This window comes from Centruroides vittatus, unplaced genomic scaffold, assembly GCF_030686945.1.
Source record: "Centruroides vittatus isolate TY-2023 unplaced genomic scaffold, ASM3068694v2 contig_717, whole genome shotgun sequence".
NCBI classification, from domain to species: Eukaryota; Metazoa; Arthropoda; class Arachnida; order Scorpiones; family Buthidae; genus Centruroides; species Centruroides vittatus.
The window spans coordinates 1193570-1480018 of NW_027122456.1; the positions used below are offsets into that span (position 1 = coordinate 1193570).

At 33.2% G+C, this 286449-nt stretch overlaps 8 protein-coding genes and 2 long non-coding RNA genes across 16 annotated transcripts; 3 read left to right on the plus strand and 7 right to left on the minus strand.

Annotated features, from left to right (window-relative positions):
- Positions 1-6173: 6173 nt before the first annotated feature.
- Positions 6174-36777, plus strand: LOC136980673 (uncharacterized). The gene is made up of 3 exons (XR_010881587.1): positions 6174-6281; positions 30545-30656; positions 36423-36777. It is a non-coding gene; the product is annotated as an uncharacterized lncRNA (long non-coding RNA).
- LOC136980597 (uncharacterized) lies at positions 15445-16899 on the minus strand. Its single transcript, XR_010881579.1, has 4 exons — positions 16812-16899; positions 16655-16721; positions 16393-16572; positions 15445-16278 (listed from the first exon to the last, which is right to left on the minus strand). It is a non-coding gene; the product is annotated as an uncharacterized lncRNA (long non-coding RNA).
- Positions 26312-46734, minus strand: LOC136980670 (putative leucine-rich repeat-containing protein DDB_G0290503). Its single transcript, XM_067276826.1, has 14 exons — positions 46624-46734; positions 45913-45966; positions 45698-45829; positions 45228-45305; positions 44948-45154; positions 41046-44819; positions 39842-40240; positions 38963-39076; positions 38537-38585; positions 35901-36010; positions 35629-35829; positions 35422-35553; positions 30065-30128; positions 26312-26956 (listed from the first exon to the last, which is right to left on the minus strand). Exons 2-14 carry the CDS (start codon positions 45952-45954, stop codon positions 26946-26948), a joined length of 5313 nt encoding a protein of 1770 aa, XP_067132927.1. The 5' UTR covers positions 45955-45966; positions 46624-46734; the 3' UTR covers positions 26312-26945.
- LOC136980671 (janus kinase and microtubule-interacting protein 3-like) lies at positions 46624-71886 on the minus strand. The gene is made up of 9 exons (XM_067276828.1): positions 71736-71886; positions 67807-68336; positions 49522-49713; positions 49377-49436; positions 49226-49306; positions 49030-49143; positions 48885-48950; positions 47161-47249; positions 46624-46740 (listed from the first exon to the last, which is right to left on the minus strand). The coding sequence occupies exons 2-8, from the start codon at positions 68311-68313 to the stop codon at positions 47226-47228; spliced, it is 1044 nt and encodes a 347-aa protein (XP_067132929.1). The 5' UTR covers positions 68314-68336; positions 71736-71886; the 3' UTR covers positions 46624-46740; positions 47161-47225.
- A 132-nt stretch (positions 71887-72018) lies between these two features.
- On the minus strand, positions 72019-91719 carry Ublcp1 (Ubiquitin-like domain-containing C-terminal domain phosphatase 1). The gene is made up of 7 exons (XM_067276829.1): positions 91485-91719; positions 84723-85016; positions 75499-75597; positions 74991-75127; positions 74792-74905; positions 73392-73519; positions 72019-72327 (listed from the first exon to the last, which is right to left on the minus strand). Exons 1-7 carry the CDS (start codon positions 91639-91641, stop codon positions 72279-72281), a joined length of 978 nt encoding a protein of 325 aa, XP_067132930.1. The 5' UTR covers positions 91642-91719; the 3' UTR covers positions 72019-72278.
- A 7270-nt stretch (positions 91720-98989) lies between these two features.
- On the minus strand, positions 98990-152509 carry stumps (DBB domain-containing protein stumps). Of its 6 annotated transcripts, none has more exons than XM_067276835.1 (14): positions 152490-152509; positions 132278-132780; positions 127584-127722; positions 119068-119349; positions 118795-118985; positions 118646-118715; positions 116896-117045; positions 116649-116765; positions 115697-115875; positions 107563-107685; positions 106260-106362; positions 105200-105288; positions 104284-104545; positions 98990-99888 (listed from the first exon to the last, which is right to left on the minus strand). In XM_067276835.1, the coding sequence occupies exons 2-14, from the start codon at positions 132761-132763 to the stop codon at positions 99209-99211; spliced, it is 2871 nt and encodes a 956-aa protein (XP_067132936.1). In that variant the 5' UTR covers positions 132764-132780; positions 152490-152509; the 3' UTR covers positions 98990-99208. The 6 variants fall into 6 exon arrangements, with proteins under 6 accessions (XP_067132936.1, XP_067132934.1, XP_067132933.1 ...); XM_067276833.1 differs by lacking the exon at positions 152490-152509 and adding an exon at positions 146124-146202; XM_067276832.1 differs by lacking the exon at positions 152490-152509 and adding an exon at positions 138124-138410 and having other exon boundaries at positions 132278-132777.
- A 7032-nt stretch (positions 152510-159541) lies between these two features.
- On the plus strand, positions 159542-199177 carry LOC136980676 (GTP-binding protein 2). Of its 2 annotated transcripts, none has more exons than XM_067276838.1 (7): positions 159542-159671; positions 177199-177391; positions 181893-182083; positions 185815-186169; positions 188885-189087; positions 190920-191120; positions 198219-199177. In XM_067276838.1, exons 2-7 carry the CDS (start codon positions 177199-177201, stop codon positions 198792-198794), a joined length of 1719 nt encoding a protein of 572 aa, XP_067132939.1. In that variant the 5' UTR covers positions 159542-159671; the 3' UTR covers positions 198795-199177. The 2 variants fall into 2 exon arrangements, with proteins under 2 accessions (XP_067132939.1, XP_067132940.1); XM_067276839.1 differs by lacking the exon at positions 159542-159671 and adding an exon at positions 172674-172734.
- A 10103-nt stretch (positions 199178-209280) lies between these two features.
- Positions 209281-232004, plus strand: LOC136980677 (Y+L amino acid transporter 2-like). Its single transcript, XM_067276840.1, is given in 12 exon segments — positions 209281-210095; positions 214921-215025; positions 215028-215045; positions 216717-216810; positions 225133-225177; positions 225258-225381; positions 225597-225700; positions 225775-225871; positions 225946-226095; positions 226174-226258; positions 226328-226420; positions 230220-232004. Coding segments are annotated over 12 exon segments (1503 nt in total). The 5' UTR covers positions 209281-209575; the 3' UTR covers positions 230288-232004.
- A 6384-nt stretch (positions 232005-238388) lies between these two features.
- LOC136980633 (uncharacterized protein DDB_G0283357-like) lies at positions 238389-243277 on the minus strand. Its single transcript, XM_067276772.1, has 5 exons — positions 243087-243277; positions 242904-242982; positions 242014-242116; positions 240991-241873; positions 238389-238981 (listed from the first exon to the last, which is right to left on the minus strand). The coding sequence occupies exons 1-5, from the start codon at positions 243125-243127 to the stop codon at positions 238474-238476; spliced, it is 1614 nt and encodes a 537-aa protein (XP_067132873.1). The 5' UTR covers positions 243128-243277; the 3' UTR covers positions 238389-238473.
- A 13275-nt stretch (positions 243278-256552) lies between these two features.
- On the minus strand, positions 256553-284700 carry LOC136980679 (ubiquitin domain-containing protein 2). Its single transcript, XM_067276843.1, has 3 exons — positions 284417-284700; positions 265957-266193; positions 256553-259438 (listed from the first exon to the last, which is right to left on the minus strand). The coding sequence occupies exons 1-3, from the start codon at positions 284493-284495 to the stop codon at positions 259041-259043; spliced, it is 714 nt and encodes a 237-aa protein (XP_067132944.1). The 5' UTR covers positions 284496-284700; the 3' UTR covers positions 256553-259040.
- Between the last annotated feature and the right edge of the window lie 1749 nt (positions 284701-286449).

Sequence of the window (286449 nt, forward strand, 5' to 3'; positions counted from 1 at the left end):
CTTTAAACACAGTTTTTATAACTTCCGCACTGTAGCACAAAGAGGGCCATTTTCTAGTAAAAAAAATAATGGGCTCGGCCGGGCCGTAATGGAGCTGTCGGGTGGGAAGGACGGGACTAATCACTCGTGAGATATAGAAAAGTTTCGAATTGACATCACGAGTGACGTCATGAACATGCGCAATTATCCGGCGCCATCTTTGTGGTTTGTTTACGTTTTCTTTGTGTTTATGCGCGTTTGAGCTGGAATTCTTGTGTTGTTTACTGGTCCCGAATATCACTATGGTGAATTGTTGTGTAAGGCTAGTTCACCCGAGAACAAAGGAACGTCATTTTTTAAAATTTCCAGTATTATTTGTCATCAAGGACCCCCAAACTGAGGAGCTTTCATCACGAAAACAATTTGCATAGCTCTGGTGAAATAACCGGAAAAATTTCAATACGGATAAAGTAACTATCAATACAAAAGTTTGTCATTTCGGGTTAGCAACACCAACTTAAATAATTTTAACAATTGTAGATTTTACTTTGAATAGATAATAATTGTGTTCTAACTTTACTTTTTACCTTTCAGTTTTTTTTTTTTTTTTTTTTTTTTTTTAGTATCTGCTTGTAATAAACATACAGTAAACTTAATATTAAAGTATGTTAAGCAAAGTTAATCGCTTAGCAGATGAAGAATTAGAAATAAATTTTGAACCAATTGTCTTCCAGTTTAATTTACATAAATAAAAGCGTATGTGTTTTTTAAGAGATAAACCAATAATTTCCTTACAAATAGCTAAGTTAGGTTATTTTGGTGAGTAACATTAACATTTCTTTAAGATATTACTTTTTACAATAATTCTTTTTACATTAGTAATAAATAATCATTACATAGCAACCTTCAAGTTGTTCCCGACAAATTCTTATTTATTATTTATATATAACTACCATAATGATAAGTTATTTTTAATAATAATATATTACCGAAAAAGTTTTTTTACACCAAAGAAAATCATTCATCATTTTGTGATAAGTCATCACTAGACTGGATACATGGGGTATGAGTGGCCACAACCCAACGCATATCAGGAGCGTTATGAAAGTACATAATCAGAAGAAACGCAGCCACTTGTAAGATGGTTATGGGCCTCTAAAGATTTATAAGCTTTCATTTGTGAAAGAGTGTAGTAATTTTTCGTCAAAACCAAATAGCTTATGATGCCACCAAATTCTACTTTAGGCCACAACTCTTGATCTACAACGAAGATGCTGGTATCGTAGGGATCGACACCCTGATATAATGAAACTTTCTCTTCATATAAAGCAGTATCTTGTCCTGTCAGAATGCGAGAATAACCCGCGAGAAAAGCATCATTTTTACTTTTGTCCATGATATAAAAATAGTGCAATTCTATTAAGTTTAAATTGAGAAAAGCGCTACCAACCTGTTAAATAACAAACCACGTGCAAGCTAAGCAAGCGGAAGCTAGACCACAAACATGGCGAAGGGCGGAAGAAACGTGAGTTTTACCACTTGACATGCGATCTTGAAACTTTTCTATTTTGACCCGTCTAGATTCGATCCCGGGTTTGAATTCCATGATTTTAAGAATTTGACAAAATTAGTCTATTGCTTTTCGAGAATTACAGCTTCTGTAAAAAGATTATTTTTCCTGTGGTCAAAAGAGAAGTCGAAATTAAATATTGAAGTCATTAAAGGATTGCGAATTATAAAGCAAAACAGATCTACATTGCAATAACTTTTACGATAAAATTGCCAATTACTTGGTTTAGTAATTAACTTAAATAAAATAATGTAATTGTGTAATGATAGAAATGTTCTAAATTTTAAAAACTTTATTTGTTGATTGGCTAAAAATGGTTGATAGTTAAAGTAGGCGTATTTATCAGAGATGCTATCACATTTTCTTAAGATTTAATTAATAATAAAAATTGAGTATTATTGATAATATTGAATTGACTAAAAACAAAAGCACTAGAGTATGATTTGAAATAAATGTACCGGTACAGTACATACCTGTATCTGCTTTTTACAAAAGATGTATATATTTATATAACGAGTTATGTCATATCTATTTTTATAAGATAGAAATTATCTCATGTATATACAGAAAAAAAAAACAAAGTTGTTTCTTAAGAGTGATTCCGTTGGTTGATTAGTGAATGCCTGTTACCAGTGGTGATATTCGAAATATTTAACAAAGGGTTCGCTAGCAGAAAATTTTTTCCTTTTAGACAATCACCGACAAACGAAATGGAAGTTTTGGCTAGAAATAAATACAATACCTTTTCTTCCAATATATCTAATAATCAGTGGCGTATTTGGAACGTAACGAGCCCTGGGCGAAGACCAGGTAACAATAGTATATTAGTGCTGTCGACCATTTTTTATTTTTTTTTTATTTTTAGGCAGAGAAATTTTTCACTCCGAATCGCACTACTCTTAGTAGACACATGTCATCGTCTCTCGAAATACAGTTTCCTTTTTATTTCGCTGTCCATAGCCCGACACGTGTTCCACAGCCATCTTGTATTATCTCGCGCGCGTGAGATTGTGGGATCTCTCTTATGACTGGATCTAGTTTCAAGAACTCTCTTTAATCGATCGCGATTAAACCTCGTTTCGGTCGAGATTGAAACGGTGGAGAGAGATCGCACCAAGACATAGTCCCCGACCTTGCTCACAATCTAGATTGAAATGCTCGGTGCGAACGGGGTATAAGGCTCTAGTTTAGTAGTATTACAGAGTATAATACGTATATTTTAATATATTTTTTAAAAAAAACAAAACCACTAAAAAAGTTCTGTGTGTTTAACAAGGTTCGGGAAACTGAAAACTTTACCAACGGGTTCGGGCGAACCCGTTCGGAAAAACTGAAAATTTTAACAACGGGTTCGGCCGAACCTGTGCGAACCCGCTGAATATCACCACTGCCTGTTAGCAGTATATTTAGGCTCTGTGGCAGATATATATTACAACGTAATTGAGTTCCTCACGGGCAGGGCTAATGGGGTTGGCGACATGAAGAAACGGCATCTCACTGTTTTTGACTTTATCCATTCTTTGGGCACTGAAAGTTGGGTTCGGCAAGACTCACAATGGGCAACTGGATAGTGAGGAATGTCGCCTGACAAAAAAATTCTTAGGGTTTTTCGCTACCGGGTCCTTCAAAGCGGCAGGCTTACGCTCTACTTTCTCGGCCATCCGACATCATCATTTCTTTTCTAGTGTTAGTAACTTTTGTTTTTTCGGCACAGTTATAAAATGCAATCATAAAATTGCAAATTTAATTATATAGATGAATTAATAAGATGAAAAACCTCGAAAAAAAGTAAGATTTCTTTGGTTTTCTTTGCAATATTCATGCAATTTTCCTTTATAACTTAATTAACATTTATTTTTAAATTGTTTTTTGTTTGTTTACATTTCGATATCTGTTTTGCTATTGATTATTATTCCATAAATACTCTATTTGTTTATATCACGTTATTATTTTTATAAATATACATGACTAAAAAATTCTGATATCATTCAATATTTGTTTATTACTATCTAAATCAATTTTCAGGCAAATGTTCATAAAAATGCAATATAAGATATTCATTCAGGCCTATAACTATGCTAACAGAACCATTTGGCTCTGGCTAAGAATACAGAAAAGCTCCAAAATTAAACTGTTTTGGTAAAAAAATTTGTAGAAAAAATTGTAGAAATTAAAGTCTTTTTAGAAGTGATGAAAATTTTATTCTTATTTATTTTTCATACATTTTTATGACTTTTGTGAAGGGTTAAGATCGATGCCAAGTCTATCTTACCTCTCTCAGACTACGAAGATAATAAATTGTTAAAGCTTCAATTTTAAAAGTTTAAAGTAGAATTGAAGTAGAAAATATTTTAAAATTTACTAAACTCAAATAATTTGTTATTTAATGCTTTATATAATAGATAAATATAAATATTCAACTGAAACTAAATATAAATATATCAATCTAGCATATAAACTGTGAGTTAATTGAACTTAGATCAAAGTAAGAAATTTTATCTTAACTGCTTCTTTAACCTCTATTACATTTGATAAGTATAAAGATTAAAAGTTTGGTTCATTTAATACTTGTTTTTATTTGTAGATGATTTAAAAAAATAAATACATTTGGAAATCCGGGATTAGAGTTCGAACTATTCAGAAATTTTCACGAATTTAGCATCATATTTTATTTACTCTTTATTTGCAGTCATAGAATAAAAGCTCTTACAGCTCGCGGGGTGGATATAATTAAAATTAAGATAATGCTATAAATATTTCTATTTAAATTTATAATTAATGTAAGATATCTTATTTTTAACATGCAAAAGAAATATATCTTTAGATTATATTTAGAAAAGATAATATTAAAGGGCTAATGCCTGACAATAATAAAGATAAAACTGTCTGGTGATATCTTATTTGGTTCATCGCTTTGTGTAAAGTATATTTTTAGGTCTATGATATCATTTCTGTGGTTAGTAAATATGAACAATGAATGCAAGTATATATATATATTAATTTTTATTATTTATTGTTATAAAAAAAAGCAACAAACAAGAGGCAATAAGCATTATAACTTAAAATAAACAAAACATGAGTAATAGATAAAACAAAACATGATAAAAAAAAATAAATTATTCATGAAATAAAAATATAATTTTGAAGCAGAATTTTTCTCAAGAAGATATTGGTATTTTTATCTTAAAATTTCTCAGAAGTCGACCTTAAATAGAAAAACTCAACGGGCCTATCAAAAACACATTAAAATTTGCCGAAGTCATGTTGTCCTGTTCTCATGCCAAGTCTTCATGTTTACCTTACATATATAATATTCGTGTTAAATCAAAATAAAACAAAATATGTTACTTTTTTTTACCTATAACTTCATTATTATGAAACTATTCACACTTTCCACTCTTTTCGTGTCCATCATGAATTAACACCCAGGGCTAGTCCCTATTTTAAATTCGAATGCGAATCTGTCAAGGGTGTCTTTACTGTGATAAGGATACATAGAAGAATGAAATTACTCATAAAAATTTTTGAACCTTTAATCTAGATTCGAACTCGAATCCTTTCCAGAGAAAATCCGGGTTCGAATCTATCTTCACAGCTTCATTCATCTGACTGTTTGTTTTATTAGATAAATTAAAAACTCAAAATAGTAATATAAACTTAATATTGGAACATGTAATGTATTAATAATAATGAAGTACGGTAAATAAAAATATCAGAATAAATTTAAAGCTTAATTAAATTTAAATGATAAAAATAATTTAAAACTAAAAAATGCGATAACTTTATTTACTTGAAATTTATTTTTACACCAAATTATTTTATTTGAATTAGTCTCTGTATAAATAGCTTGAGTTTTGAATAAATTATGGTTTTAAATGTATAAATTTCTAGAATTTTTTTCTTTTTTATATATAATTTAACGTGTAAAATAGCTGCAAAGAAGCCAAATGACACTATGATAAATGACACATACTCTAGCCTGCTTTGCCAAAACGCACGAGCGCACATACAGCATCATTTGGTTTCTCCGCAGCTATTGGTCGATTTGTAATTTCAGAAATATCTTTATAAATTTAAAAAATTTGTAAACGTATAAATATCTTTAATAATAATATTCTTGCAATTATATATATTGCGGTATCCTCAAGATAAAATTACATATATATCAAATAAAATATTATAACAAATAAATTCGAATTGGGCTAATTTTTGGATATATTAAATTGCCTTGCCATATTACACAAGATAATTTTCTTAGAAAAAAAAAATATATTTTTAAAATCTAAAATATATTTTTGTATATTATTTCAATTTTGTAAATTTAAAGCATCGTTATAACTTTTTTAAATTTGGTTAATGAAATAATTTTAAGTACGAAACTAATTTACTTAAATGATAATTTCACGCTATCATAAAGTTCGTCTGTTTCGAACAACCTTTAGGCACGAATTAAGTTGGAAACCCGAGGTTTGACTGTATTGGAATTGTAAGTAGCGGTATATTTGTTTAATTTTTATTGATTATAAAAGAAAATAAAATATTTTAAATGTAAATTATCATTGATGCAAGTGGATTGGATCAATTCGATGGGATTAGATATGGACGTTCTCAGGAGAACTTATGAGAGATTTGCCTCTATTCACGTGTTAGACACGTGAGAAAGTCCCGAAAAACTCCACGTGGCCAGGTCAGATGCGAATCCGTAACTCACCAGTGGATACGTAAGTGGAACGTAAGTTGTTTTTATTATAATGTATTCAATTGTGTATATACATATATACATACATACATATATATTCATATTAGGATCATATGTTCGAGTCCACATTCAGAGTGGTACCATTAAAGTTTGAGTCTCCGACACAGAGAGCCCCAGGAATTTAGGGTAAAAACAAAAAACACTATACGAAAGTATGACAACCATTATTGATTTTAGTCTCATTTTTATGGCTTTCGGTATGAGGTAAGATTTTACATTTAGGATTGATTCTGGCTCTATCTCACTTCCACTGGTAATTAATCGCGGGTTCAGTGGCCAGCGCGCGGTATGACACGAAGTTTCTTCGGTTTTCTTCACCTATCTAACACTAAAACAGGAACCAGTTTCTCATACAAAGTCCTCCCGACAGGCATTCTTCATTAGTAGATTGTTATTGTGTTGTGTTACCTTATTCAATTAATTTTACGCTCTATCTTTCTTCTCTCAGATAAAAACAGCTGACCATTGTATTATAATAATCCTTTACTGAATTCTTTTTGAGAAAAAATATTTTTATATCTTATTATCAGAAGATGTGTATATTGACAGATAAGTAAAAAATATTAAAATGTTTACAGGGCTTAAAGTGACTCTCTTTTTTAGCTTTTTTAGCTATTTTTCATAGCTCCTCTCTTTTTTAGCTTTTTCTGAGAAAAACGCACTTTTTTAGCTTTTTTCACTTCCCATGTGAAATTTTTTTTTTGTAAATGCGCTCAGGAGCGAAATAGCAACCAGCACTTCCCCGTATGCCTTATGGACCGTGCGCGACATGTTAAGGCACTGTCGTATACACATGTAGTGTACTACATTTATATAGACTAACAAAACGAGGAGCTTCCCAAAGCTTGATACTCTGCACATGCTGTAGGAATTTGCACGTGGGTTCTCCTTGCTTGTATCCTTGTGAAATACCGATCTCCGCAGCGCTTCGATATAATCACGCTGCATTAAGTCAAGTACACTTCTAGTTTGGCGTTAAGAGTGATTTTTATACAGCATTATTTTTAGCATTTGTATTTATTTAAGCGCAGTGGACAAAAGAAAGAAATAGATTTTATTTAATACTAACAGTAGAAACTCATGTTTTAGCAACGGAAAATCGTATAGAACCCAATACTTTCTGAAGTAAGTTGCTAAGCAAACTTCTTCCCAACCGCCTGCTATTCTTTAGCTTAAACGATGACATTTACTCGTTTTTGACTACCGTAGAAAAACCGAAAAAATAATTGTTGAGCGATAATAAATTTGATTTCTACTGTTATTATTAAATAAAACGTTGTAGGACACTCGTTTCAAAGCTTGTATCTTTCTAGCACTCTGTAAAATTAAAGATCGAGCGAATCTCGTGCCAGGAAATACAAGATTTTAAACTAATATCCTAAATATTAATAACTTCTGTAGAGACAATCTTTAGACAAAGACAAAAGTTTGGTTTTAAGTGGGTGCTTATATATTTGGCATGCACCATGGTTTTCTGCATTCTAACGGTGTCCTTCATTTTCCATTTCGACAAACTATAAAACTCTTCATGCACGTGCGCATTCGAACAGCTGCGGTCAATCCGGCACCAAATTAAAAAATTAATTTGTAAATATTTAGCGTCGAAAAACCGCTATTTTCACTTTAATCTAGCTTTTCGATATGCTTCTAGTCGAACTCAGTCAAAAAATTAATTTAATTATAATTTATTGAAGATTTTAATATTTTAATATTAGAAAGTAATTAGCATAAATTACATGGTGTCATGTCTCATCTTCGCTCCCGTTCAAGTTTATTGTCCTATACACGCGCCGATGTTTGTTTTTACTTCTGCTGGGGTTTTATTTCAACCTCGACCATTTGGTTACGCAAAGTGGGGAGACGGGCATCATGTGATCGCGTACCTGACTTTTTACAAGTTTCCTTACCTCGAAAGAAACTTATATTTTTTCTTGATTTTAATTATTATTAATTAACTTTTTTGATGGATTCTTATATCTTTGTATTATCTAAAGTTGCAGATATAAATGCGTAAAACTTTATTTAAAAAATTGTTTTTCTTATATTTTAAAATTCAAAAATAAATTAAATATCGGAAATGCTAAACTATAAGTACAGTGTGTTTTACATTATCATTGCGAACAGATACAGCCAATTATTTTATAAACGTATTTATTATTTCAATTTTTATAAATTATTTAATTTGATGCGACGTAATCAATTAATTACTGTGGCGCTTTAACATGGGCGTAGCCAGGAAAGGGCGTGGGTGGGCACACCCCCCCAGTTAACCTGGTGCCCCTCCCCAGAAAATCTCAGCCCGGCCCCCACGCAGTTAACTTGGTGCCCCTCCCCAGAAAATTACAGCTTCTACTAGGCCCCCCATAACAACACGTTAATTAATATGGAGGCGAGACTCGATTCAATTACTTTTTCATTTCAGACGTTAATTACAGTGTTATTTTAATGTAATTTTATACATAATGTATGTTTATTATAATTAATAAATCTATATAGGAATAATATCTGTGTCTAATAAAACAAAGCAGTTATAAAAATGAAAAGCGTGCATTCCATCTCGATCTTTTGTAAGCGAAATTTTATGATTTTAATTTTTAAAAAATGAGATTTTTATTTATAATTTCTGTAATTTGATCTATAAGAGCAAAAAACTAAACTTATTAAATATCAACTCTCTGTAAATAATTTCATCATTTACTTATTAACGTCAGATTTGTTAAATTTCATGGGATTGTATTATTTTTCAACTTGAGGGAAATAGAAAGCTTTGTATATTTTCTCCCGTAATAGACTCTGCCGGTTCCCCACTGTGAAGGACAACAAACTGCTAAATGTTTAATTACATTGTTTTCATAAACTCTCTTCTCTGTCAGTTGTGGGTCAAATGAATAACAAATTGTTTTATTGTATTCAGGGGAATAGATTTGGAGACTAGTATTACCAGTAATGAATGCTGTAATTTTATTTTTAATCATTTAAAACATATTGATTAAATTACCAAATAAATGATTGGGTCACAATTACTAGTGGTATTGCTATATAACAGACATGGGCAAATGAGACTCCGAGAGCCGCATGCAGCTCTTTTTGAATTTTATGTGGCTCTTACTGAAAGTGTTAATTTCTGCTTTTTATTATTATTTTTACAGTTTTATTTCCACAATTTTGTGAAAATATGTTTATTAAAAAAATTCAATACTTGTTCTATATTATATAATAAAATCCAGGTACAGAACTGCAGTACAGAATAAAAAAGTACAGAACTGCAGCTCCCATGCATTTTGCAAAACCTACATTTTGGCTCCCACTGAACTTTTGCTTGCCCATCCCTGCTATATAATGAACATGCAACCCACTGATTCTGCCAGAAGTTGTTTTTTTTCTTCTTTAATTACATTTTTTTTATGAAGAAATCAAAAAATGTACCTTGAAATAAATGACATTTGAAATTTGGCATGTTATATGGAAACACATTCTGGTAGTTATGTTACTATTCCATTTACTTTGCTGTGTAACGGTGGGAATTCTGTACGGGGCACATAAAAACTTAATGCGGGCCTGTTCTGGCTTAATGCAGTCTTACTGGTCACTTTTCTGAAATATAAACTCAGCCTAACTATTTTCATATTTAATCTTATTAGTCCACTTAATAATCAATCTAATATCATATGCATAATTACTCGAGAGAGAAAGAGAGAGTGTGTGGTGTGTGTATTCTGATCATCTCTACTGACTTATCACATGCAACAACAACCTCACTTACATCGTTAGAAAATCGGATATCAACGAACGTGGTACACTTTTCCCATGTTATTGATACAAAATATGTGTTCGTTTGTGTGTTTTTTTAATAACGCCTGTTTCGTTCATTTTAACACTATTAGCTTTTTTAGCTTTTTTTCAGTGTGAACTCTCTTTTCTCACTTTTTTTTTTATTGCCATGACTGCTTTAAGCCCTGTGTTTATAAAACTTCTTTACGATGGGACTTACTAGGTTTCAGAAGTTAATGGGACTTTTTTGTAAAATTTCAGAAAAATAATTGCTTGGGGAAGCCCAGGCTATTGAGATAACGTTTACACTTTTTGTCCGAATTTTTAAACAAAATTCCCATGTAAGATTTTGAAACGCATGTAATTTTAATGTAAAAATGCTCAGTATAACCTTGTCCTTTGCAAAACTTACATTTTGGAAAATATAATTAACTGTGAGATAAGATATATTTAAAAAACGAAACAGTCGACTTTCGCCTCTCTGATGCTTAATAACAAAAACGTATTTTGACATTTTTGGATATTGTTTTTTGAAATATAAAGCCAGACAGTTGCTTGATATTTTTCCCGAGTTTGGTGAATTTCGGTTGAACTACGGAAAAGTTATCCAAGTTCTGAAAATAAGGAACCAGATTTACGTCCCTCATCCCCACTAGATGGCTCTAATAGCGGGAAGCTTCTGAAACAATGCCGACTTTGTCATTTTTTCAAAGTGTGGACTTTTTGATTTCATTTTTGTATTAAAGTTCAGTAGATTCCATTTAATAGCTACTGGTTAATTGGAGCAGCCGCTTTATTGGGCCAAATCTCGAACGGAAACCAAACTAATAAATTATTACATACTTTAAACATTTAATTGGAACGGGATTGGACAGGCTCAACTCCTTCCTCTCATCCCATCGGAAATTTTCAACTTTTATGTAACTATTTCGAATATGTTTTTTAGTCGTGTCAAGCGACCCACAGACGTTATGTTTCAAACGCAATTCCCTCAGAAGAGACTGGTCAAAATCTCAAACGCCGCTGCTTTTAACGAACGACTCCAATTTCTCCAAGACATTTCCCGCTTAAATGCCAACTGATTTTATTTTATTATTCTTTTATTTCTTTATTTTTAGTTTAGTTTACTTTATTTTCTTAACGAAATTAAATGAAACTAAAGTAATTACACTTTTCTTTTTATCTGTACTTTTCGTCGTATTTTTTTTTTTTTTTTTTTTCTTTTCTCAACGGTAAATCACTTATAATCTTTCATTTGTGACGTATTAGTGCTCAAACTGTTCCCCAGGCTAATTACATCGATAAATATCGTTTCGAATTTCTTGATGTCATGTATCTAGTATATTTTTATATTATATAATGAATTTATATTACAGAAATTAAATATGTAAGCAAAAATTATGTAAGTAAAATAATGTAAGCATTTACAATAGCAATTCTATAACCGCAAAACACAGTCTATGCCACTATTTCTTTGATTCCCTATTCTAATCGTATAATTATCTGAACATATTTGCTTTGTCAACTCCTCTCATATGAGTGTTGTAATGCCTGATAGCCAATGGTATTAGTGCATCTAGTTTTGTTCCATCCTTCTGAGTGCATTTTACATTTACAACTTCTGTTCCGTGATAACTTCACAATACAATAAATGAACACTTCGATTGTCTTTGTCTTTGAAATATTTGATATCCTTATCAGATGTTCTGAAATCCTTTTTACTTCTTTGTCGTCTGCTAATTTTGGAAATCCTGCTAGATTTGAATACATAGTTTCACATGCATACACATCCTGTGATTTCAAGTATTTCAACAATACTGCAGGTGTGAAATAATTATCCATTATAATTATGAAATTTTTATGATAAAGAGATGATGTTAACTTTGTAACAACATTTCACAAAAAGCAAATTTCTTTTTCCTACAATTCTCAATTATATTTTTGATAAATGATAAATTCATAAATAGTATAATAACATATTAACTCTTAAATTTAAAAAAAAAAAACAAAAAACAAAAATTGTCAGATATATAAAGCAAAATACATAGAAAACGATTTTCTGACTTATACAAAAAGATATTTGTTAAGCGTGACGGGACTTAAAGGACCCGAACACGTTTTGACCTCATACAGCTTAAATATCACTAATTTTAAAATCATATTACACTGAGTTCAGAGTACACATACCTGGAATATAAATTTAAAAATACGAAAAGAGATACCTTCGAAAGATGTAGAATTAAGCGTGAAAAAAATCCAGCAACTAGTTGCTTAACTTTCCCGACAACATTTAAAACTGCGTGTGTGGCGCCATTCGTTACGATAAATTTTTTGCATTTCTCGACGTTTCAATGTCGAAGAATTACGAAACTGCTAACTGTTTTACTATACAGTTTATATCTTAATTCATAAATCATAAGTTTAAATAATTTCTGTATGTCGGGATGTTTGTGTGGGTGCACGATTTTGTTCATCCTGTTTGAAGCTTAATAAATCCTGTGCTTTTTGTCGAAATTTTCAGAAATTTTGCACGGAGGTTTGCGTAGTAGAGAGATTGATGGTATTGTGAGACCGTAATCGGGGTTACATACTTAAGTTCGGGAAGAACTAGGATAACACTTAATCGACACCTGTTTGTGAAACAGTTTCTCAGAATGTCATACCCAATTTAGGAGATGGTTACCTTGCTGTTCCGAAGTGGTAGGAGGGACTTAAAATTAAATGATCGGAGACCGATGATCACAAAATCCTCTTTTTCCTAATTATTGCCAGGGGCCTGACACCAGGTGATCGGTTTTATTGTACGCGGTATCACCACGCGTATTAATCTATCTTAAATAGGGCTACAGTATTTAGTATGAGAGTGCGAAATAATTGAATTATTCTAAGTCCAATTCAAATTAAACAAAAATTATATTTATTGGAACTTAAACTAAAATAATTACAAAAACACATATACAAAGTAAATTAAAACAACCAAATTTCAAATAAAATATCGAGAGAAATATATATATAGAGAGAGATTAACTGATTATTAACAATCTAAAAATAACCTATTTCGCGCTGTATCTAACACTAATGCGCGGATGAGAGAGTGTTTACAAATGTATGGTAATTTTTTTCTACCTTAAACACTTTGACTTGAGAATAGCGGTAAGATTTCATCTTCACAAACTGCCTGATAATGTTGATATGGCTGTACTTAACAAGTATGTCAAATTACTGTATGGCGTATCGTCTTTAAGGAACTGTGCCTTCAGTATGGCTTCTCCTATCCTCAGGACTGCGCAATTTGGCGCGAAAACGGCCCCTTTTTATAGGGACGATCGGCCCACAGCCGCCTAATGATTCATCTCAACTCTGTCGATGACAGGAAATCTACTACCGTGGATTTCGATAGAACTTTCGTTTTTACAACTTAAATATATTGGGGAGTTTCTTCAATGCCTTAATTCTTATTGTCATAATTTTTCTCGTATAACATTCCACATTGAACGTTACTTAAAGTTGTATCTTTCTTAGATTCTAGCAATAGGGATTTTAACCCATACCGATGAAATCGAAAGTTTTGATGTATCTTGGAAGTTTTTCAAAGGAAACCTCTTTTGATTCATTGCCAAATATAAAACATTATTTTATAATTCAACATTAAATTATAAATCTAAATAATTTCACAAACTATCGATCCCGATCTTCTTGGATCTCGCAGTATTAAATTTTTGTGATTAAAGGTCGAGGGGGTGGGGAGATAAAGCGGATATCAATATAAAAAGTTTTTAATAATCAAATATGATAAGATATGGTGCCAAATGTTTCCGGGAAAGTTAAAAAAACTCGTTGCTGAATTTTTATAATTCGGTTTAGGACATGGTTTTTCCATTTCTTAACTATTTGGATGGAACTAAGGCAGATGAGATTCGCCCGTAATGAACAAAATCGAGGCTTATCATAGGTCTGTTTGTTGGTGTTCAATAATTACCAAACTGAGCCAATTAAAATTGTAAAAAATACAAGATTATCAATAAAAAGAGGTCTCGTAAATTGTTGATTTTATCGCATTTAAAATAAGTAATTAAATCCAAATATTGAGTTTTAAGCATTAAAATGTCCCACGACACCCATCGTTATTTCATTTCTTACATTGACTTTCTAAATATTTAGGCAAGTTTCTTGGAATATGTTACATTTTGCTTTATAAATTCAATAATATTAGACAATGATTGCTTCTTTACAGTAAAATTAAAATTATTAAAACGAGTTTTACATTTACATTTTTTTATCAAATATTTTTAAACGATGTAAACAAGTAAACAGTAGCCTTTATTTTCACGGAATCTCTTTCGGTAGGCCATGATCCACATCTCAGTTTTATCAAGCGAAATAATTTCATATTTTTCAAAGGAGAAAATATTAATTAAAATGTTCGATGGTTTATATCGATGTTTACATTTTTTCTAATTTTATTTTACTGTTTTGAGATTAAATTCAAATTTCACAATGTAAAAGTAATAGTAAACAGGAAAATCATTATATAAACAACGAAAGATTATTTTACAAATGTAATTATTTAGGATAAGTTTTGATTGATAAATTGTTTATAACGATCTGATATGTAGATTACTGTTCCTAGGATGATAATTGTGCAATTATTTGTTTGCTGCTCTTTTGATTATGACAATGACAATGACAATTACTCATTGTTTATTTAATTGAATTTTGATGCCTATATACAAATATTTTTGCTTTAATTATTACTTTTTTTTACGTTTTAGAATTTGACAGTAGATTTGTAATGAAAACAGTATAATTACCTCTGCGTAGATAGATATCGATATATTATTAATAAAATAACAACTTTCAGCTTATTTACGCAGAGAATTTGTGAATTTATTATGTTTTGAACTATGCTATCGTTATGTATGACAATTTAATTTCTAACTTTGATGTGTTAACGTTTTAAAATTCTTGCAAAAGAATTCCGATTATTGAAATTCCTTGCATGGAAATAAACATAGGCCTACTCTTTTATCAGTGGCGGCTTTAGACATGAGCAACTTATGTTTGCCCTTTTAGTGACTTTAACACTCGCTCGTAAACACTCGCTTAGATTTTTGTCGACTCTGGACCTTAATTTAGTGCTTAGAATTCAATACCAGCTATAATCGTAGATCCTGTGCAATTTCAATTATTGCACTGGTTTTACTTGTTTTATATAAAGGTGCCTTTGTAATTCCACGTTTGACTATGTCTTTGCATAATCTAAAATCGCCACTGCCACGCCAGTAGATATCGAATAAAGTGAAATATTATTTATATTTGTCCTCCACACCACCATTTACAATTAACAGAAATACGTTAGAATGCGTTTAAAATGTTTTACGTATGTTTTTACAGTTTAAAATGAATTTCGTTTTAGAAAAATAGCTACTTCACTGATACATGTTGACTAAGTTTTGGTATGAGGGGGAATAAAGAGGTAACCCCCTCCCTCTCAGTATGGCCGTCATTTATAGACAGTTTAAATGAAAGCGTTAAACTCTTCAGAGTTGTTCACACAAATCGCTTGAAAATCATTTCGGAGTACTCCAGAGGTATAAACGGTATGAAGTTTAATTAAATCATATTTCATTCAAGTAAAAAAAAAACACAATAGATGACAGAAAGTTTTAAAAAGGTGAATCTTTTCAGTACTTTCTACATAGCTATTTATATATGATTTACTTGTTACACACACATTTACTTATTTACAATTTTTCTTAAAAGTACAATTTTCTCTTTATACACTCTGTTATCATTAGGTTTACAATTAATTCAGAGTATTTTGTATTCATTTTTTCGTTTTCTACCTTTTGAATTGGCACATTTCTCAATCCTATCGAATCTGTATCACTTACAATCATTAAACACTTAAACGTAAACATATTTTAATTTATATTATAGCCAAAATTTACTGCGTTTATAGGACCTCTTTCTAATTTGATAATCTTCAATATTACTACAGTCTGTCTACGGGAAGAATCGATTTGAGAGCAACGTCACGCGTGATGTCGTTTCAGTTAAATCAATTGGCACATTCCTTAATGAAGTCAGCACTTTTCTGTGGTACTTCCAACATTATTCATATCGAAAATCATATATAATCTCGTTGTATCCAAAAGATCGATTTGTAGAAGAGGAAGTATACGAGTACTTCCACGAACTAAAAGAATTCTAATTAAACAAATAATTTAAAGGTTGGTATTTAAATTTGTATTGTCGGAATCAATTTTAGAATCATTTGAGAGCGAATAAAAGTCAGAAATTCTCTTCTTACAACTTGTTTTGGTTCTTAACGTCGTAAGTATGGTTGCTGTGTATACTAATTCTGTGTGTACCGTCCTTGTAATCCAAATAATAATTCTGGTAGACGATCATACAGCAATGGTTAGGAAAATTTTCGTTTATTTAATCAAATGCATTTCGGGTTGGTTTATCTCCCAACCCCTCTTCAGTGCTGTTAAAGAATACAAAATATGGTAAGGTTTCCGACAATATTAAACATCACGTAAATTGGAATACAACAACATAAAACTTACATATCATATGTTGGTACATTTTTTAAAATATTTTTCTATATTTTATCACAAAGGTGTATTACATTCTCTATAACATAAATTTTTTTTTGTGATTTAATACAATTTGATAAAAAATATATACAGTTATTCAATTTAGATTATTTATATAAAAACTTACATTTGCAGTGAAAGTGCATTGTTCCTAATGAGGGTGAAGATGAGTAAAAACTAAAAAGGCAGGTGTTGACACGGTCAAGACCGGATAAACGCCTGCCTTTTTAGTTTTTACTCACACTATAGTCTAGTGTGATGTAAAAGTCATTAAGTTTCAGTTTATGTTTTCGTCTTTTAGAATATAACATTTCAAGGCGAGTGCATATTATGGGTTCACCTTGAGGTATAGCATTTCAAGGCGAGTGCATATTATGGGTTCACCTTGAGGTATAGCATTTCAAGGTGAGCTTTTCTCTGCAGCTGTGTTTATTTTGGCAGGTGTATTTACTAAACATTCCAATCTGTCGATTCTCTTTAAAATTGTAATTTTAGTTCTAACAGTTTAATGAACACTTTTGGTCAATCACGTGTTCTTCTTTTCTTTCAGAGACAAACGGAACTGTGTGACGAAAGCATTTATTTGTGGAACTAGATATGATGGCAGATTAGTTTAATTCCTCTTTATCTTTATGGTTTCTAATTTTGTGTTATTAATGATCTGACTGTTGTTAAGACGTCAGAAGCTAATTAAAAACTTTATTCGTGGAGCTAAATATAATTTCATTGCTTCTCTACGCTTATGAACATTTCATTGTTGCTAATTTTACATTATTAATTAATACAGTATTCAAAGGCTATTTACAGATGGAAATAGTGTTATAGTTGGTTATATATTGGTTTGGATCGATTTTATACTTGTAATTTGAATATTTCTAACGTTTCGTGTTTGCGTTTAATTAAAGATTTAATACTAAAGCAGGGTGTTGCAGAGGTCAACAGAGGTCTTGATCACTTATTTTTCTGGCTGTTATATATGAGAGAGGGAAAATATGGCAATCGGTCAAATCGTGACCCCTGCAAGATTTTCATATTTTTGGACTTAAAAAAAAGCTTCGAAAAATGCAAAAAAAAAATCGAAGTTTTTTCCCTGTATGGATCTTAGGGTGTGTGGAGAAGGACACCGTTTTGTTCCTATACTTTGAAGCTTAATAACTCCTGTGCCTATTCTCAAAAATTTCTGAAATTCTGTAGAGATGTTTGGGTATTAGGGGTATTGATGCTATTAAATTTTGGTGGTTAGAGGTCGAGAGGGTGGTTAGATACAGGGGGTCGTGTTGTATCTCAATTGGAGTCGGACTTAATGAAGATTTTATTCGTTATTAGGATTTACAATTTTTTTTTTCTTACAAAACGCGTCTCAATCTTCAGAATTAAGCTTTATGCCGTTTTGTAATAATTAATAATATAAAAATTTTGTAACAAGATCTCATAACAGGTGGCGCCATACATAATTTTAACTTCCTTGCCGGGAAAGTTATGCAACTACTCGTTGCTAGATTTTTTTAAACATTGTCTTTGTATTTTTTTATAAATAACGTACAAAAAGTGCAATGAAATGAATAATTTGTAACACAAAGCCTGCATTAAAGACTTCACAAGTATTTCCTGAAATTTTATTTTATTTTTCTTCGTATTTTCGAGTCCAAAAAAAAAAATTCTTAGTTTAATCACACCGAGAAGAATGATTCATTATTATCTTTCAACACAGTGTGTAACCGTATTCGGGCCATTTTCGCAACAAAGTTATATTTAACTGTGTCGGAAGATTATTGTTGAAATTTTGGCAGTAATTCTAATTTAAGCTGGGTTCCAGACGTGTACAGAAAAACGGTCATTTAGAAACGTCTAGTGTAACAACCGTGTTTTGATGCTTGTAATACCGAGTGAGGAAGCCAAAGATCTGCATCAAGATATCGCAAAATTTATGACCAGATTAAAGATTTGTTGGCACGTGTACAATAGTAGTAGTTAAAATAAACATTCGTTTATTCTAACTACTACTACTGAAAAATGATTATTATATTAATAAGATAGTCTACTTTCGATCTTATTTATCCCCCTAAATTTACGCATTTTTAATATATTAAATATATTCGATTTTTTTGAGGTGTTCTGCATTAAAATCGTGATTGCTCAATAACATAACATCACGATTTACTAATTCGTGATATTTTTAAAAGATTATTCAACCTCTATCTTATTTTTACATCTTTGTAAACAATAGGATTTATAGCTACTAAATAGAAATTAATTTTTTTAAAAACACTCGTCATTCCGAGGGCGTTAAGACAATGGAGTCTACTGGAAGATGCCAAAAGGGCATTTGCCCTTCACAAGATTTACTTTCTTTTCTTTTTTTATTTCCTGCTTCTTTGAATGACAATTTCATAAAGCCAAGGTATTTTATAAGAGGAATTTTATTTTAATGGCCGTTACACTGAAGTAACTGCAGTCAAGATAGGGTTTTAAGGAGAATTAGAGGGCCTATGCAGGAGATGTGCTAGTCGGAAGGCTTTAGTAGAGTAGTTATAACTTCCATTTGTGTTATTTTCTCGGATGTTATGTATAAAACACGGAAAAATACGAGAGTGAAGAGGTAGAGGGAGTCACGTGTCATATCTCAAATTGGAGCGAACTTTTAAAATTTTTCTCATTATTGATATTTACAATATTTCTAAAAACTCATCCGACATATGCTAGCCACTCGGCACTCAGTTGCGCGTGCATATTACGTTTAGTACCGAATTTGGCGGCAGTCGCAACTGTTTGTGCTCTCGACAGATTCCTCCCGGAGGGGAGCCGCCGGCAGGCCGCGGATTGTTTAACGTCACTAGTTATCTATTCACGGTAGTTCTTGAACACACGTATCAATAACTAGTATGTATCAATATCTAGTAACGTTAAACAATCGGCGGCCTGCCGGTGGCTCCCCTCCGACAGAAATCCGTCGAGAGCACAAACAATCGCGACCACCGCTAAGATGGTGCACAGAGGTAAAATTTTGCCACTTAATTAACATAGTTAATAGTACTTAATTTTAACAGATTACATGTTCTTTTTAAAATACTTTGAAATAATTCACAAAAAATAAATATTTCTAAATGAAATAAGTGGAGGTTTTTTTAATCAAATTTGAAATTCGGTACTTTTTTTTTTTGTAACTCTCCGCCCAGTGGGCACTAAGAGGGCCTCTTATAGTAAGCCCATTATGGGTTCGGCCAAGCCCACAATGGGGCGGCCGGGTGGTGAGGGACGGGGACCAACATATCCGGACGAATCACCCCCCGAAAAATTCCTGGGGATTTCTCGACCCGTCCGGACTCGATCCCGGGTCCCCCATGGCGAAATTCGGTACTAAACACGATACACACACGCAACTGAGTGCCGATTAGCTAGCGTATGTCGGATGATCATTCCTCAACTTACTATTATCACTTTGCCCGATTAGGTGATAGCAGTATTCATAATGACCGGTCAATTTGATAAATTATTCAATATTTATTACATTGCCCCTTCCTTTTTGGTCGTCATTCATAATGAACGGGCATTATGAATAATGCCCGATTAATCACTTTGTCCATAACATATATAACCTATTGAACGCGTGTCCGTCCGTGTAACGTTATGCCGAAAACGGCCACTAGAGGCGCCCCTGTCGTGTGTCGTATTTCGCACATTTAAATTAACAATATAAATTATTATTTACATTAACAGTATAAATTGTTATTATTCATTTGGCCAATTGCCAATAACAATATAAATAATTCAGTATATTTGTAATAGGAATTTATTATTGTACGGAATGCCTGTAACGCGCCCTAGGGGCGTCCTTCAACACAGTTGGTCGGCGATCGGCCAAGCAGTTAAGCGTCGATGCGGCTCTACTTTTGGTATCTTGTTTCCATGACAATTTGGCTCTTCTCACTTGACAAACTGCCTACCCCTGGGCTAGACCCACAATAGGGCGGCCTATCGTTTGGGGGATAACCCCCCTTCCCCGCTCATAGAATGTTACCAGTTGGTCTTTACCTCCTCAATCATTTGGATTCTATTTCTGATTTGCTGCTAGTTTCTTATTACACTAATTGACAAAAAAGTTATGCATCCGATTACTGAAAATATCAGCGTATAGTTTTGTCTGGAACATGTATGTAAACGATCACAGTTGTGGTACGATTGCACATGGCAGGTAATGCCACAAAAGTGCCTTAAAATGGCTACCCTAGTATCCTATACAAAATACTCGCAGAAGTGTATTCAGAATTTTCAGTATACAGTATTTGTTGTTGGAGGCCTGTACAAGGCATTACATATAGTTGACGGAATTTGGCAAAGACACATCATCAAGTCTGAAGAAAGCAGACTGGCTTTTAGCTTTTTGAGCATCTTACTCTTAATGACAGTATAACTAAACTTTAAAATGTTACGGGATAAGTTCTTTCAGTATACATTGAAGCCTGTAGCTTGGAACACAGTGAGCAGCTGATAACTATATATACATCATTCTAACCGTGTTGAAAAACCTCTTTGCAAAGAGTGTTTATTGAAGTCCCCAGTTTAATGGTTGCAAAGTTATAGGGTAATCATTTATTTGATCAAAAATTGGAAATTTTTTTAAACATTTACCTTAAATCCCAGATCGGACAGAAAAACCATCACTGCAAAAGTAATGAAATTTTGTAGGAATAATGCTAGAGACCCTTTGTGCGTGGTCTTGGTTCCTTAGGGCGCGTTTGGAAATTCTAACCGATAACCCCTTGGTAGTGGTGACTGACGTCATCGGTCATAGCTGGTTATTCCGGGTGATTGGCACATTTTTAAACACTGGTTACTTTGTTGTGTTCAACATGGCGGAAAGTCGAGAGGAGACGATATTTTGTCATTGCTCTCGAATATCGATTCAGAATCATATGACGATGATTCGACATGTTCATCTAAAGATGAAAATGAACTTGTAGAATTTTTTAACAAGTATCAGAGAAAAATTTTATCTTTGTTTAGTTTATACTGTGAAATCAATAATTTCGTAGCATTTGCTGGTCATTCATAGAAAATAATACTCTAAATTTCTAAGTTATTGGTTAAATTCAATTTTTCAATTGCAAATTTACTCTTTTAGATGAATATTTATCTTGAATAATATATCAAGGAGCGTTTAAAACATCTTTATTTTTCGGCGCATACTGTCTTGCCTCATCTGAAATCTGGAACGACATGGCTTTCTGATCTTGGTCACCGCTTTGTGTCGTGGATACAGAATAATGTTTTAAATTTCTTGAAATTTTTAAAATCACACCACATTTGTCACACAATACAATGTGTCCGCCACCCCCTTGTAATTCAATAGAACTGCTGTAACCGCTTTGTCACCGTGGTTACTTTGGTAGGTACCGCAGGACAACTGGTTACATCATAACAGTGAATTTTAAACGCGGTTGGTTATTCAGGTAACTACCTCTAACACCAGTTACAATTTCCAAACACACCCTAACTATGGAGGTTGCCATCTTTAATTTTTTTTATCGAACTTGAAGGATCCTACCCTCCTCACGGATTAGTTTGATAGCAATCCAGTCAATCCTAGATGGTGTTTTCATACGTGGATGGAGATTGATCAGATCTCTATAGTTCATTCATATTCACGATTTGAACGATCAGAGTAAACTTGGATCAGTTGGATTCCAAAAGTGAATGCAAAAGATGCGTCCTACCTAAAAGTTAAAATTGTGTGTAGTGTCTTGTTATGAGATTTTATAATAATTAATAATATAAAAATAATTTTAATAACAAGGCAAAAAAAGGCTTAATTTTGAGGACAGAGATGAGTTTTTAAAAATATTGTAAATATCAATAATGAGTAGAGTCAGTTATAAGTTAGTTACCACTCAAGATAAGACACGTGACTCCCTCTGTCCTCCCACTCCAAAATTTTATAGCACAAATGCCCGTTATATTCAAGTGAGCATGCCAAATTTCATTTCTTAATCTTTGCCCCATGCTGAAATATGAAACGAAATAGACACCAACATTCCCACACAACCACAAATTTTTTTTCCAGTCTTTTGACTTTTTTGGGTTCAGTTGGTCTCAAACGTAGAGAATTTAAAAAAAAAAAAAAAAAAAGAAAAGAAAAAACCTGACGTCCAAATTTGACACAATTACAATACAATAGCAGCAGAGTTAAGTAAAAGTGCTTAGGAATTGATGATAAAGGTGTGGACATTATGAAATTAAAATTTCCCTTAATATTCTTTAATAAAGATTACAGATTTCATCCATTCATCTCTCCAGTTATAATAAAGCACATGATCAAATATGCCAAAACTTTCTTAACCATTAAATATGTGGATAAGTCAAAAGATGAAATTTGAAGTTTTAAAGATTTCTATTATTGCATAAAATTCTGTTTGAGATGTATGGATCCATGAATATCTACAATATGGTAGTCACCACTGAACTTAGACCAGGATGCAGTTAACATGTCATCCAATAAATAGGTTTCAAAAAAGTAGCTTTGATTCATTGCATGAATGTTTTACATAATTTAGAACAAATATACAGTAATTAATTTTTATTTTTGCTAATATCAACTTGATATCTTGTAGTATAAGAGTCTCGTACTACAAGATATCAGCGTGTGAAGGGACAAATCAGCTAGACTCATCTATGTATGTATAGTCGAATAGAAATATTTTTCTCTAAATGATATCTTGTAGGTTTAACAAGATTGAGTCTGAGGCATCAAAAAATGTAGACCACTGCGTCACCCCCGTCAATGAACATAGATCACTGCATGTCTAATATTTTGTTGCATCACCTTTGCGGCCAAAACACCTTCCATATGTTTCGGCATGCTGTTGACCAGGTGTTCACATTCGTCTGCCATTATGGAATTCCAGATAGTTAAGATGGAAGCTTTTAGTTCTTCAACTGTCCGAGGGCATGTTTTTCGCAGACATCTCTTCATAATGTTCCATACATTCTCAATTGGTGCTGTTGGATGGCCAAGGAAGAACTTCTATGTTCTTTTCTGCAAGCCACTGTTTTGTTTTTCTGTTTGTATGACATGTGGCCCCATCCTGTTGGAAAATGCAGATTCTATTTGTATATAGCTTTGCTATGGACAGAAGTAAATATTGTTGTAGAATGTTAATGTATTGCTCTGAAGAAAGTGTTCCATCAACAAATGTCAACTGACTCATACCATTGGCGCTCATACTCCCTCAAACCATGAAGCTGACAGGAAACTTCACTGAGCGGTATAACAACGATAGCTCATTAGCTTGACTGGAAGATCGAATGACACCTTTGTTTTTGTCTGTTGCTAATAATTCAAACTTTGATTTATCAGACCACAGAATTTCATGCCACTTTTGTTCAGATCACGAAAGATGTTCTTTAACTCACTGTACCGTTTCTTCTTTTGATGTGCTGTTAGCAAAAGTTTTTCACGTACAGCATAGAACTGGAAATGCATTTCTTGCAGTCTCCTGCATGTTGTCGAAACAGATACATTCTTTCCAGTTGAATCGTTCCATATTATAGTTACATTCACTATCTGTGGCACGGCGGTTGTTTTTTACGATTCTTTTAAAACTCCTATCGTCAACTTTTGAAGTTTTTCGCTGATGTCCAGCAGCTTTCTTAGATGTAACATGACCGTGGCTAGTGTAATAAACAATAATCTGGGGCACTGTTGTCTTGCTTAGCATTAGCTCTTTTCTAATAGCTCTCTCAGACATGCCACAACTTTGTTTAGCAATGATAGCATTCCTTAAATCTTCTGAAACAGCTTTTCTGCTGGTCATTGTAGACAAAATGCAAAGTTTCGTAAATAAAATGAGAAAGGGATCATTCACAGGATTACTGCAGGCTAAAATAATCAGTTGTTTCAGAAATACTGCAATTGTAACATTATTTAAATGCAAATTATCGGCTGGTCTATGTTCATTTGGCATGGGTGACTGCTGTGTCACCCATGTCAAATGAACATATGTCATCTATGTTTCATGATGCCTCTGACTCAAGTTTGACTGGCTCAATTTTGTTAACCTTGCAAGATATCAAGTTGATATTTAGCAAAAATAAAGATTAATTACTGTATATTTGTTCTAAATTATGTAAAACATTCATGCAATGAATCAAAGCTACTTTTTTTAAACCTATTTATTGAATGACAGGTTAACTGCGGCCTGGTCTAAGTTCAGTGGTGACCATGGGTGTAGCCAGGAAGGGGCATGGGTGGGCACGCCTCCCTCTCAGTTAATCTGGTGCTACTCTCCAGAGAATTACAGCCCGGCCCCCCAGTTAACCTGGTGCCCCTCCCAGAAAATTACAGCACGGCCCCCCAGTTAACCTGGTGCCCCTCCCAGAAAATTACAGCCTCTACTAGGCCCCTCCCATAACAAAATCCTGGCTACGCCAATGGTGGTGACTACTGTATATATTAAGCTTGGGAAATTTTTGTTAGCTGAACTTCACCTAGCTAGACTTGAATGAATTAGGTGTCGATAGATAAAAGGAATTCATTGCACATCTGCAATTCTACCATTCAAATCCAGGGATCCCTTTTGGAAGTATCTAGTTCCAAACTTCTGAACTTTTCCTATCATTTTGTATAGGAAGTTAATGAGAAACTTTTTGCATAAATTCAGTGTCATGTCCATTGACTTGTTAGCCAGGAACTGGCTAGAAAAATCTTGGTTCTGTTGGATTTTTCACCTAATAGTTGGTATACAAAGAAATTTTGTAATCCATTTTCATTGATGGTGTTCAGAATGTGAATATATTTTATGTTGTCCAGGTTACAAGTAACTTTTCATTGACATTAAATTCCCAATTTGTCATTCTACATAAGACATTAAATAGAAAAAGTTTAATCTAGTAGGTTGTTTGCTAGTATTTCATTTTCCTGTGAATGTTGAACAGTGTAAATTTACCATTTATCAATACAAAAGTATAGTAAATAATAATTTATATAAAGTTATATTTCTTTCAAAGCTTAATAAATGCTCTCTTCTGAACATTTTTCTTCAACTTCAATTTATACAATGATCATCTTAACTAAGTCAATGATTTTAAAATTATAAATTGGAGTGGCGTGCTCTGAAAATTAATTTCTAATTAGTAAAATGCAATTTGTTTTTTTAAAAATCAATTTTAGTATAATCATATTTATTGTTAATTTTGAACTCTCTATCCTACAAGCATTAAGAGGGCATTTTACCATGCCCATCATAGGTTTGGTTAAGTCCATCCATGAGTAATGGATCATCCATAAATTCTTCATATCCAGATTTGATTCCACATCACCTGCAGAATAGTAGATAAATGTCTTAGCTGCATCGGCCTTTCCACTCGATCACAAGTTCGGTTAGATCAATGATTGAGGGTACCCAATAGTGAGGGATGAGAACAAAATATCTGGGTTAACTAACCCACGACCAATATTCAAGGTGCTAATAATGACCATAAAATTAATATTGAAACATCAATTTTATAAATTTTTAGTATTCTATCAATTTGGTGAAATCTGTACTATACATGAATATGCATTTACCATCACTGAATTGATATTTGTAAAGATATAGTAAGAAAATGATAAAATTCAATTCACACAGAATATTAAGGACTAAACAAACATTTATTTCTTTCAAACACAACACAACAGTGTGCAAAAGAAAACTTTTTCATGTCCTAAGTAATGTGGATAAGGTATTAACAAGCTTAAAACTAATTTTTATGTTACATAACAACAATTGGAAAAAGTGCTCAAATTCAAATGGGCATTTGGTTTCAAACAAAGAATTTTAAAGGCAGCAGCTCTTCTACAACAGTAAAAAAAAACAATTCCTAATCGTAACAATATAGGAACTAACTATAACTACTTTCCAAACTCTGAAAAGAAAATTACATTCTTGGTAACAATTATAAGGCATTCTGGTATCAGGTAAGAACAGTTCTAACAATCGTTCGTTTTCGTCACTTTTTCAATTCCAAAAGAACAAAAAAAATACTTTGTTATCAACAAAATTGTCATTAATAACATAATGGCAATTAAAAATAAATAAAAAAGTCTTCAACGTCATTTTGTTACATATAAAAAAAAATAATAATACTAATAATTTGTATTATTTTTGTTGTTATAAATTACTTTTAAATTTTCGTCCAATGAAAAATAACATATAAAATTACAAAACAATTCATTTAGGTATTTTCTAAATTGTTCTTTACACTGATGTATTTGGCACAATTGTTCCTATTGCTGATCTGAAATTAAAAAAACAAAATTAAGTAATTTGTATGATTTATTTAAGATAATCTAAGTTTAATAATTAGATCAATTAAGCTTGTTCAAAACTGAATAACAACAAATTTCTCAGCTGTTGGGCCCTCTCCCTTGCTAATTAGCAAGAGATAGGGCCCAACAGATGTAGGTCAATTGAATATATCCAGATTCAAACTGTTGCCTTTAATGTCTCAACCATCTGGCTGTCAATTTTTAACTAATTGCTTAAAATATGAATAGCTTGTTTTTTACAAATAATATAATAATTTGAATTAATAAAATTGTTTTGATTCTGACTCAAACGTATAAGAAATGTTTTATTGAAGTACTTCTTGGCACATTTAACATCGCGCTGTTAAAAAAAGGAGCCCTCAATATAACAAATCTGGTGTAGGTTGTGCAACATACCCTAGGCATGCTATAATGGGAAAACTAACTCTTGAATGAATGATCAGGTATAAAAGAGTGATATGTAGTTTGCATAAAATTATGGTGTCACACTGTAAATGTAGTTGATGTCAAATTATCCTGCTTGCAGGAGTGTGTTATGGGCAGAAAGCTAACTTGAAACAGACCTTTGTATGATCCTTTAAAATGAAAAACTTTCTATAAAAAATTAACGTGCAATATCCTCCAAATATAAACAGAAAAGGTATCAGTCCAGTTCCAGCTTTGCATCTGTGAGAGAAACTGGGGAGTAGAGAAGAGGGTGCTTTGGGTAAGAGACTTAGCCTTGTAAATCCCCCTTATTACTTCAGGTCTGACAAGCAGACAAATACAAATATGGTAGTACCTGCAAGCCTTATTGGTTCCCTGGACTGCTGAATAGAACTATACAGCATTTGGCCAAAGATGTCCTTTTACTATTACTCTGTAATACAATACAAATCCCCTGCACTTCATAATTTCATTCATCCTTCAAAGGAAAGCCAGGCCAAACTGCATTGAATGTAAGACATTTAAAAACAACACTAGTAGTTGGTTGTAGGTTCATGCCTGACTAACAAGCCAGTCATGTAAAATTTTTCAAGTTTTCTTTGCATATCTAACCTCTAAATAGGGTGCAATTTTCTATAGAAAATTCTCTCGGGAGAAATCTTTTCCACAGACAGGTTGTAATAAGGCAATTCAATGCAATGCCTGGGCAAAGTGGATTGGATAGATAGAATAAAGGTCAAAATGCTAGAAAACAAGGTTGTACACTCAAACCTGTTTTTGTGTGGTCTTTTTTTGTGCGATTTTTTATTTGTGCGATTTGTTTTGTGTGATTTTTTTTGTGTGCGGTATATGGATTTCAATCAAATTGGTGTACTGCACAAAAATAATTGCACAAAACACATTGCACATATAAAAAATTGCACAAAAAAAGACCGCACAAAAACAGGTTTGAGTGTACTGCAAACCCTTTTATTGGAGAAAAATCACCTAATTTTCTCCAGTAGGATTTCGATTCTTGTCAGATGGGAGGAAGTAAACACTATATCTACACTAACTTGATATGTATTTCTTAAAGAGGAAAATCCTTGTTTTTACACAGCAAATATAAATACAGTTGCACTCCTGTTCATTCAAGAATTAGTTATCATGTTTCATAGATAATAATTTGATTACAGATAAAATATAACCTGAAAAACTACATTAAAGAATTGTTTGATCTTGAAAAGTAAAACAACTGGTAGAGAAAGATGTTCCTGATTTTCTTGTTTAGTTTCTTTGTCTTAAGTTTTTCTTTTCTTTATGCTTTAAGGTAACTGATAAATAGGTGTTTAGAACCATAGATTGTATGAGTAAATAAACAGTATTATTTTTAATATTATGTAAAACAATTAATTTTCATTAACCGTTTTTATTTAAATATTTATTTAATGCATAAATATAATTATTAATGGTTAACATTAATAATTATATTTATCATATCAAAACATTGAAAATCACTCCACTCTCAAGAATTTTTTTTTCTGTTTAGGCAGGGTTCCATTTTGGACAGGTTTTACTGTTAGTGTTACCACCCGTCCGGGAATTGACTCGCTGTCCGGGTGAACTATTAATTTTGTCCGGGAATTTCGTAGAAATTGTGAAATTATGATGAAACAAAGGTCTTGCAAATATTTTTACAAATTTACACCATTTGAACAGCAAAAGACCTCACACTCACTGAAACTCATCTGCCATTCAGCCATGATACTCTGTTTACACCGACGTGCGACGTGCAACCTGCCTCTCAATCTTTTTTATTTTTGCTTGTACGTCCGTACACATCTACGGAGCTAAATTATCTGCTCTTTCTTTCTTAATTTAGGTTATGCACGTTACTCCTACGCAAGTCCCTAGTCCCTAACTGTAACTAATTTAGAACCGGCATGCACGTTATTCTTCGCATTGTAAAATGACAATGCACACGCATCGGGAATTTCTGTTCAAACAAACCTACTTGCCGTCCGGGTCAGCAATTTTGTAAAGGTGGCAACACTATTTACTGTATATACTTTTTAAATCTAAAAAAACTGATGGAATAATTTTAATTGTAAAATGAAATCATGCTAACTGAATATAATTGAGTATAATTATATTCAGTTAGCATGATTTCACTTAACACACATTAACTGGTAGATTAATTAAATGTGGGAGGATCTTATTTAATGCAATTAAGTATTTCTCCCAAAGTGTAAAAGGGTTGTGAGACTGCAAAGTGTATTCATTTCTTTATCCAATGTATGTGAGCTATAAAGTATTTTGGGAATGAGTGTTACCAGTATATTATATAATATAATTCTGTTTAGAATCAGAGCCTGAACTTTTTGTTCTTTGATCATAACGATCTCTAAATTTAAAAAATGATGTAAATTGTAGTTTAAGCATATTCCTAATGAACTGGATGACATTATAATCCAATATACTTGTTTACAAAAAGAAAAATTATAATACTTTCTAAATTCCAATACCATTTCTTACCTTTACCTAAAAATAAATAACTTTCGTTGGAAATTTTAACTTTAACTAGTGTTTAGGTTTTTTTATAAGTGAAAACATAATTTAATTTGTAAAATTGTGTTTAAAAAGAAAAAAAAATAAAGAATCGACATATTTACCAAAGCAATAATTTTCAACTTCTTTCAACACACTAAAAGGTAATTTTCCTTCCTGATTTTCAATCTGTTAAGAAAATAAAAGTCAAATGAGTACAAACAAAACCAGATTAAAGGGTTAATTGATATCATTTCTAAAATACATTGTTTTTTTAGAATATGAATACAAAAATACAGTATGAAAATTTAAATAAATTCAATCATTTGTGCTACAAGAGTGTCTTATGAATCCAATATTAGTCCAATACTTAACCATTGTTCTTAGATTGTATTTTCATTGGTAATATTGATCAATCTTTAGCCAGTGTTTCATTTCAAATATCAAAATAGATGTTAATGTATTTTTAAAAGTAATTTAATTCAAAAATTGAAGAGAGTCCATAAAATAAAATTAATTAATTAATTTAATATAATTAATTGTTGCATTCTGTTTAAATAATCTACTTTCAATATTTATTATTCATATACTTCTCTGATTTTCAGATTAAGAAGGTTTCGCAGCTGAAAAGTCAGTTAGCAATCCTATTTAAACCTTCCAGACAATCTTCTCGCCGTATTCCACTTCACATTCTACGCTATCTACAAGATTCTCATAGTTAAATATTTTTATTAAGCTAAAGCAAAAACTAACTAAGTAAATTGCAAATTGTACTCTCCTTTCCAACAGCTGAAACTTATATCTCTATTCAACCAAGTCAACCTACATACTTTTCCAGCAGTGAAGTAGACGATTTATGAATGCTTTTAACTATTCGTTAGTCTACTTCAGGTCTAATTAGAACATTGAGGCATTCCATTTTTTGAAAAATAAGTTCAGTTAGACCTGAAGCAGACTAGTGAATAGACTCTGAAACATTCATAAATCACCTACTTCACTGCTGTAAAAGTATGCTGGTTGGCTTGGTTGAATATAAATATCAAAGTGGATTCATACATATTTTATATTTCTGTGTGTTGTTTAGTTAAGTTGCAGCTAAGATTCAATTGTCAAATAATTGCTTTGACTAACTCCTGCTAGAGATTCTAGATAGGATAGCTACAACTGATTATTAGTTAATGGCTCGTTTGCAGATCTAAATAAATAGTGGTGCAAATCATCAGCATTCAAACCATATTTTTGTTTATAAAAATAGTGAATTATTATAAAACAAACATATCTGACAAGCTTTAAATAGTTTTCTTGAATCGTATAAAGTAACAAATAATGAGTGAAGTAAAAAAGAAAAACTGTTTTGAATTAATTTAATGAAATTTTAGTATGACTTAAATCATATCAAAAGCTGTTTTGAACTGTTAAAACAAGTGATATATGACATCAAAAATAAAACAGCAGTAATAATTTTATAAAATAACTAGCTGCAAGTACCCGCTTCGCTGGGTTTTTTTTTTGTTCGTACATTTATATGTAATATAGTTTTTTTTTTTAATATAAAAGACATGCGTTAAAAGACTTTTCTTTTCCTAGCAGATAAGTCCAGCATTGCTCGGGCAAAAAGTAACAATAGCGAAGATTAAGATTATTATGTTATAGCCAACCTTATCCGTTTTCACAGAATGCAAGAATTAGGTCTCCCTGTTTCCAGAGACTAATTAGATGGGTCTAAAAATATGTTCGATTTCCTGCAAAAACGCATAAAACCACATCTGCACCTGTAAACTTTGTACGTCGCTTTCTCTTAACACTCCCATTCTTAACACTTTCAACCCACATATCTCCCAGCTATTATCTGCGACTTCATTCACGCGGATTTTGCAAGCAAACCCTATTTACATTCAATATTTCAACAACTATAGTAAATTGTTATATAACATCTACCATGGAGAATGATGAGAATTGCTGAGCATCAAATGAATTGTTTTCAATTTGATTAATTTTCTGGAACGTTTACAATCATTCTATAATAGAACCAACATAAAAAAACAAATTCGAATTTAAAACGGTTCGAACATTTGGTTAAAAAATCAAAATATATAAAAATATTTATAACAATGTCTGAAATGTTATCAATTTAATATCCCTAAGTACTCAATGAAGACTAAACATAGTTAAATACGAAAAATCGCATCTAAAATAGTACAGTAGAAGCCATTCTTCCAGTTACGACTTAATGCTTTCCCTCTCCTCCTGCGGGGGAATTTCGAAAAATCCTTTCTTAGTGTGTGTGTTTTTTATGGCGTACCCTAACTGTGTACCAAATTTCACTTCTTTAGGTGGTTGCGTCAGTTAATTTGTCATCAGAAACATCCAAAAGTCTTTCTGAAATAATATAGAATACTATGGAACATTTCTGAAAGATCTAAAAATTATTAAAGTAATCCAAAACTTACCAGAATATTTGTTGTTTGTTTTAATTATTTGATTATAAAAAAAATGTACTATCATGTAATATTAATTTAAAAAGAAATGAGAGGGGGTAGGTTATAGGGGTGAAGAATGAGAGTGAAGACAGAGAATGTGTGTGAGAATTCTACAACTTTCTAGAAAAAACTGGAACATTCTCATTGAAGCGTCACACATTTTTGAAGTCAACTACTTTCAACCCCCATATCACCCACACCCTTATAGTGCACGATAGGAGACTTGGGGCTACTAATTAAAAACAAAAAATTGCATCTAAAATAGTACAGTAGAAGCCGTTCTTCAGGTTAAGCCTTAATGCTCTCCCTCTCCCCCCTGCATGGGGAATTTCGAAAAATCCCTTCTTAGTGTGCATTTTCATGACATACCCTAACTGTATACCAAATTTCACCTCTAGGTTCTGGAACTTTCTAGAAATAACTGGAACATTCTCATTGAAGCGTCATACATTTTTGTAGTCAACCACTTTCAACCCCCATATCTCCCACACCCTTATAGCTATCGAGACACAACCACCATAGTGCACAATGGGAGACTTGGGGCCACTACCACACACAAACACCATTCATGTGCGATGTGTAGTTTTGGCTGCAGAGTGAGATATAGGCACACACATGTCCATTTTTACATATATATATATATATATATATATATATATATATATAGATAATTACTAAAAGAACTTAATGCTAAAGTATTCCTCTGTAACTTCAAAAAGAATTTTTGCCTGAGTCTGAGGACCTTGTCAGCTGGGTCAGAATGCCATACACAAATACCAGCAGCTGAGTGAGGTGCAAGGCTGGTACATCTAACAACTTCCCAGCGAACGTTGGCATTCATCAGGGCTCCACACTCATCACTGCTATTCATTCTCATCATGAACACTATCACAAAGAATATACAGAGCAATATTCCTTGGATGCTGCTTTATGCTGACAACATCATGCTTGCAGCTACCACTCAAGAAGAGCTACAGTGCCAGATGCAGGCCTGGAGTGACCGTCTGAGTTGTTTTGACTTGCGCCTTAATACCAAGAAAACCAAATATCTAGATGCGGGCACGATCCATGTCAACAGTGATAACTTGCATAAAAAGTACACTTTTCGCTACCTTGGCTCAACCCTACAGAGTGACGGAGGCATTGACAATGAGGTACAAGCAAGGGTGAATGCAGCATGGCTACGATGGAGAGAAGTCACCAGTTTTCTCTGCGACAAAAAGATGCCCATGTACCTAAAATCGAAGATCTACTGGACTATGGTACGACCCGTTGCTCTCTATGGTTCTGAATGTTGGCCATCAATGAGAGCAACTGAACGGTGTCTCCATTCCATGGAGATGCACATGGCTCACAGGATGCTTGGTGTTTCCCTCCTCGGCCATATCACTAATGACATGATATGCCAACAATTTGGCATCACACCCATTGAGGCAAAAATGAGAGAGAGATGCCTGCGCTGGTTTGGCCACGTCCGACATTCAGCCCCAGATACAGTCGCCAACATTGCATACCACCTACAGGTAAATGGCCGACGGCCACACGGAAGACCAAAGCAACAATGGCAAGATGCTATCAACGCAGACCTAAAGGCTCTGTACCGGAACCCAGACAATGCACTCAATCAAACAAAGTGGCATTCGAAGATCCGAATCCTACATCTATGGGACAATGCTAAGAAGAAGAATTAACAAAGCACAATAATGAAATTGAACAAGGATAAGAATTTTATCATGTAAACGTTTTTGCCTTTCTAATTAATAATCTTTCTTTGATCTACACTTTCTCTAAGTGGATTGTTACAATGAAAATCTAGCAAAGTGATGGCAAGGGATATTGTCCAACGTGTATAGTCAGCTCAAATGAAACACCATCTGATTGACTTGACATCAAAGCCAATTCTGAATTTTCAAATCTTCTCATGTAATCTGATTTTATAAATATTACTAATAATAATCTGAAAAAAAAATAGGATACAGGTCTCTATTGCCCGTTCCCTGAATTTGTCACTTTTCATAACACTATGATCTTATAATTATTTGAATAATATATCTAAATTCTTAAAGATGTTATACTAGCTAGAAGTTTTAAATCATTATGGCATACTAAATTTACAGTTACCAGAATCTGCAAAATTCTAACAGAGGTGGGAGACTGGTAAATCAAAAAGAATTACATCCATAAACACTGTGAAAATCTATTAGCGGCAAGGAAACGAACTGTTTTTGGTCATTTCAAATGACAATCCTCAGACAACCAGAAATTGAATACAACAGAATAAAACATTCTTTGTTTCATCATTTTATAATAATTAAATTAAAAAAATGGTCAACAAAGAACACACAAATCTTCTCTGCATATACTGTATGTACAGTACAATACCTATCTATCTAGATTTTCTAGATCAGTAGTGTCTTGTGATATCCCTAAAACAAATAATACAATATCTCATAATACAATAAAAAAGATTTTTTTCTCTCTCTCTCTCTCTCTGAAATTAATTATTTCAGAGAGAGAGAGCTCTAAAGCTATTATCTGCTTCTTACACAAGAAGATAATAACTTTAGAGATCAAATTATAAGATCGCCTGCCAAAAAATTTATCTTGACACCCATCCATATGAAAAATGGATTTGTTATCTGTAAAAACTGGCCATTTATGGCAAGTAGTTACTGGGAGATTTAGCAGCATAACAATCTTTTGCACTTTATAGCAGTGATGGAAAAACATGAGAGTGGTCTAAAGATAAGACGAGATGTTTAAGTGTTAGTTATCAAAGTGGTTTGAAAAAGTTTTTAATATGGGCTGTGCATATACATATTAATCTATTGGCACATATTACAATGCTTTTTTTTCTTTCTAAACTGTCACCCTAGATAGAAGAGAGATCTAATGTTCCACTTGTTAGGAAACAAGCAAAGTTCAGAAAGACTATTAAGAGGGTTACTACTAAGTTATAGTAATTAATTTAATGAATTATTTTAGTTTAAACATATCTATACCTTTACTGTACAAAATCCATCATCATCAGGAACACCGGTTACGAGTACATTACTTCCTTTCTGTACAGAAAATTCCCGACACTCATTATCTTCTCCATATATCCTCAATACGCAGCTATGTTCCGTCCTGCACTGTAATCGGAACAAATTCTATCAAATATTTCTTTCTATTATACATTTTGTTCTCATTAAATAAATATATGTTACCATAAATGGTACATTATTGTTATTTATAGCAAGTTGCAATGAACCGGGGTGAAAAGCGAACACAGGCTCCGATGTGTGCCCTGACGTGGATATGGAATATATACCAATGTTCAGCGGTTGGAAAACATTTAGTTTAGACAGAATTGCTTTGTTACATTCTGGACTTCGCACTTTCTGATGAAGTTTTCCTTCGACGTATATCTGAAAATGTAAAGCTATTTAAACCTCCTATAAAGATTTATGGCAAACTGTGTTTATCCTGAATTTCTTACTTGGTAACCTCCTATTTGACAACCTTCTTTCGGTGTCGTCCAGCCGACTAAGAGACTGTGATTACCAATTTGACGCAATATACAAAAATTACTCGGAGGAAGAGGATTAGCTGAAATATATTAATTTAAAATATTAATTTTGTAAATTGTCTACAAAACTAAACTAAAGAAATAAATTACAATATAAACTTATTTCTCTCACTAATGCCAAGCTTAAGTGCTTTAATCTATCCTGTTAAGTTTTTAATGTAAAAAACTTTAAGTGAAGCAGCCAGATTATTTATGGCTCTTTTAAGGTTAAATTCAATAAAATTACTATGATATACAATGTCATCAATTACTTAGAAACACCTAAAGGAAAAGAAAAAAATTGATTAAATATCTACTTTTAGCATTGAAGTTTGCAATAATTTCATTGAATTTAGCATTAATATAGTATTCATCTGTTTAATGTATAATCTGGGCTACTATTAATATTTAATGTTTTCCTAACGTCTTTATATGTATATTGTTTATTTACAGTTGTCACCTCAGCCATCTGGCTGCTGCTGGGTATTGTCCCTTGTCGTCGTAGGCCTAGTCAAACTCATAATAGGCTTGGAAAACAAATCCTCAGTGTTCAGAGAGAGAGAAAACAGAATTAAAAAACAAAAATCATCTCCAAGTGGATGTAAACAATAGCACCTGATATTCAATGCCATCTCCAAAAGGACTTATCTAATTACAGCTTTGTGTTCAATGATATAATTACTATTTATGCACCTGTTAAAATAATAATAAATAATATCTCAAAACCTTCCATTGAAGAAATTTTAACATTTGGTAATATAGATCTATGCATATGATATATGTACTGGTTAATAAAAATTTCTTTTGTAATAAATTTATCTGAGAATCAATTCTATATATTATGCACCTAGATAAATACTGTCACAACTCAATAAATACCATTTTGCAGCAGAGAGAAAAAATAAAACTATTATTTGAATGCTGTTTATTAATTGTATAAGTTCTCTGCAATTAAAGTTGTACATAGAATAATCCTTGAAAAATTTCACTGACCCTATCAGCAATTAACAGTTAATGTCTTCTAGATCCTCAAAAAAGTATATCGTTTTGAATTGTGTCATTTATTAACTTTATGTTTAATACTGGTGCCTTTAATCTAGTAGTGTTTTGAGATAAAAATTATGTACCGAATAACTTTCTGAAACAATTAACATGTGGTATAACTTATAAAAATTGACAGCCAGAGGTGAGGGTGTCTTCCTGCCACTCCGAGGGACCTGGAAAAAATACAGTTGGGTCAAAATATCCCAGGAACTTTTCTGGATGGCGTCGGTCTCCGATATGGTCTCGGGATCTAACCTATGACAGGCACAATAAAAATACCCTCTTAGTGCACATAGTGCAGAAAGAGTAAACAGTTTGTTTAAGTTCTTTTTTACCTCTGTGTCCTGAATGTTTTACTTTTCATTTTTATATTGTCTACTTGAACTTTTTTTATAAGTAGGACTTATTATACTGGTGTAGTTTCTGATTAGTCTCTTTTTTTTGCTAATCAGAAACTACACCAGTATAAAGCCAACTTCTCACACAATCCCTAGGAAGAATAAATCAACACACTAAAAACCTTTTTTATATCTTTTTAAAACCTTTCAAGCTATTTGTACTGGGATATAAAAAAGGTTTTTAGTGTGTTGATACACCAGTATAATAAGTCCTACTTATAAAAAAGGCCCAAGAAGAAAATATAAAAACAAAAAGTTTGTGTATGTTTTCTTTATTCTTTTGTTAGGATACAATTAAAAAACTAAAACAGAAAAACTACTACTTTCTAGTTATCAAAATTATAACCATTTCAGATTAAACAATTTTTATTACAGTTTTATGAATGTATAGTTATTGTTAACAGTCTGAGAATATTGGCCTACTTTTTGTTACCTTATCTGTCACAACTAAAAAATATTTTAGAGTTGTCATTGTTTAACTGTAATCACTGTGATCTGCTCTGTAACAACTCATTTATGATGCTATTTCACTAGCAGAAGTATTAAAGGAAGATCACACTTCTGCTCTTCAGTGACAAAGTTTACAAATAGACTTGTGGCATTAGGTACAATTAGTACTTGTAATGTATAAGTTATATGCTTAGCCATAATTTTGTCCTAGATAAAATTATGGCTACGCATATAACTTATACATTAAACAGGGAAAACAGGAGAATAGATAAAACATGGAAAACACCAAAACATAGCTTTTCCTATTATAATCTTGGTGTATATCATTCTTATCTTCTCAAAACTTTTCCTGTTACAGACAAGGTCAAATTGGAATAGGATGAGCAACCATAATAAATTGAAAGATCCAGATGAGATTTAAACCTGAATCCTCAAGTAGATCAGTTTATAAAGGAATATAACTTATAAACTGGAATTGTCTAATTTGAACATATGCACTATTTGGAGGAATGTGTAAACAGTTCTATTTAACGATATCAAAACATTACAATGGCCATTTTGACATTTTTATGATTTATGTTTAGTGTTAAAAAAATTTTTCTTGAATAAATATGTATTACTTTAGTATTTTCAAGCATGAGCAGCATATACACAGACTTATATTTGTCAACTTACCAGACTGCTGTTGATGCAGTTCAATTTGTACTGTTGTTATTTCGGATTTCTATAAAATTAAAATTTAATCTCATTAATATTAAGAAATACATAATTAAATTATACATTTATACATAAAATACAATAGGTTATATTATTATTATATTTTTGAATAACTGGACTTAAGTAGAATCTCTTGTTTGCTATGTTTAACAAGACTTATGGAATTTCTGACTTATTAAACACTAATTTTATAGTGTATTTCAAAGACATGTGGCAAGTTTTTAATCGATTATCTTTATTTAGTAAAAGATGTACCATATCAACTCAACTAAATAAAGATAATTGATGAAAAACTTGCCATGTGTCTTCAAAATACACTATAAAACTAGTGTTTAATAAGTCAGAAACACGGAAAAGGACACAGTTTCATAAAATAAGACTTACGGAAGTAAGATCATTTGTCGAAGTCACACCAGAATCGTCCATATCCACATTTTCTGTACGTAAAGTATCGTTATTGCCAGAAATAGTATCATCTGGTAAAATTTTAGATGCTTCCTGAAAAATATTTTATACATATACAAAGACAATTATAAATAATAATTTAACTAATGTCAAATAGTTTTTATACTGTGGATTGGCATTTGTGACCTAATGTTTCCTAAAAACTGTTGTTAAGTAAACTATTATTGTAGGCGAGGTGTGGTAAATTAAAGTTACATTCAAGAAAATGCATTTTGAATTGCATAATACCAAAGAGATATAAAATAAATATAGTACTTAACAGCAGAGGGTTGTAGAGTGATTAAAAAGCAAGGTGTCTACTATGTCTTTAATAAATTTCCTTTTAATGGTTTCAAGTACAGTATTAAAGAACTACTTAATGCATTTAAATTTCTAATTGAGTTTTATGGTCCTATATATCCATGTCAAATCACCCATAAAAATTTTTTGAGTCTGGATCCCACCTTACTCTGTTAGAGTAATAGGACAACACATTGTGGCATTCTTATATTTTTGACCAGTTCCACCGGAGGAGCCTACAATGAAATTCTTACTCTCACTTTTTGTGAGGTTTATAAGCAACTTGAATCTTATAAAGGATCTTTTTCTATGTTATCACCATATCTACTGAATGTGAGGTTGTCACAAGAATGGCCATAATTTTGGGAAATGTTGGTTTGTGTTGTCGATCAAACAAAGGTTTATTTTTGGTTCCTCCTTTCTTTATCTTTTATTTTTTAATTACTCAATTGTTTATGCATGTTTAAATAAACATTATATAATTGGTTCAAATGTTTAACTTGAAAGTGGAGAACATACCTTTAATTGCATCTCTCTCTCCATGGAAGCTACTGCTCTTAAAACACATTGCTCTAATTGCAGTTGAGCCTCCAGACCTGTAGTCAAATCTTCTAGAGATACTATTCCTGGCGTCCTCGACCACGTCACAGGAGAAATCCCATCCACTTCCGACCGACAGGTGTCCAGTTCGGGACTCGTCCAGCCAAAATTTAAATCGTCGCCGCCATCTTCTTCCACTTCGTCAAAATAAGAATCGGTTCTTCCTAAAGGACGAGGTTCTTCCCGTGTCGAATTTTGGCACCTCCCCAACACCCTTTGGCACATGTCTGACAAAGTTTCTATTTGTAAGCGACCGACATTGTTAAATTCCACACACAATGAATAAGGATTGTTTTCGTCGTCACGTGTAATACTTTTCTGCCAAAAATTAAACAGAGAACTAAAACATCATAAAGGAAAAAGCTTTATATCAAAATTAAACAAAAGAGAGAAAAGATTAAATGAAGAAATTGTGACCTCCTATCCTGATAGTTGTAGGAAAAACAAAGAAGGACGTTTTATTATGCACAGATTGTCACTTGAAGACAGCCAGAAACTTTTTAGCTGTAACTGAAACCTCTTAGTGACAGAAAACATTACCAGGGCCAGATTTCCTGGCTAATCATTTGGATTAGCCAATCAGCGACCGGCTTGTGAGAGAGGAGAGACCAGAGATGGTGACCAGAATACGGCCCCTGAAGTTCAATAAACATTTTGGGTGAGAACTGAGCCTCAACACAGAGTTAGGGATGATGTCAAGAGGCAAGAATTAGGTATGGTTCTTTTCCAATTCCTGGGTGAATTTTTCATGTGCAATATGTCCCACCCCCATCCCCTGCCTGCATCTTCTATGTATCGTGGGCCGGGCCAAACCAAACAATATGGAAATAGCTACGAACAAGATCTTTTATGCATTTTTACGTATTGAAATGTCATCCGAATTTTGTCCTTTTTCTGCCATAGAGTTCAGAATTTGGTACAAAGTTTTTGTAAGAATTTAAATTTAAGACTTATTGTTTTAATTTTGATTATTAATTATGTTTCACCCCTGAAAACGAGTCTCAACTTTTAAGCCTCCTGACTCATCGGATTTTAATTTAGCTCTCCAATGAAACAGTATCCCAATAATATGGAAATTGAAAATTAGTCTTGGTTCAAATACTTTCATTAAAAATATACTTACTCTCGAGTTTAATTCTGTTCCAATATTTTCTGCTTTCTGGCGATCCTCGTAAGTTTGCAGATTTCCCGAGCGAGTTTTCTGTACAAATTCTTCTTCTATATCGGAATTTACCACCGTATGGTAGAGATGTTCTCCAAAGGATAATTTTTCAAACTCTGACTTCTCCAGCATGGATTCCAGTTCCTTAACTTGCTTTCTCAACTGCAATATAGTCTCTTCTAATTCCTTCTTTTCTTCTTCCACCCGCATCAAGTCTTGTTTCAGGTCTTCTTCTTTCTGAATTAGAATGTCGTCGGCTTGCTGAAGCGTTTCTTGCAACGCTTTTTCAGAATTCTGCACTGAAATCAATTCCTTCTTTAGGAATTCCACTTGTTGCTGCAACTTTTCCACTGTACAAATCATTTCTTCGTGATTGCCTAACTCTTCCTGTAAATATTTTTTATTTTTGTCCATCTCGTGCAACTTTTGCAAGAGATTTCGCTGATTAGATTCCAAATCTAGAATTTGCTCCTTTAAAGCGGCTTCCCTCATTTCGCTTTCTAACAATTCTTCTATCAGATTATTAGACTTTCTGAATTCCGACATCCTCTTTTCTTTATCCAGAGTGCAGTGCAAACAATTCTCCACCTCTTCCAACTGATTTATTCTCAATTTCAGCGATCGTTCGGACGATTCCAATTCGTCGATTTTCTCGTTGTAGTCCTTTTCTAAAGTAGCGATGATTTTTTCCGCGTGTTCTAAAGTTTCCTTGTAAGCTTCTTCTTTCTTCTCCATATCTATCAGTTTCTCTTTTAATTCCTTCTCGTTTTTCTGAAACTCGCTTAACTTTTGCAAAAGTAACACATTTTCGGACTGAACTCCCAATTTTTCCTCCTTGCATTTCGAACCGTTTGCATCTGTAATCTGGTTTGCTTCTTTTCTGAGCTGCTCTACAAAGGATTCGAGTTCGGAAATGCGTAATTTATAAGCTTCTTCTTTGGCGTGCAGATCTTCCAGATCGGCTTGCAAATCGTTTTCCAGTCGTTTCTTTTCTTCTTTCAGTGCTTTAACGGTAATAGCCGCATTCTCTTCCATCTCTTTCAACTTCCATTTCAATTCCGCTTCTATGACGTGATGCTCTTCTTCTAGCATTTTCATCTGATGTTGGAATTCTTTCTTGGTTTGTTCCAGTTCCGATTCTTTACTTAGTAATTCTTGCTCTAAAATGGCTTGTTTCTCCAGCATTTCGATAATTTTTGAATTATAATCTCTCTCTTTGCTTAACAGATGATCGATTTCGCTGTTTAACTTTTCTTCTTTGGATCTTTGTAGCTTATTTAGCATGTCAAATTGAAATTCAAAGTCTTTCGTAAGCATTTTGATCTCTTCTTTATTCTTTTTCGCACTCTCTTTCAACACGCGATGATCTTTCTTCAACATTTCTAATTCGCACGTTATTAAATTATACTTTTCCAAGTCGATCTCGAACGTTTTGGAAGTTATGCCAATACTTTTCTGTTCGTACTCCAATTCCGTCATTCTCTGCACCTGTTTGGCCTCTAAGGCACCAAAGTTCTGTTGTTTCTTCTCCAATTGGATTAACGCCTTCTGACGATTTAATTCTAGTTCTTTCAACGATTTATCGTGATTGCTCTTCAGCGCTTCGAGTTCTGACTGTAAATTATTTATATTTTTATGCAGTTGCAGCTTTTCTTCCTCCAAAACTAAAACTTTGTTATGCAAACACATCTTTTCATTTTCCAAATTCTTTATAGTTTCTTTGAAAGAATTCTCAATTTCCAGCCATTTCTGCTGTTGAATTTCTTTTTCTTTGTACAGTCTCTCTCTAATTTCCAATTCTTTTTCAAATTCGTGGTTAATACATTCTAACTGTAGCAGGCGTTCCTTAAGTTTCTGTTCGCTACTTTCCAGCGAGAGAATTCTTTGAAGAATGTGCTGATCCGGATTGGCACCAGGCAACAAACTGGGCCCATCGTCGACACTACAACTCTGTTTCTCCCCACAGACTTTTTCGTTTTCGTTTAATTCTAATAATTCAGACAACCCTTGGCTTGGGCCATCATCCAGAAAATACTCCATTGTGTATTTCTTCAGGCATTTTCCGACGTGAGCCTCCAACTTGTGCAGTTTCTTCCACAATGCCAAATTCATTCCATCCATCTGATGGAGCTGCTCGCGCAAAGTCTGATCTTCCTTTTCTAAAACGTGCAATCTCTGTAATAATTCTTGCTGGACGGGAGTAGAACTCTCGGAAAGTTTGGGGATTTCGGGAGGAATTACAAATGAATTACAAAAAGCACAGATATTATCAGTGTTAAAATCGGTCTGCGTAGAAACTGCAAGACCAACGCTTGCCTTTTTATACAATTCGTTTGGTAGCGCAAACTCTTCTTTGACGTCCATACGATTGTTAAACGCACTGGTAAGAGCTTCGGCAGATTTTAAAAGCTGTTCCAAACAACAAACTCTCTGCTGCAGATTTAATTTGGATGTTTCCAGAGTTTGTATGTGATCTTCGTATTTCTGTATTAAAACCGCCATGTACCCTATCTGAGAAACTAGTTCGTTTCTCGTCATGTCTTGATATTCAGACCGATTAAACGATTCGCCCGGAAGATTTTTAAGCTTTTCCAGTTGGCTCAGGAGTTGATTTTCTTTTTCGGCGGCTAAATTTAATTTTTCTTGCAACCTTTGGCTGGTTAATCGGGCATCGTTTTCCGCTTCTTCTAATTCTAATAATTGTTCCTTTAAAGACATTTTATCTTCTTCCGATAAGGCTAACCTTTCTTGAAGATTCACCAAATCGTTCTGCACATATGCCAGTTTGGATTTTAACTCTTGTTCCTGGCAGTTCTCATGATTTCTTGTACAATTTTCTTGAAGAAGCTTTCTAACTTGCTCTTCTTTAACTTTAATACTTTTATATAATTTAGAAATCAAATTTTGCGAACAATTTAACTGTTTCGTTAATTCTTTTTCCCTTTCTCTTAATCGATCCATTTCTTTTTTCCACTCGGATTTCATCTTCTGATGCTCCATGAATTCCTGAGTGTCGATTCCCATTTCTAACAAACTGTTCTGAGAAATCTCCAAGTCCAAATTATGATCTTCCACCGTTTCGGATTCGAAATCCGACGTTCGATTAAGTATATCTTCTTCAGATTCCTGAAGGTCGGCAAGACTGCTGGGTCCGGTCGAATCTCCCCTCCTTTCTTCTCCCAGACCCTCGTCTTCGCTGGTCATCGTACCCAGGGGGTCCGATTCTTCACTGAGTGTCCTCTTGATTTCGGCGCTTTGCACCGAATCCTCGTGAACTCCTCGAGACGAACCGGAAGATAAAAACTCCTGCCTGTTTTCCAGTTCGATTAGTAATTTCTGTACTTCCTCTTTAGCCGACACGTAATCGATATACAATTTCAAATTCTTTTCCACCAGATCCTGTTCGGATTTTTCTAGCATGTTTATTTTTTGAGTGAGATCGTACTTAATCGACTCGTGTTCAGCTAACTTCGAGGTTAACTCGTTGTAGCTATTAAAGAGTTCTTCTTGTTGCCTGGCATAGTTTTCGATTAGCTGGTCTTGTTTTTGTAACGCCATTCGAAGTTCTCGAATTTCGCAGTCGTTTTCAGACGTTTCGGATGCCACGTCCTGCGACAGGTTGAAATTTTCGGCAAACGTTACAAATTTATAAATTACTCCCTCCCCAATCTCCGATAATAGAGGGTTTGGTGAGGCTTGCAGAGTCCCAGCAATTTTGGCTTGTGAAACGGCTTCCTACAAAAGACGTAATACAATATATTTCGTATCGATTCTAACAAACAGCAAGTTATGGACAGCACACCGCTTATTAGAATCAATACGATCATTTATAAATATACAATGGTAACATTTAAGCCACTAACTTTTTCTATTTTATGAAGTTCATTAAGTTTATTTTTCAAAATTTCCACGTCGTTTTCTTTCTTATTGGAATAATTCAATAATGTGTATGTATCCTGCAGAATCACTCGAAGGAATTCTTTAAATTTTACATTAATTTGTTCGGAAAGGTATAAATTCTCTTCTCTTTTTTGAACCGTTGCTAATTTTTGCGAAATATCTATCAGTTGCTGGAAAAATCAAGAGAATAATTAATAAAAGAATAATACTGTTTTAATTCGTTCGTATTAATTAATTAAATACCAATTTTGTTTCTTTCAAATGTTCTTTGCATTGTTCGTAATTTTTCGAAAGTTCGGAATTGGAACGAGTCTGGTCTTCCTGTAACACATAAAAGGGCTTACTAACTTTTAAAATAAAGACATTTTATTCAATTTAAGTAGTACTGTATTTCTAACACGAGCCTTGGTTGGGTACACGACAATTCGGCCATTCAAAGTGGGCGATCAGAAACTTAAAATTCGTTGCACGCTTAGCAAGCATACGATTTGGCGTATATTATTTTATTTACTATATTAAGGTACCGACTTCGTTACAACTTGTGTGCCTTAACGTATGCCCCTACAGCTAGTGTATCCTAGGGCACACAATATGGTACACCAGGGTACACTTACACTAGTGCTCCAACCCGAATGCCACTTTAGCACTATACATACCTCTGAAGTTAGACAAGGGGCGGTTAAGTTTCTTACACATCACATAAAATATTTTACCTTTTCTCCCGTAATTTCTTCCAGACGTTTCTTCAAATTGTTAACATCATTTTGTAAGTTGCATACAGTGTTATAACTGTTTTGGATACAAGATGCCGCTTTTATTAGAACGGAACGGTCGGAAGTCGAATCCTGAAATTTTCAAAAATACGACTCAATTAGTTACAATACAAATTTGTTTTTATTAAAAGAATTTTTTCTTATCGGAATCATACCTGAATGCAGTATAATTCCTTTAAACTATTCTTCAATTCCATTACTTTCTTTTCCTACAAAATAACAAATTTCCATCAATGAAAACCGTAATCGTTCTTGAAACAATCTTTCCCACACAAGCTTTTACATTATGAGTATTTATATTATTTGTGAGAAAATTTTCTTTCTTTTTAACAAACTAAAAAAAAATCCTCCTGCTTTGATTCCTCCCTGAATTGTGCTCAATAATTTATAACAAACCTGTACTTTACAACTGTTTACTTTCCAATCCCTGCTTTTACAATTAATTAGCATAAATTTTCTAAACTGACTGAATTTTTTGCCAATCATCTCGATATAGTGTGTGCTAGAGTACCTAGATATCAGAGCAGCGACACACGAGTCTTCGCCGCCATGTTCTGTCAACTGTCATCACGTGGTCTATGGGTTTACTTAAGAAATGACGATTTTTTTCTGTTTAATAAAGCATTTTATTCGTAAAAATGCTTTATTAAACTGAAAAAAATAGTCATTTCTTAAGTAAACCCATAGACCACGTGATGACAGTTGACAGAACATGGCGGCAAAGACTCGTGTGTCGCTGCTCTGATAAATAGGTACTCTGGTGCGTGCTATTTCCAGAAAGTTAATCTTAATTTGTGATATTGACCTCCACAAAAGGGAGAGGAAGGAAAGTGAATAAGTTTTGATATTTAAATTTTAATACTTACATTTAAATCGTCTGACGTGCAGGACGAAACCGACGAATCAAATTCGGAGCTCCTAGTATTACAGCAAACTGGAAATTTTTCCGTATTTACTCCGCAATCCACCGGTTTCGACACCGACTAATCAAAATTAATCAATTTTAATCGAAATTGGCGAATAAATATAATCTTAATACTTTTTATAAGTTTTTAAAAGGCTCCCTTAATGCCTTTGGCATTAAGAGGACCCTTTATTATAAAACCAGGCGGAGGACAGACGGAAAAAGAGCAGCCAACCTATTCAGACTCGACTTCTGGTCCCCATAAATGGCATAAGCCAATATCGGCCATCTGGCGATCTGGCCATCAAGCAATTAATTAAAAATCATAATAGTTTGTTTCTCAGTTCTTCAGATTGCCCCTAGTGTGGTCGCGCTACCGTGCGGCGGAAATGACTTTACGTTGCCGCTTCTTGCAGCCGTGCCGCGTGTGCGTATCCACTCTAAAAATTCGAAAATCGATCAAAAAATCTGTTTCGTCGACTAAAAGAAAATCCGTTACCTTTCCTTGATTTTCAATTTCCAACACGCAAAACTCTAATAATTCATTCTGATCTTGACTTTCTTTCAGTCACGACGCAACTTTTGAATCTAAAAGAATTCGTTTGTAAGTGAAGGATAATTCAATTTTTAAATAAAAAACACAAAAAAATATTTATATTAACATTTATTTAAGTCTCTAGCAGTCCGCGGTATACTTTAGAGACATAAGAGGTGCATAGTTATTGGGTGCTATAATGATTGTTATACGCGACCACGGTTGGTCCGGCAAGGCTTTGAAACAAAGTGTGTTGGAAATTCGGTGTTGTACCTGTATTATATATAATATAATATAATTGGCTCTGTATTAAAAACTGGTCTTACAAAGAAAATCTTGATTAAAGGACAAGTAATATTAAGTAATTGGGCTAATTTGAAGAGCAATATACTCAAGTGTGAGTGTACTTGAATATATTTCTGTCATTATTTAAACCTTTTGCAGCAGACAAAGACAGCAATGTTCTCGTTACACTCTCAGGTCAATCAGTCAAAAGCATTATTAATGTCTTCTGTTAATACTAAGCTTAAATTTTTTTTATATCAAAAATATTTCTAGTGGGATTATTATTTGATAGTATAGAAGGGAATTATTGTTGGACTGTTTGGGAAGAAAACAGTTGCAGAAAAAGTTACCTCCCGTCCCCATTAATCGCATGGTGGGACAAAGCTTAATAAGCTACTATTGTGTGAACATTGATGCCATTAAGAATTGGCTAGAAGAAAAGATATAAGACTCTCTCACCATTACAGAGTTGAAGGAACTAATAAAAATCCTAAACTATATTTGAAATTTGAAAAAAAATTCCAAAGTATCTGAAGCGATTTGCCAAAAATCAGTATTCTGGAATCATAGACTGTGGTAGCGAGTTGCGGTTGAATCTTAACACTTTTCTAGAATTGATAATAAGTGCCAGAATTGTGAGAGACAAACTGTGGTCTTATTTGAGAGGTCATCGTGTGTTAAACTTCTAGACAAGTATATGTTTGGCTCGCTTAAAGTTTCCATTTTTCTTCAGAATTTTGCAAAAAATTCAAAAGATTCCCAGAAGTTACATAGCAATGGATTCTTCTGCGACTTCTACCACACTCTTGAAGAGATCCATTGGTTTTTCCCGTGTTGAGTAAGATGCTTTTGGCTGCTTTACATATGCCTTCTAACAGTGTGGCAATGAAGTGTGTTTTATATAGTTATCTGTACGCTTCAAGATTTTTTGCCCATTGTAAGATTCGGACTGACTCATGCAGAGCTGAATTTCAATCAAATCCTCACCCTACTATTACTGGTATTTACTTCCAGAACCTTGCATTACAGATGTTTGCTTTATAACTCTTGTATTATGACTATTTGCTTTACAGTCCTGGCATCACAGTTGCTTGCTTTTATGACTGTATAGTTACAGAAGCAGAAGGTTATAAAGCAGGTGGTCACAGAATAGGGTCTATAGTGTGAATGTATATGTATATAATTATAACTTACTAATTTAAAATGTATTCATCAGTTTTGTTTTTTGAAAAATTACAAAAATATAAAAATATATTTCATTTAAAACTGCTTTCATAAAAACAAGGAGAGGACATTTAATGTTTCTTTTAAACAAAAATATAATTAAAATAATTAAAAATTATTTTATTTGTAAGAATTTTTCTTTAAGATTAAATAATTAACGATTATATTTTTAATCTCACTTTATTTTTTAAGTGAAGAGCGATGTGCCCCAATTTCTGATTCTCGTCGGCCAGACTAACGACATTCTGCAATTTTAAGAGATTAAATTGTATTTCCGACGTAGAAATAATTCCAAAATTAATTAATATCCGAATTAAATCTTACTTTATTTTTGATTTCCTCCCCTTTCTTCTCGCTGACTATCTGACGAAACAAGGAGAACGAACGCTGTAGCTCCAAATGTTCCTTAAACAGTCTTTTGTACATGATCTCTGGCACCTACATATTCATTTTTACTTAGTCTCTTTACAGTATATATATATATATTACATTTTAATATAATTGAGTGTGTGATACTCACTTGACTTGTCTTTAAAATTTTTCTTTCCTTTCTTCTTACATTGGTTTCGCTGCTACTGGATCTATCGTCTAAATCCGAACTCTATAACAAGTAAGTAAGACAGTTAAACTCGTACTAAACACTACTTTAATCTATAAAACAATCATCTTGCCTCATTGCCGTTGGAAGTATACTTCCTTTTGTTTGGATTCCTTCTACTCGATCCACAGACCTAACAGATATAAACAATTACATCGATCTCGAGTGTCAAAAACCGACAGATACTTTATTGTATTAATATAATCCACCGTTCTTACACCGAGGTTTATTTTGCCTTCCTCAGCTGCGTCGTTAACAGCCAGGCTCTTCGATTCATCGTTCGAGTTTCTGGCTTCCTGCCTCTTGTGTCTGCACTGGTGTTTCAACCAGAAACTGTTCCTTTCGTGAAGTATGCACAATTCTCTTCTGAGCTGCTTGATTTCGCGATCCTTAGTCTTTAGTTCCGCTAACTGAAAATGTAAACAAATACATTAAATAATAAATATCGTCTCTTATAACTCAAATATCCCAGGTTAAATGCACGAAGATCCGAAACACGGGCCAATAAAGTTTTGACAAATTCAAAAGCATCTAAGGAATGATGGAGGTTCTCCCTCCCATTTCTTGTCCCTGCTTTCATCTGTCTAACTCTGTTCTCGAGATTCAGGAAGAACAGACAGACAAACAGTGGGAATTTATAGATCTACAATTTTTTAAAATTACAGCTGTTTTAATGATTTTCTTCCAGATTCTTAGGAGAATAGACAATGGACTTTTGTCTACTTTCTTAGATAGGTCCACAGGATTCGAATTGAAGTCTCGGAAGGTCGCGACCTTCCGAGACTTCAATTCGAATATTCGGAGCATCCCCGTTGTATTAAATGGACGACGAATGATATCACTCGAGAGATCGATGGAAAATTTTACTTGAAGCTACCAAATTAGATACATTGTTATATTTTTCTCAATTAAAATACATTAAATAAAGTTGATGGTAAATATAATTTAATGGAATATACACGTAAATAACATGAATTTTGTACGAATTTTCTACATCTTTATAACAAATCTGATAGAATTTCATAACTTTATACAATATAACCGGTTAATGTTACCTTAGGTGCCAAGATGGCGGCTCGTCTCTGATTCCAGCAAGGAAACAGTGGGACGCACGTTCTAACTTAATCTATTCTAATAATTTGGTATCTAATAATTATGGTAATTTATTAGAATAGGTTAGGTTAGGTTAGAACGTGCGTCCCACTGTTTCCTTGCTGGAATCAGAGACGAGCCGCCATCTTGGCACCTAAGGTAACATTAACCTATAAGATTTATGATAAATTAATGCTAAAATTATTACTTATCGTCATTATAAAATAAGAATGAGAATTAACTAATGATGATTACAATTAACCTTTACTTAATATAATTAAAAAAACGTTTTAAGTAACTTTATAATTAATAATAATATTAAAATAAACCGAAATTAAGACGCTTACGTGACTTTTCGCTTTATTTTTCTCTATAATTATCCTTTCTGCAAGCGCGGACAACGACACGTTGAGTGTGAAAATTTGAATATTCTACCGCGTAAAAGTGACAGGTCACGTGGCCGGAAATACCGACGTCATTTCCGATATTAAAAAATAATAATAACCACGTCGCTTCGACGGGTTATTTTCGCATTAATTTATATTTATATTTTCGTTTAGATGTATTATTTACGTATCTTGCCGCCTGGCCATTAACGTCACACTTATGGAATTTCGAAGATGGTCGGCACCGTTGCATCGCCAATCTGTCAATTATACTCATAAAGTAACGCCAATCGCTATTAATTTCGCACGAACGAAGGTCGTCGAGGTTGTACGATCACCGGAAGTGACGCGTTACGCTTATAAAACGGTCATTAGTCTGTCACCGGAGAGTGACGATTGCCGGAAGTGACGCTTAATGTTTACGGACATTCATTCATTGGAATTTTATAAAATATATCCAATAAGAGCGCGGATCGATGCTACGAAATTTTGAATTAACCTATTACGAGGCGAGAAATTCGAATTTGAAATAAATCTCGTTTATAAACATTTTTCAACGTAATTGCTTAAACTAGTAGTTTGTCTGTACGCTTTAAAAATAACCTACTCTAGCATTTGTATCCGTTCGTTCGTTTGTCTACTTCCATCCGAAAATCAGAGATAGAAGCCCTAAATTTTCAATGTCAAGGATCGAACGCGCATCCTTACACCGGATATCCTTATATCCAGTATAAGGATTCTTATACCGCATATCCTGAAGCTCCATACGAAATTTAAACTAAAGAAAAATCGATTTTTGACACTTACAAGCTTAATTTCTGGATTATTTTCCATTTTACCATCGAATTTGCAAGCAGATTTCGAGCAATCGAATGCCCCGAAATTGTTCTAAATATTTTATTCTAGAATTTCTAAATATAAATTTGAACTTATGCAAATTAGCTACGAGGTTACTAGAAAAATAGTCGATTGTTAGGCATTGATAAATGCCACAATTCCCATTTGTTAAGCATTGTTGAAACCAGGGAATTAATGTTATCGATACCTCGTTAATTCAACTTTTTAATTACAAAAATTGACCTGAATTAAATTAATTGCATTCTATTTAATTACTTTATGACAAAATAGAATAATTTTTATTTACATAAACGAGATTTTAGTGTTATGATATAACTATTCTCTGTATTTACAGGCCTGCATATTAAAATGCCTTTGATCCACTTTGTTGTTTTGAGAAGTCTTATCCGACAGACAAACTGACGGATACAAAACTTCTATTCTCTACTACTATAGCTTTCTGCCAGGCTCGAGTTTTAGGGATATAGGGATAAAACAAGTAATTCTATCTTTGGGATATAAGAGCATAGCCTTTATATACTGGAGTTTTTGCCCTTATAAAGCACTTTATAAACAGGGGTAAGTCATAGTTCGGAACACAAACACAAAGCATAAAGTATAGCCTTTAGAGATGTAGAGATAGTTGCATAAATAGGAGTAAAGTATAGGGTTTTGTCTGCCTATAGATAGGGACAGTTGTATGTGCTATAGGGAAGTAAGTTCATAAATAGATCAAGCCAAAGGTACAGGTTTTGTCTTTAAGGTCACAGAGACAGCAGGTAAATAAGGTAAGCCATAGATAGGCAGTTTATAAACAGGAATAAGCCTTTAATTTTTGAATCTGAAGATTGTAAGGACAGTGCATAAGTAAGGACGAACTAGAATTTCCCTTTAAGGAGGTATAGGGTCGTAATTCCATCTTTAGGGAAGTGAAAAATAAGCAAATATTTTAATTTTGAAGTAATTTCCCGGCAATTCCTTCCCGTAACGAAATGCAGATTTATTCTTTATTAATAAGTGCATCTATACAGATACATAAATACAGATTTCTCGTGTGTTTCCTAATAAATTTCACACTTGAAAAATACTTTATAAATAATTAATTGTTTAAAAAATGCCTTCGATCCGGTTAGGAAACTCGACGTTTGCATAGAAGAAAAATAAGATTAGAATCGGTTTGGGTACGACCTCAATCGATTCGCCCCCCTCCCCGGAGTCGTCATCAACGAAATTTCGTGGCAACACCGGTTTTCTTACTTATCTCACAACTAGACCGGACTGGAGCGAGCATTCACACCTATACGTAAATGAGCGTAAAAACCTCATAACGCTGTACAGCTCGAGGCTCATGAAAGTCGACCCTTTCGCGCTCGCGCAATATAATTAACTTACTACATCCGTTCCGCTTCGTATAAAATGCCTTCTAAACTCGTTACAAATTCGAAAAATACTGTATTTTGAATAATTTAACGCAAAATAAGCGCCTTCGATTAACATATTCGCATATTTTTTCCACAGTAAAAGCGCAGTTTAAGTGTATAAACGCAGCAACGTCTAAGCACTTAAACTGCACTCTTACCGTTGACATTTACGCACTTAAACTGCACTTTTACTGTTTACGCAGTACGAATGTGTCATTTCGATGATTTAAATTAGTTCTCTCGAGTTTAAATTATAGTTTACGTCACTAAAATGAAAAAAAAATGGCTCCAGTTCTAGATTTTTGTGGGCGGAATGGACGGTCATCGTACCTGTACGGTGGGATAAAAACACACTAAACCTTCAGGTCAATTATTCCAAAGAAGAGTCGACGTCTCCACCCATCACTTAAGCTTAAGCATATTAACTAAGGCATGAATAGCTTCTAAAAAAATTCATTATTTATTTATTTTTTGGCCCCTTTATAGCGTACACATAACGAGTACAGCTTATATTCATTCCGTCCCTCCTCTACACGATACAAAAGTAATCACTAAACACGTCACACAACATTTAAATTACGATAACGAATATCTCTCGTTGATTTATTCACGAATATAGAAGAATAATTAAATATATAACCTTATATTTTAACTTTTTAACACACAAAAATAGAAGAAATTTATACTTATAACACTTATAAAACGCCCTCCTCTCATAATTGAAAGTGTAAAATATTTAGTAAATGTAAGGGTGGAGCAATGTTAGTGCCGATAGATTAATTTTTTGGTGAACGCCCAATTGTTTAAAGTAGTATCATGTATAAAAGATACATCGAACAATACGTAACACACACAATAAGGATTTTCTTGAGAAACTTCTTCATTCATTCGTGGCATTTCTTATAAGAAATTCATGAATGAAAATTACGTCAAGCTAAACAACACGAGATTCAATTGGTATAAAGTGTTCGAGGGCTGATTTCTTCAGCTGTATTTAATTCGGGCAGACATACAGACAAACGCACGTATTTTGAAACCTGTATAGATTGCATACACATTCGTATTTTTAACTCACAACTACGTTATGAAAGCACAAAAATTAACTTGCGTATGAATGTATAGTTGTTTTGAAACACGTCTGTTTGTCTATCCGCTTGAATTATATAAATATCTTTACATGAATCGTTCGTTTAGCTTTTATTAAAATTATATTTTGTGTTGCTTAGCTTCGATTTCATTCTTTTATTGTATAAAGGATAAATTATCACACAATTTTTTCTTCTTTTATGAACTATGAATGGAAATTGAAGGAAAGTAAACGAAATTGAAGAAGTTAAAGAAAAAAAACAACCTTCAACTCATAAAAATTGAGTGTCTCTAAAAGCAGACAGACAAACGGACGTGTTTTGTAACGTAAATAAGTTACATATACATTCAGTTTTACTTAGAAGAGAATTATTTCTTATATTTTTACAACTTTTCTGAGTTTAAATACGAATGTATATGCAACCTATATACATTTCAAAGCACGTCTGTTTGTCTATCTACTTGAATTCAATAAATGTCGTTAAAGAAATCGACTTGAACAATTGAATTTTACGTTCTTTCCACCTTCTATTTCATTCTCGTACGAAATAACAAATCGATTCTTCTTCTTTTTATGAATGAAAATTAAGTTACAACAAAGGAAAGATTGAAGAAGCTAAACACAAAACGTAATTCTTATAAAAACTGAAAGATTCATTTCTCTAAAGGTATTTATTTATATATAAGAAGACGAACAGACAAACGGACGAGTTTTGGACACACCCACAGGTCACATATAGGCCCACAGTACATACTGTATTGGCCTATATTTAGAAAAGAGTTAATGTAGCTCTTTTCTAACCAGGGCCTTCGACAGGAGGGAGAGCTGAGGACATATCCTGGGCCCGAATAAAAATTAGGGGGCACTTAGTAGTTCCTATAAATTAATGTGATTTTTACTAACACAGCTTTTTTATTAATAAACATAATACTCATTTTATTTGTTCGTAATTAATGGTAAAAGGGACCCTCTAAAGGGCAAAATGGGTCCGCTTAGGTGCAAAAGGGCCTCCTCTCTATCCTGGACCACGTGGCCCCGTTTCTACGTGAAAAATATCTTACATACAACCTACATATGTTTGAAAAGACGTCTGTTTGTCTACAAGTCCGCTAATCACGAAAATATAAGAATTAACTTCCTAATTGACCCACATTTTAACAATGAATCAATAATACATTTATGTATATAAATATAGAATAAACAAATTCACCCCTATTACATAAATCCCTATTATTTAGAGGAATTTTTCCAGGAAAATTTAACAGACAAAACATTGACGCTAAAGCGCGATAACCTTATTTTTCAACCAGTTTTGCACGAGAATTACACGTAATAATGTAACAATATTATAATTTTATAAAGGAATATCCGTAAAAGGATATTCTTCGAATATTTTTAAGTGAATATTCTTAAATTCAAGAATATTATTAAATTAAAAAAAAGAATGGAAACAATGCCATTGATACAGTTATATTTGCATACCGACACGAACGTTCAAGGTCAGAATTTCGGAATTTATATTACAAAAAATTGAATAAAATGTTATATTATATACATTTTATGTAAATTAAGTTTATTTATAATAATATACATACGGTTAGACAAGTACACGTTTTATTATTAATAATATTTTACAAGGTTTTTATTACCTAGTAGACAGCTTATGTGACATATATCGAAGGTCCTTTAATGAATTAATTGGAAAAAATGGGCTTTATTTAGACAAATAAATTTATATAGCGTTAAATTTAAGCCCATAATTTTGTTGTAATAAATTAAATAATAAGCAACTGGTTCCAACAATCGATACCAGGGGCAAAAGTGGTGCTGTTCTCGAGCAAATGGTTTCAATAATCGATACCAGAGACAATAGTGGTGACGGCAACTGTCGGTAACGGGGCCTCTCTTACGTTTCTAGATGCTCCTAATTAGGGCCTGAAAGAGGCCGAACGGGGCAGGGGTCTCCCTCCTCTTCCACGGTCGTAAAAACACAGGAATTAAATCAATAAACAGTATGAACCTATCGTGATTTTCAGCACAATAGACTAAATTTTAGGCTATTTCGGCGTTCGGGGCCTTGGCAAAAAGGCCTATTAACCACTAAGTCTGATCCTAACAGTTCTTCAAGTTATATAGGCAGAGCTAGATTTGCACGTAAGCAATTTATGGCCTCCCGTTTGGAATCTATAGCTTAGGGCCTGATATTTTTAGTAAAGGGGAAGGGCCCGTCACATGTTATAGCTGGTAAGTAAAATAAAGCCCTGTAAGAAGGTTCAAAGGTTTCAATGAACACTCGTATTTTGTGTTAGAACAAAAACGTTAGAAATATAAGAACTTATAACGTGTTTAATTTGCATAATTAAACACTCCGGAACATTATAAATTTACAGTTTCGTTTGACGTCATTATCTCTTCTTAAATTTTTCAACACTTACTACAGCTTTCACCTACGAGCAATTACCTTTTCTATATTTAAATTCTCATAGAGCGTGGATAATTCGATCCGTTCACGATATTTTTATACATTTTCGAATTCCGACCTTTGTGTTTCTGTAAATTATAGTGTTAGGATGCTCGGCACTGCATAATTACACACCTAAAACACGGGTTTATCCAACGCTAACGACTGAACTTCTTTCACTAGTTCTAATGACAAGGACCCCTTCCACATATCCGTTTGGTAATGACGTTTCGGTAGAACTGTCTTGTGTAATTACCGCCAATGAACTAAAATTCGGAACACTTGAACACAAAAAAAAAAGATGTTCTTCCCCGTTTCCTATTCATTTACACTCCGCCGCAGAGGGTTTTTACCGACCATTGGATCACCCTATTTTGCCAGCAAAATAACGAATTTTATTTTCGAAATTGAATCCGGAATCGTATGTAACGGTTCCGGTGCTGTTTAGGGCCTCGCGTTACGAGTCTCTAGCTTAGGGCATCACATTTTTTTACGTGTACCATTATTTGGTGAAGGGGAGGGCCTATTATATGTTGTAGATTATGCCCACAACAAGTTTAAATGAAGTTCTAGAAAATTAAATCTTTCCTTATTATGTCAGTAAACACGAATAAGGAAATGCCCTTAAAACCAAGAACTTACAACTGTTGTGGCTTACTTTATGCCTTAAAATATTAAATTTATTTGTTTGCATTTCGAATTTTAAGTAAGTTTTGTGATTAATTGTAAGGGGAGAAACGTAGCAGAAAAGTAAAATAATGAACAGAATAATAACAAAATTTATATTATTACCTTAACGTGATTCTGATTAATCATCATGGTCAGAGGAAAAGATTTTTCTTCGTGTTTATTATCCCATTAACAGCTTCTACATCATGCCATTTGTCACCCACATAAATTACATTTTGTATTTATTATACCAGTAACCATAAATTAAACCATAGTGGTATCAAATTAACGCTTCCACCGTCGAAAAAAAAAAAAAAAGCGTTTTTCAGCCTACCGTGAACTTGAGTCTAACGTTGAGCAACGGTGCTTCAGCTCAAATTTTATCTTCTAAGCTCAAACCAAAATTTGCGCTTTAGTACGAGCCGAAACGTAAACTATAACTCAACTTTAAACGTTGAAAACAGATTAAATTTTAGCTTGAGCTGTAAATCAAACTTGCGTTTGAGCTTAGATCAAGAATGAACTCGAGCCGCAACGAAAGTTGAAAAGCTAAGTTCTAGCTCAGTTTAAGTCTCGGCTCAAATTAAAATTTAAGCTCAAGCTCGTGCTGCAAATCTAAGCTCTAGCTCAAGTTTAAATGTAAGTTTTGAGCTGAAACTTGAGTTATGACTCAAAAACTCAAGTTTCAGCTCAAAATTTACATTTAAACTTGAGCTAGAGCTTAGATTTGCAGCACGAGCTTCAGCTTGAGTTTAAATTTTAGTTTGAGCCGAGACTTAAACTGAGCTAGAACTTAGCTTTCAACTTGTGTTGTGGCGCAAGTTTAATCTTCATTTTCAACGACATTTTGAGCCGAGGCTTAAACTGAGATAGAGCTTGTGCTGCAGCTCGAATTTCGACTTGATCCGAGGATCAAATCGAAATCCGAAGAATGAGAATTTTGATGCTACAGCCATTATTAAGTTCATTCTAGAGAATGATATGAAAATTAATGAGGTTTTACGCTTCATCAACCGTAAATACTCTTCACTGAGATTAAATTGTGTAAATATTTTAAAGAAGTTAAATCAGTGCATGCAGATAAAAAATACAATTTAAATACCTTTCGGAAGTAGAATTACTATAATTATATAGCAACAGGTAGATTTTATGTTCTGCAACAATCATAAAAATGAACCAGACGGCTCCAAAGTCTAAATTATGTTTACTCGAACTGTTTGTCAATGGAAATAACCTAATTATCACTCGAAGAGAAATAAAATTGACCGGGAAAAAAGCCTAAATTTGAATATATTTCGACCCCGCGACCTTTTGCATTAATATTCAAATATTCGTAACCCCTTCATCATTAATACTAATGACGTTTTTATACCATTAAACTTAAATTATTCGATTACAGAAATAATTTAACCGGAATAAAAATTAACCTTACGCCGGTTGAAAAATTGGTCGATGGATCAATAGTGTTACGATAACGGTAACTTAATTTAAATTAATAATTCTTCCAAATTCGATTTGCGGATAGTTTAAGCGGTGTATTTTAATGTATATTTGACAATTAAAATTAATTTTTCGAAGGAAACTTTTAGAGTAAATAATATAAAAAGTGTCTATCTATAAATTTAAATCACTCAACTAGTAGTTCGCGGCTCCCACGAGTTGCTCGTAAAACTCATTCCGAAGGTTTTTTTTCGTTGTATTATATAAAATTATAAGTATTTTAAAGAATTTTTTTAGATTTATATTCTGTAAATCCCTCCTAGAAACATTGAAAATTGAGAAGCAGCGCTGTATATTCCCCTATCGATCAATTACGGTATCGAATTAATCTCGATTCTCTCGTGATTTACTGAAAGATAATGGAATCCGAAGAAAACGATTCCTCTTCGTGTTTTAACGCATGGAATATTTTCTGTACGAAGCGTCAGTTCAAATTAAATCAACCTTCGACTTTATACTCGAGCGAGCGTATCAAAATATAAAATATATTATAAATCTCGCCATTGTGTAAAGATCTACAGAGACGATCATCACTTTTCTCGCCAAATTTAATTTCATAATGGACCATTTACCGATAACAAAGAAATGGTACTTGTTGTAAGAATAGAAAAATTGAATCAAATTTGGAAAATTTTACATAATTTTTATCGATATAATGATTAAAATATACGCGGGCGATCCTCCTTTTTAAATACACACCGGTGCACGAATCCCAAAGGGCCACCCCGCGTATACCGTATTCGCTTATTCGCGAAAATTATCGAAAAATTCGGCGAAATTCCACACTTTTCGAGTTTAGAGGAGGATCACGAAAGTATTAATAGAAAAATTTGAAGAAAAAAAATTCGGCGAGTCACAACCCATTGTGTTTTTATTCAGGCCACGAAAGAGATTCACACTTCCTATTAAATACTACCAATTTATACTAGAAAAACACCAACCGAACAAAGAAATTTACAATGGAGAAGATACAAAATGTCAGTAGAATATTATTATTTTTTATTTTTTTTTCGTCCAGAGTAGTTTTAAAATCCTAAAGACCTGTTTGGAGCTTTTCCGCAAACTTTAACAGGTCGTCAATAGTGACCCGTGTTTCCTTAACCTTAACAGGTTATTTTCCCTTATAAACATTATTGTTATTTTCCCATTAAAAAATGGATTCTACAATTAAAGATATTCTTTAATCGTAGAATTAAAAATAACCATTCCGGAAAAAGTTGGCTACTTGTGTAATAAAATTTGTACGGAAATATCCACGTTCCTCCGCGGTTATACTGTATACAAATTCGTTTAAGCCCATTGTACGGAGTGTTAGAACAATATACCCCATTATATACACCAGTGGAACGAATTAAAGCAATTTACCACAGATTAACGTTTCATATAATATTTTTTTTTTATGTTAACCTTCTTTAATAATGGTTGATTTCAATATAAAATAACCGCTTCGGTGGCAGCACATTTCTCTGTTCTTTCGGTTACGTTGCTCAAGAGTAATTTTCCCAGTTACAGTAATACTTTCTACTTCAGTTAATTCCATTTCAATAATAGTAATTTCTTTCTTTTTCGATCGCAGTCTCTTCGGTTAAACTGTTTCCATAATAATTTCAGCCTTCAATTAAAGCCGCTTTATTATTTCGACTGGATTTCTTCAGTTCTCGACTACTTCGGTCGTATTTTCCGACACTACTATTACCTCGGGTAGTGCCAACCGTATTGTTTCGGCCATTTCTATACTATTTCAATACACCGTTAACATTACTTCAATTACAGCCTATTTCTTCTTTATTACTGCGACGCTAATTTCATACCAAAGTGCCACTTCTGTATTGTTTCAACCGCTTCACCTATACTACTCCTGTTACAACCACTTCTATCCTACCTCCGCTGCTCTCATAGTCATTTCTACACCGCTTCGGCTGTGTTTATCTAACACTAGTATCGCCTCACTCGCAGCCACCTGTATTGTTTCAGCTGTACAGTTAAAGCCGGTGTATTTCCTCGTCAATTTAAAATCTACTTCGATAAACATTTTCTATTATTTCGATCGCAGTTACCCAAGGCTATGGGCCTCTAGAGAGCCCAAACGAGAAGCGACAACATTCGATGCTTCCTAACTTCGTTTCCAAGTATTGCCAAAAGCCTAATTTTAGGAAATGCCTTCCGGAAATTTAAAGGTAAGAATGTACAAATATAAAAAAAAAAATACAGAAATTAAATAAATTCGCAGTGTGGCGAATTAAAGCGCGTGTTGGAAAACAATATATATATATTTTAAGTGTTCGGAATACGAGAATCTCTTACCTTTCACACAACGTCGTCTATGGTTATCCGTGACCCTTACAGCACGCGCATACACACACATAAGGAAGCCGGTTACTCGACTGGCACCTGCCCGTTTTACTAGTGACTGTGGAGCAGACGGGATCGGTACTAACCTTCTACCCTTCACGTGACTCGAATGACCAATCAGCGCTACTTCCTCGTACGTCCGTGGATTGTTAATTTGATTAACTCGCGTGCGATTATACTCCACTCGAAAACTATTTATTGTTTAAATTTCCAAACTTTGTCGGCCCTGTATTTTTGAATATTCTCTGTAAAATAATCGTTTCTTTGATTAAAAAGAAAAAAAATACATTCTCCTGTACGCACGCTTTCATTTACTCTTTTATAATGGGACTTTAGGTATTTTATTTGTACATTTTTCAACCGATATTGTAGTGTTTACATTATTATTTTACTTTGAAAATATAGGCCTATTTGTTTAATTTTTAAAATATTTTGCAGTTATTTAAAAATATTTACCCGAAAATAATTCCATTTAAATACATAAAGTATTTGTAATGTATAATTAGGGTTTGGTTGAAAGAAAATACCACTGATTTCGACTTATATGTGCCTTACGCTGAGTCACTTCCTCTTCCACCAAATACTAATTATTTAAAAGTGAAGGGGCTTAACAGTGATCGCGACTCGTCGGGCCCTAAACCGCATTCTCTTCCGGTCGGGCCTTAAATTGTACTGTCTCGTCGAGGGGCCCTAAACTCTAGCTTGCTTAGCTCACGTGTAAATCCAGTCTGGTGATTTCACAAAGTTTTTCGTCATTTTCCCCCTTTTACAACACCTTAAAACGCTTAATTACGGTTGGAATTTTATAATTTACTTACTTTTTCTTCGTCTCTTTCAACTTTTATCCTCTGAAATTGGCTTTTAAATTCAGTTTACGCCTCATTTAAAACGTAATAACGCTTGCTGGGAAAGGGTTCGATTTACATAATACATTTTATTTATAATACGTTATGCTAATGTTTGGTTGAAGGAAAATTGGCATAAGAATCCTGGTTTATATGACAATATTACCTGATGGTACCATAATGTTCCATAGATAATATCATTTTCTTCCTTTATGGTTTCCAATAATAAATGTATCGTTTATTTATTCCTTTCTTTTCCTCCACACTGTGCATTAGTGTTTACTATTATATTTAATTTTACAATTCTTACCCCCCCCCGTTGACTTACTTTTTAGGTGTAGCGTAAGGGGGGGAGACCGGACCTTACTTTTGTAAATACATTAATTAACAAAGAATCGGACGAGATTTAGGTGTGGCAACCGCGCTTGTACACCTGTACACGTTGTTTACGTCACTAGTGGCTAAATCTACAATGGTGTGTGTGTAGGGGGGGGTACGGTAACGTAACTAGAATATATATTAGAGGGGATCGAATTAGAACGTGCAAACCTATAGGATTGATGTAGATTCTATATGTTACTGACTGTTATGACAATAGTTTTAGTATACAATACAAATCATTTACAGTTTATTTTCTTGTATTTGGACCACTGATGGAATCTTGTGACACTAAAAAATATATCATTAAACACCATAAATTTAATATTTGTAGTGTTATATATATAGCCTATATATTTAAATGCTCTTGAAAAAAACCCTTTGATCTGTCTGCGTGTCTGTCTGTAATACGAAATTTTAACTTAAAATAAATGAAAACGAATGGCCTATTTTAAGGGCCTATAATTAGCTTGTATAATTATGTTTTTTTTGGAAGAAAATAATACAAAAAAATCTAAACAATTTCATTTTTTACGGTAGAAATTGTGTGTATTTTATTTGCTATTGGAGATTTTACAGTCCCATATTTTACATTTTAAATTTAAAAAGTATTTTAAAGCCTAATACTTATCGGGTTTCCTGTGAAGAAGTGACAATCTCTCGTCGAAAAAATGCAATTTTACGCTTTCTAAATGTAGCAAATTTTATTTAAAGAGGTCATCTTGACCCCTAATAAAACTGACCTCATTTTTTCGCGTTTTTCTGACATTTTTTTACAACTTGTCGCCACTTCCACAGACCTACATGCGACGTTCGACAATTGAGAATTAATTCTCTTATTTGTATTCGTTTAAATCTCCAAAAATAGAGTCCTGCGGGACTACTTGTAACTCGTTCAATCCTGTAGGAGTATTGTTTTATAGTAAAAGAAAAATTTCGTACAGGATCTAATGAATTTGGGCTGTATAAAGATGTATTATAGACATTAATTACGGATAGTTCTTATGGGAGTTTACATTGTAGGATTTGATGAATTAAAAATAAAGTCCTACTGATTATTTTTCATCCATTAAATCCTGCAGGAGCGAAAAACCGAAAACAAGGGAAGAAGTGCAATTTTCGGACGAATAAAGAGCCGGTTAAAAGTGAAAAGGAGCGATTTCAAAGTCTCCGAACAGACAAACCGACGAGCCAAGTCGAACGAAAACTGGTGTTAATGGATCGGGGGGGGGTAACAAAACGCGCACGACATTAACAATTAACCCATACAAAACTGGAGAGGTCAAACGTCTTCGGCGATGGGGGAGGAAGTCATATTGTGTTCATCTACCCGTAACTCTCGTGTCCTAAAAACAAAACATTTCTGTTATTGTCACTTAAACGAGTGAATCTTTTAAGGAGAACGTTCGTTTATTGAACTCATCGATTGTTTCTTTATAAAACGAAACAATATATTTTTTGCCTTTTTCTTTCAAATTTACTCGGAACAATGCAAAAAAAAAAAATACACTTAAATTCGTCGTTTCCCCTATAAACTTACTTCTAATAGGGAATAATACCTTTAAAAAACTGCGGAATGAAGAATAGTCGGAGAATAATTAAATCTTTATTAAATAATTTACCAAATAAGCATACACTATCATTAATTCCTGTATACAGGGGGCTTCTAGTCTCCATAAGAGTGAGCGAGGGATCTTCTAGCTCGGAGTAGCGAAGGGTACGAAAAAGTGGAAAAAATGACCGATTCTTTATTGAAATTAATAGAATTTCTGCCGAGGACGTTTTCTAAATTATGTTTTAAGGGGGGATTTTGATACCGAACATCGTTTAGATGGTAAATAAATGTACGGTGTGTATCTTAATGGTTGGCATACGTGAGTCACGATAGCTGCGTGATATCCACGATAGCATCTTGTATTAGTGTTACTAACGAGACGGTCGTCGGGGGTAATGCCGAAGAATAAAGGTCAATTTCTTTTCTTCTCTTTTCGAGTCCGGTAATAAAACGATTTTCTTGCGGATAAACGGGCTTAATTAATAATGCCGTACTTAATCTGCTTTTGAAGTGTTTTCTTCCTTATCATTTTTACAAATGGTGAGATTTTTTGTAAATATAACAGCGTACACGTTCGTGCGTGGGAATTCCATTAACAATGCCGTAAAAAGTGTAACCCGTACATAAATCCGTACAATTTAAGGTAATTTTTAAGGCAATCTCTACTACTTACAGCATTTTTTAAGTACAGTACGATGTGTACATAAATTCTCACCGTTTTGAGCTATTTTTAGCCCTTCTGTACGAAGGATCGTACAATTTCCCAACATGAAAATATCTGGCTCGGGGGAAAAAAAAACAGCTACCAGAACACGTCGAGTGGGGGTGGTTGGCCTCGACCGGCGCGTACACGTAACCTTAGGGTTATACCAGTCTCGTATTATTGTACTTCCCATGACTAGCGTCCGACCATCGTCTCGAGCAATTTATTCCTTCCTTTATTAAACATAAAAGAAATAAATTAAAACAATTTTCTAGTGTTTTAATACGCGGTTCTATTGTGTCTGCAACGCTAGTGTGACGCCATCTTTGATGAAACTAATGTTCTTATTTCGTTTAATACTTGTATTCACTCCATTTATTTTACACAATTGTGGGATAAAAACTATCGATGCCCTCTTTATAAAGAGAGAAAAAAAAGGTCCTTTAGTGAGACCCTGTACGCAAGAGACAATGGGGAGGAAGGATTTTAACCAATTATTTTTGTCAAATTTTTCTTTAAGAAGTACAATACTTTAATCCGTAACGTCTCATCTGTTATTAAAATGAGAGCACCCGAGAATGGGGGCCCCAATTATAAAATAGGGGGCTCTGTATGGCCCACCCTAAAGTATAATTTTGGCCAACTCCTTATTTTTTTCTCAAGAAATGACTAAGATATCGCATATTAAGGCCCACCTAGTGTGGGTCGTAATGGGGCCACTTACCTTATTTCTAAAAAATCACCGAGAAAACCATAAAACCCAGCTTCCAAATATAAATACAAGGCGCCACTTTATATAAGAGGATCATCATCATCATCCTCATCGCAGAGTAGGAGGAAATTAGCAGAGACGTTATAAACGATTTGGTATACGAGAATACCCATTAAAAACGTCATTGAAGTGTAAAGACCCCGCTTTAAAGTAAAAATTTCCTCTTATTTACTAATTCGAAACGTGATTATACAAATCCTCGCTTATTGTACCACAAATAGAAGCCATTATAATTTGACAGTATACCGAACTGTTTCCCATGTATTCTTTTCATGGGTCGAATTCATTCCTGCCCTTTGTTTCCACCGGATTTTTTTGTATCTGTTGAACGAATCTTACGATGAATAGGCATCATAATTGCTTGTTGATGAGAAAAACTGATAAAATTTTTAATTGAATGCCATGCGGAAGGGTGTCTGTTCGTAAGCTTTTGATAAACACTTCTGTCGAGTTACTTTTAAGCGCGTGTTTATTAAACGTAAACACTTCTTGACCCGGTTTTTCTTAATATCTCCCATCGATCTTTTTATTTTTAACGCATGTTAGAGATAAAAGATGCCCGTTTGTTATGTCGAACGAAGCTCACATGCCGGTTGGCATTTCTTTTAAAAATGAATAACAGAAAGGGCACGACTAAGGCTTGTCTTCTATGTTGTTCTCCTTGACTTTATCGGGATTCACGTTCTTCACGATTCGTCCAGAATTATTGATGTTTAATGCTAATTCTTTAATTCGTTATAATGCGATTTCGAAGGTGGACAGATCATCCTTGTTTCTATTGTTTAACACAGTGGATACCGGATTTGATTTTCTGACCCTTCCCTCTTCTGATAATTAAAACTTGCCCAATCTAATGGGGTAATTCCTAAATGGTTCCGAGTCCTATGGCTGCAAGTCTTTCAACACCACAAATAAATGGCGCCTGGTCACCTCAGATATTGTAGATTCCCATATAAAAGTTAGGGTTTTAGGTCGTATAAATATTGTAGGACAAAAATCTCGTCTAGGACCGGAGAAACCATCAAATTTTACGAATTTAATTCATAAAAGACTAAAGAAAAACCAAGCTAGATTGCCGCCTCTTCGGACTTTTACCATTGGACCCTAACAGAAGTTAAATTTCATGCTTTGTCTGTGTTCGGAAGCCGTGCCACAAAGAACCACAAAGCTTCCTCGTCACACAGCTCTTCGACAAACAAATACAATAAGTTTTTTTTAAATATAAGTTTATAATTAACTCGAACTGTTTATCGTTTACTTTCTTCGTTAGTTAATTGAGGTTTCCCGAATAAACGTGTACGGGTCACGCGGAAATGGGCTCTGGCTTCTAATCAATCATTCACAATACGAGTTTGTGAACAAAGGAGCGAAGCCTTGAATCGACTGCACGATTCTTCTCTACGCAACAACCAGTTGCTTAACTTTCCCGGCAACATTCTATGCCGCCATCTGTTATCGTATTTTATAATTTGCAATTTATTCCAGCAAAATAACGTTGAAAAAAATTAATTTTGTTGGAATAAACCTCAAAAACTGGCCTTTTTTAATGTAAAATCTTACAATTTACTTCATCATAAAATATAAAAGAATTTAAGACCGAAATGCATATACAAAACAAGTATTAATATACAATTTATACGTAAATCAGGGCAAGTTGTATGTAAATTATGTTGACATAAATGGAAACTTTTAGTGATTGTATTTTAAAAATATAATAATAATAAATTATAAATTATTATTTAAAAACTTTTCCTATAAAGTTTCTTCGAGACTCATTTCGTCTTTTTTTAAACGTTGAAGAAAAGAACTGTGATAAAGTTTTGTTTCAGTTAACACCATAGAATCAGGTCATTCATTACCTGTTTATTTGTAGGACACTTCGCCGGTGTTTTCTTTAAATTCTTAACACCAAAATAAATTCTATCTGCTTTATTGAGTTTGCGGTCTTGTTTTTTTTTAATTAATTAAAATATTTAAAAATAAATATTTTAATTAACTTCATTACATTTAAATATATTTGTTTTGTCTCCAATTCTTAAGGAGAAAGGAGATAATTACTGAAATTTTCTTAATTTAATTAAGACACAGACACATTTTTGGGTTGTGACCACAATTAGAAGCGGGCCCGACCCTCAATGGGGTCGATCATTACGGATGGAGAGAAGCTGCACATTATACACGTTAATAATTATAAAATGTAATAATTTTATATTCATCTTCGTAAAATAACAATGTAACGGGATTTGATACTTAAAATCTTATAAATTAAATAGAAATTATTAGCAGATTTCAAGCGAAATGGCCGCATTGAAATCTTAACAATCTCCACTTCCTACAGCGGATTTAACCGTTAAAATGATAAAGATGAGTTAATATTAGTAACGAGTTAGTAGAAAATTTATTATATAAGAAGAAAAAATAATAATAATAAAAAAAGTAGCTTACGAGTTTCCGTATATCTGATTCGGCATCTTTCTTCATCTGACCCAATTGTGCCACGTGTTCTTCGTGAATTTTCCTCAACTCGTTTGCTTTTCTTTTATCCGATTCTAAAGCATCATTCAATGCTTCTTCTAACCTTCTTTTTGCCGCTTTTAATTCCACCACTTCAATTGCCAATTTCCTGTTAAACCCTTCATTAGCAACCGGGGATATCTGTAAAGCTCTCCTTTCCGCATCCCTGACTTGAAGAGTTAAATGTTCTTTGATTTTTTTCGTTTCCGCTCGTGATTTTTTAATTTCTTCTTCTTTCTGGTGAAGGATTCTCTGTAATTCTGCCTCGAAATTTTTTAATAAAATCTCTTTTTGCCTTTCTAATTCCGATAACTTTTCTTGTTGCAGGCGGTTCCTCATTTCTTCTAAAAGTTCCAAAGTTTTCTTTCTTTCCGATTCTTTTATTTGTTTTAATTTGTGTTCGTCGATTGAAAAACTGTCGAAACGTTCGTTAGACATTGCCGATTTTCTTTATTTCAAGCCTAAGAAATAATTACATATTTTCTCTATTAATCTCTCTTTTCACGAATATAATTTTAATTAATTTATAATAAATTTTAAAAAAATTTTAAATGAAATAAAAAATAATAATATTAATTTTATTTTAATTAAAACTTTTAAAAATAGCGAAATAAAGTGAAATTTTTAAAAACTCAGAGTTTCTAAAATCTCCCGCTAGAGGACACCACTTTATTTCTGCATTCCCATCGGTCGCCATATTTAGTCCAGTTATTTATTTTCATATTTATTTAAATAAAAAATCTGCGTATTTTCTGATAAAATATGTAAATAAATCTCAATTTTACACTATAAACTGCAATTATTATGTAGTAAAAGATGGCGATGTTTATCTTTCACTGGTATTTTTAATGTCTAGTGACTAAGAAGTATAAACTGCTTTCCTACAAAAACTATTGTTATTTCTTTGCAAAGATTAGAATTAGCTTGAAAAATTATGCGTTAAAATAATTTTTTAACAAAATAATTTCGTTTCTTTCATTGAAACATAAAAAAAATTAATGTAAAAATTCATCAAAAGATGGCGCTAATGCAAATATCTATGCAAATAAATAATCTATAAATCTTTTAGTGTTATTGAGTTCCAATTTAATTATAATGGCTTTAAAATTCAATTTTGACGATTCAGTTTCTTTGCGAATTAATTAAAATCAAAAAAAAATTACATATTTAAGAAGCAGGATTAAAGAAATCATAGAAATACAAAAATATATTAATAGAGGGCGATAGAAGCCGCATCGTCGCCATCTGTCGACAAATTAATAAATCGACGAGGTAAATATAATAGAACTAATAAATTTAAATAGCAGATTTTAAAAATATAAAAATATCCTATAATTCTTTGTTACAATGGCAATTAAATTTATAATTTCAATTTTTCTATTTTAAATCAAAATTGATCTCATTACAGTATTAACAGAGCCAGCGGCTAAGGTGGCGACCTACCGCTCCGGGGGACTCTGAATCGAATTCGAAGGAAAATCCAGGAATTTTTATATACATAAATATTAATTTAAAAAATAAAAACAATTATGATTTATATTAATTTCACGATTTTTTAATAAAAAATTAAGTTTTGCACGTCCTTGACCCGTATTTGAGACACTAGTTGAATGGCCCCGTTGGTCTCCATCTTCTGGAGTAATTAAAATTAAGGTTGAAAATGTAAATCTTTGTTAAATAAATATAGAATTTTAATGTTTTTCCTTATTAAATTCGTGTTTTTATATTTATTTATTTTTCTCTCTCCGTTCTGCAGGAGACCAGGTTAAGATTATACATAGAAATGTTCAGGTTTGTTTCTCGGGTAACTCAATACATTCGTTGCACTGCAGTGCTTCTCAAGTAATTCCATACAAACACTTTACACTCAATAGCGTAACTACTGTTTAAAGAATGGTCCGAACCTACATTCATTCTGTGCACTGTGGATGTGGCCACCAACACAGTAACAGTAAACTATTATATACATGCGGGTGAAAAGTAACAAGGCATTGGGAAATCGCTGTAATTTCGATACTTCTTAAGCAAAAGTGAGAAAAGTCTTTTTAAACATACCTCATTAAATGGAGTTTTGGATCCATACCTTTAGAATTCAATATAAGCATCGGAGCCATTCACCAACTTCCTCGAACGACCGTGGATCGAGAAGTGGATAGATTGCCACTTCGCTGTGCGTCCCGTAATCATAACCAAGAATTATTATTCGAAGCTAATTTCTAGACGAACTGTGGCGCGACGTCCCTTTACCGTATGCCATCATCTGTGCATAATAACCACTTATTTACACACTTCTAAGCCTGCAGCAATCTGCTCTCGCTGCCGGACGAGCGGTCGGCCATCTTTCTTGCCAGTCCGCGTGCGGCATCTCTCGTTCATTGCTCACTCCACTGATGCGAGAATTCTAAAGTTCTATTGATTAATTTACATGTACTGTACGTACATGTAAATTTTATTATTATTCTATTATTATTACAAAAACTATAGCGATTCCTCACTGCCTAGTTACTTTCCACCCACTCTGTAGCCTGTAAACGTAAGCGCGTTTGTCACATTCAAATATTTATCGTCACATTCGTTAAACGACGATAATTGGATAGTTCCAAATGACAAACAACTAAGCGAACCAATGATATAGTTCGTTTCATGAAACGAATTATGTCATTGGTTTTCTTGTCACTTAATTAAACAATGGGTGCTTCTAAGTAATTGTGTCGCGATATAATAAGTTCTGGTGTATTAATTCAAATCGAAATTTCGTTTATATAGAGTTTCTTAATACTATTTTCTATGTACAGTTTAATTAAAAGACATTTTGTAGCATCAAATTCGTTCTCGTGGATAAGGGATGCTAAGTAAACAAGCCAATGACAGCGCGTTTCATACGAAACAGATTACGTCATTGGCTTTCTTCCTAGTGGCCTGCCATTTTAAGTAATTTATTTATTTAAATTACTTTAAATAAAATCAAATATATTTATATTCGTTATCTGTATTTGAAAATAGTAAAAGTAATTTCGATAAGTGACATCTAGCGAGACATGTTAGAAACACATTTCGAGACAAGTTAATTTTCTTTTTTTCAACGTAAGGAGTCGCCGCTACATTTAAATTTAAGAAAATTTTTAGTTTTCTTTTATTTATTTATTTTCAGTTATAAAGTAGAAATTTATTTTTTAGAAAAAGTAAAGTAATAATAAACGATTAAAAAAAATATCGGGAAGAGAGCGCCATTATTATTGTTAAAATTAACGACTCAGACGTTGCACGTTGACGCCGCAATCGTAGTCAATACGAAACCTTTGCCAAGTCACGTGACCGAAAGGGAATTTCGAGAATGGCTGACAAATGCATCCAGAAGACTCATTACCATCGGGCATTTACTTCATAAACATTATAAAATATATATAAAAATATTTTAAAGATGTTTCAGCGTATTACACACACGTTTCTTTTTAACGAGTTCGTGCATACTCGGCATTTCTATCTTTAGAACGTTACCGTTTTACGTATAAATAAATAAAAATTCGTAAAAAATAAGCAAATTTAATGGAAAATAAATCAGCAGAGTAGAAGAACATTACGTTTATTGCGATATTTAATCATCCACGCGATTTATTTCCTTAATCAACTGCGAAAATTGTCTGGCGCGATGTTTATCGCGACTCACCACGTTATATTTAAACCTTGGCACGGAAACCAGCGAGCGTTTAGACACTAAAACAACACAAAAAATACACTTTTTCAATTAAAAAACACACAAAAAACCGATTCCGAGTCTAGAAAACACAGAAAATAAAACACTAACGCGGCATTTAAGCGCACACGGTTTACATATTGTATTTTTAAAAATAGTACCTTACCGTATCGAGTTACTGTAGAGTTTGTAGTTGAAAATGAAGCGTTTTTGCTTGGAGTCGGCAGAAGCCCCAACCCAAACCCTCCCTCTCCCAGCTCTAAAATTGAAATAATCACATTATATGTACCGTTTCTTCTCTAGAAATGTTACTGAACTAGCATCACCCGGTTATTTTAAGTGCCTGCACTCGGTTCAATTGATACAAAGCTCCGACATCTGGTGAAAGGAACAGCAACTAAACGACTGTCGAGCATCCCCCCGTCTAGAGTTTTAATAAACGAAGAAAGTTTAAGAAAAAAAAATGGCGGTTTTATTATATTTTTTAAAATAAATGTACAAGAATGCGGCGATTTGTAATTTTTTTTTTTATCAACATTTTAAGCATTTAAACAGCACTTTCGGCATCCCAAATCTCTAATGGTGTATCAAACACATAAACACAAAAATTTACATAGTTTGTACTGGAACATAGATTCAAATGAGTGAAATAATTAACTTAGAATGTTGATTTTGATCGCTTTTTCGGTAGAAATCTTTCGGTAATTTATTATTGCCATAGTCTAAAACTGTCTTTCTTTGCTTCGGAAGGAAGATACCTGCAAAATTTAATAATAAATCGCTAATTAATTACGTTATAGACGTACAGAAATTTATTTAAAAAATAGGGACTTTGAAGATGGTGGTGAATGACATTTAGAATGTGCCAAACAATTCGTTCAATTTGAGTTTAGTGTTTAAGTATGATCTACAGTTCACTATAAATACACATTTAAACATTCAAAACTCAAATTGTGTTTATAAAATTTGTATATTTATACATTAAAATATTTTTTGGTAAATTCTCATCAGTTTCTCGGGCAATAATTAGAAAACGTTTATTGATGTAAGAAAAGCTTTCTCGTTAAAGCACTACATACTAAACTTTTCAGGGGGGTAAGCGAACATGAAGTGTCGACGGAAGCGCATTTAATTACCACAGAGTGGCCCCAGAAAACAGGTAACCAAATTGCAAGAAAGTAATACGTTGTACACTTTACTAACAAGTAATATCTAGTTTTATCGTTGCTACCTGCTCTATATCTCTGCCGTCCTGTTTCGAGCACAGTTCGGTTTGCCGAATATCTTTCGCTGTGGCATTGGTGAAAATCCTCCTTTCGCAAATTGAATGCTGTCCTTCAACACAATACATGTTCCTAATGTAGGATGTCTACCACAGAGAGATGCACAAACATTATATTTCAACTGCATACATTGCCGTTTCATGCACTGACACTTAAAATAACATGTGAACAATAAACGTTGGTTACTATTTTTGAGGCACCCTGTATTGTTAGCCTATAACTAGTTTTAATCGACAAATGGTGAATTTTTCTGTTCTTTACTCTGGATATTTTGCCGTATTTTATAATAAATGTCTCATAAATTGCAAATTCACAGTGGATGCAAATTTGGGATTGGATCCTTGTGAATTTTTTACGAGTCTGGCTCCAGTTGTCTATCTTTTGTCGCGTGACTATTCTATTGTAAATTTGGTCCGACTTGTAATGGATGTGTAGTAAAGGCCTTAATGACCGCCACGGGGTAAGAAAATAAATCAGTTTTATTTCTAAGCATTTAAAAATTCAAAAACGAACAAATTATTTCGGCAATATTTACTTACTTTTCCCAATGTTTGTGGTTTAAGTCGTCAAAATTTTCGAGTTTCGAGATGTATTTCAAGTACTTTGCTAATTTCAACAGCTCTTTGTCATGCTGACGGTTGCTGTGGGCGTCGCGGAAAGGTTTAATCTGCATTCGATAAAAATATTTATTAATTTACAAAATACGACTAGTTTAATTTCAATACGTAAGCTATCGTCGTGGTTAAGACCATATTTTATAAACATTTAATTGAAATGGTCCGTGATTTATAAATGCTTTTTTAAAAAGTAAATACCGATAATTTCAGTCTTTCAACAAGAATTGAGCAAAAACTCGATAGTTAGATTTAATTATGCAATTTAACTTCTAATGTAGTACTTTGAATGAAAATTTGGAAGATGAAAAGATTTAACTCGCTAAAATTATTGCAATTCCTCTAAAATAGAAAATGAAATGTAATTTGTTTCCGAAGTTCTTTTGGACTCAAACTTTTATCATTGTTATAGAATTATTATTAGTTTTAGTGATAAATTGTTGGGAAAGTATGCAACAAACACATAATATAAGAAACTTCTGCTTTTTGGAATGATTATTTAAACAAATATTAAATATTTAAAATCCAAATGAATCAAGAGTCGGCAGCAAGTGAGCTTTAGATAAGTAAACAAATTGCTTCGTAAAATGTTTTTTGTTTTCTAATTAGAGTTTCGAAGGGCAACTTGGAGATTTTGCAACGTAAAGACTTTGAACTGAATCCAAAATAGTAAAGTTTAAATTGACCATAAAAAACTGAATTTGAATATCAAGACTGATTCAAATGATACATTCATGATCAAGTGATTCCAAAGGTGAGAGAAATTCCTCTCATAAGTGTGACGTTAAAAAAATTTATTAGTGTAAGACATCCAAAAAGTTATCTTGCACTGAGAAATTTAGAATGACGTTAAAGTTACACAAATGGCATTGCGTACAAAACCTACATTTCCAACTTTGCAGATGGTGTTACCACTCCCTCCCTCGCGGACATTCTGGTTTTTGGACTATACAGTTTTGGATGACTTCTTTGCTTATCACATAATCTGGCCTGCTAAGTTTTCAGACCTTGCTCCCCCAGAGTATGAAACCTCTGGGGCATTTCTGGCATTTGCTGTACACAAAACTTCACTTTTATTAACACTTTAATTAAACCTTTTCCACCACACGGTAACTTTTTGGACACCCCGTATTTAACTAGTACGAGAAAGACTAATAAAATTTTATTGGTAGTACATAATATACCTTCATTATCTCAATATAACTAATTTATATATCGATTCAAGAACGACGAATCGATATATAAATTATACGACGTATATATCTAACGACAAAATTTAATAATCAATAATTTATATATATTATTATAATCTTTACCAAACCAACCTTTAATCCATTTTTAGGATTCATTAAAAAATTTCTTCTAATGTCGTCGAACATGATCGTATTTTTGTTGTTGTACTGTTCGAACTTCCCCCAAATGAGTCCGAGAGGTTTGACCTATGAAATTAAAGAAATTGCTTAACTATATTACAATGATTAACGTAACATACTTTCTAATAAAAAGTCAGTTTTAATAACTCACGTCGACTAATCCGTATTTGGGCGTGTGGACGCTGATCATCGCCGAACTGTCCAAGTAAAATGCTATTTTATAATTGGGATTAGAAGACACTCCCAACTCGTTCATCTTTACTTCTATCCATTTCATATTGGTTGCGGCTGTAGATTAAAAACGATAATTATTAAAACATTCTAGAAGAGTCTAATGAGGTTTAGTTACGTTTTAATCAAATATATCACTAATAATTGGGTTTTGTTGCTTCATGTTCTGATCAAACGATCCAAACTCTGGGAGACAGAGTAAAAATTAATTTATAAAAATTGTGGAATTACAGCTCAATAAATCGACAGTATTCAGCTTAAATTAAGTTACTGTTTGTTTATACATGAAAATGTATAATTATTAGCTTAAAGTGACTTTAATATCTTCTGACAAGTTTCTGTTTATGCAATGAAAATTAAATATTTAGTAACAGATTCTCAAAGTCATGATTTTCTTTAAAAATATGGGGAAAAAACAGGAAACTTACACCAGATTACTATATCGTAGTCTTCGTAAGCAGAAGACAGAAATTCGTGCAGGAAAGGTCTCATCAGTTCTGCAGCAGACTGAGCTGTAGATTTATGATCTGTAATAAAATAATAATGGATTTTGTTATTGAATAGCACAAATTACTTATTAGTTTAAAATATTTTATGCAAAAATTTACATAAATATTTAAGATAAACATTAGTAATATTTAAAATATATTTTTAAATACAGAACGATTCAAAAGTCTACACAAGACAGACATCCAAAAGACATGCTTGTAATGCTTATGCATGTATAACATATGATTTTTATATGGTTTATTCTCTTTCTTTCCACCCTGCAGACACTAAGAGAGTTTTTATTCGAGTCTATCGTTGGTTTGGTCGGACTGGGGATAGCCGGTGCCCGACATACCTGAATAGACCACTGCCCAGAAAATCCTCAGGGGTTTTGGCACCCAAACTCAATTCCGGGTCCCCAGAATGACAGGCCAAAGCCTCGACTGCCTTGATCAACTGGCCATCCCATCACGTGCTATTAACAGGCATCTGCCACAAATGGGAGAGATGATTTATATGCACATTTATTTAAATGGTACCCACATATCGTATATTGTGACTTGCAACTGTAAAATGAAGTAAACACTTTGGCTACATGTAGAGACTTTTAAATCACTTGAAATTTATTAAAATAAAAATAATTTATTCCAGTTTTTCAAAAAACTAATAAAAAATTTTACATTAATCTTCTTGTTGGAACCACACTGTTTAATTTTATTTTGAATTGTCCAATAACTGCAACACAATTTAGGAAACACAGGTACTAGACTTTTAAACAAAAAAAAATTTTGTGCACATCTAATGTCTGTTTAGTAAAATTATAACACTGTCACTGAACAATTTATAATAAAATACTTGACAATATCTTTTTAACTTGAACACTGAAAGGAATAAAAACAAAATTCAAATTATCCATTTATGAAAATTAAACTAGTTTTCTGCAATTTCTACTACTGATGCCAAATAATTGCTAGATTATATAGAGCTACATTAATCTATTAATTAATAATAATTCTTAGTACCAACATTAATACAGCCCAATATAATCCAGTAATCATTTTAAAAGATTGGGTTATTCATTATTTATATTTGTAGTTTGTAACATTTATCGGTGTTCCATATTCTTTGACGATATTACATTCCTTTAACCACTCTAACCTTTTAAGATAAACTTACCATACATATGATCTGCATTTAAACCACAGACTTCAAAACACGCATTTCTATAGACCAATGATTCTCAAAGTTTGGTCCAAGGACTGCAGAAGGTCCCCGAGCATGTGCCAGGTTGTATGCAGATTGATTAATAATTCTTCTAAAATGCAATTTCAAGCTGTTTGGCCAAAGAAATGGATATTTTTATGCACCATTTATCTGTTATATATAGATAAAATATTTCATCACGAAAGTTAATTTTTACGGGATAAGAAACAGATGGGTATTATAAGTGGTCTGCAAATCTATGACTTTCAGAACCACTGCAATAAACCATATGCTACTTTCTCTTTTAAGTTTAATATTTAAATTGTCCAAATTTAAACTTGTACAAAGGTAATTATTACAAAGCATTATGACAAGTTGGAAGTGTTTACAAAATGTTAAGTGACACTAAAGTCTTTAAATTCAAAGGTGTTTTTCATTAAATATAAGGATTAAACTATGGTAACAACTTCTCAGATTCATCTATAACACTTATTGTCTAATATGCAAACAAAGAAAGTGTTGCATAGCAAAACATACTGTTTATGTCATTGCTTTGAGCGTTATACACATAAATCATAAAATAATGTAATGTTCAGTACCAAATTCCTTAGTACAATAAAGGGGAGTCAATAGAGCATATACGCTTACATCATTTTGTGGGTGAATACACGTGACGGCATTATGAAACGTTACAGGGGATGAGGATGATAGTTGAAAAGTACAAAAGTAGAGTTAGACAATTTATGGACCATCCCTCATACATTATATAATTACAAGAAAATTATGCCTTATCGGGACAAATTCTTCAAATAATTAAAAGCAGTAAGCATTTTTGAACTTTGCCAATTAATCTTTGGTCAACAAGGCTCAAAAATCTAAAATTAGAACACCAAAAAAACATTAAAAACACTAATTTAGTATGTTTAATTAAATGGAAACAATGGTTTCTACTTTTGGTCAATTACAGAATATGAAAACAATTTGTCTTACAAGTCTCTTAAAATAAATTTTAGAATTCTCTTTGAAAATAAGCCACCAAACCTCAAGAACACTTAAACTTAAAATATTAAAATAATTCATTCCAATAAAACATAATTTATGTTTTATTATTGCTATCATCATTACAATCTCTGTTTTGTCTACTATAGTGCATTCTGCTACTGGATTTTTAATGTTGGTGTATTTATTTGAACTTCATCCAGTCGTATAAACTGTTTACATATGTAAAGCTTAGCCAGTAAATCAGAGATGTGGAGTGATTATAAATTTTTCCCGTAATTACAAACATTTACTGAGCAAAGACTACGCCGGGTGGAAGCATGCAGTCTGCGGCAAAATTTAGGTCGCTTCTTATGACGTTATGCGTACTGTAATCAGTCCAGATGAAATTGCAATTGAAAGAGAAAGCTTGGTACAAAACAAAATCACCAATTACAATTTGACAAATTTGATTAACATGTTTGCAACTGCTAATTTTCATATTCAATGACTACAAAATGCATTAGAATAAACTGAATTGTAATGCATTAATGAATCTGTGCTACTAAACATTATTTTTATTGCTTCATTGCTTTATTTTGGTATTGTAAATGTCTCTAAAGTAGCAATATTACTTTTAATATATATTTCTTTGTACACAAGCTTAAATACAAAACATTGTTTTTATAATATATAAAAGTACAGTTGTTTATTCTATAATAGTATAAACATTGCTAAAAATCATTATGTTATGGAATTTTGCACAACACAAATAGTCGGGTTTAAGAGAAAAATAGAGATAGAGGCAGAACACTCAAAATGTGTAATCTTACAATTATTATTTCAAGTTTTTGAATAGTTAAAGCTCTCCTTTTTTTCTTTACTGTCAGGATTACCAGTAAACTCCATGAAACCAGGAAACTTATTCATGTTTGAGATATTGTATTAAATACATTTATACATGGTATGGAACAGTGAATACTGTTTTAAATACAATAAACTTGAAAGAATGTAACAATATACACTTGTATGATAATGCATTGTGTAAACTGCATCAAGAAAAAATATAAATTAGGTATAGGGGTGTGTGTGTGTGTGTTTTGTGCAGTCTCCTGTGGTTATGATGTTCAGCTAAATGGCATTTTTTGCATTCACCTGGTGTTGCTTCACAGTGCAAAGCACCAGGGCCGGATTTACCAATCCAGGGGCCCTGGGCACAAATTCGGTGGGCCCCCCTTTAAGAGTAGGCAAATTTGATGATTTAGAAAATTTACAAAGTACTATACTTTCAACTAGATTTCAACTAGGAAGTTGTAAATTTCATTTAAAAATAAGGTTATTGTAAACATACATGTATATTTTATTGTGTAAAACGAATTATTTTAATTTAATTGAAAAATACCTATGTAAAATTTTTTCCCGAAATTTTCCGATGTTTCATAGGTTTTTTCCCGGGTTTGGTTTTCTTCTGCCTGTGGCCCTCATGATTAGGCCACACTAGGCTGTCGCAGTAATAGGAAAAAATTATGTTTAAACATAGTTTTGTGGGGGCCCCTATTTTGTGGGGGCCCTGGGCACAGGCCCCAAATGTCCTTATGTAAATCCGGCCCTGCAAAGCACACACACTTTGTAAACAATCAAATATGAGTTAACACAGCTTTTTATTTTGGTACTTCCTTACTTATCTACCACATATGAACAAATTCAAGCATTAGAAACACATGTTATGACAGAAGAGATTACACGATAAGTTCATAAACTCACTATATATTTTGATAAAATATTCTTTTTTTTTTTTGTTGAACTGCATAAAGTGTAACTTGTAATAGTATTGCATTTTCAAAAAAAGAAATATAATAAAATTAGTAAGAAGTCTGAAAGATTTTGTAAGTTATGACCTAATGACAAAACATTATGTGAACTGTTGAATAAATTCAAAAGAACAAGATCTGTTAACAATAAATTGAACATCCAGACCACCACACATCTCAGTGAAGTAAATACAATATAAAATTCTATTATGAAATAACTCAGAATGCCAATTTGCATTGCTTCATTGATAGTCGATTTAACTATGCCAAGTGATTCACGGACGGCCAAAGTGGTCGGCCCACTGCTCTAGAGCAGAGATTTTTGACCAAGGTGCCAAGAAATATAAAAACAAACAGCATCGTAATGCTTTTTACATGTACTATTAAAAGTTATCATATATTCATATGTAGTTAAAATTATTATTTATTTAATATGGTTATAATCATTTTATTAAAAATATTATGTACAATTTAAATTAATTATACACGTAACATTTTAAATTAACTATAACTATAATATGTATTAAAGTATACTATAAAAAGAAGTAGGAGTGCAACTATTAAGAAAAATTGATAAAACTGCTCTAGAGAATCTGGTTTGTCTGGATTGAAAACAGTAATTTTTCATAGGTAATCTGTTCTATATATGTGTTGTTGTTGTTATGTTGTGTGTTTGTTGGGCCCATCCAAATGATGGATACGATTAAAAAGATCTTGTTAGTGGTCACATGGCAGAAAAAAGTCCATGAATTTCATTCTTAAAATTCAATAAGTGCATATCTTATGTTATTTTTTAATTAAACGTAAAAGATTGATCCTTCATTTCTCTATACAAAATAGGAACTTTATAAAAATCCTGTATCTTTAACATTAATACATTTTATTAAAAAACATGATCTTTTATAAATTTATAAATGAATTATTCCTTTTCTAACTTAAGCATTTTTTAGAAGAAGCTTATTAGAAACTTAATTTAAATCATAATTTCTAATCATTAGAATAAATTCCTATAAATATTGACAAATTTTCATAATGGCTCCAATAACTTTCAATTTTTTGTTCGGTAGCATACAACTAAAAATTATTTTATATTATTTTTATAACTAAATATCAGAATAAATGTCAAGTTTGTTTTTATATTATCGTAAACTGTAATATAAAATAAAACTTTTAACAAAAAAAACACGTTAAAGTACTTTTTGCATTTAAAATACTTAATTTTTGTAATTAAAATTTTATCCTTTGCAAACATTAGAAGTAAGGAAGTGTTTTTGTTTATATAAACACAACAAAAATGTCAGAGAAATTGCTTCATAACAGTTAACAGTTACAAATTCAAATTAACTCAGTTTTTATGTAAAGCCCAGGAATTCACTCTCTACTTACATAAGGAAATCTATTCTAATCAAATTCTAGCCGTGTGATAAAATTGACCTGCCACCTTAGGCAGTATGATTTAAATCTGATCTAATCTCCATAATCTGTCATAGTTAATAAGTTGAGAAATCATTCCTATACACCATCCATGTCAACTGATCCTATTGCAGATTGCATTGGAAACCACAGATTTAGTGAAAAGAATTTCAAAGACATTAGCGATTTGTTAAGAGCTTGAAGATGCATTTTTGGTGACTGATAGAACATTTCCCATTTGAAATCTATTATAAGAATAAGAATATTCAAATCAGACATCTGATGTGAAACAGAATCTTAGAATAGACTGAAGATCCATACAAAATGGAAAATTATCTAAATTAATTTGAATTTGTTTATATGATAATCAAGAAAGTAATTAATCCATCAAAGGAAAGAATAATTGTATGTACACTACATACTATTAATGACATACATTATAAACCATTTTCCTGATGTAAAATTAGAAGAACAAACAACGAAACAAGTTTAAATTCAAATACTATGTTATACAAATTCATGTTCTAAAAATGTATATTTACAAATATTTAATAAAAAACTAAAATAATTTAAAAATGGCCCGACAATAAAATATTAAAACTTACAGATTTCTTGTATTTAATTACTTCAAAATATGCGTGAATCACACTCAGAAGAATTATTAATATTACATTGTACAAATTCGTGTTACTATATTAAAATAATAAAAAGGTTAATATTATATTTTTAAAAATACAAAAAGATTTTCCCGATTGATTAAACTTACGCGACGATCGCCGTTCTCGCAAACTTATAAATTACCCGTCGCTTGTTTCCTTCGTCTATTTATACTCTTTGGCTTATTGCTTTCGTCATCAATTATGCTCTGCCACGATTGTCGGATTTCACGTCCCGGATTATTATTAATTCTATTGCTTTGTCTTTTTATATAGATGTGTTCAAATAATTGACGTTTAAAATTATTGTTTTCTTTTTTCTTTATTTTAATTGTTTAAATTTATTTCATATCCGTTACTATTACAATGGCAGAGCATAATTGATGACGAAAGCAATAAGCCAAAGAGTATAAATAGACGAAGGAAACAAGCGACGGGTAATTTATAAGTTCGCGAGAAAGGCGATCGTCGCACAAGTTTAATCAATTGGAAAAATCTTTGTATTTTTAAAAATATAATATTAACCTTTTTATTATTTTAATGTAGTAACACGAATTTGTACAATGTAATATTAATAATTCTTCTGAGTGTGATTCACGCATATTTTGAAGTAATTAAATACAAGAAATCTGTAAGTTTTAATATTTTATTATCGGGCCTGTTTTAAATTATTTTATTTTTTATTAAATATTTGTAAATATACATTTTTAGAACATCGTGGTAGAAAAACTGTTGAAGAGGGGCCAATTTGCCCGAAACACATATATTATGTGTACAGAAAAAACTACTACAGGTGAAAAAATAAAGATTTTTTGATTTTCTGATTAAGAACTCCTCTTTGTGTTAATAACCAATACACCAGTGTAATAGTCCTATTAATCAGATAAGTCCACGTTGACTATTTTTGAATAAAATACTCAAATTTAAACTTGATTCTTTTTCGTTTTTAATTTAACACCTGGAAAGTGAGTTATATTGTGCAATATTAACAGAATAATTTCACTCACATTGTCTAGCAGAGTTGAGTAATTGTTTGTATAAAAATAAAACAAAAAGATAGTTCGTAACGAAATTTCTGTAATTGTCACACAATGAATGGTATTTAATGACGAAACAGAATCATGGCATTACCGAGCGACCAAATGAAATGAAAAGAAATTTTGGATTAATTTTTAACAAAACATTAAAATATTAACAAAAGGCTTACCAAATATAATAATAATTAAATTTATTTGAAAGTCGAATGGCTCCTAAAAATTCGGGAAAATTTACCCGGAATACAGCCATCTGTCGAGTAAATAAGAAAATAATATAATTTTTTTAAAACTAAAACTAAAATAGTTTTTTTTCATTTTTTAAATAAAATAAAATTTTATACAGAAACTTTTTTTGCATTTTACTAATTAAGAAAGTAAAAAATAGCAAAAAAGTGAAAATTTATATTTAAGAAAATCTGACAGATTAATAACAATGATTTTTACAAGATGATAACTGTGTAAGTCATTTGTAGATAAATGCAAAAGCAATTTGAAGTCTTCTTGTATTTTTTTTTTGTTGTTGTTTAACTCTCTTCAGTCTGAACACTAAGAAGGCCTTTTTTCTTTAGTGAGCTCATTACGGGTTTGAACAGGACCACAGTGGAGAGGCTGGGTGGTGAAGGACAGAACCCGACGTACTTGGATGGACCACCCTCCCTAAGAAATTTCCTGGGAGTTTTCAACCCATCCAGATTCAATCCCAGGTTCCCTAGAGCAGTAGGCTGTCACCTTAACCACTCGGTCATTCGACCATCGTGAATCTGCCACATTAACATACATAATAATCATTATTTCTCAATTCTGTTACTTGTAAGTTTTCGTGTTTCCATTTGACAATAAAAAAATTACTTTGTGGATAAAATAATTAATATAATTTTCACTTTTAAGTACGTATCTTACATGAATTTAAACACGACTTCAAACTTCTAGTGAAAGAAGGTAAAATATTCAGTCAAAGTAGAGTATTTAACGTATCTCAAAAGATAATTCAGAAAAACAAGAAAGTTCAAAAAAACAATTTTGTATTTTAAATACTTGCAAACAAAAATCTGTTATTAAAATTGTATTGCATATTATTTCCAAGAGACGGTATTGAAATTATTAAATGCTTTCAATGTTATATCGCTTGAAATATAGTAGAATTATTGAAAACTACTAGCCAATATCAGTGTAAATGTAAAGTTACAAATTATTTTTCGAGTTTGTATTTATCTTTTTCACCTTCATACTTTGCGATGTAGAATGTCAAAGAATTCGGTGAATATTATCATCATTGATGCTGAACTTTAAATGTTACTAATACAGAGTTTCCAAAATGCTACCATTTTAAATTACTATAATTAATTATCTTATTATCCGAGAAGTATGCGACGTATACTATCTGAGTTTCATCTCCCGTCTGCATTCGAATGTCTTGTTATCTACACCCTCTAGGAAGTGTTTTGAATAAAAGTGACAACTTGTAACAAAGAAGTTTTGTGTTCTGAAGTTTGCAAAGTCAGAATCACACATCATGCAGCATGAGTAATCTGCAGGAGCTGTAGTATTATTGCTGCTCGCTATGACATATCCATTATAACAACAGATATGTCATAGTAAGTGTAGGAAAAATTTGGGTATCGATTAATATGTGCCATGTGACATGAGGTGCATAGTTTGAGAAATTGTAATGGGAAAATTTCCAATATCTTAATGTAAATTACAATGTTTTTGAATAATAATTAATGTAATTAGATAATTTAAAATGGTAGCATTCTTTTTCACAGACCCTGTGTTTAACTACTTTCTATTATTACTTTGTATCAGATTCTATTAAATCTGTACAAGAATCTATTATAGGCTAAATAAGCGAACATAAAATTGTGTAAAATTAAAAATTTATGAATAAATTATAGACTTTTATCCATCCCTTGTGCAAAAAAACATTAGAAGTCACAATTCTTAAAAATTGCTATAAATTGTAACTGTTTATAAATTTATACCTTGCAACAATAGAAATTTAATGAATCATAACAGAGTCCATTCTAACAAACTTTAAAAATGTAATTAACTAATAAATAATTACCAAAAAGAGTATAATCGATATCCAATACGAGTAGCTTCTTTCCATCGCGGGGCTGATTTAATATTTTTATATCATATTCCCTTATTCTCTTTTCGACTTTGGCAAGAAATATATCTTTGTTTTCGACGGCAACATCATCCTCTTCGATATCAAAGTCGTTTACGACAACTGGAAGATCGTCGGGAGTGGCAGTAGCGTCGGCTATAACTTCTTCTAAGTTTCCGACCATCATGATTTTAGTTCTAGACTTAAGTCTAAGTTGTGAAAGCTGAACATCATCACCCGCTTGACTACCTGGTAAAATAAAACACAAATTTCTTTAGCTATATATAGATAAATAAAAATGTTTGTTTGTTTGCTATGCACACCTAGGCCATTTGACCAATTGCTACAAAACTCGGCATTTACATTGACATACTTCTAACTTAGATAATAACTTTTATAAATCCCACCCCACACTATCAATTGGATTTCTATATATCAATTAATTTCATTCAATTTTCTGGGTTTACACATAGCACTATCTATTGGCAAAAATTTAAAAAAATAATAAACTAAATATAATTCTTACAAAAAGGATATAATTTTTTAAAATATATATTATACTCATTTGATTACTGCGACAATGACATAGTGCAAATTAGACCTGCTATATTGTTACTGCAACAGGTAGCACATAGCACTTGCTTGCGAGAAATAGAAAATGTTACCCCATGAAAAGTCTGTGTGTTTAATTTTCCACATCTAACAACTCGGGACTTTTCATTTCCAAATGATACTTTTTAATTCTAATAAGTGTTTTTCCTGTAGCTGAGTGGATAAAACCACCAAACACTGGTAGTCAGTCATGGGTTCGGGCATGGACAACAAAAGTTTTCCAGGTACCCTTCACATTAGTAATACCTAGAAACCAGCTTCACAGAAAAGTCTTCCCAGGGTGAGTCTCCCTCGACATATCACTCACATGTCGTGTTGCCATAACCAAATAAATCAAACTAATTCTAATAATTTTCTATAAATGCAATATTGACGAGGACATACTTCCCACTTAGTTTGTACAATGTCTTTCAATGACTTTATCATCATACAAAAGCAATTAGTCTGGCATTTTTATAAGATTTTCTTGATTAAAACATGTCATATGAAGTCTTTCGAGTGTTAAGATTAGCAACTTTGCTCACACGAGGGGCAATCACAACCTATTACTTTTCAAATATTAATAGTAGACTAGTATTAATTAGTAGTCGTCAACCATACTCCCTTCCAGGAGGAAATCAACTACTACTTTTGGTCAAATTACTTAGACCCCCTTCTGAAACGGTCCCTTAAAAGTTTACAATTATTGATATATCAGGAAACAAAAAGTTTGCACAGTTTCTGAGGATAAAATTAAAACTATACATAAAAAAGTCCAGCAATGAGGTGTATATCTTTCCCAGTGAAAAAATATTTATGTTAAGAAACACTAAGACACATTGGAACAAAGTTAAACTTGTGCATAGTACCATCTGTTATGATATATTTTATTAAAAAATTTTATATTATTAATGATTAAAAAAACACAAAAGACTTCATTTTGAGAGTCAAGATAAGTTTTTAAAAAATTATAAATGCCAATAATGAGTAATATTTTCATTAAGTCTGGTCCCCACTTGAGATACATGTGATCCCTCTATCTCCCAACCCCTCGACTTCAACCACCAAAATTTAATAGCACAAATGTCCCTTTTATACAAGTTATCATGCCAAATTTTGTTACTTAATCTTTACCCTGTCCTGAGATATTAAATGAAATAGATGACAACACACACACACACACACAAAATACTTCTTCCAGCAATTATTTAAAAAAAAAAAAAAAAATGTTTCCAGCCTCTTCATCGGTCCTCTTCTATAAATAAATTTATAGGAATATTTCACTTAACGTAACTTCGTTTAGTTTTCATTCACTATAGTGCAGCGACGTCCAACCCATTGCTAACAGTACAAGAGAATTTGTAACTTGTTTTGAAAAATATATTTAAGTAAATAAACTTTTGTTAAAATTTAAACAAGTGATAAAAAAAAAGGATCAAAACTATTTGAAATAAAGTATTAGCTTGCATTAAAAATTTTAATAACTAGTCACACATCCTTTCAAAAAAACCAAAGAAATTCATATTTATAATACAGGGTGTCCACCATGAACCTGACACATTTGTTTCGACTGCCATATCGAAGTGCAAGGCAGTAATCAGATGTCGTGCATTTCATTAGGCGGAAAAACTGTGCAAGTTGTATAGGTAATTTTGAAAACTCGCCAAAGTGACTGTAGGTGGCATGGCAGTAGTCAAACACAAAATGGCTGCTCAAAAGCTGTATGGTGGTACGCTGAAACAAATTCCGTGATTCAAGTGCAACAGAACTTTCGTCGTGTGTTTGGCAATGAGCCACCCTCGAGGGACACTCTCGAGTTAAGGAAACAACACTTCTTGACGAAGGGATTGTCAAGAAGTGCGATCGAGGAGACCACTTCTTGGCTTCCTCGATTGCCAGATATTACACCCTTAGACTTTTTCTTTTGGGGATTTGTCAAGGACAAGGTTTACACCGGTGTCAAAATTCGTGATCTTCAACATCTTCGTGTGTGTATTCAAAATGCTGTTGTTGCCGTCCTGCCCGAGATGCTTGAAAGAACCTGGCAGGAAATGGAGTATAGACTCAATGTTCTACGTGCAACAAAAGGAGCTCATGTAGAGGTTCACTGACATTTTTAATAAAACTTTTTGAGTTTTTCATCATAAAATGTACATTACTTTACACCTTCCTGAGTGGTAGATTTTTTACAACAGTTTCAAATGTGTCAGGTTCATGGTGGACACCCTAAACATAAAAATTTGGTTAAAATCTTAAAAAAAAAAAAAAAAAATACTCTATTATATACTTCTGGAAGATTGGTGTTCAATTAGCTTGAGAGAAATTAACAATGTTGGATGGTTACAATAATTTTTACAGTTTATCAGAATGCCTAAAAATGTTTAATACGTTTGAGACCATCTCCGACATAATTTTAAATAATAATCCAAATCAAAAGTGTAACATTGACAGATAAATAAAGTTAAAAAACACAATTTGACGTTAGCACAAGCTTTGTACACAAAAGAAAGAAAGAAGGAAAGGAAAGTCAAACAGAATTCATTTGACAATTTTTCTCTTAAAAACATTTAAAAATTTAAATTTAATACAGAGTTCCTACTTTAATTTTTCTTTTAAATTCTCTGACTTCCCCTGACCAACTTTGTACAAATTCCCCGACCCTCAAGTCGATTATAGTATGGCACATTGACAAAATAAAACAGCATTTAACTTAAACAACCATTCACCACACTGGGATATAGTTAATCGTGTATTCTGAACCAATTACAGTGTGTAGATGACAAAAACAAACAAAAACAAATGGGGCCAAACTCATCCTCGCTACATCCCCATGAAACATCTCAGACGGTTGGAGGCAGTGCACATTTTTAAATCCAGTTTTACATTTACATCTATGAATTATAAAGTGGAAATGGTTTTTAAATGGTTAATAATTTTTCAAACTTATATTCGAACTCTTGTTCAAATGTTTATTCCAAAATGAAGATCCATTGAGGAAACATTAAAAACCCCAATGAAAGACTCAGAAGGAGTTCAAAAACATTCGCTTTTGTTTGTTTTCATCATCTACACAGCATTTAACTTAATATGCACATAAGCTATTGCTTCTTCAACTTTTTAATCATAATAAATTGTTTTATTAAAGTAGTTTATCCTGTTATTAATCCACAATCATAAATCTATGTGCTTTGGAAAAAAAAGGCCATTATTTATTTATTATTCATTAACAAATCCTGTATAATACATGTACAATAAGATACATTTACATGCAATCATAATAGTATATATTTATTAAATTTATCCCTTAATAAATTTCCTGAACTTTAAAATATTAATAACAAGGAAAATAAATCAAATACTGTTTTGTTACACAATCAAAATTATTAAAATGAAAAATGACAAATAATAACATTTAAGTTAAACTTATTTATCATTTTTTGTACTTTGTAAATTTTGGGGGAAATTTTGAGTCCTAAAAATATTCTGCATCCTTTTCATAAGCGATATTTCATCATATTACTTTTTGCTGCCTGCAGACAGCTATACTTAATCAAGAATATTGTCAGCATAATATTGACAAAGCAGCCAAGGAGGCTAATTCCCCGATTTTTTGACAAATTCCGACTTTCCATGACTTTTTCAGAACACTAATGAAAATCCTTGACTTTCCCTGATTTTTCCCTGACTTTCCAGTTGAGTAGGAACCCAGTTAATAGCATCTTTTCATTTCATCCTCTCATAGTTTCTTATGGATTTTGACTCATTATCAAGTGAGTTCTGATTAATGTAAAATTCCCTTTGCAAACAATTTATCATTTTTACTATTAAATACATTCTCTAATTAATGTGAATTCAATAAGTGCAGTAATTTTCTGAATGCTAAATGATGTATCCTTGTACTAGATTTGGTGCATTTTAGCCTGATAGGATCATTGCCAAAAAATAATAGCCAACATGTTGATTGATATTACTTCACACAAGTTGACAGGAAAAATTTGGAACTCAAAAATATAAAAGCATTTGATGACTAAATGATAATTTATATTGATTCTACTATTGTATTTAACACTTCTCTTATATAATGTAAGCATCTGCAAATGCACCATTGTTATTTAATTTCATTTCTGAAATTGCATTACAAATAAAGAAATTTTCAGAAAGAAAAAACTCATGAAGATTTTAAGACAGTTACTAAGCACTGTCTTAAAATCTTTCACTAACTCTATAACTACAAAGGACATTATTAGATGATACGATTATGTAAAATTATGCAGAGGGGACCTCTAATCTGCTGTGCCTGAAAAGCCTTAAGCCATGGTCACACCTTGCAATTTCCAGCCACGCAGACAAATACAACCTCAACAGCTGTTCTCGTTAACTAGTAAATCTCCTTTGAAAACCGGCACGACTGCCACATCATACAGTGACAACATTGAAAATAGTTCATCATGGTAGAGAATAAGAGGATTGATACTTTTACAGAATCAAGATTGATCGAGCTTATTCAGGCTCATGCCTGTGGGATTTTAATTCTTCATTTTATCAGAGATTTTATCTCTTCATGTATTCTTGTCAGCTCTAACAAAATGATCACTTTTTTCTTTTATTCATTGCAGAAAAGGAACTGCTTGCCATCCTAATAAGAAAAGTGGCTAAAATTCCATAAATATTCTAAAGTAAAACACAAATCATCGGTAAACTCATGAAAGCAATCAAAATCAAGCTACTGTGATTTTATTAGTTTATTATGAGGTCACATGTTTCCAAGTTGCAACGCCAACAAACACTGTGACCATGACAAGACGTGTGTAACTTGTGCTTGTTGCAGTTGTATTGGCCTGTGCAGCTGGAAATTGTTAGATGTGACCACTGCTTTAGTCCACCATTGCTAATTATATTTGACAGAATATATAGAAAATGAAGGACTGTCATCCCTAAAACTATAGTTAAACAGAAACCAATATAAATGTCAAGAGAGAGGTAAACCAGAGAGAACTTGATGTAATACATTTATAGAAGACAGGACTACTTGATTTTGATAATAAACAAGTGAAACACATTGCATCATGCTTTAAAAGTGATTAGAAAAGCATTTAGTTGCCTTACAGTCCTTACAGGAAAAATTACTACAGGTGATAAAATAAAGAATCTTTGTTTTTTCTGCTAAGAGGGCTTTTTTCCACAAATCCATCAGGAATTAGGCTAAGCCCACAGCAGGAAAGCCAAGAAACAAAGGAAGGGGCCCAACATATCTGGACCTAAAAATTCTCGGGGTTTTTCGATCCATCCGAATTCAATCACGGGTCGCCCAGAGCAGTGAGCTGCCATGGTAACCACTTGGCATCCAGACATCACTCACAACACTACTAGCTATCCACATTCACAATGTAGAGAACATTTGGTAAGATGTATATTCCAAACGAGGGATTTGCCATCCCCAGAGTTATAGACCCCTCAATACAAGCAAACACAGTTAATGAAACCATACCCAAACACGTAGCCCTTCACAAGATATTCACCTCCAAAGGTCAGCTTTACTGCAAACCCATTCTCCACGCTCCATGTCAATCAAGACTTGCTATCACTCGCATCGACCAATGCTCTGCACATAGTCACATGCTTCGGTGCTCGCATCTCAGCACCCAGGTAGGGGCGAGCTCCCACCCCCTAAAACTATATAACTTCAAGCGAGCCATTCAAAGCCAACACAGTCACACAAACCAAATAGTTAAACTCAACAGCCTTAGCAGAGCAATGCAACCCGGAAGTGGACCCATTTTGAAAGACCCCGTCCGGGCATAGAGGTACGGTTTCCTCGACTATTTTCCTCCCACGGGTACAGTCTACAGCTCCGACAACGGTCTCGTTCAGAGGCGTAACCACACCGACAAATAACATCAAACAATACTCGCACAACACACGTGGGTAGAAGTTACTTTTAGTTAATTCATGCATACAGATATTAACCAAAAAGTAACTTTGACTCAAAATATGTCAAATAATGTAAACAAATTCCAAAGTAATTAAATTTTAACGTATTATTATTCTCGAGTCTTCTTTATTTACATTTTTAAGGCTTTAAAGAGTTAAATATATTAAAATAAACGGTAATTAACGATTGTTTACCTTGGTACTTCAAACCTAGAAGCTTCTGTCTTTCGGGCAAGACACCAGTCTTCTGTTGTATGACTTGTTTTAAATCGCCGACTGTATCGTTGCCGTCTAAATTCTCTATGACGTATTCTTTACCGTTCCACTTCACGATTACATCCAAACTCGACATCGTTAATATTATTAATTTACTGTTTGTTTTTTCAACGGCACTTCATTCTTTAAAACGTATACCTGCGCCACTCCTCGGTCGAACGTGAAAATACATTTGGTTTTTTGCTTTTTGCAATTATTTAAATATTCTTATTTTGTAATTATAATTTAAACCATATTTTTTAAAATTGATTTAATTGAGTAGTATTAAAATTATGTTATGGTCGTTTGTCGGTTTATTTATTTATTTTTCTTGCTGTTTACAGCGGCCGGCCGACCGTTCTGGGGAATCCGGGATCGAATCCGGGCGGTCAAAACACGGCGGCAATTGTTATGTCTGTGGTCGCTCCATTGCAAACCCGGTCGAACTCAAGATGCGCTTTTAAAACAGGCCTTTTTGGTGTCTAAGAGCAGAGTTTTGGAAAACTGTTTAGGGTGTTCATTATTGCATTGAGGGATTCGGATTTGAGTCCGAAATCCTGATTTGGGTATTTAATTTTGACTAAATCGTCGACAGTGGCAAAGGCAGGAAAGTCTTTAGTTTGCTGTGGTTTCGGATTCGAGTCTGGATCGGGGAACTTCAGAATGTTTTTGTTGTAATCTTTATCAGATCTGTCGAGTCAAGAACTTCACCGTTTAATTCTCTTTCCCATTGTGAGACTAGGCAAATCCATTATAGAGTCAAAAATATATCCTCTTAGTGCTAACAGAGAAGACAATTTAGAAAAACAAAAAAAAAATCAAAGTAGTATTTCTTAAACGTTTTGTAAGAGAGGAAGAATTTTTTCAATCAAAATGGAGAATATACCAGGACTATGGAGTTGGTAGATTTTTACACGACTACGACTCCGACTCCGAGCAGGGGCGGACTTGTTAACAAAGTAGGCCCGAAAATTATGACGTCATTACGTGACCTCTTTTTTTTTTTTTTTTTTTTTTTTGGTAACTCTTTCCGCCCTGTGGGCACTAAGAGGGCCTGTTATAGCAAGCCCATTATGGGTTCGGCCAGGCCCACAATGGGGCGACCGGGTGGTGAGGGACGGGGACCGACGTATCCGGACGGACCACCCCCCGAAAAATTCCTGGGGAATTACGTGACCTCAGAATATTAGCATTAATAAATATAGTTCTAATAAAGATAGAACGTAGAAACGTTTTTTATTCCAAAGTTAAAATATTCCTCTAAGTAATGAGTCAATACGATAATTTTTACTTTTCTGTTGTTATATATAACAGAGGAAAAGCATAGCGATCGGTCAAAAAATGATCCCACCCGAAATTTTTGCATTTCTGGAGTCAGGGCACCTCGAAATGTCGAGATACGCGAAAGATTCGGTTTTTTTCTTTTTCTGTATGTACGAATGTTAGACCGTATGGGAGGCACGATTTTGAATCGGAGTCGGATGTGTTAACACAGGAGTTATTAAGCTTGAAAATGCTTGAACTAAATCGGTTGGTACACATTCTAACATCCGTTTGCACTTCTCTACGTTTCGAGTCTTCCCGAGTCCAAAAGAGTAAAAATCTGAGAAAATCATTTTTTGACCGACCTATACTGTATAACAGCCGGGAAAGTAATAATAACGACGAATTAACCCTCTCGCTCTTCCCCCCGTGAGAGGAATTTCGAAAAATCCCTTCTTAGTGTACATTCTTATGATGTATCCTAACTGTGTACCAAATTTCAACTCTTACAGTGGCGTGCCGTCATTGGAAGCGGACAAAAAAAAAAAAAAAAAACAATTTCTCGTCTATTGTGCCAACCTGTAACCCGTGCCACTTCGGACTTAGATCGTGTCCCCCGACGCCAACGGAGGAAGTCTCCCGGTGCCCTACAGACTCGTCAACGCCACTGTCCCGAGGCCACCTTCAATCGACCATCGAAGAACCGCATCGACGTCCAGGATGTCCGAACGGCTGATTGTCCTAAAGCAAACTATTTTGTACATAGTATATGTTTATTTTATGTTTCTTTTTTGTCGGTTTTTGTCAGGTACGTCTCTTCCGCCACCACGCACGTATGAATGGACCCTAGGCCATCACTGGCGCAATTAACTGATTGCCTGTGGAAGTCGGCTTCTTACAGAAACACAGCTTCCCTATCATCAAATGTCACGGCACGCCACTGCTCGACACCTTTTAACTCGTCACTACCGGATAAGTCGACATACTTTTGCGGTCCACACTCTGATAAGTCGTCACCCCCTCCCGAAAAAATGAATTCACTCCGCACGTGTGGTGCGAACTAATTTTTTTCAGGAGGGGGAGTCGACTTATTTATTAATTTAAGTCCACTCCGCTATATCTTGTAAGTAGGTCCTCCGCTGTCTTTCTCGGGAATGGGTTCCTTGGATCCTGCCCTGCAGTATGACGGGCAGTGAAGCAGTGAGTTGGTGGCCCGGATGGCATGGCCACGGTACCTCAGTACCACAGTCAGGGTCCACGTCTCGCACCCGTACAGCAAGACAGACCATACGTAGCAGCGTAGCCCTTTAAGCTTTATCTCCAGGCTTAGTTTCTTATCTGTAAGTGTTCGCTGGAGATTAGAGAAGACTGATTTCGCCATTTGGATTCGTGTTCGGATTTCCTTGTCACATCTACCATCTCTTGTTATAACGACTCCAAGATATTTGAATTCGGCTACTTCTTCCAGTAAAGTACCGTCTACAAAGATTTGGGAATTGTCCGCTGCAAAGTCTTTACTAATTTTCATCAATTTCATCTTTTTTCCGTTGATATGCATGCCATATTTCGCACTGCCTGCTTGGAGTAAATCTAGCATCTGTTGGAGCTCTGTCGCGGATGTGGCAATGCATGCGAAATCGTCGGCATACCAGATGTTATTGATGTTCACTCTTCCGACCCTGATCCCCACATCTTCGCAGAAACATTCCTGTGTTATTTGTCTTTGTTCTTCTTAAAAGTGTGGGTGACAATAAACATCCTTGTCTAACTTCTTTTTCTATCTGGCACGGTGCTGTTTCTATGTCGTCCAGCCTAACTGTGGCAGTCTGGTCCCAGTATAGGTTGCCGATCAGTTTGTAGTCATTTGTGTCTAGATTGACTCTCTTTAACGTGGGTGTTGTACTTTGTCAAAAGCTTTTTCGTAGTCGACGAAACCAATGTACAACTTCCTTTGCATTTCTATGGCTCTTTCTGATAAAATTCTCACAGCAAAGTGCCTGTTCCGGGTCTAAACCCTGTCTAGTTGTTGAGGGTTGGAGACTGTTGCTTTTTTTGCTCATGTTCCTTAATGTTAAATAAGAAGATGAATGGTTAAATTAAAAATAGGCTAATTGTAATATAATTAGTTTGTTAATTAAGATAAATAGCTTACTTTCAGATAAAATTATCAGTTATATGAGAAGCATTCAGAAGAGTAACTTGTTTACAATGGTCAAAATAACAATAAATAACAAAAATAGCAATGTTTAAGAATGACCATATTTATATAATTGTTCTGTAAACTTAATACCTGTAGCGTGAGAAAATGATGTGACGTTGATGTAGATTGTTTATCTGTTATTATTTTATACATAAAAATACATAAAATGTTAAGGCATTTTTATTAATATGTATGTATATATTAATATATTAAATATATTAATTATATATTAATAAGAATCAACTAATTGGCGCTGCAAGAGATCGGGAGGACTGGAGATCGATTGTTAGCAACTTCCGGCTCAGAGAAGCTACATAGAAGAAGATGATGAAAGTTGTTGTAGAAACAACTTTCATCACAGAAACGATCAGGTGGGTTCAGGTGTCATTCCGACGAGGTGGGTCTTTCCCGACATGCGCAGTCGTGCGCTGGAGGATGTAGTTTCACGTTGCCATCCAACAGGGATTGCCAGACCAGAGATAGAGTTAGCTCCTCCTTCCGGTTGATGCATGTGTCTACCCTACCCAACTGGCGTTGTAGATGCCGTAGCCTCTACCCATCTGAGATGTTCCTGGTGGGGTGTGTTGACGATAACAGTAGCTTTCTCAAATCGTGCCTCGACCTCGGGATCTGACGCATACGTGGCAAGCGCTGTGGTCCGTCTCCTGTGTCGGTTATCCGCCTGTTGCTCTCGTAAACGGGTATTTAAGGAAGGCTTGGTCAAACCGCTGTACAATAAATTCTTCGTTCCATCTGTTGTCTCTGATTGGGATAGAAAAAAAAGGCCAGGGCTGGCTTGTCCTCTGATCCTAGCACGGAGGCATACTAACCCCCAACTAGAACATGTCATTCAAAATACCTCTAGCATCCCTTAATTGTAATGGACTTCAGTTCATTCCCCGCCAACTTTTTGTTGCTTTCCTTTTGCCCTCCCTTCAGCTAGACATACTAGCATTGCAGGAGACGTATTTTGAGAACATGCAAAGAGTTAGGGCCTTTAGACCTAAAATTAGGGGCTATAATAGTTATTATAGTTTCTCCAGGGGTAGGAGTGGAGGAGTTGCACTCCTTGTCTCCTCCAGTATCACAGTCCAACAGTTCGCCAAGGACAGTGATGGACGTATAGCTTGTTTGGATATCGTTAAAAACAAAAACATAAAAAAACTGCTAGGGTTGTTTGTATTTGTGGCCCTACAAGGCCTAGCTTACGTTCTGACTTTTTCCAAATTCTTGGTAGCTATTTGGCTACCAATAGGGACATATTTGTCGTTGGTGATTGGAATGTGATCCTCCGTCCTGATGATAAGGAAGGAGGTAGCTGGTACCCTGATAGTTCTAGAAATAAGCTAGAAGACCTCTTGTGTAATTTTGCCCTTAAGGATGTGCAGCTTGCCGTTTTGTCTGGCTAGTCTATCTTTACTTGGTGTAATGGCAATGGCTCCATCAAGCAAGGTTGGATAGGATGTACTCTAACATCCCATCTTCTGCTTCCAAGAACAAATACCCTGGAAATGGAGAGGGATGACTTTTCCGTCATCCCTCTCCATTTCCAGGGTACTTGGTTCTCGGACCATTCCCTGGTGATGGCAAATTTTAATCTATCCTGTTCTTCAAAACGTAACCGTTTCCGCCTCACCCCTGATATTCTTAGGGATGAGGATTTTCTGTCCCAAGTGGACACACTACTAACCAGCACGCTATCGCTATCCACTGTCAGCCTAGAGGATTGGTGTCAGGTTAAGGGGGAGATTCTCCACCTTGCCCGCTCAACCGATAGGCGCCTTCGCCGCAAGAGGCATTACCGCTTGCGGCTTCTTCAACGCCTCTTGTCTGACTGTCGCTGCAGTAAGGACAACTTTGGGTATATCAAAGGTCTTGTCAAGCAGGCTTCGGCCAGTATCTCAGCCCTTTTAACTAGTAGATTTGAACATGCTTATGAAGGGTGTAATATCTCTTGTCTTAACATCCTGAGGCGCTTCGACTCGAATTTTTTCAGTTATCGCAATGATAAATCCAAATCTAACGTTCTCTCTATTCTAAAGCACGATGGCACTTTAACTACAGATGACCGAGAAATTACCCAGGCGTTCTTTCGGCATTTTTCCAGTTTTTCGCCTCTGATCATGTCCACTCATCCCAATGGGAAGACATGACCAGAGCAGTCCCTACTGCTTACCTTCATCCTTTTCCGGATCTGTTTTCTTAGGATTCAGTGAAATCTGCAATTTCTGCAATGCATGCAGGCAGATCTTCCGGACCTGATTGCTTGCCAGCTGAGTTTTATAGAGTCTTTTCTGATAAATTGTCCTCCCTTCTCCCATTGGTTTATAAGTCTCTGTCTCCCAATGACCCTAGTATATCAAAATTTAACTTGAGTCAGCTCTCAATTCTGCCCAAGTCAGACAACTGACTACCGTCCGCGACTTTTGGCCTTTAACGCTTACCAACGTAGACTATAAGATCTACGCGCGTGTTATTTACAACAAAATTGGTTCCACCCTGGCCCCATGTATTGTTAGTACCCAAACAGGAAGTATTCCCAATAGGTGTATTTTAGATAATCTAAGCTTTATTAGGTTACTTAGTGAGTATTGCTCGAATAAGAAATGGCCATTAGCTTTGCTTTCGATTGACCAATTGAAAGCATTTGACCGTGTTGAACAAGGCTTTCTTTGGCATGTACTAAAAAATTAATGGTGTACCCGACAAGGTACTATCGGCTATCAAAATTATGTATTCTAAGGTTCATTGCCACATTAGTATTAATGGCCATCTCTCTGACCCCTTCCCGCTTGGTAAGGGCTACAGGCAGTGATGTCCTTTGTCTATGTTTCTTTTCTCCTTAAGTATCAACACCCTCTTGGGTGAAATACAAAGGGACTTTAGTATCTCAGGCTACCCTATGCCTGGGTACTTTAAATCAGACTACTATAAGTTTGTGGCCCACGCAGTTGATGCCACTCTTTTTGTGAAGGACAACTGGGCAATCTCCAGAATTTTTGGCCACTTTGACAGATACTCTCAGGCCTCTGGAGCTGTTATAAACAAGGGCAAATCTTTCTTTCTGCCTCTTGTTGGGTCTGTCTCTCTTCCTGCTTGTTTCTCTGACATCCCTGTGAGCCGCAGGGTTAAGATTCTAGGTTTATATTTTGGTGCCGACTTTGGCCGATGCTCTTGCCACTTTAGACTGTCATCAACAAAATGTATTAAAATTATAAATCTTTAGCTGTGTCACAAAACATACATTTTACATCAACCAATATTTTAAACAAGATTAGATAGTGAAATCAATAAAGACACCTGCTACTCTACAGTTTGGGTAAATTAGAAAAATTTACAAGTGTACTGTCCCAGATCTATTGGGTTGTGCTCCTCGCCACTCGGTTGCACCATTGTAGCCCTGGTTGAATCTATGACGGGCACAGTTAACAATCATCTTAATACTTGTAGAATCGAGAGTTAGAATTGAAAAGTGGTTTGTGCAGTTTTGGTGTCATCGACAAGGATTCGGAGTTTGAAAGGGATTTAAAATAGATCAAGTTTCGTTACGTGTAACTTTCTGAACCCGATAAGTAACAAGTCACATCTGCAACAAAAATATTGTTTTTATATTGTAACATTTATTCAAAACATACAGTAATGTTTACAATAGATAATGTTTCTTTTGCATATAACATTAAATAATATTACAAATTACTTACAAAAATTATTATTTGTAAATGTTAATCCTTTGATCTAAGTACTTTAACTATTATATTTAACTTACCATAACAGATTTTGGTAATTTAAAAATGGAATCTAAAATAACAGGATTCGTTATGTATGAAACACAGCAACGTTCTGAAAAATTTATTAAAAATAAACATTTGAAATGTAGTATTTTCTCAAATTAAGCTTAAATTATGCTTAATGGATTTTATGTTAATATATAAATAATTTTTACCTTTAAAAGTTATTTATATTTTAATTAAAGCTCAGTATTTTATCTTACTTTTTTAATCTCATAATTATTCAAGATATTTTTTAAAATGGTTATACTGTAACATGAGATGATAATTATAATAAAATATTCTGAAAATGAACTCTGAACGGTACAAAATGGGCCTTGGATAGTCAGTATCACTGTTTATAACATTGCTATTGACTAAATATTAATTTAAACTAATTATGTATATTACATAAATTTTCCCTATTGTTTGTATTATTTACTTTTAATATCGAATTGAGTTCTAGATGGCAAAGACGTTACTTGTAAATGTCTCTCGGAATTTGGTGACGATATTGGCACCATTACGTTATATGCATTGTCCTCGTCCGAAGGTGGCGGCGGAGGAAGTTCGTCTGGGATGCTCTCGAACTGCTCGTCGTTTACGGGCAAAACGTTATAATAATTGGGTGCACTTTTTTCCTTTTGGTTAATTATTCCTGCATATGTATTGGTTTGTCGAGGTAAAGAATTACTTTTGAAATTCCTCTCGCAACAGAAGGGCTTGGGAATGTCGTAATCTAAATTTCCATTGTTGACGAGATGATCGTCGCCCGACACGAATACTTCTATGTAAGTTGGCTCGTTGGAAGAACTCCGCCTTCTGTGCTGATTCATTTTAGACAAAGATTTAGGAATGTCATAATTTGAATCTTCGTTCTGTAGATGATAATTATCTTTGGCATTACTCTTCTCGACTGGTACCGGTACTGCAGGTATATCATAATAATGGCATTCATCTTGTTCATGCACTGTAGCAGACTGAGAAGATGAACTACCATTCTGTCTTTTGTATACAGTAGGTAGGACTTTGTTCAACGATCTATCTCGTTGATTAGATTCTATATTGAAAATACTTTTTGATGGTTTCTTTGGTGTTGCAGGAAGCTGTTTACCTACACAAAAATTTCAAAACAACTTTTATAATAACAGAATATGATAAATTTATAACATTATTTATATAATTTTGAACCAGTGTTAAATTAATCGATAATTATTCACTATCAATCTAATAAATTAAATATAATTAACTGATATTACTTATAACTAAGTCCCAGATTTTCCGGATCGACAAAAGTGGAGTTTCGGATCCAAAATCGGATTGAGAAGATTGTTTTCGGATTTATGTTTGAAACAAAAAAATAATATAAATAAAACAAAATTATTACATTTTCTTCAGTTATCTGTTTATTAATTAATGCAGTATACAATATTATAAACTGTTTGAATATGACCATGCACATACAAGAAATCTATTAATATTTTCTTCTGTCAGACTGTGTCAACGGTCAGTGAGAATGTTTTTATACAATGAAAAAGTTCTCTCAGCCTCAAACGTAGTCACAGGATAGTATTTCAGCAAAGGTACATTGGCAAGCCCTACATCCTCAGAGATCTCCAATGGGACAGCTATTAATTTAGCAAAGCACAGAAAAACCACTGTTTTCTCCAAAAGTGTCGCCAGCTTCCTGCGAAGTTTGCCTTCACATAAACCAGGAAGGTTATGTATAGAATCCTCTACTGTTTGAAAAATTTTTAGAGATTCTTTAAGTCAACCCTCTTGCCTCTAATACTTCAATGATATCCAGAAAAATGGGCATGGATGTAAACTAGAGAAGCGATTAAATGTGGATTCTCCAAAGCTTCATTAACATCCACAATGAGAGCTTTCTGATTCATATGCCCCATATTGTGACTATGGGAGAGGGTGGCAAAGGAGTATCTGGCAGACGCTCATGCATAGCAGTTCGCATTGTGTCTTTGCAAGTAGTTTCTTGCCAGAACAAATGAGGGCATTTACATTTTAAAGATGTAAAGTGTGATTCAACGTAAAGATGATGTAAAGCAGGGATGGGCAACCCGCGGCCCTCGGGCCGCATGCGGCCCGCAGTAATATTTTTTGCGGCCCGCGTGGCATAAAACGTGAATAAATATATCAATTTCCCAGCTTAATGAGATATTCGACAAAAATTCAAACGTTATTTTCTACAACTTATATTTGTGAAAAGTTTTTTCGCAATGAATTTAGTAAAAATTAAAACAAGAAACCGGCTAACAGATACATCGAAACTAATTTAAAACTAGCAGTGACTGATATTTAACCAAATATTTCCGATATACGAGTATTACGTTTAGATCAGTGCCAGAAGCTATATTAAGTATAGATATGCTAATTTATAATTATATATGAATAAAGAATTGTGATTTACCGACAGTTCCCCCCCTCTTGTGCGGCCCGCGTCAGTTCAAAAGTTTTGAAATGCGGCCCTTACGTAGAAAAAGGTTGCCCATCCCTGATGTAAAGCATGATTCAAGGCAGGTTATGTGAATAAGACTATATAAAAAGTTCTCATCATGCTTACAAACAGAACAGTCTTCTGTACGCACGACATAACTTTAATTATACAACAGCATTACACATTCCTGAATAACTCTAGCATTAGCTCAAAAGATAGTCAAGATGCTAACAATTTTCATTTTCGTCAATTAAAAAAAAAAATCTGAATGTGGCGTAAAGTAATTCAACCTGATAACATTGTTTACAAAAGAACGTTCGAAGGTGTCGCTGTTTTTGTTCCGTAATCCGAAAAATAGTTTTTTGGTTCCTACAATGGCATCAAGGACCACATCAATAAATCAAGCATTTTTCTTTCCTAGGAAAAATGCTTGATTTATTGATTTTGGTTCAAAAAATGTGTTATTTTCAGAACTCTCCTTGGATTCTTGAATAAATCCGGAAAATCTGGGACTACTTATAACTTATTCACTTAGCACTTCAACGTGTAAAGTTATATGTAACTTTTAAAATATAATAATCTATTAAAGAGACTCCAAGTTGGAAACTTCAATTCACTAAATGAGAAACTTTGTATTTTAAAATATTTTAATGTTGAATAAAGATTTTTTAAGTGAAATATTACACTCAAATGGCATACAAAGTATTTATTTTCTGTATATCAGGCAGAAAAGTCTGAAGTTTTATGCTTTATTTTCAAGATAGATTATACTTAAACTTCTTAAATAGTTTTAATAGATATTGAAGAGTTTAGGATTGCATAACTAAAAAAAGCAGAGTAAAATATTGACAAAATTTGCTCATTATGTTACAATAAACAGTGATTTATGTAAATTGAAATTCTAGTATAATAGTCAGATTAATCAAGGAAATTATTAATATATCAAAGTATATTTTTATATATTTTAACAATAAAATTTTTTATAGAAAGCTGATAATGTCATGATATATTTAAACAGCTAGTTGATACCATTCGTGCTAGACAATACAACAATACAACTTAAGTTAGGATTTCTTAGGTAAAATCTTTTTAAAGAAGTGTACAATTTCATAAAATAGGGGAAATGAGGATGAAATTAGAGTAATACCATATTTATGTATGCACAGGCTGCACTTTTTTATCTTAAATTTTTTTTATTAAAATTATGGCTTGGCCTATACTTGAGATAATGAATAATTTTAAAGCTATTTTAAATTTGGTAGGTATCAGGAAGCCACTGAAATTTGATGCTGAATCGTGAGCTCATGTCATGCCATGAAATGTCTTGCCCAACCGTAACTTCCTTTATGTTCATTTTCAGGAATTTTCATATTTTGGGCAATTCTTTGAGCTTCGAACCGAATCATTTCAACAGACATAAAAAATTCACTTGCCCAAATTTCATGGATATATCTCAACAGATTTGCTTCCAGCTTGGGATATTTTGCTATCTTTCTGCAAAAGATGGCTGATTTTGTAATGTTTTTTCAAGAGTGTCCTTTGTTTGAATCATTGCTGCACAGTTTTTTTTTTGTTGGCATAAAACTTTCTTCCTGGTTCTCAATTTACATTTTCTTCTGCATAATGCACCATTTGTAATTTAAACTTCACTGTGTAACTCACTCTCACTACCCATGTTTAACATGCACTGAACAGGCACTTAACAATAAGCATTAACCATCACTTCATTCCTTTTGAATTTGCAATGTCACCATATTTCTGTATATCCACATCTCTACTCTCACCCTCAATGAAATTTTGAGATTTTTATTTTTTTCCAAGTATACTGTTTCAGAAATGGGGTGCAGCTTATACATGCACAAATGTGTTAACTTGTATCACATTTACTTATTTACAGTAAAACTGCATAGTGAGTAAAGTTTTGTCACCAAAATTTTGCATTAAAATTGCTTATATTTTACTATATTGAACACTTCAATATTTTTAAATAAAATACTTTTGTCTTCTAATAAGTAAGAATTTCTATGTACAAGGGAAATGTTTACTCCACATCCACCAACACCAACGGCACAAATTTTGTTTTGATTCAAACTTCTGAATCATTGGCGGTAACAAAATTTTTAACATCCGGGTTTCTGTAATAGAAACTAGACACAACCACAGAGGAACCTTAAACTATTTCTGGTAAGCATTTAAAGTAAACAATTTTTTATTTGAATTTTAAAATATGTTATTGTTCCTTTTCTTGCATTCAATTTTGAGACACCGATATGAAGATCTCCTATACAGATTGAAAACATTAATTAGAATTTTCTGATATTAAATGCTTACCAGAAATAGTTTAAGGTTCCTTTGTTGTTGTGTCTAGTTTCTGTTACAGAAACCCATTGTTTTTGTTTTGTTAAACCTTTTTATTATAGGTTTGCTATGCCACTACTAGGCATAAAAATTTAAAAGTATGAATTTCACACACTTCCCTTTTCAGATCTGGATCTTCTATTAGTTTTTACCCTTTAACATAGCTTCGAGAGCATTGAGTAATCCTTCATCTTGATAAAATTCTCACTAAGAAACAGCACAGTTGGTCCTGTTCTGGACTATCTTATAATAAGCGTAAAAGGAAAAAGAGGAAGTGAAGTTGTTTCTTGACATACAACAACGTAGCTAGGGACTTTTAATAGGATTTTTTCATTGTTTGCCTTGCTGTATTCTATTTATATAGATTCACATATCCTGTACAGAACATATGCGAGGCATGTAATGTGGTGAAATTTAGGGAACATAGGGTTCAATCAGGAAAAAGCTGCAAATGCTGGTCAGTTAGCACTTTCCATTAGACCTGTATTTATACCATTAGGTCATAGCTTGCTACGGGCATCTGTATACCTTTATTTTAGATGACCTGTTAAATTTTTACAGTATAGCCAAAGACCGAACAATAAAATGTTCTAAAATAATTTTCTCTACTTAAAAATGATCAATTATTTTCTATGGACTATACTACTGATATTTTAGTTTCTATAAATATTTTAATGACAATAGTTAAAATTTTACCTGATATTTTATTTATAGTAGCATCAATTTTACTGGCAGGAAGATAACAGTCCATATCTGGTTGAACGTAATCAGGTGAAACCGATTCCATTTTATCCTTTGTAGGCACTGGAGGGAAAACATAGTACGTGTGCTTCAAATTCGGTTTCTTTCTAGCAATCGGAAGAGAGATGGACGGTCGGGGAGGAGGAGCAGGAGGCCTTTCGGACAGTGATTTATTACATACACCACTATTTTGTAAATCTTTTCCCATCATAGAATCCTAAATGATAGATTACAAGTTCTAAATAAATTATTGAGTTATTTTTGTAATTTGAAATTTCATCATTTAAAAATCCTAATGATATTTAATTTTCTTCAACAAAATTATTAAATTCTCATATTCTTATTATAAATATCACTATTCTTCCATTCATTATATACTGTACTATTGCATGCAATGGTATACAGACATGACAACATTGAGCACCTTTAGACTTGACTGACAACATGCTAAAATGTAAATATAATTCTTTAACAATTAGTATTTCGTCATTCAAACAATAAAATTTACAACGCAAAATATTTCTATCAAATGTATTTGTGTACAAGAAGTAAAGAAATAAATAATTATTTCTATAATAAAACTGTAAACTTTTATACTAATATGAAGGAAATCTTATTTTAGTATATGCCAACAGCACTGTAAGATCTAGTCTTATAAAAACTTACTGATAAGGTTATTCATAAAAAATTCAGGAATTATTAGATAACTTTTCATTAAAAATAGTAAAAAATAATAAAAATAATTTAAAAAGTTGTTAGAAATAAATGGATTTGTTTATTATAATAGTTAAACTTTCAAAAAAAAAAAAAAAATCTATACAACATCATGAAGACGAAATCTCCAAATTTACATCTTTTATTACTTTATTACCTTTGAACGATTTACTTCTTCGCAGGAGTCCGAATGATTTCCACTGTCATAAGTGCTTCCTAGACTAAATCTATCGCTCGAGGAGGAACCTAATTATAAAATCAAAAACATTATCACATTAAAAAGTATTTTAACTATAAAATTAAAAAAAAATACCCCAACTTTTTACAAAGCCATAAAAAAATCTATTCTTTTTGAATTACAAAATGTGATAATTTCCATTTGTAACAGTTTCCTAAGTACTTCAAAGGTACTTAAGTCCATTTTCTGAAGAACAGATTACCGAACATTACTTCTTAGAACACAACATTGAAAATGCTGTGTCTTGATTCAAAATTATAAAATCTTTCATTTGATGTTACAATAATTGTCTTTTTATTAAATGCTTTCATTTAACTTTCTTTGTATCCTGTTACAAATCAAATTTCATCCACTTCAATTAAGAAAGAAGACAAACTTTGAAGACATACCTAAGTCTGACAACAATACATTTTAATGATGTTTTAGGAAGGTGGCCCAACTCCCAACATTCTCCCTACCTCAAAATCTGATAAACATAAACGAATTTAATCATGGTACATTGGTGTACATGTGTGTAAATGCTTACTGTGCAGATGCGTTGCCAATTACGCTACCGGACCCTCGGTCCGATCTCCTCTTCTGGCACATACAAGCTAACAATATAACCGTCGACGGTTATTGCAATGCCGGCCGGGGACGCATTCGGCGCCCACGGCGTGCAACTCCCGAGGTACTCGACCGTCCATCGCAAACCCCAGCAAGACATATATAAATAATCAAACATCCTTACTACACCCAATACGTTTAAAGCCATACAACAACCAAAGCCGAATATTATCGGGCTAGACACGGCTATAATACTAATAATTTAATAGACAATTTGGCATTAGAGTTAGGCGTTAGGCGCCATCTCTTCATAAATTTAATAATTATAAATTAATTAAATAATTTACTTTCTTGACTTTCTTGCTTCTCGTAAGTCAAATACCAATAATTCAATAATAAATTTAATAAACATTTTAAAAAATACTATACTTACTGGAACTGCTAACTGAAGATATTGTACTTAAAGTACTAACAGGACGTAAGATGTCGTCTTCAGATTTTTCACTTCTCCCCGGTCTTGCGCAAGAATCCGCAGCCTATTAAAATTTAAATATCAATTAGTATTTAAGTTATTAACGTCAATATTAAAATAATTATGAAATGTATTTAATTAAATGCTGTTGAATGAAATGGTAAAAATTGTAGGCAAAGACTGACAGCTTAAATACAAAACATTAATTTATTACACATTTCCTGAAAAATTACATAAATTAAACAATTAAAATTTATTGGCAACTGTTAAAGTCAGTGGAGATGGAAATTAATTTAAGCCGCTGGTTTCGTAAAAATCAGCAGCTTGAATCAATTATCCAATAAGTAACATTTTCTAATTTTGAATTTTGAGCCTTTGTTTAGGCCATTCCTATTCTAATTAAAGTGGTAGCAGAATCATTAGTATAAATACACATGCTAACTATTCTTTGAATGCTAACTATTCTAAAATATAAACACAAATTCAAAATTAATGCCAATTTATTAAAATATTTTTCAAGTTTATATAGTAAAATCTGCGTTTTGTAATCAGATATTATCATCGGCTATTTACTGTTATCAAAATTAGTAAGTCCCAAAATGTATAAACTAAATACATTGTAATAAAACCAACCACTGCCGTATGCCATCGAGCTATATAACAAGTATATTAATAATAAATTACCAATGTGAACAATCTATAAACAATATTGTTTGCTTATATAATTTCTTACATGGAAGAAATTTATATAAATATTAAACTGAATGGGAACAAAGAATACAGAACTATATTCTTTATTATTTAATTTAAACAGGTGTGATAGTCACGCGAGTGTACAATAGTCCACAAGAGGCAGTACACAAAAAAAAAAAATAAACAAGAATTATTTTTTTTTTACGTGATTAACCATCAGATTGGGTTGTTGTATATGTTATTATACAGAGAGCCAGATGTACTGTACAAAGTGGAAAATATATCAGCCTGCTATTCTGAAGGACCCCGATTTGAGTTAAAGCTAAATATTCAGAAATTTTCATGGATAATTTCATCTAAATACACCAAGCTCTTCATCACTAAGTAGTGAAGGATAAAGCTTACTGTAGCTGAACCCCCGACGACCACAAAAATCACCCTTCTAATACCCATAGAATGGAAAAATTATAATAATACAATAAAATAATTTATTACACAATACTTATTTTATATAATTATTTATAATACTAATAATGTAAACATCTCAAAATAAATATCGATAAAAACTAACCTTTATTTTTCGATCCTTTTTACCTAAAACGTTAGATATTAACTGCCTTAATTCAGAAAATCCACGCGACTTCTTCATCTGTTTTGATTTTTGCGATTCTTTATATAATTTTCTCCAACATTCCTAAAGAAACAGTTTATTTCATATTTTATTAATATTAAAATGAGGAAAATTCATCATCAATAACCCCACTTCCTACTGAAAAACATATCAAAATAAAAAATATTTCAATTATATAAAAATGACTGCTGTTTCTTAAAATAAAATTCTTTATATTCAACACTTTTATACATTAATAAAATAAATATTAGTATTTGTTTCCTTATTCCTCTTATGTATACATGTTTTTACAGCAAATAATAAAGCCGACAAGTTGATGAAAATTCATTAAATATAAAATAAATGCTTACGACAACATACTTTAACCGAATCTTTTGACTGACAGTTGACAAAGATTAGTCAAGTTTATCGTTGATACTTATTGTTACCTTAATTTCGTCATTTGCACACAATAGATTTTACTGTTGTCTAGTTAGTCTTGGCATTTTCAAGTTCAACTATTCATCTTCAAAATTAACTAGATAACATTTAAGGCAAGTACACATGGTAGAAAACTTAAGAAATCAGCAATGACAAATAGTTCCATTACTCATCTGTTTTGATTTTAACCAATGACTAATATCAGTTTCAGAATCAGTCTGCCCTAGGCAATATTCCAATTCCCAGCCTGCATGTTTTAATTTGGACAGGTATCAAATCATCTTGTCACTTTGACTAATACAAGCAATGCACGTGCATTAAAAACAAATAATAATATAGGCAACTGTTAGAAAAAAGGAAAAATTATTTGGTTATTTCTTGTTTATTCTTTATGTAGCAATGGACACATGCCCCTAGGCAATTTTCTATGATACCTAGTGGTAATACTGGCACTAGAGATAACTGATAACATGATTTCCAGTTTATTGTTGTATCTCATTATCGTAATTTTTGTCACTTATGCATTGATCCTTGAACATTCACAGCTAATGAACTTTGGTATTTGCCGAATGCTGAGCTAACAAATCTACTCAATGATGGCCAACACTGAGTAGATTCATTCCCTTTGATTCGGCACAATATACTCCAGAAATGAGAAATGCTGAATAATGAATACTTGTTGAGCAAAATCACAAGTAAATCATCCATACTACTTGGTATTGACCAAATATTTGCTCAGCATTCAGTGAATACTGAATGTGTGGAAGCTACCTTAAGATAAAACTTAAAAATACATAATGTAATTTATAATTTGATTTTGAATCTAGTCTGAGAATCTGAAATTATTTGATTCAATTCCAACAATCAGAATGAGATGTGTTTTAAATTTGTTTTATTTTAACAGATGTTAAAATATTATTTTGTTGCAAATAATCATTTAACTTTATTGTTTTTGAGAAAAATACACTAATGAGGGAAAGGGAACTTCCTTTCTGTTGAAGGAGATAACATCACTTCCCTTGAAAGTGATAGCAAACTTGAGATCTTCACACATCCCATTGCAAAATTCACCCTGACTTCCATCATGCGTCAGAAACATGGAGCAATTTTCATTCTCATTGGAGAGAATTTCCATATAAAAGAGAGGAGTCACCTCCAAAGAGTGTTCTGGCTTCCTCTCATTCTTATTCTCAAAACCTTTAATTTTTGCCACCGAAAGAAAAGACACTCGTCAAAGTTGCACAAGTATTGTATGATATAGCATGGTAATATATTTACATTATGTAAACTCTCTCTCTCTCTCTCTAGATTAGGTAGTGGGTTAAATTCAATAATCTTCTTATGCTTTGTATTCGATGTTACGAATTAGTGTTATCTTGGTATAAACCGAACTCCATATTTAATGTTAAATCTTCTTTTTGTTTAAATAAATTTACCGTTTTATTTTCTAAACTTTTGTTCAGATTACTTTAAGTGCCTAACTCCATCATAAGCTCACAAATACACGTAAATCATTTATAACGAAAACCCTCCTAAAATTCCAGTTCAAATGTATGAGTTCAGCCACTTGGAATATAACTAATTATCTCATGTCTTAGTCCACAATTAAGACTAAGTGGTGTCAAGACCCTAACAGGGAAAGATTTCATGGATCTTTCTTTCATTTCATCTCATTTATCATCCTGTATGTGGAGAAGGAGTTGTCCCAGAATTCCCCATTCTCACACTAGTGGTTAAACAGAAAAGGCGTTTTCATTAAGTTATATACAGTAGACCCCCCTATAACACAGTAGATACGTTCTGTGTTATATGAATCCGTGTTGTACGAGTCAACAAGTCACTTAAATACATGAGCCAATCACAGCCCAGCAGATGTGCAATTTAGGGGCTACGGCTGTTTGAAAGGTTTTCTTCCATAAAATTAATTGATTCTAGACTAATTTCTCAACATTTCCAAATCACATATAATTTTTTGGGAATAATCCATATAAACTATGCTATAAACAAAAAATTGTAGGATTACTTACCGAGTGTGCACCGTTTTGACAATGCCATTGCTTAAGTTTGTTTTCGTTGCAGAGTGGCTCGTGTTTCCTAATAAGTTATTTTTCTGCGAAAAATTCGCCGAACTTTGGAAACATCATTAATATAAATATAACTTTTATGGCCGTTAAATAATAAATGGTTTTTTAGTAGGTCTGCTGCTCATTTAAACTCAACGGTTTGTACAATATCCGCTATTGGTTCAGATTCGACCAATCCTGTCGCGACACGAGTCGGCGATGACGTTTTACCGTGTTATACGAGTCTCTTTTAGCATGTTATATGAACACGGTCGCAATTTTTTTGCCGTGTTATATGAACCCGTGTTATAGGGGGTCTACTGTAATTAAAGAATATTTATGATAAAGAAGCTGCAAAATTATAATTTCATGATATACAATATCACAGAAATTTAAAAGTTATATCTTGAATGTGAATTCATATTTGTTAACATTTCATACTTGGAAAATATTTAAACTATTATAAATTATTTACAAATCGTAAATTATAACTAAATCATGTATTCAAATTCAAAATTAACCATTAATTATAGCTGCAATTAAAAATAATTTAATTAAAAAGAAGATATTTAATTCGGAAGTTATTCTATTGTAATTACAAGGAATACATAAATTTAAAAAATATATTATTTGATTCAATATAAGAGTACTGTTGGCATACTTTGAATGTAATTAAATTATTCAAATTTAAATATATTAATTCTCATCAAACAAAGACCAATTTATAATCCAACTCCAGTATGGAGTAAAGGTCATTAGCCATACTGGAGTTAAGAATTTATCATGCAATTTATGGTTGAAATCAGGGGCCATATTCTGGTCACCGTCTCTGGTCTCTCATCTCTCACAAGCCGGTCGCTGATTGGCTAATCCAAATGATTAGCCAATCAGCGACCGGCTTGTGAGAGATAGTGACCAGAATATGGCTCCTGATCAGCATCAATGTGACATGGCATTGGCATCAGATTTCCAAATTGAGCACTATTTGACTTTAAAGTTGTGTCTTGTAATTGGAACTCATATTGCAAAAAAAGTGGAGTAAGTTAATAGTAGATTTGAATGTGAATAGTTTGATATTTAATAAAACTACAACAAAATAAAAACATATAGTGGAACCATATTACTGCAGTTCCCTGCTACACTGGAGTGTAAAATGGTCTTAATACAGTCAAACCTGTTTTTATGCGCTCTTTTTATGTGCGATTTTTATTTGTGTGATTTTTTTATAGCGAATTTTTAATTTGTGCGGTATAGTTGGCGACTAGTCTCGTGCGATTCGTCATGTCTTACGTTGACTTATTATAGCTAAATAAACTTATTATAGCATAAATGCACTTATTATAGTAATATTATTGCATGAATATGCGAAAAATGAAATAATTTACTTTTTAAGTCAACAAAACACCACCTGGACAAAAATATGTAAAACAGACGATAGACCAGACGATGCAGTCAAGTGCTGACATCTGTTGTCAATAAATTCTATTTCGTACGGTTTTGAGTTATTTTCTATGTGAGACTTTTTTTATGCGGTCCCTGTTGACCGCATAAAAAAATTATTTTTTTAATTGTGTTGCGAAAACTATTATTTACAGCCATTCGTGAAGTTTCGTGAGATTTTTTTTAATGCGTTTTTTTTAATGCGGTCCCTATCCCCCGCATAAAAACAGGTTTGACTGTACTTTGAAATACTAATCAAGAGTCCATGTGAAAGCAAATTAAGTCTTTTAAATATGGAATTAAAATTGATTTATTATGCAAAATATACTTCATATATAACACTTTTCAGTTCAATTTATATATTAATTTAGAAAATTTTAATTAGAATAAACAAGATTTGATCCTAATTCACTTTCAGATAAATTCCTCATCTCATTAAGGAAGTTACTATACATTAATTATAACAACTTACAAAATTATGAATTATGAGAGAAAAAATTTTACAAACATTACCATTTATGATGAATTTATTTACTTTTTGTATAAACAAATTTATAAATAAATAAATTGAAATGTTGTTTAAACTTTATGGAAATTAAATACAATATCTTACCATTGGAATTATAGTTATAATATTATTTAGGATCACCCATAAATTATGTAACACTATTTTTATATTTTCAACTATCATTTCACCTTATGTATTGCTCCATAACACTGTCATACTTACATACCCACCTGCAAAAATTACATAATGCATATCCTCAATCAACTCCTTACCTGTACTAAAGAATAAAGCATAGCATAGGGGTACTAAACATTACATCATTTTATTAGTTATATGTATAACATACAAAGAAGTGACAAACAGTATTGCTATGTAAGGCTATTTTTCTTTTGGAAAATTAGACAATGAAAATTATACATACATACATACATACATATATACAAGATACACTTTGTCTGTACACAAGGTGTTTAGCTGGCAGAAAAGAGGGTAAGGGAAAGGGAAAGGGAAAGGGGAAGAGAAGAAAGAGGCAGTGGCCTAGCTAGGATTCTCCAGGCCCAGTGCAGAACCAGATTTGTGGGCCCCGAAAAAATTTTTCGGGTCTTTTTTTTTGTGATTTTGGGGCCCCCATGGGCCTATCATTTTCCAGGGGTCCGGTGTGCACCACACCTACCACATCCCTCTAGCTACGCCACTGAAGTAGGGTAAGGAGATAGATAGTAGAGAAAGGTGGGATCCCTCTGAATGACATATGCATAGCTACAGTACCCTCTACGTTCAATGTTGACATGTAGTTTCTAGGCTGGCCGTAGTCCCCGAAGTGTCTAAAAGAAAACCTGAGTGTAGAAAACACCAATGATTCAGTGCCACCACAAATAGCTAGGTGTAGAAGTTAGTGCCAAGTGGCTGTTAGTAGGAAGACTTATAACTACATAATACTAATGAAACTGAACATGAGCGCAAATCTTAATACTATTTAACAGCTAGACAGTAGCACAAAAAACAAATGAACATAATGACAAACCAGACAAAATGAATGGACCAATAGACGATAAATGAGCAAGACCCCAATAATTTTTTGGTTTTTTAAAAATTTATTTATTTATTTAAGTTGTTTTTAATTTTTTTTTAAACATTAACTTACTCACTAACTAAACTAACCTATCATAACCTAGGACGAACCTAATCAGACGACTAAAGCCTACAAACCCTAATCTAATTTAACCTAACCTAGTATAACCTAAACAGAAAACAAGCTAAGAGTCCCTAATCTAACTTTCAACTAGGACCAACTTAAACTAACTGAATTTAGACTGAAAAAGAAGATGGAAAATAAGAATTAAATACAAAGTTGAAAGGCAGCTATATACCGACAGTTGAAACAAAGCAAGAGAAAGGTGATTGCCATCCATGCCCCCAGAGTGAGTGCTATCAAGAGCCCCACTAAGGGAAATGAATGCAAGTAGATGATGGAACATTGTATGCATATGAATGAGTTGGTGCAGGTTGCAAGGTCAGTTGTACCTTTAAAGAATAGCAGCTCTCATTAAACTATCCCTAATATGATTATACCTATTACAGCAAAAAACTAAATGAAGTGATTAGCGGATATTGCTACTACAGGTGATAAAATAAAGAAATTTTACTGAATTAACTCTCATTACTGTGCCAATACGCCAGTACAAGGTCCTATTAATAAATAACGTCCACGTAGACGACTTTAAATGATAATAAAAATAAATGAAGTGATGTTTGGTCCTCCTGAATACCGCAATCACATTGTGGATTATCCCCAAGGTTAAATCTATGCAAGTATTGCTTAAAGTTGCCATGTCCTGTAAGTAGCCGAGTGAGGGTGTAACTAGGGTAAAAGTGGCAAAGAGTTGCAGTAGTGTCAACCTTGGAGATGAAAGTGTAGGTGAGCCTACCAGTGGTGTCATGGTGCCAGCTGTCTTGCCAGAGAATGAAGATTTGCTTCTTGAAGTGATTGTTGATGTACAAGGTAGGAATGTAACTGAAAGTACTTGTGTGGCAAGATGGTCAACAGTCTCATTGCCGAGAACCCCCGCATGACCAGGGATCCATTGGAAATCTATTCTAGTGTTGTTGTCTAAGTGTCTGAGGATGTGATGTATGAGATGGATGAGTTTTAAGTGGCTATCAGACTTTGCAATCCTGTGTAAAGCTACCCTACTGTCAGAATAAATGAGATAGTGTAAGCAGTGTCTTTTGTCCTTCCTATGCCTAATGTGAATTAAGCTCATATAAATAGCTAAAGTTTCTGCCTGTGGTATTGAGCAGTGTGTACCTAGACAGACGCAAGCGTTATGAAGCTCATGGCCTAAGTCGGAGTAAACTACAAAAACGGTACCCACTTTTTCACCCATCTGTCAGCATAAATACTAAATATGGGATGATCACCTGGATCTTCAAAGTAAACGTCAGGGGCAAGCTGGTGGAGGGGTGGTAATCGTAAGTCGGGAGGTTATTTTTGTCGATGCTGAATTTTTTGATATCATCAATCAAGATCAGACTGGAGGAATTTTACCTACTCTAATCATTTTGTCAACATCCAAGTTGCTATAATCTTGCCAGTGATTCTGATGCAGGGCTCTATGCTTGCGTAGTGCCCTGAGTACGCATGTGATCCTATAAATCATTACACCATCTAACACTTTTCTCAGAGTTGGGAGAAGGCAGATCGGCCTGTATTTTTTGTAAGTATTAGTGCTGGTGAGTTTGAGAATCAATTCGACACTAGCCTTTTTCCACTGAGTAGGAAAAAGGCCAGTGTTCAAGCACACATTGAAGAGAATTACAAATGCTGTAGGATTGGCCTCAAACATGGGTTTATTCTTCCTAGTGGTTATGCTATCAAGACCTGGGGTTTTGTTATTGGTGAGCGAACGAATGGCAAACGAAACCTCAATGTAGTTGAAGTTATGGTTATTGTCTGTGTTAGGCGAAGTGAGTGTAGAACTTCTTATGACAGCTTGTGTACTGTCATCCTGCTGTGGGTCATCCAAAGGGTAAAGATTAGTGAGAATGTGCATGATAGTTTCCTCCATGTTGTTAGCATAATGAAAATTATAATCAAATCTGAGTTGTTGCTATTTGGTGAAAAAACTACTAGTAGCACTACATATATATAATCCCTACATATTTAACAAATAACACCAGTCAATTTAAAGACTCTATCCCTATGTAATGCTTCTGTAAACATCTCCATCTCCTTGTAACACATCATAATGATTACCTGCATACTCACCCATTCACATCTATGATACATAATTTATGCACATGCCCTTATTGAACATAATTATATTTTAATCAATAAACAAAAACAGTTATAAATTTTGCTTTAAACTCTTTATTTTTGAAAGATATTATCAGTAGACTGAACGGTTAAGGTGCATCCTACTGCTCCGGAGAACCCAGGATTGAATCCAGGTGGGTTGAAAAACCTTAAGAATTTTTTGGGGATTGATCCAGATATGTTGGGCACACCTCTCACTACTGGTTGTCCCATTTTGGGCTTGACCAAACCCATAATGGGCTTGCTTGCTAAGGCCCTCTTAGTGGTCCATAGAGTAGAAAGAGCCAAACATTAAAAAAAATCAAAACATTAAAACAGTACACAAACCTTTGTTTCATCCAAAGAATCTTCATACTTGTGTCTCCAGCTATGGTAATGATTTATTACTTCAGATAATGGTTTGCCATATTTGTAAGATTCTAAAATTTTAGCTAATTCTTGTTGACTCTCCGACAGAACATTCTCTTTTATTGTATAATTTTCTAACTTTTCCTCTTGAACATTATCTAATAAAAGATGATTTTACAATTATAAATTTTTATGGAAAAAACATTTACTTTTATATAAGATTCTTCTATCGTATAATGAAATTTAATAAATAAACTTTTTCTTTTTCTGAATTTTATAAAACTCTCATATAAATTTGCATATCATCTATTTGGAATTAGCTGAATATTTTTGGCATTTTAATGGTATTTTGTCCTGTATATTACATCACTGATCTCACTAAACGAGTTTGTGCTATGCTTATGCTCTCAATAAATTTGTGTGTTACTTCTATAATTCAAGATTAAGGATGAATTGTAATAGGAGCCAACCAACATAGATGACAAATGAGAATAATGTTCTAATTTGAATTAGCTATAATAAACTATGAGATTAAAATAAACCCAAATTGCTCACAATAGACTTCTTCAGAATGAAAGAAGTAGAATAACCAAGGAAGGTTAAGGTTATTCTGCTTCCTTTGTTTTGAAGACCATCATAAGCAATTCTTTGGTTAATAAAACAAGAAAACAAAGTCATGATCTCCCCACATATGAAGCACATCTGAACAAAATTTTTAAAATAAAAACCAATATAAAAACCTATAAAAATAACAAAGACGAGTCTTATTAACCAGAAACTGAATGATAATTTGAAGAAAATTTTTGTAAAAACTTGGAATTATTTGAAGAGGATGAGTCATAAACCTAAATTTCTTAGAATGTGACTTTGCTCTTCAATTAGGGAAATAATTACCTTACCAAATGAAACAAGTAAATGATTTGGCTCTCACCTGTTAAATTTTCCAAAGAATCTGAAGAATTATCAATTGATAAACTACTAAGATTATCTAAGAGTTCTTTCGAAGTATCTAAACCCAAGAGTAGCTTTTTATGAGGTTCCAAATTATCTGTAATAAATGTAATACAATTAATCTTTTAAAACATTATTTTATTTAAAAAATACGATTGGTGTTTAATTAAAAAGAAAATAGAATTTTCTAATATTTAATTAAAGATTGGATTTGTGATTAAACATACCAACATCGGCTGGCTTGAAACCAAGCATTCCTAAGTAATCATTTTCTGCTGAAGAGGAGGAGGAGGTACATGATTTTTGGACGTTAGGAACAGGTATGGGATTGGGAAGTGGGACATCGTACAGGGAACCAGGACATTCTTTCATTTGTTCTGAGAGAAAATTTTTAAAATAAAAACCAAACAAAATTTGATTTTAATTCTGTATATTAAGTTATATAGGATGAACCACTTAAACTTCAGAATATTATAGAATACTTAAAGTGAATTAAATGTAGCAAATGTTTTTATCAGAGCCAGATTTATCAACAGCTTGAGACCTACTTTCTTTTTTCGAAATCGGTCTTGAATGCTGATCAATACGATCAAATCTGCATGTAGTGTCATAGTTGTAATGGGTAAACAATTCAGACAGGAGAATAAATTCCCCAGGCAGTTGCCAAATATTTGTTTTCACATCTCTATATACAAATTTATAATTATAGGTTGACCTTGAAACAACGTCAGAGGCAAAAACATGACAAGCATGGACACGTCAACTAGAAAAGTGAAGTTAGCCTTAGTCTGACATCATGTAGGTTGGGAACAGTGGTCCAGCGTTGTGTTGCCAACCACCACAAGCTTAATCACTAACATTATGAGGGCCTTGTTTAATTCTCAAAGATAATTTATACATATTGCCCATTATTATTTAATGAAGAAAGAAAAGCCTCTTGTATGTTATAGCACAAGGCCACAACAAATCTAAATCTGGCTCTGGTTATTATTATTTAAAATATAATAACTAAAAGTCTCTGAGTAAATATATAATTTTTTAAATTACAATGAACTACGTGCTATTAATAAAATTAAAATAAACATTTATTCAAAGACTTTCAATATTTTCAGAAAACACATCTGAACAATAACTTTTATATTATATAGGAATATAACAAATTAATAAAAAAATATTTTATACTAATATATACAAAAATATAAATTTATTATTGCTTGAAAACTAGCACTTCCATTTGATGTTAGAACTATCATTATACATAAACCAAAATCTACAAATTCAGTAATTAATTTAAAATAATTGCGATATAATAGCCCGACATAATCCGGTAGTTGTTAGCGTATTACGAACTACCGTTATTTTACTCAATGAAATTACAGTTTCAAATAAAATCTTCATGCTTCGTTTATTTTTATTACACATAATTTTCATTTTTAGGATGCAATAAATGTTAAAAAAGTGAGACAGGATATGCACGAATGACATTTGCAGATAACACAAGACCACCACGAATGAGGCGGCAAACAGATTATCTGGAGATCATTATTTCCTTTGAATTCTCCAATTCTCTCCAATATATATACAGATCTATGCCAATGTGCACATCTGATAATTATAAGTATACATATGGTATATAAAGTTGAGGTTAATGTTACCCTTGGTGCCAAGATGGCGGCTCGTCTCTGATTCCAACAAGGAAACAGTGGGACGCACATTCTAACCCTAACCTATTCTAATAAATTACCATAATTATTAGCAACCAAATTATTAGAATAGGTTAGGTTAGGTTAGAATGTGCATCCAACTGTTTCCTTGCTGGAATCAGAGACGAGTTGCCATCTTGGCACCAAGGGTAACATTAACCAAAGTTGATAAACAATTATATTACTTAGGTTAAAGAATAAACTCATTACAATTCTTAACATAAAAATTCTAATTTGCTAATGTACTATTATATATTAAAGGAAATATTCTTACCATAAACTGTAGACAAATGAGACTTTCTTAATTCCATGGTCTGGATGGATTTTTCAGTTTCAGTCAATTTCTAGTATACAATGATTTTAAATTAACTTATGATAATTTAATAAAATCATTATTATTAATTTATAAATATAAATTTCTACCTTAAAATCATCTAGCAGTTTAGAAATATCATTGTATCCTGCATGATAGGCTAGCTGTGAAGGAATTAAGCCTCTAGAGTTTCGTAGACTACAAGCTTGTGCCGCTCCTGGACATTGGAGCAACTGTGAAGTTAACTCTTTTAAACCGTAACGAGCAGAAAAATGAAGTAAAGTGGGAAGTTCCTCGTCACCTATTTAAGATAAACATATCTGTTTAATTACGAAAGATATTAATTTAAATAAATATTAAGTATATTATTTAAAAGCACTTACATTTCTTTCTTTCTAAATTTTGATAAGATTCTAATAAAGAAAATCCTGGTGATGGTAAATTGTTTTTATTATGTTTGAAATTCTTTGTTAATTGAGCATCTATTTCAGAAAGGGAATTGACTCCCAATGTACTGCAAAGAAAGTCAAATGGAGAGTTGACTACAGAGAGAAGACTGTATAATTCACTCATTTTTGATTCACATTTTAATGGTCTAATACCAAGCAAATAATCATCACACTGGACCAATACATTCATGATTTTACATTTTTGCATCATGTTGTCTGTAAGAAAAATATAAGTTAAATAAGCTATTAATATTTTAAATTTATTGTTCATATTTATTTAATTTATAGAGTAATCACTACGATATATCATTCAATCGCACAAAACCTCGCGCAGCAACAAAAAACAAAAGGTTTATTAAGTATATCGGAAACAAGCAGGACCCTCAAAAATCTATAAATCAATATGTAAGGGGAACTGTGTCAATTACGAGGACCTAAACGTGATATCTAGTGCTTGAAAATCTTAGTTTGAGGTCCACACAACAAATCACAATGTACATTTTGTTATTAGCGAGGTTGAGGCCAAAGTTTCAAATGCAAAAACGTGTACGTCGGACGTTCGGCGCCGCTTTCCTGTAAGCCTAGAAGTTTGACAATGGTGTTTGGAAAGTCAGTGGAATCATGCTTGATATTCCAAACGCCATTGTCAAACTTCTAGGCTTACGGGAAAGTGGCGCCGAACATCCGACGTACACGTTTCTGCGTTTAAAACTTCGGCCTCAACCTCGCTATTATTTGTCTTTTTTGTGCATGTCATAGCAATGTAGCAGAATGAAAAATTTATCTTTTATATTCAAATACATTCAGTATTTGCATATTTTCATTCTATTTCCATTAGTATTTGTAATGTTCAGTTTTTGAAACATCAATCTGATGAAGATCATTAAAGAAGACTGTTCCAAAATACAAGGTTGTGTGTGATTGAGTCGTATTTATTTATTTTTTAAATAAAAAAATTCTTGATATAAAAAACTAAATATAATAAAATTTGATATACATTCAGTTTTTTTTATTATTATTATTATATTCCTATAAATATTCAATTCATTTATATTCTTATTTAATTCAGATATTTATAATTCCTGTAAATATATTAAATAATTACGAACAAAAGCAAAATGAGTATAATAATTTCTTGGCTATATTTGGTTCCAACATGAATTAAGTATAGCTGAACCTGTCTACCTCAAACATATTTATCTAGAAAATCTCTTTACCTCAAAATTTATTTTTTCCCCTGCATTTTCAGCCAAAATTCAATATATTTTCCATGTTTATCTCAAATAATTTCCTCTTGAAACCTCTACACCTCAAAATATGGACTGAAGTGTCAATTACAAATTCAAAGCTCGGCAACTACATTTTGATAGCATAAACTGAAGTTGAGACACACCTCTTGCAATACAGTATATAGATGCAATTAACATTGCTTTTCTCTGTCTACGAGTTTGGCTTGTGTCTTATTGGCCAAAGAAAACCAGGCATCAGAAACTATTGACAAACTAATTTTGTTAAGGTATGTCTAAAATCTTTATTTTGTATAATTTTGTTAAGGTATGTCTAAAATCTTTATTTATACCTAATACAGATGTATACTGTAGTTGTTATTGTATTAATAAAATGTCACACCTACAATCAAACCTATTATTGTTTACTGTGAAGGAACCTCTATATCTATGAACAATTCTGAATGTCAGATGTTAAAGTTATGTAAGATAGAGTAAAACATACAGTGATGTGTGAAAAAAATATGCATTTAAGCTGAACTGCTGTCATATTTTCATTTATTGACTTATTATTGTAATGTGTTGATCAACATGCACATCTGAACAACTAGAACAAATGATTTTTTACAGTACATAGAGAATAATTTCAGTAGGTTGTACACTCCACGATTGGCTAAAACTGCTGCACTTTGTATAGCAAAGTGTCTATGAGGTGCCGAGGAATTTTTTGTCATTCCTGAATGAGAGAAATCAAATGCTCCTCTAACTGTTTTGATCATTGTACTTGAAGATGTATGTAGATTTATTCATGATTTATATTTTTTTATTTCCAGGATTTAATTGTATTTCTGTTGTAATTATTTTTGTATGTATTTGTTATCATTGTGTTTCTTATTTGTTTCGAAAAAATTTCAAATAGTTTCTTATATGTGGTTAGTCTGTACTTTCATACAGTATTAAACAACATAATATTATTTTAAAATAATTTATATTTTTATTCTTATAAAAATAAGAAGATAAATAAAAGCATAAAAGATAAAAAGATAAATAAATAAAAGCATTACTTAAATTACATCAAGAATTTAGTTATTTTATTTTAACTCTAACATTGAAACTGTTGAAACTTATTTGCATTAATTACACACAAAAAATAAACTGGAAATTTACTGTAAGAGAGAAAGATTAATATCAAATATTAAAAGTACTGGAAAAAAGAAACATCGAGATGGATGGTAGCAAAGAACTTAAATTAGAGTTTGGCAAGAGTAAAGGATGATGAACTCATAACGGTACTTATGAGTTACCCACCTGCATGTTGTGCAGCATTGCAGTGGAAATGGAAATTCAAAAATAGAAATTTAAATTTGTCAATTTCACGAGCTACTTTTTAAAATATTAATATATAAAATATTTGTCATATTTTATTTACTAAAATATGATAAATATTTAAAATTATTACTAACATAAATTCTTTTAATTCCTAATACTTATATTCAGCGCCGGATTAAGCCTCTAGCGAGCCCTAGACAAAATTTAAATTGGGGCCTCATTTAAATAAGTTGCTTCTAAACAAATCTTATATAATGTGACATTAGCGTAGCTAGCATGGGTGACACCTAGTGCAGATATCGTGGTGTCACCCCAAGTCACACAGTAGTGTCACCCTTTTTAACTCTTTTATAAAACACTATTGAATTGTAATATCTTCGCACTCGAGCAACTTGAACGCTACATTGAATATGCGATGTCGCGACGTATAAGTTTAGATTTAGAAAAGAAATCATAACCATACATCAGTACTACCATGAGAGGCGGCCCTAGGAATATTTCTAGATGGTGCGAGAGATCTCGTGGTGCACATTACTTCTGACGCACAGGTGGCTGTTGACCTTTTTTTTTTTTTAGATAATGGCTAGTCGAGCGGAGCTTAGTAGAAATTGTTAAATATATCCTTTTCTGTCCTATCTAATTTCTTAAATAATTTTTAACTCGTTTTGAAACAGAGAAATCTTCTGCACTGAAGCCGGGCCCCTCCAAATTACGGGCCCTAGACATTTGTCTACTTTGCTTATTCGATAATCTGGCCCTGCTTATATTACATTAAAATGTAATAAATTCAACTCTGAAAGTCCAATTGAATATGGTTAGAAACAACAATCACACACCTTAAATCGAAGCACATTTATTAACTCTACAGACTATGATTTTTGGACATGTTCAAAGCCGTTCTCAGGTCTTCGTGTCAAATTCTAAAATTCAGACATGAATTGTAATTCTTTAAATTTACCAATCCTAAAATTTGGGTTAATGTTACTTTAGGTAGCCAAGATAGCGGCTCGTCTCTAATTCCAGCAAGGAAACAGTGGGACACACGTTCTAACCTATTCTAATAATTTGGTTGCTAATAATTATGGTAATTTATTAGAATAGGTTAGGTTAGGTTAGAACGTGCGTCCCACTGTTTCCTTGCTGGAATTAGAGACAAGCCGCCATCTTGGCTACCTAAGGTAACATTAACCAAAATTTGTAACTCATGTTCAGTAATTCGAATTTTGGAATTTGGCATGTTCAATGCCCATCCTCATGTCTTTACATATCCAAAAATGTTAGTCTGTAGAATTAATAAATGTGCTAAAGTTTTAGGTGTGCAATTGTTATAAATTCAGCTTACATTACTTCTCTAATAGTTAGATAAAAAGTGGCCATTGTATTAAATTGTTTTCAGTATTTCACAAAACTTAGTTTCCATTTAAAATGATTTTCTCCATATAAATTCGGTAATATATCAATTTAGCTGTTTTCTTGATGTTCTATGTTGTATATTGTGCCTTTTGTGTAATTTTATGCCAGGTCGAATTAATTCCATTTCATCTATTTGTCTGTATATCTACATAACACTTACATTAATTTTGCTACACTCACAACTTGGATTTTTAACTCTAAATATAACTCATTTTAATACATTTTTTGTGAAGGCTTTCAATACAGTACTATATTGAAAGCCTTCACAAAACCCTTACCAATAATAATATACCATATTCCTGCAGAATGTGAACAATATCAACTCCAAACATTGACAAAATTCCAAACACTGAATGAATAATCCATTCTCCACAAACTGTCCCGTCAACACAATTTCTCAAATCAAAAAATAATATATGTACTAGCACATAATATTAAGCACTGTATGGTATGTTTGATTTCTTTAAAATAGTTATTCAGACTTTATTTTAAAAAAATACACATTTTTAAACATTAATTAAACAAATTAAACTTAACTAAATCTTTCATTTATACAAAATTTAGTTATTTCGGACAGTTATCCATTCAAACTTGTCTATGTTGTTTTGTAAGCAATGTGACAGAGCATGATAGATAGTTGAGAATGGAAGGCAACACACGATGCAACATATGGAAGGATAACCCACAAGCAGTGCCGTAACTAGGGCGGTGCCAGTGGTGCCCAGGCACAGGGCATAGACCCTGGGGGGGGCGCAGAAATGACCTGGACCAAGTTTTGGGTCATAGTTTTGGTGCGTAGTTATAGATGCTTGCACCGAGTGCATAAAAGGCTAGTTATGGCCCGCAAGTACCGGAATTCCTTCTATTTTTACAAAACGTTTAATAATTTCAGGATTACATAAATCAAGATCATTCTTTCCATTTTTAAAAGTGCATTTTAAACTGGAAGAGGCAAGCATTATTGAATTTTTTTTTAATCCAGCACTGGGCAAGTTATAACTGCATCAAAAATGAAAGGGTAGATAAATAGGGAAGGATTCCTTTAAATATATAAATGGTCCTGAACCAGAAAAATAAGAAATATGCATATAAATATAAAGTAACATTCACTGAAGAAGTCATAAATAGAAATAAAAAAGAAAAAATTTACATCAGCCGCTGGGGTGAGAGATTATTATTAGATAAGGAAAAAATATGGGACAGTTCTTATAAGGATTGTTCTAAATTTAGGCAATTAAATTATGTTTTTTTTCTCTCTAAATGTGAGCATGTAAAATAAATAAATATGTAAGCAAAATGATAAAAAATACAAAAGTAAAAGTGCACTTCTATGTTCTAAACAACCAGAATTTAAACTTATTACATAATTTAATAACTTAAAAGTAATTAAAACTATGTAATAATTTGCTTCTGTAAAGACAATACATAAAAATAAGTTGAGAAAAATAAAAATAAATTGGCTAAATGTATTCGTGTACATATTTGGTATAATGCATCACCAAGTACACTAAATACTTCTTATTAATAAAAGTTTTATAGGACAAATGCTAATTTTATTGACTGTCATAAAAACAACAAGAATATTATCAACCTATAAAAATTTCTTTCACAAATAAAATTATATGAAGAACATTAATTATTTGTATTACTTCTAGAATTAAATGAAAGATAAAAGAAAAAAGTTAAAATTCAACAATATACAGTATTATTTGGAATCTTAACATTAGTGGGAAAAATATTTTGTTTTATCTTCCCAAAAATTTTACTTTTCATATAAATTACAATAGATTTTATAGGCGTTTTATGGACTTTATTAACAACAAACAAAAATAAGATATAGATGAAGTCATTTTGTACACAAGAATTTGAATTATAGAAGCAGGGTAATTTTAATATGGTAAAATAGGATTTAAATTTAGCATAGAATTCTATGTAAAATTGCAAATAAACTATTTAAAAATTCTCTAGCACTAGAAATACTCCAAAAAAATTAAAACAGAAGTTTTTTTAGAGCATTTTGTCTATTCTAGAGAATGTTTCAAAGAAAACTTGTTTTACAATTAGACATTTAAGCCATTTTGGTATAAATTACATATTATTATGATTCTCTCTCATTCAAATTCAACCAATTATTCTGATCGCTACTGTATTAAAATATTTTAAATGTTGAAACGTATATAATTACATCAATTTAACAAAAGCAGAATGTAAAAATTTTATAGAAAAAAGCTTTTAAAACCAACAAATGTAATTATTTTCTTTAAATACAGAGAGATTGGGGTGATTTGTGTGGGTTGCATTCCTCGAATAATTATATAAACAAAGAGTTATGCAAATTAAGACCAATTATCCTATAGAAATATATTAAAATTTGGGTGGATGAATTTCATAAATATATAACCATCTCTAAAATGTAAACGCTTGATGTTCACATTTCAGAGATGAAAACTTTGCCTGCAACCTCGCTACTATTTTTATTTAACAAAGATTCAACAATTTTTGGTTTTTTTTTAAAATTCTTGCTGTCCTGTGGACACTCAGATTACATCTTTATCAAGTCTATTATGAATTGGGCCAGGCTCAAGGTACGATGAGTGACGACACCTGCCATATTTGAGATGTACCACCCTCTAAAACATGCCTAGGGTTTTTTGACCCATCTAGATCTTTCTCAGGTTCCCAGAGTAGTAGGGTGACTTATGGTAATCACTTGGCCATCTGGGCCTTAACAATTATGTTTAACCTATGTATAACAATGTTTTCGATTACGCATTGTTTATCTGTATATATAAATGAGAATGCTTGTTTGTTTGCTATACACTCCTAGGCTGTTCAACCAATTTCTATGAAACTCGGCATTTATGTTCACATACTTCTAATTTAGATAATGTCATACATCTCACCTGGTATTGATTGGATTTCTATAAATCAATTAATTTTCTGGCTTTACACATAGTGCCATCTATTGGCAAAAAAATTTTAAAAATAATAAACTAAATATAATTCTTATAAAAAGGATATAATTTTAAATATATATATTATATTCACTTAATTACTGTGACAATGAGTTTACTTCAAAGCCCATCCGCAATACTCCTTTCTATCAGTAGTATGGTGGCATTCAAATAGGTAAATTACATAATACAAGGTTACCAGCCTGCACAAAATATGTTTTAAATGGTTTTAATGTTTATTATATTATAGTATTTGATTTATATAATTACAAAGATTATATTATGTAAGGGTTTATCATACCAATTGACCAACATAACACTTTTTAAAGATTCTTTATTCTTCTATTGTACACAATTTAAAGAATTTTCAGAAGTACACTTGGTCACTTGGTGTGATGAACCTTTATGTAACATACCTGTTGTAGTTATATAAATCAACTACTATAATATAAAAGAGGGGTTAGAAGTACAAAATAATCTCAAAATCTTAATCTTTCTTGTTATTTTTTGCCCAGGAAACACTGGACCCATCTGCTAGTATCATATATATAAGAATATTTAAAAAAAACCTTTTAAGAATGTATTACTTATGTGAATGTACTGTACCTCTGAAGAGAAGTACAGTACATGCACGTTAGTAATACTATCATCTGAAAAATGATGCTAGTTGGATGGCTAAGTAGTAAGGCATTAGTCTGCTGCTCTGGATAATCCACAATCAAATCTAGATGGGTGAGAAAAATCTGAAGAATTTTTTTGAATGGTGGACTGTCCTGATATGTCTCATCACCATTTGACTGCATTATAAACCTGTCCAAAATCGTGATAGGACTGAAAATGTCCTCATAGTGTCAACAGCAAAGAAAGAGTAAAAAAAAAAAAAAACAAATGTGCTAGGAATGTGGTTTATTAATAGTTAATATAATAAAGTAGATTTTTTGTGAATAATATTTATTGTTATTACTTGTACATTGCAGTATTTTAAAGACAAGTACAAAGAAGCAGTTGCTATTTTATTTCTTCCTTGCAGACAAAATATGTCTGCAAGGAAGAATGATACAGAAAACAATAGGGTTCTACTTAGTTAATTTATTATCATAAATTTTTAAATTTAAATAAAATATTTTGGAAAAACAACCTTCTCACTAAACAGCATTTGATTGGGTTATTTCAGAGTCTGAGTGTATTATACTATGATAATGATTTTTCAACTAAATATATTTTAAAGCTGTACAATATATTCAAATTAAAAATCATTTAAAAGTGTTTTAAAGTTATATAATTTAAAAATAATTTATTTAGAATGCTTTAAAAGTATGTAATTCTGTAAAGAATGTGTAAGCATTACAATGTGATCAGCCAAAGTCTCGTCATAGCAGACTATTATAGATCCTACATGTGACAACAGAGAAATAAAATGTTAAAATGTAAAATTTTGTAAAAATGATTTAAAAAAAAGTTTAATTTTTTGTATTTAAAATATCATTTATTGTGCATTTATATACAAATAAGGATTCTAAATAGTTACCTGGTATTACAAACTGCAAAGTGTAAGCATTTCTATATTTCACAGGTACTTTGTGGACTCCGTCTCCATTCAATAACACTTGAATTTTTTGTGTTTCACTTATGGGCCTTTTTAATATAATAAATACTTTACCATTTCCCTAGAAATATTTAAATAAATTTTTAATTATATAATTTTTTAAAAATAACAATACAAGCATTATAAATTTCACTTGATCAAGAAAACTTTATAGGAATAATACTTGGTTATTATAAAACCTGGGATGTTGAGGCCAAATAATCCTTATCTGCAGGAATATTTTATATTCTGACCAGGTCAGAATATAAAAAATAATCTATTTTTTATATTCTGACCTGGTAATGGTTTTCATTAAAATTTAATACCAAAGGATATAATAAATGCAGGGTCTTCCAAAAAGAATGTTATGATTTTAAATTACTGTTATTATATTAATTTTTATTTGAGAAAGTTGTAATGTAGATTAAAACATTGGAAAACTATCCAAGTTTTACAGTTGCCCATTAGAATTTCTCAATGTTTACATCTTGTATCAGGCATACATCCAACCAATACTCAAATTCTTCCTATACAGAATATCCATTGTCACTTCTCTCATGGCAGCCATAATACTACAATATCTACAGATTACTTATGTACTGTACACAAGAAGTGATTCCAACTTTACAAACTACAGAATGCAAAATGTTTTCTTTGTTGTGAAGTTGTCGTTATTGTTTATGGCACTTCCTAGAGGTAGTAGACGACAAGACATTTGAATGCAGATGAGCCTGGTGCAATGGTTTTGTCTACAGTCTACACTGTATATAGGAGTCAGGATATTTATTTGGATTAAGTGCTTTTTGAGGGCTGTTCATAAATGATGTCCACACTGGAATGGTGGGAGGGGATTATAAGTTAAACAAGGGAGAGGGGAAGAACTTCAATGAATGTCTATTTTATTTCATTAAATTTTACACAGTTTATGCATTTTATTATTCATAAAGTGATATCCTGAAAAGCACTTAATCCGAATAAATATCCTAACTCCTTCAATGCTTTTGAGTTTCTTTTTTTTGTTTAATTTCTTAAATATACTTGTAAATGTAATATAATTAATAGCTAATATAAATTATAACTTCTCTCTATTAAAAATTGTATTTGTCTATTAAACTGTTTAAACAATGATAACTTACCATAAAAATATTTGATCTGCCATCAAATCAACCTGTATCCTGAAACTTTGGTTTGATATTGTGAAGTAATTTTAGAATGATCAACTATTTTTAATCCAGAAAATAAATTGAATAAATTCTGTGTGGAATGAAAAAATTTGTCATTAATAGCATGAGTTGAAGCATTATTCCTCATTTGCCATCATGCTAGCTAGTACTGTTGACTGGACCTATTTATATGCAAAGTTAGCCACAACTTTGCTTATAAATAAATATATGCTATATATGTAGATCTAATGTATTTCAACTTAACAGAAGATTCAGTCAAGTCTAAGAATATAAACTACAAATAATATGTCTTATCACACAGAGCACTGGTTAATACAGGGTGTTCCAAAATGAATGCTACTATTTTAAATTGCTGTAATTATGTTAATTATTATACAAGAAGTATGCAATGTACTGTACTCCAATCAATAGAGGAACCTCTGAGTTTCATATCACATATCTTGCTTATATTGTGTATTAGAAAATACAAATGCATTAGAATACAGGTTTGGTGTTCTGTCACCAAATTAATGATTCGATTCTGATGAGAGAAAGTCCAGTCAGATTTTTATATTTTTTTTTATTTACACATATATACAGCAATGTACAATATATATACAAGGTTCTCACAGCTCAATGTTGATCGAAAGTCTGGTTTGTTTTTGTTCGTGTTGGTCGCTCGTTCAAACATCTGTTCTCGGTAGTCCTTGGTCTGAAAAGTGAGTGACCAGTTCAAAGTTTGCTTTTCTCTTCTTTCCTGAGCCCTCTATTGGTTCGAATCGGCACATTGCCGACAAGTGCCACAGTGCTCCCCCCAGTGACAATGATATAGGGATCAGAGTGACAGTCTTGTACGTGTGACACAGGGTATCTATCAGGATGAGTAATTGCATTTAGGTGGCGATAGTCCCCGCATGGCTGCCAGTCTCCGTTTGGTTTTTTTACGATATGTAGGGGGCTGGCCCATGCACTCTTTGACAGCTGAATGATTCCCTGTGCCATCATGAACTCAAACTCTTTGCAATCGGCAAGAAGAGTGTCTGGAGATAGACAACGTGGTTTGCTAAACACAGGTGGGCCCTGTGTTTCTATGTGATGATAAACCCAAACCCTTTGTTTTAGTTTGTCCAATCGTGATGGGTTAATGATATTAGGGAACTGGGCTAACAGTTTGTGGAATGATAAGTTGCCAGACACAACTGTGACATTGGTGGAGACTGGTAGCTTCTTCATTGTCATTCCTTTGGATGTAAGTTTAGTCATGGCATCAATCAAGCAATCATGTTTTACGTCAACAAGTAAGTTGAAGTGTCTCAAAAAATTGACGCCCAAGATGGGTTGAACAACATCAGTGATGATAAAGGGCCAGCAAAAGGTTTCACAAAGATTTAAATTTATTGCAAGTAGTCTGGTTCCATATGTTGGAATTTGGGTGCCGTTTGCTGCATAAAGAGTGAGTTTTCCTGTATGAATGGGACAAGCTGCAAATCTTTTCAGTACGACCGATACGTCTGCTCTTGTGTCGACCAGAAAACAAAGTTGGGACGAAGGATCAGCCACGAAGATTCTGTCAATTTGGCATTTGTTCTCTATGGCTGCATAGAGCTGCCTTTCTAGTTTCCTGATTTTTGGAATGAACAAGGTGGGACGCATTTTTTTGCATTTGCACCAAAGTTAGTGTGATAAAAGCATAAGCCACCTTCCAGTTCTTTGTAATGGCGTCATTCTTGAGACAGGTTTTGTCCGTGCGAATCCCGGGAATTTCGAAAGTTGTATCTTTGGCAATATTGGTAGTATGGTGCTCATACTACAGTAGAGAGTTCATTTACTTGCAATGTTAATTCCTGTAGTTGTTTCTCGATTGGGTTACTAATAGAGAATTGTTCCTGTTGACTGATTGGTGTGTGGTTTATGATGGTAATTTCATGTATTTTGTCAACCATTGTGGCAAGTTGCAGCAGACTTTCATTTGCCAGAATAGCTTGAATATTCCTTGGGAGTCTTTGAAGCCACAGTGATTTTAATAGGTCTTTACCAAAGTGTCCATTTGCGAGGTCATGCATCTTAGTTAGTACTATGTGTGACAGGTACCGGTCGCCCAATTCCAGCCCTTGCAATAGTATTTGCAGTTTAGATGTCTGGCTCTCCGAGTATATGTCGATCAATCTTTTTTTGATAGTATCATATTTGTTTTTGGGTGGCTCGGTTACTAGGTCATATACCGATTCTAAGATGTCCAATTCTATCGTCGAGATTACGTAATAGTATTTTGTTATATTGGTGGAGACGTTAGCAATGGCAAACTGGGCTTCGAGTCGAGCGAACCACAGATTGAGATTATTCTTTCAAAATGGAAGTGGCTTGACTGCCACTCGGGAAATTTGCGGAACGCCGGCTGACTCCATTATATCAGTTGAGGAAATTTTTCCAAAAATAAAGGCATAAAATTGCCACTGATCTTCTTAAACTGCAGAAAATAATTAAGTTCCGTTGTTCTGATTCTGTGATTGTACGATGGAGATAGATTGCTATCCCTGAGAGGCACGTGTCTTCTTTGTTCCGGTCACCAGTTTTGTTGTCCTGTCACCAAATGAATGATTTCGATTCTGATGAGAGAAAGTCCGATCAGACTTTTATATCTCTTTATTTACACGTATATACAGCAATCATTGGCATAGCCAGGGTTTTGTTATGGGGGGCCTAGTAGAGGCTGTAATTTTCTGGGGAGGGGCACCAGGTTAACTGGGGAGCCGCACTGTAATTTTCTGGGAAGGGGCACCAGGTTAACTGGGGGGGCCATGCCCACCCATGCCCCTTCCTGGCTACGCCCATGACAGCAATGTACAATGTATGTAATACAATATCTTTTTTTAAATAAAAGAATGAAAATATGAAAGTAAATACAATCATTTTCTTGTTTTCAATGTCAATTTTTCCATAAAAATAATATATGACTTGTTGATTACTCTTCTTTAAAAAAAAGATAAAAAATTGCAGTTATTTTCTGACAATTTTTTCCGACGTAACCATAAACTTATCTATTTTTATTTGTAGACATTGAAAAAACTGCGTTAACATCGACTATTACGTAAAAATTTCTGCCAGACGTCACTTTTAAAGATCAGACACGTTTATCTTGGTTTCAACTGTCAGCAGTTGAAAATATAACATTTTTTGGGTCGATGTTATTTTTGTGTTTTTGTGTCAAAGTCGCAATCAAGAGGATATGTTTTAATTACTGCATCATCTCATACATAGCCAATTTATTACTACTTTTAAAATTTTGTTCACATAAACACGTAACTTATTAAATAGAAGGGGGTTAATGGACTTGCACGTAAAAATTGGCATCTACAATAATATACTACAATCTACCACAGTACGATACAGTGCGTGGCATTAAACGAGTGTTAAAATATAATAATTTATGCATAAATATCAAAGATCTAAATACAAAACGAAAACAATTCTCACCTCTTTAACTTTTCTAGGTGATAATTTAAACTGGGGTTTCTGTATATGCGTCCTTTCTATGATTTCCTGTGTGGTATGAATGACGGCCACCACAAAATCCATATCTTGATCTCGAGCGACTAGATGAGGCCAAGAATCGTAGTATACTAGAGATGCCTTATGAAACGTCGTTACATCCGAATCTAAGATGCCGCACAGCATAGCTACGGTTCGATTCTGTTTCAGTAACTGACCCAGTTCAAAAACCTCCGCAGGATGGGAGTCGATATATTCCAAAAAGTCGGGAGACAGAATGACTAGAACGGCCTTTGAATTGGAAAAACTCTGCACCCTCGAACAAGGAAGAGGAAAAGGGAGATCTTCTAATTTCTCGTGATTGATTTCTAGTGTAACTGGTTCCGAATCCAGCTGAAAACAGTCCGTGAGATACTGATCCCATTCTTTTCCATCTTGACTGTACAAGATCGTCAAATCCGGCGTTGACATGGCAAACTTGGAATCTGCTGAGAACAAATTATCAGTTAAATTTTCCAAAAATAAATTTCTTAATCGCAAATCTTACATTTGCTGGCAAATAGAAAATCAATTACAAAAACATAATAAAAATTTACGGCATTCGAGAAAGTTAACTTTACTATTTTTCATTTGACTTAAATAAAAAAACGTAAGTAAATCTACAAAAATAATGTAATTAGTCTACAATATTATATAGTAAATTCGGTATTCAGTTATCTACTTTTAGATTACGAAAATAATGCTAAAATGGCTAATACAATTCTGATGTAAATTATCCATCCCCTCAGACGTGCATTTTATAAATGCCCTAGAGATTGTGATAAAATGAATATTATTGTATAAACAGAGTTGGCTTCATAGTGTGTGATCTGTGCATTTGTACACTTGTATGCTTATAATACTTTAGAGGGACTTTGTGCTCGATCAATGCTGGAAAATCCAACTTGTTGTCCACTTTATTGGCGCCCCTCCCTCCTCCAGAAACACATATAGTTTGTCTTGGAGACCATTTGGGCGCCCCTCTGCGAGTGGCGTCCGGTGCACGATACACCCCCTCGCTACGCCACTGCTTGTGAAATAATGTGTGCACTTGTAAACTTTACCTAGGGCCAAAATACCGTCATGGTGCACTGCCTTATCCAATCCTACAACTGCTAGCCATTTTATAAAATGACTAGGTCTAATCTGCTGCGTGCTCACAGACCACTAGTGATCAATGATCACACTTTGAGATTCACTACCCTAAAGAATGACTCGAGTTAACACGAGTCGTCAGCATTCTATCGAAAGAAAATTCTGTAAGATTGTTATCCTATATAACTGAAAGATGTCCTTGGTACTTATCTGAACTAGATGGGCTAGACAGAGATAATATCTTTAAACACAACATCAAAACACTCATCTTGGAAGAAGATCAAAACATATTTTGTAGGGGGGGATCTGTTAACTTTGAGGTTTCTGAACTTACAAATATTTCGTGTAAACTAATTACAGCTATTATTAGCAGGCTACAAAAAAAGTGAAAGATAAAACGTTCGAATGGAAGGGAGTAGCAAAGTTCTAACTAATTACGTAAAACGTTAAATTAAAACGGGGATTAACGTTCTTCAACTGGTAGATCACGATCCTCCCAGACTCAAGGTCTTCCAGTTCATTATAGAGGGCGATTAGTTAAAGGTTGAAAAATATGGGTTAAAACAATGGAGGATCCATAAATCTTTAGAGATTCCGAATATCGAACTTAGTATAAATTTAGGCGCAAAATCGCTTGGTTGCAAATTCTCATTATTTTGTATGGTTTATGTTAGCGATGACACGACAGAAAGAGGAGCGAAAATGTCGTCAATGAAAGCGTCACCGAAGCCAAATCATCATCATGGATATATTTATTTCAAAATAGAAATATCCTGACATTCCCACGCATAAAAACTCCGCAAGAAAGATGCTATAAATAACTCGGAAACAGACATCAATGAGTACGGTGACACCTAATGCCCAACGATATCATCCCCTCGACTGAAAGCTCGATGCGGATGACAAAACACGATACCATTAACAAAAAACTGGAAACTCTCAGCAATTTTTTCATCAATAACACACAATAAAGCATTTTAAACTCATCTGGAATGTTTGCACTGGAAAGAAAATAAAGAGAAAGTGTGTAATTCGAGGCCGCAAAAGTGGGCCATACACATGGATCGCATAGAAAAAAAAATTCTTTGTAGGCCTACGTGTTTACAAATATACATTTTTTTTTTTTTAATTTCTAATTACAAACGAGTTCGGTTGCCATTGTAACGTAACGCATTAAATATTGTTGGGATTTACGTCCGTTATAACGAAATTGAAACGGTCGCCATTTTCTTTTCGGTCATTTTTTTAAAAATTGTTTCGCATAATTAATGTGAAAAAATTTAAAAACGTTTCCTCTGGTTATTTCAGAATTCTGGGAAATTTAAATGGAGGACAGAAATTAAGTTTTGTGTAGCGCTTAAGCGACGTGTTTACAACGTATCTTAAATATCAAAGATCGCAATCATTGACGGATTCGGAGATAAACACCGTACAGACGGCTTCGTTAAAACTGTAAGCGGTTTTTTTCCACTTAGAAACGTCTTTCTAACAATAAGTAATAATTTAAGCATCACAAAACCATTTCGAAAGACGATAATTACAGCATTATTTGTAATTTACGAGGAAGAAAAATGAAAATTGTGCAACGATTACATACAACTTTGCAACTTTTTATATTACAAAATCAAACAATTTACGGTTTTACAAGAGCCAGGGAGGTTTATTAATTTAAAAATGAGCAAACTAAATAATTTTTTTTTTTACTGTTTTTATCGTTTGCTCCTCCGAGCCTTAAGTCTGGTATATGCAAATATGGCATTTATATTTTAAAATATGGTAAATTTGACTTACAAAAAAATAAAAAAAACCTGCCTTATAGTCAAATTTACCATTTACTATACAAAAATACGTAAAATTGCCTTTTGATTTCGTTGGTATAATAACTTAGACTACAGGAAATGATGTAATTGTCGGGTTGTCATCGTCTTCCTTGTTGAAAGACAATGAAACGTGGCAACTTTCTTTCTTTTTTTTTTTTGTTCTATGGCCTTGGTAACTCGAAACCCGACAATTCTACTTTTGTTACGCATTCGAAAAATTTATACGAACGAGTTACGTTCAACAAATTATTTTCCCAACGTCGCCATTTTGAACACGATATTTGTACAGCTGTTGAACCGTGTACAAAGAAACCATAGAATTGATCTAACACTTGGTTCCCGATCCAAAGATCGGAACAATTTAATTAATTATTTCTTCTGAAAACTTAAAAAAAAAGTCTGCATTTTTTCGGACTGAAACATCCTCCATTCAATAAGTTAAATTGCTTTTTTTTTTGTGTGTGTGGTCCGCATCTTTTGATCTTCGTCTATGAGTTTAGCAGACTGAAAGGCTCTTTTTTTAGTTTCTTTTCTTTGGAGAGAAGGCTTTTACTCCTTTATTAACTCGAGATACAAATAGTAACGGGGGAGTGAAGAGGGTGAATATGAAAAGATTGAAACTCTGCGAGTTGCAGGGGTGTAGAAGACGAGGAGAAGGAAAAAAAATCGACATCTGCAGATCGCTCCCAACTTCTAGGCAGGAAAAAAAATGAAAAAATATATTTCTAGAATAATTGGAAGTCGTTCCGAAGGAAGGAACCAGTTCATAAAAGTCGAATTTCTCAGAAAAAAAACAATAAAGAATCTCTCGCACCGAAATATTTTAGCGCAGAACCCATTTTTGAGAGCCATTTCTGCGGGTTTCTTTTTTCTTTTAGAATTTTGAATCCATTCCAATAAAGCAAAAGCATGCGAACGTACTCATTACACAATTAAATCTAATTTACGATAATAAATAATTATAAAATTAAGCGATTTTCTACGTCTGAAATAGTGTGAACACATTCTGGCGATTTTTAATTGCGACACTCCCGTTAGTCGGCTCTTTTCTCCGAAAACACGCAAACAAACACGGATTTTTGAGTGCGGTTTCTTCACATTCCACGCGATTCTCGTAGATTTCTGTTCTTAATTTGCAGAAAAAATTACAAAAAGTACCGAAGAAAAGAGAAGGACGTTCGAACGTTTGCCTTGACATTGAATGCGGAGAAGTGTTCTGGCGCCATATGGACACGTGCACATGTGCAAGGCATGTGTCCTCCGAAGACCTCATTAAGCGAGGGGGGAGCACAGGGATTTTACCCTTAGATCCAGCTGCGTTTTTCCCTACTCTTCTTCCCCCCTTTGGCGTACGATCGAATACATTTTTACGGTAGCTGCCCTCGTAACAGAAGCTACCGAATTCTTCTGGGACGTGCAACAGATTAGGAAAAAAAGAGGTATCCTGTCGGGATTCTACAACAGTTTCCGGTAAGAGGAACGTGACACAGTAAAGGAAAAAAAAACTGGGTCCTGGGTATACAAAAACGCGTGAACACACCATCAACTAACGCCTCATTTTCTTCAATTTATAAATAAACGTTCAAGGAGAATATAATTCACGTCATTAATAGATTATTATCGTTATTTATCGTGCCTTCGTTAAAGATAATTGTAGTAAAACTCAAGACGTAAGGGGCACGTGACACAACCAATTCGACGAACTTCCCCCTTCGAACGACAAAGACTCGAAAACGTTATCTGAAGGTCAAAGAGTGACGCGAGATTTCTTTACGTCGCGTGACGTTTTAACAATTTCGGATGCGTAAACGAGTTTCCATCTCTTTGTTCCCCTTTTGCTATGGTTACCAAAGCGTAACCGGTCAGTTAGGGGTCCCACACTCGGTTAAACAACCTGTAATAACAGAATATTAGCTTACTCTAACGCGTAAAGACACGAAAATTATTCGATATCCCCCTCGAAGACGCGTTTTAAACGAAATTTGGAGCTTGAACACTTCAAAAGAAATGACTACTCACCCGTAAACCTCACTTTTCCATTGTTCTCTTCAGTAGTAATTTAAATGGATTGAAAGCAAGATAATGTCCTACTGTTCAATATTTCCCTTAGCAACAGCTGATTTTAATTAAGGAAGAGAAAGGAGGAACTAATAAATTAACTCAGGATATAATTTATAAAGGAACCGAAACAAGGAACTGTATAAAAGTTGATAATGCAAAGAACGAAACAACGAGGATTTTTTTAAAAATCGAAAGAGTTGAGCGCTTGTTTAACGTTTTCCAATGTTAAAATTTTAATTAATAAACGTTTGAGTAACGTTTCTGCCAACGTCAGCGAGTATTTAGAGAAAGAAAAGGGCATTTAACACATTTTCCGTGCTTCGGAGGGTGGAAAATGCAACAACAAAACGGGTTCAACGAATTTAAAAAAGAAAGCCGATGTTTATTTTAAAATTTGGAACCGTCCAAGTATTTTCTCGTGCCCCCTTTTTTAAGTGTTTATTAACGAAAGAGAGACCAATGGCCCTTAAAAAGAGATCCGATCTCATAGAACATCTCCCGCTTTCTTATTCATCATCGTAGTTCCTACCGTTTCCGACTGTCAACTTGTTTGTTTTCACAACTCACTTTCTTAAAAAGAAAAAGGGGCCCGCGCTTACCAAACACAGAAATGAATATTCGAATAATGGAAGTGCCGAAAATACGATACAAGCGCCGCCACTTTCGAAGGTATTTACACGAAATCCTAGAAGATACCGACGGATCCGAGGAGCATTTTCGAGCGAAACAACCGAAAATTTATGCCGGCAACCACAATTTTTTCCATAAATTTGCCAACTGAGCGGAATTTAAGGAGATACAAGTAATAGATCTTACCCTTGTGAGCAGCATTTGGCCAAATACTGGAATCGATCCACTTCCCGTATCTCAAACGTCCCATCTTTTAACTGTAAACGCGCGCATACCGACACAGAACGGCTCCTCCGCGAACAGAGGGAGGTGTTACACTCGCAATCACGTGACACGGTGATAGAGGACGGTTTCCTCCCGGTTTACTATTACACTGACCATTCATTCCTACGAGGAAACGCCTTTTACAGATAAAAAGAATTCATTTGCGTGCAGACTGGCTTTAAATTCGAAATAATTAAATTCTTTATTTAAATAACACTCCCCGAGAATTGCTAAAAGCTATATTTTTAGCGATTCTCTAAATGTGCAACGCGTGCTTCAGTTATATTATACAATACACCGTGGGATGGTACGAATCGGTGGCAGGCATTACGTAATTCGCAGCAGGAACAGATTTAGGTGAATCTTTATAGATTTTAGTACCTTTCAACTACGAAACCTCGGCAATGAGAGGGGGGTGCAAAAGCTATAGATGCACCCCTAACAACAGCCTAAGAGAGTATTTTCTTACAAACAGCAGGGGGAGATTCTACGACTTGTACCAAGAAAACCCGCTTTCATCCTCACTCGAAATCACTTACAGCTAGATCCTAATCCAAAATTATGAAGCTTTATTGTCAAAAGAACGACCATTTTTCTAGTGAAACAACAAAAAAACTCGTTGAATCATACAGAAATCCAACTGATGCCCATCGTTGTATCAGTTTAACGCTTTACAGGGAGAGATTCTTCGACTTGTAGCAAGAAAAACCGCTTCCATTCTCACTCGAAATCACTTATAGCTGGATCCTAACCAAACGAGAGATCAAAAACTCTGAAATTTTACGTAAAAAACTGCCATTTTCTCAGTGAAAAATCTCGTTGAACCATACAAAAACTTCAGTTGACACCACCGTCATGCCTCACGTTTCATACTTTTTCTGCATTTTTTTAATATCCGGAGGAAACTGCATAATTTATAAAGCATCCAGAATGCATAAATCTGGTCCAGGAACACAGAAATTGGGGTGAATTTCACTTCCTTTCGGGACATCTCGCTAACGTCACGTGTCTTCGACAAGGTGTGGTACTTTGATCCTTGGAGTCATTAACGCAAATTAACTGATCTTGGGTCAATTTATAAACGACAGGATGTGACTAGGACGTCCGGTTAATAACGCCTCCGTTCTGTTTATAATTACGTTGCTGCTTACGTAAATAACTAGTTGTGGTTCCCCCTCTTTCGAGCGAGGAGAGCGAGACAATTTTTGATCAACTCGATACACTTTAATTGATTGAATATCTAGCAATCACTCAGTCGTAACTGTTAGTGGCTCAAATAACAGTAAGGAGCACGATATGGAAGGGATTTCTTTATTTACTAATGAAACACAGCTAAAGAATGTTTAGTAAATGAGAAAGTTCGTAACCTTTCGTGCCCTGTGACCGAAGCGCGTAGTGTGTCGCGTGGTCGGTTCGCATCGCACGCGAGTTACTGTATTTACTATCTACAATAAAAATAGTTATCTTTATTATCACATCCGTTAAATTGACCCAATTTAAAAAGGTAGAAACGCAAAACTTTTATCTTTAGCTCTTCGAAAAAGAGATGCGATCGGTTTAACTGCGCGACACGCGAGAGCGAGCGATTTCTCAAATGTCGCATCGCGTCCTGCATCTGACCCAAAAAAATATTATTATTATAGATTTTAACAATTCACATAACGGAAATACTGTCGCAACGAATTTATAAAGAGAACGGGATCATAAATCGTACAGAAATCTCGATATTTTACGAAATAATCGCGAGCGCGACGCGACGTTCGCGAGTCGCAGCGCGCTTGAATAAGAGGATATCACTCAAAATTATGCTGCATTAACAATTCCAGAGCTAACTTTAACGCGCCGGAAAGATCTGGTATGCGCTTTTTTAGCGTTATAAGCCTATTTTACTGCTCAATTACGCACGAAAACCCGCTTACAACGAAACGAAATCACCTGCAGAATTCCCCTCTAGAAATTAAAACCATGCTGTTGCAGAACTTTCCTAGACTTCAACAGCGAATCTAAACAAGCAGCAGGTTAATTTGTTAACTAGAAACAGGAAGGCGGCAACGAACAGACAGACAAACGAGCCAAAAATATGCAAACATAAATTAACAAGAGTTCAACGTAAAATTCCCATCACAATTACTGGAATTCCACAAACGAGGACATCAAAAATTCGGATTCTGCAAGAGAAATACTCTATTTATATATAATTAATGTAACAGGATAGGTCAGAGATATTTTTCTAGACGGGGGCCATAATTCATTACGTCATAAAGTATTACATAAATTATTGTACAGTCGGATTCTCGTATCCAGAAAAGGATGTCGACCTTCTCCAACAAGAGGGGGAGGAAAAAAAACTTATCTTCTCATCATCTATGCCATATTTATTAATTAAAAAAATATATAAATTAAATTTTTACAACTCTAATTCGTAGAATTTGGGTATGGTTCTAAGGAAGTAGAAATTAATTTCCTGTTTATCGCCCTTCCTATCTATAATTATAGATGTAAAGTGATGTGACGTTCAGACAACTTTACGTAATATCTCGTGCCCATAAATATTTATAGGCACGAACTGAGGCATTGCCAATATCTAACACACGTTTATCTTGTGTTTAAATTAATTTAAATCGCGCATTTCGCTTTTAAATATGCTCAAAATCCAGATATAATCGAATCATCTGGAGAAGGATTAGGTATCTTTCTGTGCCTATAAATATTCATAGACACAGAATAAAGCATTGTAAACGTTTTTTTCTTGTGTTTAAGTTCATTTAGATGCAAAATTTTACGTTTAAATCTATAGAAAATGCTTAAAATCCACAGATAATCCGATTATATCTAGACTTTTAAGTCTAGAAAATGCTCGAGGAAGATTTTCACGGGGATTAAGCATCTTTCTGTGCTTATAACTATTTATAGGCACGAACTGAGGCATTGTAAACATTGCACACTCGTTTTTCTTGTGTTTAAATTAATATAAATGAGGAATTTTACGTTTAAATTTATAGAAAATGCTCAAAATCCAGAGACAATCGGATCATCTGGATCAATTTAAATGCTCGAAGGTATCGAAAATTTCCAAAATCTGTTATAAAAATTCATTTAGGGCAACCAATTTTTCGGTAATATGGTTTAAATCTATTGTGGCTGGCGCCTGACTCATCTTTAATACCGCGCTCCATTATGGAAACGGGTGACGACAGGAGAAAATCTTAACTGCTTCCGTTTCCGGTTTTGGTACGTACTGAAAATCCGCAGACATCGCTAAAGTAGCCAAATTTCTTGGTACGGAAATCACTTATGTCTATCTACTTTCGGCCATTTTTCAGTTAGAGTGGGTTCAATTGCTGCAGACAGACAAACAGTCAGACACTCGAAACTTGTCAAATTACATTTGGAAACTTCAGAACGTATTATGGCATTATGACATTATGACGAATACATTTCTCTACCTTATTCACTTCTTTACAAGAAGAATAACACTAGGAACGGATTTAAACGAGCTTACAAGGATCTTTAATATAAATATGGGCCTCAGCACGTGACTAAACCTTCGTCATCTTGCCTCACACCCAGTCGGAACACTACACAAAAATGCATCCAATACCTCATGATTTATCTCTCGCAATTAAAGTATTCGACAGTTAATTAAGGACAGGAGTCGAGTCAAAGGTCACCCAATTTGGCAGTGGTCGCGACCCCTGCCAAATTGGGTGACGGCAGTTAGTGAGATCAGCTAATTTAAATCAATTCGTCACGAACACGTGCTTAATTGTTTGATAAACAGCAATTAACACGAAGCACGAGGAGGGAAAAACCTACAACTCATTTTCTTTTTTGCATGTCTGTTTGTCTGTTTGTTTGTTCCTTCACCCCTAATTACTTTCAATTTGTTTTGAAGGACGAATGAATGCAAATCGTTTCGAGAATTCCAATCTCATGTTTTTCCTTTAAAAAAAAAATCACTATTTTTCCCTAAATTTAATTCGGTTGAAATACGATTTAAACTTTAATTAATCTACATTTTTAACTTTAAATATTTAAAACTTAATAATTTACATTTTCTCACTCATTTTCTTTGGATAAATAGTTGAGATTTTTATAAATTCCCATTGAAAATCAGTAAGGTTACGGGGGTGAAGCGTAGAAACCATTATTAATTTTTTTTAAAAAAACCGCTTCTTCGAATTGAAAATATTATTTTAACTCGAAAAATCACGCAAATATTTTTTCATGCATCAAACAAAAGGCGTGGGAAACTTTAGATTATTGAACAAAACGGATGTAAGGGGTGAGGCAAGATTAGTCCTCCCTACGCAAATGGATCAACCCATGAGAACATTTAATATCTACGTTATAAAAAATTTATAATAAAATAATATAAATATGTGTTTTTTAATCGCTTTAACATGATTTTTGTAATTTTTTAAACAATTTAAACTATATTATCGTGTGCCATCTCCCCTCTTTTAACGCTTTCCTTTGGTGAAAATCCCCTTGAATTGCTTGCGCCATAAATCAACTTCCCGAGTGGTTTTCCGTTCAAATTATAACAGAAACTGTACTAAAAACTTAATGGAACCAACTCGTGGATCAAATGGAAGGAGGTTCGATGCTTCAAGGACAAATTTGGGAATTCTTTGCTGAAGTCTCTTCGTCGAGAAGTATGGAAAAAAATAATTAGATAAGTGAAAGATACTGACAAAAACTTGCCTTCAGACATCGAAAAGAACCTTAAAAAACTAAAATTGGGCATTTCGGACGTGAAAAACAGTTACTTTTCCTCTCTTTTATTGAAGATTTAGCCATTAGAATATCAAAAAAAAAAAAAAAACTTCAGGATTTATTTATATATTTCTACAAAAATCCATAACCTTTATCAATCTTCTCGAGTAGTAGTATCATTTTAACACTTAAAAAAACGAAGAAAACAATTAAATTTTGGTAACAAGACACTCGAAAAGTCTCGAGTGTCGCCCATCAAACGGATAACGAAGAAGCCATTGTGCCTTTAACAGGTAACAAATTGCCACTAGCGGTCAATGATTCCATATTCGATTGTTCCATAACCCAGTGATAAAGATCAATCTGCGCATACTCAGTACTAGCAAACAATCTAAGAAACACCGGATGAGTCTGGCTTGGATAAATAAACCCTGTAAGGAAATCGAGAGCGATTTTCTATGTATAGAATGACGCATCTGTGAAAGACCCGCGTATTGTAGACGAAGGTGAAACAAATTCCCATATGTTACCCCGGATGTTATAGAAGGGAATTTAATAATAAACATTTACTACAACATCTTCATGCCCGTCACGTATCCCTATCGGCTTTCTATATCTATTTACAGGTATTTTTATGATGCTCTTACGCGTGGTTCCTCCTTTACGAGGTTCTTACGCGTGTGGTTTCTTCTTTACGACGTTCTTTTCCGTGTTTTTTTTATGTCGCTAATTAATTATTACGCATTTATTTGTAACTTAATACTTGTTTTGTCTTATTAACTGTAATTTAAGTGTCTTTTCGCTCATATTTTTTATGAAATTTAATATTCCTGAAGCACATTTTTGTATCGTCTCGTATGACATATTATCGATGGTTTCTTTAACTTTTTTTTTAAATTCTACCATCAAAGCGGAGTAAAATATGACATTTATACGAAAAATTTAGAAATTCCTTTAAAAAATTCGTTATAAAAGTGATTTGCATAATATCCTTTCGGGAATTTTTGCTTACACGAAGCGTTGTTTATTTGTTAATGTCCTATATATAAATATTTTCGAAATTCCAGCATTAAAATTTACAAAGTATATAAATAATTATATATTTTTTCAACTTTATAATGATTTTTTGAGAAATTTTTAATACAATACAATCCCAGACACGAGTTATAGACAGCAATCTCATCCATTTAAAATTGTCTGAGTCATTAACAAGTTATCAGCTACATACGGCGTGTCTGGTCACTGAAGCACTGCAATTTTTTGATTTTTTTCTTGCCATTTTCGATGTACAGTAGCTTTATTTTAAAATCTAATCCAAAGAGTAACGTCGCCAAACCAATTAACTTGCTGAATATCCGTCCTATCAATTACAACGTGCCTTGTGTGGCACATGGTCGGTATTTTTGAAGCAGAATTTTGGGCATTGTCACGCTTGAATTTAAAATATTTTTGAATAAAATTCTATTAAATTATCAAATTTAACAGCATACGAGCCATATTTACGTTTTTTACGAAGCAAAATCGTGAAATAAAACCATTAGATGTATAACGATGGCATTCAAAATATTTTATTTGTTAAATGATACCTTCAATTTAAAAAAAAAAAAAAAAAGATTAAATACTTTTTAAATTCGTGAATAGTTACTTAGTATATATATATATATAATTTTTTTATTATTATTTTTCAAGATAAAATTACAATATTCTATCTCCTAACAACAAACACTCGTACAGCACTTCCATGTAAGTTTATGTTGCTGTCAATCATGGCTCTCTTTTTTAAAATTTTTATTTTGACTCGAAACCATGTGAATTCTCTTCTACATTGTTATTAGAAGAGTGTGAACAAAAGAATTTAAAAATGTTTATCATCTAGCAGCTGCAGGAAGTGCCGTGTATCTATTATACTATGCATCTTTCCAGTTTTTTATGGCATCGGCGGTCATTTAGGCGTGTGAACCTCGGAAAAAAACTTGAAAAATATCCAAAATTATCGAGAACTTTTCTTATTTAACGTAGAAAAACCTCTTTTTTTTCTATCCGAAACTTTATTTTAAATCAAGGACGGATAGATAACGTTTCTTAATTGAAAAAAGAAACTAAACGTTTGTTGCAATGAATGAGTAATCGTCCTCCGCTGCCATAGGCTGCATTTCAGGAACGATGACGAATTGTTTTTGTTTAATATTAATTACTTCTTTGTTCCTCTACATGATTCATTAATTAAAACAAACTGTATGCAATTTAAACAAAATATATTATCACCCCCGTAGAGAAGTTTCGCTAAGATAACCTCATTTTATCCTTATTAATGATTGTGTTAATTATAATTAACGATTTAAAAATCGTTTCTGGAAGCATTTCCAGTGTTTAAATCGTGTTTTTTTTTCCAATTTGGCTCTTAAACTGTCGCTTCGTATGAAGGCAGTTACGCATTAAACACCGTCTTTTTGAGCACCACCTATGGCATACCCTGGAGTGATAATTACGAGAAGATATCTCCTCCCAAAATACTAAGCATACCTTCCTGTTGTAGGGTCAATTCATGAAAATTTATAGTAAAATTCGTGAAATTGATACAGTACTTTGCTTTACAATCCGTGAAAATTGCGCCTTTGTCGTGCATTTACCTGCTCTTAATTGTGTACGTGCATACTACTAAGCACAGTTAATTAAATACGTTTTGTAGCTTTATCAATTATCGATAATCATTATAATTAAGTAGGAAATTTATTAAAGTTAAATATCGTTAACGAGACGAGTTAACAAAGCACGTTTAACAGTACATAATCGCGTTTACACTTATCAAATTCTCTTCCTCGTACAATATCCTTCCTTCGTTAGAAACATCAAAAATGACGACTTCTGTGCCTATTTACAACAATTTAAAACGGTTTTAAATAAGGAAATTACACCGACGTCACGAAATCGAGACGATTTGGCCCTAGTAAATTAGGCCATTGATACAACTAACACATCAAAGTTCCGTTATTATTTTTTCAAGGATCGACCGTACAAATTCGAATGACAGTAATATTTTGTGGCCAATGAAAATGATTAAAATAGGCAATGCTCGGGTTGTAAATTTCATATAAACACTTAAATGTTATAATTTCAGCCATTTTAAAACGGACGTTGCCCGAAAAAATTTACTTCTTTAATACGAATTAATTAGTTAAATACTGAAAAATTTCGACACTTACTTCGCTTTGTGATGTCTTCGCCACTCAACACGTGTTTTATGACTAAACCACAGTCAACACTACTCGACCCTCTGTACACCGCCGTCTGGTGTTCGCTGCAAGTACTACGATTCGATAATCACTTTCTCTTTACGTAATTGTATGACACGAATGACTTTTCCTTCCTTATTGAGAAATTCGACTCTTGCCGTTAATTCATTTTATGCTGTATATTCTGTGACTCATATTTTGCCTCTTAACGGTGGCTAAAATTAGTCAAATTTACAGTTACTAAAATGTAGTGTCATCGTATTGACACGAATATTAGTATATTACATAGAAAACTCTTCGGGAATATAATTCGAGGTTTATTTGTTAAAAACTTGCCTTTTAATTTTACTTAAAGCGCAGTTTTATATGTGGTAAAAGTAGCTATTAAACAGGATGCGTGATATGTTTATAGCATAAATGGTAGATGCCGAGAAGGTAAAATACGTAAACAATAAAAAAAACTATACAAACAGGCCTACAAAGAAAATATTAACACGTATAATATGTAAAAATATAAAAAATATCATGTAAGAATTATACAGAAATAAAAAAAAGGAAGTCGGATGTGACACAGTAAAAAATCACAAAGGTTAAAAAAACACTAAAAACCAAACATAAGCCAAACAAGCTGCAGCTTAGGGCCTCGTATAGCTCGGGGCCTCACGTTATTTGGTGGAATGAAGAGCCGGTAGGGTTGGAGATTTTTCCCGGGCTCGTAGTAGTTCGTAGGGCCTGTGATGAGTCCTATCTATATAAAATAAAATCTTAAAGGCTGCTTTTAATAATAAAAAAATAAATAAATAAAACTCTGCGTATATCGTTTGTTCAAAAAACAAAAGGCTAAAAGGATATACTAGGAGGCAAAGGGGGACCGCTCTACTCCTGGGTCCCATACAACCCCAAGTTGGGCCTGTTATACGTTATAGTTTAGGCCCATGACAAGTGTAACCCTGCATGGAGCAATGTAATAAACGAAGATGATTCAACACAAATGCGCAGTCACGTACATACGAATATATGAACAGATAAATATACAAACAGATACACAAAAAATGCATATAATGCAAACCGTAAAAAGGGAACATATAAATGCACATACAAATTCCAAACAGTACACACGAATACACAAATAAATGCATGTATAAAGACAAATACACTAAATACACACAAAAGAAATCCGCGAATACATTAAAAAAACATTTAAAAAAAACACAAAATGTAGGAAGAAAGGGGTAATGTATTTACTATTCTTAGCTTAAACAAAAAAGAAAATGTGACGAGATACATAAACTAAAATCCTCACATTTTACAATATTTTAAAACTCACTTGCCGTTCTAAAATTAGAAATTTGGAACAGCAGAAAGAATTTACAAATTAGGATAAGCTCCTTCTTCTTCTTTCTTCTAAACACTTTAACTCGTGTAAACAAAAATTTTTGCACGAAAATCAGCATAAAAATTCAAAATACTATGCAATTACTAGCAAAATACTAGCAAATGAGAAAATCATTCGATTACGTTGTGTTTTTAGGAACCAAACAAACAAAAAATGTTTATTATCGAGTGCATATTTAGGAAGAAGACGATGATGTGTATAATTTTGTAGGACTGGCATGAATGATAGTGTAAGGTTTTTACAGTCATGCATTCCTTGGCTGTCAGTCTGTGTTCTGTCTTACTTAGTGCTTATAGCGTTACCTCTCTTCGCTCTATTTTTCGATTCATCCTTCGTTGGCCCCTTAACATCGACTTACACGCTTAAATTCATCTATTTTATTCATACATATACTTAATATTTTACTATTTTTATCTATTAAAACAAAAAACAGTAAGGTTAACAGTTGTTGCTGTCATTAACACACATACACACTAGACGGGTGCAAGATTTGCTTCTGTATTATTATCATCATATTTTATCAATTTGCCAGAATACGGAAGTCCGTTAACTTCAGATTGACAACTAGTGTTTTTTAGGATTATGTGCAAAAATTTCCTTTGTTTTTCTAAGTAAAACAATTATCTTGTCTCTTGTCTTTGTGTTATAAATACATGCTAACTTACAGGTGTAAATAATGTGGTTACTATCAAAATATACAGGGTTTAAGAGGGGTAGTCAGATAAAATAACGTCCCAGAGGAGGGTTAATAGAAGTTAAACTTCCTCCTGAAACTGATAGCGGGATGGAAACATTGTTTTACACTTATTGTTATATGACCCAATTTCCTATTATGACATACTCTAAGTCGTAGAAACTCAAAAATGTAAGAATTTTACACATTATTTTTTGTATTTATAACTGCTAAACTGTACAGCAAGGTGTCTTTATTTAAAAAAATTACACCATTTTAACGGTTCAACTCATAAGAACTGTAGGATCTCTAATAAATTTTGGTCCTTTAGTGAAGCTTCCACTGTATATTTTCACCAGGGGCCCTTTGGCCTTCCATCACAGACCTATAGATCCTCCATCGCGGGCCCCTCTGACACGTGTCCTCCCTGTCCCCGTGGGTGACTACCTCTAACAGGGATATATTTTCGGAGTTGGAAGTAATTTGATGCGCTAGTGGGAAGAATGTTTGAAGTTTAGCCCTCTAAAAGTGATGTCAAAAATTGTTATAGCTGGATATATGCGTAATGATAAAAATGAAGCTTTGTTACGGACGAATTTCGCTTCTGTAACGCCCGACGATGCACTTTACACAATACTCTCAAATTAAATTACGTTATTCCGTTTCGTCTCAATGTTTTATTTATATTATAAAGTTTTAATTTGATAAAAATTCAATCATTCCCGTTTATAACGCATAAATGTTAAAACAATAAACTCCATTATCATTAGATATTCAGTGAGTTACATCACGCTTCGTAACTCCCTGATTAGATTTAAATTTTTTTTCTGATATTTTAGAAACAGATTATAATTTATTATTTTATAAATGATGTAATTTTAAAGATTAAAAATAAAATAAAGTTTTATAATCGTTTCTATAAAAAAAATACTAAAATTTTTTTTAATTTAAAAGAGCTCCGTAACCTTAATACTGGAAGCCCCAAAGGCTAATTTCGCTATTTTTAAGATGATTTTTGAATTTTTTTCGAAAATTAACTAACATGTTTTAATTATTTTACGGTTTAAAATATTTCTAAGCTAATTATTTAAGAAATTAATTTTTATTTATTAATTAATTAAATTTATAGATTAATAAAAATGAAAACCGAGCGAAAATATAGTTTTAAGAAAATAAATTTAAAACAAAATAAAAATTAGTGAAATAAATTTTATATACCAACAGAGGAAATTATTTTCCTTTTTTTATTTTTTATTTTTTAACGGGAAATCCTCACATCCGTAGGATGCTGAAGAATGACGTCATTGATTTATGTACAGTACGTACATAGTTTTTTATGGAGATAGGTAAATCCCGGTTTTTATTGGATTTTTAATTATTACGACGTTATTTTTCATTAATCAAGGAGGAAATAGCTTTTATTGTGATTATAATTTGTAAGAAAATAAATTTTAGTAGAAATTAATAATTAAGCATCATCTTCGAGTGATAAAATCTGCAAATATTTCCAAAATTTCCGTCTTTAGCATAGATTTTTATGGTTTTTTAATACATATTTAATGAGAAAAACATTTTAAATTAAGAAATGAAAGTCATTAGTAAATTATTATTTCGATATCGATACGCAAACGGGCGCGACAAATGCGAAGTTCTGTCGCGCGCGAATAATTAAGTTAATTATATGCTTGTAGTTTGAATAACATTTATAACTTTTTGTTTACAAATAGCATGTTAACAAATTGTTCAATATATTTTATAAAAAATACAATAAAGCATTGTTATCCCGTCATAGATGCGAAGCGATCGGACGCGATCGGACGCGAACGTTCGCATCCCGTCGCCTTGTTCGCGTCGGATAACATAACTAATATTACATTAAATTTAATAAATTAAGTGATTCTTTTTATATAATTTTTCAAAATGTTGTTTTTTAAATTGTTTTTATTATTTAAAAAGCATTTTATAAGATAAAAGAAATACTTTACTGATTGAAAAATATGATTTTCTCAACAATGTTGATCGTAACGTAGCGAGAAGCGTAGGGTCGCGTAGCGATTACACAAAGTTTAATAACTTCCTCCGTCAATATTAGGTCATTCTTAAAATCATTAAATAATATCGTTTAAAAGTAATAAAATTTTTCGGTATAATTATTTTACAGAACAATTTTCTAAGCGTTTTAAAAAAATATTAAACACTGATTTCAAACATAAACATGAAAATTTAAATTATCTAACAGCACTTTCGAGTAATTATATTTTTAGTACAAATTACATTTACCTGAAAATATATTTTTATTTATCTTATTAATTCAAAAAATATAAAATTTACAAATTTTACGATGCGATCACATGAAAGGGTAGCGAGCGAGCGCGCGCGACGCGTAAAGCGGCGATGAAAGATGATACTTAAAACGTGTTACAAAATAAATATATAGGTATAAAGTATTAATATTCCATTAAATCAAACGTAAAAGCATTCAAATATTTTAAAAATTCGGCATTTTTAGTAAAAATCAAGTGTTGTATTGTGATTTGTGGCACGCAATTGATCTTACTGAAGGATCCTGTGCATTATCCAGTGCAAATTTCTTAGAATTTCTATTATTTCGTGCAATGAATTCATCTGTTTAATTAATAAATTTTCATTCTGTTAGTAACATATCACTCGATGTGTAATAATTGCCGCAAGTGCAAATGCAATTTTCCAATAAGGAATCTCATTGTTCATTGTAACAGCTTCGTCTTCTTCCTGGAACACTCTTAAAGATGGCAGCCAATTTAGAAAATTTCCCTTCCAACTGTCGACACCGTAATACCACACTGTCACATGTAAGTTTTGGTAACTCCCTAAATGCGTTACGTTCGCACGTGTCGAGGAAAGTATCGTCAGATACAAATTAGTGAATGCACTCGTCTTGCAAGGAATGTGGAAAGTAAAAAAAAATATTCTTGGAACCTTGAGGGATAGAACTGATCGACGGGAACGGATGCGCTGAAAGGAATTTCGCATAAAATTTCATTTTAAAAGTCAATTAAAGTAACATTATTGTTAGCACCATTATGGCATATACCCTGTTAAGATATTCGAGTAGAATAATGTCGCATTTGACATTTTTATTCTGTGATCATATAGAATGGCTGGTGATATTTTTACTCTTTATTTAATTTTATTTTTTAAACGCTAGCCGTGTTTCTCCATGATCAGCCAATGGTCCACCATTGCTGTAATGCTATAATACAAAATGGTTCAGCATTTACCATTATTATTAAACTGAAATACTTTAGAATACCAAGGTTTCTTAAGAACTAAGAAGCCTTCTAAAGTATAGTTTTAGTTTTCTCATTTTAAGACCTTCTTACACTTAAATCTTCTGTAAACAGCAACGATTCTCGGGAACACGTAACAAATATCAATATTTGTCATGTCTCACATTGCATAGATCTATAGTGGATAAGAGTTCAAATTTGAAGGCTTTTCTGACTTAAAATACGGAGCTTGAGCGTTAAAATCAATTGGCAATTTCATTTCGACAGAGGCACTCAATTGCACCCTATACCCAGTATAGCAAGATTATAAGATCTTGCTGTACTGGGTATAGGGTGCAATTGAGTCATAGTGGTGACTTTATGAATACAGCATCTTTATTTAGAAGTGACAAGATCCCAAGATCACTAATTTATTCATTTAATTCATTATCTCACTCATTGCTCCTCTCTATTTTGGCAGCAAACGGTTGGCCCTCACTCAAATTATTACATATATTTTCTGATAAGTTAAAACTTAATTGTTCTACTGAAGTGTGATTTTACTAATTACAGATTCGACGAAAAATCAAATTTTAATTTATTTGAAGTTTCTTTAATCTAAAACTTTCAATTGTTTTCTTGGTATTGATCAGGTTCAAGAGTAGAAAAATAGATAAAATATTAATGAATGTTGTGTTTAAGAAGCAAATTTTAATAATTTACACAATCCAAAATGGATTTTAATTTATAAAATGCAAAAATTCCGAGATTTAAGTATCGCGCATACCGAAACTTTTCAATTATTCTTCATTAAAACAAAATAGCGACCACTCGAAGCTATCTGATTGGCATATTTAAATACATTTTTAAATGTTTATTTAATTAATACAAGTTACTTATTAAAGTAAACGTAATAATTTTTTATCTATTTAATTTCTAAGAATAAATATAATTATTTACTGAGATTGTATATTAATTATTCGTTTATACAGTCGCGATTTTTACATATTTAGACTTACTTTTATGACAATTTCTGAGGGAAAAACTTATAAAACTTCAGCAAAATGTGCCACAAAAAATAAAACTTCTTTTCTTGTGATTTAATTTTAATAATTTATAATTATCTTCGTAATTTATCTGGCTGATGATATGCTAATATTCGTGTTACGTAATTGTTATTTTAAAACAAACACATATAATCTATAAAAATTATCAATTATTTATTACAATTTATTTGTCTCTTTAACTAATAAACAGCAAAAATTTCAGATAATTTCTCGTGTTTTATAAAAATAAATTTAAGTTTTCCTAAATTTTTCATTACAATTTCTTCGCTTGCAGTTTGCAGAGGTTTATTTTTTATTTTTGTAATTTTCTAGAGAAATTTTCTAAAATTTCCCTCATTCAAACCCAAATAGTAGAAACCAATTTAGGTTCTTCTATCTCTGTCTATACCTAATGAGAAATTCTTAAATTTGAAAGAGGAAATATTAAACTTTAATGAGGGATTTTTTATACCTGAAATGTGAAATTTTGGGCCTAAATGGAGGATTCTTAAACGCAAAACTTAAATTATGAGGTCAGATGCCAGATGGTTGTAAGGTTTGGACACAAAATGGCCTAAATATTTAATATTTCATGCAAAAATGCGATGATAATTTACAATTTGTATGATAAGTATTTTGTTCGTGAATTTTTATGCCTTTCAACGAGGGCTAAGGCCCCATATTTTTGTCTGATCAGACAAATTTATACATTTTCACTTACATTACAATAACTAGAAAAAAAAGAAAAGATGGTTTATTTATTTAAATATAGCTTTTAACATTATAAAATTTTGCTTTCAGTTGATCTACATTAGTCCCTATCGCAGAGAAGACATTGAGATCATTCATTCTATTCGGGCCTTACATGTGCTTACGAAAGTCGCATTTCTTATATGCTGATATGAAAATTCTTCATGTTGCATTGCCTTATAAAAAAATATAAGGCAATGTTTAGCGCTATTCTGTGTTTTAATGTACAGCGAGCCTCGAGAGACTGCTTACAAATTCTGAAAGCCACTCATCTATATATAAATAATAACGATACACTTTTTACATTAATTTGTTTTGAAAATTGATTATTGTGTACAAACAATGAATACATGGGGTAGCCCAGTTAACCCATGAATTATTAAAACCAGTTTGGAGTAGGCAGCTGTTTCATATATATATTAATTAACTGACCTTTGGGCCGGCTTCCACTTTGAGTTCAGTGTGACCACCATTAAAGTTTTCAAAGCGAAATTCATTGTTTAAGTTAACGATGAAAATGGCTGCTTAAAAATGAAGCTTTAAAATTTAAATTCTATTATAAATATTTTTTCATAGGAAAAATATTTATAATGTAATTTAAAACAGAGATTAATGAAACATTATCTTCTCTTAAAGTTACAAACGGATGTGCACATTGTAATGAATAACAAACGGGATGAATCATTGCCACTCACTCACAATACACTAAATATAAATAAATAAATAAGTAAATTTTCTCTTATTTTTAGAAATATTTATTTTAAAATATAATCACAATTAAACAATCTCCCTATTTTAATTGTTGTCACACGAATTCGATAACCATCAAAGCATTAAAGAAGCCATGGTCAAGAGGATCTTCAAGAGGATAACCTGAAAATTAATTTCTTTTTAAAATTTATATTTATCTTTTATGAAATTACTTTATTATAAAAAATATTCCGTGACTTAACTATATTTATTTAATCTTTGAAGTTCTACAGTTTGGTTTCGAAGAACCCATACATCGAGGAAATCGGAGGATGCGGTTAAAACTTGGGTGAATCATGCTCCAATTATGCATACTCGCAGCATGAAATGGGCCATCTGTTCCCAATTCGTAAACATACACAAATTTAAAAATATTCACGTGTTTTGCTCGTTGTGCAGCTTTCACTTTGCTCTTAGTTATTGAAGTAGTACGTTGTTTTATTTATCTCATTTTGATTCCGTTTTTATATATTTTTTAAAAATTTAATATTTTTTTCTTTCGTTTTTAATTGTTTTCTTAATTTTTATTAAATTTTGACATATTTATTTAACAAAAACAATTGTTTTAATTAAAAGTACTAGTGTCTCCATCTGTTATCGATTATAATTTTAAAATAGTTTTTAATTTATTTTGTTTTTGTGCAAATTAATCTAAAACTTCTCTATTTCAAAGGAATTTTTCATTTCTTAAAAGTAATAATCGGTTTTTTTTAAATTAGAATGTAGATTAAACTTAATTATTTTTAAATTAAATACCAGAGTTAGAATTAAAATTTAGCCAATCAATGTTCGCGTACTTCAAGTATATAGAATATTATTGGTTAATTTTTGATTTTAAAAACTAAAATGAATGATAATTGGCTAAATTTTCATTAGAAATAATAGAGTACAACAAAGTTTTCCTGCTTGAAATTGTGAGTTTAGTCTCCAGTTTTTCTTTTTGGATCACTTTAGCTTGGTCTTTTAATAAATCTTGTGAATAATGGATCTAATATGACGTGGCCTGCCCGAATTCCAGTGGCAGTTCTCTTCGAAGGATTTAATTCTGCTCTGAAACAATTGAAGATCTAAAACCAATTATCAGGAATTACTTTAATGACTTCTGACCATTAGCATAAAAGAAAATGCCTGCAAAAATATAAGAATAAATTAAAATTTTCATGGAGAATATAAAGGAGCATATTGATATCTTCTGACTAGCATCCATAGGGACTTTGTAACCACTCTACAGCAGTGGCGTAGCGTAGTGGGGCGGTAGGGGCGGCAGGGGCGGCACTTATAGGGGGCGGCAAAATTTCACAATAAATAATAATATCTTGTAAAAATTCCTAAATAAGGGGGCGGCGAAATTTTCCTCCGTCCCGGGCGGCTGACACCCATGCTACGCCACTGCTCTACAGAAGAATAAAACTGCAAAGTCTTCATCGTCTACAGTCCCCATTTACCAAGAAATGAACTATGTCATTGGCTGCGTTCAGCAGACTGAACAGACCCCAGCCATTTAGTATTTTTCTGCTGAACGCTCTCTACAGTATTGACGTTTTGACGTCACATTTACAAGTTAGTAGCGGATTTCATTTACGCTACCTTCGGATAGATATAGCTGATCAAAGATGGCTGCCCAACATAGCGTGTGAAGTATACACATTTTTGTAAACAAGCAGCAGCTTCTGTGGCGCCACGATCCTCCCGAATTAACTCGTAATTCATCGTTCAGCAGATTCGTTGCCATTAAGTAACAGTTATCGCTACCTTATCTTCGGTCAGTTGAAATTGTCGAGTCTTCTAAACGCAGCTATTGACTCGCTAACGTAGCTGCTTGCCATTTAGACAGAGCATTTGGCACCGGGGACAAACTTAAATATAGTGCCTTTTGGATTAGCCTTTCATTAGTCTGTTACGAAATGAATAAAACGCATATAAAATTTCATAGTTTAACTTTTCATATTCGCAAGTGGTAATTTTCTATGAATTTATTGGTTCGCTCATGTAACTATTTCGGAGTTTTGGCATACCATCATCTTTCAGTCCTAGTCACATGCCCCCTCTGACCCTGTCTTTCCGTGATCCTGCACATGGAAGCACTCGACATATTGGTGTGATATTTAGAAATACTGCAATGCCAAAGATTAGATTATTAGTAACGCAAGCGAGAATATATCCAAAGAGCATTGTTTATCTCTTGTAACCTAGAAACATTTTTGTTGTTTTTAATCTATATCTTCGTTATAATATTAATAGATTAATAAATGTAGATTAACAATTGATAAATTTTATATGAAAATAGAAGTATAAATTATACGTATAATCTTAAATTATTTAAATACATCATATAAAACGACTGGTGGAACAAGTTTAAAAACTAAAACTCAGCAAAAACATCTAAAATTCTATATAAACGAAAAGTTTGAAAATTGTGGTATAAGAAAAGCGAAAGCGGATTTGACAGTAAGACTAAACATGTGGACAAAGTTCACATTACAGATTCTGGGCCGGCACGTGTGGTAAGGTCACCTCAGACGGCATTTTCGAAAGGATGGCATTTTATGACCACATATTACAAAAGAAAATTATTATTTATTACAATGTAGAACAACTAAGCAAATAATTTACTTAGTTGGCTTATTCGATAATTTTTCAATGTAAATACATTAATTAGCGTCCTCTGTTTTTATTTTGTTGTGCACCGGAATGCAATCGCACTCATATTTTTCATGATGTCCGACAAATAAATTCTACTTTTTCTACTTCTGACAAGAGGAGGCCCAGGATTGGTCCTTTCGAATTTCAACGAGTTTGACATATATTGTAATGGCATCAATATATCATATATGTATATGGCATTAATTCCCCTTACATACAAGCTACTATGCAAAATTTCATTTTGCAATCTTATGGCATTTTATTATTGAAAACTGCTTATATTTTTAATTATTATTAAAATTACGGATCCTAGAAATTTCTCTTATTTGTCTGTTGGTTAATTCGGCATTGATTGTAATACGCCTACTATAAATAAATAACAAAGCCACTTCACACAACTCTCAAGTACGTGCGATAAAAACGAGTTTAATGTTAAAAATTTGAAGAAACTAGTCTTCTTTCTGCCATGTCTAATCATCAGAAGACTTATTGTCTTCTGATGATTAGACATGCAGAGGTGTAGTCTACTACAAAAGGTCGTCTCTGTGAAGAAAGACTGTTGTCTTTCTTCACAGAGACGACCTTTTATCGTAGACTACACCTCTGCAGCGCCGTAACTAGTCTTTTATGCGCCCGATGGAGCATCTGTAACTACGCCCCGAAACTATATCCCAAAACTTGGTCGAGGTCATTTCTGCGCCCACCAGGGTCTACGCCCTGTGCCTGGGCACCGCTGGCACCACCCTAGTTACGGCACTGCACCTCTGCTGAATTATACAAAACAGTTAAAAAAACGTTCACTGATGATAAAGAAAGAAGACAATTAATTTTTTTCAAATTTTTACTTTTTTCAAAAAATACCGTCAAAAAGTGTTGCCTGAAGTGACCGCCTCGCCGCCTCACCTCACGCGCCGGCCCTGGACCCTAGAATTTTCGGTAGCTTGGTGTAGATATTTTCTCTCGTAAATCTAGGCGACAAAATGCCGATTGCGTAAATCCAAAACAATCCAACAATAACAAATCTAACAATACAATTCAACAGTTTTGAAATATATATATATATATATATATTCAAAATTTAAGACGTTCATAATACACTAAGTATTTTAAATTTCTTCCAATTTGGTTCATGGGTGATGGAGATTATGTGTCGAATTTAACATTTAACATTACGCGTGTGACCGAGTTTTGTTATAGAGCGCTACTGTGCTCTATGACAAAACTTTAATGAGCTCATAAATTTGTTAAGAAAAGCAATTTCAAATCTATGGCTCTTGTTATCTTCTTTTTCTCGTGGCTTCATTTTATTTTTACCTTATATCTTTTAAGATTGTTTATCCAATTAAAGATAAACCTATATCGTAATAAAGATATTTTATTTTGGATAATATTAATCTTCCATAAAAGCAAACCTGTTAGATGATAAAGATTAATATCTGGAGGTAAACGTCCAAATGGCCCATACGGTTAAGAAATTGACGTACTGTTCTGGTGGATCCAGGATGAATTCCTGAGTAGTAACTCTCCAGAAAGTTTTGTTGGGCCTGTCAATAGTCTTCGCCAACAGTCACTAGTTGTGGGTCTCGTCCAAACCTAGGTTGATCTAGATAAAAAATGGCCTTCTTAGTGCTCGCAGCACGGAAAAAGTTTTAAAAAAACTTATTAACTAACACGACAAGTTGAAAAAGACATTGCCTCTTGTCTTCTTTTTCTGGAATATTAAGAAAAAACGTTCAAAATTATTATATTTTACACTTATCAGTATTCATTTGTTAATTAATGAAGTAATTTATATAATACATTATGACTATAAACTCAATAACAATTACAGTCGAAAAATTACAGTAAGTTTTCAGGAAGCGGTCTGTATGAACTCAAAACGGCATGCTAAGAAAACGTCTCTCTTATCACCTAAAGAGCAGAAAAAGTTAAATTAATGGGAATTGAAATATTTATATATAGAATTTCCTGATATTATGGAAGAACGAAACAATAAATACTATATATATAAATGTTTTTTAAACATATTACAAAATATCCAGCAACGAGTAACATAGCTTTCCCGGTTGTTATGAGATTTTATCAGAAAATAACTTTTATGCTTTTAATTACAATATAATAAATAAAATTGTATGTGGCGCCATCTGTTACGAGATTTTGTTATGAAAACTTTTGTATATTTTTAATTATTATGTAAGAGCAAAACGGTCAATTTTGAGGGTGGTGATGAGTTTCGTGAAACGTTGTAAATGCTAATAACGCATAACATCTTCATTAAGTCCGATCGCACTCGAGATAGGACACATGACCCTCTCTATCTCCCCACCCGCTCGACCTTTCACCACCAAAATTTAATAGCATCAATACCCCTTATACATAAGCTGCCGTGCCAAATATCATTACGTAATGTTCACCCCATCCTGAGATACTAAACGAAATAGACGCCAACACACATATGCGCGCGCGCGCGCAGAATTTTTTGTCGTTCTTTTTTTTTTACTTTTTTTGAATTCAGGAAGTCTCAAAAGGTGGAGGTTTGCAAAAAACTCAGAGGGTCAAATACTTTCTCTTTTTATATTTACAAAACAGCCGAGAAAGTACAACAAAATTATTAAATAATTAATTAATACTAAGTAATTTTCTACTGTAGGTCGACGTTAGGCTTCATCTGTAAATCTGAATAATTATAATCACGTGAATAATTATAATCACGCCGTGATTAACCGCGTAAGGTTATCAGATATTATTAAAATGCTGTATAAATATTTTTAAATATAACGCAATCGCAATCTCTCGAGCCGAAACTATAATATTGCAACATATAATGTAATTTTGCAACCGATTGAATCAGAAAATTGCATCAGAAAAACAAAACGACCGTTAGGGGGCGCCGACGCCACGAAAAAAGACCAAACGAAGTTGTCATATAAAAATGACAACTGTTTGTTGATAACGACTACAAAATGTGAAATCGAATGATGACATTTTCCTATAGAGATTCAAGTAAACAAAGTAAGTACGTTTATAATAATTGCATTCGTTCTGACTGACGAAATTAACCTTTTCCCGATGCGGTAACTGGGTCGGTTTTTAGGCTTAATGAGTCTTTTAATTTTAAGAAGGAAGAGTCGTTTGCTACGTTTTTGTAAATATGATTAAACTTAAACATAATTCGGCCGTAAAGTAATCTGTTTAAATTAGGGAAAGATCATTATAATTGATTTTTTGTACAGGTTACTTTATGTACCTAAGAGTAAAGGGTTCTCTGAGGGGGCGGGAACCCTCTCAAATTGTAGACCCCTCTGTGCGATCAAAGGTAAGAGTTACCTAAGGTATGTATACGTATATAAGTCTGTATGTATATACAGAAACATCTAAAGTAACTTCTATTAATCAAAATAATGTGTTATGGTCTTCGATATAACATCGTGCTGATGCTATGATGCTGTATTGAAGATTGGAATGTTAAATGGGGGGCTTGTCGCTTCAATTAATAAAAAAGGGCGAGCAACGACTGCGTCGACTACCTACGTCTCGAGTCGTGGTCAAGATGGTTGGGACTGTGTTGGAACCGTAAACTGTGCCTCTGTGTGTCATCTTTTGCGAGATGCATCTCCCTAGTTTTGAGGCGTGCTCCATTGGGAGTCGTGTCGCTCCACGCCGCCATATTTGACTATTTAGCCCGTGTGACTGTGCCAATTTTGAGTGGCCTGCTTGCGGAGCGTCGGTCGAGGCAAGTGATGGAGCGTGCAGAGCACGGAGAGTAGACTATATACTGGTTTGTGGTAAAAACTGATCTTTGGGGGCAAATATCTCGCAAAGGGTCATGTGGGATGCGGTTCTGTTGACTTTTTTGCTTGTGTGGGAGGTCCATAACTCCAGAGGTTGGCAGATCTCTCGTTTGGAGTTAGCATCTTACCGACTCATTTTCCGTACGTGGAATCCTTCCAGACTCGAATGTCTTGAAATGCTGGAAACTTATAAAGCGAATCGAAATGGCGTGTCCTTTGGTTATAAAGATGACGATGCCGTGTTGCCAGCGTGGAGGTTTTATTTAAAATCTATTGTTATTTTGTATTTTACTGATATCGCATATTTGTTGATATCCAATTTGGATGTCGTTCTTTTAAATTTAACATTCTGTTTCTTGTTTGGTTTTTGAATGATCTTTATGACCCAAAGTTAGTTACTAGGAGCAATTGAAAATGTTTGTTTACTACTAAATTCTTTGTATTCTTGCTGGATTTTTAGTTTTGTATTTATTGATTGGAGGTTAGTATGATCGGTTACATCAGTATAATGCAATGTTACATCATTTTGTGTAATCCTTACAAATTAGTATCATGTGCTTTCTTTTTACAAAAACACTTCATATTCTGAGTAAAAACATTCATTTTGTTTAATTTTATGCCAGTATTCAAAAATAAAATGATAAAATTGTGATTATGTGCATCATTTGTGCTACAACTGTGCCTATGGACAATTGTTTGATAAAACACCTTTAGCGCAGCTGGGTAAGTAAGCCAATGACATAGTCTGTTTGTTTTGTTTGAAATGAGCTGTCATTTATTTATTTATTTCAGTATAGACACTATGACCAATTGGTCTTTTTCAAGTGTCTCTCTCTCTCCAAAACAAAACAAAAAAAAGAACAAGAATAGAGGGGAAAGGAAAAGACAGACAACCAATTGCATAATATTTAGTTGCATTTTCCTTATTTATAGTTAGTCCTTTGAGTTTTGACATTACAGAATTTATAATTTATTTGTTTAGCAGTTTGCAATAACTAACTTGTGTTTTTTTAGAAAAAAAAATCACTTGTGACATGAGTGCTTCAATTTCGTTACTTTTTGTTTCTTTTCTATTTACTAATAAAAACTTGACTGAAAGGATTTTTTTCTTATTGTTGTTTTGAACTTCTTTTGGTTGGTCATTTCCTGTATTTCTTTGTTTGGCAAATTCCAATATTTTATCATGTGGAAAACTGGAGCAGACCATCCTATAGAGAGTTTTGTACAGCATTTTAAGTAGTTATAGTTTAATAAATAAATATCAAACAATGGGATCGGTTATTATAAATGTTAAAAGCAATAATCTCTAAAAAATTGTAAATTTCTTAAAAATAAACGAGTTTAAAACAACTTTCTTTTTTATCCGACTTTGAAATGAGTTGAAATATTTGCTAATTTTTAAGGTGTCCATCTCTGTTTTCAACTCATTTTGAAGTCTGATAAAAAAGTTGTTTATTTTTAAGAAATTTACAATTTTTTAGAGATTATTGCTTTTAATAGTTGTAGTTTCTTTGATGGCTGTAGTTTTTTTCTGCAGTATTTTTTCATTATATCAAGATGACGACAGTTGCTTGTTTTAATCTTTATAAGTTTGAAACTAAAAAACTAGGATTTGTTTGCATATGAAGTTTTTATGTTGTCTATTTTTTCTCAATGGTAATAGGTAGAAATTGTTTCATAATGATTTATATATGGCTTGTATAAGTAGATTTTGCTGTACTAACAGTCTGTTTACAATATAATCGGTTGTGGTTCCCCAGATAACGATACCATACTGGATTTTCAGTTCAATACATGTGTGAAATAGACATTTACAGTATTAATTTTTAAAATGTCCCAAATTTTCCTTATTCCTGTGAACTTTGTGTCTGTCGTACCCGAGTTTGTCGTCTATCAGTATTCCGAGATGTCTTATATTGTTTATTCTATCTTCTTTTCATTTATTTCTATTTGAATTTATTCCTTGTCAACATTTTTATTTACAAAACAGAGGTATTTTGTTTTATTTGTATTTACGTTTAACATACTTGAACTCATATAGTCAGTTAATCAGGATAGAACATTATTCAATTCATGTTGTGCTGCCTGGAGGTTATTGGAGTATATTAAAACAATGTCATCTGCATATGCAATAATAATAACTTTGGGCATAGCTTCAAATAGGTCTTTCAAGTAAATATTGAAAAGCAATGGTGCTAACACCGATCCCTGGGGGAATTCCAGTGTCACTTTTAGATCCTTTATTTTTGTATACCGGTATAACCATGCTATAATTTTGTTTGTTTGGAAATGTTCCTTTTTTCAAAAGATTTATTTATCAGGAAGGATAAAGGTGTAGCAATAATATCTGCAATTGATTTGATTATATCTATATTTGTATTATTTATATCAGGTGTGCTAGTCTTTAAATTTGTAGTTGTGTTATAAACTTTGTCTATAATACAATTACGAATTTGTTTTAGAGTCTGCAGTGGTGGCCTCCAAAGCAAACAGATTTAATATTCTCATAGACAAAACTTAGTTAACTGTGGAGAATGATCTTATTGTAAATTCTTTGTCTCATGTGCAGTTGAAGTATTTTACAAAAGTTTCAGTTATAATCTGATCATCATCTAATAAATTTTCTTTTATGTGCAGTGATTTTATTTTGGTGCCCATTACACATGAAGCTTTGTCAGTTTGTGTTGTATCTAGCTGTGTTAGATGTCTTTGTGCTCTGTTACACTAATATTATGTTGTATGAATTATGCAGTTCCAAGGATAGTGTTTTTTTGAAAGGAAACATGGAACACCAAATAATTGGAGGCAAATTGCCATCAAATAGACAAGTGCTGGCTGTTTTATTTTACAATATAAGAGAAGTTAAACATACAAGATTTTTTCACAAAAAGCAGGAATTTCGACAAGATCCCTTCAGCATTGTATAAAATCTCAGATTTGTATTTGACATGAAGAAAATTAAAAAAGAATGCAAGAAAGTTTCAAGAGATTTATAAGTGTCACAAAGAAGAGTTTCAAAACAATTTGGACAACCTGTTTAATATTGCATATGCAAATGATCAACAAACCATCAAATTAGATGAGGATAGAATCTTTTTACAGCGACAGAGAGAACTAGGGTAAAGAGGCTGTCTTGCAGGTGATGGCCAAAAACTTCTGGAAAAGAACTGTCAAGGAAAAAGAAACTTGGAGGAGAAAAGACAAAGTAAGCGATCAGTGGCATCCATCAACTGTACTTCCTCTTTCAACATCTGAAGATGAAGATGGTGCATTTTTCACTTTGGATAAATACAACAATAGTGAGTTGTCTTTGCAGTTTCTGGATGATACACCAAGGCAGAATACTGAAAGACCACAGAGATTTCATTGCTGACAAATTAGTGGCTGCTTTAAACAGATGTCAGTTGAATGTAAGAGACACTGTTTATAGCCTTCAGGCAACAGCAGAGGCACTTGTTGATGACACTGAAGCATTTCCTATTAATAGCTCTTCCATTCATCGACTCAAACAAAAGAAAAGAATGCGCTGAAGCCATTAAAGCTGCATGTAATAATAATAGCTCTGAAATTCTGACTGCTCACTGGGATGGTAAGCTGTTAACTACATTGAATGTTAGGGAACCAAAAGAAGAAAGACTCACAATAGTCATGACATTTGGGGATAAAGAACAGCACGTTGATGTTCTAAAATTAGAAAATACTTGTGGTAAAGAGCAAGCACAAGCATCAGGAATGCAATAACAGTTTGGAGTTTGGAAAATAATGTAAAAATTCTTAGTAGTGATACACTTGCCTCAAACACTGGCCATTTAAGTGGTGCATTCATCCTCATTGAACACAAATATTGGATAGAGGGTTGTTGTTTTTCCAGTCGTTGTCGTATCTATGAATTAGTCCAACAAAGTGTGTTTGAAAGCAAAATATGTGAGATAACAAGTAGTCCTGACATACCTCCTTTTTACAAAAGAGAAAGTTGGGGAAATGTTATTGCTAGTAATTTTCAAAGTTTAATGTTAAAACTGATAAAAAATAAAATTAATTGTATATATTACAATATATTAATCCACCTTATTAGAATGAAGTGGAAGGGTGAACAAATACTAGCATAGTTACAAAATAAACATCTAGTCTAAACTATTGCCAGATCAGATGGAATGGTTCCAACTTATACAGAGGAGTTTTTCAGTGAGTTAGAACTTCAAGAATTATTATTGGACTTTTATAAAGCTGAACTGAAGAAAGATTTAATTTATGGTTTTGTTAATTTAACTTTTTGACATTTTTGTTTTATAAAGCAAATTATATAATTAGTTAAAAATAAGTGTTATATCTATTTGGTATTGCAAATATATATATTTGCTTTATATATATATATATATATATATACATATGCATACACAGTAATTCTTTTAAGAATTTTAATATGACATTTCCAAAAGTATAGTCACCTAAACTTTAGGTTTGTTATGTATTGTTAGGAAAAAAAAAAACCATTTAAAAATTAGAATATGAAATAGTACTGAAAGTAAAAAATTTCTAATAAAGTAAATTTGAAATTTTTAAAGGTTTGCTATTATTTAAATTAAATATCTTATGTATATAATACTGCTGCAACAAATCATGATCAGTGATGATTCGATAGTTATGATGGAAATGATCGCATGTGTGATAAATATTTATTTTCAAGCTGAGCTGGAAATTATTGAGAATTAATGGTCTGTAACTGGAAAATATTACTTTAAAACCAGAACCTGTTTTCTTACAATACTATATTATATTTTGACAGCTTGTTGTGTTTTTATATTTCTGAAATAACAGGATATCTGTATTAGTCAAAATGACTTTCACTTACGGATGTTTATGAATATTTGTTATTTTAAAATGCAAAATTAAGTAAATGATTAAACTTTGAATGTTGATTATAAATTAGTTAGCATAGTTTTTGCACTTACACATTTGCAAAAACAGCAAAAAAAAATGTCTTCTTTCTTTTTCAAAAATTTCATTTGAAATTGTAAAGAAATTAAAAATCAGATTAGAAATTATTGATTACAGTATGGTGTTTTACATGTACATTTGTTATTTAAGACCAGTTTTTTTCCTGTCAATCAATAATAGACTCTGCTTCAATCATTGTCTTTTGCTTCTTGTAACTTTTTTATAATGGAAAACACAAATGCATTATAATTTTTTGAACTTTTATTAAAACATTCTCCAAACCAGAAAATCCAACAGTGAATGTTAATTTAAGAGATACTGAATAAAAACAAATGTTTTCTACAAACTTAAGTGCCATCTTTAGGTTAAAGTTAATCTATTATTATTATCAGTATAAATTTAAATGATTTTAATTTTATAGTTAACGGAGACCTCGTTAACTATACACGAACCTCTGATACAAATTGGAAGTCACGTTATTTCAATTCAAAAATTTCCCCCGAAAGATGTTAGAACAGCATGATTCTATTGTTGAATGAAAAGTATGATGTATAAGGGTACGCCACTATTAATTTGAGGTGGAGAGCGTATATTTTAAATTAATTAAAAATATCATTAAATATTTCAGTTTAGCATTGTGGTAATGCCACAATAAATAATTTTAAATACAGATACTCCTCACTTTACGACCTATCTGCTTAACGACCACTCGCACTTACGACCAATCGAGTTTCGACCTGCAATTCGGGGAATCCCCTTTCTCGGCTCGAGTGTCAGTCAGTGGCGAATGGTGACATGCGCACTAAGCATACTATAATAGGCTTGCTATCCGCTTTTTCAGTCAGTTTCATTCCGACAAATAATATGTACATATGCATGTCTTTTTATGAATAAATTTGAAGTTTGTTGCATAATTTGTATAATTTTATAACGATCCTATATTCCCAGCGCATGCTCCTTGCTTATCGACCAATTCGCTTAACGACGTAGTCGTCGGAACGAAACTCGGTCATAAAATGAGAAGTACCTGTGTAGTTTTTTTTTGACTTGGGAATATTACAAAACTGATAGAATTCATAGCTATTTTTCACTTAAATTATAAACAAAAGTAATAACAATATTGTGATGTTCTACTTGAACTTGCTAAGCATGTTTTTTAAGTGATAATTTTTTATTGTAAATAAAAAATTATCACTGAATCACAATATCACTTTTTTATTTCTATAAAATTATCATTATATTGATTTTATGAAAAAAGTTGATTTAATGGTCTTGGTCTTTAGTAAAAAATCGTCATAGAGGCATAACATAAAATTACATGTTATTAGCCAACATTGTGTCTTTTTTTTTATTAAAAAACACTAAGTTTTCTAAGAAAAAAACTGTTCCAAAAGTTAAATACTTTTTTAGATATCATTATATTTTTATATATATTAATTCATTATTTGCATCTTCAGAACTTAAATTCAGTGTTGTGATATGATATAAAGAAACACTTTCAATATTAGTTGGTCTCTATTAATTTTTTTTTTTTTTGTATATCATAAAATAATTCTATAAATTAGTAATTTTTAATATATTATAATACAACATATATTGTTATTAAATTATTTTAGATATTAAATTAATATCTATTCTGGTTTTTCAAAAGGAATCAAATCCCATTAGTAATATGGGCCAGAAATTCCATTCTGGAGGAAAATATTGGGATGGTAATGTGAGGTTAACCGAGGGTAGGAGGTGGAAGATGATTCTTACCTTCTCTACCTCTTAACGGCACAAGACCTTGAAGTCCGACCTCGTTTGTCGAAAGGATGACTAGGGATCGAGCGGTCAAAGTTATTTATGGACGAGGATCGTAGAATCCTGTTCACGTCAGGAACTGACACCAATCTATCAAACTTCTCGCGGATAGATACGCATTATTTTCTGAATCGTGGGATGCCGGATGATGGCAATGGAGGAAGAAACGCACACTCTTCTAATATTAAACAAAAATACCCATTTATTTTGAGATTGATAGGGAATACATCAATTAGCATATTTGGAAGTATTTATATCATCAAATCGAATTATTAAACCGTGTCTTGATTGATTGGAGAGAGAGAGTTTACAAAACATCGTGAGTAGGATAAATACCTTAGTGATCCTGAGATTTGCACAAAGTTGAGGAACGAGAGTTCGCTTGAATATAAGAGTCAATGGACTGAAGATAGATGGGATGGACGGCTTCGATGGCGGGAGATGACAATCCACGGCACACACACACTTGACAGTTGTCGAAACTTTTTCTCTCTCTGCGTCATTGTTCGTTTTCCTTTTATTTTGGGATCTCGGGTTCGAGATTTTGTGAAGTGTACGTCAAGGGTGGAAGACCTTTTTGACCAATGGTGAATTACATGATATAATTATTTTTCAACAGTTAACTCATCTTCTACAAGGAAGTATTACCGTGGGAACGAAGGTTTATGATTAATTTTTACGAGAAAATTTGTCGGGTGTTTTTCCGTTTTTTGTTTGTTTAATTTAACCCTAACTTTCGAAAATCGGTTGGCAAATAAAATAAAAAATTTAAATCGAAACTCGTTATTCTTATGTTCGGGTCTTCACATCAATCTTTTAAAAGTTTTGCTGTATATCATGACAAATTTCTATTAAATAATTATTATTTTATCAGCAAAAGAATATTTACATTTAGGAATATAACATCATCTATGTTTTGGAAATTCTGTATTAACTTTAGAAGCATTTCTGAAAGATCTTGCATGGCTGAAATCATTTGTCTAGTAATGAAATGCAATAATCAATCATTTTTCCACAAATTAAGGAATAAAACTTTTTAAAAGTAAGTTTTTCAGAAAAGAACAGTGAATATGATTTTGCCATTAAAACTGTCTGAATTTAGCTCAGCTGTTCAAAGAATAATGCACAATATGTGGACTTTTCAGATGTATTTTCAGTTTTATTTAGTTTTTACTTTAGGCTATTGGCTGTTTATATATCTGAATGTTTGTAATAATTTAAAAGTTCTTTAATGTAAATATAGCTTGTAAAGAAAAATCATAGAATTATAAATGTAGAAACAGTGAAAAAATAAACTGTCAGTTTGATATCATCTGTTCTAGTCTACATTAATTTTATCATTAATCTTAAAACTTTATATAAAGTTAAATTTTAAAAAAAATTTTGAGTAGTGATAAAGTAAAATAAAGAAATAAGCAAAAGAAAATGTATAAATAATAAAAATTTCTATAATATAAATAAAAATAATAAAAAACTGAAAAAATGACATTTGAAACATACAACAGTTCTTTAGTAAAATATTCCAGTATTGAGCAAACAGAGTTCTGGGGATTGTATGGATTGATTATAGTTCCAGACGAGTGCAAATCCTGAATTTATGGTAAATTGTTATGATCTTAATTTTTAATCATAATAAACAGAATTGTTCTAAATAAATGTTTTGATAATTGCTTGCTAATTCTTTGTGCCAAAAAACTAGTTTTCCTCGAGTGCTAAATTCCACATTTTAAACTCTAGGGTTACTTGGTTATTTATATATAAATATTTATGTAAGCAAGGAACAGTCAACAACAAAAGTAATCAAAATATGATTAAGCTTAAGCATCCTAGATTAAGCTTTTAATAAAATACCTTTATTGTAATGAAACTATATATTATTTATTATTATTCAAATGTCGAAATATCAATTGTTGCAAATGTGCTATATACAAGAGGGAAAACTGGATTGATTAAAATGATAATGGCACATTTAACCAGTTTATACCATCTGTCGCATTTACAGTTTAGAGTTAATTAATGAATTCTGTTCATGAATTCTTGTTCTTTGCCTGTTGTAAGATACATGAATATCAGAATTATGATATGATATCGTGATTTACCAACAATAGCTAAAGATGTTGCAAATTGATCCAGAAACAATCTATGATAAAAAGTTGTTTCGTTACTATATTTTTTAAGACATCACTAAGATTTCGTACTCATGACAGTTTTAAAACAAGTAGACAAAATACTCAGATAGAGATAACAGAATTAAAAAACAAAAATAATTGTTGCATATTTATTTCAATCTAATTTAAGAGATTCATTAATTTGCAAAGTTTTTGATTTTATTGACTAATAGATTATTTTATTGCATATTTAAAGTCTTTTACATACATAACATGTATAACAAGAACTGCTATAGATTCAACACATGCACCTCACTCACTCTCTCACCTTAGCTCACAAGTGTGAGTTAATAATTTTGTTTCTTAATAGGTTAAAAGTCAAATTTTTTGCAAACAGAAAATAAGTAATTATAACCACACTTTCTCTAAATATCAATATTGAATAATGGACTCAAAATATATGTAATACTTAAATTTTGATTAATTTTTTGATAAAGGTTTGTTGATCATTTTAATAAACTATAACTTCACAACCGAATCATTGGGCAGCTATTTGAAAAAATTGTAGACCTATAAATTCCTACTGTCATCCATCTGTCTTTCCTTAATCTCAAGAACGGAGTTAGATAGATGAAAGACAAAGACCAGATATGAGAAACTTAGGAACAGGAGGCCTCGATTAATTATGTATGAACTTCCGATGCAAACTGGAAGTCATCTTATTTCAATTCAAAACTTTTCCCCCGAAAGGAGTTAATAGATGACCAGCGTGACTGTGTTACTAAATGGAAAAATATGATGTACAAGGGCAAGACATTACTAATTTGAGGTGGAGAGCATATATTTTAAATTAAATAAATTAAAAATATTAAAAATTGCAGCCTGGAATTGTGATGATGTCACAATAAATAATTGCTTGTTATACTATGAAATCTGCTTCATTGGAGTATATGAACAGCAGTTGTACTTTCAAGTTCTGACTCATCTTTGGGAAAGAAAAAAAAACAAAGAACAACACATTGAGTAATAAACCTGACATTATTTTAACAAGATCCAATGCAGTCAGGGAGCATGTTAGCCACTCCTAAGATCTTGCTAAGTTGTCTGGTTCAAATGCTGCTGGGCAAACACTAATTCCATATGGGACAAAGTAGAGATACTTGAGCTCTTTGGTCTGGAGCCAACCATCTCACTGTTGAATCTCTCTATGGATCTACAAGAGAAGCTTAACCGGGCCTGTCTTTAGGTGTGGGCCTACCGGGCCTGGGCTAGGGGCCTCCTAACATTCGAGACCTCAAAAATATGCAAAATTGAATAGAGCAACAAGTAATAAAATTATTATAAACAATAAACAATCAAAAGATATGTTTTGATAAATTTTATTAAACATAAATATAACATGTTTAGCAGAGAAAGCTAATTGAAAAATTTATGAATATTAACCCTCCATTATGAATTCCTTAAAGGGGCCTCCAAGCTTTTCTTGGTCCAGGGCCTTGCATGTACCAAAGACAGGCCTGAGCCTAACTAATAATATCAGCCATAGAGACTAAAACTTAAAAATTCTTCAAAGCCGTGTAGTTGTTGTTCATATACTCCTTTGAAGTATAGCTCATAGTTGTTCATTTATTAATAACAGGCATGAAATACAGAACTTCATACTATAATTCTTTAGATGACATCTAAAGAATATGTCTTGTAGCAGAACTCGGTAGTGTTATTTATCTCTCAAAAAAGAATACACTAGCATCCTTTTTGAATTGTAAAAGTGTGATTTTTCTGTTTTAATAGGTTAAATAAAACCTAATTAACCCATTTTTTTATGAAATATGTATTTTGATAGTTTTCTGTGTATATTAAATTTCTCAATGAACAAATATCAGAAATTCAGCTTAACTACAGTTAAGCTAAACAGTAACTAAATTGTTCTATTTACTATCTTTTAAGTTGTATTAAGAAGAATTACAAATGAATATCATAAGAGAGTTTGTAGTATTTGCATTTTACTAGCAATCAATAACTCTCACTTAGCATGCTATAATTACATGCTGAAGCCATATTTAAGAGCAAATTTATGGATGTTTCATAGATACACTTAACCTAATTAATGAATTATTGACTAACTTCAATCAGAAAATGATATTTTTTGGTACTATTGAAATCGTGTTGTTATTTGTATTTGGTATACTGGCACAATTAAGTGACACTTAATCAACACTGGGCAAGTTTTCCCTCTTTATTTAGTTAGCCGGCTTAGTTTAATTTTACTTGCCCAGTGTTGATTAAGCATCACTTCATTGTGCCAGTATACCAAATACCAAACAGAAAATGATAGTTTAGTATTTTTATGTAAGATTAGTTAGTAAATATTATAATGGTATACCTTTTTTTTTTTTTTTTTTTTTTTTTTTGAACAATTAATGAACTTTATGAACTTTAAAAGAATGTTATTACATATCTGAAAAAATAAGCAGATTAAGAAATAATTTTTGAAAATAACTACATGATTGATTAGCCAGATTTATTTTGATTTTTTTTCTTTTATAGTTGAAAATAGTTTCAAGCAAAGGTTTTAAAATAAATACACCTTCAAAGCACTGTCTCTAATTTCAAGGATAGTAGTTGCTTATGTTATTTTTAGAAGTTCGCACAAGTGCTTTTACTACTCTGTAAATACCAGTTGGTGTATTAGTTGCAAGAACCTGTTTTATTTATTTACTTATTTTTCATTGAAACTGCATTTTAAGAAAAATACTTGACTTATGACTAGATGTTGGAATATTCTTATAAATATTCTGACATTTTACTCTTCTGTTTTGATTAAATACAAATGTTTATAAATTTTTTTCTACTATTTTGATATTAACTTTTATAAATATAGACAAGTATATTTCTCTCCATTACAGCAAATGTCAGTAATTTTTAGTGACAAGATGAAAAATGAAAAAACATTATTTATTCAAATCAAATGGATGTGTGTTGGTGTATCAAATTAAATTTCTGATATAATCAGAAAAACTGGATTACATTGATCATTTTCCAGATCGTTACGTTTTTATTGCATTTTTACTTAAAATATTCATCAGATTATAATCGAGTAACGTTTTAAAAGATCAAAACGGGTTTCTATGCTAAAAGTAAGAGTTCTAGTTCTAAGCAAAAATTATAACAAAAATGTTCTTTGACCCATTTAAAGTTTGCTGACTTCAACAAGTGATGCATTCAGTTAATGATATTAAATTATAACTCTAGTATTACATATGTTAAAAAACTAGAACTGTATTCTCAAACACTTGTTCAAGTATGCTCCATAAAAAAAAAAGTTGGAACCATTCCATCTGATCTGGCAATAGTTTAGACTAGATGTTTATTTTGTAACTATGCTAGTATTTGTTCACCCTTCCACTTCATTCTAATAAGGTGAATTAATATATTGTAAGTAATATATACAATTAACTTTATTTTTATTAGTTTTAACATTAAACTGTTATAAATAAGATTAAATTTATTTAATTAATTATTAGTTTAAAAACAAAGGTGAGAATGTCAAGGTCATAATTGAAGGTAAAAAGTACAGTACATGTAAGAAAGTAACTCCTGGTATATTTAAAATAATTAGTCTTCAATATATGCCACTGGAATAAAATTTTTGCATGTAAACAGTCATATTGACGATTGTTTTGTTTATAAACAAAATTTAAGGCGAATAAAAGACATTGTTTATTTTTTTTACTATATTTTTTTTCTTATTTTAGTTAAATTTCTATTTATTTTTAAATTTTTTATAGCCAGATTAAGATTTAAAATAGTAGTGTTATTTTGAAATGAGGAACTGAATGCATTTAGTTGTGTTGTTACTTATTTGTGTTTTTGTGTGTATTTTTTGTGTTTCTTTCATTTGTTTATTTTATTTATATTATATAAATTTTAATTTTTCAATTGAAATTAGAGAGTTATTGATTCACCAATTCATTAAATACTATTCAAGAAGTATCATTATTACTTTGTCCAGAAAAAACCGAACAGTTTTACAGACTGATTTTTATGCTAGTGTTCTAATTAATAATTATCACAAGTATGTATCACTAAAGATAATCAACAACAGTTAGTAATTTTTAGTAAGTAATTTAAATTATTAATGAAATTAGTTTAATTTATTGAGAATATTATTAATAATTGAAGAAATATATTTGATAGTTATGCTAGAATTTGCAGCTTCTGAAAACTTAGTGGAGTGTTTCAAAATGTTTTTAAATTATTGATGAAATTTTATTCAATTGTTCTTAAAAATTATTAAGAGATGACTTAATTGTGTATGTCATCTCTCATCTCAACTGATAAATTCATTTAAGTATTTGACTATTTTTATGCTGTTAAATAAATTAATATATTTTTAATTGTTTGGCTTTTTAGTGATTACATCAATACTAATATGCTTATTTCATGTAACCAAATTTTATTACGGAAAGAAATGTTTATATCTCTGCCTCAGGACATCTTTGGCTTAAAATATTCAGAAATCGAACAACTGTTAAATTACATATGATTGTATGAAATTTTTAAAAAGTTCAATTTTAAATTGAATATTATTCAATGCATTCAAAATAAATATTAGGGAAAACACAAGCTACACTCATGTGCAAAACTTAGGATAATGTGGTGTAAGGTATTTGACAGGAAAAACAAAGATAATTTCCCATATATGGATTGCAGGTTGCATTGCAAATGGTATCAAACTGCAAACAGTGTGAGAAAAAGTACAGAGTAGGCAGCATGGACTACAATTGAGAATGGTGTGAAAATCAGAAAACGTACCATATGTTAGTCCAGGAAACAAGGTGCAGCACAGGGACATTAATAGTGTGTGTGATTACCCTGCATTGCAAGACATGCACCACAATGTGAATGCATGCTGAGTTCATAATGAGGTTATCAAGAAGTGGCTAGGGTATGGCTTCCCATTCTTGGACCAGTGCTTCCCTGAGCTCAGGAATGGACCTTGGAGCCATTTGACGATGTGCAATCCCCCTGCCAAGCATATCCCATGCATGCTCTATTGGGTTCAAGTCCGGCAAGCAACTGAGCCAGTCAAATTGTCTGATATCTTCTGTTTCAAGGTACTTATCCACTATGCCTGCTTGATGGGAACGAGCATTATCATCCATCAGAATGAAGTCACTGCCCACTGCACCTTGAAAGAGACCAACATATTGGTTTAGGATGGCATCCCGATACACCCACACCTGTGATTGAACCCCATGGGAAGACATGCAGGAGAGTGCAAGACCCAGGATGATGCCATCCTACACCATGACTCCTCCACCTCTGTACTGGTCCAGTTCAATAATGTTCTCTGGATGGAATTGTGTCCCAAGTTCTCTCCAGATGAAGACATGTCATGAATTACTGCTGAGACTAAACCTGGATTCATCTGTAAACAAGACATGACTGCATTGCTCCTGGGTCCATGTGTGATGTTCCCTGGACCAATTCAAATGAGCTCTTCTTTGCACTTGGTTTAATGAAACACATCTTGCTGGTCTTCAGGCATACAGGTGTTCCTCAGCTAACTGTCTGTACACTGTAAACCTTGAAATGTTGGTCCCTGTAGCAGCCGTAAGATCTCTAGCGAGAACTGAGGCAGTGCTGTGTCTATTGCATCTGGCTGTTAGGTATAAGTAATGGTCTTCTTGGCCAGTGGTTTACCTTGGATGGCCTCCGCCACACCTTTGAGTGACATTCTTACCCTGCTGGAATTGTCGCCTGACCCTTGAGATGACACTTTGGGGGACACTCAATGTACGCGACACTTCCATTTGGGTCTGACCGCTCTCCAGTCGTCCAATGATTCGTCCACGCATAAAATCCTCCAAACGGTGTCTCTGTGCCATTCTCATACACATGCACTACCGGTCAGGCCACCAACACTGCTGTGTGTATTCAGTCTGTGATGCAACGAACACAACTATTGGTGTGTTGAAACTGCGCACAGCATGTATCTGACTACAATGAGTGTTTAAAGTGCCACCAAGTGGTAGGTTCATGGATCAAGTGTGACACACAGTCAAGGACTCGAACTAGAAAACACTACATGCATTTACCACTGTTTCCCAACATGTTTTCTATGTAAATGTACATTATCCTTAAGTTTTGCACATGAGTGTAGAATGGAATGTACAGTATAGTACAGTACATATATACAGAATGTTAACTATTTAAATAATCAATACATATATATTAGAGCTGGAAACTTAAATAATATCATTTAAATTTTATCGCTGAAACTTTAATACTAAACTCAATAAATATTTTTCACCTACTTTCACCTAGACACTAACATTCTTAATAAATTACTTATGCCATATAAATCTGAGAGAGGTGCTCATCTTATGTTTAGCCCCATTGAATCTTGTATGTTAATCATTGTGTGACATTATGATGCCAGAAACTTGGAGTTGTTTTTAGAGATTGTAAACAAACATCACCAAACCTGATAAATTTGTAAATCCAAACAGCCGCTGGATTATGTCTGGCTACTTTTCCACAATTATATTAAATTAATTATTAAATGATTTGTTACTAGAGGGAGGTGTTAGGAGCCGTATGTAATCCTAAGAACGGATCCTTTTTTATTTTCTTTCTTAATTAATTTTAAAATTGTCATTTACAAAAAACAAAAGTTATAAAATACTGAAATTTAATATTTTAAAATGTTAACGTTTTATAATATTTATCTTAAGTGAGTTTTAAATAATAGTTAGTTCAAATCATTTAGGTAAGGAACAAAAAGGAACCAAGAGTTAAATAGTAAAATAGTATGAAGTGTGAAGGATAAGGAAAAAGAATTGATACCTAGATCATATATCACTATTTAATTTAATATTTTAGTAAAATATAAATAAAGCATGGCTTGAAATTTTGTGCCCCTTTTGTAGCTTGTGTCCTAGACGGTTGCCTAGTTTGTCAAAATGGTAGTCAGCCCTGGGGGGTAATGATTAAGAAATGAAATTTGGCACGCTAGCTTATGTATAAGGGGCATTGGTCTTATTAAATTTTCGTCGATAAAAGTTGAAGTGAGGATATAGAGGATGGTCACATCTTATTTCAGACATTTCAAATTATTTTTTATTTATTGTATTCACATGATATTACATGATTATGTAAATATCGGATGATTTTAAAATCTATATATGCTAAATATAATTCTACTAAAATATTACTATAGTGAATTGAATTCATGCCATTAGAATACAACTAATAAATTATATTTTAAAAAATCTAGCAACAAGTTGCATAACTTTCCTGGCCCGTTATGAGATTTATTTTTAAAATAATGTTTTCGGACTTAATGAAGATTTTTGTCAGCATCTACAATTTTTATAAAATTCATCTCTATCCTCAAAATTAAGCCTTTGGCCATTTTATAATAATAATATAATGTTTTTTATAACAAAATCTTGTAACAGATGGCACCACATACAATTTTATTTATTACGATTAATAATATAAATGTTTATTTTAAAAATAAAATCTCATAACCTTATTTTTAAAAACTAAAATTCATATCATTTGCTTTGTTATACTGTATATACAAATATGTAGTTTTTACAGATTAATATAATTTACATTCTAGATGTGATGTAATAAGTAATAAAGTATTATTTTTAAATTAGTATTAAATTGTCAACAAATAAAAATCTGAACTGTTATCTAAATGACAGTTTAAAGTTTTATTTGCTTTAAGTAAATTATAATTCTAAGATATATGAAATAAAATGAGACAAAATATGTTATAACCATTTGTTATATAAAGTAACAGTAGTAAGTTTTACTATTTTCTTATTAAAAATAATTTAGTTAATAAGAATTATTTTTAATTCATTGATCTGTATTTTACAGATGGAATCATTTGTAGGATTATTTGATCCTGAAACACAGGATGAGGGAGTGGCATCTTCACTGTCTCCTCTACCAGTATGTTTACCACCAGAAGCAGCCGAAGGAAATATTGAATATAAGTTGAAATTAGTCAATCCCTCTAAAAGTCGGTTTGAACATCTGGTTACACAAATGAAATGGAGATTAAGAGAAGGTTAGAATTCGTAATATCTACTAATATTAAAATCATAACTGCACACATGTAGACATAATTATATTTATACCAGCCGTTACCTACGGCTTTGCCCATGTGGATTTTGCAAGCAAATACCATTTATATTCAGTATTTCAACAACCATAGTAATTGTTATATAACACCTACTGCTGAGAATGATGGAAATTGCTGAGAATCAAACAAACTGTTTTCAATTTGATCAATTTTCTGGAACATTTACAATCATTTTATAATTGAACCAATATGCAATAACAAATTCAAATTTAAAACAGTTCAAATGTTTGGTTAAAAAATTGAAATATATAAAAATACTTTTTAACAATGTCTGAAATGTTATCAATTTAATACACCTCTCTACTCAATGAAGACTAAACGTAGTTAAAAACAAAAAATTGCATCTAAAATAGTACAGTAGAAGTCTTAATTCTCTCCCCTGCGGAGGAATTTCGAAAAATCCTTTCTTAGTGTGCATTTTCATGACGTACCCTAACTGTGTACCAAATTTCACCACTTTAGGTTCAGTGGTTTGCTCTGGGTGATGATGAATGTCACTCAGTCAGGACAAGTAATTTTATATATTTAGATTTACTGAAATATAAATAAAAATTGGCATCTAAAAGCAAATTCCCCCTCACTTACTTGAAGTATAATTTAATGAAAACAAACATTTTCAGCTCAGTTAATGGATTTTCATTGGTTGTCGAACATACAAATTAAATTTAAAATGATCATATACACAATAGAACATGAACATACACAATAGAACATACACAAATTAAATTTAAAACAAATATAAACATCTAAACCTGAAAGTTTTATGTTAAAGCCAAATGATTGCTGAATTATATCAGGTTATATTAATTAAATGCTAAGTAATTTGGCACTTTAAGTAACTGAGTATGGATAAAGCTAAATTAATAAGTTCTGGAAATGAGAATCGGACGAATGTCCTGGTAGCCTGGCAACACGACTGTGCGCAGTAAGTGGGAGTTGTGAGTTCAAGTCCCACTTCAAGCCAATTCTCTTTTCTTTTCTTCCAGAACCTTCTAAATTAATTATTAAAATATTTATGAAACTACAATTATTAAATTTAGCAAGAGATGATACCTAATGTCTGCCTCTAGTGCCAAAATACTTAGCATTTAATTAATAATAATAGTAGTAATAGAGCCCTATATAATTTGGCTACATTTTGGTTTTAAATTTAAAATGTCAAATAAGTAGAACAGAGGTAAAACAGCAACATACATTGGTTGTTAACATGAAACAAAATATTGCAACTAAGCTAAATTTTATATCAGCATTCTAAAATTTGTTTTTGTTTTGCCTGAAGAAGATATTCTATACATGTCGAAAGTGCTTGTGAGATTACAAAACTTTATTAGTGTTAAAAGACGGTGATCTTAAGCATATCAACATTTATAAAGCAATTTCCATGTGTGGAAAAAGTCTTTATCTTGATAGTTAATACATCCAAAGCTTCTATTGGTTTTGTAGATTTCCAGAATTTTTATGTTTTAGGCTATTCAAATCATTTGTAGATGTAGTAATTCTTCTGAAATTTAAGTTACTGGATAACTAAGTCATATTCAACGGATGCATGCTAAGATAATTATATCTTTATTCCTTTATCTATTTAGTAAAGTACAAATTTATTAAATTTACCCTGTTTTTATTAATATTTTATAAACATTAGGAAATTTATTAACTGAAAAAATCTAATAAAAATTAACTTTTTCTCGTTAGGGGCTGTCTGTAAATGACATCCACACTGGAAGGGAGGGAGGGAGTTACGATCAAGGAAATGGGGAGGAATTCACCTTCGGTGGAAGTCTGTTTATTTCATTAAATTTTATACATTTTATTACATTTATTTCAAAATTTCTCATATGTTACATTTCTACTTATGGTATCTATCATTCATAGTGATAGAGGTTTTAGGGGGTGTTGAGTTATATTGAATGTTCAAAGAGGGGGAGCAGGTTATGGAAACTTGGACAAACTGGGACAGGATGGGGGAGTAAAAACTTTAAGAAAAATGCAGATGTGATTTATGGACAGCCCCTTACACAATCAAAATTATTAAAATGGAAATTGAAAAATGTTCAACAGCACAGTTTAAATTACAATTACAGTAGTGCATTGATCATCTAAAAATCAACTGTTCAAAATTAATTAAATTTGACTTCAAGGAGTACTAATTCAGAAATTATGAAGTTCTTGCACAATACCAATTGATGGCAACTTTCTTTAGGCTCAGTGTTACACTAGTATTGAGAATTTATAATTATCAATACTAGTGTTAGGTTGTATTTATTACAGACCAAATAGAAAGTCATGATTAGTGAGTCACAAGTTTCTAGTTTATCAAATGCTTTACTGTGCCAATACACTGACACACTGATCATTAGAAGCAGCATTGACATGATTAAAAATACAAGCTGAAGCAAATTTTTCAACTCATGATGTGATCAAATAAGACAGAGATTTAGGGAAATTAAAAAGAACAAAGTTATGTGAAACAAAGCAAAATAAGTGACTTCTTTCAAAAGCAAACTATGATAAATAATTTTTATGAGTACTGTATTTTAATATTAATTTTATTATTAGATATTTTTTTCGTTGAACTCAGTTTTATCAGTACACTGTAGATTTTCTTCTGTAACTGCACTGGCTTTAACAACAAAAACATATCTGTTTAATATGCAGTAAATATTTATTAATCTAACATTTTCAGTCTTAATCATAATTTAGGTTTATGGTCTTCTTAATACAACATTGTAGATTGAAATGTATTAGTGCTTGGTTTTAGTAAATTAGACAATTATTTTTAGTATTTCCTATATGTATTTGATTTTCATGTCAGTCTTTTTTACTGTTTTACTTTATAGTCTCACCTTGACTTATAATGGGGTTACGTTCCAACAAGCACATTGTGAGATCCCGGGGAGGTAAGAGGGAGTCGTACCTTCCGTTCCAGCGACTCACTTGTCAAGAATGGCTGTTACGTTGATGGCGCGTTACATGTTACGCGAGTGGATGAGGAGGAAGGATGGGGTCGACGATAAGACGAAGCCGACAGTCAAGAAAGACACCATTTTATAACAAAACAAGATTTATTAAAAGCTAAACGAACAAAACTACACTTCTCCCCTCATATACAAAAAGGGGTTCGGAGAGAGAGAGTTTACAAATATTTTTCATACCTCTTAACAAGTTCGTAACAGACGAATATTCTCTCAGAAGTGACGATGATTTTCGGGATGACGGAGAATCGGTTAATGGGACGATATCATGTAGAACCTTAGAATTCGTAGGCTGGACAATGGCACTTATAAGAACTTAAGAACTTAGAAACTTTCGGGCTCGATCGACGGCGCCGTGCACTTCGTCACGGAGAGACGATCGGAGAGCCCTTTTAGGGGAGAAGGAAGCGTCTTTTATAAGTTTTTGATGAGAAAACCCGTCACGTGATCGATAACGGATCGCATTTTGGGCCATAGGTGTTCCCGGGATTTAAATAAACGACTAGCTCGGACGCTAACTGTAAACCATCGTGCAAGATGATCTACCTGCATCCGAGGGAATAACGGCTTGTTGATAGTTAGGGGGCGATCGTTGCCCGTCTAGGGTCAACAATTTCCCGGGTATGGAATGTTGTTGATTAAGCTGTTTATAACTGGAGTGAAAAAATTCAGAAATTTCTAGTTTTTTAACTTCCAGATTTCACAACATCATAAGTTAAAATAAAAATAAATGAATAAAAATAGGCTATAAGCAAGGTTATATAGTACATTACATTCCATATTGTATATTATGTAACACGAGTTTTGGCTATCATTGATTGCAAAAGCCCAAACTTACTAGTGATTGCCATAACTGCCATGCTTAGATATTATCTTAAGTTTTTCATTGAGACACAGTGGGGCAATTTGCAGACATAATGGGTACAATGTCAAACATAAGAAGATATAAAACAGTATATATAAAAAAGCCTCAGGAAAGATCATTTTATCCATTAGTAGAGCAGCTTGAATTCAAATTCTGTTTCCCACACTTTTGCTTCACTCACATTGGTCAAAGAGTATCTATACTAGAATTAAAGATAATATTTGTAATAAATGTAAAATACCATTATATTTTTTCCATTTCAAATGTGACCAATTATCCAAAATTATCTCACTCTGATATTTTTGAATAATCAAAATTCTACCGTTTGTAATTTTTTTGCACTTTGAACTAGTCCAAAAATAAAAATTTTAAAATTCACTCTCAAACTGAGGGTGTGAAAGGTAATCGTGAAGAGTTCAGAAAGTGTTATTAGGAAGAGTTTTCTTTTTGAATCAAAAATTTCATTTTCTATAAATTTATTTATTTCAAATAGTTTTTACAACAGTTATGGTGGATGATCGAGTTTTTCTTGATTTCAGAATTTAATATTAATAGGATTCAATTAAATTTAAAAATTTTTATGGTTTAGGTCAAGGGGAAGCTATTTATGAAATTGGTGTAGAAGATGGAGGGATGTTGGTTGGTTTAACCTCAAAGGAAATGGCTGCATCTTTACATACTCTTTATTTGATGGCAGAAAAACTTGGAGCAACTCTTACCGTATTAAGAGAACGAACGGTATCTGTTAATTTAAATGAAGAACCCAGGAAAGCTGCTGAGGTGAGTTTCCAGTCTGAATAAAGTTTATTGTATATGGTGATATTATTTACCGAAGTATTATATTTAAAATTTTGAATAGATAAAACATGAGTAATTTAGTGATATTTGGAAGATTTTACAAAGGATAGTGTTTTATTCTGTGTTAACTGCTCTCTAAGTAAAAAGTAAATTTGATTTTAAATTAATTTATTATTAATAGTTTCAAATCTAATAGTAGATTATAAAATAATCTTTAGACATAATAGTATATATTTTAGTAAATTTACTTAAAACCCTATGGTTAATTATCCAAGCGCTATAATTAGCTCTTGTTAGGACTTATCACACTTTTGAGAACTCATTCAGAGATTGATGAACATTATATATTTATTTGTAAACACTGCATGCATTTTGGGAAGACCAGCTGTCTCTCTTAATCTGTTACAATCACTAAATTACAAGTGTATGGAAGGTAATTCTGTGTTTTCTATACATTCCTACAATAGTTCTGCATTAATATTTTCAAATACAGTCGAATTGTGATAAGTTGACACCCGGATAACTCGACACCCTCGGTTAAGTAGTTAGTTTTCTGTGGTCCCAGCCGACTTACATAGGCGTTTAATGTTAAAAAAACTCCGATTTACTCGACACCGTTTAACTCGTCACTACTGGATAAGTCGACACTCCTCCTGAAAAAATGAATTCACTCCGCACGTGTGGTGCGAACTCATTTTTTTTCAGGAGGGGGAGTTGATTTATTTATTAATATATAATTAATATATTTAATAATATAATAATACATTAATATTATTAATATATATACATATTAATAAAAATGCCTTAACTTTTTATGTATAAAATAATAACAGTTAACAAAAAGAAAATATACAATCTACATCAACGTCATACCAGAATCCAATTTTGCATTTTCTCATGCCAGAGGCATTAAGAATCCTTAGACGTTATTTGCCAACAAGTGACAATTGCAAAGATGATGTTTTCAAGGCATTCATGTTCGTTGAAAAAGAAAGTTGAGATAGTTAAGTTCTCAAAACAAACAACACTAAACAAATTTTTCAGTTTATCATTTACAGAATAATTGTAAATGGAGAACACAATGTTTTGTAAGTCTATGTTACTGTATAAAGCACTACTGTATTTTATTAATTGTAGTTTTGTGGTTTTTTTTCCAACTTCACTTTAGTCGACGCATCGGATAACTCGACACATTTCCACTTCCCCTTGGGGTATTGACTTATGCGGAGTCGACTGTATATTTATCAGATTTTGTAAATGCACAACTGAACTAGCATGTTGATCAAGTTAATTGCAATAATTAAGACTAATTTTAAGGGAAAGAATTTAACAAAAGAAAAGTTTTTTAATTAAGAATAATCAAACTTCCTAATATCTTGTAATACAATGAATTTAGAATAATACAAGTCAACTGAAACTGACTATCCCAATTGTAAAATTTGTTTGTTTCCAAAAAAAAGTAAGTAATTTATTAACTTCGCAAATATTCTATATTAAAAACTATTAATTATAGATAAACTTCTCTTAGTTTAAAATTAGAACTGCATTCCATAATGTCATTTTAATTACTGTATTTTACGGACTATAAGATGCACTTTTTTCTTCGAAAAATTGCCTCCAAAATTCAGGTGTGTCTTATAGTCCATAGCATCTTGTAGTCTGTAAAATATGGTATGCACATTACTAATGTAAAAAAATGTAGTAAAATAAAGGGTGGTGCACAAAAAACTGGCCTCTGTTTAGTTCCAAAGACTTGACCCAGTGTATCACGTGGAGTGAGCAAACTATATTGAGGAGACTGTTGTGTTCACTGAACATCATTGTCCTGTATTATGCAAATTCACATGCAATACAAGAATGTTGGGACATCATTAGCCACACAATCGCTGCCATTGATGTCACTATGTTACACCAGATATTCCCAAATATGATTTGATGAGTACATCTGTGTATAAATGCTGAAAGTGGTCATCTGTTGCATTTTCTATGACAGTGATACCAGCAGTTGGCTTCTGGGTTTATTACTCTGTATTTGTGAGGTCAGCCGGGGGTAGGAAGTTGGAAAAAAGTACTTTCTACCACTTAATCGACAGTTAGTTGTTAAAACTAACCCTCTGTCGTCTAAGGTATGGCTTCCGAATTGGAATAATGAGTGTTTTGGAGGGACTTATATTAAGTGATGAAAATGGCAGAGATCGATGATTGCAAAACTTTGTCTCCAAACGTCAGGGACCCGACACCAGGTTATCGGTTTTATTTAACGAGGATAACCACGCATTGATCAATCACACAAAAAGTCATGGTAATGTCGATTGGACGAGCGGGAGTGCATCGGAAGGATGAGTCATGCATTTAACAAAAAACGAATATATTTATTTAAATCTAATTATATGATAGATACAAAAATATACACAAATTGAATGATTAATAAAGTGATTACAATCGGATATATGCAAATAACATAATTCCATCTAAGCCTATATCAATGGCTATTCCTTCTAAGCCTAACTTGCATATGGCAGAGTATTCTATCTTACAACTATGTCTAAGTCGCAAATGGAGATTAATCTATCTTACGAACTATACTTATCTCGCGTGTGGGGAGAAATTTACATTTATCTAACAAGACATACAATGTCAGTAGTATTTCTAGATGTCTTCGAGTATCTAGGTCTTCACTTATAGTTCCAAACATCTGTGCTATGGGAGTTGATTTGAGGACATAATTCCTTGTAAGTTATTCCTGATTCTGTAGGGTTCTTCTATCAATGGAGTGCCTTCTCTTTCCTGAGATACTTGTGGTTAACTCCTAACCAAAGTATATATGTGGAGAACTCCTACTTTACTTCTTCCTTCAATGGAACTTTTGGTGAACTCCCAGAGAAGCCTGATGATACGTACTCTTTCTCTGAGAGATAGGCGGCTAACTCCCCGATTTTGGTGCAAATTGCGTTAATATTCTTTGTCAATGTCTAATCAAATAGATGGATTTCTCCCAAGTGGAAGGATGCATGGGGGCGATCTTGAGGAGTAAAATCATCAGTTGAATCTGTGATGAGAGGGGTGATAAGACTCCACAAAAGGAAGTTGATTTCCATCAAACCAGAATTTCTTTTTCCTTCTCTGTCGTGTTTGATGTGGGTTTTTGACCCTTTCTTCAGGTTGACTTTATCTTCCATTTGGTATCAACACCTTTTAAACATAATGCTTTACATTTCTCTCTTTCAATTACTAACATATGGGATTATACCCAGAAAAACCAAATCGAAAGTAACTATGTCTTTCCCCTTATAGGAAGTTCCTGGTTACGCATCCTCTGATAAAATTTCATTAAAGTTTAACAAAATGTAAATTTTATAATTTAAATGAAAATAATAATTTATTCTATAAATTATTGACCCTTAAATTCACGATCTCTCATATTATTCTGCAGTTTTGCTAAGCTACAGACTGGCTACTTTTCTGTGCCTCAGCCTGTAATAAATTAAGTTCCAAAATATTATTTACTTTTTATTTTCAGTGTATTATGTAAGAAACTAAATAACTAAGAATAATAATCTTTTTTTCCTACACTTATTTTTTCAGATTATTGAAAATATATAGATATATTTCTGCAAAATAAAATTACTGCCTTAATAGATTATTCAGTTAAATATAAAGTACCATAAATTTAATGAGATTTTAATTGGTACTTAAAATTATATTTCTAAAAGGTGTTAGTACGAAAAGTGCCGGACGATCAGCAGACTATAGAACTCCGTGTTGCCGTATTAGGGAATATGGACGTTGGAAAAAGTACACTTCTGGGCGTTCTGACTCAGGGTGAACCCGATAACGGTCATGGTAGTGCCAGATTAAATTTGTTTCGCCATCTCCACGAAATTCAAAGTGGTCGTACATCTAGCATCAGTCGCGAAATTCTTGGATTTAATTCTCACGGTTCACCGGTGACTTACGGTCTCTGCCGAACTGCCGAAGAAATCTGCGAAACCTCATCAAAATTAATAACATTCATTGATCTGGCTGGCCATCACAAATATCTTCGAACAACTGTTTTTGGATTAACTGGTGAGTTATATTTGATATAATATATTTTATATATTCAAATCTACTGAAATCTTGTATGTATTAATAAATACAAATAGTTCAAAAATATATTCAATAAATATAAATTCCAAAAAATCTTTTTATAATTTTAATCAATAAAATCTTCCTTCTAAATGAACTGCAACAGTTTCATTCAGAAAATACTTTTATTTTTATTCAGTACTATTTCCTGTCTTTGTATATTTATTTTTAAATCATATTTTTGATGTAGTTTATTTTTATAAATACACCTAAAATAATAAAACTTGTACTATTAATGTTAACTTAATATTATAAAGTACAACATATATTAATTATTTACTTTATTTAAACAAATCTATAGATATGTTGATCTATTTTTGATTCGATTGCTGCTGTTGTGTGTATGTCTATAACTAGGTCAGTACAGTTTCTATAGTTATATATTTCTGTACAATTATTATAGTCAATACAGTTTGTCTAGCTAAGAATGTGTAGAAAATTTTTTTAAGAAGTACCATATTAGCTTTAAGATATTAAATATTCAGAAATGAAACATTTTATTTTACAATAATTTGGTTTCTTATGCAAATGCTTAGTGAATTTATATTTATTTTGTGCTGTATAAATCCAATCATCTCCATTTTCCATTTCTGGTATGCATTTTTATGTAATGTCTTTAACATTGTGTAGTTTTCTTGCTTTTTTCTTTCATCTGAATTTATGAAAATATAGGTTTAGAAGAGTTTTGATTACAATTAAAAGCCCTAAATAATAAATTAAAACATAAACAATAAATAAAATGTGTAAATATTGTATAGTAAAGTGAAAATTGCCACTGCTCACTAACATACAGTAAATACAATGACTCATTTCTTAAGGTCATTATGCAGTTTGATGGCTTTCTCGCAAATAATCCTCTTGGTGGTGATATCACCAGTCAATTGTTTCTCATTTATCTGTACTAAAGAATTTTCTCAAGTTCCTTTTTCACCTCAATAGTCAATACTACAACCTTTTATGATTCATTGCTTTCATTTCCTAGATGCCAAGATTAATAGGTAGGTGGTTATATATACAACCAAAAATGCCAAAAATAAAGCACGTAAAGCACTGAAAACATGAGTGTAATGCAAGCAATGCTTTCACAGCAAGATCAAGAGACAACTTGAGCACATAACATATGGTGTTTATGCAGTGAGTGCATTTTTCGCTGCATGTGCAGTTTGAACATTGAAGCATTAAACTTGGGGTTGAATTTCTCTTAAATTTAGCATTCAAACTGAAACATCGAATAACATCGCACTCTGCCATCTCGTGCTAGAACACGAAACTTGCGTCACTCGCACTGGTCGCTTTCTTTGACCAATGAGCGAAGTAATGTCGGACAAAGAGTCCACAAGTGCTAGTATCTCCATATGAACTAAAAGAAGAAGAAGAAACATTCAGAGTATGAGGTACCACTATACATTTGTGTGCAACAGCCCTCATAGTTTTTAAAAAGCATCTTCCTAAATTTATTTGTAAACAAAAATTTGTGTAAAATTTTAATACATAATTTTATGTTTGCAAAGTTTTATTGACCTCATTGGAAGCTCTTTTATAATGACTGATGATTACCACTTTTTGAAGTTGGAAACAATAATAATTTGCAAACTTAGAGGCAATTATTTACAAGATCTACTTTTTCACAAACAAAGTAAATAAAATTGTATTATGTAAAAATTCAAAGGTATTTTTGTTTTCCTTATCACATTCCTTGGAAATTATAAAGAAAGACATAGAAGATAATTTTTTTTCATATATACAGTGTAGATACAATTTGATGTTATCTTAATATTAACTACTACTGTATTTTTGTGGAATGACCAGCATGCCAGTCTGTCTAGGGAGACCAGGAAATCAGATATTTCTGTATGGTTAAAGCTGGTATGCTGGTTTAAGTGAGGTTATGCACCCCTCTAGACGGTGCATTAAAAAACGAATGAGTTTTATCACATAAAATGAGAGAGTTTTTATTCTAAAACTGTGATACTGTCAGCATTAACCACCACACCATCACCACCATCAATAAGTCATTAAATGTTTTATTATCTTGTAAACAAACTCTTCACAGTTTTAAGTCAGTCAAATTACAATGTTGTTATTTTATTGTACTGAGAAGAATGTTTTATTTAATGTTTAATTAATGACTAGTTTTGTTATATCTGATTTAATTTTGTTTTTGTCACAGTTTAACCGGCATGCCAGTCATTCTGTGAAAATAAGGTATATTATATAATTTGGCATATTTTTTTACAATAGTTATAAAAACACACAACTGGATGTAAAATGTTTTTTTTTTCTTTTTTTGGCAGATTAAAAGATATGATTTCAGTTATTTTTGCCAATAAATAAGTTTACTTTGGAAAAACAAATTACATATTTTAGCTTTGCTTCAGTTTCAGTTGAAATTGGATTTAATTAATTAGCTGTATAAATGGAGCTACAGTTTGGGGGAAAGACTGAAATCTGGAATGATTTCACTATAAAATTAATCATTTTGACAATATCTGTTGTGTTGTGTGAAAATTGTTTGATGTTGAGATTAATACAAAAGGACTTAAGTTTGCAAATGTTAAATTTTAATCTAAATGTTTATTTTATAATTCAATAATTTGATATTGAAATTTCTTATAATTAAGATGCAAAAAATTTTATCAATATGAATTATTTCAGGCCACTCTCCTCATTTTGCAATGTTAGTAGTGAGTGCCGTCTGTGGAGTAGTCGGAACGACGAGGGAGCACTTGGGCTTGGCAATGGCATTGGAAGTTCCTATTGTAGTCGTCGTCAACAAAATAGATTTAGCTAGTCCCGCTGCCTTACAGTCTACGTTGAATCAATTGCACAGGGTTCTTAAAGGACCAGGTTGTAAAAAGGTATTGTTTTTTGAATTTTATAATTAATTTAATATTACCTATCATAGTCACTTTACCTTTTCATTCATATTTATGTTGCTAGAATCATTGTTATATCCCACTATTTGTTCTCTTATTCATATTATCAAATTATTTTTTATTTCTAATGTGTTTTTATATTTTAACACTTACTTTTTTTTCAGTTGTTATTACATTATATTAACAGTATCAACTTTGAAACCAAGTGTTTAGTAGATGCATACTTTGTGCAGATGTATAATGACACATATGGACAAATCAGATAGCTTCTAGCATAGCTCTCCATTTAATACAAGGATTTTATAATTCAGCATTATATTGGGTTGATTAATATGAAAACTGAAGTGATTCTTAGGCCAGATCAAAGTTACTCAGTTCTTGAATCATAGTCTCAACTTTATTAAATTTCAATGCATGATGATCTTATGAAGCAAAATTCATCATAAGATCATCATGCGACTCGTTAGTGTGCCATGACTAAGTCTTATGTGTGCAATGTTTCATAAACTGAGAAGAGCAACTGTTTTCATTAGCCTGAAATGAGCAACTTTTGTGGTGTAGTCTAATTAGTCACAAGCAGATAAATGCAAATGTCTTTGGTTTTGCATATTATTCTATCTTTGTGAACATATATTAATACAATATACGTAAATATACAACATTTCTTTATTTTATTGTAACTTAGTACTTAAAAAGAGAGTAATTAAAAGCTCTTGTCTTTCAAGTATATCCAATATTTAATTGGATATACTTGAAAGACAAGATATCATCAGTGGGTTAAGTGGTATGAAATGATAATAGATGTACATGTTACGTGAAATTTTCAAAACCCTCTCGAAGCATACAACAATATAAACTCTGTGCACCAATACTGCCTATTGAAACAAACTTATTTATCTACTAAATGAAGGGAAGTGACCATAGGAATGGGAAGAGAGCCTGCAATACCAATACATTTTCAATTATTTGCCTTTAGATTTTATGAATGATGAAACTTTTACAAAAAAAAAAGCCTCTCTTGAAAAGCAAAAAGTTTAGCAAATAATAAATATGCTTAATAGTAGTGTTCCTACAAATTGCCACCAATAGCTATTCATAATTCGCAGCTACAAGATAAACTACCCTCCGGATAAAATCATTTGAACAAAAATATCCCTAAATATAATAATTCCTGTTTATATTATTCATATTATGCTTACCCTATATTGGGAATTTATTTTTACATTAAAATTGTCATGATATGGTCTCGCAGTTTGTAGGTATGCATATTTCTACTAACATTGCACAACAGTCATTGTGCCATTCTGGGGATCTGGGAATGAATCCAGGGAATGAAAGTTGTGTATACTTGGAATGAATTCATGGAGTTCTTCAGTGCATGTGTTTGCATATTCAAATGTTTTTGCTTAAAAGTTCATTCAATTTGGTAAATGGATTATTGACTAAATTTTAAATGTAAAAATACAGAAAATTTTGATAAAAGTACAACAACCTTTAAAAGAAAGTGATGCTGTTTGTAAACAGAAGATATTTTGAAGTTATTATTTGGAAGACAATCATTATTATAATTCACTTCGGAGTCTGTTTTCAAAATTTCTAGTGGATCCATGGATGCATTTGAGTGTAGAATTTTGTGAGACTCATGTTTGTCCCAATGATTCTTAAACCTTTAGTCTTAAAATTGATATACAATATTATGCATTTTTTTTAATACTAAGTATTTACACCTGTTAGAATTGTATGTTTTGATCTTTCAGATTTTAATTCAGTTTTTTAGAATTAATACATTAATTAATTGACTTTATTATTACTAGGTACCATTACAAGTATCTTCTGAAGATGATGCAATAACTGCTGCAAGTATTTTAGTATCTGAAAGCATTGCTCCTATATTCACTGTATCATGTGTGACTGGAGATAATTTGGAATTACTGTATACTTTCTTAAATGTTTTACCACCAAGTATAAGCCATAAGGAAAGGGAGCGACTCATGCAGTTACCTTCTGAATTTCAGGTATTTATGATGATTATTAGATTTATATAATAAAAATTCAGTTTCTGTAGTTTCAAACAAAAGAATTAGTTTTATCAGTTGTGTATTAATGAACAAATTAAAGTTATGAATTTATTTATTCAGTGCTTGACTGCTGATACTTTGCTTAATTTTAAAAAAAACAACTTATTTTTCATGCCTTATCAGCATGACCATATGCATTTTATATTTGCCATTCATTCTTCTCCTCCTCAGTTGTCTTAGATTTGAGTTTTAATTTTAAAAAAGTAAGAAAATTACATAAAGATAATTATCTGTTGTAAATATAATTTTTATATGTTAATGTTGTTATTAAAATTTTATATCATATATTAAATTACATATTTGTTGTTGTACTTTTTAAAAGTACTTTGCATTTTCTCTAAGTAGACTTCTCAATTCCTAAACCTAAGTACATGTTTCAAAGTTGATATAACTGTAAATAACAGTGCACAAAGGAATATTGTCTTAACACTGTAAAGTATGTACACATCTCCTTCCAGCAGTTCTTTGCAAATTAAAATCAATTTCATCATGAAACAGATGAAATCATTTTGTATGCCACTTTAGAGACAATATATCTTAGTTAATCAATTATTCCATATTTTATTTTAATTAAGTACAATTCTCAGTGATAGATTTGCTTCTCAGGCTTTAGTTTTTTGAAGAATTTTTTCAATTTGTATGCAAAAATTATAAACCAAAGAAGTTTTTGATGAAATCATATGGAAAGTATAGATGTTTTAGAGTAGATTTTTTTATTGCTAAAATTAAACAACAAAATTGATCGGCTGACAGTTCTATTATTTTGAAGTCAGTTCGAAATTTACCTGTCCACAATAGGCATTAAACTGAAAACTGCTGTTATAAAATCATATCATGATTGATCGAATCTTCCTCTGAATAACCACAATTTCATTTGCATTTAATAATTTATCTGAAACTGTTTCCTATTTCCAACAAATAAATTGAACAAATGTATGTTACATCCAATCGTTTCTTCTTATACAAATATTTCAAATAAAAATTGTTTAGATGATAGGCTGGGTTCATATTATTAACAAAACCTGTCTTCATTATTTACCCGTATTTGTGAAATATTAATACTAATTATTGTTGCTGTAGTAGTGATCAATTAACATGAATATCCCAGAAATTTCAACATGAAGGAAAACATAGTAAAAAGTATACATTTAGAGTATATGAAACAGAAAGAATGGTTTTAGTTTTGTTGAAAATGGGAAAAATGCCATAAAAAAGAACAAACATTGGTATATCAAATCAGCTTAACTTCTAAAAATGATTTGCATTGTACTGCGAGTCACAATTCAATTGAATGCCAACAACTTTTCTTTTTTTCAACAATGTAACAATTATGTTGTGTTGTAATATCAGTTAACAATGGCTAGACTAGTTGATAAGAACTCACAATAAAACCAACATATTAAGATATTAGAAATTGGGTAACTAGATTAATTTGAATAATTTGAGTTAGTTGATGATGTCACATTCATAACAATCATTTGTAGGCTTTCTGGTGGCTTACACTTTTTCCTGTATTTGTATTCTTTGTGTTCAAGAAATGCCACTATTTTACAACAGAGAAAAGTTAATAAAGATAGTTTTTCAAATAAGGGGTGTTCTGCTTTGGAAGTACCTGATTTTTAATTTGCCATAAAAAATGAATGGTTTGAGATATATAAAAGCAACAAGTATCCTCTGGTGGGGAAAATCTCAAGTTTTTCAAGATTTTTTAAAATATTTATTTCATACTGCAAGATAGTGCAGAAGTTGAATCACAATGATTATTGTCTGGTCACTGTTTCTCCACAGGAGAAAGTGCATGTATGCCTGATAGCACGGCCTTCAAGATCTCCCAATCTGATCCCCTTAGATTTCTTTCTCGGAGTTATGTGAACAATATGGTTTATGCAACTTTGGTCAGACTTTCGGAATCTTTGGAAGCTCATCATTGCAGCCATTGCCACTGTGAGACAGGACATGCTTTGGCATACATAGTGGGAAATCACCTACTACCTTGATGTCACCATGACTACTGGAGTGCATGTAGAGATGTGGTGATTTTTTTTTGTTAGTGAATTTTGCTTAGTTTTTCTGTCATTGAAATTTTTGTTGAATTTATATCTTTAACCATTAATTTGTTTAGCCCAGTATTTCTCAACCTGGGGGTTGCAGTGATATTAAAGGGGGTCACAAATCAATAATGAAATCATTTTATGTGAAAAAATCATTTATTATAAACTTATAAACATTTTACTTACAATAAATACACATGTAAAGAAAAGAAATTAATGTGATGGTTGCATTTGTTTTTCAATTAACATTTTCTCCATTTGTGGATCTACATTAGAAACACATATAAGCAAATTGTTCTCAAGTGATAAAAGACTATTTCTGTATTCAGTTTTTAGCGCAACCATAGACAAAAAACCCTTTTTACGGAGATAAGACGTGGCAAAAGGGATTAATATTTTCAATGCTTCTGTGACTAAATTTCTATATTCATGTCGACGAGCAAGCCAAAACGTATTTAAATCTTCAGATGTAAATTGCAGTTGTAGCGTTTTGTTGGCAGACATTTTGATGAGCTGATCGTGAATCTCAACTGGTAACTTAGCAGCAGCAACATTTTCACCAAACTGATTTAGTATCCATCCATCTCTTCGAAAAATCATTTTTATCTTCCAGGAAATACTCCATCAACTGAGATTTTAGCTCCTTTGGGTGGGGGTCACAAAATATTAATCTTATATATATTTACTATTTGGGGGGTCGCGAATTTAAGAAGGTTGAGAATTGCTGGTTTAGCCAAATCAAATTGGAAAATTTGAGCAGGAACACCCTGTATTTTGTTTAGATGTTTTGAAATAATTTTAAAAACTAATGTCTTCTACTTTCTTCCAAAAACTATGATTAAAAAACTCCTTTGTGATGATTTCTGACAATCTTGATATTTTTCATAAGAATAAATTCAATAGTATACTTTGTAGGATTTAGAGTTTGTTCAGTTTGCTTAATGCATGTCATAAAACAAAAGTACAATAATTCATTGTACAAGGAATGCACATAGCATGAATTGCCTATGTCTAATAATAAAATCCTTGAATTATTTGACATCACATTGTTTTTAATATTCATTTATCATTACTGATTAGGATTTTAATCATTATTACATAGTATGAACATAGCCTTATTGTGCTATAGTAAATGTATTACTCACGAAATAACAGAATTTTGTATAATTACAGTGTCATAAACACTTGTACAAAATCTCAATTACATGTCAATGTTTTAAATATATTTCTATATCTAAATTTCATCTAAAATAAGATTTTTTTTTCTAGTGTTGATGAATTTACATTGAAACAGTACAGTTAATCATGGTACTGATTGATTGATTGATATTTTTCTTAGTACTTTATAAATTAAAATTTTAAACATGGCTTAATGAATTACTATTAAAAAAGTAGTATCATTTTGAACATTTTTAAGAGAAGAAATATGTTACATTTTAACATTTATTTTCAATTAAATGTTAACTAACTAACTAAAAACAAATTACAGTGATACCTTGGTTTTTGTCGATAATTTGTCTGAAAACAATAGACAAAATCCAAAACCAATGAAAACCGAGGCAATTATTTCCATATGAATCAATGTAAATCCAATTAATTCGTTCTAGACAGTCCAAAATACATACCAAAAATACATTTTATAGAGAATTACTATAGCATTAAATACTAAAAGCAATAAGAAATTAATATAAAAAAAACTAATCTAAAGGAAAGCAATGGAATTGTTTAGCCTATATCATCCCATGGTAAAGTGTGATATAATTGTCATGTAATGATAGTTGTATGCGTTTATGATGATTGTATTTCGGGGAATAATGCCTTCTGGGAGGTCCATTTAAAGGTAACTTCCGCTATTCAGGCATTACAGACGTGGAGAAAACCCGGAAAACTCCAAGTGATCAGCCCATCCCGGCAAAGCACAAACCCACAACCAAACTCCCGGTATTCGGGGAACGGAAATGTTGGCCAGTGGCGGGTCATCGCGGGATAATGCTCACAGAACAAGAAATAACGCCACACCGAGCTGGAAAATGCGTGGGTCGCCATTTGTTTTTTCAAAATTAGCAGCGAGGTAGGTCACTCGGGCATGCCGACAAAATCCGAGGCAATCGACGAAAACCGAGAGAAATTTTTTACAAAAAAATCGACGATAACCAAAGTCAACAAAAACTGAGGTATTACTGTATGTGATTTTATATTTTTGTAAAAACAAATGAAATTTTTTTTTTGTTGTAAACATGTTTGCAAATTATTCATGCCGACAAACACTTGAATGATTTTTAAATTTGCATAACAGTACTATTGTTACTTTTAGATTTATTATTATTATGACTAATTAAATATATGAAATGAAGGTTTTTGAATAATAAATGGAATATTAGAAATTGAATAACAGAACTTTAAACATTTTGAAAATGATAACTTTTAACCTTCTTGAACTAGAGTATAATCAAATGATCAGAACTTTATCATAGAGATAATTTTTAATAATAAATATTTTCAGTAATTATTTGTAACCTTGAAACTATATATAAAAGACTACTACAAAACAAAATAATTTAAAAGTAGCAAATTTAATAATTTTAGATTCCTCGTAAATGATAATTTTTTTACGTTTTTACAGAAATTTTCATAAAATAATTTTTATGAATTTGGTTATTGGGTATTTTTACTTTCTTAATTTATTTTTTGTGAAAAAATCAAAATTTTAGTTTTCCATTTGATGATTCATGAAATTTCTCTATGAAATTCATTACTGTTCTACTTATTACATAGAAAAAAATGAAATAGAATTTTTAAAATTTTTATCATATTTAAGGATTATTAAGTGATACCTATAAAGGTATGATGTTGAAAGGAAATTTAATCGTAGAACACCACTGCAGATTTTGATGTGTGTTGTTTTTATAGATCACACTTTAGGAACCATTACTATATACTACACGAAGTGCAAAGAATAAAATTAAGTTAATCCATTTACTGCTGGAATATTTTGAATTCAACTGAAATAAATTCCAGGAGAGAGAGAGAGAGAGAGAGAGAGATTACTATTCGTAAAATATGAAGAGAGATTTGTATAAAATTAACGTGATTTATTTGCATTTGGGATGCAAAAGCGAGTTCTTGAAACGGTACAAAATCGATTACAATTATATTGGAACGTTCAGAATTAAATTTAAAATTGTATAGGTGTATTTAGTTATCAAAATAATTTTTTTCGGTTTTAAAAATTCAGCGTTTGACTTTATTAATGAGAGAGTTGGTTTTCGTCATTCGGTTACTCGGTCGATTGTTTTTTAATGTTAGAATAAAACATAGTATAAATTATGTTTTTTATACAGATGAAATTTTATGTATTGCTCTTAACCAAAGCTAATTTAATGAAACTTCAGAATGGACTTAATAGCACTTAAACATTTTCTAGTTTTAAATGTCTGCAAACATCATAAAACATTTAATATGTTGTTAATTTGATATAAATATTACATTTGAATGAACTTACTTAGTTCGTCTGACTACAGTTATAGTCGATCTCATTTCAATATTGTAATATATCAAAAACAAGTATGAAAAAAATGGATCAAAGTCATTCTAAATATCTTTTAGACGTGAAAATATTTTAAGTAGAAAAAAATTATTTTATTGCCATTTAATTCTATCAGAATTATCATGTTGCAAAATAATTAAGTTAACAGTAATTATAGCTATAATAACATTAATTAATGAATCTTCAAGTTATACACTTTTTAAATTATTTTAACTTGCTCTTTTAACATCTGAGTCAATAAAACTACATTTTCCATCAGTCAGTCTTATTTACTGGACTTATTTACTGGTCAGGTATTATTGTCAGTATAGGCAAAACCCCAGAATAATTACAATAAGTGGATTCTACTGTATATGCAAGCTGGGGCATAAATGCTCGACCGTTTTTATTTTGTTACAAGTCTTACCACAAGGCTAGCGGTGTTATATATTCTAGTAGCACGCTTCTCGGAGTTTGTCAGTCTGTACGGAAGCGTTCCGCTAAAGTAGAAACATTCGTAAAAGCCAACTCTCGCCACGTAGCCACGAGAGTTTTGGTGACATTTTTACGCGCGACACGGCCCTTCGAGAAACGCCGTCGGGGAGAGTTAGGAAGGTTTCGCACGCAATTAGGACATTCCACAGAACATCCTCTGCCAGGCGACAGGTTTCCTTCCTAACTTAACAGAACGGCATCGTTTGGAAAATTGGGGCAGTCCGTTCGCGAGCATTAAGACATAATTGAGGCACTATCTTAAACTTTGTTCCGTTGGGTGTCATTTTGTGGCAATAAATTCTATCACAAAATATGTTAGTGCAAAGACCTTTTTCAAAAACCTTAGACTGTTTATGCCCCACCTCGTATCAATTATTTTATAGTAATATAATAATTTTTTGTGGTATATTTGCTGGAATTGAGAGTTAAAAATATGTGAAATGAATCACATTTGTATTTATCATCTTTTTGTTTATAAACAATTAAATTTAATAAATATTTCAGATAAACAGGAAATCTCAGATTTTCTTTTATATTACAGAATAACTGTAGTAAATATTTTCAAATAAGTAAACTTTGACAGTGTTAACTTACACTTTTCTATTTTTGTTCACAGATATAGTATTTTAGTAAAGTTGGTATAGTTGTAGATGTAGTTACATTATATGCTTATACTACTATAGTTTAGTAATTAGTAAATTGATATATTTATCTCGCATTTTTCAGATTTAATTTTAAATTCTCTGTTAGAGTTATTATATACTTAATAAACATATTGTATGTTTATTAAGTATTGTAATCATCAGAAATTTGTAAATATGACCTGCAAATATTCCTATTTATTACTTTTAAAAGATTGATTTCATAGTTAATAATAAAAACGATAATTTTTCGACTCTCTGTAGGATGTAACACACACTACACTACTGTGGCACGTACTCATACTTTCTTTTTCATTTGTAGATCGACGAGACCTTCAGGGTGCCGGAAGTGGGAATAGTAGTGGGAGGATTACTGACCAAAGGAATGATTCGCGAAGGAGACCAGTACCTGGTGGGCCCCACCGACGACGGAAGCTTCTATCCCGTCAGGGTCAGTTCCCTCCACCGACACAAGGTGCCCTGCCGGGTGGTCAGGGCCTGCGAGAGCGCCACCCTGGCCCTGAGTAATCCCGAAACCATAACGCTCTGTCGAGGCATGGTTCTGACCACCAAAGATTCGCTTCCACCCATCTGCGTGTATTTCCAGGCGCGAATCCATGTGCTCTTTCACTCCACCATGATATATTCGGGCTTTCAAGCCACCGTGCACATAGGAAACGTGCGCCAGACCGCCACCATCATAGCCATCATGGGCAAGCAAGGAATAGCAACCAACGAAACGGCATCCGTGATGTTTAAATTCATGAAACAACCGGAATGCGTTCATCCCGGTTCCAGGCTGTTATTTCGCGAAGGTCACACCAAGGGCATAGGTCGGGTCACTCAGGTTTTCGCTTTCGACGACGGCAAACCACTGCGCGAGGAAAGAGTGTCTTAAACGGAGCACGCCACGCCACCTCTTACTCGGTATAAATATATATATAATACGTTTTAAAATGTCTACACGTTGAACAAATTTTATTTCGCCCTCTACTCCCTGTTAATTTGGATGTTATCACGCTTTTAAACCGTGTACAGTTAATTGGATGAATTTCCAACCTGTATATATTTAGTTTTAGTTTCCGAATTTGTAACGCGGGTGCCCCTCGACGATCGCACCTTGTTTACTTTCTTCGAAACCAAAATTATGTAAATAACAATATATATATATATATACACACACACACTTCTATTGTTTTATAAAATTCGTCGTCATAGAGCTATATAAATGTGATCACCGTCTTTCTTTTTAAATTAAAGAAATGTTGAATTAAAATTAAATTTCATTGTGGTAAATTTTCACAACGTGATTATTAATGAACTTCTCTAACAGTCGATGCAAAATTATATACCGTAGGCCTTCGGTTTTACCGACCTCGATATAACGGATCTCGAAAACAATGGAGAGCCTGCTCGAAGGGTTGGTACTGTACCAACGCTTTGCCACACATACAACGTTGCTGAAATCTGTGGTGAACACGTCGCGAATGTGTCAGACTGGAATCGCTAGCGCGTTATATCGAGGGTCGGCGGTATTCGGAGTTTTCAGAATGTACGCAGAACCCGCGTTCTTTACAATGTCGGATTTTCTGGATAATGAAATGATTTGATTAATCCGTAGTTTAAAACGAGATTTTCGCTTTGTATCACTAAGATGTTGCGGAATCTTTCCCACGGCCCATCTTGTATCGAAGTAACCTCTTTGTAACGCGAGACGAACGAAAGCTAACGTAACACGTCATGCAGTAGTTAGAGATGCCAGGGGCGCCAAACTTTGCAGGCCCCCGTTAAAGACGGGGCCTGCAAAGTTTAGCTCTTTGTTCCTGCGTAATAATTCATTCAAAGCCGTAATACCGGTTTAAATAAAAGAAAAATCGATTTTAAAAAAAAATTAAATATGAAACATTTAAATATTTCCAGCAGATTTTAACGTTGAACATTGTTTTAAGTCCATCTTCTAGAAACATTTTATCATCGTAAGTAAATATCAATAATGCTCGTATTACTTTGCCAGAGATTATCGTTTTGTTTAACAAAGATTAAGTCGTTTTTCTGTTTTGTACGTCACAAGCTTTTATCTATTCAATTGGCATTTCTTCGTTACGATTTTGACCCCGCTGTAACGCCAAGGACTTTCGATCCCTGTTCTATTCGTGTATCTTTGCATCCTCTTTCGAATCTTCTCAATATCGAGAGCCCACGCTGGCCGAGAGAGCGAATTATATAAAGGGGTGAAGAGGTTTTTAATAATAAAATATAATAATATCCAGCAACGAGTTTCTGGATTTTTTTAAATTATAAAAATGAATCCCGGAACAATACCGTCGATGAAAATGTTACATTTTGAGGTACATTAACAGGCCTCTTCGGGCTTGTGTGTCACAATGACGGCAAGAGGGACGAGGCTCGATGCATTCATACTTGAAAACTTGCAAGACGATTCTGACTCCAACCGGGACAAGAGTGACGAGTGAATTTAGACATCCGGTCATTACGGTTGTTATTATGTTTAAATTACGATAAAATTAGCGTATAGCTAAAATGTATAAAATTAACTATTGTTGTTCACAAATATCTTTTGTTACGATGGCCTTATCACTCAGGGTTCAAGAAGAATTTGTCTGGACTTCAGCCTCTGAGAAGTCTTGATTACGAACGACTCGTAAGAAAAACCTATAGTAACCTGGGTCTCGTTAACTCGTAGGCATACTCATTCGTCCTCGGGCCTCTCCTTAGGGGCCTTCATCTCTGTTCATTACTAAGATCATGCCCGAAAGGCCGAGCGGTTAAGACTGCAAACTATCGCTGTGGGGCTCTGGTTCTTATCAGCAGGGAAATTTTTCAGGGGATAAAACAATTCAATAATTAATAGTAATTAACAATTGAAAAACACTGTGTGCAGATTTCCTTATCCCGCTTTATCTTCGTCGTCGTCTCATTTAGTGGCGCCACTAACAAGCTCTCAAGGTCTGTGACCAGAGTGGGCTTCGATGTCAGATTCGGCAGAATTCCCGAATTTGGCCTTCCACTTCAGTTACCCTACTATCATTCCATTCTAATAAGCCCACTAGTGACCGCGTGGATAAAACTACCAAACGGTGGTGGATCTCTGGTTCCTGCCTGACCAATAATCTTATGGCATAAAGTTTGCGTGTCTGACGCCTAAATCGGTGAGACATCTCGCCTGGCAGATCGCCCTAGTGTTGCGTTGTATTATCCCATTAGTCAAACCAAATCAATTACTAGTTAATTCGGGTCAGTCGGAGTCTTTCATCTTTGTGTACGTTTCCTATCGCGTTCGCTTGGTCTATTGTCTGTTCTCGTAGTGTTTTATTGGCACATCCCTCGCGTCCATCCGTTTTATACGTCCAAACCACTCTAAATGTCTTTTGTCATTCTCTTCATCCAAAAATAAAAATTTAATCTCTATTCCGGATAGAAGAGAATACAAAATGTAAACAGAAAAATGATTGAACCATTTGTTTACATCATAATCTTATGATTCCAATAAAAATTCACACACTAACAATGAGACTTGTTTATTTCATCTTTCTACTCATCTGTTTCTTCGAGAGTGCAAAGCATAACCTCTAATTTCTAAAGAAATTCGCAGTCGAAACTGTTGTGTGATCAGATGGTGTGTCGAATATTTAGTTAATTTATTATTGGAATCATTCATTGATGCAATTAACACCGAGGGAATACACCAGGCATGTCATTTACATAGACAGGCCTGATCAAAACTTCGGAAGCCTTTCGGAACCGAGGAAACTCGAGGAGGGCATCAAAAGGCGGCCAGTTAGCTATTAATGAAAACATAACACAATTCCAAAACGTAGGACACGTTATCCGTAATTGAAACAAAGTCACTTCACGTGTACAACACCTAAATGAGAGCCAGTTTCCCACAGAAATCTAAAAAGTTCTCCGTGAGGCATCCTCTTGGCAGGCCTTCCACGAGTTAAATTATTTCATTCCCTCAAACTAAACTTACACAGCTGATGAGTAACGAGGCCCGAAATATCCGATTCGGTCCATCCACGAAAATGTACAGGATTCGAACCTGAAGCAATTAACAGACGGAAGAACCACGGCCCAGAAGTTCGTTTCCACGGGTGGTATAGTATGTGGTATGTACTATAGACGACTCGAATCGTAAACCATGAAAATATTATTTTGCCATTTTATAATATTTTATGAAAAAACTTTATATTTATAATTATCATAACAGATGGTGCCGCCAAATGTTGCCGGGAAAGTTAAGCAACCCTGCTGGCTTTTTTAAATGAATTCGGTGTCTCGGTAAAGGTTAGTGGATCGAGCCTCTCTCCACTTCAAAAATGCCCTATTTCACACACATTGCACATTGTTCGTTAATAAATAAAGCCGCGTTGTCAAAAGACAGTTTACCGACGCTGTATTACTTGTGAGTCGAAATTTGGAAGCGTGGAAGACAAAAATCAGGATGGCTACCTCAAACCTATATTTGTAATACTTTTTAATACCGAAGAATGTGTGTCATCGGCTACCTTCCACGTAATTATGTATAACATCAACTACAATTTTAAGACATTTCTGATTTGCTGTTTGTAAACACTACACCATATAAGATAGAACTGTCTCCTTCGAAAGCGTAAATCGCGTAAACCGAACTCCAGCGATTAAATATAATAAAGTAACACGACACCCGAATCCACTCGTGTCTTCAATTGTGCAATACCCAGATTTCAGCACTAGGATAGTTATGGAACTTGGATTCACATGTAAACCAGACACGAATTCGATTCATTCAGAGCCAACCGGTGACTCAATGGATAAAACCACCGAACGCTGGTCGTGGGTTCGGGCTTCTCCAACGAGCTGGCACGTGGAGTTTTCCGAGTTTTCTTCACATCAGTAATACCTGAATAGGACCAGTTTTCCATAAAAAGTCCTTAGCAAATCGCCTAACTGTTGCGTTGCCTAGACAAATAAACCAATCGATTCGTTCCAACTAGCTAGAATATACTACGTAGAGTGGGCGTAGCGACGCCATGTTGGAAGAAAATTAAATACACGTCTCCACCATTTTCTTTTTAGTCAAGAGGGGTGCCATTTGCGTTATGTAAAGACAACGAGTTAGATTGTTAGAATATTCTAATTCGTTGTGCAAAAGAAAAGAAGAGTTTTAAAAAATTCACTTTATTTTGCCTATTTAACAATGCATTTCGTATTGGTAATTTTCCAATCCCTCTTCGGGCTCACGGCTTCGGTGTCTAAGGTTGTCCTCTACAACATAACGAACAAAAGGTTAGTTCGTGTTAATATACTTTTATCATCCAGAATGACGAATATAGTTCACAATTTGTACCCATCCTACTGGTGCGGTCTCTACGTATCAGTCTTTTTCATTTACTGGCACGCTTTCTTTGTCTATTTTTGATGGGCAAATGCAACATTCGTTCATTTCCCACAAATATTAACTCCTTATTACCTGGCACAGATTTCGACGTTTTGACTTAAATTAAAATGGCGGTCGATAGTACCTGTCGTTGCCACCACGAGCGCTGTAACCGTAGCCACAGCCACTTCATGCGGTATATTCTAGCTCGTTGATTCATTCGTTACAAATGAAGTTTTCACTCGACTATGGAACAATAAATATGGTTAATTGTTGTGTGACGATCCTCCAACTTTATTATTTCATTTATCTAATATTAATTTCAAGTAATATTTATAGATAAAGGAACATCAAAACGAGCGGGAAACTTCCTGGTAGAGAGGGATCGTTTCCGTCGAAAACAGTTTTTCGTCGGAGGATGTGACAACGATAGTGACACACGGCCGAACCTTAAATTTCCTGAATGAAAGATATTCGAGAAAATTCGAAGTTGGTCTTTGTTAACTGGCAAGAAACTGGGGGAGGTATTTCGTCACACCACGGATGAGTTCGGCCAAGTAATCAAATCAATGGCATACTTTGCATGTGCTCCTAAACCTAGTTAACAGCCGAACAGTTTCATGTTATTGCATTGGAACAGAGGAAAGATTTCAGTAAATAAGACAAAGGTTGCAATTCAATATACTTATAGAAATTCCAGGAACGGCGCTACTAACAATACGGCCCATTATGCAAATTTCCAAATATGGCCCTACGTTTGGCATATTTATTTATAATCTTTCCAAGAAAATTATCTGCAATTTTAAATTTTAAAAAACCGAATAGATGGATTGATGTATGGAAGTTGCTCAACAATCGAATGAAAGGATAAAGGATATCCATTCTTTAATAGTGCCGAATACGTGCATCCACCCATCTTTGGGTAATTCGATTAGAAATTGTGCAAACTTATAATTCATGACTTCGTAATGATCCTTTCGTTTCGGGAGTAAAACAAAATCCATTTTACAGGATCCATCTTAGAGGTTTATCAATGAATTATTCCATTTTCTTGATACGGATCTTAACAATCCACAAATAACCAACACCCTCGTCAGGTTGCGCTTAGACTCGTTACCCTTAGCTATAACATCTCCCTCCAGCAAATAATAATACGCGTAAAAATGAGAGGTCCTAAGCTGTGGTTCATAACGCGAAGTAGAAGATTGTTTTGCTGGTGCGCAAATCCGTCCTTGGAGGCTTTACAGTTAGTCAGATTTTAATGAAATTAATAAAACATTTTAAAAAGTAATTAATTAGCATTTTAATTTAATTAGAGAGCATTTGGCTCGGGCTCCACATCTTCGGGATCTGGTCAAGGCATCACGAAATGTCATAAAATAAATATTTCCACGCTCCTTAGATGCCAGGCCCGATCTAAACCATTCCCTCGTGTGAGGATGCCAGCAGCATCCTTTGGCTGGGGTAAATCATCCGAAACCCGAGAGGAGGATATTGTATCGAATACCTAAATGGGGCTAGTTTCCCATTAAAATCCTTCCGGGAGGTACCCCCTTTAGCACATTAATCCACTAAGGCCACGCACACGTGGGCAATGCGACTAACGGGGTGCCTCCCGGAACTTTTATACCAAACTGGTCATACGTAGGTGTTAGAAACTAAAAGAAAACTCGGAAAACCCCACGTGATCGACCCGTAGGTCAGGTGAGAACCCGTCACCTAATGTAACCACTAGTTCAATGGGCTGCAAACACACTGATGAATTTGCTTTAATTAGCAAATTATTCATTCAAAGAACGTATTTTCAGTTGGAATTTCAGCAACCGAAAATCCAATTTAAGTAAAAGAAAAAGAGAGGAATGAAACAAGAACAAATAATACATAATTGGGTAGACTTTGAGTAGACCTTGACACAGAAAAGTTAAAAGTTTCCAACTCGATTATCGAGTGTGGCATAAAAGGCGAGCCGAAATTTTTGATTTCATAAGAATAAATGTATTGTTTAATCGAAACTTTTTAGAGAAATTCATCAGATAAGCCTCTTATCGCTTCCTAGAAAAGTGGGGGTTTGTTTATATAAAAAAGGATCAATCGTCGACCAGATAAGGACGCTTCTTTGCCGTGATGAAACGTAACTTATTATGTCATCATTGGAAGATCTTAAAATAAATATCAAATATAAAAAAATATTTAAAAAATCCTTAAAGAAACATTGTTTCGAAACAGAAGCCCGCAGACATCTTTCAATACGACTCTAATTGTCCATTGATACCGTAATTTACGGGTCATTCCGTCCCGCAAATAGATGATAATGAAGTCATTTTTTTTTGCCCATTCGTTATATACAGCCGGCTTAAAATGAATAATTATCACAATATGTTACTTCATCACAAGTCAACAACTGTCCTTGAGTCGATTTTTTTAAAAATTTTAATCGCGGGCTGAAAAACAGGTTTGTAGACGATGTAAAGCGGGTTTACTGATGTTCCTTCAAAAATTTCCCTTTGCTCTTCGTATTTGTGAGGGCCCGGAAATTGGAAACCCTTAAATTTATCTCTGTATCTGAGGTAAACTAAGAAGGCGGCACCCCCACTTGTTCCGGTAGTATGGGACGTCGAACGCACGTGATAAGTCATTCGCACCCCCTTACCTGTTTTCCTCCCACATTTGCGCCTCGGGATACGGGCATCTTCCCCATTATTCTCTACGCGGACGAGGCCCTCAATACATTATAGTCTACACTGCAGGCCGTATTAATAATTGCTCGATCGTTGACAATTTAAGGGCTTCACGAAGGGCCTTTTCCTGTACGTGTGTATTCTTCCTCCCACAATCCCATAAATGAAGTTAGAATCAGCGAGAATGTAACCCGCTCGGTTAATTGTCTGATAAGAATCGGGCGGATAGAAATAAACTAGCGAGAGACACGTCTCTATTGTTCGATTTACAAAGGGTTTAAATGGCTCCCTCTTCTACGGAGAGGAAACTGTCGCCACTTGCCCCAGATTATCGTACGAATGATAAAATATATTTAAATAAACTTACGAAGGTTCTATCAATCGAAGGAGATAAAGTGAAAAAAGGGGAAGTAAAAATAGCAAATTCGGGAGCTGTAAATGCGTTTGCTGCGCTAATTTGGAGCTTGGCAATGCTCTTGAACGTCACGATGTTTTCTTTGGAACATCGATGAAAGGGAAGTTTCTTTTCGGAGGAACATTACCAACGGTTTTCTTATTTTCCACTCATTTATTCTGAGTTTTACGACAAGTTAACGTGCACTCTTATAGATTGGGTTGGTGGGATAAGGCAACACGACACGTGGGCGATCTGCCAAGGGGGAGGGCCTTCTACGAGAAACTGGTGACGAAAACTCTCCACGTTGGAGAGATTCGAACTCGCCACCGACTGTCGGTGTTCGGTTTTATCCGCTCGACCACTGCTGTATAAATATGTAAAGGAAGAATGAAATACCAATTGTACGGGCCTAGGCATACTTGGGCACGAATCTAACAGGCCGATAAAGCCTACCGCTCTGGGTAAAGCCACTGTAGGAATTTTTCACCGGCCGTTATATAACCCTTCGTTGTGGGCCTGCCAATCCACTACGATATAAAGGGCCCTCTTAGTACGGGACGGGTAATGGCCCCAGTCGTATAAATAATGCATAACAAATGAAATTACTGTCCTTTTTTGGAGGTTTTGTGTAGGGCGCGAATTTATATAATCTGGATCGTAAATTTCCCATTTGTCATATGTTAATAATGGCTTATGTAATTTATAACACACCTTGTTATGTAATGAGAATTAAATTAATTGATATAAGTTATCACTAAGTATCATTAATTAAAATTAATTATTATTAATATCACGCATTTAAAATGAAGTACATTCCTACAGTTGCAGTCAAATTCCCTAAAAATTTAGTGCATTTCATGCCAAATAGCATTTTACCATAGAACAATTGGCGCCGGTATCATTGGCAATTGTTTAATTAATAACCAGTATACAAAAGTCCCAGAAGAATGTCCGCCGTGTAGAGGTGGCCGTCATTGGAGGTTTCGGTTGTAATTCCCGAACAATTATTTTAATAATTTAAAATTCTACAAATCGTTACATTGCAAATTTTTTAGGTTTCTCGAAATCCATTTTGCAACCGCATCTAGGGGGAAACGGGGAGAAAAATACATATTGGGGCCCTGCAATAAATTATTACATTAAAAGAAATAAAGGGGCATCTATTCTCGGGGCCCAGGAAAACTCACTCCTTTGCCCCCCGGATAAGACGTAGGAGCAGAACGCGATTTACGCATAGCCCCTACAAGAGGCCCGTATTATTAATTTTTCTTAGGGTAGAGCGAGGCCCTAGCTTATCTGTAAATACAGCCCGGCACGGGAGCCGAGAACAACGAGAAGTCCTCGAGACTGTTATCCATTTAGAAACCTTATCCGAAGGTTATCGGTATGTTAAAATAACTATAAAAATCGATATATTTATAGAATAATAATAAAAAAAAACCACTTCGTCACCCATCAAACCCACTTTCGACGAGAGCACGATCGATAACACCCATCATCCATTCAATTACTCGTGTCGTAAGAGAGTCAGGCGAGTTATCCTATAGCCTGGTGTTTGTAACACAGTGGACCGTGGCTCAGACGAAATAAAAACAAGAGGCAGGCCAACGACGTAATTAATGACACTCCTGTCTAAATATTAGTAATCGTTGGTGTATCGCGTTACAATTAAGGAAATGAAATTTAATGTGGCGCTGAGAAATCGTCTGAAGAAAATTCCGAGAAGATTCGTTCCGTTTCTGATTAATCCGTGCGGAAGTTTTTATCAATCGGTTGCTACAAAATCACGTATTTAGCTTTTAATACGCCGTCGGGGCCCTAGCTTTATAATTTTCGAAACCATAATGGTCCCGGGGAGGCCCTATTCAACTTTATAACACTATCGAACCCTCTCTGGTGTATAGGGAGGCCATATTCAACTTTATAACACTATCGAACCCTCTCCGGTGTCTAGGGAGGCCATATTCAATTTTGTAACACCATCGAACCTTCTCTGGTGTATAGGGAGGCCCTATTCAACTTTATAACACTATCGAACCCTCTCTGGTGTCTAGGGAGGCCCGAGCCAGCTTTATATCATCGGGAACTTAATATCGAGAGAGGCACGAGTAACTTACCATATTGAGGCATTAAAACTCGTATACTGTATTTTTAAAACAAAAGATAAGATCTTTTTCCGTTAAAACACGAAAAATTCAAAACAATGAATAATCAGTAATAAATATTTTTCAGGCATCCCGCGGCGCCGGTCCCCCGAGGGGTCAGAAGACCCGCCCGCCTCAATATCTGGTACAAAAATAATAATTCGAAGTTCCAAATATTATTTACACGCGTAATTAAACCCTTCGAATCGTCGGAAATTACGAAATTCATTATCAATTAATCAACAGAAGTGAACAGTAGACACGTACCACGTGTTTCGGATCTGGTTTCGACCCACCATTTTGTTCGATTTACCATAAGGTAAAACAAAAGGGAGCCATCACGTGCAGAGTGAAAGCCTTCTTTCTCGGAAGGGAGGTAGGAAATTCGCTCTAACTCCCCTATCACAAATAGGAAAACACAAAGAAGACAATTTCTAGTGTTTTATTCACACCCCATTACGTTTATTAATTAAATACGCGTGTTTTTTTTCCTTAGCGGATTATCAAATTGGCGCGTGAAATTGACAAATTCGTTCCGTATTTTTAAAATAGATAAATAAATAGAAATCGATACGTCACAGGCGGTAATTGTTTTCGAATTTAAAACAATTTATCAATAATTTAACCTATTTAACCCCGCCACACCGGGTTAAATTGTGAATAAACACCACGTTTACGACACTTCCTTACGTTCTGTGTCTTCTATTGGGCGATAACACATGTAAATCGACGCCACTGGGGGGAACGAGATGTGGTCGATTTGCATGAGCGGGCGACCTTCGACCTTTCCTAAAATACTCGCATCCCGGAGAAAAATCGTTAATTTTTTGGGAAAATACGGGGCATACGAAACAGCACGAGCGGTTGCATCATCCCTTATTCTACGCTCGAGCAATTTAATAGAGAAGAAACTGCGCCTGTGCCGCGGGCCCGTTACCAATGGCGTGGCCGGTGTCGGAGTGGACATGCGCAGTGGATGGAAGTTGCCGGTAAGATACGCTACAGCTCGCGAGCCGGTAGAAAAGCGCGTGGGATTTAGCGCTAGTCGTCACGCTCGTAGGGCCTCACCGAACGCGAATTATGGCGCAAAATTCCCAGTACGACGAAGTTCCTCAGCAGGAATTAAAGAAGTTATCGCCCCGTCAGCAAGAAGATGGCGCGGCACAGAAGGTCAAGCCGGATTCGGATGTGATATGCCTGCAACCGAAAATGGGACTGCTCAACGGCATAACGGTCATCGTAGGTAGTATTATCGGTTCGGGTATATTCGTGTCGCCCAAAGGTGTGCTGTTGGGCACGGGCAGCGTGGGCATGTCGCTGGTGGTCTGGATGGTTTCCGGTGTCTTCTCCATGATCGGCGCCTACTGTTACGCCGAATTGGGCTGCATGATCACCAAAACCGGTGCCGATTATGCCTACATCATGGAAGCTTTCGGGCCCTTCGTGGCTTTCCTGCGTCTGTGGGTGGAATGCATGATCGTCAGGCCCTGCTCGCAGGCCATCGTCGCCCTCACCTTCTCCTTCTACGTTCTCAGGCCCATCTTTCCCGATTGCGAGCCTCCGGACGAAGCCATCAGGTTCCTAGCCTGCATATGCATCTGTAAGTATACCTTCCCGTTTAATTAAATTCTTTAAATACAATTAAACTCGCGGGGCTTACTGTAAATATCGACGTCTAGCTGTACGTTAGTCACGTGACTGGGTACATTCTACTGGGGGCCCTAAAGCCAATTACATTAATTTATTAAAGGATTATTGTCTAGGGGGCTGGGAAATTCGCTCCTTTTGCCCCTCCTCGCAGGCACCCCCCAAATTTAAAGCGTAATCAGGGGTGCCCCGGAGGGAGGGGAGTACGGAATACCCCGAAATCTTTAGTTTAGTAATGGGTTTTATCGGAAAATTACAATTTCTGGTCAGAAAATCACTTGTTTACGCCGACCCCCGCTGCGGAACTTCACTTCCTGTGACCTTGACATCGAACTTTTCTGTACAAACCCGCGATATGACACCCAAACAATTAGAGTAGAGGACGTTCGAGTCAAATACAGCCCGGGGCTATCACAATATAAACAACAGACCCGGTATTGTATAAGTCTTTATCTTAAAGCGAACAAATAATTTATCGGGACGAAATCAGTGCCTAATAACACGAGAGTGATGCTACGACCTTTTTAAACTACGTCATTAACGACACCACACGGACACGCGGGTCATTATCCAATTAATACGGGACGCTTCCCCTGCAGTTGTGTGTCTGTTTATCGGCCGTAAAATCTTTTCTTTTCGTCAATCGTGCGCTTCCTTTTTTTTTTCTTTTTTCTTAAATTGAAATCTGCGCGGCTGCCGACTGAATATTTCGGACGCATTTTCTTAGCAATTAATGTATAATTTGGGCAGGTGTTGCCGCACGCGGCGACATATGGCGCGACAGATGTTGCTTCCTACCATTATACAAAAGCTCCTGCAAAATTTTCCCGTTTTAAATGCAAGTTTCCTGTAAAATTCTATTGTTTTAATACGAATCTCCTGTAAAATCCTACCGATTTGGCACTCGTCTCCTGCTCGATCCTACCGTTTTCCTGTAAAAATTTGCTGTTTAACATACGTTCGAATTCAATATTTTCCCTACATTTGTGCAGGAAAGCGTTTCCGTTCTACTTACTTTGCTTAATCATCCCGAAACTCCTGAAGGATAAACGGATGAATTTCTTTCCTATTCCACATCACCGTCCACTAATCTGTGTACAGAGACCAGGGACGTTAACGCGTGTCGACGATGATTAACCGTGCATTAAGATGATTTTACGCCTTTCACGTCGAATAAAATACTCCAATTAAACCTTTTTGATGATGATGATGACGATTTTTTAAAAAGTACGAATGCAGAAATTATGCAAATTAAATTAATGCAAGCCCCGTTTATTTGGAAAGTCTTTCGACGTTGGCTGTAAATGTTCCGTAAAATTTGGGAGGACGGGACGGTCCCAACTCGATTAACCGTGTTTACGTGTTGCAGTGTTTGTAATATAAAACCCTTTTGATCTAAATACGGTCGAACGGACGGGAATACCAATTCCGTTGTTTGGAGGTGATTTTTGTACGCATTTTCCTTCCCTAAAAAGTGGCCGCCGTTTACAGGTTGCCGCTACTGGAGTGTTATCAATTATCAAAGCTCGCTTTGATCTTTGCGAAGGATGAAAAAGTTCGTGTCTTTCGACACGGATCGATCGGTCTCGATCAGAGAGACGATCGATAGAGCTTTTGGGCACATTTTTTTTTTTTTTTCATATGATGTTATCGCTTTGGGACGTCTTAAAGTGTCCAAAAATGATTTAAAACTCCCAATTACTTACGTTAAAAGCGAGTATTAGTAAATACAGCAATTGAAATAATACGTACTGTACACTACACCTTTCTTTTTTGTATCAATAAGCAAGCCGTGAAATAAATCGTGAGTCATGCCTTGTTTGCTGTTGATTTTGCTATCGAGAAGGGCACTTAATAGAGGGGGAGGGAGAAAGCCAAAAATAAGCTTTACGTGCCTCGAAACGGCTTTGTTAAAGAGGGTGATAACGAAAAGTCTTCGATTTATAACGCAGTGTATACCCCGATATAACGTCACAGTAAATATAAAACACTAGTCAGTGACGATACGTAATTTTTCTAACAAAACTAATGAGGCCTGCGGGTAATGAAACCCGCAGGCCTCATTAGTTTTGTTAGTACCCAACGAATTTTTAACGATGTAGTATTATAGATTCGAGTTGACGGTTAAATTTAAGTGTATTGAACTGGGTGTGACGACGACTGGTCTGGGGATGATGTCATATTAAGCGTGAATTTCCGGTTCCCACTGGACAGGTTTGATTCCGGAACCCCTTTTAAAGCATATTTTTAAAAAGATCTTTTCCCGACAGGTTTTTATCTGCGTTCTAAATTAAACACATAAAAGTTTTAGTGTTTTAGACGGCAGACCTTTAAGTAATGGTCGTAAACGTGTACGCATTAACGGAGGAAAATTCCATTTATTCCCGCGATTAAGGCGAATAATAATCTTCCCTTTTCCCTGCCGTATTCCCTATTGTACTGTACTGTACGTCCCTCTTTTAAATGGCCTTGTATTCTTTAAGTTATATTGTGGGTTGATGTAATATTAACCTTATTAACGGTTCTTTCTGCTCTACTTGTTATTAATTTACAATTGAAAGAAGGAAAATAACACCTTAAATTTTACTCTACTCGTCTTACTATTGTTTTTATACACGTATAGAATACAAATTTCGATTTAGCGCTTACGAAATCGGTACTAAATCGAGTACGAAAGGACCGGAAGCCTACAAATAAGAATAATGACCTAAACGAAGACCTAAACGAAGCTGGCGCTATATCGAGGATCGAGCCGTATAATTTTACAGGGCATTTGGCAATAAATAGCGTATTAACCGGCCATTAAAAACTCGCTCGCTGTAATTTCACTGTGTTTAAGAGAAGAAACAAAGGATGTGTGAGGAGAAGACACACAAATCTTGTGTTGAAAAGTTCATCAGCTGAAATGCCAGCTCTGTATTTCACTTCTCGATGTGTGTGTAGTGTGGAAAGACGATGATGACCGGTTAACGACCCGATGACTCAAACACGATGATAATAAATAGACAATAGTGCAAAAGAAGACAACAAAATAACGAGTCAACGTTACGCTCCGTCAATAATCTCCCCGTAACGTCGGAAAAAAAAGTTTTCAACGCCCATTTTCTTGCCAAATTCTCGTTGCAATAGGCGAAAATTGGTAGGTTTAAGGATCTTTTCTTTCTTTCTTCCTTTGTATTTCTAGTGTCTTTTATACAGTACTTTAATCTCGTGATCCTTGACACGAATATGAATATACCGACCTTCTAGAATATCTTGTAGAATGTCTGTCCGAGTTGGCGGGTGATACCTGCGTGGGTACGAAACCGGAGACACCTCGTCTCACCTGAGAAACGTGCGTTAATATCGAGTTACCTTTAAGATCCAATTCACTCGATATTGCGCTTTCGTGCGAGGTTTTTCTTTTAATGGGTGCAAAGAAATTCCGGGTGCTAATTAAACGGGCAGACAAACGCCCGTTTCGTATCTCTTTTTTTTTTGGCAATTAAATTAACCCTGTTTACTCATTTTAGATAAGATAAGGATAAAATAACCGAAAAAGTATGCGGATCGCATTACTCGCATCAAAGTCCGCGTGTAATAACACATGGCGTAACCCATATTTAAACTCGGGGTGGCCCAAAAGTCGATTGACGGTCGAAAAGCGCCGACGAAACTGATTTACGGTCCACTCTCCTTTATTAATTAATGTATTTCACTCGTAAATTATTATTATTATTATTATCATCACTCGGCCATTTTTCCATTTCAATACCAGGAATTCGATATTTCATTCCTGTCATCGGAAGCGTCCAAGGACGTCACCGAGGAAACCGGAAGAACGGAATCTAGTAGAAACCATCTTGAAATATAATTTTCGTCCGACCGGATTGTTTTAAAAATTTGTTTTTAGGGAAATTTCGTCGAAAGTTTCCCTCGGTTAATTACGTCGTAGATGCTACAATTGCCTCCTTTCTTTAAACACTACTATGCTAGTCACGTGACTAGAATCTGTGCCAATTTGTCTTCGCTCGTATCTATCGAAGACTAAAAGCCGGGTCGTTGACTGTAGGCGGGTTTCCGCGTTGCTGGCGTTACAGAATCTTTTTACTATTCTGCACCAGGTTAGATTATTGTTTTTACCAGAAGACCCCCAAAAAATTCACAATAAAAAAACCTTCGACACCTCTCGCACGCCAAGACGTAAAAAGGTAAACCACATACACACATACACGCACACACCCCCCCACACACACACACCCTACGTACTTATTTTTTGAAACCCTACTTAAGGGGTGGCCTAAAAGTCGTTAAAACCTAGCGAGCGAAATTCACCGATTGCATTCGGTTAACCGTGCTCTTTGCTGCCATTTCGACAAGTAAATTACTTCGGAAGAGATGGCGATTTAGTTTCTTCAACGGTTAAGCGATTTTCGGGCCACCCCCCGTAATATTTTAAAATATTTCTTACCGAGTTCATCCCCCATCCGAAAGCGTAAACCTTAAATAGGTCATCGGTCGAGTTCACATCCACCATTTTCACTCCAGTCCAATATCGATTTCTAGATAAGTGTCCGGATAACCTTTTAATTTTCCTCCATTTTTTAATAATACTATCCCCCGTTTGAGGTTCCAAATGCGTCATTAGGACTTTCATTCGTAAACAACCCTTTATTCGTGAATAAACCGTCCCAAAATAGAAACTCCACGCTATTCTAAAAATGGAATATGAGACGTTGTGAATTTCATACCGCTTCATTGTAATTAAATTCAAATTTTTATTCTTTCCCTCCCCCCAGGTCTTCTAACTTTCGTCAATTGTTGGGACGTCAAATGGGCCACAAGAGTCCAAGACATATTCACTTACGGAAAATTGGGCGCTCTAGTTATGATCATAGTAACCGGCTGGTCATGCTGGGGAAGGGTAAGTATATACGTAAATTTAATCATATCTATTGTTCGGCACGCGCTGTATTGTTCTCGTAGTGTTCGTATCGCGCGTGGATGCGGGAAGAATCGATACTTTAACTGTTTTCGCAGCAGTTTTTTCCGGATCAACAGATCTATTTCGGGAATCTACGCAGTTTCGGTTGCAGGTGTGTGATCGGTGTGGTGTGTGCCCCGATTATCAACCGCGTGGTATTAAAAACCGCACGAGAAATCGAAGCCGTAAAAGTATCCCCCCACACACTTAATGGCGTTCTGATAATTTGCCAGATGGCAAACTAATAAATTAATTTAACAATAAGGCTTTAAGTGTGGAGCCGTGGCAAACAATGGAGCGGAGAAAGAGACTGACGGGTGGCAGCAATTGTCGATAAGTCAGCCATTGATGAAGAAAATGGGTTATATCGAAGGCACCGGTTGACATTTGCAGACGCCCACGGAAAAGATGTCGTCTACGTAGGTGTACAGGAGGGAGGAAGGGTGATTTTCTATAATAGATGGCAATGTTATAATTAAAACTTATTAACGTTGTGAGGCCTTAGCGTAATACAATCCATAATAAAATATGTGGTATGGTATGTGTGGTTAAACACCACGATCGATTTTGTCTGTATCGATAATATAATGTGGTAGTACGTATGTAGCTGTAATTTATAAAATATAATGTACTGTACAGTACAATGGCTACGTAACGTGTAGAGGCCCATTAGATTTGCCTAACGAACGAAATTTACGTCAGGATTATGTAACCCATTGTTGTTTTTTTGTGTGTGTGTGTGTGTCGTTAAATCGATTATCGTGGTAAAATGAGGTTATTTAGAGCGTGCAGTAAGAGGGCTTTGTCACATTATCTAAATTGAAAGTTCGATTATAATTAAGAGAAGCCGATACGACCTAAATAGGGGGATGTTCGAGTGTCTTCCTCATCTGGCACGACGTTTAAGTTCACGAACTCTCTCTCTCTACATTCATCCTTGCATTGTCTCAAGGTTGAGTCGCTTGCGTAAGTGAAAAAGGTTCAATGCCAAATACCAGTCGTAAAGTTCGAAATTTTAGAAAGAATTGTCGCCTTTCCGAATTTGGCGAGATTGCGTTTTTCGAGAAACACCAGAAATGGCAATAACCGTACGTTCTGGTCGTTGACGGGGGCCTCTCGAAGGTCACAGATGCTCGAGACACTACTTTTTGAGGCCCAAGTTGAGTTAAAAAAAAGCGGAGTTTTTTTTTTAAATTGCATTTTTTCTTAAATAATAAAATTACGGTTTACTAAATGAGGTGGAGAGCCCTGTTTAGGAGGTCCATCGGTGGCTAAATAGGGCCTAGTTTCCTGTAGAAAATCCTCCAGGAAGTATCTCCTCCTTGGCACGCGGCCAGCGTGCTACTCTTCCTTATCCCGTAGATCAAACCCGTCTCTCTTTTAATACTCGAGAAACGAACAAATAATTTCTAACGGACATTTTCGAGGGCCTCTCAAACATAAGGCCCGAGCTAAATGGCCTTTCTGGTATCCTCATTGACTAATTTTTTTTTCATAGTAAAGTATCCTAATATAGAAACGCGAAGTACAAGTTAAGTTACTGTAGCCATAGAGGCCTTCCCCGAATAAGGCCCCCTCCCGAAGCATTCTAACATCGAATTAATTTTCCAGGAAACGTCGGACACTTCAATTTCGACGACACGGAGTCGGACATTACGAAGATAGCCCTGTCGTTCTATTCTGGACTGTTTGCTTATAACGGATGGTGAGGACCTATTTTTAATACTTTAATTCTCGTTATTGTTGTTGCTTGTCTTCTAATTTAGTGTATTATACCTTCTATTTTTGTATAAGAAACTGTTAATCCACAATATTTACAATGACGATGATTTAACGACCAAACTAAACGCTCGGTGTATAAAAATCGATTAATACATCCTTCTCGTAGACGTGTCCTATATAAATACCCACATACCATATGTGTTCTAATTGATTTAACAATAGAACTGTTAAACGAAAAAAAATCCCTCTCTCCAGCGAAATAAACCATTATTTAGCTAGGAAAAAAGGTGATTTTTACGTTATTTTAAAAGAATTTTTGTTCTGTTAAAAGACAATACGCCAAGTGTTCGAAATTTACCAGTCTGCAAGGTCGTAATTGCTCCTACTTTTCTCGTTTTCTCGAAATACCCGACGCGCAGACAGGCGTACAGATATACACAGAAAGATATTTGGTGATACACCCTTTATTTATAGAGATGTGTGTGTGTCTGGTGTGTATTACGTACAAATATGGAACAATTGTTGCTAATTTTAAAGTAATTTAAAAGAATTGGATGAAAAAATCCCATCTAAACACAATGAAAGTGTAGATTTTTCGCACGTTCTCGTGTAAAGAATCGCGTGCCCATCGACACGAATTGATTAAAATTGTCCAAACTGGTACGTAAAAGATCGGAAATGACCTCCAAAATCGGGGGGGGAGGCAAAGAATGGTATAAAAAAATCAATTACTCGATGCCATTGTAGAAGAAAAGACGTGGGAATCTGTCACTTGGCCTTGGTACCTCTGCGTCTCGACAGGAAGTGATACGCGCAGGGTGCCATAAATTGAACAGCGGGTTCTTGAGGTCAATTGTAGTCAAAAATTATCCAATAAATATCTAACTTAACCTTAATTTTAGCGAAATTTATGGGCGTTAAAAGTGGTAGCTGTTGAAGAATCGCTAGTGACGATTAATTGAATTGCTTGATGGACACGTGCGAATTTTATCGCCTTTTACTTATTTAAAAGTAGTTTATTTCTGGTGTATTTTTATTACTTACAGACACAAATCCTGTGTTTTTACTATTCAAATTTTTAAGCGGAGGAAACAGTGCGGAAAATAGCCTTGCGGATTCTATTTTTCTCTGTATTAATCAATGGAATTTTTGAAATTTTTTACTGTTTTTAACTGGTTTTTACCGCTTTGATAAGTCACTAATTTAGAACAGATGCTACAAAAAACCTCTAAAATTTTTATTATAAGAGGAGATATTCTAAGAATTTAGGATAATTATTTTAGCTAATATCCTGCAGGATAGAATATCATGTTTTTTTTAATTGCAGTTTTTTGAATGAACAGCTGCAAAGGATAAAAAGTTACTTCTTCTAGAAAGAAGACCTAAAGAAAGTTTTTAAATTTTATTAAATTAAATATTCTATAAAAATTCAGGAATTTCATATATAGTGGTGTCTTCGAAAAGTGTAGCTACTGTAAATCACATGTACGGACACCCAAGGTCCTGTTGCATAAAACACTTATAGGCATTACCAGTTTTATGAGTTACGAATTACAAGCACGTGTCAAATAAATAGTTTTGTAACAAGCTACAGATACCTGTAACTTGTAATTTTTCTATGGTGGGTTTGAGCAGATATGGGCGGCCACCCGGTTGCCCGTATCTGCAGGCCCGCGATACGGGCGACGGGGCCCGACGTATCCGAGACTGTTCGTCCGTGAAAAATTCCTGCAGTTGCTCGTCCGAGTTTAAATTCTGGGTTTCTTTATATTGCCCTAACTGTCCCCTGTCATCCATATACTGTATGTACAATATTAGAAAGGAAAGTGGTTAGAAAAATCTACAGAATGGCCATATTAATATGGGGCATATGCAGCTTGCCTCCTTAATGGTCCTCATCTCGCTATTATTCATTACTAATATGGCCCATATCTGTATAATGCCTCGTGGAGAAGCAGGCGGCGAGCTTAAAAGTGTTTAAAATGACCTCGAATACTACCACGGGTTCTATATTGACGAGACGACAAGTTTTCCTTTCCTCTATATTATTTTCTTTGGAACTAGTGATTAGAATGGCAGAGAAAAGTACGAGTAAATTGGAGATAAAACAAAGTTAATAGAGCCAGATGTATAGAACAGCTGTTAATAATTTGAAAAGACAATAGTGGAATCGGATCTGTGGAAGTAACCGTAAACTCATTGAATTTGCAACAAATTAATAAAAAAAATTTTAACCATATACCAATATTATGTTTTTGAATTGTAATAATAAATATAACAGAACAATAATAATAATGAAATTTACACATTAAATTTAGACATTAACAAATGCTTGAATCATATTTTTACTAAGATATATTTTTAGAATCATTCTATTTAATTAAATATTGTGAACGTGGAATTATAATTCAGAGAATGTTTTAATTTAAAAGAAAAAAGCTAAATAATTATAAAAATTTTCCGAGTACATTTATATTTCGCCCACTACGAAAACGGTTATTTACGGCAGTTGTTGGTGTGTCGTTGCAATGCATTGGGTTTTAGTATAGATGTTTATATTTACGGAAACAGTTGGATGATTCTATTTAATTATGCAATATATAATGACATACTGCATATTAATAATTTTATACTTATATTCTGTATATATATTTCTTGTTTGAATTCTTGAAATTACACAATATTGTCCTGCCTGTTATAAATCTTACATTCTGACGAGATAATTGCTGGTATGGTGTATTTGTATCTAATATATATTAATTGGTAATGGGTACGTTCGTCAAACGGCAGCATTGAGGCGCTTTAGCAGCCGGCTTAACTAGTTTTATGACATTATTGTGTCAATGCTGTCTTGAACCAGTCTGCCATTGTTCTAGCAAATAACTATTCTGTCAGCAATACTTAAAAACGAGCGAAAAAGTAAATTTGAAACTTGATAAACCAATCTCCAATGTGACTACGAGTCTGGAAGAACAAAAGAGAATTACGAATACACACGTGAACTTTTAACATTAACCGATATCTTAGTAGTGATTCAGATAAGACACTGGACACATCTAGCTAATCTTACATTATTGTATTATAGTGCTATGTACTTTTTGTTTGCCGAAAGCATCCGGTGTTATCAAGGCAATTATTGATATTCTTACTATTGTGAAATATATCCGAAACTGCTGAGCAATGCATAATTAGTAGTTAAAGAAACATATGTAACGTTTAGTTGAAACTATATTTAGTAATTGTGTAGAATAAAAACTAGAATAATCAAGTTAAAGAAATATCAGTTAATGAAGAGAAATCTGTAACATTATAATTTTATTTACTTTCATTTATATGAGGATCAGTCTAAAAATTTTAAAATACTTTGTTGTATGTGGAAGCCATCTTAGATTTTGTTTTCGGAACTTCCAAACCTCCCTACATTAGCACTGCAACTTAAAGAAGAAAGTCATTAAACCTGTCTTTTAGCAAAGCCATTTTAAACAGCTTTACTAGGCAACGTACCCAAAACATACTAAAATTTGTAGTATATCAATGGCAAAGAAATGAATAAATTAATGCTTTACGAAATAGCATACATTATCTTATTTAACTGTTGTAAAAGTATATATGGTAGCAGGCCGATTATCTTACAAATTACATAATAACGATTGTTGTTGGTTTACTGTAGGCTCATTTTTGTATTATAATTTTTTATAGTTGGTGCGTGTTGTTCTAATAACATAATTTTTGCTATTCTGTACATATACATAAAACTCTGTACCACAAACATAAAAATTTAAGAGTACGCTGCTCTACGAGGCAACAGAAAATGAATTTATTTTCGGAAATGTTTTCTTTAAGAGAGCCGAAAACATTTCTGAGAAATAAATATTTTTTCAATTGCCTTAAATAAAGCAATATACGTATAAGTTTTGATATGTAAAACTTTTTTAATTGAATATACACACTAGAGAAAAATTTTGTTTTATGGATGTAAATTGGTCAATAACTAGCAAATAAAATTAATTTTTATTAAAATAAAGCAATCCAATAACAAATTTTAGTTCATTTATTATTTTTTGTTTATTAAACACGACTATACTAATATATACTCTAGTATAATTTTGTTATTTTTCTAAAATTATCATATACAACCATGTTACGACCTGTCTTCTACGTGAAAAATAATCGGCGAAGTTTAAGCGGCGAACATCCGCCAAACATTGAAATAGTAGCAGAATAGGCCAGACTCGAAGACCGAGGATAGCCGACAAGTCGTTAAACTGTTCCTAGTAGTCAAGCGATCTTGCAAATTGCCTTAAGCAAAAATTTTATCCCATTAAAAGGTCTTTATCCCGTTTGTCTTACGCTATTGCACGGTTGGCGGTCGACGGGTTTTGTTTGTTTTTGAAAGCTATGCAGTACGGCTATCGTCGTCCGTGTTTTGTCCGCAGGGATGGACGATTGTTTTTAGATGCTTCGTTTGCTTAATTTGCCTAAGAGAAGTGGGAAAGGGGCAATAACTTTTTGCTATTTACATATAGTTGTTTAGTTTGGCATTTCAGTATATATCCTTTTTAATTTTATCGATTATATTTTGACCGTTGCTCTTGGCAGTTCGTTCGAAATATGTCTGTGTTGTAGATATTTCAAGTTTATTTGGATTATTTTTATATTAAATGACGTTAAATATAGAACGTATCAAAATAGGAAATGTTGTAATAATCACCTTTTACAAATATCCTGTTAGTTTACATAAGAAATTCAGAAGTTTCCTGTTATTTAATTTTTAAGGTATATGGTTATATATATAATTAGTTATTTTTAAGATTTTGGAAATAAAACTACATAGCACTTTTAAGGTATTTTGGAAATTTAATATAAAATATCAAAGAACATTAAATGAATGTTTTTGGTTCTGTATAATTTAATTTAAATGCTGGCATCAAATCTAATTCTTGTGCAATTGTAAATGTAATCCAGTTCCAGCACTTGTGCTCGAAATATATATTGCATTAGTATTATAAATAGGATACAATAGAAAATTCTTTAGAAAAAATAAATATTCTAACGATTATGTAATCGGATGCGATTTAACTCGGGGTAATACTAGACTACTTTAATGTAGCGTCTTAGGGAGCCTTTGCAGTATTCAAAATCTATATATAAATAATCTATGAAAATTTTTAATTCAGAGCAATAGTAAATGACTTAGTTTTTTAAAGCCTGATTTTGTTCATCTAATTTTAACTGTAAGAAGAGGCCAATTTGGATAATTAGTTATGAAGATTATTAGAATATCTATCTTTTTAAACTTTGCAATTGAAAACTTATTTATTGTAAATGAAATCTTTCCATTACTTGATTTATGACAGAACTATTTTATTTAAACAGATTTATTTTATAGTAAAAGAGGAGCAGACCCATGCATAGAATATTTAAAATGGTGTGTCTTTAAAGGAAAACTATATTCTTTTATAATGTAGTTTTATTAATTTTTACACTATAACACAATACAGACTAGAACGTATTTGGAAATATTAGCCAGTGAGTATAGTAGTAACATAAAACAACTCGTATCAGTATCTGCTATTACTGTCGAATCTTTTTAGCATAAGATTAAACTTTTGTTTAGATTTAACCTAGCAAATTAGTGAGATGACTGTATTATCAACAAATTTCTCAAAGCTGCTTTGAAAGATATAATTTTATACTTTCGGAAAGCGTTATTAACTTAAAATTACGACCGTCGCTCGCCTTCGTCCGTTAAATGCCGTCTCGTTATTAGTTATTAAGTAACCGTGCTTCCGGAGCAGTCTGGTTGCAACCAAAGCATCATCAGAAACTTAATTGGTGTGTACATATTATTGCCTTACTGTCCTTTATTTCCTTATTATATATTTTTTGTCGACGTGGACGTTAATTATTAATAGGACAATTATACCGGTTTTAAGCTTTTACGCAAGAATCGAGGAAGAAAGTTCTTAAAGAAAACAGACTTTCTTTATTAAGCTACCTGTACATATAGCCCAAAACACAGATGTGAATCGACGTATGCATACGGGTAGCTTAATAAAGAAAGTCTGTTTTCTTTAAGAACTTTTTTCCTCGATTCTTGCGTAAAAGCTTAAAACCGGTATAATTGTCCTATTAATAATTAACGTCCATGTCGACAAAAAAACATATAATTAATTGGTGTGTTTTTGAATCCCGTCCAGTCTTAACGGTTAGCTTATCCAAATAAACCTTAAGGAGAAACCGAACTGGAAAAAATAAATATAAGTTATATACAATATACGACACTTATTAACTTTAACATTTTTTTTCTTTTTAAATTGGCAGATGGGAAGAGTTAAACTCCCGAATTCCCCATATGCGTAACTTTGCTAAAGATTATTTGCAATTGGCCAAAAATTGTATCATATTTTGTAAATCAAATCTTTCTAGTAATTCCAATGATGATTATTACAAATTTAAGAGCAGAAATATGGTATATTGTTCAAATTAACTAACAGGAAACTAATTTTATTATGTAACATACAACTCTTTAATCTTGAAAGCTTTGATTTTGATTACATTAAATGTACAATGGCCCCAAAAGTTTAGCTTACGTTATTTTCTTATTGTGTATTTTGACAGGAATATACTATTTACCCGAGTTTAACAAAGATTGAGTACTTTCTCGAAACTTGGTTCCATAGTAATAAATAAAACAATTCAAAGGCTACTACAACAGTGATTTAATCCTACTTTTTTAAAAGTTGAGCTATTTCATTTCGTACTTTGCTGTTTTATTTGTTTTTTATTTATCCAACCCTTGTAATGTCTTTCTATTTAGAAACAGTGTATTTCTTACGTGAAGATACAATACTGTTAACTCGATTTTGACACGAGAGAAGGTTGGACCGCTCGGCTTTACAGTTGCTCGGTTTAGATGGCAAATATTTTCAATAAAAAAGCTTTTTTGGACTAAATATCAAAATAATATCAGTGTAGAACTGTTCAATTAACAGATTAAAATGGTGTTGAACATATTTGAAATTGTGAATAAAATATATGAGTGCAGTTCAACTTCTGCCTTGATTTCAGTAATGGCAGTTGAACTGTATGTGTTGCATAGTCCCAATTTGTTTCTTTTCTTTTTCTTAGGAGTGTCAGCATGTGGAAAGGAAGGAAAGAAATCATTTTGGCAATGATGTTTTGCCTGCTGGTATCAGAACAAATGCATGATGAAATCTCTGAAATCAGAGAGTTACTATTATTCTGGGTGAATCTCCCGTATTCCAAAGCTTCCCTCGAAGGACAAAACAGGTGATAATCGTACAACCGAATAATCTCCATGCTTCGTCACTGACCGAAAGACTTTATTCTTCATACACATCGTCTTGTTTTGGCAACAATGCCTACTGTCAATGTTTGGAGGGGAAGTACATAGAGAAAAAAACATAAATTAGGACTATATAATGTTACAGTTCTATCACCATTACTGAAGTTGAAGTTTACATTAAGATTTTTATTAGAAACTTCAAACATCATTGACATGCTATTACAATTTCTGAAGTTAACTGTGTCCACAATTGTGACAAATACTTTGCAGTGCCTAATGGAAATAGCATAGAATAAACACTGATTCTAAAATAAATGTTTCACAAAAGTGGTCTGTATTTTGAAGTTTTCATTTAGAATTTAAATTAATATATATAATTGTATACATCATTATTAAGTAATATTATAAATGAAAAACTTTGTAGAATAGACACCACATAAATATTTTATAATAGTGATTACTGCGCTATCATTCTGTATAAACATAATGATGTAATTATTTTTTCCTTACATAAATATTATTTTATGTTGAAATTTAGGTCAATAAACAATATATAATCTTCAAGATTCTAAATATTTTTAAAACTGATTATGTTTAGGCATTAAACTCTCAATCTTCAGAATAACGAACAAAAATAGGAACCCTTCCTAGCCATTTAATTGAAATAATGAATGTTTTCTGAAGCAATAAATAATAATCTAAGCATTTTGTATGCAACTTTTTTCATCTTGTATATACCGCTCTAGAGGGCCCAGGATAAAACCCAACCGGATCAAAACATCCCGAAAATTTTTTTTGGGTGGTGGTCCGTCCGGATAAGTCGAGCCGCATTTCTTGCCACCCGGCTGCTTATTGCGGGCTTGGCCGAACTCATAATGGGCTCGTTAAGACCCTCTCGGTGCCCACGGGGCAGAAAGAGTTTAGAAAATGTACTTTGTTTATAAGAAAAAATTAATTTTAAACACACAATAATAAATTTATATTTTTAATTTACAGGAATTATTTGAACTTTGTAATTGAAGAATTAAAAGATCCTCACAAGTAAGATGATAAATTCTTTTTTTTTTAACTCACTGTTTAGAGATTTTATTAATGATTCTATTTTTTTTTTTTCGTGTTAGGAATTTACCTCGAGCCATCTTTATCTCTTGCGTTTTGGTAACGGTTGTTTACACTATGACTATAGTTGCATTCCATTCCGTTCTCAGTGTGCAAGAAGTTATGGGTGCAGAAGCTGTAGCTGTTGTAAGTAGAACTAATTTATTTATAGTGTACATGTTGAAAATATTATTTCAAATTGATGAAATGTAAATAGCTAAGGAAAGGTACTTTTATGTACATTTTAATGCTATTCTATGGTTAATTTTCATAAAAAAGTTGCTCTTGTCATTTAAAATAAGTATTTTTATAGACTTTATTTTGAAATTTATCATAATTCTAATAATATGGTATTTTTTAAGACATTTGCCGAACGTATATACGGATCGTGGGCATGGATCGTACCCGTTTTTGTAGCACTTTCGACTTTTGGTGGCGTAAATGGCATCTTATTCACTTCTTCTAGGTAAATTAAAACTTTGAGAACATTAAGAGAGTTTATTATCGTTATTTAAATTAATTAATGGATTATTTTTGCAGATTATTTTATGCCGGTGCCGAGCAGGGCCAAATGCCCGAAATTCTGTCTATGATTCAAATATCTCATCTTACTCCTACACCAGCTGTGATTTTTATGGTATATCTTTTAACAATTTAAACATCTTGTATTCGTTATTTCGGATATTACAATAATTAGTTTTTCTCGTCCAGGCGCTGTTGTCGTTAGTATACTTATGCTCTAGTGATATTTATGCTCTTATTAACTACGTGGGTTTTGCAACATGGTTGGCTATCGGATTAGCCGTCGTATGCCTACCGTATTTCCGATGGAAGCAACCGAACTGGCACAGACCAATTAAGGTGACAAGTTGAATCCAAATGTTAAATCTAAAAAAAAGTTATGATAATTTTTTAAATATTTTAATTTAAATGTTTCAGGTAAATCTTATATTTCCAATAATCTACATTTTAGCATCTATATTCATTACGGTGGTGCCAATAATTGCCGATCCTGTAGGCACAGGTAAGTTAAGTTTCAATCTTATTGTCAAATTGTAACGAAACAGATACTAATAACAAATCTTCCAATTAGGATTTGGAGTAATTATTATAGCTACTGGTGTGCCTGTGTATCTTATATTCGTATATTGGGAAAACAAGCCAAAACCTATTAGGAATGCCATCAGTAAGTAAAGTGAAATAATCTTATACGAATTTACTATTTATTTAAATATTTATATTAGAAATTTCTGTACAAGCTAAAACTTATTCAGTAACTACCATTATGTAAACATCAAACCTATTTAGTATTCTCCAAGTATGTATCAATATTACGTCGTGCCTTGGGCGATAAGATTTGTTTGACTTTCTCTCACATGAAAAAGATTTCCGATTGTTTAATTTCCAGTCAATAAAACCATTGTTTCTTTATTTATTCTTCTTGTATTTAATGTTATTTAAAAGGACTTCTCCATTTGTCTTTGTTTAGGTTGTTTTTTTTCTTACAGTGTTTTTGTTTTATCGTTTAAAAAATGTAATTTTTCGTAGCCTAAAAATTTATTCTTGGATGGCCGAGATGGCAAAGTTGCGAGCTTAATACTCCGGGGGACCCGAGATCAAATTCGACTATTTGAAAACCCCCATGAATTATTTGTGGCAGTCCATCCTGGATATATCGGACCCTGTCCCTTGTCGTCCAATCATCCCACTGTGAACCTAGCCAGACCCACTGCAGATTTGGAAAAAACCCTCTTAGTGACCACAGATCATTGTTAAAAAATTTTTAAGTCTATTTTGTTTTCCTGGTTTTTTTCTTTTTAAAATGTGCATAATGATACAATACAGTTGTTAAATATTTATAGTCCGTAATTAGGATGTTTTTGAGAAATGAAACAATTAATGAATCTGGCAAATAAAAACAGAAACATCAATGAAAATTTTATTACATTTTTTATGAAACTATGTAATAAAACATAATTTCATAAAAAATGTAATAAAATTTTCATTGATGTTTCTGTTTTTATTTGCCAGATTTATTATAATAACTGTTCTCGACTTCTTGAAAAATTATCAGTAATGAGCCATACTTGACATTTAACCAACATCCCGAGAACATAGATTTTTAGTGTAGAGACAATGGTATTGTCTCAAAGTGGTGGATGGGAGCCATCGGAAAGTCGGGCAGTTTCTAAAAGCACCAGTATGACTAGTCAACCATAAGTTTCGGGAGGACTGGCCACCCTTCATAGACATAGATACCAGTGCTAGTCTATGTATTTCCCACACTGTTTGTTCTATTGTTTGTTCTATTTATTGATCTCAAACAGGTTTGAATGTCACTTGTTTTATCTTTTTTAATTGCTTTGTAGATTGTCTGTCTGTAATCGATCGGTGAATTCGTTCATATGACCCGTTCGTTCTGCCACGTCGGCTTCCTCTTTAAGTTGTTTTATCAAGGGCATTTTCATCAAGATCAATAAATTTAACTATTTACCTTTTTTGCTAATTCACTTAACACATCATAAACACAATTATATTAATCTGAAGAAGATAATTTTATCTAAAGAACTTTAAAAACAGAAATGCAAATAACTGTTTAATTTACGAAAAAGATAATATGGGTTATATATTTATTTTTATCTATTTAAGCTCTGTATTTGGTTTCACTTCTTAACAGTTTTGTTGTAGTAGTTCTTGGTAGCAAATGAATGAATAAATTTTCTTCTAATTGAACAATTTACTGATACAACATATATTATACATTTGCATGATTGTTAAGATGATATATTTTATTATGGTTACATACATGAATACAAATCTTTAGGCAACACTCAAATTTTTCTAATACACGAGGTAAAAATACTGGTTCCAATAAAATTCCTGCAAAAGAAAATGGATTATAAGGAAATATAAAAGAATAAAATACGATTCCCTTGCTTCCGTTCAGATGCCCTTATTACCGAGGAATGCGTCCAGGTTGCTTTTATCTAAGTGTGCAATAGATCTGATTTCAAGAAAATATGCAAATCTCATTAAAATTGCAATGATGATTGAGTCTTGTTGAAGTAGGAACTGCTTCAAAAATTAAAATTTTTTAATTGTTTTATAATGTTTAAAAATGCCTTTTTTCAAGATACTTTTACTCTCAAATTTGTTATTCGACATTTTTGTTGTTGCTACTACTATTATTTATAAGTACAGTGGAACCTCTGTATACGACCTTAATCCGTTCCTTTGTTTGGACTTATACCAAACCTTTCCCATAAGAAGTAATATAAAAATGATTAATCCGTTTTCGTGTAAAAAAAAACTCCTCTTGATATGGTATATTAATGGGGTTGTAAAATAATTGGAACACTGTTTGAACACATTAAAAATCTATAATAAAATTTATTCTTTTTATTAAAGTTATTACAGTAATAATCGCAAATAATTGCTTCTGATATGCTGTCGCCCACACACTGTTTGTCAGTTATCGAAAGCAAAAGCAATTTCTCAACATGATCTAATGTCTCCAATCTCTGTTTAGAAATTGATTTAACCCCTTTCGCAACGTTAGCAGATTTAATAATGTCTTTATTTTTCACGATTATCGATATCGTTGTTCTCGAAATACGGTATGCAACGGCTAAATCTCGACACGCATGCCACCTTCATATTTTCTCAACAATCTCTTTTTTCAGTTTCATTGTGATTCTAGTCATTTTTTTTTTAGTTTTTTGTTGCTTTTCATCTGCCTTTTTGCAATTCATGATTAATAAAAAGAATAAAGTTTTACTTGCAAATTAAAATCAGAAGAAATTTAACAAAGTTATAGACTGTGGCACCGCAAACGTCTAGTCTGGTCTAGTACACCGATAGTGCTACTTGTTCGTAGATGGCGCGTATAATTGAATTAAGTCGTATACCGAACAAAAGTCGAATATCGAGCAAAATTTGTTTCGTCCAAACAGGACGTATTCTGAATTGGACTTATTCTAAAGCAGACGTATACCGAGGTACCACTGTACGTCAACATTATTATTGCAAAAATTACAGTACTATTCTATAAATCAATATGTGGACAACAAGATGGCCGAGGCACTTAATGCATCGGCCTATTGCTCCGGGAGACCCGATATCGAATCTAGACGAGTAACCCCGGGAATTTTTTGTGGACAGTCTGTTTGGGATACATAGGGCCTTATCTCTCACCACCCAGTTATCTCCATTGTGGCCTGGCCAAATTCACAATGAGTATGATTAAAAAGGCCTTTTAGTGCTCAAAAAGCAGAAATGAAAAAATATATATAGTAAAACCTCAAAAGTTGGACACCTCTAACTTTGAAACTTTTCCCTTGTATCAGACAAAAGTATAGGCATTATAATGTATTCTTACCTTGCTGCTCCTGCCATATCTTTACACCTTTCTATGTTGGACAATTCTTGGTGGTGATTCCAAGTCGGGCACTAAATGACACCTAACGACAGATTAAAGCCTTCATGCTTGGCCATTAGATGGCACTATATGGCAATTGTTATTGCAAAGGGAGGAGATTTGGAGGAAAAGATTCACGAATAAGATCACGGCATCCGTGTAGTTGTTTGCAAAGAAAGTTGTATCACAGAAGGTATGCAAGCTATTATAATACAAAATCACTTAATCTTTAAAATTTTGAAATATTGATGATGTGTTAGAAGTTCACAAGTGTTGCGGTGATGATTCAGAGAGTATTCTCGAAAGTCCAGATCGATACATCCTCGTCAATTCCTCGTAATATACTTCTTTGACAAAAATAAACTGTGCAAATATGTTTAAGTACCTCTCTGTCGGTTGCAGAATCAAATCAGATTGTTTTTCCAGAGGTTGATTTGATCTTAAATGATGTACTCGATTGTGGCATACTGGTGTTTCTATGGAAAGTCGTACGGGCATAATCAGTATTATGTAATTTAATTAGTAATTAAATTTATTCGAAATCTGTAATAAATTATTTTCATTTCAGGAGCAACTACGCAGTTTCTACAGAAAATTATGGTAGTGATTCCTGCAGAGAAACCCGAAGACCTCTGAAGAACTATTAAAATCTGCGAAAAAGTTGTTGACGAATCTCGTCCAAGTCGAAGGACATTTTTTTTCAAACAATTTATTTTCAGAATATCAGCATTTTTGGGTTTATCATCACATTATTCATTGGTTTCATACAAAAATTTATCACTTTTATTTAATGGTTTTTGAATATATACATTTTTTCTTCTTTAGATTGCTATACTGTGGTAATTCTGACAAATTTTCGTCAGTTACATGGAAAAAAAAACAAATTTATCTAAAATATATTCTTTAGCTGTACAAAAACATGTTCATTATCAAATGTATTGTTATAGTGTGTCAACATATCTATAGGAGGAAAAAAAATACTGCAATAATTATTGAAAATGCAGATAGCCTGCAAGTTGATAATTGACCGAGGACCAAAGTAAAGTAACTTGTTAGACACGTTGCTTATTGGTCGTTTGTTGTTTCAGATTATTTCTATATTACTCGAATGATATTTTTATCTATTGCATTGTTGAATAATTGTATAGTTTCTTATACCGAGTTTTGTTACGTCGACGTAATCGGACGTCGATTTAGATTTTAGGAAGTGCTTACGTTCTCCGTAATATAGCTTCCTTACATAAAATATAGCTCAAACGTAATTAATTCTAGCTCAATGTTAAGAATAAGAATAAGCGACATATTCCAATGTATTACACATTCCTAATAATTAAGTTTTAATTGTTATTTAAACAAGGTTGCAATATGCCCGAGAATCTTTGTGTTGGTACGCTTAACTTACGTTAAAGACAAATACTTTCTGTCGTACTTTTTATCGAGGTATTCGAGATCTTTTGCTTGACGATTTCGTGCTTTTTTAAGCATTTTTAAATGGTGCCGTTTTAGTTCTGTCGTTTAAAGAGATTACCGAGAAAGATTCGAGACTGAATTAAATCTATTTAGGATAGACGATCGTAGTGGATCTTGAATGTAAAAACTATATACCATATATGTATTAACATCAGTATTGTATGTGTTAATGTTTACGTGATGATATATTCATTGATTGGTTGGTTAGGGAGGCATAAGACCGACACCGAATAAGTCTTTATTTATTTAACTTTCTTTCCGAAAGTCGGAAAACTCGCATTCAAATGGAAGTTTTCGATTTTATTCCAAACGGCATCTATTCGAGTTGGGAAATCATCGTTATTACATCCGTATCATCATCATCGTGACATTTTTAAATCATTAACACGATTAAACAGTTTACGTTATATTATTTTTTTAATTGATCTACTTCCATCGATAAATGATAAAATATATAAAATCAAAGCTTGTATTATACTTGAAAGCACAATTGTTAAACTGCATTTTTAGAGAATCAAACTCTTTTATAGTATTAAATATATGGCAACAAAATACGTCATGAGAACTTCCAATGATTGTGCCTTTTCACGAGATCAAATATTCGTTTCGTAGAGTTTGGTAAAGTATTGTTAAAGGAAAATATAATATTTTAATTATTGCACCAAGAGCCTCCCTGTCCATCTGACCAAATGCCTAACATGGACAAGTTGAAATTAAAAAAAAAAAAATCTTGATGATGCCTTAGTTGACTATGGTTTCTGCTAATTATTAAAAGGTAAAAGAAAATTTAAAAGAAATATATATTGTCAATGGAAACATATTTTGTGCAGCTGTATTGTTTCTGTAGAATCATAAAATAAAAAAGTAAACATGTTGTTTTATATTTACATTTGTTTACAGTAACGGGTTTGTGGGCTTCATACTTTGCGCCAATTAATTTTTCCATCGACGAAAAACGGTTGGAGTTCTCAGAGACGACTTCTTCGTGTAATAGAATTTGTCAAAACTTTTGCTTCTCAAGTAATTTGGATAACACCAGTGAACTGCCAAAGTGCTTCCCTCCAGGACTTCTATGGAAACCACTGGCCTAAGTTTAGAACAGATGAAAAGCCTTTATTTGGCAGAGAATATTATACATATTTAATTACCGAGATATATAAAAAGCTATGTAAATAGCCGCAACCATGGGCTCATAGCCTGCTGTACAAAAGATATAAATGGGATGTAATGGTTATGTACAGGTCTAGAAAAAGGTATACATAGACAAATTTGTGCAATACAAAAAAGTGTGGATCACGTGACATGGGCTCTGGTTGCCTGTTTAATTTTTTCGCGATAAGTGGTTATTGTAAATTTCGCGACTATAGCGGATAACGTCACTCGCCATAAGTTTGAACATTAATGTTGAGTAGGATTTGGAGATTCCAAGTCTTTGTGTGGTTGATATGTTCTCTTGGTCAAATCCTCCCAAAGAGCCGACAATGAAAGCATTTAAGTAGGTGTCATAGCCTAGTCCCTCGAAGTGTTGTGCGAGGCTGTGATACTTGCCGAGTTTGCTGCGACGTGCTATTTCGAACGCATCTGGGCCGTTTTCAAACGGTATTGCGATGTCCACGATTGTGGCTGTCTTCACATTGTCATCGATAAGAACCGTGTCCGGTCGGCAGGAGTCGTTAAAGCCAGGGATCGTGTGGTTTGTGTAGAGCGTGCAGTTGCTGCGGTCTGTGGCGTCGATTAACCGTTGGAGGACGTTGTGTCTTCAAGTGATCTGGACCATTAGGACGACAGTGATCGACCACGTGCGCAAGTGTCTCTCTGGGGTGTTGACACTGACGGCATTTCTTGGTGCTGTTTCCAAATCGCATGTGGCCACATAGTGCCACCACACTCAGTCTCACCTTGTATGTTACACGTGAAGAAAACTAAGAACACACTACATTATTAGCTTGTTTCTTGGGTGCAAACTTCAACCACTTAACTGGTTTCGCCACTTGGCTCCTTTCTCGAATACAAAAGTAGCATCTTATATGTGGTGACAAGTAGTAATTCTTCCTTGTGTTGCTACAAAATTCTTGTATTTTTTAAAATTGTATATATGTTATTTTTTATATAATAATCTTTCAAATAACATTATAGTCATAGTTAGCTTAAAAGTCAAAATAATCGTAAAATATATTTAACTAAGTGTTTTATCTGTTAAAACTTTCGAACAGATGGCGCCACACGCAGTTTTAAATGTCGCCGGAAACGTTAAGCAACTCGCTGGAAGTTTTTGGGCTACAGTTTAAAAAATTGTAGACAAACAGGACATTCGCGGCGTAAATATCGTCACGTACGGCGCTAGTGTGGACTCGACGTATACTTAACTTCCGGTAGTAGGTAAACAGTGGAAACCCAACGGGAAGTTTTAATTTGCATACTTTTAAAAGCGTGGACTTAAAGAAGATAACAGTTGCCGAATTACGAAAGAAATTACGCGAATTGGGGGACAAAGGTGGAACTTTTACAAAGGTACACAAGCTTAAAATAAGTATAAAGACGCTTTCACAGTAGTTTGATTTCGTTTTTCATCTAACAATTACGAGGACAACAATTTAGTTTTAATTACTCGACTTTAATTAGTATTATGCTTTTGAAATTTTCACTCAATTTCTCCAGCATCCTTAATTAATTGCTAATTTTAACCGGTTTAGTCGATAAGAGATACTATAGATTACCATCTATGGAATTTCGGATGTTTGGGTATATATCTGAACTCGGGAGACCGAGACGAGCTCAACGATACCCTACTTTTGGACCGGAGACGAAAAATAAAAAAAGTTATCATGCTTTTTTCCAGCGATCACGCGATGATAGGGAGTCGCGTCGCTCTCTCCGCTCTCGTATCGCGTGTTTAACTCTATTGGAGGTGACCGTAGTCCGACGTCATGGTTTGCAGACTTTACCGCAAGATGGCAGTACTAGCAACTATGGTGCCGTCTGCATGAGAGCATTAAAAAAGTATGATAACTTTTTTTTTATTTTTCGTCTCCGGTCCAAAAATAGGGTACCGTTGAACTCGTCTCGGTCCCCTGAGTTCAAATATATAATCAAAGTCCTGAAATTCCATAGGTGGTAATCTACAGTGTAAGGTTTGCCGACTTTCAAGGGGGTTACAATTAATCCCGCGTCAGGATGAGCCTAAGGGAACCCGTGCATGTGGGCGGTTGCGAAGGAGGCAAATGATAACAAGTGTTTACGTGTCGAAAACCGTTTATTTGGACGAATTCATGCTTACATCGGTTAGATTGTTCCAAATCTCAGCGATCTTCAGAAACGTGAGAGTTCGGCTGGTTGATCTATCCAGTCCCGGGCGGACGAGAATGGCCGTTGGACGATGGCGACGAGCGGTAATACACTTAGATGTTCCTGGCGACGACGCTTGACACACCGTCAGTTTAATCCATAAGAGGCAGTCCGTAATTCCAATGTCAACCTCCTCGACCTTGAAGTCCCAGTTTTTATACGTTTTTCTCGTCTACTATCCATCTTGCGGATTGGTCCTCGTCCCCTTCCTCGTTTCCCGATTTGTCTCCCCTTTGTTTTCGAGCGCAAAACGAGACCATGTTGGGTCGCGGGAAAGGTCCGATTCGAGGTGTCTATTTGACACCCTTTGTCGACTATGCTCCAAGATTGTTGATAGAACCACAACACCTGCACTCATAATTTAATCCGTTGTTTATAATTGATGTCATTTTGGAATTCTAACGATCACGCGATATTTTTCTATCCCTCCAATTTTTCCCCTTTTCTGAAATTGTTTTCCTAAGTTCAATTTTTTCCTTTGAATACTTGTGCCAAACTTATACCTCTTTATGAGCGCGTGTGTCAGAGGATTGAACATTAACAGGTCGTTTAACACGCGTTGACGTCGTCCCGAGACTCGTTGTTTACATTTTTCGTTACGTTGTTTTGATTAAGAGTTTTCTCTCTCTCTCTCATATAATTTATCGTTAATTTTTTCACAACAGGATTCTGCATTTTTGCGATTTCGGACCTCGTCTGGGTCCTTAATAGTACACCCTCGAGATTGCTTGTTTTGACCGTAAACTATAACGAAATTAGGTTAATGTGAACCTAGGTATACAAAATGGCGGCTCGTCTCCGATTCCAGCAATCAGAAGACAGGGAGCAGTGGGGACGCGCGTTCTAACCTAACCTAATCTATTCTAATAAATTACCATAATTATTAGCAACCAAATTATTAGAATACGTTAGATTAGGTTAGGTTAGAACGCGCGTCCCCACTGTTCCCTGTCTTCTGATTGCTGGAATCGGAGACGAGCCGCCATTTGTATACCTAGGTTCACATTAACCCGAAAGGATTACAAAAGTTGCATCTAGCCCTTGGTATATTATATTAATTATTAATAACTGTGAGGCAGATAATACTAAGGACTTATAACACCAACGATGAGCACAAACGCTCGGGAATCAAAGTGAAAACGTTTAATAAACACAAAAATGACTACATAAGTATGGAAACGAAAAAACCCAAATGCATTTAGGACTATTTTCCATCTCGTTGATGTGATAATTCCTCACTATTATCTGCCTCACGGTTGTTGATAATTTAACTAATATAACGCTCCATAAATTTTCTGTTGGACTAAGAAGGCCGGTCTAATATTTTCACGTTTTTATTAATTATCTGGTCGAAATATTCAATTACTTCCACCGATTATAGGTCCGAATGCCATTACATTAGTTTTTAACCCACCTAATATTTTGAAGAATCCATTTTGTCATCGACAATAACAATATCGGTTTTCCCATCGAATCCAAAAGCATCCCAAATCGTTACACTTTGGCTTCTCTTTTCACCCTGTGCCGACAATATCGTCCGTGTAAATTCTTTTTTCGTCGGAAAACACTTGTTTCCACTCCTAGTCCGGCTGGTCACAGATCACAAGCCTATCGAAGTCTTTGTTGCTGGTGAACAGGTGTCAAATTGGGTATCACTTTCATCTTTTCAGTATTTTGTCTTATCACCAACACGTCGCCACATCGTCCGATGGGACACAGATTTTGGTAAATTAGCGGCTACTTGTCTAGTAAACAAAAAAAGAACAATTAAATTAACTCTACAAATGTACTATTTGTACATTTGTAGAGTTAGATACGTGAAATCCGAGACCAGATATGGAAAGCTAAGGGACGGGAGGCCCCGATTAATTGTATATGAACTGGTGGGTTGGTTCGACCATCTCAAAGGGAATCATCCGCTGGGGGCCGTTTAAGTATTACCGCGTTTGCAAAAATTTGCCCTTTTTCGATCCTCTCGCCCTCGTCGTTCCCATTCGTCAGAAATCGAGATAGCCCATTCCCCGATTACGTCATTAAGTTAGAAGTTTAAACCATTGGCAAATTCATAGGCATTCTTTTCAGACAATTTTGTACAACTGGGAAGAAAATAGAGAACGGCTACAATCTTACGTAATCAAAGATTCCCCCTCCCCATCGTCAACGATTGTCAGATCAAACGTATCTCCCCTCTCGTAAACTTCTGAGTTAACACTCGAAAGGTCCTCGATCCCGTGTAGAATTATAATATCGAGGACACGGAAATCTGACAAATCCCTTTCTTGGACTAAACTGTTCAATTTTAAAGTCTGCGCTACGAACAATTTTCTTTTTATCGTCGAAGGGTGTGGCATTGTTCTTACGCAACGGTTAATGCTGCCTAACGGTAATTGCCTTCATTTATGACACTCTTTTAGACTATTCACGCTCACGTGTTATTAGCTGCAAATCTCTGTTCTTTTTTGCCCCCGATGATAAAACGCGAAACGTTATATATCAGTGAAATTTTCTAGTGCATTTTATAGTAAGATATCAACAATTATTGCACAAATTTCGATCACGAGTGTACCACACCAGCTACTCTCTTCGAGTACTGCTTTTGATCTAGTCTTTTGTCCGCCCAATAATACTTAAAACCGTCAGGTCCGTCGAGATTGCACTTTTTCTCATACGAGAAAATTACTTTTCGCCATCCTTCCTCTCTTTCAAGATTGTTTCTGGCAAACTGTAATCGAAGTTATTTGTGTTTCTCCTTGAGCCGGTTGCCTGTCTTCGTTTCGAAGAAAGAAACATTGTTGATCTCAAAACGTTGTGTCTGTTGATTTACTGCAGCTCAGCTTCAATTCATTTTTGACGTTTCGAACGGGTGTGTTTCCTCGCAGTGCACGTCGTCCTCTAGGTGTTGTCGAACTCTTGCGCCCACCGTTTCGTTTTCCTGTTTGTCGCTGCTCCCTTGTTATCGAGATACTTTAAGATTTTTCTCCAAACTTGTGCAATAATTGTTGATATCTTACTATAAAATGTACTGGGAAATTTCATTAAAGGTACATGAAAATTATAGTTTCTAGGAAAAAAACTGTATGTTGTATTATTGTTGAAAGGACTGTACATTTTGCTGTACAGTGTCTTCTTTTTTGCCCTTTACGAATAAACGATGGGATACTCGATTACTACTCGTTCTTTGTATGTTGTTTGGGTAAAAATCACAAAATTGCCGCGTTGAACTTTAACCGCCATACTTTCTGCCAATGTAACATAAAACTGCAGGGTGGACCAGCAGTAGGTTGGTTTTTTCGCGACATTTCTACAATTTTTTTGCAAGTTTTATTTTTAACCTTACACGGTTTCACTCGTTTTGGTTTTAAATCCACACCATTTATCCAGTGATCACGAGTAAGTATTGTTTCAGAATTTATAATTGTATTTAAAAAAAGGCCAGAGGGTCAAATAGCCGGAAATGGCATCCACCCCTTTATTTTATTCGTCATATTACTTCTGTACAAAGTCTATTCTCTTGGTGTTTGCTAAGTTCGACGCGATAATTTCGTGTTTTTCCCGCAATCAATGAGATTTCTGCGAAAGGTTTCTGAAGAAAGATCCGACACATTTCAATTCGTAGTGTTTTATTCGAATAAAACTGGTTCGTTTACATTAGAAAAATGTATTTAAAATAAATTAAGATAGTCGATTTTGTAAATGTCGAGTGTGGAACCTTCACAAAATACTATCCCCGTTTATACGGTTGGTATCCGCGACCGGCACCGAATACCCATCGATTTCTAGAGTAATTGTTTGATGAAGTATTGTTCCAAGTAAAATACATCACCAAATGACAAACGGCGTATCGATTGGAGTGCGTCTGATCTGAAGCGTGCACAAAGTAATGCACGAGCAGAGCACGTGGACCATCGAAGTAAATTTGCACTCCCCGACTTTACAGTCGCAAATAAGATTTCTCCCCACCCGAAACTAATAAACAATAAACAATTTTGCAGCCGTACGGTCCGAATTTAATTTCTAACATTGCGATTGATGTGAGTACCGAAAGGTATCCCCAGAGCCGAAGAAGAATTCAAACGAGGAATATAACCGCGATATCCGGATATCGGGGGATACAACGACGTATTAAAATATCTGGTGCCACGATTCGCGTTGTCTTCCTTTCTAACAAAGGTATTCTCGGTGAAATGCCGTTTCTGATTTCTATTATTTTGCCAGTGATGATTACGATTGGAATTTTCGTAAACTTCTCTGCCCCTTTCTGTAGGACCGTGGTAATGCCGATGATCGTATCCGTTTGCCTCCGTCGGTGGCAATTCTTCTCCAACGTTCCCGACGCCCGACGAAGATTTTAGCGTCGTTTCACGTTCCACGTTTGCCCAATTCGTTTCTGGGTTTTCAAAGCGTAAACTCTCTTCGTTAACTGCTCGATTGTTTTCATTTTCTTTTGCAGAAGAGGAAAACTCGACGTTGTATTTTGATCTGTTGTCCACTCTATGATGGTTCCCTTCTCCATTTCTGAAATGATATTTTGAATAATTATTGAAATTGAATTTTTTCATAATACAATTTCTAGATACGCAGTTTAAACTTTATAATATCGCAAGATAGACTAACAAATTGGCCGTTTGATACAGTCGCAATAGAAGCTTTCGGTGGAAAAAACGGGGGTTGTAAAGCGAACGGTAACAAAGCGGGAATTTGTAATACATTACAGGCAGTCCTCTACTTACGAACATTCGAAGTTACGAACAAAGCCGATAGATGGCGGGTTAACATGAGCGTGAGTAGAGTACCTAGATATCAGAGTAGAGACGGCCGGATGGCCGAGCGGTAAAGGTGGCAGCCTACCGCTCTGGGGGACCCGGGATCGAATCCGAACGGGTCGAATAATCCCCAGGAATTTTTCGGGGGGGTGGTCCGTTCGGATATGTCGGGCCCCGTCCCTCACCACCCGGTCGCCCCATTGTGGGCCTGGCCGAACCCATAATGGGCCTACTAAAAGAGGCCCTCTTAGTGCCCACAGGGCGGAAAGAGTTAAAAAAAAAATAAATAAAAAAAAAAAAAAAGATATCAGAGTAGCGACACACGAGTCATCGCCACCATGTTCTGTCGACTGTCAACACGTGGTCTATGGGTTTACATTAACAAATAACGGATTTTTTTAGTTTAATAAAGCGTTTTATTCGTAAAAAATGGTTTATTAAACTAAAAAAAATCGTCATTTCTTAATGTAAACCCATAGACCAGGTGATGACAGTCGACAGAACATGGCTGCGATGACTCGTGTGTCGCTACTCTGATATCCAGGTACAGTACTCTAAGCGTGAGAGGTATGTGAGAGGCTCTTAGTTGAGTTTGGACTGTAGTCGTGTGTCAATCGTGTGTGGTGTCATTTGTTTACTATTAAAGTGCAGTTAGTTATTTTTTATGTACTGTACATTCAAGTTTATTTTTGAAGTTTTACGTTAAAAACATTTACAGTACATACATATGTACATTTGTAATTGTTTTAAATGAGTAATTTTAATAAATAATGTACATGTGATTGGATGGAATTTATACTTTCCTTTAAAAATCTTAATTCGACATTATTCGAGTAGCCTAAACATTACATAATTGTAAAAACAACGTTGTATTTGCGTTTTTGCGCCAAACATCGTCTTTTCGAGTAACGAACTTTTCGACTTGCGAACGACCGCTACGAACGGATTAAGTTCGTAAGTAGAGGACTGCATGCATTCAGTTTACTTTTTCTGAACATATAAAACAACGAACGTCGTAATAAACTAGGCAGTGTCTAGTATTAGATCAATTTGACGTCATTCTAATATTTTTATAATGAGAAATGTCGTTAAAGAAGGCATTAAGATAAACTACGCTAGTGCCATCTTTTGTATTAACAATAATGGAATTGTGTTGTTCCACAAACATAAATTCCATACAATTCCATAATCATGTTCTTCATTTGTGCAAAAACAACACAACTGGACTCGAGTTAATCGAATCACGAATGCAAAGATTATTCTAAAAGGAATGTTTGGTTAATGTTACCTTAGGTATACAAAATGGCGGCTGGTCTGACTCCAGCATACAGAAGCGAGGAAACAGTGGGGACGCACGTTTTCTAAACCTAACCTATTCTAATAATTATGGTAATTTATTAGAATAAGTTAGGTTTAGAAAACGTGCGTCCCCACTGTTTCCTCGCTTCTCTATGCCGGAGTCAGACGAGCCGCCATTTTGTATACCTAAGGTAACATTAACCGAATATTTTAAGGTATAAACCGCATTATTAGCGTGTCTCCGCAACAGGTAGTTAAATCGGATAATTTGTCCTCATTTGAATTATTTAAAAACGAAAATACAATTACAACAATAAAATCAGAGCAAAATAAGCGCGGTAGAACACCACTTTCACAACCTAATTTGTTCTGGAAACAGTGGTAAAACGTTATATAATCGGGCTGCAATTTTAAATGGTCGGATCAAAATTTAGGTCACGTAATAAAGAATTTGTTACTTACGATGGGGCTCTTTCTGTAAAACTCGTTTCAAAATTATATCTGTTCTTGTTTGACGAATTGTTGTTATAATAATCCCGAGACGGGCTCAGTTTTGATTCATCGTTTCCATATTTATTACATTTCTGTTCTCTTTTTTCTTCGTAAGAATAAGAATCGCTGCCGTTATCCGTAACAAATGCATTCTTATACGATTGACAACAGCTGCATCTTCGATTTTCGACTCCATTACACGGCGAATCTTTATACAGATAATTATTTTCGTTCCGAGACCGAATGTATTCGCCATTTTTCATCCAATCCGTCGAATTGGCTGGCATTTTATGTTCGGATACTTTCTGATATTGTATTTCTCTCGGATAATTTCTAGAATACGTTGTTTCTGTCTTAAGTTCGGGCGAAACGTTATTTTTACTATAATAATCGTAACTTCTTTCCATCGAGTGAGGTTCGTGTTTCCCGTTATCTGTTGCTTCTCGGTGTGTTCTTTCTTTATCCGCAAACGTTTTATTGTCGTTTAAATTGTTATCAATTTTTGAGGAATTTAAAATCTCCGTCCTCGATCTCGTCGATTGTCTGCCGTAGTTGTTTGATAATCTGGATGAATTGGTTTGGCCATTGGCCAAATCTCCGTTCTTTTGCGAAGGTTGATCTCGGAATTCGGACGGGGCTCGAGTCGATGGGGATTTTTCTTTCGTTCTACTTAAAGGGGGATTTGTAGGTCTTCGTTTATCGAGACTTTTAGAATTATTCATTTCAGACATTTCTGAGAAATTTCTGCGTTTTTCGTCGGTTACCTTTTTGGCAGTAGCTAAAATGTTGAAACACTCGTCTACTTGTTGGGTAAATGTTTTACCAAATACGTAACTTTTACCCGGAAGATGCCCTGAAAAATAAGAAACCGTCCCGTTAATAAAAATTAAAAACAAATCTGTAATATACAATGTCTTATTTTTAATTTTAATTCGTAAAGAAAGGTATTATCTTAGACACCGGACTATATAACATACGAAATGTAATTCTTACCGGTATAACCTGGTATAACTCTAACGGGAGGTAACAAAACTTGCCACGTGTTTTTCGTTTTGTATTCGTCCATTGTAATTTCTCTCGTTTCGTTTCTTTTTTCCTTGGATACGTAGAAAATATGACAATCAGAATACGTAATGATTTTAGCATATACATTACTCGACCTTATTATTGTTTTGTCACGAAATTTCTCGAACTTATCGTTTATCTTTTAAAATAGAACAATTTTATATTGAAAATAGTTTGATTATACTTTAATAATGACAGGAAACCTTGGACAAAAGCGATTCGTTAGACGTATTTAGTAATACTAAATAGAGAAATGGTTGAAGAGCGTACAGTTTAGCGAAGTGAAGAGGCAATGCCTACGGTCTCCGAGGCCCCAATTTTTGGCGACGTGATTTTATCTTCCCTCGTTTCGTTTATGCAACTCTAATCCAATATTAACATATTGAAAATATTACTAATTTGCGAATCATTAGTACATATTGTTCGAGTACAGTGTCTAGTGTACGGCAAGCTTACCGAGCGTAATGCACCCAAAAAAGCCGCTGGTCACCGGTTTAAGAAATCGCATTTAAATTCACCATTTATTGGCTTCGTGTACAATAGCTTACGGCCAAAACAATAATAAAGTCGGCCTCGATGTACGTCCTTCAAATACATAAAATACTTTGTTACCATTTGACCTTTACTCGGACAAAACGAGGTATTATAAACGCGTTTATACGACAAATTAAACTACGGCAACAGTTAAGAAATTCGTGATGCAAACAAAAAATCAAATTTAACGGTCACGCCATTGTCCACAAAAGAAAATAAGGCAGAATAAAAGGTAAAATGCTACGACCCGAAAATAAAAGTCGAGTAGTAATAATGAAACTCACTTTGGCATCTTTGAAGACTGGCACCTTCCCATAAGACTTTCCATAAATATCCTTCTTACCGGGAACAAAACCGGCATAACTATTAATATATTGAAGAGAAGAGTAGTAACGAAGACCTTGCAGGCATTTTTTAAAAATAAAATGATCGATTTTGTAAAGCATTAAAAAAAGAAAAACACATACCCGGGTATTCTATAAGCGGACCATTGCCCTTCGGTATCCATGTAAGTTCTCGTTACTTTATAATCTGTTTTAATTTAAAAATTACGATTCGTATCCATGGTAATTAAATATTTACTTCAATTCTTAATCGGAATATATAACTTTAAGCGACATTTTCGAAACGGTACCTCTCGATTACGCTGCTATAGCAACAACTATAAACATATGTATTATTTCTCTTTTGTGACCAATTTCCAGCCGAATTTTAGATCACCGATGTGTTCGTGTAGCCTATATTTACGGCATTCTCGTCTCTTATCGCGGTCATTTTCTCTTTTGTTTTATTTTAAATAATACACACTTTTTGGGGTAAGAATATTGTTTAAAAAAAACACACACTTAAATGTCTCTTCAATATTCTAATTAAATTTTACGGACTATTATACATTATTAAGCGTGTTAAACTTTAATAAATCCTATCTTTAGGGTATTTTTAGTTAGTTAAACAATAACTTAACGTTGCCGAATTACATTTAAACAGTAATTAAATTATCAATAATCTTAAACCTTCCTTTATTTACCTATTGATGACAATTCAAACGTTTCTCATTTATGTTTCCAACGGATTTATAAATTGAATTTTCGAACGCACTCGAACAATAAATTTCTAAATAGAACGTTTATAATTTACAAAAGTTATGTATTAAAAAAATCAGTTAGTATTATAATAATTTAAATTCGTAAAAAATGAAATTAAAAACGAGTAATTAACCGCTAAACACTGCAAAATTTTATTATAAAGAGGTAAACGAGGCTCTTACCAGTTGCAACAAGGCTGTTACCGAGTGCTTCTGAGCCATAACAAGTGAATTACGCTCGAACAAATAGTAGAGGTGGTCAGTCGGTGATCCGATCATTAAAACCATTCGTTCGAAACCGTTAATTACGTTTGAAATAGTCGAAACTAACGTAATTTTCAATCACTCCTCTAAAACCACGCGCTAACTCTTTTTTTTTTTTTTTTTCCTCGCAAATGTCTTCATTTTGCGTGGAAATTATAAAATTACACTAACAATTCGGTGCAGTTTCGAGTAAATTAACGTTTATTTGTCATTTTTACTCATAAATTACGGCTTATTTACGGTGTTTACTTAATAAATAATAGAAAATGCCGAATATCTTTAAGAAATAAAAGGTTAATAGCGACGGTCGGTCATCTCCGTCCGATACGAATCAATAAGATGTGCTTGACCTCTGGTTCATTCACATCCCATAAACGACTAAAAAGAAAAGAAACAGAGAAAAAAAGACAAAAATAATTTTACCTTTTGCTCTATAGTAATCTTCTCTTATAATTTCCAAATTTAGTTACATTTACGTCTTAATAATAACCTCGATGGTAATTTTATTCTGTTACTCGTGCCACTTACAATTGTTTAAAGTTTTCTGCTCTGTTACTAGCCTTTTCGTTTTGGTGTTTCTAAGCGTACCGGTTACGTTATTTAAATAAGATAACGGCGTCAGAATTGTTATACCGTGTGAAAATAGCAAAATTGTAATGTATCTAACGAGTTCGTTTTCTCTAGAAACTCAATCTAAATGGCACAGTCTTGTTTATAGAATGGTGTTCGACTTAACGCGTCGTACAACTGTCGTAGTTAGATCTATAGATTTAATAAGAGAACGCAATCAATCATTGGAGTTAATATTAAAAAGATATAGGTCTTCTATATATATATACATTCGGCAATTCTTCTAATTCTTTTCGTACTTTACGGATAATTTCTGTACTTACAAACTGGTTATAAAATTTGAAATTAGGGCCGCATTCGAATTTCTACCAAATTAATCCGAGGGAATGCGATCGAAATTACCTTTCGTAAACAGAAAACGGAAAGATTTAAATAATCGATCGAATAATACGTATCTTATTATAACCGATTTGATGCGATGTTTTGATTTTGCTTTCGGTATTGTGTCATACATAAATGGAGGTTTCTAGACCAAAACACGCCTCGAAAATAAACCAATCAATACACGCGAGCAACTAGACTGCATTTACACTTCGGTAGTTAACCGCCGGAAAGATCAATTGTAAATTTTCGCGTTGGCAGAATCAAATAACAAATCGCGAATTAACTCATCCGGATTAATTTACTTTTACTGTTTAGTTTTTTAAAAGAATATATACGTCGGTCCCTCGATTTAACCAACGAGAAACTTTTGACCAGGCTCCCGACGATCGTAGGTGCCGAGTCCAACAAATCTGGACCGGGCTCTCGACCCAATCTTCCGGCGGATAGTTTATATGGTCGGGTGGCCGAGCCTCCGGTGATTCGGGATCGAGTCCGGACCGGCAACTGCCCGGGAATTTTTCGTGGATAGCGTGTCTCCCGCCACCCGGTGTTCCCCATTGGGCGATTGGCCCGACCTATAATGGGTGTGGTAAAACGCCTTTTTAAAGCCCGTTGGGCAGAATAAGTTAAAAATGAAGGGGAATGCAGTTGATTATAGAGCAGATAAATGATTTATTTATAATATCAGGTATGTTAATAGTATCATCGATTATAATTTTTTTTCTACCTCTACTCGCGCTCGATTAAACGAGATCGGCAATTTCGTCTGGTCTACCACCATTTTATAAATACGAGTAAAAACAACACGATATTCCCGACAAGTAAACTGTTTCGCTATTCATTATTATTATTATTATTACTATTATTGATTGCGAAATGAGTTCATATTGGTAGAGAATGCGTGCGACGAACACTGTCGATTAATATAAAACAGATTATTTGCCAAGATGATAAATACGAAGTAAATCGGGTTAATCAAATACGCACCATCGAAAGAACAACTCCATTTTTAGTTGCTTTTATTATAAAAAAACGCCTGTTTATTATAAACATCGCTAGCGATAACAACGAATGCTGCAGAGTAGGTTTCTGTGTAATCTATTTTCGTTGTGTCAACCATCACGAAAATATCTTGGGTATTCCACATACAGCTTTTCTTACAATCGAACTTCGTGAAAAGCGAACGTTTAAAAGCATATTTTAATTTTCAATTTATATTCGAATTGCAGCTAACAACTTTTAGAATATTTTAAACCGAAAATGTTAAAGTTTTCTATATTCAATTTATGAAATATGTTTTTTTCTTTACAGGTTCAATCGACAGAAGAGTAAGGATTTTAACGTTTAAATTTGGAACACTTCTGCGGTCTTCGTCATTATAAAAGGATTTAATCGGACCAGGAGCAGGGTTTTCTGACAGGAAGAACGTAATTGATCCAAATCGTATTCGATCAGGTTTGATTTTCCTCCGTTTTTCTAATAACGGTAGCCGATCTCGGTAATGTGTTTTTGCAACACCCCTACTTCTTTATCAACGTAATTATTGGGTTTTCGTACTTCGGTAATATACGTAAGAAGTGTTACGGCGCTGCTCGCCACTATATTTCCCGAAATCCCGGAAGTATCGTTGGGTCCCGGTTGAAAACCACTGACTTGTATACTACAGTATTTTCATTTAGCTTCGTATCAAAATAGTGTAGTGTTTGATCCCCGTAGTCGCGCCACGTCGTTTACCTCGTGACTCGCCGACTGTAATTTACTTCGGTGTAGCGACTATTAAAATGAATTTACCGGTACAAAAATCAAAATTTTACGAAGCGGCGGTAAATTTTCACAATCTTGTTTGACGGGTGAAATTAATTTTTTTTTCTAAATTTTATAGTAAACCCGATACATTTCCCCTAGGTGTTTAAATAATGTATACAAGTATCTTTTGAAAAAGATTTAGTGATTAAATTGCAGTCGACAATCGCTCACAAAATTCTTATTTTCAATCGGACTTAGAAATGTTATTGTAATTTAGCCGTTTCCTCAGTGGCATCTCCCGCGTTCGTCAAATACTTCCTTTCCTAGTTCAGAAGGGAGTCGACTTGTATCGAATGAAGGGAAAGCGAATCTTGGACATTTCCCTTTCAAAAGCATCCCGATAATCGGCAATCGGGTGTTAGAGGCACTCCCGATAGCGTGTCTCGATATTGTTTGACCGTCAAAAGGTACTCTAACAAATACAGCGGAACCTCCCTGTTTGTCGACCTTCGAGTGCAAACTCCGTTATTCGATTTTTTTTTTTTATTCAAGTAAGCATACGTATCGTCTCGAATTTGCCCACGGCTTTTACAATATTGAAATTTTCAATTTATTTTCTGCCTTACTTCGGGTTTAGTTCAATTTGTTTCTTCCTTGTCCTCGCTTTCCTATCAACCAGGTGTTATTGTTTTCAGGCTTTAGCTCTTAAGACTGTCACTGTGTTTTATTTTTACAGATTAATCTTCGTATTTAGTAAACGTTTGAAAAGTAGTAAATGAATTATCGATTGCTTTAATAAATATATTTTCCTTAGCAAAAGTATACTATTCTTTTCCGTCACTAAAATACCCCGTTCGCACCGAGCATTTCAATCTAGATCAGCTTAAGCATTTTAGTGGCCAGCACCCCCTTGAATCTGAAATTAAGCTCTTGCACCCCCTTAAAAATGTGTGTATATTTGTTGCACGAGGGTTTTACCCAATTACCTCAAACCGTGTTAGAGTAAATCCGTGCTATAAAAGCACCGTATTATACGGGATGTTCCCAATTCTCGAACTGCGCTAGAGTGAATCCGTGCTATAGAAGTGCCGTGTTATACGGGGGTTACCTGTAAATATTGTTACAAACCTCGTTTACGTTCTTATTCCAGGTATGCGAACACGTCTCAACTAGTTTCTGTACTGCACGTGAAAATGTGACTACATTAACTGCATGTACTGACGACTGATGACAAGCACGGTGTGCCAAGAGACGTAGAGAGTGTAGAAGTGGTGGTGCCGTGTTGCTGGGCACCACGGTTTGTAGAGAACAGGGTCGCCTAGTTTGTATTTTTTTAAAAATTTTTAAAATTTCTCTCGCACTCCTGGAAATGCTCTCTCGTACCCCTGAGGGTGCGCGCACCCCAGAGTAAGAACCACTGATCTAGATTGTGACCAAGGTCGGCGACTATTCCGTGATGCGACCTCTCTCGACCTTTTCAATCTCGACTGAAACGAGGTTCAATCGCGATCGACTCGAGGGAGTTCTAGAAACTAGATCCAGTCATAAGAGAGATCCCACAATCCCACGCGCGCGAGAAAATACAAGATGCCTGCGGAACACGTGTCGGGCTATCGACAGAGAAATAAAAAAGATACTGTATTTGTAGAGACGATGACATCTGTCTATTATTAGATATATGGCAAGAAAAAGTACTGTATTTGTTTCTAACCAAATCTTCCATTTTGTTTGTTGGCGTTCGTGACTTACCGCGTAGTTATGTCGGTTATATCATCGTGTGGTGTACATACAAGTGTTAACGTACTGTCCGCGAACGTAAGTACAGAAGGACCCAACAACAATTATACAAATAACAAATGTCCCTTTATTACACTTTGTACAAAGAGGTTCAATCAGGTATCCCAACTATTTTACATAAAGGTTTTAGACCCAGCGTAGTTTTCACAAAGGCTTCCTTTTTGCCGAACAAAGTACGGGGTGGCCGTTACCCAATCGCGTGACAATGAAATTTCGTATATCGCGGAACTAACCTAACTTAATTCTAATTTAAAGCTAACTTAATACTAAAGGAAATAATAAGGGAGATAGGAAAGTGAAAAGAAATAAGAATCGAAATGTTGCTTCACCCGGGGCTTTCTATTTCAAGCCGATACGCACTTGGGAGGGCCTCGGTTCTTTTATCCTGACTTGCGTTTTTCCAAAGTTCGCTTCGCTATATCGTTATTCGAAATTCTTTCTTTACGATAAGTTCTCTGACTTGATTCCTGCTTGGACAGCCTCGGACTTCTCTCTCGATCAGCTCCTTCTCGAGCTCTTCCTTACACGTCCGATCTCCTCCGTGTCACGTCCAAAAGTGCCTCTTCTTGGGCGCTACCCACCCGTCCGCACATTCTACTCTTCTTTGTTCCAATTCTTAGAACCACTAATCCCACCCCAAGGCAATAACAGTCTTTGAAAGATTAGGAAAGGAGAAGACAACGAACAAAGGAAATACGAAGACTAACTAAAATTACTAAAATACAAGTATAATATTATGGCCGACGGCCACAATCGCGTGTAATAGCCGGGTTCTTCTCAAGCGGACTGGCTGTGCGAACAGCTCGACGTTCGACTGGCGACAGTCACAATCCGGATTGTAGGTAAATCGAGATCGAAGTGAGTCGTGGGTTGTGTGCAAACGTAGTATAACTCTATGTTTTACATAGCACGGATTCACACTTTCCCAACGTAACTACCGCGTTGTAATGGGGATACCTGTACAAATAAATGATGTAAACCTGGATGTATTTTTTAAATATATTTTATAATTAATAAGACCAACTTAACTGTCCAAGATCCACGCTAGAGGAGTATACAACTTTATGTACTGTACAGTACATACATAAGTAATAATTAGCGTCCATCAAAAATGTCCAACTTCGGAGGTTCCATTGTACTTTCTTAGGCTTCGAAATTAAACGATTTACCTCAGGGAACGAACATCGTGTATCTTTCGCAACTCGGCGAAGGCCACGAGCGAAACATGTGACGTGGATCGGCTTGAGATAAAACGTACGCAAGTTGTGCGCGGTCTTGACCATACAAGGAGCTGAATTTGTTAGTAGTGTGAAAAACTTTGTATCATTTCCACCTTCCGTCCACAAGATTCGTAAGGAATCATTTGCAAATCATCGTTCCATTGTTTACTTTGCACTGTAAACCGTTGGATAAGGTAAGGAGTGGCACTTGAAATCCAGTTTTCTTACGATAAAGTTGGCAATAAATCGACCATTGTCGTTTCGTCAATTGCTGCTTAAATGGGCAAATTCCCAATATCGAACCGAATTTTACCCTAAGCACAAGCGTATACAATTGGCAAAAATTCCGAACGAGTTAACTTTACATAAAAATGTTTGTAGAGTTTTGAAGTGGATCATCCAATTTCCTTTGTGGTATATTTGCAGCTATTAGTGCATTACACATTTCTTGATTAAATGGTCTTCTGTTTCACATCCAGGTATCCACCTGAAGCTGAATGCTGCGATTTATTGTCTTTCGGCACTTTGGTTTTTAGTACTTCTAGATTTTAAACAAACGCGAACTCGATTATCGATAGTGATGTTTGATATCGCGAAAGCTGTATCGATGCAATTTGATACTGTGCAATAATCGATATTGTCAAAATATCCATCCTCATATATAAATGAGGTGTTTGTTTGTTTGTTCGCTACACACTCCTAAGCCGTTCGATCAATCGGTACGAAACTCGGCAGTTACGTTCAAATACTTCCAACTTAGATAATGCCGTACATCTCACCTTAAAGTATCTATTGGATTTCTGTGAATCAATTTCTATCTTAATTTGCTGATTTACACATAGCGCCCTCTATCGGCAAAAAATTTAACAAAATTATAACTTTTTTGTAAGAATTATATTCAATTAATTACTGCGACAATGATATATAGTGCGAAATAGACGCGCTACATCGTTACTGAGACAAGTAGCATATACCACTTGCCTGCTCGGAATCAAAATTGTTTAAGCCTGTGAATACCGTCAGTATTTAATTTTCCACATCTAACAACTCGGGTTTCTTTTATTTCTGAACGGTATTTACATAATTCTAATAAGTGCCTCCGGTAGCCGAGTGGATAAAACTACCGAACACTGGGAGTTAGTGGTGAGTTCGAGCATGGCCACGCCATGCTCGAACTCACCACTAACGGCATTTTCCGGGTTTTCTTCGCGTTAGTAACACCTAAGTAGGGGCCAGCTTTACATAAGTCTTCTCGTCGATCGCTCACGTGTCGCGTTGCGGTAAACTAATTCTAACCAGCGATTATTTATAGTGACATGGTCGTGATTTTTTCAATTCTTTTAGCGGTGTCTTGCACCTGTATACATCATACTTTTCCTCTTAGAACCAGCACGATTCTATTGCTAACTCTTTTCGGGGGAGATTTTTGAATTGAAGTAACGTGACTTTCGGTTTGCATCGGAATTTCACTTAGTTAACCGGGGCCTCCTGCTTTAAGATTTCCATATCTGGTCTCGACTTTCATCTAACTCCGTTCTCGAGATTAAGGAAGGACAGTTAGATGGGTCGATTTTATAGGCTACAATTTTTTGGAAATTGCAGCCCAATAAATTTTTTTTATAAAGACGATATTTACGAGAACGTACAGTACGTCCCATGTAGTTTATGTAATCTGTTGCAAAAGTATAAACACTATCATCACACAAAAGCAATTATTCCAGCATTTACGCTCGGGGCCATCACAGCACATCATTTTTCAATTAATAGTAGACCAGTATTAAGTCGTTGACCATTCTCTCTTCCCTGAAATCAACTACTACTTTTGGTCGAATTACTTCGACCCTCTTCTGCCACAGTCCCTTCTTTCTATTGGACCAGTGATCAGGTGGCATTCGAATAGGAAAATTACATAAATCATTTTGTGTTACCCCGTAACCTTGTATTAACTGGTTTTTGAGGGTGCCGTGTTTAAATATTTGGTCCGTTTTCCTGCGAAATTTGATTGATTAGCAGATTACCGTTTGATATCCGGCCGTGATTGGTAGTTTCTTAGAGTTGACATTAGGAAAAAATATGAAATCTGAAAAAACTTAAAGATATGTTTGCAATTGGTATCCACGTGACCAATGAAATTGTGTCCATACTATCGATAGTGCGGGCGCCGCCATCTTTCTTTCTTTCACCGTCGTTCCTAATTGCCTACAAACAGCAGCGCACTCCCGTAGTAGCGGAGACGCAGAGCGACCGCTATTAAAGAACGCACCCAATGTGACTCTCTCTGGTTATTTTAGCCTAACTATATGCTTTTCGTTTTAATTTTTGTTATATTATGGTATTTGTTTTATATAACTATAAAGGTTATATTATGTAAGGGTTTATCACACCAAGTGACCAATGTAACACATTTTAAAAATTCTTTATTCTTCTACTGTACACAATTTAAAGAATTTTTAAAATGTGTTAGACTGGTCACTCCAGTGGCGTAGCGAGGGAAGGGCAAGGGAGTGCATCGTGCCTCGGATGCCATTCGCAGAGGGGCGCCCAAATGGTCTCCAAGACAAACTGTGTGTTTCTGGAGGGAGAGAGGCGCCAGTTATGTTCGCTATGCCACTGGGTCACTGTGTAATAAACCCTCGCATAAGATATATTACATTAACCTTTGTAAATATAAATCAAATAGTATAAATTATTTTGTACTTCTAACCCTTAATCATCATAATCTTTCTTGGTGTTATCTGTTATATTATTTTATTTAAAACAATTTATTGGACTGCAATTTGAAAAAAATTGTAGACCTATAAATTCTCACTATAGTCCATCCGTCTATCCTTCCTTAATCTCGAGAACGGAGTTAGATACACAGAAGTTGAGATCAGATATAGAAAGCTTAGGGGCAGGAAGCTCCGATTAACTATATGTGTACGAACTTCCAACGTGAACCGAAAGTCAGGTTATTTCAATTCAAAATTCTTCTTCCAAAAGAATTTAACAATAGTCATCAGGCCATCTATGTAAAGGAAAAGTATGATGTACAGGGGCAAGACTACTACTAATTTGAGGTGGAGAGCATGTATTTTAAATTATATAAATAAAAATTGCAGCTCAGCATTGTGACAATGTCACAATGCTGGGCTGCAATGGCTTTTTGCTGTTATTAAAATGGCAAAAAGCTTAATTTTGAGGGTAGGGATAGGTTTTCTCGAGAATTTCATTCTCGAGATTAAGGAAAGACAGATGGATGTCTCTTAGATAAATGAAATTCAAGAACAGATATGGAAAGCTTAGGGACGGGAGATTAACTGTATACAGACTTCCAGTTTGCACCAGAAGTCACATTATTTCAATTGAAAAATTTTCCCCTGAAAGGAGTTAATGACAGGCAACAAGTCTATTGCTAGCAGGAAAATATGATGTACAGGGGCAAGACACTACTAATAAGAGGTGGAGAGCATATATTTTAAATTAAATTAATTAAAAATATGATTCAAAATTATAGCCTGGCATTGTGACGATGTCACAATAAATAATTGCTTGTTAGACATGGCATCTACGTTATTTGTGTTGAGCTAAGTGCTCGGAGTGTTAGTTTACTGTCGACCAAAGTTACAGCCTTACGTAATCTTGATGTTTCTTGTTTTTCATGGAAAAATTCCTGTAGTGTCAATCTGTTTGTAGTGCAGGTTAACTATATTAGTCAGGTCACGACCACCTTGTTTACAAGGAAGAGTTAGTTTTTCTACGGATGATTTTGGGTGATATTGTTAATGCTTATTAAATGTTGTTCTTGTTTCCTTTGGAGTTGCTTGAGATATGTGCGTGTCCTGTGTATAACTCCAAAAGAATGAGTGAGTACAGGGAAAACATATGTATTAATAGTTTTAATAGAATACACCTAAATGCAAAACATACTTAGTACAGCATATAATCTGTTCTGGTATTTGAACGTTAATCTTTTGTTTTATCTGTGAATATTCTGCTAGTTGGCCTGTTGGAATCCTGAATATTTGTAGAACTCATCCTTTTCTGTGGGTTGAATAATATCTGCACTTCTGAGTACAGTCTCCTTTCTTCAGAACTCACTTTTCACTGCAGAGTGTTTTGCATTTGTCTAGACCAAACTCCATTTGTATATCATTGGAGTATGTATGAGTAGTTTGTAAGAGATGAAGCCGATTCTGCATAGATGCATAGTTTGATATCATCCACAAACAAGGTGTGATAATATGAATAGTGTTATTTTACTGTGTCTGCTGTTGTAACCATGTTGTGTTTTGTTCAATGTGTAGTAATTATTATTACAAATTAATTTTGAAATTTAAATTTTAAATATTTCACAAACAAATAATTTTTCTACATCATTTTCTTAACTTGAAAATCTGCAATTATATTATTTATATGATCAACAACTCAAAAATTTGAGTTATGTAATTAATTCTAGACTAATTATTTAGTTTTTAAGCAGACAGTTATGCTGCTGCCTGTACATATATGATGTACAGTACATCATTCCAGATGAAAGCAGTAACTGGCCAAATGCTATGGAGGTAGGCCATGGGTGCATAAAGTTGTCACTGGTCAGTACATGAGTGACCAGTATAGTTATATCTAAATTCATAGTTCTGAAAGCAAAGATTACTTGGAGGTCCAGGTAGCATAACTGGCTTGATGCCAGTTATACACCCAGACCTCCGAGCAGTGTCCACACGGTAAGCGGAAGTCACACTTTGGACCCATTCTTTTCTTCTAGAAAATTCTAAATTAAATTAATCATCATCATAATCATATCAGCATAACTGCCTACCTCTAAACAAATTATTTAGTATTTAATTAATTACATAGCCATATTATGGCTCAATACTTCAACAGTTTGACATTATTATTATAAAAAGGAAGAATAATTCTGAAAGGTGGACAAATTTTCATTGTATAAATATATTAAATGGGGATTTCTCCAAATATCATTATATTTAATGAGGATATTATTATTATTTAAATGGAATATACTGTATACATACAAATGTAATTTGCTTGTTCACAGTTCATTTCATATACAGTAATAGGTGAATAATAATACAGTGGACAGAAAGAAAAGCTATATTAAAATTCACACAGCTAGTTTATCCAATTATGACAAAATGCATTGCAGTATTACTAAGTATATTAAACAACCCAAAGCCCAAATACATGTGTGTGTGTGTGTGTGTGTATAGTGTATATATATATATAGCCAAACAATCAAGCTATAAATCTGCTAATTTTAGTAATTATTATTATATCTAAATTTAAATACAACTAGAAGTGAAGGCTCGCTCGGTGTCTGTGTGGCAGAATCGGCAAGTGCACTGCACGGCAAGCAGAGGTTGCAGGATCAAGTTTCACCCTGGGCAAATTCGTTTTTTCCGAACTATTCTAAATTATTTAAAAAATTATAATTACTTTAGATAAGAGATGATGCCTAATGTCTACTTCTACCTCCAGTATCAAATTACTTGGTGTTAATTATTAAAATTAGCAGATTTATCAGTCTATAATCCATTTTTTAAGGCTATCATTTGGCTACATAGCAGTATTACTGATTGTCCAATATCAACTGTTAGTCTAATTACAACAACTTGTTGCATTATAAAGTCATCTTTGTTATACATCTAATTAAAATATTAAGGAATGATAAATATTAAATTAGTATTCATTTATTGCATATACTTAAGTTATAATTTAATATAAATAAAATAAGAATTTATTATACAGTGTACTGAAATTAATACAACTTATTCAATAGCAGCAACAAATCAGAATTTTACACTGGACAAATAGAACAATTATAAAGCAAAAGGATTTAAAATCCGGCAAAATTCATTAACAAGTCTCCCGCCTTCTTTAAATGGCCATCATCCAGATTTTAGAACCCTACGACAACCATTAAAGACCAAAAATGTTTCTTACTAAATTTTGCTGAATTTTAAAGGTTCTCTTCTTTATAATCATTAATAACATTACTTCGACTATTTTAACATCGGACCGTTAAACGACAGTGGTAACGTTTATATCATTGCAGGCATCGATTCGGTCTATCCGTCATTCCCTTTCAATATCTTACTTTCCTATCTGTTAATTGGTTTTGGTTGATCGATTGGCATCCTACTCGGACTTCTTCCGTCTTTGTTATAAAATTAGAATTAGAACATTCCATAATTGTATATGATACAGGTAGGATAGTACAATAGATTTAAGTTTAAAAATGTTGGTAAGCCTAATATTAACTGTTCAATTGTAGCATCCGAGGACAAGGAGAAGGCTCCTTCAACATTCGTCGTGTGTCTATTTGAAAACTCCAGTCTTATATTAACAAATAAAAAAGTTTAGAAAAAATCTCGTACTTAAAACGAGATACTCCTGGATTATTCATTCGACATAAAACTGGCTTATTTGATTACAAATATCAAAATATTTTAACAAATGTGACCAAAGTTGAAATCTTAATGTTTGATGTTGAAACAAATAATCTGACTATTTGTTAAGATATTCTATGTACAATATTTATTTTTTTACTTTATGTACAAATTTTACAATAAGAAAACGAATAATAATGGCTTCGACAGCACGAACGTCAGAAGTTTTCCGACCGTAGCTCGTAGAGTTTCGACGTAACCGACGTTCACGTCGAGTTTTGATTAAGTATCGCAGTAAAAGAAACCTCGTTCCCACCGATACGTTTCCCGAACGGCAAAGTCTGCAAAGTAACTATTAAGTTGGAACGTAACACACGAGTAACCCATACGACGAGGTAAACCGGAAAAAGGTACATCGGATAATAATAATAATAATAAAATTATTTAAAGTGTCTTAAAAGATTAAACTTAAGAGAGAATTCATTTATAATAACAAAAATGTTTATTATTCAATACTCAAATCAATTTTCATTTTTCATTTAGATACAATCATATTTGGTATACTTTGTTCTTATGGCCAATTAATACACGGAATATTTTCTTTAACGGAACGCCTTTATATATTTTTTAAATCAAAACGTAAAACAGAAGTCGTGGATTTCCACAATTTTTAAGTGTCAAAAAATAAATAAATGCAATAAAATTATTTGATAAAACAATAAACTTTCCTATATATATATATTTCATCTATCTTAGCAGCAATCAATATACATACGTACGTGCATACGCATGTAAAAAGTTAAGGCATTTTCAACAGAAAATCGAGAAAATATCAACCGTCGGTGACAAAATAGTACATTATGAACAATGTCAATTTGATTATTCTTAAGTTGTACTTTTAATATAAAATAACTTGATTAAAATACAACTTATGATTGTGAGATCATAACAGATAAAAGTAACAAAAATATTTCTAAAGATTAAATGCTTTTTTTTTTAAATACATATCTATTGAATATATATATAGTCATATATAACATTTTTTATCGGGTATTTAAAGCCACTTTTTTAGACTTAATAGTTCGACATCCGATAAAACGTGGCCAACAAAACATTTTAAATGCCGTTCGATTCCTCGATAATACGTAATATTTCTATTAAACCATATAACGTGATAATTCTCGGGTGTGAATCAAAGTATTTGCGACAGACTTTCGCGTAAAAAACATGCTAGGCTCATCTACATTGATATACATAACTTGAAAATCTTCTAAATCCTTAAAACCGCCACATTTCTTAGCAGGCTCTGGAATTGCATGTCAGTTAAATATGCTAGTGCAGATGAACTCTAAACGTATTCCTGCAATAAGATAAAGTCATGGAAGAGATAGTTGTGACCGTAAAATATCCTTATTTTTAAAATATTGTGCCTTTTCGGATCAAAAATTAATTAAAAACTTGATTTTGGAAGAAGTTCTTTTCGTGTGCATTGTAATAAGTGCACTATTTCTAATTTTATTTGGAATTTCAACAAAATTTCCATGCTAGATTATTTTAAAGTGCAAAAAGAGCATTCGCGTCGTAAGAGATGCGAATTCCGAGTAACGATAAACCAATTAAGCACGTGATGTATAACAATCGAATTCGTTAGGCCATATAAAATTTTATTCAAAAAGAAACTGCTGGTTTTTAAATATCTTTTGATATATTATTAGGGTCGTAGTTATTATGCCGCCCTTAGAAATCGTAAATACGTAATACGGCATTTTACGAAAGTCTTTTCTAATTTAAACTCTAGCCGTACGTAAAACATCATACTTTAAAAATAAATTTTTGATAAATTTCGGCAATCAAAAATTTATTAAACTAAGTACTTTTGAGCGTAATTTTGTGAACAGACGGGGACGACGATCGATCCAAAAAGTATTTCCACAAGCTTCGGAAATCATATGTTAATTCTAGTTAACTCGGTATAAAATGCTAGCATTCTTGCATAACTTTAAGGTATAATTTCCCGAAAATAAATCATACAAAAAAACATATCTACAAGTAGTTTTTTTTAATTAACATCTTTTTATTTACCTTTTTGGTGTGTAAATCTTTCAGAACTAAAATTGATAAAGCTTTAACTTTTTTTTTATGCAGCATAGAAAACGGGGGTGGCCACAATAAAAAATAAAATTCAAATATCCAGTTAAAAACCCTCACAAATTTAGCTTCTTGTTATAAAATCTTCAATAATAATGAACAAAAATCGATATCTATATTATAGAATTCATTGGGGAAAAAATATATTATAAATTTGAAATATATATGTCAATCTAGGAACTATATACTTCATCAGAACAAAAATTTATAAAGAATTTATAAATTTCTTTTGTATCTAGAAAGTAATTAACAAATACTTATTTCCTAAGAAAATTTAAATTAGAAAAATTTACCTATTTGGCGGTCGTTAAGTACAACGTGCACGTAATCGAACTTATTTTTGATCCTGCACCGCAGGCAAAGATCTAGAGCAGACCCGAAACGGAAGCTTTTGCGCTGTCGACCGAAGCCGTAACAAAAAAGCATTGATGCATAAATACAATACAATAAAATTTCTCTTTCGAACGAAACAGAACTCGTGAGCTTATGCATTTCCTTAATTTTGGACATAATTTTCTATTGCTTTATATAGATATATTTATATTAATATGCGTACTGTTTTTAATGAAGATAGTCCATTTTAAGCCGGTTTTAAAGGTATTTTTTCCGATCGTAGGTTAGAACTTTAAACGTTCGGGAAATTATATGGTATTCCGTAACCGATTTAATTAAGTAAAATTATATGGCTGGAGACGTCGTAGAGAAACAGCAACGTTAAGAAAAAATATCCCCGTCGTTAAGTAACCGTAAAAACACTACGTCGGAGAGACGACGGAATTGATCTCGACGTGTCAACTCCTCGCTCTATCACAGACTGCATCAATTTTCGAGCGAAGCCGATTCTACGTTGGGGGACACGATCACCTGAACTACGAATCCGGGTTGTAATTTAGTCTCTTCGATCTTCATCTTGTCGTTTAGAAGACGACCGCCAAAAAACCAACGCTGGCACGACGGACCAATCCCCTCCATTGTCTGGAAACGACGTTTCGCGCACAGGACCGTCTCTAAAGTTCGGACCAACATTTTGATGTCACGTCCGTTACTGGAAAGGCGGAGTTTAATCGTGAGCTCTTGTCCTCCATTTAATGGTTCGCTTTCGGGAGACGGAGATTCGGCCTTGTCGTTATCTTCGATAAGATTAACTGGTGGGCTTAGACAGTACACGGGTAACTGATATCTGTTTCCAAGTTCATCGTAACATTCCAACAACGTTCCTGGAGCATCATAAAAAGAACATAATTAAAATAACCAAACTGTACATTTTGAAGTTTAAAAAATTTTTCAATTAACCAAACGAAACATAAATACAATACAATTAAAATACTTTTTGAGCAAATTATGTCTTTTTAAATTGGATCATCTTAGCAATATGCACCTTAAAGAGGCATTTCACATTTTTGTTATTACAATATGCTTTGATCGGTACATTCCACAATGCAGACTCTAAAATTGTTTTGAAAATTTTTAAGATCCAACCCAGATACTTATACACAAAATGTCAATCAGATTATTAAAAAAATTATCAAATTTAATAAAATTTTTGAAATTGAATGTCATTCCAAATTTTGAATAATAGATTCCTGTAAAGAACAACTGTAATTCTAAATTTATCTGGAAGAGGATTCAAAACTTTAGTTCTCTTTAATATGAAATATTGAAAAAAATTCTGTGATGTTCGCATGGAATGCCAGTGTTTAGGTTCTGTGGTATCCTAATTATGCTCGACATTGCAACTAGAGAATGAAGAATTCCACGATGTTTACTCTTGAATTTTCAACTTTTGACGTCTCTTTCGCTTCCCACCAGTTACCGAAATTTTGTATACGACTTACTCTTTAATTGCAAAATTTTGGCCGAAGAATTTTTTATATAGAATTTCAATTATGGTGGACTTAGAAAAAATAAAACAGATGTTTCTGCAAGACACTTTAAAAAGTTGCATTTCTCTTGTACAAAAGTGTATCTTCAATGTCCTATTGTCTGTTCACTCCCAAGACAGAATTTTTGGAATGTAAGTATAAACTTTAACTCAGGTAAATACTGGCCAAGAAACACTCAAACTTTGTAAACTGCACGTTCTACGAAGTTTGGATATTAAAGACCGAGCTGTTCCACCCAAAAAATACATTAAGTGAGAATACCTGTATATATGAAAAAAACTCAGAATAATCGTCATTCTAAATACGGTAAAATTTCTCCAACTTGAAGCTCCGAAGAACAGGAAAAAATCTGAATTATATAGAGAATAATAGAGTAAAAAATGCCGATTCTGAATAGATTTGTATTTTTACTTCTCTTGCATTATATAAAGAATCTTTCATAGTTTTTTTGTTTTAACTCCTTTCGGAAAAATGTAACTAGTGGAATCAAATGGTTTTGCAGGTAAATCTTGCCGAGATAAAGCGAGAAGACCGCTCACAGAATGTTGTCTGCAAATGGGTGTTGGATAGTAGATGCAACTAACTCTAAAATTTTATGGAAATCCGATAATTAGGATCATTTTGGATAGAATAAATATTAAAATTCGAATCGGGGAAGTCTAACATAAATCAATGCAGAGCACCTTGAAAACTTTCGACTGGAAGAAACTTCGAGTTAAGGAAATTTGAGTCAGAGATGTTAAAACTATACTATTCTGTCGAGACATACTGACTACTTTGTTTTCTTTGAGACAAAGAAATATCCGAGTTACAAATGTCTAAATTTGAGAAGTTTCACCACAACTAAGGCTCTGTCAAGTCTTAACAAGACTACAATCAAACTCTTAGCTAACGTTCCAAGAAGTATCTAATTAATTCTAAAACGACTATGAAAATAATATTTAAATATGATTTTCTTTACTTAAAATTAACCGTTAAATTAAGATTAAAATAATATCACCAAAATATATAAATAATTTTATTTTTTAATAAAATAACAAGAAAGATGTTAAACTTAATTTTCAAATTTTGTATGATTTTAATTAATTTTCAGTTTCAAAACTTTATTATTTTTTTGTTTATAATTACTTCAACATCTCTGATAGTTGAACGATTTAACTACTTCCATCTGCAATTCCATGCATGTATCATTATTGTATTTAGTTACATTAGACATTTTGCACTGTACAAATCATCGTTATCTGCAATGCTGGAACAGAGAACAGAAGTAAAATGTGACAAATCCTTCATTACGTAAGTCTTCAGAGTCGAGAATACTTAAAAGAGAGCCACCTCTGCGTAATGGTGCAGTGGAAATTAATTGTTCAATTCAAATCTGCAGTTTGTCAAAAAATCTTCCTTATTCTTAAATAAGGAAGATTGTTTAGTTCAGATTCTGTAAAACAAGAAATCTGAAAAGGTGACAATCCTTCAGAGATTTCTTGCTTTAGAGAATGAAATTAATCAGAGAAAAAAAGATTTAGGGATAAAACACATTAAATACATTGCACTTAATTTAAACAACAATAACAAGCTATTGCTACACAGAGTCTGCGATACGTAACAAGTCCGATCGAATCGTCACGTATTTCCGATTGGACGGCATAATCTGGCGTCGCCAAACTCTGCCTTTCTTCGACAGTCCTCTCTCTGTTTCGTCGTCGGATAGAATGTAGAAGATAAAAACAGATTTATTATGCAAAGGAAAAATTAATATTAATTAACTAAAATTTGTAAAATCTAAAAAAAAAAATTCAATATTTTAACGAGTAACTTCATTCGGGGCCTATGTCATAATTATCAGGTTAACCAACAAAATCCACCAACAGCAGGATAATACAGGTTACTATACAATAAATAAGAATAAAAGTATACAAAATCATATTAAAATACATACATTTACAGTAAATGTTAATACTAGTGATGTAACGAATAGTATATTTGGCCTCAGCCGAATACCGAATATTCGGCTAGGAGAGTGGCCGAATACCGAATATTCGGCTTGATTAACGCACGTACGAAAATTGGCGCGCAAACCGCATTATGGAAAGGATTGAGCACCCTGTTCTCTATTGGCCCGCTGTCACTACGATTTTTTCTTCCAGTAGGTCTAAATTATTTAAATTAATTAAATTATAATTATTAAAGTTAATATGAGATGGAGCCGAACATCTACCTCTAGTCCCAAATTGGTTTATAATTTATGTAATAGCCGTAAATAGCCCGATATGATTCGTCAGTTATTGGTATTTAAATGTAAGTTATAACTTTTAAGTTATTTTATTTGCAATCAATCTTTTTAACATTGAAGTGAACTCACTCAGCAATATGTAAATCAGAAAAACCAAACACCTTACGTTGCTGAGAAAAAATTTAATAAATAAACATTTTCAGCCAAACCTGTTGGCCATCATCAGGCTAAACATATTCGAATGCAAACAAAATGGAACAAAAATTTAAATACAAATAAAATAACGGATGAAATATACATATAATAACGTAAAAAAAGGGACTTCCAAGAAGTCCTATGTCAGGATTGTTGTGTGAACTTGTATTGAGAAGGTTACAAAAAAGTGTTCTTTGTGGCTTCATGAATGACATGGTATATTTTAAAAGATACGTGGACGATGTCCTGGTAATATGGAAGAATGACCAAAAAGTTGAGGAATTTATTAATAAGATCAACAACAACGATGACGGCCTCATGCTAAAGATTGAACAGACGTGTTCCTCACGGATACATTTTTTAGACATTGACATTGAATTCAAAGAAGGACATTTCGTCACTAGAGTGTACGTAAAACTGACGCATAGCCCTCTGTACATTCCGTCGCGTTCTAATGATCCTTACCAATACAAAATGGCTGCTTTCCGTGCCCTCATTCACAGGGCTTTTCTCTATTGCAGTAGTGTGGTTAATAGACAAAAAGAAATCTACAGAATATCACATATCGCTAGAACTCTAGGGTACAGGGTGGATATGATAACAACACTAATCAAAAACTACAAGATTAACAAAACAAAAGCTTAGAGAAGGGATTTCGGCAAATTCACAAAGTTCACGTATGTCAGAAAGAAAGAAGCTATCATGAAGGAAATCTCAGCCCGCAAAAATTCCAAATTAATTTTCAAGAGAGCTCCTAACCTATACAAATTATTAAGAAACGACAAAGACAACATTGATAAAGAAAGAATGGCTGGAGTGTACAAAATTCCTTATGAAAACCAAGAACTAGGCATTAATAAAAACTACACTGGGGTCACTAATAGAAACTTAGGGATTAGATTAAGGGAACACAAGTACAACATCAGCAAAAGATCTAACGCCACAATTCTATCTCAGATGGCGCAGGTTGAAGGCTCGGTAGTCAAATGGGGCGAAGCAGGCATTATTAAACCTGTACATTCCCCGACTTTAGCGTTTAGCGCCGAGAAAATTGAAATATTTAAGAGCAGATTGCATAATACCTGCATTAATGCCAGGAATGCTGAAGGGTTGCCTTCAGCCTGGAAGTATTTAATTAAAAGATTTGAGAGCTCTTAATTTAATGCCTTGATTTTGTTATCATTGCATATCTTGCATTTATTAGAATTTCATGTAATTTATTATTATGTAATGGCTTAATATTTATTTATTTAACCTATACATATTTTTTATATTTCTTTGTTATTTATTATTATTATTTTTTTTACGTTATTATATGTATATTTCATCCGTTATTTTATTTGTATTTAAATTTTTGTTCCATTTTGTTTGCATTCGAATATGTTTAGCCTGATGATGGCCAACAGGTTTGGCTGAAAACGTTTGTTATTTATTAAATTTTTTCTCAGCAATGTAAGGTGTTTGGTTTTTTCTGATCTTTTTAACTTTTTAATTAAGCACTAAAATTTTGTTTTTACTATGTATTTGTATACTGAATAGTATCCTAAGGATATACTTTAGTGGGGACATATGGTCTAGTTTCTCCCTGTTGTGGAACAGTTCAAATATATTATTGGGGGTTTCTATTTGTGAAGTTTTGTGATATTTTGTTGCTATTGTTTTGTCAATATTTTTAAAATTTAACGTGATTTCAAATGTTATCTTTTGTATATAATGAGAAATGCTCATTCTTTGCTTTATATATAAAATAAATTATATATTAGTTACTCATCTTCTAGAAATAGATAAATAATTCTTTCATTAAATACGATAAGTTTCAATAAAACGTTTCTTAAATCATTTTAAAATATCATAAAAAATATTAAAATATACGCGAATACGAATATAACATAATTAACTAAACAATAACATTGATGCCCGATACATTCTAATCTACACGCCATCAATTCCATAAGATATCGGCCTAGATAAAGGCTATAATATTTAATTACAAAATAATTTAATAAGAAATAGCATCTAACTCTAGTATTAACTTTAATAACTATAATTTAATGTTCAGCGTTAATAAAAGTTACCAAAATGATTAGTTTACTATGTTTTTGTAATTTCTTACTCCTGTTTTTAAGCATTCGGTATTCGACCGAATAGTGATTTAAATATTCGGTATTCGGCCGAATAGCGAAAAATAGGCCGAATGCCAGATAGTAACCGAATATTCGTTACATCACTAGTTAATACTGTACATCATAAATCCTAGAGAACATCTGTGACTGTGTTGTCATCTTATTTAGCAGTCTTTATTGGTAAATTTAACGTAAATTAGTTTCTTTTCTGCTATCGCAAAATAATTTTAAAAACTATTTGTTATTTAACCTTACAAAATCGTTTTATTTTATAAGGTCTTAGAGCAAACCACATTACAGTACATCACGGACTCTATTTGTTAAACATGTACAGTACAGTACAAGTATGTACTGTACATACTGTATATGTATTTGTAAATTTAGATAAATTTTAGTTTTTAATATAGTACAGAAAAAAGTAATTTGTTTGTAAGCTTAAAATAGATTCTTATTAACCATATATTATTAAAAATGCATTTTTAATAATATATGGTTAATAAGAATAGATAAAATACAGAACTGGGAATGGTTATTTGTGGTTTAGCCTAGTGACAAGTAAATTCAAATTAAATCGTTTTTCGACTTAAGTTGCCTCTCCTGGAACCAATTACCAATGTAAGATGAGGTACCTGTAATTACACTCTGTATTGCCATTATTGAAACTTCATTTGTTCTTTCCAGTTTAAAATTGATCAAATTATAATCAATAAAAAAAATTTAAATTTTAACATAATCTGGCAATTAAATGAGAAGAACAAAAATCACTAATGCTAATAGAATAAAAAAAATTATTATTAAATTGTCATTACTATTGCACATAAAACAATATAATTTACAATTTATTTGCATAAGATGCTTCAAAAGTGCTTCAGAACAAATAATAAGCATAAATGAGATAAACAATGGCTAATATACAAAACAAAATGCTAAAAATGGTTAATCAAGTACTTTAAAGTAAGAATAATTATCATTATTATTTAAGTATACACACTCAAAACACTTTGTAAAAGTGCAGCTGTAATAAATACGGATGCACTTTTACAAGGTATTTTGAGTGGGTATATTTGTTATGAAATGCAGTCTATGAAGAGATTATTTCAGTTCTTTAAAGTAAAAAAAATCAAGTATTACACATGAAAGAAATCAATGGACAAGTCAAACATTTACAGTGTTATTTGTGAAAACTATTGATTTATTTATATTTAGAATCCTACTATTAAATTTTGTTGTGTAGTTGTCTTTCTACAACACAAATATATTTAATAATTAAAATAAAAAACTGCAAAGACAAAAATGAACGATACCTGTGGGCAAAACTATGTTGGCACCGTCTACAATTGCCTGAGCTAAGGCAAAATCATTATTTTCCACCGCATAGGCAGCTGCTTTTAAGGCATCCCATATTTCTTTGCGACCTTCGAATGCCGGTGCAGTGTCCCAGAATTCGTCTCGTTTGTTACGTAGCTGTCCTTCCGTTAATGGCACGTCGCTCTTCCATTTCGGTTTCTCGTGCCGGAGAGGTTGATTTTTTCCAATAGAGACTGGGGAATAAAAAACACTCATTTAATGTACTTAATTATGACAATTATATTTAAATCATTTTATTTGATTGTGGCTGTCATTTCTGGAGAAGTCTAATTCTTCTTTATAACTAATTGCAATTCATTCTTCACTGCCTTTACGTACTATTCTCTTCACATATTTACAATCGGCGTGCTTGAATATTTTCTCAATTAACTAGTTTCACTGTAAAAATTTGACAAACATTTTATGTATAAAGTATCAGAAAAATAATATAAATTATATGTGATTAATAGTGTCACCAGTTTATGCAGATGTGAGAGACCGGTCTTGACGAAATTTGGAGAGAAAATTCATTTTTCGCTTTGAGTTTTTCAATTTTATCACCGGAGGAAGATCGCATCTCTCCTTCAGAATCGTTTCTTTTCCCAGAGGACTCATTGAAATGTGTCACTGGGAACTAATAGCAAAAATTCACAATTGGTGAAAAAGAATAATGTGATTTGGAGTATAAAAAGGAGCAACTCAAGGACAAGAGGTCATTGAGAGTTTGCGAGCACATCAAAAAAAAGGGCCCTGAAAAAAAGAGGAGAGTATTGTCGTTGTCAAGGTTATCAAGGATTTCATACTATGTTTTTTTGACACCTTCAAACTCCCCGGATTATTATATCCAGTTCTCCAGTTATCCATTATTATATCCAACTGCCATCAAGCAAAAAGAAAAAATTAACGCCTCCCCAACTGCTCCAACCAATCGAAAGTCAGTGATCCCGAAAATCCGCACAAGTGCATCAAAAGGTAGATATACCAACTCGCTGTTTCTTGTAAACTCTCCCTCTCAACCATTATTTGAAAGCATAGAGCTATGTATTCCTTTTCGTTGAATTAAATCAGTTATTTTAGTTGTTAATCTTGTATCCGAGTGATTCACTTCCAATCCATTTCTCAACCCTCCTCCATCCAGAATCCGATCACTCGTGCAAATTCCAAATTTGTGGCCATTAAGGTTTGTGTCTATCCTAGAAAACAGTGGCGTCAGTCCTGACGAGGCACTAAAGAGGTGCTGACCCTCTAGTCACACAAATAAATTTTAAAAAATTACGTGTTTTTCGTAATTTTGCATATCTTAATATATATTGACAATAGTAAATTTCCATAAAAAGAATAATCCTTTTATGGAAATTAACAATAATCCTTACAGTCTGACTTTGAATCTAGAGCAGTGGTTTTTAACCTTTTTAGTGGTAAGCACCCCCTTGAATCTGAAAATAAGCTCTTGTATCCCCCTTAAAAAAATGTGTGTATATTTTTTATTTAAGAAAAAACATATATTGCATAAACAAATGCTATGTTTATTTACAATATATATTACTATATAACATAAAAAGCAATATTTAAATTTTAATGGCTAGGTTGTTGTTGTTTATTCGTAATAATTCTATTAAAACGAAGATCTTTTTTTGAAAGAGCCACCCGTAAGTCATCAGATGCATTTAAGCAATTTCTGGCTTTTGTTTTGATGTGCAAAAGTGCTGAAAATCCCATTTCACAATGGTAGGTGGTGGCAAATGGTAAAAGCTGGTCTAAGTGATGGACATAACAGTCCATCACTTAGACCAGCAATTTCCAAACTTTTTTGAGTCACTGCTCCCCTTTTTCTATAACATTAATCCCAACACCCACTAACCCTTTTTTCTTGTGTAAGAAAAGCTTGGAAATATTCTTAGTGTGAGGTTCATAGAAAAGTTTTCCTTTGTGTCCTTACTGTACAATGTTCTAGACATCTGGAAACCATTAAATGCAATGTTTCTTCTTACCCATTTAACAGAGGAAGGGGAAAGGTAGTCAGTGATTTCAACCTTTGCTTATAGTCAACCATTCAATACCCTGCCTCCAGTACTCCTGCCACCCACTCGCTTCTTTTCACCCCCTAGATATACTCATTGCCCACAGGAAGTGGTAGCATCCACTTTGGGAACCACTGACCTAGACAGATATTATGCTCCAAAATGGGTGTGTTAACACACAAGTTCTACAAACCAGATTATTATCCCTTCATTCATACCACTGAAGTCATATGACCAGTTTACTTATAAAATAGAAACATACATGATAGCAACATAGTTTTAATCAGAAGAGCATACATCCACTGCTTGAATATCATGACCACCATAGCAGAACTCAAAATAGCTACATGTTACAGTATAAAATAATATAGAACCTGGTACATAGAATTGAATACCAATTTAAGAACAGTCCATACCTGGAGAACACCAACACAATCAACAGTTCCATCAAATAGGCAAATAATTATAAATTACAACCATACACACTCATCCATCTACAAGCAAATGGTTAACTTTGCTTCTGCAGAACTCCACAGTCTACAAGTTACTATAGAACAGTAAAAAAGATATATAGACAAAAAAAACACATCACATATATACTCTATCCCAATAACAGATGAAAGATTTAAATGCTAACTTGTGTACATAGATTCCACAAATAGATCATTCGACACAGATTTGAGAAACCTGAGTATGACAACAATGATGATAAACCAACAATTACTTTGGCACAGTACATGGTGTGTCCACACAACTAAATGAAGCTAAGATTATAAAACTGGTCTTTGATGATCATCATTGTAGATTTCCAGTGTTTCAAGTGTTCTTAAAAGTGACATGAAAAAGAGTGAAAGCATTAACTATAAAAACTCATCTCATCAGTGCATTCTTCAATAACCCTCAGAAAGAACTTTATACGTAAACCATCCTGTGTTACTCCTGTGTTAAATCATCCGAATCCGTAGAGAAAATGCAAATTATTATGGCACAATTTGTGCTTAATTATGTTAAATAATAGTAATTTTTCAATATCTTTAAGTTATGCTTTATATTTTAAAAAAATTATACATATTCATATTATATGAATATTTTAAATTTAAACAGTATCATCATTGAATATATTTAAACATTCCGTCGTGGAATTTCAAAACATTTTTTGAATGTGAAACCCGATGTACATTTATGAAATAAACTGAAAAGAGTTATCTATCTTAAATAAACCTATTGCTGGAAAGTGTGAAGGATTTGTAGATCTGTGGTTTTGTTCATGGCATTATAATATGTATTTTTGTTTTATATAGCAAAACGGATGAAGGGAATAAATAGACATTGTAAGTCTAATTCACCGTAATATAGTGGAACGTTGTTAAATAAATAGGGATTATTAAATGAAAAGTTATATTATTTTCATTTTTGCTTTAAGAAGTTCATGCCTAAAAAATTTTTAAATTGAAAAACTTAGTTTTACTGTACACACAACAGGTTTTCCATGGGAAAACCTATATTAGCTGGTTATCACTGCAAATTTCCTTAAGAACACACTAAATTACAGTCTGACCATCTTTAAAAATATTAATAATAAATATAACACTTCCCATGACCAATTACAAAGATTTTTTTTAAGTTGGTAGACTGGCCAAAAGCTGCATGGAGAGAACATTGTAATCAACGCTGCCAAGAAAATGCAATGAAATTATGAAACTTAAATAATAAAACCTACCAATCATTAAATTTTCCAATTGATCAAACTGTTTTTAGGTTAATTGAAACAACAACCAATGATAACTCATTAGAATGTATAGGCGTGTTTATATATACAAACAAATCTCTATTGATGTTATTGATATATCAATAAAAATGTACTTTGTACATTTTTATAACTAAAAATACAAAAAACAATTTGAAAATTCATCTTCTTTGAACTAATTTTCAAATCAATTGTTGTCTACTATTTATTTATATAAGTAAACGACAATTGTTTTCGGCACAGTTATTGACCATCTTCTTGCTCAAAACATGGGGTCGAAACAACAAAATCTTCAGATTTGCAATTGCCTACAATTATTCTTAGAAATGATTTTCTATACATTTTAGCCAGATTATCAGAGCTGTGGAGTCAGAGTCACGGCGTTTTAGTCGGAGTCAGAGTCATCAAAAAATCTGCCAACTCCGACTCCTTTTTACTTCCCAACTTGTTATGTATATAAAACAGAAAAGTACTGGAATCGTGTCAAATTTGACCCTCCATGTTTATTTGTAAATCTACATGTTTGAGACCTCTTGAACCCAAAAAATGTCTAATTTGTTTAATTTCTATATTCTCTCTTCTGAAATATTAAACAATATCTTAGAATGGGTTAAGTTTAAGAAATGTTAAAGTTTTATAATTTGGCACAGTAGCTTGTGTATAAAGGGGCATTAATGCTATTAAATTTTAGTTTTTAATTAAAGATAGACATGATGGAGAGATAGGAGTCATGTGTCATATTTCCAATGTAGTCGGACTTAATTACTATTTTACTCCTTATTAGAATTCACAATTTTTTATAAAACTCGTCTCTACCCTCAAAATTTAGCATTTTGTCATTTTGTCATTTTATAATAGTACAGTAAAACATGCTAACATGTTCTCACCTAAGATGTTAGAATGTGAAGGGGGCACAATTTCGTTCAACCACTTTGAAGCTTAATAACTCCTGTGTTAAACCATCTACATCCGATTTAAAAATCACAGAAGTTATAAGGCAGACATGGGCAAATGCGACTCTTTTTGAGTCAGGTGCGGCTTTTGCCGAAAGTGTTAATTTGTTTTTTATTATTATTTTTACAATTTTATTTTTATAATTTTGTGAAAAATATGTTTATTAAAAAAATTCAATATTTGTTTTATATTATATTTACATTATATAATAAAATCGCTCGCCTTACCATACTACCTGCCACGACAGTACAGAACTGCGGCTCCCATGCATTTTGCAAAACCTACATTTCAACTCCCACTGAACTCTTGCTTCCCCACCCGTTATAAGGCTTCAAACAGGGTAAACAAAATCATGCCCCACACACACAGTCTAACATTCATACATATAGAAAAAAAAAGAATCTTTTGCATATCTCAACATTTCAAAATGTCCCAAGTTCAAAAATGTAAAAATGTGCAAGAAATCATTTTTTGACCGATTGCTACACTTTTCCTCCTGTTATATATAACAGTCGGAAAAGTAAAAATTATTGAATACATATTTATATATTGACTGTCATTACTTAGAGAAGTGTTTTAGCTTTGGAATAAAAACATTTCTGTTCTATCTTTATTACAACTCTATTTATTGAATCTTTTATTATGTGGTCATGTGATGACATCAGAATTTCTGGACCTATTTTGGTAACAAGTCCGCCCCTGGTCGGAGTCAGATAGTAAAGCAAAGTCGGAGTCGGTACATTTTTACACGACTCCACAGCCCTGCAGACTATAACTGGACGACAAGAATAGAACAAACTGGTGATAGAACAAATGGCAATCATTAATCAAGAACTTAATTATAAATAACATTTATAGTGAATGTGTAGAATTACTTTTCTATACATTTTTAGCCTGTGCTGTCATTTAAATTTCTGAAATACCAGCTAAAATTTATATAAAGTTTGATTCTAAAGAATGTCAGCTAGCTTGAATTTTTGTGTTTTTGTTTTATATTTGAAAACTGCTAATAATACAGCCAAACAAAAAGTGCTATTTATTTATAATTAATTGATAAATTAAAAGCTGTTTATTCTAACGTAGTCATCCAGTTTGTCGTTTGCAGTTCAATAATTGTCAGCTTCTTTGGAATTAAACACAAAAATGCTAGAGCAAAAAGAGGGGCAAATAGCTCAAAATGCATTTCCCTTTGTAAAAAATAGAAAATAAAGTCTACTTTTTCAATTAAAAAAGTGTTCCTGTGTTATAAGTTCTCCATAGCAATTTTGTGCTTAATTCCAAAGAATAAGAGAAAAAACAAGAAGCAATCAATTACTAAATTGTCAGCTTATTTATTACATATGCAAAGTTCATTAGTAAATTTAGAGATGTACTGAAAGATTATATAAAGAGAGTTTATTAACAGAGTTATAGCATCAAAAATAGAAATTCAATTTAAACTAAAAGATAATTTTGAAAATAATCACTTGGTTCACAACTACATATTCATTATGAAGCAAATATTTTATTGAGTCTGTGAAATCACAACAAACAATTTAACAAAAGATTATTAACGACAATGTCATTTATAAACAATATCAACTAATTCCCTAATTTTTTAATTCTCAAGAAACTTTTATATACATGTGATAAGTCAAATGTAAAAAAATAACAGTAATAAAGGCAAGCAGTTTCCCAGCTTGTACATAAGCAAACTTAATACAATGGTTCCTCTGAATTGTTCAAAGTCTCAATCAATTTTACCTATTGTAAATAATGGAAAGCGTATTAATATGTTCCCAGACCCTAAACAATACCCATTTTGGTAAACAGCAAATAAACACAATTTGAGGTAAAATAATATAATTAAATGTCCTAAATAATAACTTAAAACATGAGAATAATAAATATGTAAATACTATATAATAAAATGAAAATTGCATTTACTGGTCACACACCACCAACTTTGGCATCTTAAATGCAGATGCCAGATCTGTGCCGTGCTACTCGATAAGTTCCTTTTTCACCGCAATTGTCAATACTACAACTGTCCTTTTAGGCTTTGTTGCTTCTAAACACTTCTTGCATGCTATGGTTACAGGTATATAACCACAAAAATAAATGGAAAAACTCTAAAAATACACAAGCATAATGCAAGAGATGCCTTTGCAATGAGAGCAAGATGACTTAAGTGCATGACAGTATGTATACACAACAAACGTATTTTTTCACTGCACATGCAGTTCAAATTCTGGATCTAATGTCTCTCAAATTTAGCATTCAAACTCTGGAATTTTCAAAGTACAACATATTACTAATAGTGTATTGTAATATTGTAGAGAATATATTGTAATCAGAATCTAACTTCATTTTTAAGCTTACCATATTAACTGAGTTATTAACATAGATTCATGAGATTTATGGTAACATTCAGGAAGACTAAGTTCAAAGCCATCAAAAATCATACTATAGGAATATTACAATCTTCATATGGAATGGACTTTAGTAATGAATTAGTGTTAATTTTTATTTATTTAATTCAATTTAATTTCATTATAAGATTAAGATTAGAATGATAATCCATATCAAACGGCTCTGCAGGAAGTTTTGTTTTCGTTTTTCGGACACTAATGGTGCAAACTCAAGTTTATTTGTGTCAAATAGCAAGTTACTATTATACTAGCACAGTGAAATTTTTTGCCCATTACACTATTGTATATTATATTTAGTGGTTATACCATGCCATTAATTTAAATACGCAACTAATTGGAGTAAAACCTCTCCAGATGACAAGATTTTTAGAACAAAATTTTTATTCCATATAACTCTGTTTTTAATCCTCCTTAAGACAAATACCCCTTCACCCAACCAATGACTCCCTGAATTCAAATCTGTGTGTGAAATACCCTCTTTGAAATGACCAATTTCATCATCTGGATGGGATGATAAAATCAAAACTGTGGACATGTACAATGTTGGGTATGTTGCACAGCAAAACATCCGATTTTCAGAAACAGATTATTGATATTAAACAGGTGACACCTGTAATTAAAACTTTTCTAATATCTTCTAGAGAGATTTTTTTTATTAATTAAAAATCAGGAAAAGAATTCACTGAACTTTTATCAATGTTTTTCTTCCTTACATAAATCTTAAGTCAAATTCACTCAAAGACAGATCCAGGAGAAATCTTAGAGGGATGATTTTTAATTTGTGTAATATAATGAAAGTTTTATCATTCTAATAATTACATAAAATAAACTATATAAACTTAGACAACGTAACAATGTAAAAAAAATTGACAAATTTTAAAAAACTTCAAAATATAGACATTATTTTTAAATAACTAAGCAATAAAAAAAACTTAATCCAGAGACGAGTGTTTCCTCATATCATCCTTTGGATTTGTCCCAAGTTCATTTGAACTATTTAACAACATTGCAGTCTTTAGATTTCAGCTAGGAAGGATTAAAATCACAGGATGGCACCGGTCCATAGTTTAGCAGAAACACAGAAAAATACGGTAATAAACACAACAACCAACTGCTAGTACCACTATTACAGATATTAAAAGTGGCCACCTGTTACACCTTTGCAGGTGTGCACGTCAAATCATGTTTAGGAACAACCAGCATAACAGTGACATCGACAGCAGCAATGATGTCTCTCAGTTCCAGTATTGTGTGGATTTGAACAATATGGGAACCAATGTTTATTGAACACAATGTTTCAATTCAACCAATGAAGTTTGCACATTCCACATGATATGCTAGACCAGACTTGAACAAGGATAGGGTTACTGTTTCATAAGCCATCCTGTTTTATATTGAGTTAGAAGTCATTTCAAAATTTTTTTAATGCTGAGTGTGAAGCATCTTTTAGAATATTTCAAAGTTTAACTAAACCAATTTTTTTTAATTACAAAATATAAGATATTTAGATAAATTATTGATGTAGGAAAAAAAAATTAGAAAAAGTTTGACACAATTTTCAGCAGTCACTAAAAACAAAGTAACACACTACAATGATTCTACAAAGATTGGGAAAAAATTGACAAACCCTCGGCATACTAATTCTACTAGAGAAAGATACAAGGTTTGTGTATATAAGAGAGCTGGCTAACATTTCATTAGGCCTACATGATACAGAATGAGACAGTAGTAAGACAGTTGCCAGAACAGGATAAAAAAAAAATAATGAAAGATAACCAGGTAGCGATAAAAATGATCTCTGCAAGAAATCTGAAACAGAAATTAGAGTTTAACAATAGATTAAATGAAATAAATTCATTTAACAACAATAAAAATAAATTAAAATGATATCTAATAATTATTATAAAAAATTGCTGTCTAGTCTTTAGAGGAATATGGTTGTGAAACAAAAACCTCCCCCACACACACGAAGTTCGTTCAAGATTATTACATGAAGCAAGAAGACTTTTGCTTTTTGTATACAGCATGGCAGAAAAATCTATTTTCAATTGTATGCAATGATGTTAAATTTATTAACACAGAACTGATTGTTAAATCCTATTTAACTTTGCAGAGTTTATGTTTTTGAATGTTCGAAACTAGACAGGGAATAGATCATTAAAAAAAAAATTCAAGAAATATTTGGTGCATTTATTTATGCTCTATTTTCAAAGGATTCATTTATATCAACAGATTTTACTATAAACAGATGTTTTCTGATTTAAAAAAAATCAATTTATATTCTTAAAATTTGTAAAAAATTCTTCTGAAGATGGTTATTTAACCTAAAAGTATGAGAATATCTGTTTTGTGTTAGTTTTTTGATTATTTGCAATATATTTCTATAGGGTGTCCACCGAAACATCTATCCAGGGGTAAAAGAGATCTTTCCCACATTGGTTAGGTTAAATCATGAACTGCAATGGGCATATACTGGACATTATATCACCATAATAATGCACGAATTCTGCTGTTTATCTGCAACCAGTACTACATATAGAGAATGCCAGACAGCAATTTCAGCAGTACACCAGTGGGTTAAATTTATAGCATAACAAACCACAGCTCCTTTAGCACATTTTATGGACTGACCAGACACTGTTTTCCCAGAATTGAGTGTACATCCATAACAAAATGCATCTTTGGGCAAAGCATGCTTCATAATACACAAGACACGTGCAATGCCAATTTTGTGTCGACCTTAATTAAAATTAAATATTCACTCATTCCCCTTGCATAGGAAATTTACAAATTAATAAACAAACTGTTTAAAAATTTTTTTTAAATTTTCTTGATTAAATATCCATTTACTAGTGATACTTGATAAAAATAAGTCTTTCACGGCATTGGTGATGATTAATAAAAATAAAATTGAAGTCAACATATTATATCAAGTTTATAATTGTATATGCTATCCTATGATGGCAGCAAATACTTATATTAGTGTTCTTTTAATTTAAAAAATTTTAATGTTAATTTATTAGTTTAGTGTTGTGTGGCAAATTATACACTTGCATATAAGACAAAGTTTTTATCCATTTTTCAATGCTTCAAAAACCTAGGTTGTCCTACACATGCAAGCGAAGGACTCATTTCATTTTGGTAAACTGTGTATTTGCATTTTTTACCAGATTCTCACTTTCTGGTATTGTCAGGAGTAAAGATGAATAAGCAATAGGAAAAGCAAAGCTTTTGAATTGAATTCCAAAATTACATGGGATCCTGATATAAGTTTTAATTCATTCCCAAGTGAAAACACACGATTATTCGGAAATTAGAATTCGGAGAAACACATAAGTGTAATCGACAAAGAGTGGATTCGACCGTTAAGAATTGGCAAAGAAGGTTCCGGATTGTCCGGCTTTACGTGAACAAATTATGTTGTCGATTTTACAAAATTTTTCCTTGAAGTTTAAAATGCCAGTAATTTTTGCAGGACAATCTGTGCATTTACGTGCATTTGATATTTTATTTGTTATTAAACGAAATAAAATTAGAACTGTATTAATAAATCTAATTTTCTTTATTTTGATCTTTAAAGTTACATCTTGACTTATATCCGAGCTCATCTTATATTCGAGTAAATACGGTAATTATTTGTATGATTTAATTCAAATTTTCCGAACTATGCAGTAATAATTACTAAATGATTTGTAAATTATCATTTTATTCTGTGTGCAAGCATGCAATAGTTTTTTGGGGAAATTTCGAGTTCTGAAAATATTCTGTGCTGGTATTATGATAAATCATCTTAAATTGATTCTCTTCAGTTATTTTAGTGCCAAAACAATCACACATCATACAAATACACTCGTGCAATACTAAAAAGATCTCTGTCGCCTTGGATAATGTTTTAAGTGGACACCTTATATGTACAGTACATATATATACTGTATGTGTGCATGTGTGTATAAACCCCAATAAAGTACATCAAATTTCTGAATACAAATGAATTGTAATTTGGATCTTGTAAATTAATAAAATATTATACAAATACTGTCTCGAATATTAATATAAGATATTCATTATTTTTGTTAATTATTTAGCCATTTATTTACTTTGATAAGTTGTCTATTTTATTTAAAAAAACTATACAGGTTCCCCTCACTTTACGACCGAGTTCTGTTCCAACGACTACGTCGTTAAGCAAATTGGTCGATAAGCGAGGAACTTGCACCGGGAATATAGGATCGTTGTAAAATTATGCAACAAACTTCAAATTTATTCATAAAAAGACTATTATAGTACGCTATTAGCCTATTATAGTACGCTTAGTGTGCACGTCACCATTCGCCATTGACCGACACTCAAGCTGAGAAAGGAAATTCCCCGAATTGCAGGTCAAAACTCAATTGATCATAAGTGCGAGTGGTCGTTAAGCAGATAGGTCGTAAAGTGAGGAGTACCTGTATTAGAAAAAAATCTTAAATTTTTTGGTTATTGCTATTACATTGAAAACTTCATCTCTTATGAAGCATAAAAGGTTCAAAAGGAACACAAAATGAATTACCGTATTTACTTGCATATAAGATGACATTTTTATTCATTTTTCACTGCATCAAAAACCTAGGTCATCCTATATGCACACGTGAGATACTTTGCATTTTTGCAATAATTTTTGTGAACTGTGTATTTGCATTTTTTACCAGATGCTCACCCTCTAGTGTTTAAAAAACAAAAGTATTTTAACTGGGTCGTTTGAATTGTTCTTGTGTATAGTCAGGAGTAAAGAAGAATAGCAGTGCTTTTGAATTGAATTCCAGATTGAAATTCCAAAATTACACGGGAGCCCGATATAAGTTTTAATCCATTCCCACACGAAAACAGATGATTAATTTGGAAATCAGAATTCGGAGAAACTCATAAGTGTAATCGATGGAGAGTGGATTCGACTGTTAAGAATTGGAAAAAAGATTTCCGACTGTCCAGCTTTATGTGAACAAATCCTTTTGTTGATTTTACAAGATTTTTCCTTGAAGTTTAAAATTCCAGTAATTTTTGCAGGATAATGTGTGCATTTACGTGCATTTGATATTTTATTTGTGATTAAACGAATAATATTAGAATTGTATTAATAAATCTAATTTTCTTCTTGATCTTTAAAGCCACACCTCGTTCTATATGCAAGATCATCTTATATGTGAGTAAATACGGTATTCAGAAACCAACAACGATTTGCTTAACTTTCGCAGCTTCACCAGGAAAGTTTGTAACACACACTTTTATTGACTTTATTCATCAAAAGTTACATTGCTCCAAACAATGCTTGGAGCAACAATTTTTTAGAAAAATTTCCCAGTAATTTTCCTGTTGTTACAACAACCAGGAAAGTAATAATTATGAATGCCTATAAATATCAACTTCCGGAAACCCGACGTATTGATACTAAGCCAAATGATCGTCATAATTAAATTGAACTATTAATATGCTATAATTAATAATTAGAAACTAAATAATTTGGTACAAGAGATGTTATCTCTTATCTAAATTAATAATTATAATAATTTAATAATTTTTAAAATAATTTAGAACATCTTGGAAGAAAAGAACTAGCCCGGAGCGAGACTTGAACCCACAATCCCTGCTTACCATGCAAGGTTGCAGGTTCAAGTCTCGCTCCAGGCTAGTTCTTTTCTTCCAAGATGTTCTAAATTATTTTAAAAATTATTAAATTATTATAATTATTAATTTAGATAAGAGATAACATCTCTTGTACCAAATTACTTAGTTTCTAATTATTAATTACAGCATATTAATAGCCCAATTAATTACAGCGATTGTTTAGCTTAATTATATATGCCATTATCTACTATAAGATTTTATTAATAATCATTTTTACATTTATTAATTTTTATACAGGCAAAAGGCTTAAGCTCTTTTCTAGGAACTCATCTCTAGGATCTGGGAACTCATCCCTACTCTCAAAGGTAGAGATGAGTTTCTAGAAAAAAGCTTAAAACTCAGAAATAAAATTTTCATTGAATATTACCTATCCAAGCTATGATACAACCTCCTCTCTCTCTCCACTTCTTCAGCTTCTAACCACAAAAATTTAACAGTTTCAATGTCTCTTATATACGAGTTACTGTGTCAAATTTTGTTTTTTTAATCTTTACTTCATCCTGAGATATTAAATGAAATAGATGTAATTATTATAAAGTAAAGATATGGAAACAAGAAATTCAAAAATTTATCAAGTGTACGTAAGAAAGTCCAAAGTTAAATTTTTTGCACTAAGTTGAGACCAAGTTTACAGTTCTTTTTGTAGAGTACAATCACTATTAATGGAATTGTGCTCTTTGAGATGTTGGAGGAAAGAAAAGATACTATGATTTTTCAACAAAACATCGAAATCTTCACACCTATGGGAAATATGTTTCGAATATCAATTTTTATGAGCAATAGGAAAGAGCTCGACTGCAGCAAAGTCTCAATTTTATTTGCTGGATTTTCTTTTGAATCTTTATGAAAAGACAAGTCTACTTCGTTCTGTTACATCTGTAGTTGAGCTGCAAGAATGTGTCTTCACTGTTGCTGCTGATGTTGACAAGGATATGCAGGTGGAGATCTAAGAAGAATTTATTTATCACACTGGGACATCTGTTGCATAATGCATGGGAACCATATTGGACATTTACAAGAAAAACTAGATGGATATCAGAAATAGTTACAACTTGTCTCATGTTTGTGTCTCTTGCAATTTTATTAATAATGAGCAGTTGAAATTGCCAAACTAATTCTTAGAAACACTATTTTCTGTTACATTTACCATAAAAATAATTAGATGTAGTGTAGCAGTATCTATTGAATTACTTCATTTACTGTGAAATATATTAAAAGGATAAATTACTTTTAATTAAAATATCTAAATTTAAATTAGAGATAAGAAATGTTGATCCAAATACAGAGTGTTCCACTCAAACATCCCTAATTTTGTAAATTAATTTTGGGAAAAGAAATATGAGTATAATATTGTAGACAATAATAATAGAAAGTACTGTACATCTGAAAAAGTTAGCTACTACAGTTAAATCAGTTCATTTCCACATATGCTTCTGATGCAGCAGGTACAATATCCAATTTGTATGACACTTGATTTTGGCCCATATTCAAGCCAGCATGTTATAGGAGTTCTGCTGTTAATGACATCCACAATCTTATAAGTGGAGGTCTCATGTCTGGCACTTTTGTAGCATACACACAATGTTTGATATGCTCACAAAGAAAAATGTTCAAAAGAGATTTTGTCAGATGATCAGATGGGCCAAGAAATGTAGCACCAGCAATCTAGACAGTGTGGCAGCAGTTGTCCTTCAAGCATATACACATGAAACTTAGAGTATTGACCAACATTCTCCAATACATTTTATTCACATAGCTAAAAAAATGAATTTTAAAGAACAGCTTAAAACTAAGAATGTTTGAGGGAAACATTCTGTACAGTTCGAAGGATAACTTATAATTTTGAACTCTAAGTAATACAGTATGTATATAACAGTTTCATGAAAATATGACCTATAGATTAAAAACAGCAGCAACTGAAAAAAAACATTATATTTTTCTATACCAAGATATAATACAAAGTGTTTTTAGTATAAAGTAATTTAATAATTAAAGTGTTTGACTAAAGTAAAATTACTTCATATTCAGATATTAAATCAGCCTGAAAATAACTTGACAGATATCCAGCAGATCATTTAGCATTAATTAAAATTGAGCTATTGGATTTATTGTTATAAAAAAACTAATCATGTAAGACTATTAAATTCCCTAATTCCAAATTCATCTTATACCAAATAACTGAAACTGATCCAAGATTACTCTGATCATTCAAATTGTGTATAGGCTACAAATTAACAATAGCAATCTGATCAATCGCTATCTGCATATACAAATGCCATTTAGGATCAACTAGATTGCAATCAAACTAATCAGAACGAAGGGTAGGATTGTTTGGATCAAATAAATAAAAAAGATGTCACCATGTTTAATCTTTTTTCCATGGTTAAAATCAAGATTATAGTTGACAGCAAAGAAATATGCTTAACTGTTAAAAATGTAAAGTATTTAAACTTATAAATGGTAAATAAAAACATTATTAAAATATCTGGTAAACTGAGATAAAAATATAACTATCAAGAGACAATTTTGAGAAATTGTACGGCAAGAATGCATGGTGTGCACTCTCCCATTTTGTGAGCAATTTTATTCACTGAGTAAATATGATTCAATCCTGCTTGTATACGTTCCACCAACTAACACACGACAGAAGTAATCTGTATAGCTTGATAAAGACTAAAATGAAAAGTAGTATACAAACAAATAAATAGTTTCTCATGTCATATAATAAATAAATTTTCAAAACCTTTATTTCGGACTTGTCATTTATGTTGCAGAAGACTATATCAAAAATATTTATTTGAGGAGTGATTAAGGACACTTGCTCCAACTATGAACATTACTATCTTCAACAATTATGAATTGTTTTAAATACAGACAGGACAACTTGCCAGATCCTACAATTTCTAGTCAATTGGGTTACTTCTGAAGAAAATTTATAGCTGTTTTTGTGTCAATGGTGCAACTTGCTTATTAAAATCATTTATCCCCAACTTATTCTTATCAACAGATTTCTGACATTAATAGCCAAAGTTTTATCCCTAGATTTGTGGAAAAACAGTGGTTTATTGCAACTTTTATGAATTGTTTGCACAAACCACTGTTGATTTCTGGCAACACTTACACAAGTACAACAGACTACAGTGCTATTACAAATGATTTGCAAAGAAAATAAACAAACATTATGCATTTTTAGATTTGACCACTCTTTATTAGGAAAGTTTATTTCTAAATGCATTTTATATATGCAAAGTCTCTGATCAGTTATTGTTAATCTCCTATCAAGCACTCAAAATATTGACCCCTTCAAATTCATTAATTTGAAAATTTCCTGTATTATATTACTTAAGTTATATTCATTGTCCTTAGTACTGCACTTGGACCAACATGTTAAATTATTAACTGTAATTAAAATTTGTTATCAAAGATATTTTCAGATTCAATATATTATTTATTGGCTAATAAACATCCTTATTCCTACTTCCAAGCAGAAATTTTACACATTAAAGCTGTAAACACTTCTGCAACCATAAAAGAATACAATAAATACCAAATAAAAAATTAAATACCATATTGTTTCAAATTTACGAAGCACTTTTTCATATTTTCAAGCTTAAAACTAAGACATATCTTTAAGATGCTTCTTAAATTTGGGTATTCTTTGTTACTTTTCAAAGTCTGTAGTATGTCCTGTTTATTTTATATTGTTTGTTATTTATACTTCATTTTAAACACAGTAAAATATTTAGTCTTTAATAAATACTTTTAAATTATAGTTTACTTTTAATCACCATCCAATTTTTCCTTAAAATTTCCTTTTCAGATTCAGATTATGGGATGAGACTATACAACACATGGGCAATCTGCAGGGAGGATGCTGCTTTGAAGACTTTCTAACAAAGTTCCTATTTAAGAGTTAGCCTCAAACTTTATAAAAGTCAAATATTTTCATTCAATTAATTGGATTATCAAAAAATAAAAAATTAATACTTTCAAAATGCTATAGAAGTTCTTCCAATAGAAATTGGATTTATATTTAGATTGTCCAATTACTGCACTTATTCTAAAATATTTCAAATATTTTTGAATAATACAAAAAGTATTTCATATATATCACAAATATAATATTGAAAAATAAGCCTAGTTTTCACCATCATATTGTAGATTTCTTGTCTGACTGTGTGTAGAGTAGGTTAGAATACTTATGTGTAACAATATGGTTTTGAATAGTTACAAATGATCTGAATACAATATTTTTGGTTTGGTTTTGAATATATGTCTTCATGTGCCGGAATCAAGGAATAAATTCATATCGGTAATAATAAATTATAACAACCAACAAAATAAGATATAACAATGTTAGAAAAAACTAGAGGATTAAAGGAGTCAGGATGTTTATTTGGATTGAGCACTTGGAAATTTTCTATCCCATTTGCAGAACATCATCATTCAATGTTCTGACAATTCAAACAGAAGAACTGTTCGTGCATAACTCTGAATCTAACCGACCAACATTACAAGTTCAAACATGTTGATTAGTTAGATTCAAAAAATTATGCGCAAACAGTTGTTCCGTTTGAATTGTCAGAACATCAAATTTCGTCGATCCGAAGATGGGATTAAAAGTCCCGAAAAGCACTTAATCCAAATAAATATCCCTCACTCCTTTAACTCTTTCAAGATTTCTAATGTTTATATCAGAGTCATCTTTACCAGTTTTGAAATATATCAACTTTTAGAAGTAAAGTATCGACTTTTTCTTCATAGCAATGAACTGATGGATGTTTCGTAATTAGCATATACATTTGCATATAAAATACAAAATCCATAGTCAGGACAACTAAAAAGTCATCAATTTACAACTTCACAATTCTACTAGCATTTTACATCATTTGGATTCCGATCTTAAGCAGTTTAGAAAATATAATTTTTTAACATTATTCATTGATAAATTACTAAAAAAAACTGAATGAAACTTTATGAACTTAATAATTCACCTTTACAGTATTAAGCAGAACATTCGTTTCATTTCTAAATTATATAAATATTAATTACTATACTTTTACGTTTGAATACACCGAGCCAAGTAAAACTTGGCGCGGTACATTTAAAGACAACCTTTGAAACAGTCACTAAGTAGGAAGAGGTAAATTCCGTCGCACGGGCAGAAAGATACGAAATCTCTGCCCAATTGTACAAATACGCCGATAGAAACAAAAAATTTACAACACAACACCTTATATTCTCTGTTACCGTTGTTTATTATTACTTCAAATCAAATTCTACTTAGTAATACGCAACATAAATGTGGATTAAATGCACTTTATAGCACTGTTGCCTTTTTTTATTGTTTTGGCTACGAAGCAACATTCATTTACACCACTTCTAACATATTTTCAGCCATGTGTAGACTTCTGTATGTAGCAATTCACATTTTATTTACATCAATCATCTGTACGATAAGATGCGGATGCGATTTGGCATCTTGCTACTATCATACAGATAAGCGGGAGTTTATCAGCTGTCAGAATACGTCAAATTACATAATATTTATATATTGAAAAAACCAGAATGTAATTTAGCTTTCAGAAAATTTTTTTAATCTCTAGAGCCTAAAATTTCTTACCATTCTGCTGAAAACTTCCGTCTGTCGATTCAATCGCCGACGAAGGTCTGCTGCGTGGCGATCCAATACAACTCCCCATTGTATTAATAGGAGAGATGACATTTCTTTATTACTACATCATCTATAACATTTTGACATTGATGAATGTTAACAATGATTATCAACGACTCTTAATTTAATCGTAATTGTTTTTATAGTTATTTAACGTCAACGAAAAGTCCATAAGGGATGCAAAAACCACTCCTTTACAAACATCGCACTTCTTTCTTCCGCCTTCCTCCTTCGTGCGCCTCCTATCGAAATTTAAGAAAACGAAAAGCCAAACGATACAAGAAATTCGTTTAATTAATTTTATTTTTTATTTCTTTCGTTTTAATTAGTTTCATTTTAATTACTTTTTTCATTTTTATGTATTAAAAAAAGTAATTCTTTACAGAAAATGTTTATAATTATTATTTCTTTTTAATTTAGAAATAATTATTTTGTTAATTTGATTACGTTATTTATATTTTAATAATTTATACTCGATAATATAAATTAGTGGCGATATCTTTTACGCATTATTTGTAGATTTAAAAAGTAATTATTTTAATTTATTATGATATATATGCGACTTTTCGTACGATAGATGTCGCATTTTGTGAAAAGAACATGTATTTGCGCATTGACGACAATTTTAAACATGGCGGCATAAGAAATCACAATTAATTTAAACCGTTTTCTTAATCTACTGTTTCAGAAATGTTGGGCCAAATTTCACACGCTTACAATGGAGGAAAACCCGAATAAAAAATTTGAGGGCCATTTTTGATCCGAAGATTGAAAGCAGGATGGCCGAGGGGCCATACAGCTCTGGAAGACTTCGAAGCCAATTTAGTTTATTTGACGAATATAAAATACAAAAATTTATTATCTAACTTTATGCGTATATATAAATGAGAACGTTGGTTTGTTTGTTTGTTTACTATACACTCCTAGGCCATTCGACCAATTGCTACGAAACTAAGCAGTTACGTTTATATATACCTAACTTAGGTAACGTTGTACAGTACATCCGATTCCAAAATAGTTATTGAATTTCTGTAAATCAATTATTTTCTATCTGCATTCGATTTGCTTATTTACACATAGCGCCATCTATTGGCAAAACAATTTAACAAAAAATTAACTAAATATAATTCTTATAAAAAAGATATAATTTTAAAAAATATATGTTATATTTACTTAATTACTGCGACAATGATATAGCGCGAAATATCATTACCAAAACGGTAGCATATAACACTTGCCTGCGTGCAATCGAAAATGTAACTCTGTGACAAATCTATAACTATTGTATTTAATTTTCCACATCTAAAGACTCGGGTTTTTTTTCATTTCTGAACTGTACTCTTTTAATTTTAATAAGCGCCCTCCGGTAGCCCTGTGCATAAAGCCACCGAACCTTGGTAGTTAGTTAGTCGTGGGTTCGGGCATAGCAAATGGGCTGGACTAAAGTACCTAGATATCAGAGTAGCGACATACGAGTCATCGCCGACATGTTCTGTCGACTGTCAACACGTGGTCTATGAATTTACATTAAGAAATGACGATTTTTTTTTAGTTTAATAAAGCATTTATTAAACTAAAAAAATCGATAATAAATATGTATCGAATTTAAAAAAAATCAAGTATTTTTACATCAGCTTCATCGTCACGCAAAAATGCAACAATATCGACAACAATACATTTTCTATTGTTTTCCATTTCTTTGTTGCGAGATTGAACGAAGAAACTTTAGCGATTTTTTTGTTTTTTTTTTCCTAGAAGATAACCGCTTCGGATATAAATGTGAGTAATATTTTTACAGACTACACAATATACTGTACAAATATTTTGATATTAAAGGAACTACCGATCTAGAAATTTGTCATTGGGTAATCATAAGGTTCTTGATGGTAGAAAAAGGTTGAATGGTCGCATTTAGGACGAGTATACTAGAAAACACCAGATTTCACAGGAAACAAAACAAAACTCTAAATTTGTCAGACAAA

Excerpts from the sequence above, each read along its gene's own strand:
- LOC136980679 (XM_067276843.1), bottom strand. The coding sequence starts at position 284,495 with ATGGGGAGTTGTATTGGATCGCCACGCAGCAGACCTTCGTCGGCGATT. Across the intron at positions 266,194-284,416 it reads CGGAAGTTTTCAGCAGAATG|TCTCTATTGGAAAAAATCAA; the intron begins GTAAGAAATTTT and ends TTTATTCCCCAG. Across the intron at positions 259,439-265,956 it reads CAACATAGTTTTGCCCACAG|GAACGTTGTTGGAATGTTAC; the intron begins GTATCGTTCATT and ends ATGATGCTCCAG.
- LOC136980671 (XM_067276828.1), bottom strand. The coding sequence starts at position 68,313 with ATGTCTAACGAACGTTTCGACAGTTTTTCAATCGACGAACACAAATTA. Across the intron at positions 48,951-49,029 it reads GGGAGGAAATCAAAAATAAA|AATGTCGTTAGTCTGGCCGA; the intron begins GTAAGATTTAAT and ends TTAAAATTGCAG. Across the intron at positions 47,250-48,884 it reads CTCTTCACTTAAAAAATAAA|ATTCAAAAGTTGCGTCGTGA; the intron begins GTGAGATTAAAA and ends GAATTCTTTTAG.
- LOC136980633 (XM_067276772.1), bottom strand. The coding sequence starts at position 243,127 with ATGGATACCGAAGGGCAATGGTCCGCTTATAGAATACCCGG. Across the intron at positions 241,874-242,013 it reads AGTTATACCAGGTTATACCG|GGCATCTTCCGGGTAAAAGT; the intron begins GTAAGAATTACA and ends CTTATTTTTCAG. Across the intron at positions 238,982-240,990 it reads TTTACAGAAAGAGCCCCATC|AAATGGAGAAGGGAACCATC; the intron begins GTAAGTAACAAA and ends ATATCATTTCAG.
- LOC136980676 (XM_067276838.1), top strand. The coding sequence starts at position 177,199 with ATGGAATCATTTGTAGGATTATTTGATCCTGAAACACAGGATGAGGGA. Across the intron at positions 177,392-181,892 it reads GAAATGGAGATTAAGAGAAG|GTCAAGGGGAAGCTATTTAT; the intron begins GTTAGAATTCGT and ends TTTATGGTTTAG. Across the intron at positions 182,084-185,814 it reads AACCCAGGAAAGCTGCTGAG|GTGTTAGTACGAAAAGTGCC; the intron begins GTGAGTTTCCAG and ends TATTTCTAAAAG.
- stumps (XM_067276831.1), bottom strand. The coding sequence starts at position 138,187 with ATGGGACGTTTGAGATACGGGAAGTGGATCGATTCCAGTATTTGGCCA. Across the intron at positions 127,723-132,277 it reads CACCTAGAAAAGTTAAAGAG|GGAAATGGTAAAGTATTTAT; the intron begins GTGAGAATTGTT and ends AAATATTTCTAG. Across the intron at positions 99,889-104,283 it reads TACTATAAATAAAATATCAG|GTAAACAGCTTCCTGCAACA; the intron begins GTAAAATTTTAA and ends ATTTTTGTGTAG.
- Ublcp1 (XM_067276829.1), bottom strand. The coding sequence starts at position 91,641 with ATGTCGAGTTTGGATGTAATCGTGAAGTGGAACGGTAAAGAATACGTC. Across the intron at positions 85,017-91,484 it reads TCTAGGTTTGAAGTACCAAG|GTAGTCAAGCGGGTGATGAT; the intron begins GTAAACAATCGT and ends TTATTTTACCAG. Across the intron at positions 74,906-74,990 it reads CCAAATACGGATTAGTCGAC|GTCAAACCTCTCGGACTCAT; the intron begins GTGAGTTATTAA and ends TTAATTTCATAG.
- LOC136980670 (XM_067276826.1), bottom strand. The coding sequence starts at position 45,954 with ATGGAATTGAAGAATAGTTTAAAGGAATTATACTGCATTCAG. Across the intron at positions 39,077-39,841 it reads AGAGAGAGATGCAATTAAAG|GAAGCATCTAAAATTTTACC; the intron begins GTATGTTCTCCA and ends AATATTTTTCAG. Across the intron at positions 38,586-38,962 it reads CGACAAATGATCTTACTTCC|AAATCCGAAATAACAACAGT; the intron begins GTAAGTCTTATT and ends TTAATTTTATAG.